Genomic DNA, 288,358 nt, shown 5'->3' on the forward strand with positions numbered 1-288,358 from the left:
GAGGAAAGTGGCCGAGAGGTGGGACGCCAGTCCTCCCACCTCTCTCCCGCGACGGCTTCGTTTTTTTTTTAATTTTTCAGCCCGCGCTGGCAAAGGCTTTGGCGACTGCGCCGCTGTATCCCGTCTGTGATTGTGTGCCTGCAGTGAAAACTATGGTAACTACGGTGACGGTGCTTTGTGCGCCCGTGCTATATCGCTCGTGACGCTCGTTGTTTCGAGGAGGTGGAGGGGAGAATGTGATGCTGGTAGGGGGTTGTGTGCCGTGAAAAAGAAATCGAGAGGGCATTTCCGCACCAAGGGGGGGATGGGGTGAAGCGTGCGCCATAAATGAGGGATGATGGGGACGGGCGGGCCAAAATGGCACGCGCTCAAATGGCAAATGGGCCGACGGCTTTGAGTTACTCTCTCTCTCATCATTCTCTCTAGCTATTCCAAAGACTAGCATTCACACATACTACACATGCTATTACAGGTATAGGCACTCGGGAAAATACGGCCCGAATGTGTGGTGAACGAGGCGTCGGCTCAGTCCATCCCCACTTTCATTTTTCGGCAGTGAGGTACTCGCATCTCAGCCCACTTGATTTAGTTGCGATTTGATGTCATCCTGGTCGCGCACAAATACCACCGGTTTCTCTTGAGAGGAATCCGGTCCCTGTGCTTAAACACGCTCTAGTTTTCCTAAGATATTAGGGCGGAGGAAGGATTTCGTACTTAGAAATTTTCAATGATGGAATGCATCCCGTATGTGTTTCTCACATCAAAAGATTGCCTTGCATCAAAAGATGTTCGGTGAATTTATTTTCACGCAGTCTCAATTCATCCAAAATGTGGGAGATTGTTTTCTTTTGGCAATCGCTTCATGGTGGTAAAACGAAATTGAGATTTTCGGTGAAAAAAGGAAGATTTTTTTAGTTTTGGAGATGACTTCTTAAGGTCATGTGCTAACTACGAGTATTATGATAAACAAATGTACACGATTACAAGGTGGTTATCTGTGTTGGAAAAAAAATGAAAAAAACAAATATTAAAGAGGAAAATGAACCAAAAGAACTCTCGGGAGATTCTGTCACAGTTACTTAAACGGAGTCATCCGCTAATGTGCACCGGATTGTAGAATGGTTAAATCATATAACAACTTTTGTGTTCATTCAATGCGTTACCATTACAATTTAATTGCGCGCTATATTGCATGTTTGCGTTTCTTTGAGTGAAGCCTTAAGCACGACTGATTTGATGGAAATTGAATCTCGTTATTTTGGCTTGGAGCTAATATCCGTTGGCTGTAATTTGAAATCGGAAAATACAGTTTCACATCGATCAGAAATTTTGCTTCTTTATGTCCCAAAAAATAAGTTAATCAATATTCCCGAAATCGTGCGTTTAACTCATGAAATGATAACTTTTTTTAGCCAAGCGGAGCTAAGTAAGAAATATTTTGCTGCAATTTTAAAGAGAATGATTCGCAAGTTTTAATAATTCCACCGGATCAGTTTTTAACAAAATATCTCTCTTAGCTATAAAATATTTTAGCCGAGAAATCCATCCCATTTAGCCATTATTGTGCTTGGTATACGTGTATTCCGATTTAATGGAAGAAGCAGGAGAGCTGTTCATAAAAGATATGATCATAAATTTTTATTCTCATTTAATATTAAGTAAAAATTACTAATATACCCTGCAAAAATATTAAAATTGTGTTTTCATGTAACTGACTAATGAATGTATTTTTGGGACGATTATTATCGATTTTAGTCTGGCATTGTATCTGTGGCAGCTGTTGCAAAATGCTTAGTTCACTTACAAAAACGATAGAGGTAACACGCGACGACCAATACAATCCATTGAAATTTTACTTTCACCTCAACATATCGCCAGTCAAGGCAAATGTAATGCTACATCAGCCTCATTGTAAGTCTTTTTTTTCCTACTGCACAGCTAGAAGAAGGCTAAAAATGTTTAGAGATGGTAGTAATAAATTTCAAAGCACTATCCCGATCTCCAGTTACTGCCCTTACGAAATTTTAGTATTGCTGCAGCCATTGCGAGAATTGGTCATATAAAGCTAAGGGCACTATGAAAAACATTGAAAATTTAATTCGGCGCCATATCCACGTTGTTAAAAAAATGTACGCGACACGTGTTTGTGCGCGTTAGGTTCCGAGACTTCTTATATCTGAACAACAGGACGATCGTTTAGGCTTGTACTCAACTGAAGTTGATGATACAGGAATGTGAATTTTATTTGAAGCTTATCACGGCAGATGAAACTAAACTGCATAATTTTCATCCTAAGATCAAATAGCAATGGTATACGTGAAAATCCAGGCCCTCCAGAATTACCAACAGCTAAAACAACCAGTGTCAATTGGCTCTTTTTATTATTCGCGATTGGCGAGAAAATTGGTTCCAGCAGGAAAAGTTAGGGAAATGATTTTTTCCATATCTAGTGAAGTGAGTATCAACACGTCGTACCATCACATACGTACAGCTGCACAGGAGGATGCACTAAAGATACTAACTGATGATACTAAAGATATGAACAATGTATTGAACATATAAAATATGATATGAACATATGATATGTATTGAACTATCTCCAAGGCCATACTACGAATCACAATAGGCCGCGTTTCAAAGTAATTAGCTGGATATCGCACCGAGAAGTACGTAATGTACGGCCGTACAACGAACATATGCGTAGTTGTTGAATATCTTGGGAAAAATACTGTGAAGTATGTTCCTCCTCCTCACTATAATACGGATCTAACCATGTATGACTTTCTTCTGATCCAAAAACGTGACAATTCTATGAAGGCTTCCTTTCAAAAAATAGATGAACTTTATTTGTAAATATCCTGGACACCGTGTTTCTCATAGCTATAAGTACTTTTAATTTGCACGAACAGATTCTGCTGATGGTAATAAAAGGTGTGGGATTTGTTATCATTTTCAATATCCAGTATGCGAATTTTAAAGTCGCATATTACGTTTTAATGTATTTAGAGGACTTGTGTATCGATAATAAACAAACTCTTACTATTTACTGAAGACCATACTTGAAGGAAAGATTGAATTGATTGAAAAAGGATTGAATTAGTATAAGGATAAAATATGTAAAAGTTGAACTTCAAAAAAAAAGGATTAATCTCAACAAGAAGCTATGGTAGAATGAAGGGGATTGCGGGTAGCAATATCATTTACAGCCGCTTCAACCCATCCTCGGGTTAATAAATCATAATGATGATGATGTTCCAATTCACTGAGATATTACATTACCCTAATAAAGGACTGAAACTGGACGCTCGTCAGCAGTTAGATTTTTTTAAAGTGCATGTTACAATATTACCATTTTCTACAACTATTTATTCACATCTCACTCTCGCCTTCCTCCTCGACCTTTCTCCGTTCGATTGCTGACTTCTCACGAAGGAAGGTCCCTCCCGTCCCACCTTATTCCATTCTCTCACCGCTTCACCCATTATTGGTTACATCATCCCCAACTTCTCAAGAAATGCAGCCATCAATAACCTAGAGGACACAAAAGCATAGACATTTCTGTTAGGACTTCACTTGATTATGACGTTTAACGCCGTAACCGAGACACGAAATGGTGGTTGTCATAAATCATTAAATACTTTGAGTTTCAATTCAATAGTAGATTCACCTTTTGGATATAAACTTAATTTTTGCAAATATATCCTTAATCGTCATATTTCTAATTCCGTTTAAATTATCTGCCTAACTATCTGAGAAGTACTCTCAGAATTACGGCAAATTTTCTTCTCACCTAGGCAGCTTTTAGTCGTCTTTCTTTTTGAGCCCCTTAACGAGATTGGACCCCCGGGGATGTGGGGCCTTTAGGGGTATGTCCGGTAAAGCGCAGGCAAAATCCCACAGCACATAGTAATCCGTAAAAACATTTTTTCTTGGTCGAATTTAAAGGGAAAACACCTTTGCGTTGGCATCCTTACCTTTGGAATCGCCCCTAGGGACCCTGCAGCACTTTCTTTCCTCGTACCCGTATCCCCCAAACAGCAATCGTCTTGACCTTTCTGGCCAATACATTTTAGCCCATTTTATATCTCTCATTCTTTCACGAAGACTTCCGTCTTCTCCCTTCGGACTAAGGTTGTTGATTTTGTGACGGTTACCGGCCTCCAGAGCTTAATCCAATTACCTTATCACCAAAATGTTCAGTTGCTTATGATTTGCTACGATTCATTTATCAATTTATTTGCCCATCAATCTATAATTACACAACCCATCACGATGTTCTTTTTTCGGGATAGACACGGCGAAGGGAAAAATTATTTTAGGCCATGATATAAATCTTATTGTCTTTCACTAATATATCCCATGATATCTTATTATTGCATTCTTCTTTCATCTGTAAGATACATTGCATCATATCCTCTCTCTTTTCTCCCTGAGATATATGATATTGTCTTAAATTTTTACCTTTGACAAAATTCCCCTTTGATATTTTTCATTTTTGTCTTCCTCTTGATTTATTTATGTAAGTTTTAGGATTCAACTCAACCATTATTTCAATCATTGCCACACTAGCGTAGCTCTTTTCTTTAATACTCGTCCACTATCAGAATAATCAATCCCAGTTATTTATTAATGATATAATTTGTTTCACTATGTCCTTTCATTCTAAAATCAGTCGCAGTAAATTCCCGTATCGATCCCATTTCCTCGATTTTAGGGTATGTCTACTTGTTTATTGCTATTACTAATGGCATAGGAGTGGGTATGAACAGCTGCCGAGGTCATTTTCGCCCTTTGAGCTAGGTGGGTAATTTGGCAGACGTAGGATTTTCAGGGAACGGGTGAAGAGTGGAGAGAAAACCTGGCGATGGAAGTAGCCTTTCCTTTACGTAGAAACCCTGGAGTCCACAATTAAACATATCTAGCGGACAGTTGAAGTGCTCTCCACATGGCAATCCAAGGTAGGGTTCAAGATAACTATAAAAATTCTGCCACCGCCGAGATTCAAATCCGAGCCCTCGGGGTAGGAATCCGGACACGTATATGGATATTGTATTATTCATTAATGTATGTTGTTCTCCTATTTAAGTAATTATGGCATAATATTAGAAAAATTGTTTTACATAAATTTTAAGTACCCAAAACATTTTTAATATCTCCCAAATAAATGTAGTGAAAAATAAGTATATTCTTCACCTGCTTCAATCCAGAAAGGGAACAGCGTGAGGGCAATTACGGATTTCTTCGAATACCTCAACTATCAAACTCAGCTTTAGTTCTCCTTATAACCTCAAAAAATATCATGATTCGACAATGACCTGAAAGAAAGGCGTTTTTACTAATACTTTCGCATGTACGAAGCACAGCGTTTGGTGGAAAGCTTCGTATACAATGATAAAATATTACCCATTAAGATGTTATTTTATTCACAATTATGCTAACCCTTGGTATGGAAAGGCAGCCCACTAACCACCTCATCAACCCGATCCCCCAAATTTGGGTGCAAAATATGATTTTTTTCCTGCGGCATCGTTGCTCTATTTATTTTGTAACATTACGCATAGTCTAACATAAGCTTCGCAATTATTCATCGTAAAATTCTGAGACGGAGTTTGGTATTTATAAAGGTACTTTTTCCTTCGTCGTATTCCTTTCCATGACTCCTTTCCTTGTTTCCCCAACGCTCACTCATCGGAGCTCGCTTTTCACCCTTGTTCACCCCTTAATCTTCCACCGGGATCCTAAATCTTCTTACGTTGCAGCACTGATGAAAGCGATTATCATTTACCCAGCACATCACCCTAGCCATTCCTCTCCCCCGCGCCCTGCATCGCTTTCCTCCGGAGCTGGCCGATTTTTTTCTTGCCCACACCTCCCTATTCCGCACTCACCCTCTCTCTCCCCCCTTTTTTCGCGGGAGCGTATTTGTCTTAATGATCGCGCGCGGAGGATGTGTTTTTTTCTCCGTCAGCTCCTCGAGCGATATCGACTTTCCGATGTTTTTCACTTGCATCCTTCCCGCACCCCAAACTCCTCTTGCTTTCCCTTTTCTACGAATCTCCTTTCCCCTTCATCTTCCCCCTTCCCCAAACCCTCTCGCACTCGAAGTTGGGGGAAAACTAAGAGCAATGTTCCGGCGTAAAAACTCTTGATATTCACGCGGCAAAAAAAATATATCGCAGTGTTCCTCGCGTTTCGGGGCTCAGTGAGGCTGAGAAAATCTCCTGTTGGGATAACAGGCTGGATTTTATTAAAAAAGTAGTTATTATTCAGAGTGGAATAACGAAGGAAAAACTGGAGTGAAATAGTGTGCAGTCGCGGACTGATTTTTGCCAAGAATGGTCTTCCGTTTGACCTTTCGCAACGTGTTTGAAATCGGCAGGTCATATTTGCTTTAACGTAAATGAGATTCTTTAAATAACGGAATAAGTTAAGTTTCGAGGATGAGTGTGCAGTGAGCATCACCATATTGTATTGTACTTTTAATATATCACAGAGGAGTCCCAAAGTTTTTAGCTTTCATTTTTTTCATTCTGTCCTTGACCATTTGAATAGACCTTTATAAAGAATATATAATTTAAAATTTTGACATTGTCCACGGCTCTCACTTAATCTCGTCAAAAGGAAATGCGCATTAAACTTATGTTTTACATCACTAATGTAAAATAGTTGTAATAGGAATCTGTCGATTTAAATTCTCGAGAATTGCTATATCTTTTGCCATTTAGGGATATTATATTTTAGTTGGTCTATCAAATAAAATGTAAGCAATCCGCTTTTAAGTAGCGTTTTTGTGTTTTGTGGGGAAAAAGATATTTTTGTGATATTGTTTATGTTGAAATTAATGTTCATGGTGGCAGCGAGAATTGTTTCTATAAAGGGGTAGTAAGCCATTTAAAAGCTTCCAATTTTTACCTAAGGGTTATGTCATTATTTTAGCGGTGAGCAGCATAATAAGCTATCATTTAATTTGTTGTTTTTCGCAGTACTTGGTTAAATTAGACATTTCTTTCTCTCTCTCTCTCTCTGACGCGTACTCATCAGGCCGAGGTCAGTGATGTGGACACCACCCAAGAAATATTGCTGATTGAAACGGCCAAAGTGAATCAATTAGCAAAATCCATATCTGGACTTATGTAGGAACAATTTCTAGGCCTCCAACACAGGCACGATTTTCCAGTATTATTCTGCCCTCAGCTTTGAGCGCTTATCCGCCAGTGCGTATGATTAGAATTTTGTAAACAAGGTATCTAAAATGTGCTTAATGTGGGCCACGAGGAGTTTGGAATCCAGTATTTGCGTTAAGAGTGAATGAACTCATTAGGCATTACCAAAATTTTGCCAACCAGAGGACAAAATATCTCGAGGGCCTGTTCACTTTCTCGTACCTTGTGTTCGTAAGCTTCACCGCGAGCGTATATGATTTGACTTTTGTCAACAAGACCTTAAATATCTTAATCCGGATATCCAAAATTTTATGTTTATTATTTTCTTAAAGGATGGTCAATGAATTACTGATCAATATATCATTTTGCTCGTAATATATTCGGTAAATTCACCAAAATACCGTTTAACTTCCCAGGGAACGTTTTATTGATTTTTCTCGAGTTTTTTAGTTCAAGATTTTTAATGAATTAAACTGCATTCATAGTTTAACACATAACATATGTTTTCATTTTAATACTCTAAATGTTACATAGTACTACAAAAGAGATAATATTATGATTTTTTGAGTCTTCACGATTTGGAGAGGTTTTCGTGAGAACTTTTCATTTTAAATGTATTTAAAAATACTAATATTATTAAAAGTATACTCAGAATCATTACAGGTAATTCATTGGAAGAGTATATATCTAGTATTTATCTTCAGTTTGCTCACGATATTGAGTTGACTCTACACGAGTCCTTCCAGTTCTTAAATGAACACACTCCCTAGTTATAGGGCTGTGAAAGTGCTTGCTCAGGCTTGTGGATGGTTTAGGTACCTAATAAATACCATTTTCATATTATTAGGCCATCAAAATTTGAAATTATTCCTCTGTATTTTACTCATTTGTTCTCTACACGTCTTTGTCCATGTTGTCCGCTCTATTTACCCAATTTATTCAATTTATTCATTTACATAATTTATTCAATTTATTCAATCATTATGGAGCAGAAATCTGATATTATGGCATATCCATTGTAAATAAAATCCTCGCCTTATAGTTTTATGCAAAACTGCTGAACTAGATGATCCGGTTTTGGAGGCAAGAAAATGAGATATGAGGAAATGATCCTGGGAAAATTCATTGATATATTTTCAGCTTTTATTTTAAAATGAAACTTCCATTTTAAACCTAGCTCAAATATTTTGTTGCAGGTATTACTGCTGTATTTATGATGAAATATCCCGCGTATTTATGAAAAATGAATTGGCGCTTCGCTGCTCTGATGGATAGGAATAAACACACTCTGTGATCCCTCGAGTAATCACAGGAGTACTTGATGTTAATATGTTAAAAATTCATGCGGACCCTGGAGAATTAAATCATTTTTTTTAAGAGCGTTTAATTTAAGAGAATATGTTGCGAAATCCTAATCCCATATGCATTCCAATATGCCGCTTCGCGAATAGGGATATGATGAAAAATTGCTTTGAAAAGCGATCCGGAGAGCTAATTTATTGTTTTTCTCGCCGTGAGGCTGAATATAAGATCTATTTTCAACCAAGTGGATGATAAAAATCAATATTCTAGAAGGCATTCATAGCAACTTTAAATAATATGTCTCCTTTTATAATGCGGCATAAATATATTACATCGATCTTATACTGAAAGACCGCTGGTTACTGACCACTGAAAGTTTTAAACTGAAAGACTACTGCAAGGAAAACTATCTCGTAAACACATTAGCTCAGTTGTATCGGAGGCATTCATATTAAAGGTTAATCTCGGATTAAGTTATGTTTTAGGTTTATATTAACCTAATATGTTTGACGTAAGAATTAATACAATGATTTTTAGCTATGAGAATCTAAAATACTTTCAGCTTCTGAAACAATGGGTGAAAGCATTTTACTCAGCCATGTTATTCAAAAAGAAAGGGTGTTTCCTATTCGGGAACTACAGAATATGTCAAATGGCAGTTTTTTGTAAATTTTTGTTGGTATTAATTAGCTAATGTAGTTCTCTTTTGAATTAAATCCAGCAAGTTTAGCTTAAGTAATTTTTAGCATCAAATTACCTTCTATGCCTTAATTATATTATGTTATTCCCAATAATAAGTAAAAGAAAATGTACATTTATTATTGAATATTTGCACGCTAGTTTTCAACTTGGTGCGCTGCTGTAGTGCTTCTTTTTTCCTTTACATGATAAGATTTTCCCTCCTACACTTAAATTATAATTTTTACAAATTATATTACTTTTTCATATCTGATTTATCCACCCTGGCTCCTGATTTACCTTTCCAAATATCTTTTATTCGCTAGTGTGCGCGAGAACAAGATCCTTGGCTCCTGAGTTACCTTTCCAAATACCTTCTATCCGCGAGTCTGCGCGAGAACAAGGGCAGATTCTTATTAGACGGCTGCCAATTAACGCCGACTCGGTCGCAGATCGGGGGGTACATTCAATTAAGCGAAACCGCCATTAATAAAATGGACACGAATTGATATCAAATTTGTAAATCGGCATTGATAAAACTCGAAGTTTTTCTGGTCCATTTTAATACTTTGTTTGATAAATTTTAAAGGAAAAGAATGCTTCACTTCAAATTTTTTTTGTTCCCAATGAGACATTTTGATATTTCAGGTACACAAGCTGCCTTGTAGTAGGATGCTGTCTCAGACTTCATTATGTGGGATTTATCCATATTGCAAGGAATATTAAAAATACAGTGCAATTTTACAATTTTTTATCATACAACCATGGTTTTGCTTCTGCGCACGAGACCTGACGCTGTGCGGAAGCGAAACCATGGTCGTGTGATGAGAAATTGCAAAATATGAATCGCAGACTCTTTTCCATTCCTTGAAGTTTTACCATTCCCTGCTCAGCAGTGTTTTATATTGTGAAAATCTTCTTAATCATAACATTTTGTTTTAGTATTCTCTCAATTTTTAAGAAGTTTACCTCTTGTTTTTAAGGGAAAGAGAAGCATGATAGCGTGGTGGGAAATTGTAAAGTTAATAGTTAATATTAGTTGGTACAACCTGGGAAAGCAGTTGTTTGAGCGGAATGAAATGAACTTTTAACATAACCTGAATATCGTGTGCTCTGGTGCGATAATTTATTCTGCTCATGGCTAGGTGTCCATTAAGTGTACATTCCTGGTAGTCACCATTCTTTGCCTATTAAGAAAACCGTGCTGTGAATAGTATCTGCCTCAATTTCTTATGTGCTCATAGGTTGGTGCAAAGACTATTGGGTTATCGGAATTCTCAAAGGTACCGCTTGTGGATAGTACTAATAGGTTTTAATGATTAATTTTAGTCAGGTTAAAAATTCTTTCAGCACATACCATCGTGAGATAACATGTAACTTGTTTTATCTGATGATTAGGATGCTTTGAGATTCCTCTCATGTCCAGGGTGTCTATTCCAGATATTATTAACAATTACAGCTAAGCTATTCGAATAACATACTCAAATATAGTAGAACTTATGTGAGTTTATCATGGACAACTATAGTGGAATTGGCACTAATAAAGATCGATTCCCTTCTCCAAATTTCCATTTTTTAATGCCTCAGTTGATGCGTAATATTTCGTAATGGTGATGTGCATTAGGTATTTCTATTTCAGTGCTATTTAGCAACTTGCCATTTTCATTAATTCAGTGATCCTTATTTTCTTACTTCCTGGTGCTTATTGAGGAATATTCTTAGCTGTTTATACTTAAATAAGATGTACCTGCCTTGATAATTAACGTGTGCTTGGTAATTTATGCAAAAGTTACCGTTCTCACATATTTACCAGGAAAAATGTCCGAGCTCATCTCGAAAGTCACTATTCTATGCTATCTATCCCATTACCTCAACAAATGAAATATCTCCCCGCTTTTTTCCCTGGTTTTTTGTTTGACAGTATTCACCAAAAGTTTGTCCTATCGTCCGAACTACAGATTTCGTGCGCTCTACATTTGCATTTCTTCTTCGGAGTCGTTGGTAAAATTACCCAATTGTTACCCTTGCAAAAATGATGCCCGTGAATGGTTTCCAGCGTGTCGTTAACGCTCGGTATGGTACTTGCGGAACTGGGGAAGCGCGTGCCCCGATTGCATCACTCGGATCGCCCTTTTCTTCTCCTTCCCATAATATCCCCGCGATCGCGTCGAGCGTAATCGAGAGAGGATCAGGAGAGAATGGTTTCACGGTGCGCGGTATGGTAGTTGGCAGCTCCGCATCTCCATTCCGCTAAGCGAATAGTAGTGCATCCAATGCGCGACCCCTCCCACTTTCCCCCTCCCTTCTCCATCAAGCCTCGGCGGTACTCGGTGTGGAGGGGAAGTAGAGGGAGGCAGGCGGACGAGAAACGAAAAAGAGGGAAGGAGAAAAAAAAAAGAAACGCGGAATCTGGAGCGCGCGCGATGGGGAGAAGAAAAGAAGGGGTTTGAGAGAGCGACCGCGCGCGGCTTTTACATCCATCCCCTTCCCTGCCCGCCCTGCTGCCGTCATTGGCGCGCGCGGGTCTCGTATTCCCGCGGAGCCCCTCTCGCCCAGAGTCAACGGCCTTGTGCGGCGGGACCCCCTCGATCTCACGCCGGGAGCCCGTTCTCTTCGCTCTCCCTATCCTTGCGACGTTTTTCCCATTCGCCACTCCTTTGTTCATGGGCAGGGTGATAAGAGGGGTGGAGTGTGTTGGGGAGGGATTTTTTTATTCCTCCTGCTCCGAATGTTAGAAAAGGATGCACCAACTTTCTCTTGTTTCCGTCCCCGGCTGCCCCATTATGTCTTCGTCCTTCCCTCCTCATCCATCTCGCCCTTCTCTCTCTCTCCCCCCCTCGGCGTCCTTGTTTCGCTCTCTTCCGCGTTTTGCAAGAGGCCCGGGGTTCTTCCAATTATTTTTTTACTCCCCGACGCAATTCCTAAGGCTCCACGAATTGTAACGGGCCAAGTTTGTCACCGAATGTTAAGTAACGTTTCGTTTTTGGGTTTAGTCTTCTATCGCATCTGGGTCTGCGAATTTCTTGTCTCCCTAGCTCCTACGGTCTTAATCCCTTTGTTGCTCTCGCGACCGTATCAACATTCGTATTTTCGTAGCTATTTCCATTTTTCATGTAATCATGGGATTTTTAGATTCGCACTCATTAGATGCCCCAAATTTTTTATCTGATTCTCTCTTCTTAGTGATTTCAAATTACGTACTTGATCAGCAAATGTCTATTTCAGTTTTATGCCTTAATCCATGATAATTATCACACCTGGATTGTGTAATTTTCACGGGTTTAATTTTTTTTATCTTCAAGTAAAGATCATGAAAGATATCTTTTCAAGAGTTAATTATATGATCACATTCAACTATCGTGTATTCACTCTTCACAACGAACTTATGTACGTTTCTAATATTTTTCAGTATATCTTTTAATAATTATAAAAGAGGTAGAAGTAAGATAATAATACGTGTCCGTGGAAATTATTCAACAGAGATAATCCTTTCATAGAAAATTGGGTATATTGATTTCTCAAACTAGTTTCTACATTATATGTATATTATCGTTAAAGAATCTTTTTCTGATGTTCCATTCCTCAAAATTCTAGTTTAGAAATTTGTCTTAATGGAGTAGTAATATTTAAAGGATAGGAACACACGCCGAAATTTTTGACATGCAGTGCATGCTGAATTATGAGTGGCTGATTTAGTGATGCTTAACTAGTGCTTATTCTCTTTATGGTATACTATGGGGTTGGTTAATGGGGCACTTATTCTGGTGTTACCATTGTTAAGGGTAAAATTTTATCGTCTGCTGACGAGACATTTAGTTATAATAAGCGCGTATTTGAGACAAAAGCTTTAAAGAGGAAGTGGCTTTGCTACTGGCAGTTCCTTTTTAGTGGGCTCGCATTGTGCCATTGTATGGAATCCTGCCAGGAGAAGTTTCATTTGAAACATCAAGAAGGTTGAGAGTTGAGCATCCTGATTTCTGTCTTTATAAATTATAAGTGTAAATGAGATACTTACGCGACGCGACTGTAGAGCGAATCGCTTGAAAAGAGATTTTGCAGAGCTTGTGCACTATTAAAATAATAGACCAGAAGGGTTTACTTCTGAGAGTGAATCAATTATTTGCAGAAAAATTATTTTTGCGCATAGAGCTATGAACACAAAAATAGAGAACGGTAAGTCCAAACCGCAAGTTATTCTTCATTGAAAAATACATATTTTATTGCTGCCACTTCTAATCTAAATATCTAAAACCCTTTCCCATTTCCCTAAAGAGAAACCTTGGTATTGTCTTTAACAAATATTCCGCAAAATAATTTTATGGCCATTTGAGTTTATTTCCCACAAATGAGATTTTTATTATTTTCACTTATTCTGGCACCCCATTCCATACACCATAGTGTTACTTTAAGAGTATACTTGAGTATGTATGCTTGAGCTTGTTTAGGAGTATGCTAATTTTATCACTCCAGGAAATTTATTTATTTATTTAGGATACATTGCTGTTAGGCGATAAGCCGGGTGGCAATGACATGATATAACAAGAGCTATAAACTATGCAGTAGTCAGATATACGACAATTACTCCGTTAGTGATGTAATGGCAATGACTTCTTCCTTAATATCATTAGATTTAGTACCTGCAGACATGCATCTATTCACAATGTTTAATGCCTCACCTGAAATGCATACATTGTACATTTTTCTTGTGTAACGACTTTTTCAACTTTTTGTAAGTATCTGAACATCCTATTTTTTACATGCTCTGGAATGTAACACATTCTAGTACTTCATCAAGAACTATTGTAGCAGTACAACTGGAAGTTTTTCGATTTATTGTATTCCATCTAGCACTTGCTAAAATCCAACAACGCAGACGTTTCGCATCAAAATTTTCAAGTTAACGTAATCCCTTCATTAATCCCTAAAAGGCAGAGAGTTAAAGATTTTCCCCATCATAGTAGTCAAATTGTATGGACCGTGCACTAAGCTACTATTAAATTAAGACAATCTCATCTTTGATTAACTCTCAAATAGGAATTCATCAGAAATTTCCTTGAACTTCCATTTCAATATGGCAGCGATTAATCTTAAGTAATCCTAATACAAGTACTGAATTGCATATCCAAATACCATCCATAGGATTAGTCTTGAAACTTTGCTTCCATGCTATTTTCAACGTATTTCCCTTTTACTTCTCTAAAAAATTTTTCTTTTGTGAATTGTCAATGGTAAAATGTTGCTCTATTGAGAGTATGATTACGCCTATTGGTATTATGTGGCATGACTTATCAATTTGTGTACTTTGGTTTGAAATTTTAGAATCCTTGAGGAGCCCTTTGGACACGTACTGCCCTACTGATTTGTTGTAATATTTAATTAAATTTCAAAATTCGAGGGATGTGATTAATGCATTTTAAGGAGCGCCTTTATAATGCTTACCATACGCGTAATCTCCATCATTTCAACTTTTGAACATACTGTCGAATGTTATGGTTGTATAGTTGTAGAAATAAACCGAAAGATAAAATCTTATAACATTAATGGTCGTTCTCTGGAAAAATTTTCGAAAGCTGCTGAATACGACGCTTGATTCGATATCACCCGTCCAACTCGGATAAAAAGTGCACGGAAGATTTTTTTTAACACCCGCGAAAACTCCAAAAATTCGCTTCGCCGTCTTATTAAAACAAAGTGTTAATTCCTCTGGATTTTTTCCTCCGATCTCTTGTGGACGTGAAAAATTCTTGCGTATAACGTTATTCCAATTGAAATTAATCCTCAGCTGCTCTTGGCTTACTTAATTCCGCGGAAATATCCCAACTCGCAGCTCGGAGGAGGAGGGGATAAAAAAAACTTTGTGCGATGAGTTCGAGAAACCGACCGTTTTCATTACGAGCGAGCAGGGAGACGGGAGGGCGAATGGGGGAGGGGGGGCTAGAGGAGGATCCCCGGCTTTTGTTTGCGACACCTCTTCCCTTCGCCTTGCTAGTCTCCCCTGGCTCTTCCCTCATTGACAGAGAGAGCGAGCGAGATCCCCGTGTTTGCGTCTCACGAGAAAGGGAGGGGAGGGCAACCTACCCCGATCCTCCTTTGCTGCCACCCCCCCCCCCATCTACCTCATGCTCTCTCTCTCTCCGGCCTACGAACGTGCACTTTTTTCTTCTAATTCCGCATTCTTTCTCGTGGGCATCGGTGCATTATCCTAGCGGGGACCTCTGTTTCGGGATAAAAAAAAGTATATTCGTGCCCAGCTTCGGAGGTTCTTTTTATCGCCGAAGACTGGGTTTGTTTCCGCGTTTTTTTTTATTCGCCCCAGCGCCATCCTCCCCTCTCTGCCCCGGGTCCTCCGAAGCTCATTTGTTTGTTTCGGGACCGTCTCATTATTAACGCGTGGAAATGGCAGAGGGGATCCTCTCCAGCGCTGGACAAGAAACGGAGAATGGTGTCCCCAGATCCTCAGTATGTAATGAGGAAGAGTGGGAGTAGGCCGCGGGGTATTTAGAGTGTAAATTTATGATACTTCGCGCGAATAATCTTCACAAGTCGTACTGGCGGGTTTAGGGCTACTGAAGTCTTTAAATGGACTAGTTTAATGCTAACATCCTTGTAACTTTGGTGAGCTATGGTGCAACTGTGTCAATTTCATTAACGATATTAATCCCATTTGGTTTACATTCAAGTATAGCAGCGTTTTTCTGCCTTGAATTCTCTTTTTGTACCCGGGACCGAGCTTTAGCACTCGTCGAATGAAAAATGTTTGGTAAATTATTTTTTTAGTGAAAAGTTTTTACCCTGCATGGCTCTGTTTTACTCTAATAACGGCCTCACAAGATTTACACGAAATATTGATGCAATGTACAAGTTAAAACAGCGCTACGTTTCGTACCGTAAATGGTTTTGTCTTTCATAAGGATTGTAATTACAATTACTCCGATTATATCGCCCGGCAGCAAATTATTGTATAATGAAGTTTTTCAAGTGTTATTTCGAGAAATTTGTGCATCATATTAAATTGTAAACTAGTTCCAATGTTTTTTTCATTTTATTACTTAAAGCTCTCTTAAATAAATCATTTCGTAGTCTTGCATTTAATTATAAACATATACTTTAGTATGCTAAGTGATATGATGCAATCATGTATAAATTCACAACAAATGCCACTGTTCAATCGTACAATTTACGCTTTGTTCCTATTGATTTAACCCTGACTATGCCTAATCTATTCAGGGAACCAAATTTGTTTCAAGTCGAGAGTGTAACGTGTTTGTAAGAATGAAAAATATAACGCCAATAAATCTCCAGCTAGTGTCACCCAAACATATATTAATGCTAAAATAAATATCAGAATTGCACAGTAGCAAAATAATTCCCCTAGACCCAGCTCCTGATCTTGGTGTATAATTTTTGCGCCGTGAAATTCTCGCGTATGTGTGAACATCGTTGGCTGACTACTTCAAAGTTAATTTTTCCACATAAAAAAAGCGTAAGGCAGGTTTTCATGGAATCCAGCGCGGATTCGAAATGGTCCCGATGAATAGTGAAGTCTATTCGACCGTAGTGTTAACACTCATACGCTGGGGATAGCTTCCCTCGGGATGTGGGGAATGGAGGGGATAGTGGGAGGGAGAAAAGTAGCTTCATCGCGTAAAATACCGTCGCCGCTCAGAAGAAATTGCCGTGGGGCTTAGGTCGTCATAATTAGGATCTACCCGGCCGAGTTCGTAGGTCGGCGGTGCCAAGGGGCACGAGGTTGGGAGGGTGGGATTTTAGCTCGCATCTCCAGGAATGGAGGACTCGCCGTATAAGCATAATTCGCGTTGATGGACATGCCCGCGTAATCGCATTAGCCAGGGTGGTAGGGGTCGGCGGGGGCAGGAGGGGGAGAGGGAGAAGTCCGGGGGGCTGATGTCCACGGTAAACCGCATAGATCATCTCGAGCTTATGACGTTGTCTTTTGTGGGCGGGCGGACAGAACGTCCGGAGCCCAAGGCTGCGAGAGAGCGCACTCTCCCTTCCTCATCTCCCTTAAAAAGCTCATCAGGACTTTTCCCCTTACTCCCTTCCCCCTAACCCCTTGCCAGACCCCACACCCGTCTCCCGCCCAGGGGGGGTAACGGTCTTGCGGCAAACTTCGTAAACTGGCCGACTTAGTCTCGCTCCGAGAGAAATTAGTGAGTTTTCGTTTCGGACGATCTTTTCGCGGAATTAACACCCACCTCTCTCCGTCTCTTTTTATTCGGGCGTGGAAACACGCCAAGTGTAGGCCTCGTGGTGGTGCTCTCGCTTCATCCCCTTTAAATGTGCTCGATTTTAATTTTCGCCCACTTTTATGCCAATCCACGTCGATGTGATTCGTTCGTGCCTGACGCGTGTTAAGGAGACAAGGCGTGTTGGAAGGAATATGGTTGGACACGTCGATCAAGTAGGATTACGAGCCGCCTCTAAAAATGATGCGTTGTATTCCTTAACACAAATTATCCCCCCTTCCCCTTTCGGGCTTGATTATATTCCCCTGAGCTAAAAAAAGGAAGTTGATGAAGAGGCCCCCTGGGAGCTATCGGGATAACTCTATTTGGCTAGGTGGGCAATCAATTTGCTCAATAGTTGGCGAAAGGGCAGTGTGACATAATAAATAAAGGAAAAATATAATTTTTACCAGGAAGAAAATACTTAATTACACCTAGACGAAGTCCAGTGATTTCAGTTAAAGTTCAAATTAGTCATTTAGTTCACTATATAAGTTGGAGGCTTTTCTGACGCTTATGTTTTGCTTTTTTTCGCAGAAATTTATTTCATCATCTCTCGTCAAATGTCTTTATTTAAAATTTATCTATGAGAACTGCCTTGGTCGTTGAAAAGCGTGCTCTGAGGTTGTTTTTAAGATTCTTCTTTTCTCTCACCAAACTAAAGCATTGAACGAGAAGGTTTGTTTTGGTAGACAACGGTAAACCTGACACCGCACTACTCTCCAAGGCATTCTATTAAGTTCTTTTCATCATCTTTTTGCCCGATGAGATGCTTGTGTTTTCATGTACCATGGGTCATTCTTTTTAATTGGGAGACCTGCTTCAGGTTTAACTTAAAATACGTTAGATTTTCGGCTAGCAATTTACTATCTTTGAATATTTTTATCTTAAATTTCTGAGAATTTGGTTTTCTGTGACATTATCAACGGTAACACTATGCAATTGCCAACTACAGTATGTTGTTTCAACCTTCTTTTCTTTCTTGCATTCATTATTCAGGAACACCAAGCTTGTAATTGATGGAAGAAAAGAACGTATGGCTTGATATTATACCGTTATCCTTTTAAATTTGCATTACTTATAAAATTCAGCAGACATTTCTAATATGACCCCGAGAAAAATAATTTTATTTCGTATTTGAATGGGTCTGTTAAATTTTTTGAGTAACCAGAAATATATCATTTCTACAGTTTGAATCTCCGTACGTTAGATTTTTGCGAGGTTAAATTGATTCTTTATAATAATTATTTATCTGTTCCGAATATATTTAAAAAAATGTACATTGCACATTTAAATAACAAATTATAAATACCTTTCATTGCTTGTTTAGTCAATAGCCGGCGGCGGTTTAGGTTGCGTTAATTCTCTCCTAATGGAATCCAATGGCTAGACTTGCCCATTGGCTTTGAAAGTCAAAAAAGCAGTCATTCATCTCTCTCAAAAATAAAATGCCCAATTCACGGTTCTATAAATACGCCGGTTGCCATAAGTAGAAATGCGGGATTTTCCCCTTCCCTCTCTTCACCGCGGCCCATCCGATGTTTGTTGGACCCAACGGTCCAATGTTCGCGTTTGATTCTTTCGCCGGATTCAATCTGCCGTGCTCGTTCCGTCGTTGGACCGTGGGAAATTATGGTGCGGGATTGACCAAGAGTGCGGTGGATATTTTACTGATTGGGTCTCCCGCCATCATCATAACCCGTGCTTCCCGAAAAAAAAACCACTGCCCCCTTTCCCCCCCTAACCCCCTCCCTGGCCCACTCCCGTTCCGAATTTTCATCTACGGTGGTCGCTATGCGGCGGGCGTCGACTGGGGAGTGTCCCAATGGAGAGTGGCCAGCCGTTGTCCACCGGCGGAATTGATTCCTTTTCGGTGAAAAATAAAAGACATCGTCCGCTCTATCATTTAAAACCCCACCGCTGCGCTCTGGCTCCCCCGTTATCGCACTCTCTCCCACTCTCGGTTCTATCGACTCATAAAATTGCTGGGTTCAACTTTTTTGAAGTCCATCTGATGAGGTATTTCATCGGATCGGCTTTCAAATCCCACTGATGCAACTTAGCCTTGGTGCTAACGGTATCAATATGTAGCCGTCGGCGATGTTACGTACCTCATCAACATGATAATTTGATACGAAGCAATCAGTAAGGGCCTCCATATAGCATCGATATCCTTTGTAATAATCAAACCTTCGCAATATAAATTTAATTATATGGATAGTTGTATTGGTAGGTCATCATTAACTAGCGCATTGTAGAATTAGTGGGATAGGTATGGGATGGAAATGAATCATAAGAAAACGAAAGTCATGAGATTCTCAAGAAATAGGAAAGCTATGACAATTATAAAAATTGAGGGACATAAAATGGAACTGCTAGAACATCCAGATACTTAAATTGATATTTTGAGCGGGGTAAGCAGAATAGTAGGGATTTAAAAGAAAAATTGTGTTTGGTAAGTAAACCTTTACAATGATGCGGTACTTCACGACACGCAGCTTAGAAAAAGGTGTCAAGAAAAGATTGGTGAGAACTTAATATGGAGAGCTGTTTTGGGCGTTCCGGAAAGTTGGTCGATTAGGCTAGCAGTTGAGTGCAGATTGGAGGCTTTCAAGAAATGCTGGTGGAAAATAATGGAGGAAATCAAAAGAACGGAAAGGAAAACTAATGATCAAGTTATAAGAATGTTGGAGGAAGAGAGACGACTACTTGGAAAAATTCGGAAAAAAAGCTCAGCTAATGTATGCTCAAGATACTGAGAGATCATGGAATGCCTAAGACGGTAATAGACCGTAGAATTCTTGGACAGTGAGGAAGAGGGAAGAAAATAATACGTATTTTTGGTTGAAATTAATGGAATTAGAAAATATGCAGTGCGAAGTAATGAGCAATTGAAATATAAAGTATTAGTTTTAAGAGTATTTTTGTTTCATGATAGGTAAGGTTAGTACCGTAGTGTGTAATGACACCATTCATTAAACAATTGCCCTTAGCCTATAGACTACTGCTAATATTAATATTGATGGGTATTTCAATATATTAAATATTTAATTACCTAAGCATTGGGAATGTAAGTATACTAATTCGAAATACACTAGTTTTATGTTTATGATTTTTTTAATAAAAATATGTATTTAGGTTAATTAGGGATTAACGTACCCTCTATTTTTCATTTTTCCGCGTGGGTTTTGATGTGTCCTTTATGTTTTTAAATATGATATTTAATCTCATTCTATGGAAATGATTCAGCTTCTTTGTGTCTACAATTTCTATGTTCAGTACAGGCTTTTACATGCAAAATACTCGCAAAGCATTGCATGTAATCCGTCAGTCCGCTATTGTTTCTCGCTAAGCATATCAGTGGTTTCTGTTGCTCAGTCAATCGAACGGCTAAGACCCATTCTATACGTGCACGCAAGTCAACTTGAACGCTAATACTATAACGTTCCAACTGCAATACCCGCTGAGGAATGCAAACCGAGACTTGGGGATTAGTTGGATAGTACACAATCTACCAGGGTGAACCCTGCCGGCTTTGTGTTAGCCGGCTAGTTAATGAGAACCATTGACTCTCTGTGCAGCAAAAATAAATGCTAGGCAGGTAATCTTTGAATTATAAAATTATTATAATTATAGGTATTTTACTGGTTAATGTAGTTTTCGATGGACACAGGCTATAAAATTTATAAATCGTATAAATATTAAAAATGAATGCCTTTCTTTTAAAATTTTATTCATTGTACAAGCAATCTATGTATAAGATAAGATGTGCGCTCCATTTAGCGTTTTCCTGTAATATGTTGCGATATTTTGCAATACTTTCTAGCTCTCTACATGGTACTATGAAAGTCACCAGTAGGTTGTTGGGAGGGGAGGTTCCACATCAAGCATGCAACATCAACATTAAACCTTTCTTAAATATTAGCTATCAGCAAAAATGCAACCTATTTCAATTAATGAAGGCAATAAATTCTCTGGTACTCAGCCCAACTTTACGGGACTTCATGATGAAATTTGAAAAATAAAAGCTTTGCAATGTCCACTGAATTTTATTTAAAACTAACGGTTAGGTCGAACAGTCGACATCATCACGTGATGTTGACTGTTCAACCTAGCAATCAAAATAATGAAATCTGTTGTTTTAGTTAAATTCAATGGAACTTACAAAGTTTTTATTTTCCAGTTTTTTAATGAAGCTAATGATGAGTACTGCTGAATGCATGAGAAACACATTTTTGAAGTTTCATCCCTGTGCATCATAAAAACTATTTCATCAAGGTCATCTTCTGATTCTACGTTATCCTCAGGACTGCGAACATCTCTACAGACCACTGCGTTGTCAGCTAATGAGGGAATTTAACTATTAACTGCAGTGTTGATGTCGTTTACTCGAAGGGGGTGTGAAAGATCTTCGATTATTCTTTCATGAGGGATAACTAATGTGACTTCGACTGCATCAGGCCAAACATCATCTTTGACTTTGTAACCGAAGATTTAAAAGTCTTCAATCCTGTCTAGGATATTTTTATCAATGCCATAGGCTTCTACAGGCTTGTAGCTTGGTGAGTATCTTGCTCTGAGACACTCTGTCTAAAGTTTTTAAGTCTAGGAAAAACGCATCAACGGGAATATTTCCTATCGAACCCAAAATATCATGAACAAAAGGGGCAAGTTATGTCTTGCAGCACCTACCCTTGCGGAAACATTGCGGATTCTCTATCAAAAATAAATCGAAGCTACTTCCTTATACGTATGTTCGAGCTGGTATTTTATCTGGACCGGAGGATTTTTTTGTTTATTGCATTCCAACACATATTCGAGCAACTGGCGGGAACTAATTAGGTAAACTCAATTTCTTAGCTAATCAGTTCATTCATTAGAATAATTTGGAGAGAAACTGGTCGTAATAATCGAAAAAAGGAATTTACTTAATAGATTGACCTTTTATTTTTTGAATTGGCACCCTGGGAGAGACCTAATACGCGATCACAAATTCTGGGGATTTTTATAGAAAAGAAACTCGTTCCCATTGTGCAACGATTTTAGTGAATAGAAGTTATTTTTAAAACGTACAAGCTTGAGGCCCTTATCGACTCCTGTACTACCTAAGCCAAGGCATTAGGATATAGAGGCATAGAGGAAAATGTAGAGGCACTCATAGGTTATATACGAGGCATAGGGATAGATATAGAAGCATAGGTAAATAAAGGGTTACCCATTTTTTAATCTTCTTTTACTTTAATAGAATTAAAAGAATAATTTAAATTAATAATAAAGAAAAAATAAATAATATGGGGGAGTGAAATAAATATTATCCACAAGAATATAAAAATGATGACATTGTCGTGATTTGGAAAGACCAAAAGCAAGCAATGAAATATTAAAGAAAGAATTGATAAACTAATGTAGTTGGTGTAGTTAATGAATTTTGATACCATTTTAGAAAAACAACTATCATAGTAATAGGGACATTAGTAAAATAATTGCATTCCCAGTCAGTATTTTTAAGGAGAAGAAAGTTTATGATACATAAAATGTTTAAAAAAATGGAAATCTAAGATTTGAAAAAGAATTGTACAGAAAATATATGGACGTAGGATTTTTTGGACGTGATATATGGTATTTGAGAAAAAGGTACGAGCGTAGTTTGGAGGCTTTTAAATGGTGGGCATGGCGTTGAATGGAGGAAATAAATTGGACAGAGAGGGAGAAAAATGTTGAGGCTTTAAACAGGGTGGAAGAGGAGAGGCAGTAGCTGGGGAAATTCGAAATAGGCTGAAAAGTGAATGCAGTAGTTTTTTGAAGTGTAGGAGGATGTTAAAGGTCATGATAGAAGGGAGACTTTTGGGCAACCTAAGTAGATGGAGTATAAGAATAGACTCTCTGAACTAAATAGAGACGGGAGAAGTTACGAAGAATTGAAGAAAAAAATAATATACTGCAAACAAGGGGAAGTTCTCGGTGTGGTACATAGAAGTAACTAGGCGTTAGAGATGGATCACAATCTACTATTATTAGTTATTATACAATGAATCAATGAAAGATTATAACCTAAAAGGACAATCAAATAAAAGTAATTTCTGCAGATAGTAGTGCCTTCAGATCATGGCCGATGTACCTTGGTGATTTGTGTGGAGTTTGATGAAATAGAAACGTCAGCCATACTCCGAAGAAATTAGGAAAATAAATTTTCCTGGACTTGGAAATATTAACAAATTTTATCACCAGACAAAGCCAAGAATTACGAAACCCAGATTTTTCTCACACTAGTGGCAATCAGTTCTATGCTGTGCTCGGCGATGGTAGATTATTTCGTCATTCTTTATACTTGGTTCCTTAGTTAAATTAGGGCGTGGTCTTAGATTTGCGAATGCAAAGTGAGAGTTAAGGAAGGGAACGTTTAAATACCGTCGTAGCTTTAAAGAGATGAGCGAAAAATAATTCGCATGCTTCACAGCCGCATTTTCTCATGCCATGCGAAACTATTGGGCCTTGGCCAAATTTTGCGGCGTCGAGGCACTTTCGGCGCTCTTATAGGAAGGCCTGCCTGCCTACCCTCAATCTCCCCTGTCCGTCGGCTAATCTTCCTCCGAACCCCAACGGTCTTATTAACACGGACAGCATTTGACGTGGGCCTCAGGAGATATGTACAGGAATGCAGGATGGAGGCAAAAATTAAAGGGAAAAGTTCCCGCAGTGAGTGCCAAGGCTTGGATGTCGAGGGAGAATGTATGTACTGTTACGCGACGGTCCCGTAGCCATTGTCTTGAGCCCAATCCTATTAGTTCTAATAGAGCGATGCACGGAATTCGCCGGATCCCAAAACCGTCCTCTCCTCGCCAACAGCATCCTAGTCCCGTGACGGATGGAGTTTCGTGCTCGCTTGCTTTTAATTTGATAATTTGCCGGCAGATGTAGAGGAAGGTGACGATAGGTGCTCTGTGGATGGAGGGGGTGGAGGATGGGAAAGAGGGAGAGAGAGAATAGAGAGAGCTGACTGATTTTGCCACGTGGGGTTCGCTCAGTCGCGTTTTTAAGCATGAGCGCGCATCCATATACTTAGTTCGGTGGTCTTGTGCGAGTCTGTATGCTACCATCGACTCCACTCTTTAACCGAGGATATGTGGTATGACTATGTGTTGACCGCGAATCCTGTTATAAAAGTTTGAATGTAAATTGTGTGATTGGCGACAAGTAGCTAAACTAAATTAAATATATCATTAGTAGAAGCTAACTCTATTAATCTGGGGGTGCATTTTCGTATATTGACAAAAATAATTTTACAAATTCCAAAGAAACTGCGGGAGATGCCGCAACAGTAACTTTTAACGGAATCATCCGCTAATGTGCATTTCAATGCAACAATTTCAGAGTGTAAAAATCATTCGCCTTGACTGGGATCCCAGTCAAGGCGAATGATTTTTACACTCTGAAATTGTTGCATTGAAAAATAATTTTATTACCTTTTTTCCTGCCGAGAAATTTGAAAATCATGTGAAATTTGAAGCTAATCTCAGTAATTTAGTGACCGCAACGTACCCTACATAACGACGCTCCTGTAAGTGAGGGCCCAGATTAAACGTTTGTAACTTCAGTTTTAAAAGAAATATCCGCATGACGTTATAAATATTTCTATCAATGCCGGCAATGCCATTGTCGTAAGCGCCTTATAACATTGTAGACTGAATTAACGAAAGTAATATGGATAGACGGAATGATTAATAAAGAGGACCTAAGAGGATTGAGCCAAGAGAGAATTCAATGGAAGGCGCTGACGAGAAGCATATGAAGCTAATTGGAAACCTCCTCAGTTTCAGACCAAAATGGAAGGGGAAGAACTAAAGAGGAAAACCAAGGATTAATTACGAGGAGCGCGTGACGGAAGACGACAGCGCAAAGAACTATTTGGGAATGATGAGAGAAATTGGCAGAAAACGGGATAGCTTGTAACCTCCCGAGAAAAACGTTCATTTTTACCTTTGACGACAGCCTATGAAATATCTGACGGCTAATTAACTCAAAATCAGTACAGAGAGAGTACTGTTAGTGTTTAAATTCCTTATTCGGAGATATGAAACGGAGTTTATTGTTATACATTCCCAGACTCTACTGATAAGCCACATGTATAATTAGGTACGTGTATATGCCTGCTCAGAATAGTAAGCAAAAGTTTATAACTACTCGCAAATTTTGAGGAATGAACATGTATTCAAATTGCCAGTTACGAGTAATAAAATGGCCTCACGATGATTAATTCAATCAGCTTAGTGAAGACCTTTTGATAGCTACTCTACTTTACATTTATAGATGGTACTTTTTAATCAATTGATCCTTCGAGATGCCTTCAAGGTACAAGTCTTCATACCATTTAATGAAGACAAATTGCAGATACATTTTCCCATAACGCATATCACGGGTAAACTTGATGTGCCAATTGATGAATTTGCAAAAAGAATTTCGCTGTTGTACCTTCTTATTCCCTAGTTGCTTATGAGAGTTGAATTTGAGAGAGAGACTCTGAATTTACTTTTATCTATTTCAAATGAAGTAATAAACGGAATACCCACCCTTCGTACACGTTTAGTTAATGCTATCACGATGCTAAGGGTGGGAGAACCATTGAAATTAATAAAGTCTAGAGTAGAATAAATTACCAATAACTGATTTTGTGATCGAAAAAGATAAAAAAATCATGGTAATCAATTCGAAGGTTGTTTAATTAATTAAGGGTAAAGCTAATCTCATACTATACTCTGCACGGACATGTGAGTGTGTAAAATACGGTAAGAGTATGGGCTAGTTCCTTTTCCTGTGCCCTGCGGATTCTCTGGAAGATCTGGTGCCCGAAAAATCATACAGCTTGAGTAGAGCCACTAGAATAAGACATAATTGAGATATGACCTGTCGACACTATTTATTCGTACTCTCTAGGATAAATTTTCAATTGCTAATTTTTGATCGACTCACTCGGATGGCGGCTACGACACGGAGGATGCTTCATTCGAGCATCACAACCAGTCGTCCGTGGTCCACGTTGAGTTCGGTCGAGATTGAGCACGGTACGAGTTAAGATTCGATCTTCCTAGTGCACCGCAATACGAGTCAACTCCATAGGTGATCACAGTTTAAAATCGTGATTCCGATTCACTCGCAACTTTGTCGCTAATAAATGAACATCGAATCACGAAGCTCGAATTCGAACAACCACGCGTGGTTAAACTTCTCCTCCATCCCTCAGAACACCCTCAATTTCCACCACGCGAGCTACCTCCCCCTCCACGCGACCACCCCGACCGTCCTCCTACCCCCTTTTACGACGCGAATTCGAAATTAGGTTCTAGTGCGGGCCAACGCGCCGCTGCCACCCTCCATTCCCCCTCTCACGCCCCCGCTATCGAAACGGTCGTCGTCTCCCCTCATCCCAAACCCTCTCTCCACCCAGCCCGCAGGCGGTGCTTCCAGCCGCGCACCTTGATTAAAGGGGGAAGCACATCGGTTTATACCTGACGGTTTTGGGGTCCCCGAAATCACCACGTCGAGCCGCCCTCGTCGCAATCTCGAGGCGGGTGCAGCATCCAGCGACCCCCCCCCCTTTCCCCACAACCCCCGCCGCGTGTAAACGCCGACCGACTGACATGGTGGCAGCGGTGTCGGGTGGGGGCCAGGAGGGGGAGAAGGAGAGCGGCCACGTGCATCGAATCCCTCGTTGGTGAGAGGGGAAATGTGTTATTCCGTGAGCTCATTTACCCTTCGTCTTCCTCCCCACCACTATCGCCCTTCCACCGCCGCCGCAGGGTCGCTCCTGACACCCGTGAATCGCGCGCGTGTGAATCGTTTCCGGGCGTGCGTGCCTAAAAAATATGACGTCGTATGCTCGCTCGGGAAATGGGCAGGTTTTTCTAAATTAAAATGTGGTTTCGCGATCACAGATGAGTTATCGCAAGCAGTAGAAGCTCTCGTAAATGCCTCTTTCATAAAAAAGTCTCTAACAAAGCATTTGTTCCTTCATTTTAATAGCGTACCTATATCACCGTTTTCTTTCCAGCTAGTTAAAAAGTCTAATATTGAGTTACGACTAGAAACGTTTCTCCTCTATACGCTCTTTCATCCTACCCTATCCTCGGGATCTACTTTCATACACCACTGTGACGTACTAAATTGTTTTCGTGTATGCACCTCCCCCGCGGATATTCTAAAATTGGTTGCCTATAGTATTCGACCTCATTCAACCATGCCTAATTCGATGTTAGCCTTATGTCTGTTTGGTGGTTCGACTCTCATCCATTATCTAAACATGGTCCGAAGCGTGCGCAGCACACTCCTTTCATTTGTGCTCATTACTGGTGCATCCAATCCTCATCCTTTCATATCCCATTCAATCCTCAACATATCTCTCCCATTTTCACTACAAACACCCCGAAACCCCATTCTAATCACATTTATTAGACATTTGCACTTGCCCCGGCGTACCCACGTTTCACTCTCGTGTATTACTGCGGGAAGGAGTAGAATTTCATGGCATGCCATTGTACAGGACCATTCAGATTATTAGGGTGGTAGCGTACAACCATCGTCAACAGAAGTCAACTAACGCGGATGGAGGAGGAATGAAAAGGCTTGAGGGCAAAGGAGAGGTGAAAGGTGGAGTACGATTGGTGGGGCGGGGAGAATTCAGTAGACAATATTCATTCCAGCTAAAGCTTTCAAGTACCAGGTCTGAAAACCACTAAATCTTCCCACACCGAACCGCAGTCTACCTTTCAACTCTCCTACGCCTAAACTCTTTCCTCCTTCATCCTGCCGTTCTTGCTTTTAATTGGCGACGATGGGAGGTCACCACCGAAACAGTCCAGTTACCACGAGTGTGTTCTTCTACCTGTTTATATGTTAATTCTGTGCTTGGCGCTTCTTTAAATATATATCTAATATGGTTATGTAACTTGGATAGTAGATTCTCGGCTGTCATTTATTTAAGTATTTTTAAGTTAAGTTTTTTACGCAAATCTTGTGCCATTTCCCTCGGGAAAAACGAGACATGCAGGCTCACATTAATATATGGATCACATATGCACTGTCACGTGTTTCCTTACCAAATAATGTTGGCTGAAGTTCATGTTATAAATCTAAACATTTACATTTGATAATGATTAAGGTTTTATTTATCTGAAAACAACAAACTGATTGATTTTTCTTTTTGCAGGTACGTTTGTATTTGTGCCCTGTTACTGGTCTCTCAGCCTTGCCGCATCTGTGAGTACGCAAAAATGAAGTAATTTTAACAGTATAGATTTAAGTCAACTAGCCAAACGATTTATTTGTATTATTTACTATCAACGTTGACAAAACAGTGTGGGGTTTCATATAAATATGATGGCAGTCGAGTGTGCACGAAAGCATAGAAATGTAGAAAGAGCAGAAAAATGCAAATGGCCACACAGAAATAATTAGTTTCTGCTAGAACTGACAAGGGTTGGAGTACGAGAATCTTTTGAATCATGATAATGTGCTCGTATTATCTTTGATTGTCGGTCGATAATAATAAGTGCTGTAATCTTGGTGTTTTAGTTAGCATGACGATCTACACTTTTCAGATGCTATATATTTGTTGTAGTCTTCAATAAGCATTGTTGTTAGAATTGCCTCAGTACAGTAAACATTCATGTTGAAATTTTTAAGTGCAAGAAGTTCATATAGCGAAGTAGAGGCACAAAACTTGGTAAACGAAAAGTAAAAAAATAATATTAAAGGGGCGTAGTCGTATATATAGGCGTATTTCTTGGTGGATTTTGGATTGAGGAAGAACAATGAGTGTAGATTGGGGGCTTTTGAAAAATGGGTGTGGTGGAGAGGAGAGAAAATAAGTTGAACTGAGAGAAAAACAGAGTGAAGACGTTGAGGTATTTAATTGAATGGGCGCAGAGAGGAAGTTTCTGGGGAATTCCGAAAGAGCAGAGAAAGTGTATCGAGGAAATATTGAAAGGTAGTGAGATGTTAAAGACTGTGATAGAAGGGAGAATATTGTATAGCTGTGATAGAGGAAGAGAGTAAGCTTTTGAAAAACATAAAAGTAGGCAGAGGTTACGAAGTAATCAATAAAAAAATGGATGTCAAAGATAAAGGAATTTCTCACGATACTTAAAATTAAGTAGTCGTTCGGGACCAACTAAAACTTACTTATAAAGAGGTAGACTCTCCTAATTTAGTTGTGTGCTTATTAGCTCTCTTCCAGTATTTATGAAAACCTCTTAATGCTCTTGTAAATTGTCTTCATTCTCGTAAAACTGGCGGCTGGCAATTGAACAGAGGATTGAATTGGGCTCTTTAAAAGGTATTCAGATGAAATAAAACACAAAATAAAAGTAAGGTATTAAGGCTGGAGTCGTAGGATGCAGATGACGGAAATTACAGTTCACTAGAACCATTGGGATCCAAATAACTTGACGATTATGTTGCACCTAAAGGAGCTAGAAGTTCTTTCAAATGCTTTTATCGAAGTTTAATATCGAATTTTATGTGTGTTCAACATTTTAGTCAATTTTTTACAATTAGCACAAATATTAGTCCCTCTATATATTCTGAGAATAATTTTAGCTTTCTCTATCATACATGCTAGAAAGTGCTTCAATGCAGTCGCTGGTATTAGTCGCTAGAATTATTCGCTGGAGGAGTATAAATTGAAGGCCGATAAGAATGCTTTGGCAGGTGAAAATTCAATCGATTGAATATCTATTACCTGTCTTCACAAGTAATTTTTTGTTATTTCAAAATAGTACCGCGCTAATATGGGCATCAAGTCGAATTTCACAAGTGAAGATTTCCTTTAGGTTCCGCGTAATTTACAGTTGACAAATGTTAACATCGAAACATTTTAATGATTATTAATAAATTTTTATTTTAGGTTTTTACAGATTCATCCACTATAGATATTTTTTCGGATTCTCCGAGCTGATTGAATTTTTCTGGAGCGTTTGGTGACTTGTGTATTTATTTCATGATGAGCTCAGCAAAGGACGAGCAGTGTTGGATATAAATTAGATCAACAAAGAGAAGTGGCCATAATATTCTATAATTAGTCAAAATTAGCGTGAATTTAATTTTATAACGGAACAAATTGGGAATGTACGATTTATGTAAAATGTCAATTAAGTCCATCTGGTCGAGTTTGTTTTTTGTTAATGAATTAGGGAAAGTTTTAACATTTCTCATGAACGTAGATATATTAAATCGGCACGTTTTTGCGTGAAATAGAGTGGGCATAGTAGACATAGTCCAAGTCTTTCATCTCATGGTCCGTTATGGTGGCATCATTTTCCTCACCTTAAAACAGGTGGCCGGCAGGGCCCACTAAAATTGTCCGCGATATGAAAGAGATATTTGAGTTCTTTTTAAGGGAAATGTTCTAAATGTACCCCGGTGGGATTCACCCAGAGACGGCATGTTTCCTGTGCGTTTTCATTTGTGAAGAGAGCCGTATCGGACCGCGCCAAAAATCCCCCCCCCCCTCGCTGCATCTGTCCCTGGATTCCCAGCCACCCGCATGTAGTCGCCGTGTCTGCTCCTCACCCCGCACTCTCCGTCCGCCCTCCCACGTGCTCTTCCCCAGTCCCCTCCCTCTCCCATACACCAAGCAACGGAAACGGCCCTCTCTCCCTTCCCCTCCTAAACCTCTTCATCAATGGCTTTGGCGTACACCCCTCGGCCTGTTCCGTTGCCACACTTTTCTTCGTTCCCTCTCGTTTGAACCCCCTCCAACCCTCCGCCTCAGCATCGCCTTCCCCTACACCCCTCGCTAATTTTTATTTTTCCCTCTCATTTTTTCCCCCTCTCATTCCTCCTTTCATTTTTCTTCCCAGCACTTTCTTTCCCCGTCCTCTCGCGACATCTGCCGACGTGACGTCTAAACTACCGCGGTGAACGTGGGGGGGTCGCGCGGATTGGAGCCTCGCAAGGACGCCGTCAGAGGTCGCAATGGTCTCCGCCGTGAACGGTCTCAAGCCCCGAAAGGGTTAACCCCTCGCGTGCCAGATGGCGTGGCAAACGTGGTTTCAGGTTTTCCCCATGTATACACGGTGTGCGTTACACGGCAACCGCAAACTGGTCATTGCCTATAATGACTATCGTTAAAGCAGGCTGCGTAATTTGATCATCCATCCTCCTCTCTCGCTCTCTTTATCGCATGTGCACAAGGTTTCCCATTTGAAAAAAAATCAGCGTGTTAAATCGCTACACCGTGTCCATTAATTTTACGTGACGGGCTTACCCTAAGGACTGTATATCTACATGCACACAATGCATATCTACACGGTGGACATTTAAAGTTGTGTAACAAGACTCATCACGCCTAAGCAAAGAAGAATTCTATTTTTGCTATCTAACGAGGAATGGATTCATGAATTATTGTTACAAACTGGAAATAATATGTTCCCGACTCATCCTATGTTGGTGCTGAAGAATTACTGAATAATTGTAAATGATGCTCAGCATCGAAGTAAATGGCGTGCGTTAATAAATAATGTAGAGCCCCTGCGGGTTCATATAGTCATCCTTAAGTGCGAGAAAATTAGGAGCAAGCGTTTGCAGCGCCACTATACAGGAAGGTGGCATGACTTTCATTAAGACTGAGAATATTCAAGTCACTTCTGAAACTAATTAAGTCGGTAAGAAAAATGATTTACCTCTCTCACATACTCGTTTTACCTTGAGTGGCTTGTGATAACAATAAAAGTGTGGTAAACCTAAGTATCTACTTCATAAAGTTCTTAGCCGTTTGCATTGTCTGCTATTTGCCCACATGGTGACATGTAGAGTGAATATTTTACAATGGAGAAAAAGAAGAGTGATTCTTACAGGTGTATTTTTTATTTATGATGAAATAAATAAATGGATATTATTGATTACCATCAATAAGTGTAGCTCTACTACGTAGAAAGAGTGATCCTAATTAAAATACATGGCGAATTTTAGAGCATAATATTAATTGCTTATTTTTTTCCTTTAAAAAATGGATTGCAACCCACTCAACACTTGCAGATTATCTGAGTTCTTAAGAAAAGTCAGTTCTTGCTCATTCAAGGGCTTAGCGATAATATCGTGACAGTATTGGACCTCCGTATAAAATAATTTTGAGCGAACGGCGATGCATCGGCGTAGACATAATTTTAAGGTATACCAACAAAAACGGATATCGGGATGGTGCGGTGGCTAACGTACTGGCTTCTCACCCAGAGGGCCCGGGTTCGCATCCCGGCGATGGCGGCGAATATTTTTAGTGGTATCCCGATGCCTACTTGAGGTGCATTGTGGCACTTTTGAGTCAGTACGCCGTCCGTCAGAAGGGACTGTAAGCCGTGGATCCCTTAGCGCTTTTGGTTAAGCGCTCAGGGATCCACGGATCCCGGGTTTGGCTGATGCCAACGCCGGGTTCCTCTCCACACTTCATCCGATCCTGTCCATCCCTCATGGCGCAAATGACCACAGCTGTCGGTCACCTCCCTTCAAACTACAACTGCCAACAAATATAGACTAAATGGATTAAGCATATCGAGAACTTTCCATCATATGGTAAATTGAATCCTAATTAACGTATCTTTACGTATTTATCATTTATATAATAATTACGACTGTCGTGAGTATCACCACTTTGAATACTTTGCCTTGTAGCCGTATTGGCAGTTATTATCGATCTTCCGTATATATCTCACCTAACATTGTCCATTTCAAACTATTCGATGGTAAAAGAATATTAAAATGGTGTCGCCATATATCCATCCATCTCGCATAATTCTATCTCGGACCCCATTGTCCGACGACGTTTCAGAAGAATGGAAGGGATATGTTGTAACACACTCGGGGATGCCTTAATCTCACAATCGCCAGGCGTGTCGCCTCCCGGGAAAAAAATAGCATTTCTCGCCAGCCCGCCCCTCACCTCGGATTTTAATGATACTCGCATTAGTATTCGCGCGCGCATGAGAATGTGAACAAACAAATGAGCGAATGGAGCAACGAAAAATAAAAGAGAAATGTTCTGCGGACACGAAGTAGGTACACATTCCTATTTTCGTGCCTGCGACGGAGGAGGCGGTCGTTGCTGCACGAGAGTTATTCCAGACGCGGCGGCTCTCATATATTTTAAAGGAGATGAGAGGAGGAAGATTGGGGCAGAAGCGACGAGTTCGTTATTTATTGAAGTTATCAACCGTGGGGCGTGTTTTCGATACACGCCGCTCCCTCTCCCACCCATTCCCGGGCTGTATTATTTCAACGGAATTAATGCCCTAGGCGCGTCGGGAGTCTCTCTCTCTCTCTCTTTCTCTCTCCCCACGTAACCTCTCAAAATCTCATCCCTCTTCCACTCTGCAAATAATGAAGGAGGCTGAAAAATAAAAAAAAATCCCTTTTTACGACCCGAAGCCGTCCATTCAGAAGACGCTCCGCTTGGAATGAAGGACCCATTAAGCATTCATGCATCCCAATTTCTTTTTTTTCGACAGCTGAAGATCTAATGTGTTTGGAGCATATTTCCGTAATTGGTCACCTTGGTGAAATTTATCGAATTGTATGTATCCGTTTTTTGGGCGATAGAAAAGACGCAAGAGTGCTCTTTTGAAAGGAAATCGATGGGCAAGAGATGGGTTTGCTTCCAATTTTGCATTTCATTTTCTCTCTCTATTTTTCGAAAGGGAAATCACATGCATAATATTCTTCATAATCTACCTTGGCTTGTGAATGTTTTCCTCTCGTCTCAGTGGGAGGGATAGCTCAGGGGTAAGGGAAAAGTGTTCAATTCGTTTACTCCTTCTTCCCCATTAGAATACATATACGCTTTGCTGCTTCACTCCAAGCTCTTTACGAGCTCCGAGTGATGTCGCTGCTAGCATTATATCCGTATTTTCCGTGACTGAGCGAGGAAAGAAATCGCTGCCGCGACTCCCAAATGCGGAAAGATCAAAGAAACACTGAAGATATATTCACGTTGACGTGCCGATGATATGAAGTTTATTCCTGAGGAATTAAAATAGAAAAAGGCCGATGAATGTTGTTTACCAACCAATTTCACCTGTCATGAAAACGTGTTTAAAATGTTTTTTTTCTTTTCCAGTAATGGCAACCTGATCAAAACTCTGTTGTCATGTTATGACTAGTTCAATTCAAAGGAAAAATCGATTGCTGTTGATGTTCCTAAGTTATATCATTCAATGACTAAAACGTGCTATCCATTGTCTTTTAAAGCGTGTGTATGCTTTCTTCACACTTATTACTTCAAAGAAGTCAGAGAAGGCTTTCATTGCTGTAACCGTTACCTAACGGTTGCTTTTGAAGCACTCATATTCACTCCTTATTTTCGCACACATTACCCTGCCATAATCCTTCAAAACAATCGCGAGCATAAAAGCCTTATTTTGTACATCCATGGATTTTTCATATTAATTTCTGTCATTATTGTTTGTATACCAAATTAAATAATAAAATGTTTTCTGATTTCTTTCAAATGTGAAAGGTATTTTTGTTTTCAATTTGCTACGAGGGCAGTACATTTTTTGAAAAATTTTCGATCCTATGTTTGATCAAACTAATTCTGGAATAGTCAACCTGCCCTTACACCAGCATTTGTATCAATTGCAGACAAAATTTCTCAATCTGTCACTTAAGGGTTAGTATAACTGTCGACCTGGAAAAATAGTTCATATTTATTGAGAGAGTTTTTATTACTATGCTTTTTTATTCGAAGACTAACACTGATGGAAAAGTGATTCCCGAAATCAAAACCAAAATAATTTAATTTACCAGAGATGCATCGCTTAATTATCGGCAAGTTGAGAGTCGTCTTTTTCTGACTTAATTATTGCAAGATTGATTTTGATAAGCTATGCGACCGGTTTTTTCATCAGTGGAAATTTATCCAGCTCTTATTCAGCTGGAAGTAAACTTTGTTGTTTGGCATTTTCCCTCATACCATTGCTTGTAATTCGAAAAGTTTCATCCCAGATTGTCTATCTCATATTCTTGTTAAACTTTTCCAAATAATCGTCTTCCCAGAAATAGTCGATGATGTTTCGCTGAATTCTTATTTTCAATTTTCCTTTAATTAACCAACCATGATCGAATTCTCCTGCACCTCATCTTTACAAGGCCGGAACACTAATCCCCTCTGAACTTCGACGATAGTCACTTATCACTTTCTCTCGCCTTGACTGTTACTTTCTTCCCACATTTAGAGCCTTCATCACGGCCCTCGTAAGTACGACAAATTTTAAGACGTCACTCTTAGATAATTGAATGGGTCTATCCTTTTTTATGGGTTCAACTCCTCCGGAGAAACCTGACTCCCCGCATCAGTTATTTTTCTCCCGGCTCCCCCCATAATCACGCGGTTCATACACTTACTTTCTTCATCTACCATCGCTCTCCTCAACAACCATCTTATTGTCGCTCTACATTTCTCGGTTCTACTTGGCCAAAAATAAGTACATGACTCCCCTTGTAGGTCGTCCTCATTGTTATACGGAGATGGAAAAATGTCCCCTGAAATTTGGGCTAATGAATGAAAGAATCGTTCGGAAATTTGTAAACGCGGTGTGTAAACGCCAGCGTTGTGTTTTGGGCAGTTTGAAAAAGTTTTCTAATGGTAAAATAAGGGGAGGGAGAGGTTTTTCGGAAATCCCGCCGAATAAATTGGATTTTTTTTAGCCTGGAACTTAGGTATTATAACGGGGTAGAATTTCGCGAAAAAGTTGTATGCGATCTAATCATTGCACCACCAAACCTCCACCTTTGTTTTATAGATATTAAAAAGCCCCCATTTTAATTGCGATCCTCCGTCCGCTCTGGGAATTTCATTTTTTAAATTTTTTTTCTGTTGATCGCACGAACACTCATTAGCTGACCCGTGTTTACCGCGAGACCATAAGCGATTGTTCTCAAAGCAGGCGTTTCGTTAAGCTAACGATCTCAGCTCACGGGACGTGGGCGGAAAAAAATCTCGATCCCTGGGTGGAAGATTTTTCTCCGCCGCAGCAGTGCCAATTTCGCGTTTATTACGTTAAAAAAAATTACGTTTATTTTTTCCGCCGACGGAAAAAAAGAGAAAATCGCACGACTGGTGATCCCGGTGGTTTTTTATTTTCTCCTCTCTCGTCGGCGCCATTCGAGCTCGTCCTGGAGTCGCATGGAGAGGGGAGGAAGAGTCTTCCGGCCGGTAAAAGGGACGACGTTGAAATTTTCGCGTTCACCACCGAACACTCCATTCCACTTTTGTTGTCTTTAGCGTCCCCTCATCTCATTTCCCATCTCCTCCTCTCCCGTAAGCGTACACCTTCTGCACACACCCACTCCACCCCGTCTCCACCACCCCCACCTGACCCTCCCCAAAAACTTGCTCCGCGTCCTTCCACCGCCTCGGCTTTTCCGCCCTCCCCCTCCCTAACCCCGAAACCTCCCTGCCGAAAACCTCTCATGCGCCCTCTCTTTCTCTCTCCCGTCACTCCGGTTTTTCATTCCAGTCCGGAAGGTCGGTCGATTACCCTCTCCCTTCGATCCTCCTCCGCCTCTCTCTCTCTCAGCCGGTGGTCCTCCCTCGACCGCCGATGGATCTTCCAAGGTTTTAAGTTTTATACTTATATGGGCGATTGTGTGTGGGTTGGCTGGGGGAGGAAGGGCGGGTCCGGTTTGTCGGTATGCTTGGTGGAGGGGGGAGGGTTAGGAGGGGTTTGGGGTGTTGCGGGGTTTGGGGTGTTGCGGGGTTTGGATGTTGTTGAAGTGTTGGAGATCGCATGTCCCCGCCCCGCTCCGTGCACGTGAGGGGGTGGGGGAGGGTGGAGACCCGGAGTGTTTTATACATCCTGCTCACCTGCGGGGATCGCTTGGATCGAGATTGGCCGAGGGGGACGCGGACCGGGATCGAGTTTCCGTAGTAATCCACGCCCGTATTTCCCAAGCGGGCTTGTCGCAATTTCTATTGAGACCTCCGTGGGGGGAGAGATAAATGCTGGTACCTACCCCGACTCGTCTTTTTAAGTGCGGAATTGCGCTCCCTCAAACTTGTGTCCTTGCGATTACACAATATGTTCGATTGACCTGCGCCAATCGTTTGGTGGCTTTTATTTTTACCCTATTTTCTATGATACTACATTTCATCTAACGGTTGATGTTTTCGACGTCCAAATGATATTTTTAAACAGGCTTCGATGCTAGTTTAGCGTCCAGTTGGAAGAATAGACTCAAGACAACGGATTTAATTGTATCATAGGATTCGGTTTGCATCTGCGACCTCACCAGGCATCCACCTTCAAGAGGAAATACTCCTCCTTACGCTCATAGATTTTAAAGACGGAGACTGAAATATTTCCATATCAAAAATCCGCTCGTATACATCTAGCATTCCTGTGAACTTGCAATTCACGGGCGCGGGTGGGATAGGATGCGTATCCAAACCTAGTACGGACAGTTACATTTACTAATGTTGCATGAAGGTTTTTTTGAGTTTTAACAGCAGCAAACAAGTACGTCTTGACAAAAATTGTGCGTCTTTAATTCCGTCATTAATTTGACAACATAAAGTATTATCATTTCTGCAATTACACTTTTCTACTTGTGTTTTATAAATACATTTTGCCGGTTAAAAAATATATGTGTCATACTAGTTGTATATTCGAATTCTTTTACGCCATCAAATTTTATTTAAGGAATAGGTCACATGGGCCACAATTTAGTTGAGCGAAGGAGGAAGGGGTGATCTCCTTTGGGATGCCATTGCGGCCTCTGATCTGATAACATTGGGAAACTTTGGATCCTGAGCAATGGCTTTCGAATTTTAAGCCGAGTTTTCGGCACTGGAGCCAAAAATGTTTAGGCACCTGGTGTCGGGCCAAACTTTATTGGCCAAACCTACTTGAGTTTCCCCAACATTTAATTTTCTATTTTTTCTATCCTTATGAGCGCTAAAATTTTCCATTCCTTCTGTTCTATCCGCTAAATTATTCATGGTATGTAATAGGAACTCAGTCGATTTCCGTGCCATAAATCATACTCCACGCTTCAGCCAATCTATGGCATGTGTGTGTATATTTATATGTGTGTGTATATATATATATATACACACACACATACATTCACATGGATACAGATATAAGGTAAAGGGATTGGAAAAAACATAATAGATACGAAATAATACAAAATTTCAACTACAAATATTAAAAATTATTAGATAGTACAAAATTAATAAATGTACTTACATATGTATAATAGAAATTATATATATATATATATATATATATATATATATATATATATATATATATATATATATATATATATATATATATATATATATATATCTCGTACGAAATTTATTCATGTGTGACTAATGATTCAAACCTAGGAGCGAGCGAGATGGTGTCCGTCAATAAAAATATAGTAAAATATGACACGGTAAAATAATAATAAGGAAAGATGGTGAAGAAGTTTCCTCAATCACACCTTTCCTTTTTTTTATTGCGGAAGCAAATAAGAAAAATAGCATACAGAAGTGTTCTGATATAATTAACATCAATTACACAACATGAGAAAAAGAAATATCAAACAATATGACCCCGTAGCATTAAATTACAGAAGTAATGTACCACCCAAATTTAGTACAATTAGAGATAATAATTATTATCTGAAATAAATATATTATTTTATGATAACACTCCAGTTTACAGAGTCATACAAGATTTTTTTTTCCTTTGATCGTACCGTAGGCAAAATAGTACACGTTAACTTAAAATAGCAATTACATACAATTTTATTTGCACAATAAACGAGCAATACAATTACTAGTTTTATCAAGCTTTATTTTACCATCTTCAAATGTCACTACAATTATCAATTTCATTGCACCATTTTAAATAATTGGTAATTGTTATGCTTAAGGCAAAATAGCACAATCTCACGCATCTTGGTTTTCTTATAAGTCATGCTGTGCCAAATTTCATGTCTGGGTTTTTCATACTGTAGGCACTCCTCTATTTTATGCTTAGCGGTGTCTTCTGTTAGGCAGGTACTTCATAGATTAGTCCTTGATTTTCCTATTCTATTGAGGTAGTGTCCAAAATTTCCATGTCCTGATAGGAGTTGCGTCGCTTTCTTAGTTAGCTTGAATTTTATATTTAGCTTTTCAATAACGTCTGGGAATATTTCTTCATTGTGAATACCCTTATCGGAATTCAGCCAGTCTTTATTCCACTGACGAATTGTTTGTTCCCTGACTTTTAATTGTTTTTTGCTTAGGGCGTGATTGTGTTCGATTTCGGAGTTAAAGTATTTTGTGCTTTGGCCCGATATGACTTCGATTATGCTAATTCTCTCCATAACCTCGTATTTTAGAGGTGGTTGTCCGGTAATTAAACATAGTGCGTCCGTGCTGATTGTCGAGTAACCTTTGCTAATTGCTAAGAGCCAGGGTCTTTGTGCTTCTCTAAGTTTTCTTTCGAATCTGCTGTAGTTAACCTTATGACCCCAAATGGAGCAGCCGTAGGTAACAATTATTAAAGGTATGGGTATTGCTACAGCTTTGTATATCAATTGAAGGGAGTCTGTTCCAAAATTAGTTTTGCAATACCTACGGGCAGCTTGAAAAATTTTTTTGGTTTTGCTGGCTATGAAATTAATGTGGGCCTGATTAGTTAATTTTTCGTCTAAAACGATGCCCAAATACTTAAAAGATGGTGTGCGTCGGATATTGCTATTGTAGATTTTAACAGGGGGGTTCCTAGACATTTTATTTCCGAAGACCATGTATTCTGTCTTGGTTGTTGACATTACCAATTTATTAACTATTGCTCATTGTTCTATTTGTCCAATCCAATTTTGTGTCAGCTGCTCCATTTTAGCTCTTGAGTTAGCTTCAATAGACAAAGCCATATTATCAGCAAAAGCTATTAATCTACATTCTATGGGGAATTCTTTCCTTAGGATCTGGTTAGTAATAAGGTTCCACATTAAAGGACCCAAAACAGATCCTTGTGGGCAGCCCCTGGTGAGGATTTTCTTTGTTGAATCAGTTTTCATTTTGTATACGACCTGTCTACCTGTATTTGTAAAGTAATTTGAAAAGAGTCTAGTTAGGTTCGAAGGAATTTTTAGTGTTTTCAGCTCCTGAAGGACAGAAGGCCACTATTCAGAGTCAAATGCACCTTTTATGTCAATGAAAACCACTAATGTTTATTTTCTTTGATTATTTAAGTTATTTAAGAGGGCCTTGATTGCGTCTGATGTACTTCGGTTTTTCCTGAAGCTATATTGATTAGGATGATATAGCGTGTCCTCGCGAATTATTTGTGTTCTCTCTTTAATTAATCTTTCAAATATTTTCCCTAGGTCAGGTAGGAGTGTGATAGGACAAAAAGAGCTGGAATCTGCATGGTCTTTTTCTTTTGATTTTAAAATTGCATGTAGGGTCCCTGATTTCCAAGTGTCGGGGAAGTATGATAGCAGCAGACAGTCGTTGTAAATATTTGCTAGAAAACTTGTTATGTTGTTAACAAGTTATTTGATAACAAGGCCGTGGATTTGGTCATGTCCTGGCGCTTTTTTCGGTTTAATCTGACCAATTGGATGGAGAACTTCTTCTTCCGTGAATAGATCAAGTTTTTCAGACGAGGAAGAGGACACTCACACATATTCTAAAATTTTTGGAGGCAAGACCACTTTTCTCTGAGATCCTTCTGTCCACAAAGAAAGGTGATCTTGCCACCGAAAATTTCGGCATATTTTTGTGTCCTTTTTTGGGGTTTTTTCTTATCTTCTTTATTTCTATATTCAGAATCCAATTTCAACTGAATATAATTCATGATTCATGATTTCTACTTTAAAAAAATATTCATCGTAGATTAATTTCCATTTCGCTACAATAGGGAATTTCCATGCGATTACTTTCTCGTTTTTCATTTCAACGGTCTCTTCTCTTTTGATTCTCTTTATCTGCGTACTCTGATTGTATATTTGCTTTGAGCAGAGTATAATAGATTTGTAAAAAACCGAAATTTATTTCTTTTCTCATCCTTAGAACTTCGGCGATTTTTTACGTATGATTGAGAAAAGCCCATAATTCTCCATAATCGTTCTCATTGAATTCAGTACACCAAAATTTATATAAATTTGATACATTTGTGTAAGCGTTAAGCTGCCCATCGGTGATTCTGATGTTCCACTCTGATGTTCCGGATTCTGATCTTTCTTAAGCTTAATTCTACTCTACGATATGCTTTTTAGTCTTACTTAGTAGAATGTTACCCCGATTCTAAGGATAAAATTGGCCCTGAACTTCTCTAATCTAATGAAGTGTAGTTTAGTGTTAGCTTTAATTTTGTGAAATAGTAAAGTTTATTTAGTTTTTGTGTTGCTTGTTATTAGTTTTTAATAGTTTGGTGGTATTCCTAGTGGGTACTCGTAGTGGCTTGCGGTGGTTTTTGTCCGTCGAATCTAATTGGTTATCGGTGAGTGCTTTATTTTCTTTACCATCTTTTTTCTTTCCTTTCTTTACTATCTTCCAAAGCGTAACTTATTGATTGAGGTAAATTTAACTAACCCCTCTTAGAAATTTTAGCGTAGCGTATACAAGTTAGCTTTTGTTGGGAACTCGGTTGTTATTTAAGATGGCTTCATCTAGGTCCCCTGTTGCCATGCTCGAAGGCACTGGCGAATGCGCGGCTTTAAGGGCCCGTATTGTCATGCTGGAGAGAATGGTGCGGGAGCTTCGATCGGAGATCGCTGGCCGGAGGACTCCCCTCAGGAGAGATGGTGCTCGGGGTGGGAATACGAAAACCCGCCACGCCCATATGGGTGCACGGATTCGTCCGAATGCAACACGTGGCTGGGCGATTAGAGACCTACCCCGTGTCCCATCTCCCAACGAGGGAGTGTCTCACGTCCGTAGGTCGGACGATTGGAGGGTCGTCTCTCGGGGCAAGGGGAAGGTAACGCTGCGGCGTGGATTGGACTCTGCGGAGGCAGATACCATCCCCGTCTCCAACAGGTACCAGGTGCTGTCGGATGACAGCACCACCGTACCTGCAGCCCCTATCCCTACTCCGAGGGCACTGCCTAGGGTAAGACGTCAGGGAACGGGAAGGGAGGGAATTGTAGTAATAGGTAGCTCGAATGTCCGTCGTGTAATGGTTCCATTGAGGGAAAGGGCGCGCCGCGTAGGCGCCGATCAACGGGTGACCGCCTGGTGTATACCAGGCGGAGGAGTCCCTCAGGTGACGAAGGCAATCGAGGCGGCGGTCAAAGGCACGAAGTGCTCTAGGCTGCAGGTCGTGGCCCATGTGGGCACCAACGACGTCACGGACCGTGGATCCGAGGAGGTCCTCCGTTCCCTTAGGGAACTGAGCTCCGAGGTGAAGCGCGTCCAGGGCGTCGAGGGGGTTCGGCTGGGACTAACGGTCTGCAGCATCGTTCCGAGGGAGGATCGCGGGTCTCTGGTTTGGAGCCGAGTGGAAGGCATAAACCAGAGACTATCGAGATTCTGCTCGGACATAGGAGCCTCCTTCGTCGACCTGAGACCAACCCTCCGATCTTGCAGGACTCCCCTTAACCGATCTGGGGTCCATTACACGGCGGAAGCGGCGAGTAAGGTGGCGGATAGGATACTCGACCACTGTAGGCCTTTTTTAGGATAGAGGGCAGGTCACTTAGTGGGTCAGTAACATCTGGGGATAGCGCGTATAATATTATTAATAAAAATATAAAAGTCACCGACAACACTGGCATTGATTTAGAAAGAATTATGACACGCACTTGCCCACAAAGGCGTCCTAAACTACAGTCAGGCACAAATAAGGACGTTATTCAACATCAAAATAACTTAACTATACTTGTTATAAATTGCAGAAGCCTCAAGAACAAATCAGCGGATCTAGAACACATAATCCAAACTCATTCTGCTGATATAGTATTAGGCACAGAGAGTTGGCTGTGCAATGACATAAACGACCAAGAAATTTTCCCAATAGATTTCAAAGTTTACCGACACGATAGAGATACAAGACCCGGAGGAGGGGTTTTCGTGGCAGTTAAAAGTCATTTTGAAAGCAGGCAAGTTTCATTTGAAAATAATAACATAGAAAGTGTTTGGTGCACCTTAATACGGACCAATCAACCCAACATAAATTTATGCTCTTTCTACAGACCTCCAGACTCAGATTTGAAAACACTTCACACCCTCAACGATCAAATTTACAATTTTACACGTAAATATAATAACAGCATAAACATAATTGGTGGCGACTTTAATCTCCCTGGTATAGATTGGGACAACAATATCGTTAAATCTGGGACCTGCGATCGCGAATCTTGCAATTCCATGATAAAATTGGTTCAAAGAAACTCCCTCCATCAAGCAATACGCATGCCCACCCGTGGAAAGAACATATTGGATCTATTTCTTACAAACACGCCTGAACGAATTATTAGTGTATCAACTGATGAGGGCTTGAGTGACCATAAAGCAATTAATGTCCACTTGGACATAGAAATAAAAATGATTGTTAAACCAAAAAGAAAAATTTATAATTACCATAAAGCAGACTTTGAATCTTTTGCCAATCAATTAAACTCTTCACTACCCGAGTTAAAAACCCGCTTAAGTCATGTCAACGTGGAAGAAACTTGGACAGAATTTGTCAATATCATGCAAAAAGGAATTGTAGATTTCATACCTATAAAATACGTTAAAGCAAATCGCGACCCCAGGTGGTACAATAAAGACGTTAGAAAAGCCCTTCGAAAGCAGAGAATGCTACACTCTAGGGTAAAGAGGGCAGGCGTGAACACATCATCCCCTGAGAATAAACAATTATGGGACACATATAGATCCTCTAAAATTGAAACCAAAACACAATTACGTAGCGCTTTACTGGACTTTAAACGCAAAGTACTTTGCGAGCACTTGGAAAGTGACCCCAAAGCTTTCTGGTCATATGTTAGGGAAGTAAATGGGAGTAAACAAACCGTGGCTTGCTTAAGGGATTGTAGCAATATAATTCATACAGACGTTGAGGGTAAAGCTAACATCCTAAATTCATTCTTCCAAAGCGTTTTCTCGAATGATGTTGCCACCGCATATCTCAAAGAAACAATGCATACTCCACCCATGGAAAAAATAACAGTGGACCAACAAGGAATTCTAAAATTGCTTAACGAGATTAAACCCAACAAATCCCCGGGTCCCGAAAATATACCAGCTAGGGTGATAAAACATTTAGCTCCAAACATTGCCCCGTACCTTGAGTTTATATTTAAAAAATCCCTCACAGAGTGCAAAGTACCTAAGATTTGGAAAACCGCGCAAATAACGCCTATTTTTAAAGGTGGTGACAGGGAGGATCCCAGTAATTACAGACCTATATCTCTCACTTCTATCTGTTGCAAAATCTTAGAGCACATAATTGTCAGTTCAATAATGAGACACCTTGACAATATTAACTTTTTAAGTGACAATCAACACGGATTCAGGAAAACCCGCTCCTGCGAAACCCAATTAGGATTATTTACACATGATTTACTTTTATCGGGTGAGAGAGGTAGGCAAGTGGATGCCATCTTCTTAGATTTTCAAAAGGCATTTGATAAGGTCCCACATGGTAAACTCATTCATAAATTAAAGGTCGCGGGTATAAACAAGGGCGCCATAAGTTGGGTTAAAGATTTTCTTTCAGAGCGGGAACAGAGGGTAGTCCTTGATGGCGCTAGTTCCGACAGCGTTCGAGTCACGTCGGGGGTACCTCAGGGAAGTGTGATCGGGCCGTTGCTTTTCTTGATTTTTATAAACGATTTGAACCGCGAAGTGAAAAGTAAAATTAGGATGTTCGCGGATGACACGGTGATCTATCGGGAGATATCTGGGGATGAGGATCGTTTTATTCTAGCGCAGGATTTAGATTGCATTACTAAATGGTGTTCTAACTGGGGATTGACTCTAAATTATAATAAATGTTCAGTGGTAAATTTCTTTAAAAGATCTTGCTTACAAATTAGCTGGAGGTGACCTAGCAGTAGTTGATACGGTAAAATACCTAGGTGTCACATTCACAAAAGACTTAACTTGGGGGACTCACATACGTAAAGTCTGCGGTCAAGCATATAAAAAATTGGGATTCATTAGACGCATTGTCGGCAAAAGTGACTCGAAGGTCAAGGAACGTTGTTACCACGCTCTTGTAAGGCCTCATTTAGATTAAGGCCACATTCTTGTAAGGCCTTATTTACGCATCCAGCGTGTGGGATCCGAGTGAAAAAGGTCTCATTCGGGAAATTGAGAAGGTTCAACGCCGGGCAGCCCGTTTTGTAAAAAATTCCTACGATAAAACGCAAAGCGTCACCGAAATGCTCATGGATTTGGGGTGGGAATCATTGGCTGAGAGACGATTCAATGCAAGATTGAAATTATTAAATAAATTTAGATCCGCATGTTTCAGCACCGAGGTCTCGCAAATTATTCGTACTCCTACATACATTAGTCGCTTGGATCATGCATATAAAATTCGGGAAATAGATGCCAGAACTAGCCGACTCAAGGACTCCTTCTTCCCACGGACAATACGGGATAGCAACTGCAGGGTTATAGATAGCAAAAATTCCACTTGCCACCCTCAGCGTCTAAAAAATAATTAGTTGTATTTAAATGCATGCTCTTCCACTAACCTTATGTGTTTTGCTATAATAACCCATTCTTTCCGAATGACCTCATTCATGTTCTGTTCATCTTATTTTAAGTTTCCCTTTCAATCCCTCGTCCCTCTCCGCGGGAGGAAATTCCTGCTACCTGCAACGTTGGGTCGCATTCCCTGCCTTTTACAGACTCTTTGGGGGTAGAGTGTTTCGTGGTGCATTTTCATGTGGTGTTTCAATTTCTTGCTTGTTGTGTCCTGGCTTCCGTGTTGTAGGATGGCTTTCGTGCTGCATCATGGGGTGCAGTTTTTTAGTTGTTTTGCGGTATATGTTTTTGCATGAGTATTGGATGAAGGGATTTTTGCATGAGTGTGTGCGCTGCTGTGGGTATAATTTTCCGTGTTGTTTTTTTTGCATGTGGTATTTTTCTTTTTTACGGTTGGTGACCTAACACCCCCCGCCACACGCCCTTGCGGCGGCTTGCGGGGTATTATGTAGATGTAGATGTAGATGTAATCCTACCGAGTCGCTCCTGCTTGTAATTACTCTTTATTCAATCACTTTCACTGTCTACAAATCAAATTCTCGTTGTATTTAGAAGGTGAGCATTCCGAATAGACTTTCTCCGCCATTTCTCACTTTAAGGTTAGAATTAAACACGATTTCAAATAAAACCTATTCAGTTTCCACTTTAATGACATCAGTTTTACGTCATATCTATTTGAGATGATCTTTTTGTAATTTAAAAAGAAGTAAATTTCGAACCGGCACGTCATTCTTCAATTTTTTTGGCGCGGTCTTTTATGGAAGGATCCATCCATACCTTGAGGCAATGCGAATTCCATGAACTTCAGCAGTTACGTATTCATGAGCTGTTACCTATGGTCAAATTTTTGTTCTAAGTAAACCTTAATCTCGTACATACATTCCCATAGGAAACGACTAAAACATATTTAATGATCGTCTATTGGTAAATTCTTTAAAAGGTTTAAATTTATAACTGAAACACATGTCGATATCTATACGATCTAAGTCGATAGGAAAACGTAACACTACGGCTTGTGCAGCGTAGTAAAGACTACAGGGAGTCATCAGAATCGTAGAAGGTGCCTCGGGTATTTTAGGATGCCTGGCGTGGTCTGTTAGTCCATGAATGGAGACGAAATATTCATCTTCCTTTTTTTCATCATTTTCACGAGAGCCCTTTGGCTCTCACTTCGCCTGAATGAGGTTCTTCTTCCTGTTATGAGGGATACACTCAAGCTGCGCAAATCTCTTTCCTCGGCAGTAGAGAAGGCATTTTTGTAAAAATAATAGTGATAATAATACATAGCGTCCTCTTTGCACTCCATGACGATGCTGAAATTTCGAGTTGGCTTATGTAATGAAGCCGTGTCGGTGTCCTTAACTGCGTTGGAAATATTTATATCACTATTTCATTTTACAAGATGTGGTAATGTTTTTAATTCCATTTGAGACGCCTTGTTATACTGCTCGACGGCAATTGGGGCACAGTTTATTTAAAAAACCTATGGCTAAATTAAACAAAAAAACTACACTCAGCTTATGAGAATCTACTGCAAAAGTTTTTCTTTCTGCTGCGTTTTTTGAAATCTGTGTAAAACCTTTTCGTTATAATTCATAAGGTTTTATGTATATTTTATAAGGTTTTCCTGTAATACTTAGTTGTCATTTGAATTCTTGGTTTTTACATTAAAAATTTATGGAATCAGTTTATTTTCGTTTCACGGTTTTAGCCTCAACATGGTGAAATTAATTCTATTGTGAAAAATTAAATTTCACAAATAGTTTCAACACATGCAATTTAACTCCTTTCTTTATTTTGATTTATGTATTGTCCTAAACCCACAGAGAAATCCATTTGATGTTATACTGCATTAATGGGTTAACTTAAGTTATTTCCTTTATATCCTATTGTGAAAGAAATCAAATTGAATTTACACCAAAAGTCTGGAAAATTATAAACATAAATCTCACTGAATCTTCAATTCGAGGGATTGCATTTATATATATATATGTAATTAATTTACTCCCACGCTCATACTGTTCTGATTTGAGTCAGATAGTGGCCATTTCCCTTGGCTTCAATCATGGCGCATCACTCGTGAAATTGATTTTAGTAACCCTCCAAAATATCCTTTTACGTGTAACTGCTGTTCCTTTTACAATAGGTCTCCCCGCTCAAATCTTGCGTCTTTCCCTCCTCAGTTAATTCTCTTTATTTCTTCACTTCCCTTATGGTTTCCAGAAATCTATTGAGGCTTGCAATATGCCTAATTACTTTTATTACTTTGATTGTTCCCGGGTAATATTTATCTTATTTCTATACAAGAAAGACCTATTAATAAATAACTCGGTTTATTCGATGTAATTTCATTACTTTTTGATATTACCAAGTTTTCATTGTTTCTCAAGTTTATTTTGCAAGATATTATTCTCTTGGCTACTGCCGTTCACATCTTTCCGCCGTACAAAATTAAACTCACTAGGCACATATAAATGAAGGTTTCCTGTCGTCCAGCTGGTGACTTTTTTCTTCAATACTACGAATAGGTCCTTCTGAACGAAAGCCTCCTTCACATAAGCTATTTCGCTTAAGGTATTTCTCTGCCTTCTTTACACTCCAGTGCTACTCAAACCGCCAATGCTGTCTAAACATCATAACTCTTCTGCTTGCACAATATTCCCTTACCTCCCACAATAGATATGAATTCTTTCAATTTACTTCTCTGAAAATCTGTGTCCTCTATGCTTTTTTGTAGTTATTTTCTCCAATTTAGAACTCCGAGCTTTCTTTTTTGGTCTTTCCATTGTATCTCCCCTAATTTGTCGCTTAAGAGCATCAAATACAGCTGGAAATCACTTTGTGTTGTTTTAGACAAGATCCTACAATACAAGGAAAAACCTGGCGGTTCCCCGAAGCGAGGAAAATGGAGTGGGAGAACGATTCGAGTCACGAGTAGTCTGGTTAATTTTCAACTATAAAAATCTTGCATTGCGTGCTGGCATTCCATTTTTCGAACTTGATGATCTTTGGGCATTGTTTGAAGAAATTCAACCGAATGAAAATCCCACCAATAATGAAGGGTATGTGCTTGCAGTGTAAAATTAAAAAATAAAATAAATGATTTTTTTTTTGAGAATTCCTCTTGAATTTTAAGCTGCGACACTAAACAACCGTCCGTACGTATCCTTTTTGTCGCACTCCGAGGTCGTTGTTTCTTTTTGGCTTTATGTCCCTCTCTTTATCTCTCTCTATCGTTCCCTCTCTCTCTCTCTCTGTTAGAATACGAAGAAAGAGAGGGAAAAATATAGCTTTTGTTCCCGAATTTTTTACGTTTTTAATCACGTCGTATTGAAAAGGTGGAAAAAAATGTCACGATGAAAGTTTGGAATGAACCTGTTCGCTGCGCAAATTTCATGTCGCTGAACCCGGCTTCACAATCCCTATGTCATGCGCGTCGCCAAATGAAGTCGTATCATTATTACAGGCTGTCACGATTAATGAAGTTGCGTTCCCCCTCCCGGTATTTTTGATGTTGGGTATCCGAGCAACAATTAGAGCGGAGCCTATGCGCATGTTTCAAAAATATTATGATACCTTAACGAAGAGAGATGGTAGCTTTATCGCTTGAGCCATTTTTGTACTTTTTGATGAACGCGAATCGTAGGAAATTCCTGGAAATGATATCAATCGGTGCGACGATTCCTGCTCGAAACTTTGATGGCTAAATTTTAGAGCACTTTGCATCGCTTTTTGGGGAAAATTTTAGAGAAACGCCCTCACTTATTTGCAGCGCATTGTTTTACGTAGAAAATTTATCCACGTATTATTTCAACTTTTAATTTCTGCTGGTTAATATTTTAAAAAAATAAATCTCTTGTTTCTCGTATTTTTTTCATTCGCATGGAGCTCACTTTGTGATTACTCATTCATACAGTGGCTCGAGGAGCATACGTCATAGTTTCCTTTTTCATTTTGCTTACATACGTCCCAATCGGGAGTCAAATTGGTGACGCGTTATGGGTATTTTATAATGACTGTAGCAATAGACAGACCACCAATGAAGAGCGTTCCTCACCCATGTACAAACGAAGACGTGTAGTGTGTTTTTTGAGGCTGCATTCTGAGGGCCCGAACAGTCAGGTGGAATGACTTCGGCGCTTTTAATCGGACGGCCACCTATAAGTCCGCCCTCGACAAGTCATTCCAATTTTCTAATTGATCACACCAATCGATCCGAGGGCACGTCGGGAGATATTTATCCTCCCGCGTGTGCCGAACTCGTGAGTGCGTTGACCCCTCCCCCCACCCAACCCCGACCCACCTCCTTCCACTGCTCAGTGCCAATCTCCCCGCACCCCATCCCCCACCTCCCACTCAAAAGACGCCAACGACCTTACCCATTGGCACTCAACCCGCAAGAGGAGGTAGCAGGAGGGAGGGGGTCGTGAGATGTCGACTAAACAGATGTCATTGCCTTTCCACTTCCATCCTCCCCCCCCTCCTGACGCCCTCCCAGAATCCCGGAACCGAGGGCGCTCCTCCGGCTGCTCTCTAAAATCTCTTTGCACGGCGTCGCTACAAAAGTGGTTAGGCTTCATCTGGAACGTGCGGGTAATTCTAAGGCTCATCGGGGAAAATTTTAATTTCATTCAGGAGTCGGATAAGGTTCAAAGGCGATCTGTCGTATTTATCAAACATTTTTGCGGTAGTGTAGGTGCTACAGGATTGTAAAGGGGAAGTGGGATAGGTTCCCCCGAGGATAGAAACGACAGAGGTATTATGCTCGGCGATCTTTTTTCTCTTGTAGCGATTATAAGTTAGAAGGGCCCGTTAACTCCTCACGCCATATCATTAGATCAAAAATCCGGATAAAATATGAGAAATGGACTCACGCATCTAAGGGTTGACATACTCTTTCGTTACCTCGCCAAAATTCACGTTGACCTACGCAATCGTTAACGGCTTGCTGTCGTTTACCCTTCAACTTCCTCTGCAGTTCTACTCTTTCATCATTACTATCCTCAGTAAACTATTATCCCTTAAAATATCCCCAAACAACCTTTCTCTATTCGCATCAGTGTCTTTCTTCACCCAAAATTCTGAGTACTTAATTGACTGGGTGCCTTTTAAGATTAGGTTTTTCATTATTCACCCCGTTTTTTCACATTATTTTGTCCGTCAGGCTTTTGAGATATGGGTGTAGAGATGATTGGAAAAAGTATATACGGGAAGGAAACCAAGGAATAGGCGCTAGGTATGGTGGGGAAGGGTAGAGGATTGTTGGGGGAAATCCAAAGGAGGCAGTAAAAATGGATGCAAAGCATTTTGATAGGCGATGAAACGTTGGAGACCGATAGAGGGAAAAACGAGGAGGAAAAATTTAGGTGTATTAAAATGAATGCGGGGATGAAAGAAGCATGAGAAATATTAGAGCGGCTTAATGTAGCGTGTCGTTTCAAGTTATGTCTAGTTAGACCAAGGTAAGAAATGTGGCGATGGTAAGTCAGTGTCCGTCAAAAACCCATCTTAAACGGTAGACTACCAAATAATGGTTGGAGGACTAAAATGTTTTGGGCCAGGGGCATCGGACCCCCTTCTTCGCTCTCCAATGGCGGGTAGATCTGATATCTTGCAGATGAAGATAAAAGATTGTTCCTCTCGTGGTTTCCTTACATCGTACTCCGTTTCTAGGCCTTCCTTTAGGCTGGCAATTTCCCTTTCTCCAGCCCTTTTTTTCCCTGTCTCTCTCGATCTTTCCATGCCACCGGAAGACATTCTCCCTCCTTTCGGTGCTGGTGTGGGAAAGAGATGCCACATGGAATCGTGCTTTAATTTCTCACAGAGAGCAATGCCCAACTTCGCTCGGAAAAGGGCTGTCACGTGAACTTTGCGAACCAAAGTGAATAGATAAAAATGAAACGATATTGGTCTCACCACAACGCTGAAAATCTCCACGTGACAAGCGTATGAAACATTTGTTGAGTAATTTGCTGAACGGGTAAAAGATGCGTAACTTCAGAGAACTTTACAAATAATTAATTTAAAACGTTGAAAAATGCACAGTGCACTCTCAGGAACGAAGCGATTGTTGAACTAGCTGATTTACTATCGAATAAGAGCAAAGCGAGAGCTAATTTTTCATTAAACTTTACTTTGTCTATGAGTGTCTAATAAATCAATCTGCGCTTGAATTCGCCAAGTTGGTTTCTGAATTTTATTTTGAGGAGGAAGATTTTATCTTCGCAAGTTCGGAAAAATTCTTTAAATAACAATTAAATATCAAATTTCGGCATTTATCTATTGCGTAGGTGTAGGTCCATTAGTTTTATCTATTGGCGATACCAACTGGATATTCCTTATGTCATAATTTTCCGCTGCTGCAACTATATCTCACAGCTTGTTTATTTTAATGCAAGAGTGTGATCTGACATTGACACTGAATTCGAGAAGCATTGAGCAGCCACCGAATCCAAGAAAAGTCAATACAAATAATTCGGGGGCAAAATATGACTGTCCACCAAGAAAACCGTATTTTTCTATCCAATGACGTATTTATATTTCCACAATGTAATGGCCACCGGATGAAATGTTCATCAAAATTCATTCTTTCTTTCGAAAATGTGAATTTAGGTAGCTCACGGCATGAATGGTGAGAAATCTATATTTCCAAATACGTAAATAAATTCACGCAGATTGAATTTCCCTTGCTAATATTTACTTAAAGTAAATACTGCCGAGGGAACTTATGGTAATCCCCTTTAGAAAACCGATCAAATATAGAAAATGAAACATTCTAATGTTAGTTTGAAAATGAAAAAAAAGATCTTTAAACGATTAGCACGAGAAATTTCAGAGAGTACCCGAAAAGTGATGAATACAATTAAGAAACTAGACATTATCTTAAAAAAAGAGGAATTACGTTCCAAAATTTTAGGCAATTCATCGCGTGAATTTTCGAGATCATGACAGCCTGTTTGTTGAATTTTACACCGAAATCTTATGGAAAAATGAAAATAGACTCCCTGGAATCAGATTGCATGTACGGATTTGAATTGATTTCGCACAGCGGGCTGAATGGCAGAAACCTAAACTTGATTCCAGAATTTTGAGGTTTCTATTTTCGCTTATGTTATACGGCTGCCGTTTGAGAAATACTATAGACGACCTGCCTCTTTTATTTATAAGGATTTCACTCTTCTCATCGCGGGAGGAGAGGGATGTGGTGGCACCATATTTGTCTGGGACTGCCACGGAAAGCCCCCTTTGTTTCTTTAAATATTTTTCTCCTTTCACATCTCGTGCGAGGAAGCAGGCTCCGAGGTTCGCTCACTCCAAGTCCACAAACGAGTGGGCACTCGAGAAAGAAGACTTTTCCGCCCGGTGCCAAGACTCTCGTCGGGACTGGCGTCGTTTCTGTTCGTTTGAGAGGAGGAAAATAAGGTTAATGGCGAGGGCCAGCGAATCGGGCAGGTGTATACATACATATCGTGGAGGAAGTGGGCCAGTTTTCAGGATGCGTTTTGGGCTTCGTGTCCTCAAGCCCGTCGACCCTTCCATTGATACTTGATCATGAGGATGAGAGATCAAGTCTGTAGTGGTGTCTCCCGAGAGCGGAAGTTTTCCAGACCTGGGTAAAAGTGGCGTTACGCTGTACCTATCGGTGGAGAATTCAGGGGGGTCACGACCTATGCCACTTATGGAGGAGGCTTTCCTTGAATTTAGAGCTCGCAGATGGACGAATGGGAGCAATTTTCGATCCTTGAGTGGGCCTCGAGTTGTCACCCCATGGTGGCGAAAAAGAGCGAGCAAGGAGGGTGCGTTTGAAGAGTATAATTAGGGCGTCCATTAAAAAAAAAACAAATTGTGCCCTTGAGAAAAGGACGATCGTTTCGGAGATTTTGAAAATTTGGTGATGGGAACAACTGTATCCCAAACACTTGCAAAAAAAAGGTCTCGTATGAAACCGTGCGGGGAAATCAAGTTTACAACTCTTCAATTCCAGTAACTGGAATAGTGGTCTCTTTGGTGGAGGGTTCAGGTGTTTGATATGGTCTTGCACGTACATAGTTGAGTGGCTTGGACACTTCTGTTACCTTAATCTTTTTTAACCCGCCAGACATCGTATCATTCATAACACCAAGTTAGTTGGGGAAGCAAACGTGAGTTTAGAGAAAGGGTTTCTTTTTCGTGAAGAAAAGCCGAAATTCACTTGTCAATACTGTTTCCGGTCAGAGTGGCTTTTGCGGTTGGAGGTGCCTTATATAGTATTTTACATTCTGATTTATTTCTCCATCTTGTAAATCCGAGGCTTTGAAACCCTAGAATAAGGAGACAAATTCATTCATCTAAATAATTATGCATTGATAAAGTAATAATAAGGGTTCTATTTTTCGAAAGCAAATTGCAATCCGAATAGAATGACCCATTTCTCTCTTCTTTTCTTCCTTCGTGAAATCCTCCTTGAAGAACTGACAAAATCGTTAAGAAAAATATAAAAAAGTTTTAGTTTAATTTAAAAATGTTCCAAGAGTGGCAATGAACGAGTGCACGAGTCAGCATTAATAGGCTAATCAGACAGAGAAAACATTTTTTTTCGCTATGCATGCAAAAATGCTCACAAGAATAAATAAACTTGCTCGCGTGATAAATCAAAGAGATATTTTTGAATATTTCATGTTACAAGTGGCTCAGACACGGAATATAGAACACAAGAGGTAAAGATTTTGTAGCAGTGGGATATTTTGGTGCTGTTGATGGCTCTAAGTTGCACAATTGAGAAATAGCAAAATTAAAAGAAAGCATGGGAATTGATTATGGTTTTCAAAGAGCGTTTTAATGAGGCAGTTAGAGTGGTTCGAATATATCTTAAGTATGGGGAAGGAAAGTTAACTAAAATTAAATTTTGGAATGGATACCATCTGAAGGGGGTGAGCCGGGGAAGCAAAGCTAAAGTGGATGAACGTCGTAACTGAAGCAGTGGAAGTAAGGGGATTAAATGCTAAAACTTTTAATGTAGGAGGAGAGAAGGCGAAAACTCCATGGATGCGTAAACAAATAACTCGGAATGAAGGAACGTCTAAGGAGTAACCTATTGAAAGGAGAATTCGCTTTCGTCCTAAATTGTGGCATTATCAATATTTTCCCACCATTTTACCTTAAATCTTGCTGCCTTAATGACTGACTCTTATCGAATTCCAAAATACGTAACCGAAGGCAATGTTTCATTGGTTGAAAGCGCCGATGAACAAATAAGCATAAAATGCCGATCCCTGGAACGTGGTCGAGTTACGATAAAAGACTGTTCTTGGATTATTGTGACGTTTAAAAACTACATCTTATATCAAAATGCCGACGAGCTATTATAAAATAGGTACACAAACTTGCTAAGTGATTTTATTTGAAATCCGCGGAGCGAAAATTCATAAATTATGTCCTCCTCATTCTTTCTGATATTCATACTCGAATGAATTTATGCATAATAGGTGAATGAAAATAGATAGAATATTGACGCATACAACGAATTGATTGGACTGTCCTCTGTTACTAATGACGGTTTTAGCTACATAGTGTGGCTGAACAAATTAGCTTTTAGAGTAAGAGTAAAAAGGAATCCTACCCGTGAAAATTTGTTATCGAATTTTTTAAGGCTATGATAAAACATTTATCGCAAAAATGGCGAAAAAAATTCTTCACGCACTATATTTTGCAATGCAGTATGGAACGATCAAATTTCATGCTCCTCGGGGAATGTTCTACCAATTATAATGATCCAAAGTTATGGGCTTGAAAATTACTCCCAGAAAGTAAATGATCGAACAGGGTGGGTACTCTTATTCTCCCTTCTCCCTCTTCCGTCTTCCAAAGCGTATCCTATCGTCAGTTTGCTCTTCTCTTTCTCAATATGCTGAAAATCCCCGTCACTAACCCAAGAGTTAGGTTGGTTGGCAGGGATTACTTCATGTAGATTGGAACTTAAGCGGGACTTTTCTGGAGTCACGAGTAGGAAGGTTTTTCTCACCTTTTTGCTGGAGGGATGGTTGAATGGAAGAGAGAGACGGAGAAATAGATAAGAGGTGTTAGGCGTCAGAGGATTGTTTGGTGTCCGTTTTCAGAATGAATGGCTTTGATCACCTGCCAGCGTGATACACGAGGAACACCGTTAAGCTGGTGCTATTACGTGAGGCATAATGTAGTATGCAGATGCGATGTCACCTCAACCTAAAAGACGGAATCCTAAAATCCTAACCGCTTTCTGCTATCTTCCACGAGTATTTACTGGCTCGACACTTAAAGGAATCATCTCTTCTATTTTTACGTAGCCGCCTTAAGCTAGTGTCCCAGAAGCAGGTCTAGGAAATTTAAAATACTATGCCTTCCAAGTACCGTCTCATTTTTCACTATAGAGATAAATCCCCTAAAATAGGCAGCCGCTAAGTACATAAAATGTCCTATCTGGTAAGAAATCTACAACTTCAAGCTGAAGAAATATTTTTTTTTTAATTCTTAAGTCCTGAAAGTGTAAGCTGTAGTTCTAATTGAGGTTACCGAGTGAAAGCAGGCACGGTAAATTGGTTCAAAGGGATATAGAAAAAAGATAGTACTGCTAACTTAATTAAAATCGTAATATAGTTAAAAACAACACGAAAAACTCAATACTCTATTATTGCTTTCTCTTCTCTAAAGAAACATGTAGATCTGAGTTTCTAAGCATTTTTAATTCAAAATCATTATATTATAGCATTAGTTAATTGGGAACGTAGTGCCAGCTGCCAGGATATTGAATAACGATTCCCAAAAAATAATATTTTTAAAAGTCCCGAATGCAATTTGTTACAATCGCACACCTATAAATTTCGCTATCATTCGTGCAATAAAAGTTATCCCCTGGCGAGGAGAATACCAAGAAACCGTAATGTCCTCATAGCTCAAATCTCACTCCATACGGAGTTCCCATTTGCCACTTTTCAATTACTTCACCCACTCTAATGCATAGGATAAGCTTTCTCTTCTTGGCCATCGCTCAAATTACTCAATTTACATTTGCCAAGGCCTTGCTAATGCTCTTTTGTTACTTAAGCCCCGTTAATAGATGCATGGGAATTCGAGAGAAATAGTAAATTTTCCTTGAATGCCTTGCTGGCAAAGTTAAGATATCTATATGCCTTCTCCATTATTATCAAGCTGTGCTTTGAAAACTATGCCGAAAATTCATAAAAGTACTTTCATGAATTCAGACTATTTCATTTTCTAGAAGTAGCTTGGTCTCTATTACTTAAATTCACTACGAAGGAATAGAATCCGGCCTGCCATTTCAGCATTATTTGCCTGGAATTTCTTGGCTCCAAAACATTTAATGTATCCTCTTCGCATGTTTGGGAGTATATTAAAAGTAAATGTGTAGTCATGTATAAAAACTCACATGAATTTTTATAAAGTATTACGAAATAATAAGTGCATTGTTTGACTTCAAATTTTGGAAAAATCCTTAAGATATTTTTTCAGTCTAGCAATTTAATATCACGTTCATTCTCTTGGCGAGGATATTGCACGCTTCAAAGATCTAAGATTGCAACGGTTTGGTTTGTGGTATAGAAAGAAGTAATATGAAGTAACGTGTTTCTAGCAGAATTAATCATATTATGAAATCAATGGTGGCGTATAAATACCAAATTGTTATCATTATTTCATTATTAGCTCCGTACACGTACCGGAATTTTCTTTGGCTCTGAATAGTTTTGAAAAGTGTTTTATTTGTTAAATGGTTTATCTAACCCAGTATATAACAAAGGGCTAGTCTGTAAACAGTGATCAAAATATAGTTATGTTAATACGAAGTTCATATTGCTTAAATTCGTGTAATTTTAATTATTTTCCTACGTTTTGTTGGCTAAACTTTAATAATGTGTACTGCTTTCAAGAACCGTATATAACTATTATTATTTAAAGATAAAAATTTATTTGTTCAGTCTACACCGTATTCTATCGCAAATAACCCTAAAAATCTTTTGCATCTCTGAATATTATAAAATGTTCTTAAACTCCTTTTGCGCTAAACTATTTCACTCTTCAGCTTCACACCTTATCTGCTTTGCTGCATTCCGTCCGGCTCCTATTTTCTTCCATCTTTCATACTTTGCTAACATTTTCCCTTGTATCAAAACATTCACCATTGCATCCACTAATAATATCTACTCCATGCATTTCGTACAATCCCCTGCCAATTCCTCCCAACAATGGCCACTCTTCCGTAACTGCTGCTTCTTGTGTAACCAGATTAGTTTTTTACGAACCCATGTACAAATTCTACAAAATATATTCCCTTCATTGCCTTTTCTCAAGGATAATGCAACGGAACTATTCAACACCAAGCTAAATATTGTCTTTTTTAATCTTTAAAATCCAGTAGTAATTAATTCCAGTGGTATTAAGGGTATAGTTTTTTCCTTTTCACTGTACAATATTTATTTGAATACTTGATAAACAGACGAATTTCTACCGCTCCTATACAGCGTGCATGCAGGTGTAATTTTTGATTAATGAGGAATTTTTAAAGCAGAATACGTAGCCTTACATTATTAATATTTGAATGCAGTATTACATGAGACAAAAACATCTTTATTTTTAACAGAATCAAAAAGGTGATCATCGTTCATGATCTCCATAAGAAATTTTTAACTCATAAAATAGGTTTAGATGGGTGTATTTTGGCTACTTTCTTAATAAACTTAAGTCCACTCCAACCGCTATCTTAGCAATTAGAAGATGAACAAACTCAATTATTTTAGTTCTGAGGAAATAAAAATAAAACCTGACGTGAATAAAATGAAAACGGGATGTTCGTGGTCAAAGGCATTTCGTTAGGGACATCGTCCGTAAGCGGTGGAAGGCCAGGGAACGTCGAGTACGTAAGCTCCATATATTTTCACCGTCAGAATGAGAAGTCGCTAATCAAAAGAGAAAGGGAGTAGTGATGAGGAGGGGCGGGGGAGGGTGTTATATTTTTTAAGGAGGAACGGGCAAAGGAGGAGCTGAAAGTGAAAAAATGATGCACCTAACCTTAATTAAAAAGGTGCACAGTTTTATGGCAGGCCGGGAAAAAAATAGAAGGAAATTAAACGCTCCGGGAGAATAAAAAAATAAAACTCCCTGGAACCTTAAACAAACCTCTCTTCATCTCTCTTTCTCACTCTTTCCCTCTCACTTACTCACTCTCGTCGTGGTAATTTGGATGCGTTTACCGCGTTTGTGTCCCCCTAATCCCTCCAGCCCCCTCTTGCTTACGCCCCCTACGAACCCATCCTCCCTTTCCCCATGTGTTTTTATTTTCGTTTCTCTTTCCTCTGTGAGAGCGAGGTAGAGAGAGAGAGAGAGACGCGGGCAGCGAGCGTAAAGGAAGGAGGAGGAGGAAGAGGCTCTCCTTCAAAGGAGTCGGCGCTTTCTCTTCATTTCCCTCCCGCTCCGCAAGATGCGGGTCTTAACTCTGAGCTCGCTTTTGCATTCGCTCGTTTCCGCCCTGCTAACGTCCGTCCGCATCCTACACCCTCTCTCCGCCGCGCCCGTCTCTTCTTCCCCGACTCTCTCCTCTCCGGGTACTCTACCGCCAACCCTCCCCGCCCGCGCCCCTCTCGACATACGGCCAGCCGGCACGCGCGCTTGAATCGAGGAACGGTTCTCTCGATGCAGGGAGGTAATGCCAATGCACTGCATTGATAATGCCCAGGGGAAAGAATGAGGAGGGGGGGAAGCTACATCGACCCCGGAGACATTTCTCCCTTGTTTCCATCCGTCCACTTACTTCCCACTCCCTTTAAAATTTCGGAAATTTATTGCACCAGCTATTCATCTCCCGGGCGGAATGAGGGAGGAAATAGGAAAGGGCTGTGCGCTTTCGTCAGTGCTATTTAACGTAATTGCTGAGCAAATGCTAAGGAGACATTGGTGGGGGTGCATGAGTTTGGAATCGTGGCGTGCCTCGTGCTGATTAAATCACTTAGAATTGCAGATGACCAAGCATCAGTTAGCCACTCATCCAAGGGATTACAGTCATTGTGGCGTAAATTACATGACCAGTGGGTAAGGTGTGGACTGTAGTTTAATTACATTAAACCAAAGGTGGTGAGAGTCTCTAGAATTAGGGTTGTTAAATCAAATATAAAAGTAGTAAGCAATAAATTAGATGCGACGGAAGAGTTCAGATCAGCGGGCAGTACTTTGGAGGGAAATGGGCTTAGTGACGAGGAAATCAAGAGAATTATTTTCGAAGAAAAAAAGAAGAGACGGAACTGATGACTGATACGCTGTTTAAATAGATTGGGAATATATTAGAAAAGAATTTAACACGAGAATTGTGATTGCTGGCTCCTAAATCTTGTATTTGCGCATTGGTTATGCACTTTCTAAATGTCGCCATGAATACAGTAGGATACATTTGTAGGATTAATTGCTAGAGAAAAATGTTGGCAATTGAGGAACAAGAATTAAGAAGATGGTATATTTTATGGAGCTCTTTAGGAGTGTGTATAACTTACTTGGGAAATTATCTCGGATAAACGGTTGAATTGGAAGTGCTAGTAAGTACAAGAATATGTACGAGTGATCCTTGTACATTAGTTATTGAAGGACGCCATAAACATTTTTTGGTTGCATTTGGTCATGTTAAGCCAACATTTTCTATCGCGTCATATTATTTTGAATTCACATTAAGTGGTCTTCTTCAGTCCAGGGAACAGGTGTGGTGGATTAGTAACCCGAAAATCGTCCAATGGAATATCGTCCTGGTAGCTGCATACCATTATCTTGTACTTAAATGCAAAGCTTTTTTAAGTTTAAAAGAAATCATGTATGTCTTTAAACTAAATTATGATCGGTTGGCTTCAAGGTAATTTCAAACCCTTTTAAGAACCCTGAATACTAAGTATACAAAAAAGCTGTAGCCTATGATATTTTATATTTCTTCTTAGAAATACTTCTCAGAGTAAAAACAGATTCATCTGTACACGATTTCCTCCAGATGTAAAATGCTGCATTAAAGATAAAATTTTGCTTTTTGCAGGAAGTTGTAAATATTATCATGCAATAACGTGGATCTGAAAGGTGCAAAATTACTTTTGATCTATTATTTTCTTCCTCTCCAAGTGTAATGCATATATTGTGCCGGTTAAATTTCTCGATTAAAATGATTATTTGAGTTTTCTTTGTGTTCCTTTCGCATTTGGGCCAACTAACCGGCTATTGAGCTGGATTTGTGTTATTTAGAGCACCAGTTGTTATATAGTCGTCTTTGATAAATATACAAAGTTTGGATTCATGTGAATTTCGCGTTGCCGTAAAATGTCAGTTGTGATATGCGACGGATGTTCATTTGATTACGCAAGATTAAATCTAGCATATTTGAATAGGTAATAAATGAATTATTCCTAGCTATCTCAACTCCTATTTTCCATTGATGTATTCAATTTCTGTGCCTCTTTTGAGCCATTGTTTCGTGTAGAGACGATTTTGCTTATTCTGCTTCCCGAATTCGATGGCATCCAGTAAATTATTTCGGTGCAAAGAGATTCACTCGGTTTCCGTCACCGCACTGTGCCAATTCAATAAAGTAGCGTCAGAAGGTAGGCATGAGTACCGTTTAACACAAGTGTGCGAAGGTTTTCCCAAATCTCTAAAGCGACTTGGCGGGAGCATCCGGTATTATCCGCGCTAGTGGATCCATTATATTGTGAAATAATATGCTGAACGTATAATATCTCAGGCGGAGCGGAGCTCCTGCTGGGATATTTCGGCTGCTGGCGCATCCTCCTCCCCCCCACCCAGCCCCCCTTCCCCCCCGTGGGCCGCGCCTGCTCCGAATACACCACCTCCATTGTTCTTCGATTTCGTTCAAGGAGACTAAACTTCAGAGATTTTTTTACCCCTCGCCCCGCCCTCTTTTCTTCGACATTTTTATTCACTCCACGTCCCATATTTTACGGAGGCCAATTATTTTTCCATTCCGGCGTTCTCTCTTCTTTATTTTCTGGTTTAGATACATTAACTCTATGCGATATCTCAATTTTTGTTCCATTGTATTTTTTGTTATCTTTCGGGATGATATTTTAACCAATATTTATTATTTATTGCTCCATATATTTACATTTTTAAATATTTGACACTTATTGCACGGCTATATATTGCCAATAAAGAGCCACAGACTACCAAGCAGAATAGAATACTATCGCTTTTTATTTGATTGATTGTGATTATTCTTTTATTTGTTGTTATAGTTAGATATTTTAATTGTGCAAGAGATCTTCGAATTTTCTTTCGTCATTAAATATTATATGCATTGGCAAAAATATTTAACTATAGTATTCGTACATTAATATCCATTTAGCTTATTAATGCATCATTGATTTTCTGTACTACATAACTAACTTAATGCGAGATCTCCTCATTTCCCTTCAGAATATTTTTATTATCTATTGGCTTGACATTCTCACAAAAATTCATATTTTCAAATATTTATGTGATTCTAATCGTTTGCAGTTATTATTTGTATTTATCATCATTATCAATTAGATAACTACAATTTCTTTACTGTATATATATTTTGTTTCACATTCTGAAACCGCTCGGGAGAAATATTTTATTTTAAATTATATAGTATTTTAGTCTACCAATTCTCATAATACAAATTTCAAGGGCACAGTCAATCTCTCTGCCTTCATTCATCAGCCAAATGGAAGGTATCGGGGGCTACCTTTAATCTTTTCCCTCATACTTTCAACACTCGCGACAAGGAATGCGTATAAAGCTGCCTGCAGCTGGTAAATCATCTCTCTCACTCACGTCTTCCAATGCAGCAGGGAGAAGAAGAGGAATTCTTTCCCTCCGGTGCTCTAACCACACTAATGTTTTCCCAGGTCCATCCCTAATGGACCCTAAATCCTCTTGCGCATTCGTCTTGGAATGCTCGAGGGAAGAAGACTTAGGGACATGCGTTGTGTTTTTTCCCTGAAAGAACCTACGCCACCAACGTTTCTTGAAAAATGGTGATGATTACGGTGGAATACTCAAATTTTATTGAATGTTGTGCAAACCATTTATTTTATACTTTGTTTTACTTGATTAATTGTAATTCAACGCTGGTGGTCGTTTATTTTATTTCTTATCTCCTTCATTCTATGCCAGTGCATTTTCCTATGCGTTAGAAAGAAAGCTTTTATGGCAATTGCGAAGTAAATTTCGATTGGCTAATATGGCTTTGGTGACTTAAAAATGAGAGAATTGAATGAAAAGAAAATAGTTAGTTCCCTTAGTTAATATTAATCTCGTGAATTATTTACCATATACTCTATGAACTATCATGTGCATATGAAGTTTCTCACAAACATATGGACTCATTATGCATAAAATGCCGATTATAAAAGAAAGCATATTGTCGAGAATATTACAATATTTGTGCACAGAGAATATTAACATTACTAAAAGAGAATATTTAAATATGATTCATAATAATTGTTATGCTTAGGCATTTTAAGTTATACTTTAGCAGAAATTCAATAAAATTCCAACCTTCAATGAAACACTTTGTTTCAACGCGTTAATGAAATTCTAGTGATTAAAATTGTTTTTCTTTGACTATTTTAGCATCGGTAGACGTTTTTTTTCGATATAGCCATGGAAACGTAAATAAAGTTTGACTCAAATGACAATGTTGGCTTTTATTGAAGCTTTGGATGAAAAAAATGCGTCTGTGTTGTTAGTAATATTTTTCTTATTTCTCAAATGCTGTGTCTACAAGAGCAATATTTATATGCATACATCGTCTAGTCTTATTTACGTGAAAGTGTTTTTCGTGGCTAAACTTTAAACCTACGGTGAAATCACAAAAGAAAAGTTGGAAAACAAAGGAGAAGCAGTGTGTATAATTATATGATGAAAAAAAATATTTTAATATTTTTCACTAGGGTCAATCCAGTTTCTTTCGTTTCGGCATATTGCGTACAATTGATAAGTTTAAACACAATTTTCTGTCCAAGTTATTCTTTTTCGCTCAAATTATTTTAACAACAATTATTTATGTTTAATGCAAACAAGTATGTAATAGCATGTCTTTTAGTCACCATTTTAGATATTTCTCGCCCTTTGACATATTAAAATAAATAATACCCACGGGAAACAAGAGATAATTCGTCTCCTCTACAAAAAACAAATGAAAACCAAATTTCTAAGAGATAATCCTGAGACTAATGAAGTGGTGGAGTTGTCATCACTTTAAGTGGGTTCTTAATTTAAAAGCCATGGTACACTCGAGAAATTTGAGAATTGTATAAATTTAGGAGTTTTTCAATTTACATTTGAATGAATCGCGTTGAAGATGAAAAAAAATACCATTTGCAATGTCTCAAATAATATCTCCAATGTAATATAAGATTTTTGAATGCACAGTATTGAACGCATTCCTTTTTGATTTGTGCATGTGAAGAAAGTGGCCTTTAAATGTCTCAGGTTCGGAGCCTAAGCGCCATTTTACAATTACAATGCATCTTTTTTGCTTCAGCGGTTAGGAACACAAAATAACAATTCTTTAATTTTTCACTCTAAAACCGTAAGAAAGGAAGAACTTTGTCATGCGAGGGTTGCTATTTATACTTCGAGCCTAATAATGAAAAGACAGAAATTTATTTTTCAAAATGGCTTTACTGTTTTTCAAAGTATTCCCCGTGATAATCAATACACTTTTGCATGCGATCGAACCAATTTTTGTAACACTTATGCCACTCCGATTTAGGTACCTCCAAACTATGGTTTTTGAATGCATCAACGGCCTCTTCAGGCGCTGAAAAACGTTGGCCACGCAATTTTTTTATTGTTAACGGGAATAAAAAGAAGTAATTTGGTGCTAAATTAGGGCTGTACCGAGGACGACCCATCAATTCGACGTTTTGGCCGGTCAAATAGGTAGTTGTTTCAGCCGATCTGTGAGAGATTACATTGTCATGATGAAGAATAATCCTTCGTTGCCATTTCTTTTTCCCTATCTCACCAAGCACTTCTGGCAAACAAATGTTCATGTACTCTTCAGAATTCACGGTTCTACGTTGCCCTAAAGGTACGTACGATTGCCACATGTCCAGTTATTCCGAAGAAACCGGCGATTTGCTTCGATGCTTCGTTGTTGCTTCGATGTGCTTCGTGCACGAATCACTTTTGCCAGATTTGACACGTATGGAAAACCCATGCAGTGGATCGCTGTTTTGTTTCGGGCTCATACGCAAGTTTCCAAGATTATTTACCTGTGTAGATGTTATACAATGCTTATGATGCACCTTAATTGTATTTCTTGATCATTTCTTTACACCAATTGACACGAGCATCTTTTGGAGCTTTTTTCACATTATGCGGGATCCAACGCGAACAAATTTTTGTTACAGCTAAATGTTCATGTAATATCTTATTACCAATTAAGATCTAACATCCATAACTACTCCACAAGAGGTAAATCAAATCTAAATACTACTTATTGTAGATTGTTATCAACTTACAACACATTTCATAATATGAACATACGACTGTATAACTATCTGCTTACTCAGTTGAAATCAGACTGTATCCAGAGTTTCAAAAATAGGGTATTGCCTGGTTACTTGCTCACCCATTTTATTCATTGGATGAATTCTTTTGTGGCAACCTTCATCACATTTAAGAACTTATGTTTATATGTTAACTAATACTTATATTGACGACATTTAATATGGTTGTGCCATTTTTCAAAATGAATAATATTATTTTTATTGATGCTCCTCATGTTAATCCCCAAGGATGTCTCAATCTCACGATAAGTCACATGGCGATCATCTTTCACTAGTTCTTGCACAGCATCAATGTTTTCCGGCAACATAACTGATTTTGTACAGCGACCAAGATGGAATTCGTTATACCAGCGTTTCACAGTGGCAAAGGATAGGGCTTCATTGCTAAAATCGGAAGTAAGTTGATCGATGCAGTCCTGTCTTGATAATTCACATCGAAAGTCGTGAAAAATCATCGCACGAAAATGTTTACGAGTAAACTCTATTTTTTCTCCTAGACAAAATTTTCGAGTCACTGTAGACAACACAAGTTATGATCAAATGACAAAAAAGTTAGCTTTAAAAGGGTCAAACCTTAAGATGGAAACGTCTGGTGGCGCCTAAAGCACTATGTGCTGTCAAGGCTATAAATAAAAATAGCAACCCTCGTATACGAGTAAATTCCAAGTGTTAGTAGGCTAAGATGAAAAATGATCAGTGTAATCGATGGAGTTGATTATCAACCTGATTTAATCCATAATGTCTCTCGTAAGAATGAAAGTTGCACATTGATTGCATTAAAATTATAAGATATGAATAATATAGGTCAATCAAAAGGAAGATCGCAAGATACTTGATATGTAATAGTTCGTTTGGTAACTAACCTACGATGATGAATAAAATCTTTAACATATCACTACCTATATTTTTCCCAAAAAGTAACAAAATACATAAATAAACGAATGAAATAAAAATTGGCTTCAATCGGACGGCGCTATTTCCGTTGTGATCGGACAATATTTTGGCTCGTTGATATTCAAATGAACTACGCGCTATCGTGTATACACGCTACGGCTTTGTTAGCCCAAAATTACGATTGAAAAACCTTTGTTTTTCTCATTGATCATACACCATTTCCTTTCTCTGGGGCTCGCATTTTTCCACAATATAAGTATTAAAAGGTGGTGATCTAATTTCTTTCGCCGCTTGACCTTGTGGTTGCGGTGTGTTCTAGTTGAAATTCGCTTCTTTCCTCTGCTGCAGGAAACACGAGGACCGCAAGATATGTACGTCTTACCTACCCGCAAAGGGCAATTAAGCATACTAACAGCCTTAAGTGTGTAAAATTCGGAGGAACAAAACTGTGCTATCTTGTCGCAATTAGAAAAATAATGTTTAGTGCGTTCCAAAATATTGTATATTCAATGTCACACATTTAACAGGACACAGAACTATTGATCTTTTTATTTTGGTTTTATTTTGCTGGGTGTCACACCTGAATGATACGCTGCAAGTCACCGCCCATACGGTGCGTGTTACGGGCTGATGGTACCCCGGGGATGAGCCATATAAATTGTGGTACTAAAATGTCAGTGACTAAAGAAAAAGTTGTTATGACCCTAAACGAGGGAAATCCTTAATCACAGAGAGCCGTTATATCAACCTAAACACCAAAATTTCGCTCTGCACTATGGGAGACGAACTTTTTGGTAGGAGTTTCAATAAAATTATAGTTAAACAGAGTAATGGCTGCATATCTGTGTTTATTTATTTGTACGGCAGTACAGCGAATTTACAACGATGCAATTCAACTAACATGTAGTCAAACATCGGAAACTTTTTACAGAATTTACAAAAGGGAAAGTAATTGTTTCACTATTAATACTAAGTATAAAATAATTGTTTCACAACGTCGCAACGAACAGTTTCAATGAAAGTCAGTAAATGAGTGGTTTTAGACAGTGATAATTCAAATTTCATAATGTTTTCAACATAATTTAATGACTTTGCATCGGTTTCCATATTGAAAATATTCTACTGCATAAGAAGTGCTTCGTAGCATGCAGAATTTGATCGATTATCTATATTTGCACAATATGGATTGGCGGCATTCATAGAGTATTGGGTATGATCGCTGGGATCACGCAGTGGAATGGAATAATTCGCGTTTCTCTCCTCACTAATCGATCATACACCCTTTCATTCCCTTTCACCCTCTTCTTATATGGAGGATACATTCTTATCCTAAGTTTACGCCTGTCTTTTCCGACCGTCTTTTGCCGAACAAAAATACGCTGGCAAAGATTTTGCGAAGCGTCTTCGTTCTCTCCCAAATAGATGACCCCTGTAAATGGTGGAATAAAAGTAAACGACAGAGTCAAATGGCGACAAAAAAAGGTAAATGACCGGAGACACTACCGTGTGCGGAGTCTCAAGCCGTCGGCTCCCCCGTTCTTATTTTAACACGAGTACTACGTGTCTTGTGTGGGAGTGCGGGAATGGGAGGGATACGTGTGGAGAAGTAGCGCTATGGCGAAGGAAGGAGGGATAAAGAGGGCATAGTCGCATTCCCCCGCACTCTGAATGCCTGGCGGAGTCGGGACGCTGGCTTTCGAGTTTCCGTTCAAACTTAACCCGAGGGCGAAATATAAAGAAACAATGCCGCAGCGGGGAGGCGAAGTTGAGATTCGCCCACGGCGAGCGTGGCGCGGGCCGGCGACAAGTTATTATTTTGGGGGAGAGGGCACGTTGGGAAGTCGTTGGACTTACTTCTTCGTCCCGAGGAGGTTATGGAGGACAGAAGAAAGGGGTGAGGACACTCCAGCATTTAATGTCGAGTTCTTCGTCTGGCCGAACTAAAAGGCCTTTGATCACCTAGACTCCACTTTGCATGACATTATTCTTTCTCTTCCCCCGAGTGAAGCCTGTTTTCACCCAGTTTTGCGTAGGGTTTCAGGCAAAATTGAACTTTTTCCGGCTCCACACTATTTACACCCTCTATAAACGTCGTTACCACCACGAGTGTCGATTATGGATAGTTATTTTTAAAATCCTAGCAGGTTTATTTCTACTCCATAGGTTCTATAGTTCATTTCTACTCCATTTCTGAAGATGTAAAATTTTATCCCTCTAATAATCTGACATTAGACCATAATAATTAAATAAATTAATTATGTTGAGTGTTCACTGAAAGTTTCAAATACTAAATATATATTAACTTGAATATTTGATAGTGGATTTTTGCTTAGTTATTCAGCTGCAATTGCGATTAGTTAGTAGGTGTAATTACAATTAGTAGTGCGTCTGAAGGAGACCCCGCTAGCCACTACGAGGGCATGTGGCGGGAGTGTAAAGGCAATATAGGTTCAAGCATAAAGATGAGCTTATGCATAAATATGAATATGTATTTTTCCACATGTAATTTTGCACCTACACTTACGCATTCACGCCTATCTACATCATACTGTAATGGACGCGTTTAACTCAAGAATTAACTTTAGCATTTTGAACGAAAATTATATTGTTTTGGTTTTGTTATGACTGTATATCTTGAGAGGGTAGAACGGGTAATTAATCTGTTTTCGATAGTGTTTTTCGTTGCATACTTTTCTAATTTTATCCCGGTGTTTGATGCTACCAATATAAATCGGAGATGCAACAATTCTTCCCCTACCATAAACCAACTCAAGTGCTCTGTACCTTTCTAAAATCATAAGCCTTGCCTGCTTTCTTCATGAATCAAGGGTTTCCCTGCGTAGATAATATTAAAGATTTGTAAAGGTTCTGTTTCCCTGTATCCACACCCTAAAGGGAGATATGTTTTCCACTTGGGAGTGCCATAACTATTCCTCCTCCTTCCTTCCACCGAAACCCCAACTCTAGGAAATATTAATGAGGTGAACTTCGTGTCTCTGCTAATTTCCGCAGTTAATAAATCCTCGGCGGAAAATTCTTGGCTGTCGGCGATGAAATTAGAAAGGCATGAAATTTTGGTGTCGACATCCGGTGTTCCGTATGGTAAACTACCGTGGGGTAATTTTAAATTGATTTTCTACGCCTAGAATGGGTTCACCTTACCATTTAAATCTCAACTTATGATAACCATAATGAATGTTCATTTAAATATATTTTCAAATATGTGTGACCAAATGAAGATATACCTGTATACCATTATCAGTTTAGAGTATTTATTGCGAGATGATGTTCATACTGCTGTATGGTGCTACTCTCTTTACCCAACATGAGATAGCTAGAAAGATTACAAGCGGAAGCATTAAAACGATATTAACGCCAAAGAAGGACTTTCGCCGTTTAATGTCCTTTTTTGTCAGAGTATGAAAGTCAAGTAATGAAAAATATGAGTTTTTATCGCCAAAAAATAAAATAAATACGTTAAATTTTAATATAAACGACTCACCTAACCTTTTTTGAAGAGTTTTTCGAGTGCTTATTGGCGGAGAGGTCTCGTACCGCTCAGGAATTAACGCGTCAGAATCATTCCGCCGGGGAATTTGCGATGGGTCGAGCTAATGTCTCAACTTCATTATTGCTTCCCACTTCTGCAGTCAAAAAATTTTTTAAACTCTTCCTCGCCTCTTTTTTTATCTCGTGTCCTTCCCCATCTCTCCTCTCAGAAAATGGGTTCATTAGGCAAAAATATTCACGTCATCCCCGCAGCGTATCACGGGCACTCGTTCAATGTGATCGCAGGGAGGCTTCGGAGCTGTCCTCTGAGGGAATGGGACCATGGAGGGTTGGGAGAGAGGGTCGTCCGTGTGCCCACAGCTCCCCTCTCTTCTCTCGATCTCTTTCCGGGTGGGGATGCGACCCATCTGTCCCTCTTCCGCCACCTCCCTCACCGCCCTACGTCCCTCTCCCTCTCGCTCTCACCGACCTCGTCCGAGTCCCCTTTTGCCCTCTTCCTCCCATTTATTATTCCTGCCCATGTCTCACTTTCATTAATGCCTCTTTCATACCTTCCCTTTGCCACGGGACTCGTCTCTCTTCCCCACGCACTTCCACTTCCTCCTCCACCGTCCATGTCTTCCGCCCGTCCCCTCGCCTTAATCCTCCGTCAACTTGCCATTTCGATCCTCGGGGCGTCCATTTCCTCACCTCTTCAGCCTGCTCCCGTTCATCCTCCCGTCATTGTGTCTCCTTTGCCGCCGAATTTTCCCCTAGGCGCTCATTCGTCTTTCTTCTCCTTCATCTCTCTATCTTTCTTCCTCCCGTTCTCTTATTACCGCCCGTCCTTCTCTTTTTCTTCCCTCATCTTCACTCCTCCCATGCCGCCAACTTCTGATCTGCCATCGCTAATGTGTTTTCGTCCTTATACTTGCTCTCTTTATTTGTAGAAGGTGATTCGTGCGTAAATCATGTCTTTAATACGTGCCAACTACGCTGAAAGAAAAATAAAACAGCTCTTTTCATGGACTTTATTTCATCACGACAGTGGTGTCACATCACAGTGCCCAATAGGGAACCCATGATCGTGATTCAATAGTTTTAGCGTAGAAACACTGTTTTTCTTTTCCCTTCACCGCTTAATATTTCCGCAAACTGAAGCATGTGATAGTAAACGCACCAAGTATTTAAATTTAAATAAAACCTTTTAACGAACTCTACCATGTATTTTAAAGGATTATTTCGGGCGTATTGTATGTATCTCAAAGACAGCTGCGGATTGAGACTATAGTAACTACCTAACTATCTTGTTTATTCTTTCATTTTATTTTGTTTTTGTTGTGTTATGTTCATGAGTGTGCACTGCATTTCACGTTTCTCTTTTCTTGGCGGTCAGTGCTGTTTAGATTACATATCAATGCACTTGTACGAATATTACTTTCCGGTGACCACCAAGTTTCAATTCCCTTTTTTGTGTAATACAATTCATGTACTGTGTTAGATAAATTATCTCGGAACAAATTAAAATGCTTTTTATTTCAGTATCTTTCATTATTCTCGGGACAATGGTGACATCACGTTTTCGTAGACCTGTCACGATGACCGTCGCGGAGTAATTATTTCCTCGTTACACGAGTACTCGGTTGTAATTGTTAAAAATTTTAGATTCTTTTTCGCCCGCTTGATTTTTTTCATTACTCACGTGTAGGTTCATTTTAATGATGGAAATTTTTTAGTTAGTGATCCAAGGGAATTCAACCATCGCTGAACTCATTACTGGGTCAAAGTATGATTTATGAAACGAGTAAAAGCACAAGTATGCAGAACCAATTAAAGTTGATAGATTGGGGAAGCTAGATCCAACATTATAATTGGTGGTTGAATGAGAGAATGAGGGGAAATTGACTAGTTTTAGTACAAATGGGTATAGTCCCACGTAAATTAGGCGGTAATTACGTTGGGTAAGGGCGCGTTGTAATAGCGGAAGAGGCTGATGACGAGGTGTCGAAATAAAATCCATGGCAAGGAAATTGTTTACTTTCCAGGCAGATCTCGGCTTAATTTGGCATTGACTTACACCACATTTTGTGACTACAAACTGCGCGTCGTCCTGGAGCTTTATGCATAAATAGATATGTTCATCGTTAGCCTTGTTTATGCAGTGACATCTTTTCGGGTTAGCTTTTATTTTTCCATTCATTTTCCACCCATCGCCTCTTCTGTCCTTTACATTCCCTTGTCTATCCCTTTAACAAATATCACACATATTGGAGATCAGAGGAGTGCATACGAATTATTTTCACGTAATTGGCGTTGAAACCCAGCCGTGACTGTCATTTTGCAATGCGAGATTGCTTACAAATAATGAACGTATGAGTAAACAAGAGAATAGCTGGTTTAATCAACACGAATAGGTACGAAAATTATGTTAAATAGTAAATACATTTGAAATAACGAACTGCGCAAAGTAAAAGGCACGAAGGTAATGGTTGGGAAATTGAAAGAAAAAATTTCGTTAACCGAAGGAAACCCTTAGAAAGAGAAGATAATTGCTAATTGGGATTCTTATTAAGATCACAAAAAAATCATGGAGACATCTTTTTATATGAATCGTAATACAGGTATGTTTTAAAATCTTGATACAATTGTGGAATAAAGTTGAGCTTAGACTAGTAGCTTCAGAGAAATTAGAGTAGACTAAACCAGATTAAGGAATAGGATGATCGTAATTGGCGTTGAAACGTAGGCCATGGATTTGCAGAAAAGAACAGAAAATTTATTTCAAAATAGCGTTTCGTTGAAAGCTGTCATAAGTGAGAGTATTTCGTACGTTTCTGGAGGAGGAATACAAAATTAGGCAGGTGATTTGAATTGGGAATACAGAAATAGCGATGTTAAAAGAAGAAATAGATCGGGAAAGATGTGCTAATTCGGTACATTCGTGGTTTAGAAGCTTACTAAAATTTGTGAGAATTTCCAGGCTAGTACACATCTCCTCACCGCTAACTTTGTTAAATGAAAAAAAAGAAAAAAAAGGAGAAAGAGACTATCAAGAGTGGTGATAGGACTAATGACCAGTTAACGTGCACGACGTACACCAAGCAAAAGCATTTCTTATGATGCGTGTTTTTCCTGCCATAAACATTTGTCGTTTTAAAATAAATTTTACTTTTAGAGGGGAATATTATCACCTGACAGATTCATGCAATCTCCTCTATATCCTTATTTTAACGGATAAGGTTGTAAGAGTAGGGTGTTTCCCCTGAATGATATCTTATTTATCCTTCATGTCACAAGAGCGCGATCTTGCAATTATTTTCTGTCAAAGGCATTAAAAACGCATTAAAAATTGACAAATCGAGCGTAGGAGTACAAATCAGCAACAATTCTCTGGGTCGAATCAAATCTAGTTAACTTTCCTGTTCACGTTTTTATGGACGACGCGTAAAAATATATGATTTTACATCGAGAAATGGCACATGAAATATTATGGAAAAAAATCATCTCAAGTTACATCCTACGCCCTGTGACAATTGATCATAGCTTCATTAATGTCGCGGAATGCTTTTGAAATAAGCAATTTCGTAAATTAAGCAAAATAAAAAATATTCAAACGAGTATTATGTCTCTCAGGTATTATACCTAACCAGTCTGCTTTGAATTTTTGTTATAATCGTGAATCGGGAAATGAGAATATTTGGTCAATTATTTACACATTTTATTTTTCTTAAATGTTCGTGGACGTGATAGCTGTTGGTGTGATGTCACCTCCATTATTTCATGTAAATGAAATATTAATATCTTTGATACTTTTAAAGGCTTGTATGTGTTCCCGTCGAAATGATAGAGGCTTTCCTCCTTATGTTTGTACGGGTGTCACTGTTTCGCCATTGTATGGCTTTGATTAATGGGAAAATCCACTCCAGTTATGTGCTCTTCAAATTTTCTTATCACCAACAGGAAAAAAATTGATGATTTTAGGAAAAATTATTTATGACTTCCCTGAGTAGGAATGTTACTAAAGGTAAATCACCCTTCTCATGTGAAAACTGCAATGCACACAGTGATATGCATGGTAAAAATACGTTTCAGAATTGCCATGTTTTTATATTTTCTCTTGAAGTTAATCTTAAATTTTTAGAGAATTGTGTCCAAATTGATCTTTTCAAAAATAATCGAACCAGTTTTTAGCAATATCACCTGTAATTTCAAATTTGAATCGTTGTTCAATTTTTCCATCACACCTTCTTATTTCCTAGGCTGGTTGTGATGAGTTTCATAGGCACGTTACAAGTAGCTATGTTTCCCTTCAAGATAAGCATGTATTTAAATATATTTTCATCGAATAGATTCCGTGCCGTTGGGTTCGGAAATATATTAGAACTCTAATGCAAAGCTTCAATGGTAATTATTGGTTTATGAGTATACGTAACCGAAGACACCAACATAGCTATTTTTCTCTTCTAATTGATCTCTATTTCAGTGGACGTTGGTTCACAATGATAAGGAATATATTATTTTTTTCTATCAATCACGTTTCACTCAAATAAATTTGGTAATTCGTCGGCATAAGTGTCCACCTTTCCTTTCACTCCTCGTTTTACGGGGAAATCCCCTCCGTAAACTATTTTACCGTCTCCTTTCCATCCTTTCTTGGCCGATCCACTTTGCGCCGCGTGGCCCTCTACCTCACCATTCATTCTTCCTCTCCATTTTTATCCTTATTTTATGCCAGCTTTCCGCACCCCACATTCAGAGACTTCCGCTCCAACCTCTCTTTTTCATGTATATTCGTCTCACCCTTTCCCACATTCCCATTCCAGTCCCATCAAGTGGGGGAACTGGTAACGGGATCGCTCGCAGCCAATTCCCCACTCTCCAGACGTCACAAACCAGTTTTCACTGCTTACTGGATCAATATTTACAATTGAAGTCAACGTTTAAATGGCTTAACCCTGAATTATTTACGACTAAGGGATTATCTAAATATTTGGAACTGGAAGAATGTATGAAGAAGTGGATATTAATGAATACAATTCTGGACTTGAGTACAAGGTTTAATTTCATAAAACGCGGTTGGATTTTACAGTTATTATATTTTTAGTCAATTCTAATCTATGTAGGAAGCTTTTATTACCAGTAAGCTTAGTTTCAGTCAAAATAAAATTTAGCGATGCCGCCAAAATTAATTAGCATTTAAACGCTAAACTTTCGGTAGCCTGTGAGGGAATACACGACTTGTGTGTGAGAGATGTTGCGGCGTTACAAGAAAGAATTATTTTGCGAATTGTAGGAATCATAAACATCACAGACGCCTTTGGATTTCAAACAGATAAAATATTATATTCTCTAATATTTGAAATCGCACTTGACTATAATTGTTAGATACCAGCATACGCCTCTTTCCCGAGTTTTATCGCGGAGCTCTAGCATGACCATCTAGTGTCTAATAAGAAATAAAATGGAATGTATACAAAATGATTTTTGTATGGTATCTTTTAATTGCGGAGGAAAAATTGTTAATAATTAGTGCTTTTATTATAACCTATCAATAAAATGATCGTCTTGAGAATTAGAATCACTTTATTTCTAAGTTCATTATTGGAATGATCAGCGAACTACCCTCATTTCTAGTGTTTGGTTGTTAAAGAGTTGTGCTGAAATATTTCCGAAATATTGTTTTCAAACCCCTTTGTAGTTTTCAATCTGTGTTGTGTTTGTCTGCCACTTTTGTTTTAATTTTATGTTTGATTCTTCTAAAATAGTCATCTAAAATCAACTATTAAAGAAATGAAATTCCGATCGCACGTATTTAAGACGTAAAGCTCTTCAAATTAACGTCAGAATAATGAGATTAAATAGCTGAATCTCTATATTCTCCTCACTACGGCCATTCTATTTCTTCCTAGTTTCATTTGACTCATTCATTGCATTTTCATTCATCCCGCTCCAGATATTTTTCCATTATCTCTTTGGTCCCTAACCTTCTCTTCCTCGGAAATTTAATTTCCAAACCCAGGATATAATAAAAAGAAATATATATGCCTTCTTCTTGGCAGTATCTGCCGTAACATTTTCCACCACCTACCATTCGCGCTAAATTTAAGATATAAATACTTAGAAGTTTCTGATGAATATAAATTTTCGTTACATATCTCCCGAATTATCTCGTTCTCGGTCAATTAAAGATGAAATTTACAGTTCAATGCCAACTATAGTGAACTGCTACCTCGTAAACAAATAAAAAATACTGAGAATGATGTTACAGAGTGACTCAAGTGAAGCGATAGGAGAAATAGTTTTCAATTTTCAAAGAAACCATATGCCTGTGAATGCCTTTATCACACTTATACAAGTACATGTGTGCTTGCATATTAATGCTGAAACTATACTTTTTCGGCACACGAAGCTCACAACAAATGCAACCTAAAAAGAAAGAGGTAAATGTGCCTTTGGTCAGTTAAAAATAAAGCCACTTGCGACCGAAACGGGTTCTTATTTTTGGTCCCCGGAGTGAATGAAGTACTTAGTAATATCGCTACCGTGAAGGGTGCGTTGTGACACTTCCACCGTCAAAATTATTCTAACCGTATACTTTGCTTGATCCACCCTCATATTCTTCCACTCCACGGGGATGGAACACGGCTTGATGTACCTCCACGCTTCGCCTGAACTCTTCCTTTTTTGCATGCGTCCGTCCATCTCATTCCGTCCGCCATCCCACTAATCTCGCGCACCCTCCCCTCGCACCTCCTCCGCCGGCCCCCACAGAAATCCGCCCCCCCCCCTTGAGCTTTACATCTAACCATCTCACCCCGTACCTTCGCTCGTGAAGAGGTCTCCGCCCCGACAGGTCTGCCCAACGCCTCATCCCCGGCACCCGGTGTCATCCCTTGCATTCCGCTCCCCTTGCTCCTCCTCCCGCCGACCCACGTACTCATTCGGAGATTTGAGGGAAAAAAATACGAAGATGCTTTTGTTTCGCACCCCACCCGGAAAAATGCCCCCGCTGCGAGAAGACTTAAAGTGGACCTCTCTCGTAGGAGCTTAGAAGCTCTTTGGAAACTGAAACGTCCCCTCTCATTCTTTCTCACTCTCTCCATCACGAGGGTTGGTTGGTTTCTTGAATAGTGAAATAAAAGCCGTATGTAGGGAAAGTGTTGGATCGATAGCATTTCGTACAGAAGTATCACGAAAAGAGAGAATAATGTAATTTCGTCAACCTTCTCGATATCTATTCTTCCTTTGATTTTGTTGCTATTGTGATTTTTGATCGTCCGTGGAAAGAAAGAATATCTGTATTTATCAGTACTATCTCCCTTATCTTATCTTTATGGTCTAAACTGCCAAAATAGTGTGGGACACAATAATTTCTAATGTTTCCTAGTTTAACTCAGGTGTTCTGAACCTTGCTAAAATTCTAAATCTCGCTTGCTCTTTCCCCGGCTCAAGCGGCTTTCTGCTTAATTCCTCTAAAATGCCCGTCAAGCTCGTCATCTTACCGTAACAATTTTTGACCAATGTAGCGGATTTTTTTTTAACAATATCTAATGCTTTTGTCTTCGATTTCTCCCAATGATCCCAAAGGATTAAGGTGCACGTACCGTAGTTGCGCTTTTAGGCATGGGTGATTCAAGGTGCTAATTCTCACATGTAACTCACGTATGCGTTTTTAACACAGTAACGAAATGGTCAAAGGGTACAACAGCAAACCACAGTTAACGACGCGATGAGAGAGTCACAATTACTATGCTGTGAAATAGGTTCATGCAGAGAGATCCGTTTTATCGCTTATTTTGGTTATTACCCCTTTGTTAGTGAAAATTCATTCAATTATGTATCCATTAATATTATAAAGGGAGAATTTTTGTGCCCACCTGTCACCATTATTTAGCATTGGGATTCGGAAAGGCTTAACTTCCAGATTCTGGCTTAATTGTCCAGCAATTGAATACACTTCGCAAAACTCATTCCATTGGACGATACTTCAAATAAGGATATCGGAGTGGAAGGAATCATTCAAGTGTTGCATGTTGCTACATTTATGCAGTAAATGAATCGTTGCTGATTCTCTTACGCTCCCTTGGGAATCTCTCACATTTTTTTACCCTTAATATCTTTCCCTCAAACCCTCGGCCTCTTGCTCGTTCCTCCTGCTTCCCACTTTATTCCATTGGGCGTTTCTTCAGCTCTTCACTAGATTGTTCAAGCGCATTAAGTGTCGCCCAACCCATGGTGCGTTCTCTCAAGCATTGGGTGTTTTTTTAAAAATTCCTCTCAATGCTCCGCTGAGTTGACTTGATTGCTTAGGCTCTGTCAGCGATTTCTAAGCGAAGGTGTATTTTCTCCTTTGCACAGGTGGATGTATATACGCATATAGTATACTTGTGATGTATTCAGTTTATAAAAGATTTGTTTCGTTTCCTTTTCAACGTACTACGGACGTTGACTCGTCAACAGGCACTTAATCGCTCGTTCCAGTACGAAGGTAGCGTAAAGGAATGGTCACCTTAATGCAAATTAAATTGGTCTGTGGTATTTGTGAAGTTTATATGAGGTTATTTGGCTCAGGGTTTTTTTTCCTATTTTTTCTAAAACTCCTGATGTTTTTCCATTCGGTATTGATATGAGTATTAAAGGTCTATTTTGGCGAAACATCTCTTCGCTAAAATAAGAAATCTTTAATAAATTTATGATACTTAAAAACTTGGTAATATAGTGTGAATTAAAAGATTTCATGCAATAATAATTTGTCTAGCTAAATGTCTTTAGGCGCCAATACAATCTTAGATATAATGGTTGATTGACTAGGCATGAGGCGGCATCTATCACCCTAATTTTATCTCGGTTGAGGAACCTCATAATATAAATTAGTGCTATAATAATCCCCTCGATTCTAGAAGAAAACTCAGGTGTGCTCTGTCTTTCTCAAGCCTTGGTCTAACATGATCTATTTTTTACTATATATTCGTGATTCAATGTGCCTTCAACTTAATTTCTCCAGCATACCCGTCAAGCATACTTCCTCTCGTAGCAATTTTGAACAGATCTAACAGACTACGTTTGGAAGTTTTACAGTCCACGAATAAACGTTTTATCCAATACGTCCCGAGCACATGGCTCATATTCCAAATTTGTTCATATTAAAGTAAAAGAGCACCTCTCTCTAATGTTTTCCTGACTTTTTTTACAAAAAATAACCCAATATTTAATATTAATTCCAATGGTATAGTGATTGATGATGTCTATATTCAATTTAGGGTGCGAAAATATCGTGACCACCCTTTGGCAATATGTTACTCATTTTTTCTGACAAAAACGGTAGATTTGCATTGAAAGGTAATAATTTTTATGGGAATATTCTCATCGGGATTTTTCTAATCTAAGCGATGCAGATTTTTCTGTAAGTAATTCTATTGTTTTACGTCATTACGATCTAAAATATTTAATCTTTTGTGATTCTCCCTGTAAACAAGAAATTTGAGCGATCAATATGTGATGGGAATTAACATAAGTAAAACGAAGGTTATTCGATTTTCCAGAAAAAGAAAGGCCAAGCTAAACATTAAAATCGGAGGGCAAAAGCTAGAGCAGGTAGAACAGTTTACGTATCTCGGAAGTGTTTTGGACCAACACGGTCAAAGTAGTAGGGACGTAAGGAGAAGAATTGCGTTAGGCAAAGAGGCTTTCACAAGGAGTGAGTTGATTGCAGGGACGTCGAGTAAGGATATTAAGAAAAAGCTTATCAAAACTTTGATATGGAGCGTAATTTTATACGCCGCGGAAACATGGCCACTGAATCAGGATGATAGAAGTATATTGGAGGATTTTGAAAATTGGGTGTGGAGAAGGATGGAGAAGGTGAAATGGACCGAAAGGAAAACAAATTTGGAAGTGCTAGGTATGCTGGCCATAAATAGGGGATTTTTCGGAGAAATCATTAGCAGGCAAAAAATGGATGAAGGGCGTATTGATCGGCCGTGGGATATTGTGAAGACTATAATAGAGGGGAGAATATCAGGCGAACGAGGAATGGCAGAAATAAAATAGGAATGTTGGGCGGAATGATAGGAGGAAGGAGGGATACAGACATGAAGAGGGATTATTGTATATGTATAATGTATCTAATGTATGTATAACATTATCTAATAGCTACCTTTAATATAGTTAATAATGCTTTTTCCTTCCTTGGATCACCTCGCACAGAAGTATAACTTAACGTTTTCTATAGAATGTTCCACTTCAGTTCAAATTCTGAAATGCTCCTTTCACTGTGTTTAGCATTAACCTTAAGTATAATTACCGAATGAGTATTTGCAGTCCAAGGGAATGAATGCTAGCTAAACTTTCTCTTGTCGTTCGTGAAAAGGTTTAATTTTCAATAATCAGAATCACGTTTCCCTCTTATAATCCCTTTTATATTGTATCTGGGCCCATTTTGCTTCAAAACCTACAGTACGTATATTAGGAAGCAATTTTGCTCTGATCGTAAATGCTGAAAATCGATTATCGGTTCAATGGAGTGCATGTGATGATTTAAACTTTCGTCCCTGAGCCATTGCCTCCAGCTCATGCGATTCGCGACGGTCTCTTGGGAATCCAAGCCGTTCACGGTCAACTCCAACTCCCTTTCACAGACGTTTTCCTTTCAGCTTTACAGTAGTCTTTGTACATATATATATATATATATATATATATATATATATATATATATATATATATATATATATAAGAAAACCACCTCTCCTGTGTTTGTTCTTTATGTGTGTTCTTATCCCTTTTCCGTATATCTATTTCTGTATAAATGAGTATTTGTTCGCCGTTTGGCGGGATTTCGTGTTTCAATGTGTTAGGCCAATGTGGCTCGTCTCTTCTTCTGGCTATTCGTGCCACGAAACGCACTGTTCTTATCCTTTATGTTTTTGTATGATTGCTCTACTTCTATCCTTTCTCCTTGTGTGTTTTCTATTTTTCCTTTGGTGGGTGAAACAGCTCCCTAACGCCATCTCTTGGCCAAAGAATCTGGGCACTTGGGTGCATAAAGCATTGCAGATCTCAGTGTAAATTATGTTTCCTGGATAGCTCAAGTTGTTAAGAGCCTCCGCCCGGTAAGTGGAAATATCCGGAGTTCAAATCCCGATCTAGGAAATATTTTTGCGTCCGTGATCTGCTTGATTCCGCCTTCCCCACCTCACCTGTGTTCGTCCTATATGTGTTTTCCTATCCCTTTTCCTTATATCTGTTTCTATATAATATATATATATATATATATATATATATATATATATATATATATATATATATATAATATTTGGACGGCACAATAGAATACAAATAAAATAGTAAGACTTAAAAGGGCTTCAAGTCTTACTTGAGGGCCTGTAAGAAGGCCGAAAGTTCAAACAATCAACAATGTGAGTGTCCTTTTAAGTCTGACTATTTTATTTGTGTTCTATTGTGCCGCCCAAATATTATACTGCTCGTGTGAGTGTTCCTATATCATCTATATATATATATATATATATATATATATATATATATATATATATGAAAGTACACAATCTTATTCGTCTTCCCACTTGGCCCGGTCTTTCCTTCTCTCCCTGCGCAGACAGGGCCTTCTTCTCGATCCTGTATCCCTTTTCAATTCCTCATCAGAGCGCCAAATCCCTTGCAAATCCCTAGCCAAATCCTTTTTTCCGAGTCTTATCCCTTCCAAATTTTCCTCTCTAACCCCTATCCAATCCCCTGCCTGCACCATCCCTCTCCGGGTACTGTATATATACATGTTGAGGGCGCTCACTCACCCGCTATCTCTCTCTCACTCATCCTCCCTCCTTCTCTCTCCCCACTCCTGTTTCAATTTACAAGCCATGACTTTCCTTCACTCCTTAGTTCGGTTTCCTTCCGTCCCTCTGGGCCAGTTTCCCTTACCGCCGAAACTTTTCAGAAACGTCCCCTACTACTCCTCTCACTCTCCCCCTACCCTTTTCGAGTGTTTTCTTAGATGTCAAACGAAATAGGTGCCTGTGATGTCACTCCCTGGTGTCTTCGGCGTCAATTAAGTGTTTTTTCGTTTTTAAAATAAAAAATTAAATATATTATTTCTCTGACACCTTTGAAATTAATAAGGGTTCGCTTCGGTGATTAGCTCATCTTAAGGAACGTACTTCTGCTATTTTTTTAGGTTTCTGTTTGTTCCTTCAATCAGTAAAACTGTGTCGGTCAAGATCTTTTTCGTGGTTAGGGCACAAAAACACTTTTTTTCAGTCCGAAAGCCTTTTTTTCAATTGCGTTTTATCTTTGCTCTCTTACACATTATGTCGACATTAAGCATTTCATTGGGTGTAAAATGTTTTTGCCATTAATGTTGATGAATAGAAAGTACTGTTTTATTATTGCATTCGAAAAAGTTGAAAATTATGCACGATAGCATACGTATGTGTCTATAAATTACTATACTATGATTATGGAGTAATGTTGTATGCATTAATTATTTAACAAAGTAGCTGAAATGTTTAAATCTGCAACTGTAACCTTTTTTACGCAGTATTTTGCCCATGATCGTTATAATGTAGCATACTTTTATCTCCATGTGTATAGGAAATTCTCATGGCATAGCCCGATCATTATTTTTTAATCTGCAATTGCCATACTAATTCCATATCGTTCCGTGTCGTTATTTTTGTGAGCTCTCTACGTGCAATTCCATTCGGCGCCACGTCTATCCTGTCTTAATCTAAACTTATTAAACTGGAAACGGCTCACACTATGACACGAAGTGTCAAATCATAATCTCCCTCAATGTTTCCGCAAAAATATCAGGAAGGAGAAGGTTGCCCAGTGAAGTGATGAGCAGGTGTAAGATTTTTGTCATTGCGGTCACTACGATGCGTCATGATGACTTCAAATTCCCTCGAAAGGATTACCTAGCATAGATTTTGGGGATTCTGCTGATACCCTCCCTGTAACACACAATCGCGTGCTCTGGTTTCAGTTGTGAATTTCCACTTCAAAAATTTTTAGGGTGAATGTGACCCTGACGGGTGCGATCATATTCACGGCTCATTGTCAGATTAACGCAATTGGATCGCCTACGGGTACCGCTGCCTCCGCACAACTTCCCTCTTCAGCTTCAAAGTAGGGTCGTCGTTGGAATTGTTTGAATACTTTATCGCGTGCAAACTTTCCCTTCTTTGGACGTGAATAAATGCATGGGTAGCAGCTGTGACTGTGTAGTCTCTGTCTCGACTTTTGATTTTCTTTTCCAAAGTATCTATTCTGCCATTTCATTCGCTCGTGCGAATTGAGTTCTAGGCGCAGCATGAAATTCGCGGGGATAATTAGCGCACTGATTACTTTATTACTATTTAAGGAAACAGATTTTGATGAAATAATTATTTTAGGAATTACTTTCTTTGCAATATTCTGTGGATTTGATATGCTATCGTGAATTTGAAGGTTTTCGTAAAAAATGGTGATATTTACCGCCATAGAAATATTTTTCCTTGCTAGTTTTAGATTCCTACTTCCTACTACCTTCGCGCACAGTACTCATTTGATACCTCGAATATTAAATGACTTTGATTATTATCTTCGCACGACACAATATATCTTATCCATCCTCCACATACATAATCAGAAAGAAAGTTTTTCAAAATATATATCCTCATTTTTTCAATGGATAATAAACGACTAAATGCCCTATAATGTGTAAAAAATGAGTAATACCGACGGATTAGAGAAATTATAGGGTTTGAAAGATAGTTGAAGCTGATACTTTGTGAAATCCCACAGTGTTGCATAAAGAAGAATCAAAATACTTGGCGTTTAGACAGGATAGAGAAATGAATAAGTGGAACCCTAAATTTTTTTGATCTGAGAATCTCCGTAATAAACGGAACGTACAGTTTTGCCATCTACCGTAAACCCACATGCATGGGCCAGGTCATACGTACACGCCACTTCTATTTTTTATTTTAGCACCCTAAAAGCTACTGATAGGTTGTGTGGCAAGGAGTTAATACAAACCAGACTAATTTTGGCCCGAATATGAATCTACCGTGGTCGGACAATGTTATCCTGATGTCTTATCGTTCGTTGAAAACATGGCATCTTAAATGTAACTGTTCTGCAATTTATCTCTCTAATTTTATTGACATGGTCGGGGTAATAGTACGTAAATTACCGTAATACAATGGGGATAATGATGCATTTTCAACATCACTGCTAAAGAGACGTCCTTCTAATTTATGCAAGAGATTTAATATATAACTGAACCTTCGCTCCGTGAGAGATTCCCATCCCAGTTGCTCTAATATCTTGAATACTCTACTAGATTTATCATAACAACGTTTTACAAATCTAGCTCCTCTACGCTGCACGCGATCCAATTCGGTAATCAATCCAGCTTCGCGTCACCCACCAATCCAACTATCCTTTACACCCACTAGGGACGCATACTATCTTGATTCTTCCTTGTGCAATGCTAGGGTTAAATCCAATTATGTCAAATAACACTCGAGAAAGGCCATTGATGTAAGCAACAAAATAAATACAGATTTTTATTTTCACCGACACAAAATTTAAAACGGGAGTTGGTTTTTATTTTTCTATGACCATGTGGACAGTGTTTTGTACAAATGCAAGAACGAGTTTTATTTCGATAATTTTTACTAGCATTAGTAATATATAAAAACTTGGAAGTGCCCTGAAACGTCATTCCATTATCAAACGCATTAATATCTAGAATATACTGAATAAATTCACTACGAAGCGCTTGGCATGAATGTTAAAAATTTCAATGCCAACAATACAAATGGCTATTGACGAAGGTTTTTTCCTTCTTCCATATCTTAACAAGTTCGCCTACGAATGGTTAAAAGAAAAAATCATGTTAGCTGATTGACGAAACCATCACTTTATGTTTACTTTGCCCGTGATGGGAAACATGCATAAAATATTGGGAGGAAACATGAAGTTTGATGTTCGTATGAGAGAGATGTTAGATCTCAAACATAAAATCAATTATTCCAACATATAGTAGAAATAACATTTTGAGCATTCGAAAGAAAATGAGTAGCTTATAATCCTTAAGATAAATTAATCGTTAAGAAGAATTAATTCAGCTAATACATTATGAAAGAATATAAATGCTATAGTGAACTAATGTTTTGTCTGGTCACCTGTTTTCATTACGTTTTATGAATTGAAGTGCTGCTCGTGTTCGAATTGTAAATTACCCCATCTTGAGCCGAGTTATAAGTTCTTATATATTTCATCCAAACAAAACTCTCGTCCCATTTCATTGAGTGAATTCGCTGGTCTTTTCCCATTAACACGCATTTAAGTTAAAACTACACATATGCAAATATTTCCTGTTATACTCTTAATTAAAGTTAATACGTGTTAATTCGAAACTTTTTCGTTTTTGCTTGAAAAAAATGGGGAGTTGGCTCTTTTTTTAGTCGTTCTGTCGGTCACCTGAGTTTTGTACTAAGTTCAAGTTTTCACTTTTAACTGTTAACTAATTTCAAATATTGACTATTTGAACCTTGCCTTGTACCTGAGGATGATTCATTGGAACAAATCGCGTTATGCGCTACCAATAAACCTGTTGAAATTGCAAATTTTTTTTCTCATAATTTCAAGTTACCAATTATTTTACTGAAGATCAATCCGAAAACAGCCAAGTTTTGCTCATTTGCATTGGATTTTAAGCATATGTGTAGCAACAAGAACTGTTAGAAGCATCCATCTTCCATGCGAGGGAGAACCGGGTTTCGAACCCGCGAACTCTGCATTAGTAGGCGAAGCCATTATCATAAAATTTTATGAACAAAATGACCGAATGAAACGCATATAATTATGATATTATTAAGAAAAGAGATGCAATGAAAACAAACCTTATGCATATTTTTATACAATTTTAAGCTCTCTTTATTCTTTTTCATGCCTGAGCACAATGTAAATTGTTCTGAGTACGCTAATTAAGTTGCACTGTTCAGGCTTCGTGACCGAAATAATCTTCTTCAAACTTCACACAAAGAAATATTATTTTACATATTTGATTATGATTCAAAAGCATTATAAAAATTTTAATTTGAATTTTCGCATCCAGTAAAACTCATATTTACACGACAAATTGATATTTGTCCCAGTCCTGTCCCTGGATTCCTGCACGCAACACTTAACCTGAATAAAAATCCCTTCTTTCATTTTTCACACTCATGCAATAGTGTTCAGTTGCCTTCGTGTTCTGTACCTGAAGTGGAGCGTATGAAAAATATTTTCCTATTTGTATTATCATTACATTATTAATTAAAACCTTTTTCCCTGCTCATTTATAGCGCACATAAGGGCGACCTGCGGTTTTCGGGTTCTGTGAGCATTTACTTGATTGATAGTGATGGAATTTGGCATCCAGCGTCAATTTTCTACGAAAAGTACCCCTCTACCTCTTGTATTCCCAAATTTGAGCCTCAAAGGAGGTCTTGATACTTCCAACGCTTTCACTACATCCAGCTATCCCAGATCGGATGCTACACACGCCTCTCAGAGCATATCTTGAGGTGTTCAACTCATTTCCCTCTCTCATCCCTATTCTGCCAAGGAAAGCTCCTTATCGAGGTCGTTTGTTTTAAAGCGCCCCAAGGAGAAAGATTTGCCAATACTACGGGGGCTCTGGAGGTGGAAGAAGCTTTATCCCACGTATTCTTCTATGTAATGTGAATTTTATGCTAAATAGACTACTTTTGCCCGAAAATATTGATATTTATAAAAGAATATTGCTGCAAAAAAGAGTTTCAGACGTCTTAATAACTATTTTACGACTTTTTCTTTGGCCCTAATACAATTATCTTCTAAAGGACCTTTTCATTAGACTATTATTATTCGAAACTATTATTATAAAAGTCTATAGATATGAGTTCTTGATGGCACTGTGCTGCATTATTCAGATTCATGGCAACGTTATCTTTTCGGTGCAAGGTGACGCACTGTGGAAATCTGTTTCCTCTTTCAATTCCTCACACATGCCACACTCTCGAGCCAACCGTTCAAGGAGGAAATTTCCGGGGATCGAGATGGTGCGGGGGCTAACGTACTGGCTTCCCACCCTGAGGGCGCGGGTTCAAATCCCGGCGGTGTTGAATATTTTTCAGAGGTATCTCGATCCCTACTTGAGGTGCTTTGTGGAGGGCACTTTGAGTGAGTACGGCGTCCGTCGGATGGGACGTTAAGCTGCGGACCCCTTGGCGCCTTTCGTAAAGAGTAGGCTAATGCCGACGCCGGGTTTCTCTCCACCCTTCATCCTTTCCTGTCCATCCCCTATGGCGCAAATGACCTTAGCTGTCGGTCGCCTCCCCTAAAAACTACTACTACCAGGAAATTTCCTGTGGCGAAGTCTTCTTCGCGAGTTTTCCAACGGGTCAGGATTGCAGCAACCGAAACCATGGCACAATGGAAAACCCGAGAACACTTCACCAAAATCATGTGCTGGTGAAACGCCAAATCTTCTAGGATAATCCATCCTTCTCTGGTTAGCATTTGTCTACCGATTGCCCTTTTATCAAGGTCTTTTGACACTTCATTATCTCCTAATGTCTCTTTTATCTATTTTTTTTCCTTCAAAATTTCCCCATCAGTGCCTTCCTTCTCCGATCATTTCTAATGTGTCTTCCTTTTCCTCCTCTTCTATCCCAAAATCCCATTTTATCGTCAATTTCGTCGCCAAGGCTCTATATTTTGCAATTTGTTCTCTCTGATATTGGAAAAACTCCTGCCGTTCTTCCAATCTCTCTACTCTAGTGGTTTTCTATGGGCATTTTGAGGGATATTCTGAGAATTTCACAAAATACATGTATTCCGAAGATAGTAACTGATAAAATTAGTAACAAAAGTGGTTTTTAAGTATCATCACTCCATTATTAGAGCTTCAACCGTTTTGTAGGATAGAATACTACGTTACGAGATGAATTTGAATTTTTCCCACCATTTCGTTTTAAATGAGCACATGCACGTATTAAGGGATCCAATTTCAATGTAAAAAAATTAGTATCTTTGGAAATTGAAATGACTTAACCCTAATACCCTGGATATAATCTCAGTATTGTACTCAGAAGTGGACAAACCCTAAAATTCATATCTATCACTACCTGGTACTGCTAAATTATCTATATTTCTCTATTCGTTTTAACGTCACGTACCCAAAATAATTGGCGTTAAAATACCCTATGGAATGTTCGATTTTTAGTTTGTTGTCGAGGCGTTTCCAGAGCGCTCTCACGTTGGAGGAACGCCATGATGTCTTCCCTAAGTACCTTTTACATCGCCCCAAACTTACAGCCCACACGGTATAATCCTTATTCTTTACTGCTATTCTCCGCTGAACTACAGAATCACGCTCCAAAGCTTTTAGCCGTGGGATGACACGTTCTTTTATTGTCACCTCTGTTGTTCGCTGATGTAATTATCTCTCCGTGCTCTATTCGTTCCCAGGCGTTCCAGGACAATAATGGAATATCGTTCGATTCCCATTCACATCGCATCCGTCCTCTTAAACCTTTCCTTCCTCTCTCTCATCTAACCACTTAACCCTCGATCCTCTTCTTTCTTGTTCCATTTCCAAACTCAATTCTACATCTACATACATGCCCTACTATCTAACGTTTTTCTGGGGAAGAAGGATGAATGGAATGGAGGGATGAGTGAGTGAAGAATTAAAAGAATTGAATTCTTCAATAAGGAGTTTTAACCTTCTTACTTGCTTGCTTCTTGCTTGCCATCATGTATTATACTCAGAAAAAAGAGTCTCTAAGTTTATTAGCTCTTTCTTCTATTCCTATTTCTACCTTTATATCCGTTTTCCGATCAGCAAACGTCGGAAAATAGGTGGGCTATAAATAATTGTTTTTGACTTTTGGAGTGAAGTTATCAGTTATAAATTTTTTGTGATTGTCAAAATATCCTAAATACTGATATTTAATGATTTCGATCCCTTTTATACTGTACCGTAGTGAAAATTAATTATATATTTACAACTTTTAAAGAATGATTTACATTTATTAGAGTATTATCAAAGGGGAATATATTTTGTTGACTGAATTCCATTCGAGCAGCACTCTTTGTGAGGCTTGCTGAGAAAAAAGCAGCGTCTTTTATGCATGATTGATTGGCTTTTACCACGAACATATGGAAAAAGTCAAATATTGGGTAGACTTCCTCTTTAACTCTCAACTTTCTTGCAAAACAGTGCTGCTGTCAAAATATTCCAATTTATTTTATGAGGCTACTCTACTCCAAGTTATAAATTCAATGCCAAGACGAAAATATAAGCCAATGCTAGATGATTGAAATAAAAGAAATATTAAAATTTACTATGCCGCATAGAGAATACACGGGAAGTCCACTGGAGAGTATGATTTAACGAATTAGTTAGAAAACAAAGACGTATTTATCAAAATTTTTGGGATAGTGAGTATTCTTATTATCCACGCTTAAAGAGAATGGCCCTCTATTTTGCAGTTCATTTCCTCATATCTTATCGCTGTTACCTGGCCCATAAATATAATACGAAATATAAAATTATACCTTCAACATCAGTGTTCAACTTTAACGTGTTACTTTTCTAGAAGTTTAAACTACGGTATGCCAGTAATCTTCATGTTTCCAGTCTCTCACAGTCAAGACATTCCAATGACATGACTCTTTCTGTTCGTTCAGAATGATTCTTAACGACACGGGGCAGCTTTTTTTTTCTATACTATTTGATTCTATAAATAATTATGGATGAATTACCCAGGAAACCACGAAAAAAATACATTGCCCCTTACGAGAGTACTAATTTCGCAAAGTAGTGTTTAGCATAATTTATGAAGAATAATGAAAACTGGAGTATTTTACGCAGTCCGAAGTAAAATTATCCACTCAAATTTGACAGTTTAAAGAATTCATAGGACTTCCTACTCAGTAATTTTATTTCAGTTTACATCTCAACTTAATGGAATATTTTTATTGCTCCTGAGAAAAATACCACCGTTGATTTTAGCGATTGAGATTGAAATCAAAATAATTGAATTCACCGTCAAATAACATTAGCTCATTGATAGCTGAGACTTGGTGATCGAAAAATTATCTATCAATTATGTACCTAGTAAGGATTGAAAGTTTTCTTTTCCTAACTTTTCAACTCCTCGTTCGTTGGACTTCCCCTTGGAGCAGGGACGAACACTCAGCCTCTTAAACCTCTTATGGTGCATCGGAGAACTTAGGGGTGCTCCATCGACACTGAGAGACTGGGTGCTGCGGAACTCCTCCCCACGGACTTCCATTGGTCATTTCCCCCGCGCCACCATCCAGCTTCAAACCCTCAACCACCCTGCTTTTTCCACTCATCCCCCGCTTCTCCCCCCCTCCGCCAGCATACACCTTTCCCGCCCTATTCTCCAGCTTTACCCTTCCCGCCCCCTCGTACTGTCTTCCATTTTTTTCCGTTGAAAGCGGAGCACCAGCACCAGCCCTTCAGAGTTGTTAGAGTGCAGGTAATCTGCCCTTAAGGACCCCGTATCGATTCCCTGGCTCTACGGCGGCGTTTTCATCACTCATACTCCGTCCCCTCTCTCTCTCTCCCTTCTCTTCTCCTTCTTTCGTTGGTTTTTTTCCCTTAAAAGTCATCCCTTTTCCCCTCATACCGTTACCATCGTACTCACACAAGTGAACGCGAGGCGTTTCGGTCCGTCGTGAGATTTTAGGCTGAGCGGAGGGGAGATGGGAGAGTAAGGGATGTTTTTCATACTCTGATATTCCGGGGGACTCCCACCTGGTCTCGTGCGTCAGTTTGGGAGGCGCGTGGTGCGACGAAATGGGATCACAAGGCCTTGTGCATGCGGCAGATGCGACTACCGAGGAGGCATGAACGGAGCGGGGCCCTTAATGTCCTCGCGGTTTGCAACCTATCATTGGTTTGCAAAGTTACGCTCACCCGTTTGGTGTCTTCAACGCTGCTATGAACTTCAACAACTTTGAGGAACTTTTTGAGTGCTCTTAGCAATGAAATCTGGCTGTACAAGATCGATGAAACAAACTATACAGGTAGCTACAGGTTTTAAGTAATTTATTAGTCAAATCAATCAAACGATATGATTATATTAGTTGTTTCAAACAGTTTCACATTCACAATAGCGTTTAAGCTTTAATTAGAACACTACGAATGTACCAGATGCCCACGCGGCGTTTATTTATGTCCTCGTTTGTAATTACATTGTATTTTCCATTGCTATTACGAATTTTGTCGTACTATTATGATTCCTGATTGTCCGAGGAGAGAACGAATATTTGTATCCACATGTATCTCCCTTTTCTTATCTTTGTGGTCTAACCTACCGAAATAGTGTAGGGCCATAATATTTCCCTTTGTTTCATAGTTAAACTCGTGTGTTCTGAACCTTGCTATAAGTCTAAGCCTCGCTTCTTCTCTCCATCCAAGTGGCTCCCAGCCTAATTACTCTAAAATACATGTGACACTCGTGTTCTTATTGTAACAAATTTATACGAATCTCGCGGATTCTCTCTGAATTTTATCCAATTCTTTTAGCGACACTGTCTCCAGAGGATCCCAAATATTAGCAGCGTATTCTAAATGTAACCTTAAAGCGATTAATAGGGATAGTAGTTATATTTACAGTGAATGCTAAAAATGAGGTTGCTTAATATTAGAAAAGATGGAAGGCGTAAATTTGTGGTGGTAGTTTAAATGAATTTCGATAAATAAAAAATTGTTAAGTGAATTTATACTCTTCTGAAGTGTAGAAAATAATCGTGTGATTTTGATTTATCATTGGTAAACAGGCTACCCAAAATAAAGAATGGCTTATGCACTTCGTCGATTACTAATCTAGGATGCTATCTCGTTCCTACTTTTTTACGCGTTTGTGTTATCATAACACTATCCTCCCCGGTAGTTTTGCAGTCAAGCTTATTGCGCCTCAGCTCCAATGATTAGCATCAAGAACCAGGGCACGTTGGATTTGGTAACGAAAAATTTAAAGAACGGATTAGTATTTTGCTATTTATTACGTTAATAATAATGATTATACCACCAAATTCCCTTTTCAAAAATTCCATGTGAAAAATTTCGCGAAAAAGACGCAATTTCAAGCTATGTGATTTTTTATTAATGCCGTACCGGAATATGATAGGATACAGAATGAATTCCTATCATCCTCGGAAGTATGTCTTTAAGTTATTCCAAGTTTTCTAAGAAGTCTTCAGAATTTATCTTTTATCTTTAAAGGGTTTCCAAATCATAGGTATTCTATAAGTCTCATCACAATAGAAATATGATTAAACAATCATTTTCCGAAGTCTAGTTCCATTTTTACTGCTCTTGATTTAATTCTTAAATCAAATGAACCTTCTAAAGATTTCAAGCACTAATTATTATTTATTTAAAGCTTGAAAAATCCTTGATACTTAATTTTTGACAATGTTTTCTAGTAAGCAATGCTGATGAAATTTTTATAACCACCTGCTTACATGCTGAGTGGGAAACGTAAGTCCGAAAATTAATTTAAATAGGGAATCAAATTAATTTTATTCTCTACTCTCTAACTAATTAAATATTAAATTATTTCTTCCTACAAAATTAACTTACGTTATTATACCTAACTCTTACATCTACATTTTTCATTTGCATTCAGTTTTACTGAAATTCAACTAAATATATGTTATTCGAATGTAAAAATATTTCACAGTTGCGTTGAAATTTTGCTGTTTCTTCAAAAATCAAATAACTAAGTTCGTAAGTATTCCAAGCTGGATGTGCTGGGGGAGGAAGGTATCCTCCGATGATAGCCTGCATCAAAATATTATATTGGAATTCATCTGAATTCCTCTAGGCCAGAGTTGCTAAGTGAAAACATTATGTTTCGAATTCCTGGAGAATAATTATTACTATTACTCATTTTTAATTGTTTTTCTTATCATCCTATATTTCATGGAATCATACTTGTAAATTTTCCCCAATTTTTTAACATAATTACACATGTGACTGTATGATGAAAAGTAAAAATTCAACAACTTTTAGAAGCGATGAATTGGGAAATTCATAAAATGTCGGTACTTCTATTTTCTTTCACCAACGCGACCGTTTAGCTCGTAGTAGTAGTAGTATTTAGGGGAGGCGACCGAGTGTTGAGGTCATTTGCACCATAGGGGATGGACAGGAAAGGATGAAGGGTGGAGAGAAACCCAGCGTTGGCATTAGCTTACTTTTTACGAAAGGCACCAAGGGGTCCGCAGTTTAACGTCCCATACGACGGATGGCGCAATCACTCAAAGTGCCCTCCGCAAAGTACCTCAAGTAGGGATCGAGATACCACTGAAAAATATTCAACACGTGTTTTGTGAACTTGATTCCAAAAAAAATTTTTTTTTTAATTTAACGAGATCTTAAGTGTAGTTTTTGTCTCATTTCGTACCATTCCACTGTGATGTATAAAACACTTGAAACTACCGAATCCCAGCTCGACTGAACAGAGACGATGACACAAGGCTCTGGCCAGTTATTATGGTGACTTGAGGAAATTCCTTTAGTGTGGAAAATCCAGCTTAATCCAGACGAGGTCTTATTTCATCGTTCTTGTTCGATGTCATAACCCCCAATAATTTTCGTCGAGAACGAAAGATTATTCTTTTTTAAGTCGTCGCGGGCCTGAGATTATTCAGGATCTGTCTCACCATCCACTTTTCCCTCTCCGTTTTACCGATTCGCATCTGCCTCATCAGAAAACAACAGCGTAGCTTAGACGGCAAACTGTCACACACTGTCCCACGTTTCCGATACTTTCCCATCATCCTTCACTCCCTTTCTCTCTCTCTTTTTTTTCTCTCTCTCCTCTTGTCTCCCTCCTGGTATTCTCTTCCGAGCGAAACCCCTCGCTTCTCCTTTCCCCGAAAACTCGACCAATTTTTTAAAGCGAAACTTCTTTCGACACAGCAGCTAGTGAAAACATAGAGTTGTACGAAATACAAGCAATGTTGATCATATTGAATTGTCTCTCAACAAATCGTTGCTTAGGTCCAGATTGCAGCCTCTTCTAATTTAATTCGATATGATTTTATTCAGGGTTCTTCTAATTTGATCCATGGAGATAAAACTGTTACCCAGTACTTTAAAATACTTTTGTAGCGTTTCAGATGAACACAATTACCGATGGGGACGCATATTAATATTTTGAGTATAGTTAAACGAAAACCGTTTCAGAATACGTTATAATCAAATATGTATATCGATAACAACATTCTTTTCTATTTCATAAAACAAAACTTTTGCATTTGGTGATTGGTGGTATTTTTCCCGTCGTGTTTATTCTTGCGTTATGTGATCTAATATTATTTCGGAAAAGAAATACTTAGTTATTCCACATATATTATAATGAACACGACCAAGGTTTCGACTTACAAAGTCATCACCCTGATGATGACTTTGTAAGTCGAAACCTAGGTCGTTTTTAGTAAAATATATGTGGAAGAACTAAGTATTTCTTTTCCGAAATGAATCGCTTCCACAAAGTGACGCCCGAAACCATTCCAGTCTAATACAATGTCATTTATATTTATGGGCTGTTTGTCTCGCATTCAGTGTAAAACATTAAACGAATCAAGTTGTATCTATTAAAGATTTAGACGCTTTTTTCTTTCAACTTAACTATGCTTCATTAATTTCCTCAAAGTTTGGGCATAACTAATAAGATCTTTGTTGATTATTAAATTTAGAGCGTATGGTCTTCTTAAACTTGGAGCATCTCATGTATTTTAGAGGAAAAATGGCAAAGTCGTGGGGCCTTTAGGAGAAAAATGGAACTTGCAAGAGAGACATTTGTAAGATGAGATTTGATGACGGGTGCATTGAGAAAAAATGTGAATAAAATATCGATAAAAAATTCAGTATACAGCGTACTGTCTTATGCATGTGAAACCTGGTCGTTGAGAAAAGATGGTGTGAGTAGATTAGACGCTTTTGAGATGTGGGTGTGGCGAAGAATGGAGAAATTTAGTTTGACAGATGGGGAAATTCACGCCGAGGCTTTAAATATGATGGGCGAAGAGGGGGAAATCCAAATAAGATGGAGAAAGTGAATGGAGAAATCATTGGTGATGTTTGGATGTTGAAGCCGAGAGAGAAGGGAGAGTGTTTCGTAATATTGGTATAGGAAGGAAGAGATTAGACGTTAGAGACAGTTTGAAAGTAGGCTCATAAGAAAGTAAGGATGAAATGAAGAAATAAAGAATGAAGGACAAAGAAATAGGAAGTTATCACAATACTCAGAAGTAAATAGTTGTTAGGGACCTTAGTCTTAGAGATCTTAAAGAAGGAGAGGGGGTTGAATAATTGAAACTGTTTAAAAAAATTATGATTAATACTTTTTTATGTACTTGTCAAATTCAAGTAGATTGTTAATGTTTTGTAGGGCTGGGCAGTTTCCGTTTTAGCAAACGGTAACTTGCTCTGTGTCAAAATCATGCCAAGCTGTTGTATCATAATCCAACTGATCCAATCCTTACTTTAAAATAGAATTTGCTCTCCTTTGCGCTTCCTTGGAAAATTTCCATCGCTAGCACGCGTGGCTACTGTTTTTATTTTACTTTGAGACGCCCCAACCTACCCGCCGCCTCCCCTGGGACCCGCCACAAGCTCCCATCACACGTCCGCCCGGCGGTGGCTCATGCTCCTCTTCCACTCCCCTTCGGTGCGGTCCGCGATCGTCGTGCTGCGACCTGGGGAGTGGGAACGTGGGGTGGGTGGATGAGTGGAGTAGAGGGGTGAAGAACGGAGGCGAGGAGAGGGATAACGGGACGGGGTGGATCCTCGTGCTCCGGGTGGCGGAGCTGAGAGGAAGATGGAGAAGCGAGAGAAAGGTGAGGACAAGCAGGAGCCAGTTTCCACTAAGCTATATGCCAATTTTAAAAGCCCATCTAGTTTGCATAGAAAGAGGACCTTGACGTGAAAATTAAAGTCCTGTCAACATTTAACCCGCCTATCTCTCACTTTACATGTTATTAAGAAAACTTTTTTTAACGGCGCTTGTGATTGTTTTCAGAGAAATTATAAACTGACTCCTGGCGTTGAGAAACTGTTGCCGTTGACGCCTGTTATACAATTGTATTGTTTATTCTGCTATTTTTTTTGTAATATTCCTTCTTTTCTACTACGGAAGTTTATTTGCCCGGCAATAAATTGCGTAAATTCTTAATTTATCTTAATCATGTTGCGTTGCCTTTTGAGGTGCCACAGAGTTACAAAGGATTCCAATTTGTTATTTTGCAAAAATTGCAGGTATATGACAATCCTTGTCGAAAGAGAGTTGTTCAGGACGTATTTTTGAAAAGTTTCAAAACTTCCTAAATGACGAGTCGTACTGGGTTCCAGATTTGAGAGAATACAAAGCCCTGCCCCGTTTAAGAATATTCTTAGCTTTTTGACCATAAGCTTCCAATGACTATCATTAATACGTATTGCCAAAGCGGGATAAAGGTTCCTAAAAGACGTAGTTATTGGAAGAGCCCCTTGTTGCGGAATTCAAAACATTAATTCACCATCCCCTTCTGTCAGAGAAGCGACGCTGCTCCGATACGATCAAAGAAACCCTTGCGCATTGTATCGTCTGGAGACGAGGAGAATCGTTTTTCTTTCTCAAAAGCACCTGGTTCTGAATCTCCCACCAAATGAAAGAAGATGACAGTGATAGCGTGGTAACACATCGATTTTTTATGTGGAAAATATTTTACTGAGAATATGGCGGCTATTTTATTATACTTATTAATGATAATTGGAATAGACGAGCATTTTTGACGTTTTAGAAATACGGACGGCCCACAGAAAATTTAAATGCTTCTTTATAACGTACAAAGTATTTTATTTTGCTTTTTGAATGGTTGGCAGGAGAGATGGCTCTTATTAGATATATTTAGATGCTAATGAGCCCCCTTAATTAAAGAAATTGAAGACATACCTCAAATGTTGCTTACTACAATCAGGGTAATTCTTATGTTTCCGTGGACAGAGTCGGTTATCAACTTAAAATTAATATTTTTATTTAGTTAAAGATTTCAGAAAAAATGCACGGAAATTCGCTATTCAATGTTATATAGCAATAAAGAATACGTACCATACTTTTCTTTTTACGATAATTTTACAACGAATTATTTTTCAAGATGATTCATTTAACGTGGAATGCGAGGGTATTGAAATACTGTGGGATAATTATTTGTATTTTTCTATTTCCATTATGAATTGCAGCACAAAAATGTGAAAACGGGACATTTTATTTACGCTGTTGGCTGAAATCTTATTAATAAATGAAAGAGGAGAATAGGCATTTTTCTCGCTTCACAATGTTATTCATAATTAACATATGAATAAAAGATTAAAAAGATGAAATTTTTGTTCAAATTTCATTTTTTTACGATAGTAATGGCTGGAAAAAATTAAGAACAAGTAGAGATTTCATTATTAATTATTTATCATTGCAATGAATGAGAGAGATATTTTTTTGAACGGATAAATGACTGAACACTGAATGGACACATACGTAATTTGAGATAGAGAGAACCGGAAATGAAAAAAGTGTTAAAACTTAGTAAATGAGCTGATGTGGACTTTCCTCTGTTGTTTTGCACCGAGTGTTCCTGCATCTCACAATTAACTGTTGGAGCTTTAGAGGTGGAGAGGGTCAAAATGAGGAATGCTCTCGGAAAGAAAGGGATTTACGACCTGAACCCAGAGGAAGAGGATTGAGAAAAGGTTAGGACATTGGTGTGCAGTGGGGCGTTTTTCGATTCGGAAACGTTGTCACTAAGGACTGGGAGCGTAAATACTCTGTTCAATTTTTCAATGCGTGAAAAAATTGACAAAGGAAAGTACTGTAGATGAAAAAGAGGCCGATGAATGCGTTAAATTTTAGTTCAGAAGGAAGACTGACTTAATGGGTGAAATAAGGAGCGAAAGAAACTATAGGTACAAACATATGAAATATAATGGGATATATTGCACGAAGTTTTGGCCAGAGTGACTTAAAAATTTGGAGAATGAGGTGAGAGGATGAAGAAATGGAATAAATAACGCTACAGCTACGTGGACTCCGTGTGCTGCGGTATCCTGAGGAACTACTAATTTCCCCAGAAAATTAGGAAACGAAAATTCACGAGTGAAACTAAATCGTCCATTTAATTCTCTAAACGCGCAGAAGTTCTTGAGAACCTTGCGGAATTAGTCATGTTGCATTGCTATAATTTGACTAATATCATTAACAGCTTATATGACATTTTTGGATATTTATTTTTACAATAACCTTCTACGTATCACACTTACATCTGCTATGTCTAAAACATGTCAAAAATTTAAACGTGACTTCAGAGAGGTGCGTTTTAAATAATTGAAGCAAAATATGCCGCGTTTGATATATTATAGGTTAAGAGTAATTTTTTATATTATTTTCACATTTTTTCGTGCATATTTCCCCCATGAATGTGAATGAAACGCAAAGCTCCCATTTCCTAGTTTTAACAAATAGGAGATTGAACTAAAAACTTATGTATATACGTATTAAATTAATCATCTCCTCTCCTTCGAAGGACCCAGTCTTCAACTAGGTTCCCTCCACCACGAGACCCTACAAGAGCTTCTATATCTACGTAATATCCCGCAAGCCGTCGCGAGCGAGTGTAGTGGGGGGTGTAAGGTCACCAGCTATGTACGTTAACATCTCTACACAGCTGGTGAAAGAAGTTTTCCTTACACTATTGCATTGGAATTCCAAGCCTTTTGGATTCCAAACTTGATTTGAAAGGCAGAAGTGATCATGTATTTTTTCTGTCGTCGTAGTTCTACTACCTCATTTCCTCTTCCTTTTGGCGCGTTTCAACGTGTATCATGTCTTTCTTGATGTTTTCATGGGTTTTATTAACGAGTGGCACAAGCCAAACGCTTCTATACTTGCAAAAGTATGGAGTAATGTGTGCAAAGAGGAAGATTATAAAATAGTCTTGATTTAGATTAGATTACTCTTATCTTTCTATAATTGGAATGAAATCGAAAGTGATTGACCTAACAGACATTTTTGATGAAGTGAACAGCACTCTTGTTGGCTAGAAATTTCTTTCATGCCGAAAACCTGACTCCCCATCTCCGATATTGGAGATGTTTCAATAGAAATGTGCTTTTTTTTCGTTCTTATCCATATTTTGGGTGCTCCAGATGGAGTCAGCGGTTGGTTATCTTCAATTTGATTCTACTTTCTAAAGATTTTCTGAATCAAACGGTGTTTTCGGTTCTCGAATGACAGCCTAGCAGTTCGCTCTGAGGCGCTGAGACCGCATTTGGCGCGTTTTGGTCCGCGAACAATTTACGTCATCACATATTCCTCATTCGACTGCCGACATATGACGATACATTTGACATGCTTTCAATCTATCTTCTGTATATATCTCTTTACCTTTGTGTATGTTCCATCTCTCGCAAAAATGTATTTTCTGCAGGGTTCCATTTCTAGTAATTGGTTGGCATTAAAGAGGCTATAAATATATTGTTCCCCTGTTATGTATTTTATCTGTAGGGACATCCTATTAAATATTTTTGTAATATAATTTTGAATATTTTTTTCCATATACCATATATACATCCTTATACCAGACCAGGAAGTGTATCATACTCATTTGCTTAAATCTATATAGTGATGGTACAAATGGTGAAAATTAAAAAAAATTAACTGATTAAGGTTTCTGGGTCTGAAAGCGGCCCTTTCTTTAGTTGACGGATTCCGCGCTCCGGATGAAGGAGTCATCTTTTGGTCCCGATCATCCGTATTTTTTATCTTTCATACGACCATTTATACCCCTTCTTGGCCAATAAATGTCTATTGTCTTAAAAAAGGATTGCCTTCCTTCGGATTTGTTATTTTGTCGCTGGTCTCAGCATTAAACGACTGCATTACCTTCTTTGATCAGTTCTGTCCTTCAATAACTCCTTCACTAACCCTCGCTTCCTCGTCTCCCTTTCTCATTTCTCCATCCCCCGTATCATATCTCGTAAGTCCGTAATTTAAACTCACCATCCTGCCTCGAAAATCAGTTCTTGAAATCATGCCACGCAAAGCTTCATATTGAAGTTTACACCTGTCTTTTCATTTGCAAGCCATTATTTCTCTTCTTTGTGAGTGCTTTTATCAAATACAAATCCTCTTATCATCTTGTTCATACCCCAAGTTTTACCTTAATTCTTATAAAATATATTCCAATGGTTCTTAAATATGCTAAAGTACTTTAACTTGTTTACATTGTAGTATATAGCGTACACTACTTCCTTTTTCTCCTGATTTTTCATATTTTCCTATTTTTTTGATTTCATACCCTTTAAGGTAGTTAAGTAATGCCTTACAAACTCCACGGACGTTAGGTAAAAAATCGCGACTTAACGGATGGCAACATACTGTCCTACCCATTTTCCTATCTCTCTTTTTCATTCGCTTTTCGTATTATGTAGAGGTTTTAATGGTTTCCAATAAGACAAATATTCATTGATTATGTTCTTACATTCTGTAATACATCATCAAGCTTTTCCACTGCTTTACCGGGTCAAAATTCTCAATTAAAATAAATACATGTGGAAAATTTTCTTCCTGTGAATATGGACAGAAATATTTTACCACAATTATCGATCCTAAGGTTTGTTTGATAGCTAAGGTTAGAACTCTCCTTGTGCTTTTAATTCACGTGTTCCCCTTTTCTTCCTAAACCCATATTGATTTTCATAAAAATAGCTCTTTTGACTCTTATCCAAAGTTTTTTATAATGGTCATGTAACTTCCTTTATCACGTACGAATTAAGCTTATGGTTCTTTAGTCCTTACTTAAGGCTGCTTTTTTCTCTCAAGAGATGAAAATTAACATTAACCCTCTGGTCCAAACTCTACCCTCATAAGTGATAAGAATAAGCCAATAAAAATCCCTCCATTTATCTCTCCCCAAAGTTCTTTGCTAATTCTGCAGCGACTGTCGTTTCCATCATCCTTGCTCTAATTTATTCCCCTTCATTTCCCATTGTGCTCTTTCCATCTTCACTGTGTGTTATTTCCTGATCCGAGTTATAGTCATATAAATGGCATTTTCTTTCTGTATCTAATCGTGCTCTCCTGATAAGTTCAATGCATTTAGTTCCCTATTTTCTCTCCATCTTTCGTGACTTCTTTTGACTTGTCGACCCCTTTAATTTATTTATTTTCCATTATAGTAGTATTGCGCACAATTGAGTGTTAAATATCATTTTCCCTTGTTTACCATGGACGATGTTCAATTTTAAGTTTCCTTAAAAAACTTTCCTAACTGGAGTTTTGGAAAAGGGGGTTTCGATCTTTGTGAAAGAGCATCTTAGCTTTTTATGCTACTTTAAAAAAGTTTTCGCATCGTTAATTTTTTATAATTATTTCAAAAGTCCCCTGGAAGCTAAATGTAATAGTTATAGACTAGAATAAATAAAACTATGCGTCGATTGATTGACTAAAAACGTAGACTGGGGGTAAAGTATTTGGTAATGATTGTTGGGTAATATTATATCCTACTATTTAACGAATGTGGTTCTTTTTATAAGGCCTACAAACTAATGTTGAAGGTTTTCTGTTTTTTATCTCAAATAAAAAATCGCTTAGTCCTAAGAATGAATGTTCCCTTTTTCTGATTACTTTGTTTCATATCGGTCATGTTAGAAAATTGAAGACTGTCTAGGAGGTAAAGCATTGTTATTTTTTTTTACCTGTTGGATCTCATTACTTTTGATAATTCCATTTTCATCCAATCTAGATGCTATTATGCTCTCTTTTCAGAGTCTATTTCATTTAAACTATTAGGCATATGATTTTTTCCTCCTTTAACACTGCCTCCAATGCTTACTCCCCTTCAGTGCATCATTAAAATATATATCCTTGATGACAAGTTCTCATTTCTAGATAGCTCTTATTTTAACTGCTAGTGCCTCTATTTAAATAATTTATTCACTGCATTCTCATTAAAATGAGTATAGGACTCTTCCATTTAATTTTTTACATCCCAAAAATTATACCCACACACACTATTAGTATGTACACGCATAGTCTCACTATTGCTGAACAAATCTTTTTGCAACAGCCATCAGAGCATGTACACACTATGCTTGCTTTTGTTATACCCATAATGAGCCTTCAAGTGCAGACCGAGACTGTAGTCTGTTGGTATTACTTGGAGCCGATGTCAGCGGCATTTAAGTATGACGTTATTTGGCAAAAAACGAAGGGAGAGGTGTGAGTAGAAGCGTGGAGGGTAACCTGAGGGAGGAGAAAAACGGAAGAGACGGAGAGGTGGGGAGGTATAATGAGTCAGGTGAAAGGGAGATGAAAGTTTGGGTGAGGGAAGAGGGGGGTGGGAGTGGGAAGGGAAGGAAGTCTGGAAGAGGGGAAGTGCCTTTGTGAGAGGGGAGGGGTTTATGAGGTTCGCAAAAACAAGGGAGGAGGGAGACGTTCAATTATAACGCCGGCTGAGGCGAAATTGGGACCAAACGATACCCTTATGCATTGGATTCGCAATAGTGCTTGAAAGGATGAGAGAGAGAGAAAGGGTTTAGAGATGTTTCGTGGAAAACGGACTGTATTTTTTATATCAATTAATAAAAATAATTAGCAAAATCACCCTCTACTCTATTCTTTCTACTTACGTTCTATTTACGGATAAATGTTTCATTTTCGCAATTATATCCACGAATTGAATTTATCGGGGATTATTACTTCATTATATCATTACGGGTTGTCAATCAGGGGATGATTTATTGCAGCTCTACGAACTTTCCAATTCTATGCCAATCTCTTTATTTCCCCTTAGCTCTATGCACCGACATTTTCCCTTTCCTGCTTCTCATAGTTCACCGAGTCCTCCCTCAGTGATTCCTCCCCTCCCTGATTCCTCCAATAATGATATTCTTTCAAATATCATGTTCTAGAATGTGCTCAAAAAATTCCCTATTCTTCTTCTAAGTGTCCATAGGCCTTCACTCACTCTTCCAAATAGTTCTTAATATGTTGTTGTCTATCTGTGGTGCGAAATTATTATTTGGTAACGCCACATTTACATCACCTCCAGTCTAATTTTTTCTTCCATGGTAGACGTTTCCACTTGATCCAGTGTGTTTCTCGCTGGTCTTACTTTCTTCATTTTACCTACTTAAAATTTACCCAGTTACGTATACTCAACGGCGCGAGGTAAAAGAGAAATGGGACAGCTGACTGATCGCTCTTTATAACCCCGAAAACTCTCCTTAGTGAGAAAATTTATGAGCTTTGAGTGCAGATGGCGAATTCTTGCAAGCGTGAGATATTTTATGCATAAATCCCCCTCCATAATTAACAATTTAACTGCCATTCTGTCGACAACCGGGCTAACCGGAAAGCACATTCGGAAACTTCCATTCCAACGGGTGAGAGGGTGTCGTGATGCTGTTTTTCCGCGTTAATTTTCCGACTTGCTCCGTGTGCGTTCAAGACCAAGGTGTGGGTGAATACATGCGCCGTACTCAAGAAAATTGCGTGGGACGTGAAGCGGAAATGGCATCGATTAGTTCCACGACGTGAGCAAAAACCATGTTCCGAGGGGAAAAGTATCATTTTTCGAGACCACATGACCGATATGTTTTCCCTCTGCTGCAAGACGACGAGTTTACTCGATTATGAATCCGTGTCGAGCCTCGCGAACTATCCTTGTGGCTCAAACGAAAGCATTAACGGCCAGTTTAAAGGGGGGAGAGATTAAGCTCGAATAGATATGTCTCCCGGTGAGCAATGGCTCCCGTACACAATCCGTGTTTTTTGCCCGAGAGTTCAACGATTCCGGGAGTTTTTCATTAGTCGGCGGGGAGGGGAGATGGTTTAGAATAGAAAGGGAGAGTGGAGAACGTGTGTAGAGAGAGGAGGAGAGAGGGTGAATGTGGAGGACCGAAGAGAAGGAGCGAGACGGAGAGGGGAAAGACGGGTGGGAATGGGATGGTAGGCACAGGAAAAAGCGAGAGGGAAAGGATTTCATTTCATTTCGTCCCTCCGCTAACTTTCTCTTCTTTTGTGACCGTAATGGTGTGCTTACATACCCAGTCTGAACGCACCCCTTGTAGTGTGGCCTGCAGGGTTCCACGTAGGCAGGGGTTGCAGGGAGAGGTAGGGAGTGAGTGAAGGGGAGAGAGCTCGGCGAGACCCCCTGGGGGCGGGGGAAGGGGTCGACAAAGGGAAGGGAAGAAGGAGGGAGAGAGGAGATAGGTGAAAGAAAGTCGTAAAGGGAAAGGAGAGAAAGAACCGTGGGTGAGGGGTGGTGAGGGCCCGTGGTGGGAGGGTGTTGGGGCGAGGAGAAGGATGGTGTGGCGCCCAGGGAAATGGATAGACGCAATTTATTAATGCTCCGGCCACGCTGCTTCGCGGGAACAAAAACAAATACAAGTGTCTTGGGGCACGAGAAATGAATCCGGTCCCGGTTAAACTCCCCGGAAACACAAGAGGGAGGCAAAATGGACTCGGACTGTGAGGACCGGGGTTCGACATGTATGTAGTTCTGGGTGGATTCCACGGTCTCATTTCTTTGGTTTCTTTTGAAGAACACTGTAGTCGTGGTGCACCAACCAAGTGATTCAAAAGGGAGAGTGCCTCAAGAACCATTCCGACAACACTTGTCTTTACCCTCCCCTTTTCTGGTGCCTTCCTCACCATTTGTTGTAAATGTTATGTCAGCTTTCGAGTGCAGTGTAGTCAGCAATATTATCTAAAAAAATAATGAATAATTCAAAGTCCACATGTATGTAAGGTTTTTAAAAAAGAGTTCGTATGAATAGTTGATTAAATAATAGAAAAATATACGGTTATTTGTTAAAGCTAAACTCTGTTTTAAAAGTAGACGTAAAATTTTTCTTTAAAATATAACGCAGCGTGTGTGCGTGGGTAGGTTATGCCGAAAGAAAATATTACATCACGGCAGATATAATCGAATGTTAATTTTCAAAAGAAATTTTTTATGTAGAGCTTTTCAATTGTGCAACCTTTCTTAAACTTTAATTCTGACTTCCGGAATGGAAATTATTTTCTTGGAGTCATTACAATGAGGCAATATTTTGTGAAACTACAGTGAAGGTGCTCAGATTCCACGTAACATCGACTCAAAAATTGAATAGCATCAATGGGTCCAAGCCAATCTCTTATCTCAGTTGCACTTTAATCTTAAATTGATTCAAGAACTTTTCTATGCTAGTGGTCGTCACTCAGGTCGAAAATCGGATGTTTAATATATTCTTACAAAATGAAATACATTCTTACAGATCTTCTTTGTTCTTATGATAGCCGAAGAAAATACACGTAACTGATAGTAGCTTAGACCCTACGATGGAAAGACTCGTCGATTATGACATTTCTTTAAGTTTTTCATTCTTTAGTTCGCTATAATCTGAACGTTAAAGAAATAAATGCAGTGGCTACCCATTAAGGATGTTATGCCCAAATACTAGTTCCATTCCTTAATAACACAGAATTATCTTAATACGATTTTTTCCCACGATGACTTCATTATTCGGTTTTATTAGCCTTATTCCATTTTTGCTCCTTCAAACCTCAGCGCCATGTATTCTTTTCCAGTGATTCCAATGTTTCCATCTCGTAGCTCTTATCATTCTTTTGCCCATCCCAGAGCTACATTCCAAAAGCGATTAGAGACGAATCCACAGTCCTCCATTCTGCAATTCTCAAATTTTCATTCACCTTGCCGTGTTACTGCTTGTTTTTTTTTTTTTTTTTTTTTAAGGTAATCTACCGGTTAAGGTAGGTTTTTCGATGGACACAACTACCAAACAAATATTTTGTGGCTACTAACAAAACACAACCCTAAATTCTACTCTACACCAGGTCCCTCTTCATCTCTGAGTACTTTCTTCCGCCCTTCATCCCGTCCAACATCCCTATCCTGTTCCTTCCCTTTCCTCTTTTGCCCAACATTCTACCCTCTATCACAGTCTTCAACATCCCACTGCCGGTCAACACCCCCTTCATCCACTTATCCTGCCTCCATAGGATTGCTCCCAACAAACCCCTCTCTTCGCCCACCATACCAAGTACTTCCTCATTTGTTTTCTTCTCTGTCCATTTCACCTTCTCCATTCTTCTCCACACCCACATTTCAAAAGCCTCCAGTCTACGTCTATCCTCCTGCTTCAATGACCACGTTTCCGCGCCGTACATAGCTACGCTCCATATCAAAGTTTTTACGAGTCTTTTCTTAACATCCTTACTCAAAGTCCCCGTCATCAACTCCCTCCTCCTCGTGAAAGCCTCTTTGCCTAGCGCAATTCTTCTCCTTACGTCCCTACTACTTTGACCGTGTTGGGCCAAAACACTACCGAGATACGTAAACTGTTCTACCTGCTCTAGTTTTTGCCCTCCTATTTTAATGTTAAGCTTGCCCTTTTTCTTTCTAGAAAATCGCATAACCTTTGTTTTATTAATGTTGATTCTCATCCCATACCTGTCGCACTGAATTTCCAATTCACTCAGCAATGCTTGCAGCCCCTTGGCTGACTGACAAACTAAAGCTTGGTCATCAGCAAACCTAACTGATTTTACGAATTCCCCGCCCACTTTCATTCCTACCTCTAGTTCTTCCCATGCCTCTTTGATCATTTCCTCTGCATACAGGTTGAACAGCAACGGTGATAATGGGCAACCCTGCCTTACACCCCTTCCTAACACTGCCCATCCTGTCTCCCCGTTTCCCACCCGCACCTGAGCAGTCTGAGACATGTACAGGTTGCGGATTAGCCTCCTTTCCCTCCAATCTATTCCTATTTTCTGCAGAATACTCATTAGTTTTTCCCAATTCACTCTATCAAACGCTTTTTCGAAATCTACGAAACAGGCAAATACCTCCTGGTTGTGTTCTATATTCCTCTCGATTAATAATCTCATTACTGCAATGGCATCACGCGTACCTCTCCCCTTCCTAAACCCAAACTGATCATCCCCTAAGTAATCATTTGCCCTACTCTCTATCCTTTTGTTTATGATCCTGAGAACAACTTTAGCTGCGTGGGATATCAAACTAATTGTCCTATAGTCCTCACATGACGTGGCCTTTACCTTTTTCGGAATCGGAACTAAAACTGCTCTCACAAAGTCTTCCGGCCAGATTCCCTCCTCATAAATGCTACGGATCAGCCCATATAGCCTCTTCCTCCCACATTTCCCTAAGCATTTTAAAAGTTCCACGGGAATGTTATCTACCCCCACGGCCTTTTTTAGTTTCATCTCCCTTAATGCCCTTTCTATCTCATTGTCTAGTATGCCTGGACCTAAGCTGTCTTCCTCTACGTCATTTTCTTTTTCAATGTCTAACTTTGTAGGTCTGAGTTCTTTACTATACAGTTCTTCTATATACTCCTTCCATCTCTCTTGGATCTTTCCTGCGTCAACTATTACCTTACCCGCCTTATCGCTAACTGTTAGCATAGCTCTTCCTTTCTTACTTCCCGATAACGATTTAACTTTGCTGTACAGCGCACCGATTTCACCCTTCCTCTGGAGACTTTCCATATCCTCGCACTGCGTCTTCCACCATGCGTCTTTTGCCTTATTTGTTGCCCGCCTCAAGTTATTGTTCAATTCTTTGTACTTCATTTTGCCTAATTCTGTATTTATATTCTTCCATTTTCGCCGCTCATCCATCTTTGTAAGCATCTCATCCGTGATCCATGGTTTCCTAGTCCTTTTAGCGTAAACGGTTCCAATAGTGGCTTTTGCGGCTTTAGACAACCCTTTTTTGATCATTTCCCATTTTTCTTCGATAGTAATAAGCCCTTTACCATCCTCCATGATTTTCTCTACCGCCTGTTTGTATTCCTTCCTTTTCAACCCATTTAATGCTTCTACATTCCATTTTCTAACTCGCCGCCCCTGCCTTATCTTTTTGAAACGTACGCTACATTTCATAACAACTAAATTGTGGTCTGAGTCCGCATCCGCTCCCGGAAAGCTGTGGGAATTTATCACACTATTCCTAAACCTGTGTCTAACCAGGATATAATCTAGCTGATATCTTCCTGAGTCACCTGGCATTTTCCATGTATACCTGCGTCTTTTGTGGTGTCTAAACCAAGTGTTGGTGATGACTAACCCCTGTCTCCTGCAGAACTCAACTGCTCTCTCCCCGCGGTCATTCCTCGTGCCCAAACCGTAGTCGCCCACCTCATCACCATCTCTTCCTTCGCCTACCGTCGCATTCCAATCCCCCAGCACTATCAAATGTTTCCCTGCAGGAACACACGCGATCATGTCCTCTAACTGATCGTATATCTTATCGACCTCTTCTTTCTTATGGTTGCTCGGTGGCATGTATACCTGAATAATAACTAAGTTCGTCGGTTCTGCTTTTATCTCCACTAGTAGTATTCTATCCGTTACCTGCTCTATGTTGACTACGCTTCTTCCTACCTCTTCATTTAATACTATGGCAACCCCTCGTTGGCTCTCGTCCCCACCGCTGTATATTATTCTATACTTATCACTCCAGTAATCCCCGCTATCTTTCCATCTCACCTCGCATAGACCTAAAATATCTATATTTCCCCTTTCCATCTCTCGCTTAACATTCTCCAATTTCCCTGTCCTCATCATTGTCCTAACATTCCACGTTCCTATTCTAACTAATTTTGTCTTCTCCTGCGTCTTCTGTCCTGCTGCTGCTGGTTTTCCCTTGCAAGGGTTTCGTGGGATGACGACCGCGGAAGCCTTGCCTCCCCCGCTGCCGGGCACGACACACGGCCGATTGGGCCGAGCCCCGTGGTTGCCAGGACTCACAATATCTCTATTGTCCATCATATTTTTCTAGGGAATGATAATTGAGGTGGTTTCCCGTTGCCTTCCTCAATAGTGTTTTTAACGTGACACCATCACTTACTGGCCGCCCCACTGGGGTCAGACGCCATTGCAGCCGCCTCACTGAGGAACAGACGCTGCGTGGACTACCTTTCGTCTGGCTCCTAACCTTCGACCTATCTGGCATGGGTGACCCTACCAGGAGCAATAATTATTACTCCCGCCAGCACAGCTCTAGGGGTCATCGGAACGCACAAGCCCTTCCACCACGTCAAGGTTGTAGTCCGGGGAGGGACTGCTTGTTTATACCTCCATATTTCTCTTTCCTTACGAGACGCACATAGTACCACCGCAGTTTTGCATTTTTTCCTCCCTCAAAACAATCTTCCACAGACACGTGATGGGTGCACCATCGCCACCTGCCGCACGTCGTCCTCGCGTCTCGTCGCCGGCTGGCAGGGCGAATGAAAGAGAGAGTGTACGGGAAGACGCAGGCGGAGATGCAGTTTTAATCGTCTCGTATTTGCAGATGCAAACGGTAGTGACTGGGAGGGGAGACGGGATTCAAAAAGACTAAGAGGTTTCGGTGAAAGGAAAAGTCGGAGAAAGAGGGAGAGAGAGGGAGAGACGATGCAAGAGATGGTGCAGGAAAGGCGCCAGTGTGGAAGGAACGGGGTGTGAATTGCGGGAGAGAGAACGTGTAAGGGGATGGGGCGGTCGAGGGTAGACGGGGAGGGAAAGATGTGAGTGGGTGGGCGTTGGGGGCGAGAAAGACCCCTAACCGTGTGGGCGTGTCGAGAAAAAGGTCTCTTTCTTTTCGAACAGGGGAGAAAAAGTGAGGGAGAAAAGAGTAGGATGACGAGAAGGGGGCGTGGTGTTGTCCGTGCGTGCATTTACGGGTGGCGCATAGAGGGGTCGGAGACGGTGTTGGATAGAGAGGGGGGAAAGTTGCATGGAGGGGGCGAAAAAAAAGTCAAGTTGCATCGTTCGGGACGTGTGGGTGGGGTAGAGTGGGAAATGTGGTGGTGTGCAGGGGAGAATGAAGGTGTCGGGAAAGAAAAGGTTTTTCGGGGGAGTGCACGAGAGAGAGAGCGAGGGAAAGGATAAGAGTCGCACAATGAAGCGATAAAGGGGAGGGCCGTAATGAAGGACTCGTCAGACACGCTGGATTGGGGACCTTTCCTAGAGGTAGGTGGTATGCCCTAGGATTCCGGAAGCAGGGGGACGAATAGCTTCGTCAATGTTGGTGAGGGGACTGTGAGAATAATTTAGCAAAGTGTTTCCTATTCTATCCCTGATTGGCAGGGCGTGGTGCGATTCTGGATGGGAATTTCGGCTACCGACTGGAGGGTTTAGGACTAAATTCAGGTGACTCTCGACACCCGCGGCCTCAACCAAGTTTTGTGGTTTTTTGGTACCAGATCTTGCTAGGAATGTGGCCGCCTAATGGGCAGGACGTTAGACTTCTAAACGTAAACCCGTATTCAAATTTGATTGACTCATATAAATAACAGCCTCACTCAAGTAGATCCATGTAACGAACAGTAAATCCACAGTAGACGCAGGGAAAGGAACTCGCCCTCCGTGTGTGGCATTTATTATAGGGATTGGTTTTAAGTGAGCTATACCCTCGCCTGCCAAACTGACCTCAGGGTTATTCGCTGCGATCTTTAACCTGGTGACTCCATGGGAGAGAATAGTAAGTGCTTATGAATCATTTTCAAGGTTGTTTAGTTCAACGGATATAATTTTTGGGCGAGAAAAAACTTTATGGCATCGTAAGTTACTTACTGTTACAGTTATTTAGTTATCGTATTACTCGATTCTCGGGTTTTGATTCAAATTCAAGGGCTTAGGTCAGTTTTTATACGAGATTCTTGGTCGCCACCGGAAGAGTGCGCAGAGTCATCGTTGTAAAATGCTATGGGGAACGAAAACAGCAATTATTGCTGTTTGTGCTAATAGAGGACAGGTAAGAAAAATTGAGGACTTCTTTTTCGGATTTTTTTTAAATTTGTGTTTGTGTTAAATCGAAATAAGTTTATTAGAATATATAATTAAATATTTAACTTTAAATTAGTTAAAATACATTTTTAACGCAGGATTAATGATTTTGAGCGTGTGCTTACTTCCCCATGTGACCAAAAAGTGGCAAGTACAATGGTATCAATAAAAAAGTTGATGTAAGCCATCGCTGTTAATGAGACGCTTTGTTTTTTTCCTTGCAGCTTTATTTCATTGTCAGTGTAGAAAATGAAAAACGTCCAACTACTAACATCGAATATCAAGCTTTTTAAAAAATTCAAACCTTAGGTATTATATATATTCGATTTTTTAGAGTCAGTTATTACGGATTAGATGGGCTAAGGAACTGCCACAGTCACAATCTCTTCCGAATAAAGTCGATTTATTATTATGTTACCAAATGGAACAGAAATGATAAAAAAGTACATATCTTGTACGGAAGTCTCACGAATGAGAATAATTATTTGAACGAAAGTGCGAGATAGCGTTGGCCAACAAATGTATAGAAAACGCATAAAAGAGGACACTCACACGTATTCTGATATTTTCGGTGGCAAGGAGGAATTCCTCTGCGGAAATAAGGAACACTCTCTCCTCCCTCTACCTCTCTCTATCTTTCTATATATATAGAAATGACAAAGAAGTAGACTTGGAAGGTGAAATATTTGTTTAGTGAAGAATACGGGTTTTGTACAAATAATTTTGTCACTTTTCCTGCAGCAGAAAAAAATACTAGTTTTTCTAAGTACTTTTTGGGTACCTTAAATCTCGTTTTAGAGTTGCGAGAGTAAACTATACTCATGATTTTTATCGGCTTGACCTGTTGACTATTAAAAAGTTGGAGAGTAACCCAATAAACAGACTTAAAATTGAAGGAAGAATATAATTAACTGTGGTAAGAAGATGCAGTGGTATTTTGAATCATCATATATGGTGTTCCACAAAGCCTTGGCATCCAATATATCTCAGAAAAGGCTAGATCTGAGGAGTGAAGGACATATGAGTTATAATCAATTCGTTTGAGCCCAACTCATATTTATCGTATCGATGAGAGCGAAAAGACTTTAGGGACCATTTACTCCATTAATGTCATATGACGGCAAAGGATTAATAACCTCCTATCCCAATCCATTCTCTCGAGACCTTCTTTCATCGACTCATCTCTCTCCCTCAATTGGAGCCCCATCACCCAGCCGTGCTGGTTGCAGCTACAGATACGTGCGCAAAAATAAAACGACCAACGGACTTGAAAAAATTAGGGTGATGAGTTCGTAATCATGAGAAATAATAATATATCTCCGCAGGAGAGTGCAGGCGTTCCACTCCAGCGCCAGTGTCCCGTCGGACGCTCCCGAGGAGGTGAATGGGGCGGGAAGGAGGAGGGTGGGGAAGTGCGTGGGAATGGAGACGTAGCGAGGCGTGAAGAGTTTGTGAAATTCGGCGAATGCAGGGGAGAGGAGGAGGACGAGGGGGAGTGTATTAATTCGCGAGTGTCAAGGGAGGAGAGAGGGAGAGAGAGAAAGGGAGAGAGCGAAATAAAAACAAGACGGGGTGAGGAAGAGGGAAAACAACATCGAGTCTCCTCCTCGAAAGGTGTGATGATGCCGGGGGTAGTGGAGAGACAGAGGGGCGGTGAAGGTTTGACGAAGAGAAAAGAAAAAAGTAGGGGGGAGGTGGGTGGGGGAGGGAATCCCTCATTTTCTCCTCCACGCCCCCATCTTTGGCTGATTTTAAAATTTCTCATTTTTTTCCCCACCCCACCCCCAGAGCACTTCTTTTCGTCTCGACTTCGCCGTGATTATTTTACATTTTTTTCGTCTCGGGGAAGTACCGGATATCGCCATGGCGGCGTTGGTGGCGCCGCCGGAGCACTTGGGAGGAGGTACGTAAAGGGTGGTGTGGTACATGGGCACAAGTCCCCCCCTGGGCGGGGGGTGGCGGTTGGCTGGTTGGCTTTCCGTACCGTGGGTTCAAGGTGGGGAGAGTAGACAGGGAGTCGGGGCCGGGGGGGGTGGATAGAAGCCCGGGAGGGGGCGTGGGAGAAAGTGCGATGAGTGGGGGCGAGGTGGTGAGCGAGGGGAGGCTGACAAAAGAGAGTTGGGGGGTCGACGGAAGGAGGGTGCGAGGGGGTGGAAAGACGAGACGTGTGGTGGTGGGGGTGAGAGGGAAGTGTGGTCGAGGGGAGGGTGGTTGGTTTTTTTTATTATTTTTTAAGAGCTTAGGGTGTGGGTTCGTGTGGCGTTGGGGGTCTCAACGCTATGCCACGGTGTTGGCGACTGGGGAGGGGCGGAGGGGTGGTGGTGTCGTCGGAAGGGACCGGAGGGGATGTGGGTGTTTTTTGGGGGGTTGAAAAGATGGTGGTGGTGTCTACGTGTGGGATTTGTGGGTGGGTATAAGGTTCTCTGCTGGTGGATGCTCCCGTCTTCTCTCTCTCTCTCCCTTCTTGCTCTCCCTCCCCTACGTCCTCCTTCCTTTCCTCCTCCTTTCCTCTCCCCTCCTCCTCTCGGATCGGCTGGTCGGATGATGGAGGGACGCGAGCTCGCATTTTTTTCTCATCCTCCGCTCTTCCTTATTCGTCCTCCGTTTTCTTTTTTTATCCATTTTCCTCCCCGTGGCAGTGAGAGCGTGCGCTCGCTTTTTTCCCTTTTTATTCTTCCCCGTCCTTTTTTTCTTCCTTGTGTTTTCCTCCTCCGTGCATCCCACACCCCCGTACACCCCTCTCCCCCCACCACAGAGCGGAGCAGACGTCTGTCTCAACGACCCACGCCGACCCAATGCACGAGTCGTGCACGGCGCTTAATCACGGACGGTCGGTCGAAGCATTCTCTTCCCTCCTCTCTCTCTCTCAAACACGCACTCTCCCTCTCTCCTCCCCACATCGACTTCCGTCTGTCGACGGCGCGACTGGGGCAAGCGGGAGCGATCGCCTCTCCGACCGCGTGGGAGAACTGCCTCCCTCCCCCCGAGCGTATTTCGGCAGCGGCGGGCCGTATCGCGCCGAGAGTCAACACGCCTCCCTCGCCATCCCCTCTAATAGGTCTACTGCCCCTATTCCTCTTCCCTCGTCTTAGTGCCGTGCATGGGAATCGTGAAAAACTTGTCATTGGGCGTCTGGGGGGGTGGTCCCTTCTCCCACCTCCCCGCTGGGGAATCAATTCCCATTCAATCTTCCCCTCCCCCATTTCCCCTTCGATTATTTTTACTCAACCTCCTCACCCACTCGGGTATCGCCCGGAGAATATATATATACATATTTCTATTTTCGTTCTGCCTCCTTCCCACGTTTCCAGTGACGGAAATCGTTTTTCTTTCCATCCCGGTTTCCGGGGTGGAAGGCGGACGGACCTCCACGCGTCCTTGCCAATCGGCCCAGGGGGTTGCATTCTCCCTCCTATCCCTCCGCGTCGCCCCTGTTTCCACAGTGTGCTAGGATTGCCGAGTCTCTCCCCCCCCCCCCGCCTGTGTGTGCATGTCGTCGCGAGTGATCTGTGCGTGAGAGTGTTGCTGTGTGATCCTGGTGTGTGACGCTCGACTGTGCGGGCGGATAAGGGGAGTTTACTCTCTCGGCCCGTTTCCGCGCGAGCGGGTCGTACCCGGACCTAACACTTGCACGTGTATATCCTTCAGCGAGCAATCCCATCCCAGCTCCGCAGGGAATACCGTCGCTCTCCTTCGGGAACTTGTTTGAGGAGTACGCAGTAGGGAGAGGGGCTCATCTTCCACGGCCGTCGCCGCTGCTCCCTCTCTTGCCGCGAGGTAAGCATTCCCCCTTGGTTAGAGGTTTCCCTCGGGAGTTTGTGGGAGTGGGTGGTGGCGAGAGGGGATGAGGGAGGATCTTACCCTGTTTGGAGGATCCTACCCACTTCCTCTCCACTCTCCCCCTGGCTCTTCCTTTATGTTTCTCCATTCTCAAAAACTTGAAACGTGGGGCTGCACGGACCCCTGCGCCAGGGGATCTCCGGACCGCCTCCTCATTTTCTCTCTCCTTCTGTCCTCCGTTCCCTCGCTCTCCGGGTCCATCTTCCCCATTAAGGGAAGTGGGAGATGAAGAGAATCTCGTCTGAGTGAGGCTTGCTATCCTAAAAGCGGTTTTCGAAAGACTTTCGAAAGACGCACTAGTATCTCGAAGGAATTTTAGAAAAAGGAGGGAAAAAATGGGAATTCCCTTTCGCCCGTGAATGCGCCTTTGCCTTAGTGCCTGGGAAGCAGATTTTTTAAACGCGTAAACATTCATTTGTTTTATTTTTTCAACATTTTTCCTCGGGATTCCTGGGATTCTAAGTTCTAATATGAGCGTAGCATTTTCAGATTCAATTTTAAGGCGAATCTCCGCCGCATTTAGGATAGCAGCGAAACTGATTCATCCGAATAATTGAGACGCCCGTTTAAAGATTACTATTTGGGTTTTTCTTCCATGTTGTCATTTGCATGCATGTTATCTCGAATAAATATATTTGTCAACATTTGAATTTTAGTGTTTACGGGCGAATATACCACGTTCCACTTACACTGTAAATAGCTTAAATCATCATTCATAAATAAATAATTAAATAAATATACATATATATATTTATTTATTTATGAAAAACTCTTTAACTTATCTCTTTTTATTTATTGCTGTGACTGAGATGGGGATTGGCATGTTTAATATCGTTTACCTTAATGCAGCCATGAAATGTTAATTCAACTGACTCACCAGAAAAGCTACGTTAAAATAAATTTTTAACTTCCTATTTATGTTTTAAGAAATTTTGGTTTTCTCTCGACACATCCATTGTACTTTATACGTTTATTTAAGTGATTTTATTAACTAATAAGACCAGACCAGATGTCTTTATTCAACATGTACTTATGTATGTTTGTCATTTTTGTATATTCAACATGCTTATGTATGTATATATGTAATTTTAAACTTACCGAGGAAACTGGAAAGAATTCGTTGGAAGGAAATATCAGTTCTCATTATAAATGTGTAATATTAAGAATATTGATATGCTTTTTTTCCAGATTACTCGAGCGAGAGCGTAACTTTAAAGGGACTAAATAATTCTTTGACAGCAACATAGTTGTACAAAATTACATTCACAAAACATTGCCGTCGTTTACAATCCACATTAAGATATTATTGTCCCAATCGTTCAGTATGGTCTTTCAACAAGTCTGGAACTGACTACTCTGTCTCCTTTACTTCCGCTCGATAATTCGATATCGAAATTGTTTTGGTGGACTGAGACCAAGTAGAAGGGAGCAAAGGAAATGGAAGATCCATAAAATTTTCTTCGTGAAATATGCTCTGTAAATGTCTGATTTTATCGCTTGTTTCATATGTAAATTCCCTATAGTTATTTCAATCGAAATACTACGACCTTTAGTCCATAAGAGTAATTGTGGTATAAAGTAATTTCTGGCCTGACTCGATTTCTTCGTCACCATCTAAACATTCTTTATCACTCTTTTTTAGAATTGAATATAACGTTAATTAAATGAAAATATGGGAATATCTCTAATTGTACTAGTAAGTTTAGCCCGTCCTGTCGACTATGAATAAAAAATGTACTGGAGTAAATTGAATATGTTGGGATGTAATTTCTGTACATGCAATGATAGTATTTTTATATGGTAAGCAAAACAGTAACACTAGATGAAGAACTTATTTGAGACATGATTCTGCATCAGATCTCTCCGGCAAAAAATTACTTATCTACAGGAATTCGAGAAAGGGTCGGCCATTGTCAATTTTGGGAGAGCTATAAGATTTCGTTTATTAATTTCATATTCGTGTGTTTAATTGAAATTAAACTCTACTTATTGAGAGTGCGAATATTTTTCGTCGTTAAAATTGATGAGTTCATTGCACTGCTACGTAGAAATTTACTCGGCGATGCAGGAATGCACAGGAAAGTGAATACATTGACTCTCCACTCGTATTGGTTTTCTCGAGCTGCGGCAGAGATAGAATCAATAACTAAATTCACGAAACCCATTTGTGCTAAAGCGTGATGAAAACTTTCACTTTGTGATTTTGAGGGCAACCCTTTGGCAGGGCTAACGTATTTCTATGTCTACAATTTCATGGTATCCTGAAGTCCACCGCGAATGTGTGGCAAGGGGATTTGGCACTAGCCGTGCACATTCCAAATAAATGTTAGTGATTGGCCAAACAACCATTTATATATATATAATTCAAGAGATGGAAATGATTTTTACAAACAACTCTGTATGTAGTAGAGTATTTACTTTAAAATGGTACTCTACGCATGAGTTGCTATTAAGTGGTACCAGCAATGTAATTAGATTTAGAATAATGGATAAAAACTACGCGGCTTCTTACAAATAATGTTTCATGATTTTTGCATTGGCATTTAAACTGAATCCTTATCATTTGTCCGATAAAGGAATTTTACATCTTCGGTTTCTCTCTCTAGTCTTATTTCAGAGATCTCTGGTATCATAGTACTGTGGGATTAATAACTGCAATTTTACCCCTCTCAAAACATTATTAATTCTCTGAATAAATGTTGCATCGTAATATTTAACTGTGGAAAAGTTGTAATTGTGTAGCAAGTATAATGGATGAAAGTAGTATTTTCCTATTGCTCTTTTCTCAAAGTTTTCGAGGATTTTAATCAGGAAGTACTAGTATGTAAATATTATATTATCGTTTCCGAAGTTACTTTATCTTATTGAATTCCATTTCAGGAAAATGTATTTGTTTCTGGTAAATGGTGAGCTTCCAATTATTCCCTGAGAATCAGGAGTAAGAAACATTCGAGTGGCCTTAGTACCTTTATTTTTACATCCGTCTGAGGGTCGAAAACGCTTGTTTCGCGTTTTCCCAACCAGCCAGAGTTGATAATAAATGAATTCTCATTAGCAGTTTCTTCAGGTCATAAGTTACGCTATTTCTCAATCATTTGCTCTTTCTCTTTTCTTTAAATATTATTTTCCGAACGTTAAGGTTTGACAATGTATCTAATAGAATTTAACACTAAGGAGACCCGCTCAACGACTAATATTTTGAATGTGCTTATGTGCGTAATTATATACATATATATGCATATATATATATATATATATAAAATATATATATACATACAAACATAAAAAAATATAATATATTTATATACATGTATATATATATATACATGCAGACATAAAAAATATTATATATATATATATATATATATATATATATACTATATATATAAGAATAGTAAATGCCCTCGAAAAAAGTTAGTAAAATTCAGTTTCCTCCTATTCAATTATATGCTCGTGTAGCAGGAATAACTTCCAGTCTCACGAGGGTGGTTGATGGTGCTAATAGATCAATAGATCATTGGTGTTCTATCAGGCGGAACGTTTAAATCAGTCAGAGGTGATTATTCCCTGCCGAGTCGCTTTTGCATTGATAATTAAGCGCGCTGACTTTTTTATTCCCCTTCCTTCCGTGAGTGGCTTCAATGCCCTGAGCACTCCACGGTTGATTGGGCGGCGTTCCCCGTCCCCCGTGACCCCACCCCCACCCCTTCTTCGTCAAGTGGCCTCTCAGGTTGCCTGGCAGATGGCGATAAGGCACGCAGGTGTCGAACGCTTTCGCTTAGCCTCCTGTTGGCCATCTTTGCCGGCACGAGGCTACGTTTTTTCCACCGCGTCATCTGTTCGTAGACTTAAGTAACCCATTTTCGCGCGGGCCAATATTCTTTCTCCCACTCGCTTTCGGTTTATCAGGTTCACTGCTTCCTCGTAAAATACTTTTTTTTCCTTCCCGAAAAATCTCATCAGAATTTTGATCCATCCTTACTATATATCGTGATACGTGAGGAGGTGGATATTTCTTCGAAAAACCCTAGGTCTTTCATCTTGTTGATAGAAATAAAAACCATAATATATGTGGGACGTGATCTGAAGGGTACTTCGACTCCTATTACTTTCGTTATGGGTTCATCAAAATTCTCCCTCAGTAGTTCATAATATCTGCATCTACTCAATATCCCTCAAGGGCGTGTGGCAGGGGGATGTTGGGACACCAGTATTTAATGCATAAAAATTCACTTTTCTTTGACTATAGATATGCTATTTGGGAAGTCATGACCACAATTACATTTATACATACAGGTATTTGCCTGTATAGATCATGCACTAATTGTGGGTTCCAGTAAAATTTTGAAAATTGCTTTTGGAATTGTTTACGCGGGGAGAGGTTACATCAGATTTTTTTATACAAATATTTTCATCGAATCATTAAATTTTCATTACAGAGTTAAGCGCTTTCTTTCTCAGGAATTAGAATCTTAAGCGACAAATTATGAGTTTTAAGGGACCACATGTACTCCAAATTCACGCCACTAGACTCTCAAGATGATTTTATGCATTGATTTATTAAAACGGATGCTTGAAATTTTATGATAATGACTAAATACTTAGGAAAAGGATGGAATTTCTTAAATGATTAAAATTGCGTTTCTTTCCCTGCAATGTGAGTAATAAAATTTAATTTAAAAACTCCAATGGCCTTGTTAACCTGAATAATCGTTCTTATTTTAGATTTTGAAATAATTCATTTCAATTGAATTTATTTTCTCCAAAATACTAGGTAAAGGTGTACCTTAGCGTTCAGACTTTAATTCTTAATGTTGGCAATACATATCAGTGCTTCTTACTGCACATTAATCACCCATTTTCGGATTTTACTTGTCTGATGTCATTTTTTGGGTCTTTCTTGATCAAAGGAAGGTATTCATATCACAATGAACTCGTAATCCCTATTCACATACTTGGTGGCTAAACAGGCTTCTGAGCCGCCTGACTATTCACGTCCTCCCGTAATGATACCTTTAATCCGTACCTCATTTTGAGTGACGTATTGAAAACTCGAATATTGGATCCCTCTTGTTAAATTTAGTGTTGGATTTTTGCTTTTTCTCTTTGCTCCCGTCAAAAGTAGGCTGCTATTTGAGCCAAAATATTTTTAGCTCGTTCACCTCCGCCTATTTATATACCACTCCGTAGCTCATTTATCACCTCGGCGTCAATACTCCTCACGGTTAGCCAGCGGTCGTCCCTTCAAAACCTTTCTTAGATAGCATTCAATGCTTTAAAGATTAATTCGTTAGTTAAATCCTTAATATTATAAAATTAAATCTTAAATTTTATATTCTACTCACACGATATATATATATATATATATATATATATATATATATATATATATATATATATATATATATATTAAATCGGGCAACAATATCAAGATACGAGTATAGAGTCCCAAATTAACCATTAAAATTAGCTCTTGTAAAAATGGAAATTGTATTTAATAGGTATTTTTATTCAATTTGCACAGACATGACCTTCTTAAAAAATTAAGTACCCGCCCACTTGCTGACGCTCCAACAAGCTAGACGTGATTTTTTGGGATGAATAAACACAGAGTTTGTGAATGACCTTAACGCCTGTCGTTCCCCATGGTACTAAGATGTCCCACTGTAAAATAGTTGGCATATACTCGATCGAATTTGGATCTATTTGAGAGTACTTGGGTAAAAGAAGAGCAATTCTGATCTCAGCGTCTCTTTGCCTCCAATCTCCAGAGTGAAGCAGATCATAGAGTCCGACGCGCGAAAGGAGTAACTCCATTACATTGACCCACGTAGGGAATTTCAAGGCAGCAGGGGAGTCCCTTTTTTTCTCAGCCAAGATCTCTCCTAGAAACGCCGTAGGTTCCTTACCACAGGGTCGAGGGTGATTAAAGGCCAGGCACTTGCGTGACTATTAATCTCGTCCCCCTCCGCTTCCCAGCCTCCGCCTCTCCTTCACCCTCCCATTCGCCTTTCATTTCCATCCTTCCTTCTTGCCCACCATAGCCTCGCCACGGCAGACGGAGAGAGAGGGAAAAAGAGAAAGATATCGCACGCAGTTGAATGAAAAACTTTCGCACGTCCCGAAATGAATGCCGCGGCTTTTAACTTCCCCTTTCGGTGGCGCCTTCTTTGAAACGCCCATTTCCTACCCCCTACACTCCTCCTCTGTTCCCTCCTCCCCTCTCAAACCCCATCCCTATATTTCTGTCGCTTTTCAATTCTGGGACCTTACCCTTTCCCATGGACCCCTATTTTCCAACCTTTTTTATTCCCATAATTTAATTCCAAAAATATCGTTCTGATATATATATATATATATATATATATATATATATATATATATATATATATATATATATATATATATATATATATATATACATACATCTCTTCCTCATTAGAGGAGAGTTCTCGCTCGGCATGGAGGCTTTGGATTTCTCGTAGTGGATATATCCTATTCATCGTTTTGTGGCCCGGGTCCGCCTAACGTTTGCGCGATTTAGGAAGATTTTGATGGCTTTGCGTCTGAGTTGAATTACTTCGAAAGGTGAAAAAAATAAATATGTGATGGGTGATGTTTGCCATTCAGTTTCCTCGTCATATTAAAGCTTTTATAATTGCACGGCTCTTGGATTATTTCACGAGTCGAAGTGTTATTTCTCGTTCCAGTGAAGTTTATTCCAAGAAAAATAAAAGTTTGCGAGGGTTTGGCAAGCACCTTTCTCCGTGATGTAAAGTTTTAATTTTTGGATACGGATTTCAAAACGAGGACAGAGACTCGAAAAAGACTCCTATTTACTTTTTTTCTCCCGCCAGACTCTCATTCTCAGCATTTCCCGCGCCTGGTTAAGGACAACGATAGAGGACGTGTTCCTGCTTCTGGGACTTTTGTTTCTCCGCATTCAAGTGTTTTGGCTGATATAATTCTTTTCTACCGAGTGAAAATCATTTCAGTCATCAAAACGTAAAGAAAGCTACCCGCTGGCTGCCACTTTGGTTCGCCATTATGTTAGTATCCCCTCTACTTTGCTGCTGACCGAAACAGTGCAGAAATTTCACCGCCGTTCTGGAGATTCTCTTTTGGCAACCAAAGAGAGAATGAGAGAGAGAGAGAGGTACGCTTTATGCATGCATACCTACATTTTTTTCCCGTCGAAATTCGGATCGTTTCATCCACGAAGCGTCGTGGTTTTTGAAAACCGCTTAGCCTCGCCATTCGCGCTGGCACCCTCGCAGCATTTTCCTCCGTCCTCTTCCCCTCACTCCCGATGCGGTCCCTCATATAGCGTCCTCCCAGCCTCTCCTCCTCCCTCCTCAACCTTCCAAACACCTCTCATCCCTCTCCTCGCCAACCCCGACTTTGAACACCCCGAAAGCAGAGAGCACTCTCTCTTTCTCCCGCGCCATCCTTTCTTCCCTCCGCCAACCACCTCCGGTTGCCATGGAGACGGGGCCTTCTCTCCTCTCCCACGCCCTGTGCCAGAGGCACACACAGATCTCGTCTAAAAAAGAAAGGAAGAAGAAAAAAGAGTGACGTCTTCTCCCTTGGGGGAAAAATTTCGCGACAGAATAGGCGTCGGGGTTTCTCCGGATCCCAGTGATTCCCTCTTGGAGCTGAGTGAGTCTACCGTTAGCGATGCGAGCGAGGGATGCCAACGGTCGTGCCAAAACGTCCGCTGTTTTCATTAACCTAGAGGATCGGGCTGTATGGTACGTCTTTGATAGTATCCATCGGTACGGTACCGTGAAATCGCCGGCAACCACCCTACTATATATGGCCGTCTAGTTGATATATTCGAATCACTGGTGTCTCAGCCCTTAGATGCTATGTCGCGGCAATGTCAACGACGCAAGTAGTTACACCTAATAACTCTGAATAGCCTTAATAAGAGCAAAAGGAAACTTTGAAAATTTGCGTAGAAGATTTAGATAAATGATTGGTGTAAACTTTAATGCACAACATAGTATTTGAAGTCTCGGAAACTTTGTCACTGAGGCAAGAGAGAAATCGTAAATTGGAGGGTTATGAGATATGGGAGTGGAGAATGGGGTAAATCGTGCAATGGATGAAAATACCAAGAAATTAAGTTAAAGGCATGGTAGGGGGAAAGGGTTGTTCGGTGAAAAAAAAGAAAACTTGATTTGGGTCATACTCGTACTGAGTGACGGTGAAGGGTTGATTATAATGCAGGAAAATCACAAATACTTTGGATGTAATGAAGGGAGGTAGAAAGTATTATTATAATTAAAATAGATATGCATTTAGTAGAAATTGTCTGGTGGCACATAAGTCCCAAGAATTACAATTTATTTTGCCCAGGAAGATAACAAATCGATAATAATTGAAATTGAAAAATGGCTTATTGTAAATTAGACTTTAGCATATTTATGTGTTGTCTTGGAAGGTGGGGTATGGGGCTTTAGTAGTGCTCAGAGAGTTTAACTATCATAAATCAAACATGAATGGTAGTTTTATCGTTATAGTGATAAACAATAAGTATCTTAACGGTAGAGAGAGGTTTCATGTGGGCTCAGGAGCCTGGAAATATCTGGTAACAGAAAACCAAACCATTTCTTATGTATTTTCACACTGACATGAAATAACGTGGCTGGGAGATTTGACCCTTCCAAGTACTGTTTTGCATAAACCTTTATTTTTATAAGTAGTAATCTACCATCTTAAGGCAGGGTTTTGATGGTCCATGGCACTATACACCACTGGTTACTGGTCCTTTGCTGAGTAAAATGGCACAAATTACGGAACCTACCGCTAGATTTAACGATGACTCATTTTTTAACTCTACATAATTTATACCTTCCCTAATTTTATTCACACTGTAAGATCCCCTTTGATCATACGAGCGGAATTCACCAAATGATCTAGCGTAAGGTAAAATTCGCTTACATTTTCTCTTGATGTCAGGCACCTCCCCTAACTAACCGACTGATTTTATGTTGCTTTATTAATTGATGATAAAATCCGTCCGCATTCCCACGGTTTTGTACAATTGATTGAATTGGCATAACTTCGGCTAATATATAAATGTTAACTTCACTTTTTAGATTCAGTTCGGTTTGCTCCATATCGACAACTTGGGTGCAGTAAACCATGGGAGTTAAGATGCTACCCTATAACCTATTGAATTATTTTTTCCTGTTCGTACGTTCCTCGTTACTTTCTTCGCTGCTTTATTACCTTCTTTGGCCCTCTACCAGCACACACTCCCAAAAACTACAGCATGAACCAATCCTCTTTTCTCGAAGACCAAGTCACCAAACTTCATTGCGATACGCTATATGGGATCTTACGTATTTCTCTCCTTTTCTGGCAAATAACACCGTTTTTCTGCTTTATCCTCATTGAAAATTCTTCTTTTGACAAAAATATAATAAATGTTATTTTTACACGTTAAAGGATTATATTTTCATCACATTTTAAATTTTAACTGAAATATGTGCATTTTAATAGCTTTGGTATTAGTTGCGATTGAAGGTTCTGTCTCTCCTTGTACAATTAATTTATAAATTTTTCTTCGATAAACGAGTACCTGCTGAATGCAACATTTTCAGAGTGTAAAAATCATTTCCCTTGGTCAAGGTGAATGATTTTTACACGTAATTGTTGCATTTTAATGCATATTAGCGGGTGACTCCGTTAAAAGTTAATTTTGCGGCATCTCCTGCAGTTTCTTGGAGTACCTGTACGTCATTAGGAGAAAATCGTGCCCTTTTGGAAAACTACGAGTAATTCTTTAGCCAGCTCACCGGATTGTGAAAGATTCAATAAGTTCCTGGTAATGCGTCCTCAGTTGGTGACTCACCGTAGACATTTTAATAATATACTGCGTAAAATAGCAATTTGGGGTACTGAAATATCAAAACTCCTTCGCAATAGCTAATCTTTCTTACACCGGTGTACTCAATTTTGGGAGTTAAATTTTGACAGTCAATATAGTTTATGTGAGCCTAATTTATGAATTGATTTCTCGTAAGAATGGAATACACTACTTTAGTGAAAATCTAAACAGAAAAAATAATATCAAAAAACTTTGATGTTTCGAGAGGCATATTCCTGATCCTCGCGGAGCATTAATTATCCTGTGAGGCCCTCGTCATGGGGAATCCTTTATCCGCTGGACGGATCGCCGGCCTTCGGGCCAGCGCGAGGACATAAATAAATCACGTTCGTAGCACTGAAGAGGGTGAAGTTGATGACGGGGCCGAAATGTAAAGCTGTAAAGAAAAGAAAATAAAAACTTCAATATAGAACACCTTCCACCTCCCTTTATCCCGTCCGAACACGCTTATTTTCTTCCTCCCCCCACCCTTCCTGCCTGACATTCCCCAAAATCAGTCTTCAACTATCTATCACCATTCAAAATGCTCTGCGCCCATCTCTCCTGCCTCCTATGGATTTCTCCCATCAACCCTCTCTGCTCCCATACCATGCCTAGTACTTCCTCGTTTGTTTTCCTTTCCCTTCAATAACAATAGCTGGTAAATATCAGTTATGGGAATTAAATAACGGATGTTCAAAACTGGTGCTTGTTTACCGCGGCATTCTCCTCGACTCGTCCCTTGGGGTGAACTCCGTTCCGGTTCATTTTGATAGCTACAAAGGGCGTTCTATCGCAGCGTGGGAGCCGACCGGGCGGCAACCCTGGCCTCCCCCACGCGGAGTTGAGGAAAGCGGTGATAGCGGCGGAAAGGAAAATAAAATGCTCAGAGAACGTCAGCAAGGGGTAGATCAGGGGAACAACTTTCGCACCCGAATAAGTCAGAGTCGGTATTTAATTGCTGCCTTCCAACACCCCCCCGTAATGACCCGGGCGCCTCGCCCTCCACGCCTGCCTGTTGAGGCAGGGGAAAGAGGAAGTGTGCGAGTCACGAAATCGCCCCGTTCGCCCCCTTGGAACTAATTGCGCGGATCTCGCTCCCGCGCTTAAGTGAGCAGGATGGGATTATTATTTTCACCGACGGGTTCTCAAGTGGGGCGCAGAACCCAAGGTCAACTTCCCGCGGGCCTCACTGACGTCCTGGAAGCGGAGGACCGGTAGGTTGGGGGGTCGCGGACTTGATTCTCCCGCGCGTAGCGTCCAGGACGACTGAGAATTAGCAACTTAAGAGTGCGTGCGTCTCCTCTCTCCCTCGGATTTCTCCTTTCTCTTTGCCTCAACCCTGTCCCTTTTGTTCCGGGGTCGGCTGCGTCTTCCTCTCACAGCCGTCAACGGGTTGCCCCGGGCATATACTATATAATGCCTGCGACCTAATGGCGTTGCCGTCGCCCGTTTCGAGTCCTAGTTCCTCGGAGATTTTCGCCGGTGAGGGCTTTCCATCGCTCTCGGCCGACGGGAGGGGGATTCCTCATAACGACCGTTTGCTTGCGGAATGAATTCAACTCACTGTAACGGTGCGCTACGAGAGTGGTTGTTCCTCCTTGCGCTACCTCGAACGCAAGGCATTGTATTCGCGGCGTGCCGGCTAATTCTCATGTTAATTTAATTAACACTCAGATAAGACATCACTTAATGGAATAGGTTTGATCATAAAATTGAGTTAGCTGTTTCTTTGTGATGAAAGCAAAGTATTCTCGCATTTAAATTATCTTTTCGCACGACAAAGTTAAAGGAAACTTATGAAAAAGTCTTAGTTTGGCTTATTATCAATGATAAGCTTATTTCATTTATCTTCCGTTCACAATGAATATGCATTGTGGTTATTTAAAATTGTCAGCTACCTTATATGCCTTCCATGATTGCCCTGTCCATTAAATTTGAAATTGATGTACTCATTATTTTCTTCGGCATTTTCTGCTAACAGACAAAAACCCTAGTGGAACATTTTGTCTTGTGCGTGTACCTATGTATATATTTTCAAAACATTTGCATTCTGAAGCACAGTACCACTATCGATGGCACCTAAACCATTTTGTTGACGCCTGCTAGCGCAAAATAACTTAATTTTTGGCAAGATTAGATAATTTATTGCAGTTATAGGCGATTTCGCAATTTATGCATGCTGTAAAAAAATGTATCTCTAAAATGTATTGATGGCCGTATATTAGAAAATCGAAGAATATGTATTGTCTATTATTGTCAGTTTTGTAACTTTTATTTGCTGGATAAGGTTTGTTTGATGGGCATCACGCAAACGGACGCCGACTTCATAATTTGGAATTGCTACTTGAGATTCGTGATCAGATAAATCTCCTTTCTCACTCCCTAAAAATATCCGCCTGCAACTTTGGGTTCATCGTGGATTTAAGGTTTAATTGCATTCGGATCGAAACTAGGTCAGAATCTTCCATTACCCTGCAATGATACCCATCCCATTCTAAAAGAGGCATGCTCGCGGAAGTTATTAAACCTCAATAACGTTTATGAGCTCTTCGGGAACAGTCGTCGTATAGTGGGGTGAATAACTAGATGAGGGAAACGGGAAATTCAGTGATTGGAACCCAAAAAAGAATGGCATTTGCGTGCCTCTTCAGGTTTTTTGGTGCTCGCGTTTTAGGTATCGTTGATTGCTGCTGACGTAGGCGAAGTTTTCGAGAGGAGGGGTGTCGGTCGACGCGGATAGATTTTTCGGAGGTAAATCGAGGATAAATGTGTCTGATATTTTCGCTGGATATCAAATGACTTAAATTTCTCATTTGAAAATCTTGATGTTATGTTGTCTTTTGGAGAAAAGTGGTGCGCCACCATTAAAAATTTTGAATGCACCTTTAAGGAAACCACCTTATTCGTTTGCATAAAATGATTTCGTAATCCGGGAAGTCTCCTTGGCAGTGTAGGGTGTCTTGCGTTTAGTATTTGTTTTGGGTTAGACTGCTTTTTATAAATTCTGGGAGACATTTGAACTTTTATATTCTTAAGTTTTCACCGCACTTCCATTTGGATATTTAATATTTGCTTTCGGCGTAATTTTGTGATTCTCAGAGACTACGTGATTTTTTTCCAGAAAATATTGATGAGTACTCAAATATTGTTCCAATGTTATCTAAAATTGGGATAGAAAACTTTCTCTTGTTTTTATCGAAAATTTTAAATACTGGTGTCATTTATCCTCCAGCGTATCTGATGATAACAACGTAAGAATCACTCAGGCGATTTTGATAAAAGTCGTGTGGCATTCGACTCCAATGTAGTAATACATTAATAATTTACTGGTTTTTCTCAAGTGTAAATGATAAATATGAGATTTGGTCAAGTTACCTCGTATTACTACATAAATTATCAGCATGAGATTACGGTGAATACGAGTCCCAAACTGCGAGTTCTACTTGTGGACTTACTTCTTGTGCTCTGAATTCTCGACATAGAAGTTGGATTCTCGTAGCATCAGCTTAGAAGGCCTTGGTGTCCCCACTGTTGTCCCAAAAATCTCCCAAATATTTTATTCATTTAGTCATTTCTGTCGCATTCTATAATTCAGTGGAATCTCTAGTCATTTACAAACTCCAAGTCAAAGGCGAAAATATTTTAGCATATCTCTTTCTATCATCCAGTGGCTAGGTTACTCGTTCTCAGAGTAAATTAATATTTTGTGCCGACGTTTCATCGATCTTCGAGAAAATCTCCTCAGAATGTGTAAGTTCTGCGTCATTATTCACATAAATATAATGAAGATGAAGGGAGTGGCAAGGGGAGGCTAATGGGAGATGGATGTGCGGACAGCTGCTTGTCAAGGTGCTGGGCGAGATTTTCGATTCCTTTAAGTTGCAGAATTGTTCTTCTCAAGCACCAGGTAAACCAGTCCCCTGTTCCATTTACCGTTATTCTTCATATTCTCCCGATGACGTACTGTAAAAACAAATAATAATTGTGCGAAAATCCCGATTATTTTTAAGTACTTTTTATGGATGGTGAGCACCGGGATTCAGTATAAAATCAATCACAGAAGCGATGGGAAACCCTTTGTAAAAGTACGATACATCATACTCTTGGCATTTAAGCGTGCTCACAAGATTCTTCATGGTTAGGCATGAACATTGGAGCAAGTTATCACCGCAGTGTATCTTAACGAGTACCCACAATTTATGTATTTCTTTCTAAGAGTTTCCCGCCGGCACAATGTATATTCGTCCTGGTGATTACTTCGCGCGCCATTGTATTTCCGTAGGACTCGCCTATTTATTTCAACATTCACACAAGTCAATCGGTCTATCATGTCGCTGAAGTGTTATTCCTTGCATTTTATACATTAGTTTAGGGTTAATTTCTAGCTACATTTTTAATACCCTTTACTACTCTGCCCTTCTGGTTCGTGTTTTGGTACGGTGCGGGAGGAACGTGACCAAACAGAATAACCACTTTTGGGTGAGAGAAGGGTGGAAGGTTTTACAGCACTACACCCGTCGAATTGGTGAGTGCTGCAGGCAATGTCTTCCCTGCCCTTGACGGACCATGCAAGAAACCCCACATAGACCCTTCCCCTCCACCCGACTCAAGGCTCGAGGAATGGCCGCTGCATCCTTAGGGATTAGAAGTAGGAGCAACAGAAGTCATTTCGGGCCTCCCGCCCCTACACTGGGGCGCCTGGAAAGTCAGCGTGGAGTTCGTCATGGAGCAGATGAGGATGGGAGGTTTAAGTCCGGCAGGGCCTTTAGGAACGCCTAGCCATGGCCTTCCTCAGGCCTGAGGAAAGAAAAAAAATAAACACTCGACTAAGTGGACTACCAAGGAAATTGCTCTGCTGCGTAGGGCGTTGAACTTTGGGATGAAGCAACATTTCATTCCATTTCTGTTCTCTCTCCCTCTCTGGCTCCACGCCCTTGTCTTTTCCACGATACCGCCCCTCTCAATCTCTTCCTCCGCGTCCCAAGCCCTCTATCAGTCTCCTCTACTACCCATTGCCGAGGGAGAAAGATAGAAAATTTGAAGAAAACATAAAGAGAATTTTGGCCGTGGGCGTGGGTTCGGAATGGGGTGAAGGGCTCTCCTTCCTACCTCTCTCCACCTCCATACCCCCAGACCCCTCGTCCCCCGCACGCATCTCGGTTTCCATTTGACGATGAGACTAAGAGGACTGCGACTCACCTCCCCTCTGTCGTTCCGCTCCGCTCATTGAGGTCCCGTTTGACTGGCTCAGTCGAAAAACTCATCAAAAGCACACCCCCTACCGCCCCTCAACAGCTCCTTCTCTTCTACTCTCCCTTCTTTTGTTATATCTCGCTCGCCTTGGAAAAAAAAGCGGAGAGACTTCTCTATTTCACAAGAATTTTTCAGAAATGACAGGAATTCTCCTTTCTTCGTTTTCCGAGAGGAGAATAATGACGCACGTATCTTTCCGTTTCGCTGTTGCTGGGGTGAACTGGTGGGGAGGTGGTGTGGTCTCTGAGTGGATAGCGCTATTGGTAGGTCCAAATGTGAATCGTAATTGGCGCCCACAGGGAGTAGCCAGTTAAGGATGCATCTGCGGTGCGCTGATATCATATGACGGAATGCGCTGCCATATCTGAGGTTCACAACGGTTAGCTAGAATGGGCGAAACTTGGGGCCGCAAAGAGAGTAACTGGTGTGTCAAGTGATTTTTTTGTAATGCAAAGACAATGTACTCGTAATGTAAAAATCGCGAAGGATTGCGTTCGTATGACAAGGATTTGCAAAACGAATGGATGTAACCAATGAGGAGATACATGAAACGAAGACAGGTGAATGCTTTAAATACCGTAGCTTCACTTTTTATATTTCGCAAGCTATGAGATAATCATTTGTGGCATACTTTTCCGTGTATTTTGGCAACTATTGAGATATTCGCAAGGATGAGGTTTAATGAAATAAACTTGTTTGTTTGGAAGGGAATCAAGAAAGTAGTAGCGGCTGGAATGACAGGAAAGCTTCGAAGAATACATAAAATGTGGATGAAAAAGGTATGGATGGAAGTGGAACGCTCAAGTCGTTTCACAAAGGATCATATTTTGTCGACAGAAGTGAGAGAGGAAATAAAAAGGCATCTCAGGAACCGCAAAGGATGGTGAAAACTATAAGGTGCCGACAAGGCGATTGCGTAGAGAAATGATCTTTCGTTATTTAAATGTACTTCGGAGGTTAATGTATGAATATTTCGTATGATACGTAATATTTTCAAGTGGGCATTATAATCCTTCTTCTACATGACGAATAATTTATAGTAAAAATACGGGAAGATATATTCATTAAATATTATTTTATTCAATATTTTTAATTTTAAATTACATCATTATCATTTTAGCAATGGCCAATAGAACCAAACAAAAATTATACCACTGCTGGATAGAATGGGATCTATACGAATTTACACTCATTATTTCCAGCCAGGCACATATGCGTACGTACTGGATCCCCTTATCTGGCTTTGACCTCATAAACACGAGTAAGGCCTCCTCTCATTATGTCTATGGAGTACTGGTATTGGTGGAGTTAAGAATTTTAGGAGACTCGCGGCTCCCTGGGGTATTTTCGCAATTTGAAAGCGCGAGATAGTAAGTGTAAGATGAGGTTTTTTGGTGTAAGTCGAAGGATGGAAATAATTGTCTGCGTCGATATGAGAGTATCTTGAATTTATGTACATATTCACTGTACTCACGTGTGGAACATTATGGACTTTTAAATCGTCATCGCGGTTTATCAATCCAAGAATTGCCTTGTAGCCGATCTGCAAACTTCCTAGTCCCTACCAGTGTCTTTACTCTCTCATAGCTTCTCACACCGACATTTTCCATTACCTGATTTCCATAGCTCGTCCTAGGTTTCCTTTTGTATAACTTTCTCTCTGTTCTCTTCAATTATAATCTTCAGTAAGTAATCGTGCCTCAGGATTTGCCCATTAATTTTCCTTATTCTTCTCATGAGTGTCCTACGTAGGGTTTCTTTCTTCCTGTCTGTCTTCGAAGTACTTCTCCATTTGGACTATATACTATTAGCCCAAAATTGAGACATTTGCATGTGATGCCGTACTATTATTCATTTCGGCAGTTCCATCGCAAAGCTTCTGAAATAACATATTATGATAAGGTGACAATTTCATTCCCGGTGCCGTTACCAAAATATAATTAGTTGATACCCCAGAAAAAACGTACCAGTGGCTATGCTATTTTTTCCAATTAACATTTATTACATGCTCACAATGTTTGGAGCCGACAAGCCATTTTAAATATTAAGCCACCATGCCATTTTTTCCCGCGAAATCGACGTATTAAAAACTACTTTTCTGGACGACATGTTATCTGATTATAATATATACCAGCCCTAATTGCCACAATTCCTGTGCGGCATATGACATTGAAATTTTGATTTCATTTTGAATCCAATTCATATTTCTAATTTCGTGTGCGAAAGTATGGCATTCATTCTTGCATGATAAAATAATTTTATACGTATTTAATCGGGTTGCAGATGCTCAGATGGCTTAGGAAATTCTCTGCCGCTAAATATTCATGGATTTTTGGGATTACTCCTTTGTCATGCTGCCCAGATCGGCGTATCTCTTGATTACTTTCATTTTTTATAATTTTTGTTTAAAATGTCATACCCGAGGATAAGAAAAGTGACTCGGTTGAAGCACGTTTTTAACCGTCATAATTGTATGTAAAGGAGTCCGCCAGGGCGTTTAAGAAAAAAACTCCAATGCTGCTTTCCTTTTTCAGAATGAAGATCGAGGGTTCTGACCTATTCTCCTAAAATCTGCCTAACAATCCTATAAATTGTATGCACGCGATTAATTGTCCTACGATGGACGTGAACTATTATGCTAAGTAATTATCAAGGATATTGATATATTAGGTCTCGATCCAACAAAGAGGATGCTATGCTATTCCCTCGTCTTGGATTGGGTCGACCAAAATTGTGGCGGCCGTTACGTTTCTAACCTTGAAATGATACTGCTATGAGAGTTTGCTGTATTAAGTATTTAATTTTAAGTTTAATCAAGTATTTTAAAGTACCTTTTTTGAAACACAAGTAATAATACAAGCTGAATTCTATTTGAATCGCTAATGATAATGCTAATGACGAATGATATCGACTCCTTTCGATTTTTCTCTCCTCTACAAGCTGCATGGACAACTTAAGGTATATTAGTTGAATATACCTTAAGTTGTCAGTGAAAACAGTAATGAAAGCGGATGCTTTTTCTTAAGTACATGAAAATCTATATTCACGTAATAATAAAATTTGAAGCACGTTGGAAAGTGTGTACCGATTGCCGAGATTATTTTTAGGTGAAGTAAATGTTTGGAGCTGAACAATGAAGGCCCGAAACGTTAAACGGTTTGCCTTTCTTTTGCAACACGCGAACCTATAATCATTGAAAAAGTTAGGGCGCATTATTAGTCAGCACACCCTAATAAAATGATCATCAATGGGTAATTATTTACCTATGATGCAGTTGTCCTGGCAAAAGTTTTACCTTCATATTAAAACATTTTTGCAGTCTTTTTTAGAAAAAAGATATTTTGCTACTTTTCTCCATGGTAAATACTGAAGCGACTGATCTGATATATTCCGACTAAATTGGATGACATGAAGCACACTCGCCACATACCCTTGTAGAATGCGGCTTCGAATATAACCTCAGGTACGTTTGCTTTGTTGCCAGTGTCAAAATTTTCATGGCCTGGTTTTGGTATGACATGAATCCATCCATAATAGCACATCGAATAGAGACTATTTAGTAGGGATTTTAGAAAAAATAACTTGAAAGGACAAAAATATGTCACGGAGCAGAAGAAATCGGCAAAAGATTTTTTTATCACCACAAAGATGAATGGATCAACTAGCACAGCTCTTCGTGCTAGTGTTTTCTATTCTGCCAGCGGTATCTAAAAGGATTTACGTAAAAGCGTAAGATGATGAAGTGCTTGCGGAAATGTGATGGATTACGTGGAAGCTTTCATCCACTTTTCATTTTTTTTCATGGACAAAAACGTTGCTCCAACTCCTCTCTTCCGTCTCAATTTCACTCTTTCCCCATTATTCTGTCTCCTCATCAGAAATTTTGACTCATTTCCGCTTCTCGGAGCGTTACTTTTATTTCCATTAGTTTTTGTGATTCCGGCTTCTTGTTTCACTCCCGTCTCTCTCCCCTTTCCTCCCTCGCCCCACGGTGTTCCCTCTCCTCCCTAGTTCCTTTTTCACAATATCCGTTTTTATTCCATTCCCCCCACCCTCTTCCATAGCCACCCCAACCTGTCGTTCGTTTTCGCTTCTACTTTTCTGATATTTATCCCTTAAGCTTTTATGCTCTCTCGCTTCGTTCTTCTCGGTTTTTCAGTGTTCTCTCTCTCTCTCTCTCTCCTGGGATGAGAACATAGTATTTTCCTCCATGTTTCATATACTTCTTTCACCTTGTTGTTATTATTTTGATTGTTTTTTTCCCCGAGTTTCTCTCGCGATTTTGGAGCGCTTCCTTCACAGCGCCCCTTTTTAATCCCTTATATTAGTTTACCTTGCTCGTCTCACCCGATTTCCGTTCCTTTCTCCGGTGATGTATAAAGTAAGAATAAAAATGAGGGGTACGGAAGGGGAAATCTCCGGTGCAGTCTTTCTCCTCCCTTTTTCACTTATGTCTATCGTGAGTCGGGGATGATGTCTGTGTGTGTGTGTGTGTTTGTGTATGTGTGTGCTCACGTGTGAAGGAGTCGAGAATTCTTCGGAAGGAATGATGCGTGAAATCACGATCTCGCTGGTACCGAGCCTTTGACGCTTTCGCAAAATTTCCAGCCGCCACCTCTCTCACCCCGCCATCCTACAATATTCTCGTGTTCTTTCTCATTTGTTTAAATGTTTTGTGAAATTCTTTCGGTGGCATACTTTAGTCAAAAATAAAAAGAAAGAAAAAAACTGGCGTAGGGATATCTTGATCTTCCCCACACATACACTCTCGCGGATTTTGCTTTTATTCCTTTGTCGAAACCTATTCCCCCCACCCCACTCTCCTCCTCTTTCCGCTGATTTTCTCGCTGAGCCACCTTCAAGAAGAGTGGGAGAGTGTTTGAACGCGAACTCGCTTTCCTGAAGTAGAGTTACTTACGGATCCTTTCGGAGGCGTTCCACGTCTTTCGCGGAATCCTCTTATTTCCTTCACCTCCGTGCGGCTCCAAATCCACGGACGTTTTCTTTACAAAGGATTCGCAGCCTTCACTCCGGACCTGATTGAATGGGAGTCAAATGAAGGGCGCCACATCTTCGAGATGACGTGTTGCCTCCCTTGACATCGTCGCACATTACTTTGTGGATAGGAGAGGAAGGTCGTTTGGAGAGACCTCGCGCGGCGCTACGCCTTGTTTCTATCCCATCTTTATCTCTCATCCTCTCAATTTTCGTATCCCTGCATGAAGTAATAATCCTCAGCAGTGGTTGAACACGGGAATCTCCCTTTGTCTCGGAATGAATAATCGTCAAGGTATCTTCAAGTGAATTATTCTCTGTCAAAACTACCAAAGAATTATAGAAACCTCAAATGAAATAGTTTTCTCACTTGCCTCGTTTCTCTTCTCACATTTATTTTGCCCATCATCATCTTTTCATTCCTCTTTTTTTTGGAAAAATAACAATGGATACACGCCAAAGTTGTGGTTGTGTGACGGTGCAATAAGGGTTTTGGTCTTCATTCGTTCAGTAATCTGCGCCAGCATGATGAGTATGGAGAATTATAACGAGAGTCGCAACGCTATCGTGAAATCTTTTGCTTTACACTAATATTACCTTTGAACCTAGAGCTGTGCGTACATTTTTCGTCTCACTCATAAAGAATAATCTCTGCAAAGTTTTACATTTAATTATTATAGAAAACGCTAGAGGTGATGAAGGTAATTAACCGATTTTCTAACAAATTTAGATTGTTCTTGTGATAATTTTAGCTCACATTAGATCGGAATCTGTGATACGCTTGCTCGAAATAACTTCTATTATTTTGCCTATGATTTTTCCCAAGCTCCTCCTCCTCGAATGATCTATTATGACATGGGACAAAATTCACGCTTCGCGAGATGTTAAGGAGCTAATTAAACTGTGTTCGGTGGGAATAACATTTGTTAATAATGGTTGCCGTGATACCTGCATTGTATTTTGCAAATTATGCAAAAAAATGAAGTTGTGGCTCCTCGAGGAATAACTATGGACACGGTTGTAGGCCAAATAAAGAGGGATGTTAGGTAAAAGACCTCTTAGACTTGAAAGGAGAATTAGAAAGGAAAAATGGCTGGGCTGTAGTCGAGCAATTGTTTGTTTGAAATACTGATGATGACGACATTGTAAAAGTTTAAAATCATATCAGACACAGCGCGATACATACATCCCGAAGTGATTGGCCTAGTCACAGTCATGATTGACAAGTAATGGTTGAATGGCAATGCTATCCGATTGGCCAGGGCGAAAGCTCTCTCTCCTCAACTGGCCTAAAACAACCTCTCGATTTTGCCTGATGGCCAATTTCGTGAAATAAAGAATCTTTGAAACCAGGGAATATTTCCTCGTTCGATGTGCCTGCGTCTCTTTTTCATTCCTATCTTGCGAATGAAGAGCAAATATTCGGCTGTTTTGGGCTCAAAGTGATGGAGAATGTGAATCTAGTTAAAAAGTGTCTGGCTCTCTTCAAAAGCATGTAAGCTAAATTTACTCGTATATTCATCATTCATTTATGTCATCACTCTCAGGCGTTGGAATATGTTCTCTTTTAGTTCACTCTTAAAATACCCGGCATTAAAAGAGCGTAAAAAAAAGTTGGTTTGGTCTTTTTCAATACTTGGTTGACTAATCAACTCTCGTAATACTTCTTGGAGATTGACGTAATTCACTTTCCGCTGAGTTGTTGGGAAGTTGAGCAACGAGCTGGAACTCTCTTCTCCAGTTTCCTTTCATTGGGTTCAAGTTGGAAAATATATTGATGACAAAGAAAAGGAAGCATGCCAGTTCTCATTAGTGAGGCCCTACTTTGAATGCACTGTATACATTTGGGACCAACCCAATAAAACTCGATTCCAGGATAGTAAACATAGTACAGAGAATAGTTACATATTTCGTAAAGGAACACACAAAAGAAGAGAAGGCGTCAAACAATCACGTTACTGATAAAAAAAACTTAGAAAATAAAAATGAAAAATTTATTACTCTGGCATCATGAAGTCCCCTCGGAAAAAAATCTCCACAATAAACAATAGTTCACTCTCATAAGAACAAAGGAAATAGTTTAGATGAATATAGTGATAGTCGAAAAAAATTACAAAAATATTCAGATATTAGTTATTCAGTCAATTCAGATTAGATTTAGCAGCATTTTATGACATGAAACCATGAATAATAAACATTTTTTTAGTAATGCGGAAAAAATACACATTAATTAGGGTTAAAATATCCATACATATTTAATTGAAACAATTTTTGAATATATTTTCAGAATTTGCCGCCCAATAAAAGTGCTCTATGCGAAGTGCTCGCATTTTCATGTGTTGGCAACAGGAAATAATGTCAAATTCAAAAATAAATGATCGAATTCCCATACCGCATTGGAATGTCGGATGAAATGAGAACATAATAAAAAAATTTACCATAACCCTTATTTTTCCTTTACAAGGTTCAAGATAAGAGTATAAAAAGAGAGGCACCAATAAAAGTAATACATAAATAATGGAAAAACGTGTCAACGGCCGCCAAAAAAATTAATAAATTAGGCCCCAAATAAATTTCAATATTTTTCTTTTTGTAATTGTGAACTTTTGATTCTTTCCACTTTCTTCGCCGCTCTTAGGCTTGTGAAATTAAGTGCTTAAGGTTATTTCTTTATCACTGTGGCTAATATATCTTCGTTACTGATAGAGAGTTCTTCCCCAGCCATGAATTGCCGGCTTCCACACGCCCCTTAGTCGGCGTGTGGGGAATCGTGAGGACGTAAATAGAGGCTGATATTTCGCAGAATGAGAATGTAACCTGGGAATTAGTTCAAAATTTTTCGTGCGAATATATAAAAAATGATCGGTCCACCGTTAAATTTAGGCCAATATCTGGACTTGTCGCTACTTTTCAAGATGGATGTTTATTTTCACTTTTTCATCGGACCGTAAATTTCAAATTGCAATTGATCCTCTCCCCCGCCACTCAACGACGCGCGCGTTTCATCCCGAAACGTTCCATCGTGCGGATCCGAAAATATTGCCCACTTTCCGCTTTCCATCGCCGCTGGTATTATTTCATTCCTTTTTTGCGATATCCTCCTATCAAAATAGGAAAGAAAAGGACGAAACTACAAAGCCACTGGAGCCGAGTCGGGCTCTTTAATGAACCGAAGTCAATTTCTTCCCTCCCACCGACCGCGGCCCATGAGGGAATGGAGAGCACTTGCGGCTCCTGAGTGCGGGAGGGGAGGGCGGCGTCTGGGGGGAGGGAAGTTGCGAAAATCGTGTTGGTGGGAGGAGGGGGAGTGTAGGAGGGAAATAGAAAAATTGAGGGAAAGACTGGAGACGTACGCTAGTTTTTTGCGCAGGGATAAATATTCGACTCGATCGATTCTGTCCGTTTCATTCTGTCCGTCCCTAATGGCCTTAGATAGCGGGAGCAAATGATTCCGCGAAGCCATCCCACACACTGTCGGCGACACCGGTCTCCTGCGGCGGATTGATGGTTGGGGTACCCGCGCATCCATACGAGACCCCCTCACCCACCCATACCGTATGCCGCAATGGGATGGGACGGTTACCACGAGGAAGGGAATATGCTGGAAATAAACGCGTAGCAGCATGCGTCCTGATAGCGTCGTGGTCACGAGTTTTGCGAGGGAAAGGTACTGATTCCTTGTTACCAGTCTGTCCTGAAATCGATCTTCTTTATTTCGTCGCTATTGTCTGGGCTATCGATGAGGTGCGTTTCGGTTGATGCCCTCGGCTTCGAGGGTAATTTGGCACGGATGAATCCTTTGCGATGAGTTAATCGCAACTTTGATCATTTCCTTTCTCCAGATATAATCGCCTCGAATTTTCCGTCACTAGTTAGTTACCCTTTCGCGACAGTTTCTCATGGACTCAATCAGATTTTTTCGCTTTTCTGTTCCGCTCGTGAATCATGGTTTTCCCAGTCGCTCCAACTACAAATTATGTTCACCATAAGCAGTTTCAGAGACAGAGCTTGCTTTCTTAACTTTTTCCAATCTTAAATTTTGCGCTACGCGCTGGAATATTGCTATTTAATTCTACTCAATGCCGTATAGGGCGCATCTATGCTTTCTCAACGTCTTGTTGGAGGACCACACCGGGAAGCAGTTGATGAGAAGTCTATGTGGAGCACGATAAGTAAAAAATGAATCGGATGGATTCAGCATTCCTCGTGATATGATGGATTTTCTAGGAACTTAATGGAAAGGAAGACGTGACGAGGAAGGGCTAGGGATTAACACACAGGTGAAGTCTAGAGGGATGTTAGACGTGAGATCCATTGGGTCGTAAGGGAGTTAGGAGTAGAAAGGGAAAATTAAAAGGCTGCAGAAAACTAATTGTCATTTACAGTATTTCAACAAATTGAAATACTAAGGGTGATGGCTGAGCTGGGGGTTGTTGCGCATGCAAAATGTTCGGCGCTCACTCAATGCCATTTAAGTATGTCTCTAGAGTGAAATGAATTTGCTCATTTTTAATTTAATATTAATACATAATGTGTAAAAATTATTTATTGAAAATAATTATTTGTTTTAAGATAAGGATGTGTTATATTTCGTCTGTGGGAGAAACCCCTTTCCTCTTCCTCTCTCATTTCTTGCTCCATTTTGTCGTTAATCAAATCAGTCTTTTATAAACGTGAGCAATTTTAATTTCTTTGTCCTTCTCAATAACAAGCCTCATTACTGAACTATCTACGATGTTCTTTCTTAAACTGTAATTAAAACGATCATGGCGACTTATTGCTCAGCCTGTGACCTAAAGGCTATTTTAAATATGCGAGCGTTGATTTTTAACGGAAAAATTTTAATCGAATCTGATCCCAATTGAACCTACTTTTTCGTATTAAATTGAGCGGAAATTTCATTATTAATCTTAATTGCATTGAAATGACTTGCAGCTCCTTGGTTGTACTCTCGCCAGTTCACATGTATTAAAATATGTTTGGCTCAGCGAATTTCTTGTTTAATCACTATCCATATAGTTTCAGGGTGAAGTACATTGGAGATAATGTATCCGTGAGGTTATATTTTTCCCCACTTTACCAGAATAATTGGTAGCTCTAAGTAACTTAACTCTCCAAATTACAAAAGCCCATTTTTTAAATCCTTTGTGATTCCTACATCCCTTCAATATATCCAATATTTATAATATTTTCCTCCCAGATCTCCTCTCCCTTATTACCCCTTATCCCTAAAAGTTATCCCTTCTGATTTCCTTGTGAAGGCTAAAAGTAAAGCAATCGAAATTATTCCAAGATTTAGTGTTAAAAGAATCGTATAAAAGTTTTCAATTTCAGTAAAAATATTAATGGATATTGATCGAGGTCAGTACTCTTATCACGGAAAGTGCATTTTTCAAACGCATTCCTATCATATTTTAGATGACCGTAGGGGCGTATATTGAACAATGAGATAAACAAAAACAAAATATTGATATGGTGGTTGAATACATATTTATTTAAAACCTTATAGACAAATGCATTAGTATGATGATACGGTACAGCTCTATGGGGGATCGAGTGGTGTATTTGATGGAGGGAATTCCATTATAATTTTTCATTCGCAGAGCATCATGAAGTTCATCCCTAAAAAAGGGCAGGTGAGCTCTTTTTGTCATTTCATTTCAGAAATAGGATCGCTCAGATAAATATTAGTGAGATTCAGCCAGGGCAGCGAGACTGCTATCATATGCAGACCTCAAGAGTTCAGAATATTAATTGAATTTTGTGGCTGTAATAATGTAAATGAATACATCTTTATTCTTGGATGCTGCTGCATGACGAATGTTTATTGAATCACAGCAGTTTTTCCGGAATTACCGCCGCTTTAATCTCCATGGCCCTATTTTAAGGGATGTAGATTTTTCATAGAATAACATTTTTTTCCATTCCTTATCTGAAAATGACTCATATCCAGATGAGAATCTTTTTTTAAGCTGAAATGGAGAAATTGACTCTTTGAGCCGTACATGTTTTGTAGCTGGATTGATTAAATACATAGAACGGAACTTATCGCAGGGCTATCTCTCACAGAACTCACCCAATCAAGATTAGTTGCCCAAAACCATGTTGTGTTACTGATAAAATTAATTTTCCTGGCAAAAAACCTCATTATATATATAATCCTTCGGGTGTCACCGATTTTTTCACGCGACACTAAGATAAATATTTATTTTGCTAATAAATAACAGCCGCCAAAGTCAACATTCTAAAACTTTGTATATTTACTCCGCTTATATAGCTTAAACTACATCAGCTAGTTAAAAGAGTACGACCCGTCGCTTTCTAATTATAGGGGATGGTATGAATTTGAAGCTTACCTGCTTCAGGATAATGGAGTCGTGGATTGGGTTGTTAGTTAGAAGAATGGGCTATTGTTTGACAGATTTCCTGGAAGAGTAGATCGCTGCAGTTTAGATGAATTATAGATTAACTGTTACTTAGAAACGGCGAGATAAGCGTTAATAACTAGTTTGTAAAAAATTTCCTGTTATTATCACAATTTTTCTCGGTATCTACCTTGGCGATATTTAATATTTCAAAGATGAATTTTAATGCTTAAATTTCAACTGGAAGGGAAGGAGAGTTGTGGGACAATTCATACACCTATGTACAACATATTTCTATTTGCTAATAAATTTTATAAGCAAGAGATTTTCCCTTATTTTCTCCCGGCGATTTGGTGCGGTTGAGTATCTTCACATTAAATATTTCTACATCAATATATGTATTTGTAGTTCATACATACGATTACTTAAGTACTAATAGCCACCTGTTGTAGTATTCATAAAGATTGACGCATTTCTCAAGTTTGGTGTAAAAAACTCTTCAAATTTCAAATGCATTCATGATACACAAAAGGAAATAATTCTTTATTAAAATAAAATCACCAAAAATACTCATGCCTTATTTCGTCTTAGGTTGAGATTTAATTAGATGCTGATGCGTGGATTGTGTGGCTCGTGATAACGTTGCTTGAAATGGAAAGCAATTAGGTTTAGCATTTCCGATATTTAGCTTATTCTTCAGTTTATGGCTTGACTTGCTTGGAAACCTCAGAGCATTTGCCATCTTTTTGGAGCAATGCTGGAACAAAAATGGATAAATAATAGAATAATTAAATAAGAAATTAATTTACCGAAGGATTTACAATTATTAATTCCGGAAATACAATCATATTGGCAATTGCAGAATTTATAAGTATTCAAAAAGTTATAAAAAGCAATATATGAATATTAATTGACGGATGCCGCACTTTTTTTACGCATACGTGCATTACGAAGTCTTGTCCTCAAATGCATACAGAATTTTTCTTTTTAAATGAAAATAATGCGTATGTGTCGTTCATTTCATAAATCGCCCTTATCACTTATGTATTTTTATTTTCTAATTATTCCTAAGGATGAACTGATGTGGTTACTTTATTGGTTACCCTCCTTTAGTTTTTAGTCTTAGTATATGTATTGTCACGACAAGTCGAGGATTTTTTAAGATATCATACACACAGGGATTAAGAGCTGTTATAAATTTGAATGTTAATTCAGTCACCACCTTAATAAGATGCTAAATTTATAGACCACCCATCAAAAAACATATTTATATAGGAGAAATGTTGCGTTTTATGCTTTTATGCACTGTTTTTCAATTATTTTGAACGATTTATTTTAATTAAAAACATTGTAATATCCACACTTTAAAATGTTTGCTGGAGCTGTTATGAAGCGGATGGTGCGATCCGAAAATAAATTGGATTTTGTGCATTTTTGTGCCATCCATATTCAATTCTACTCATACTGAACCATTGCCTTTTCACTCATTTACGGTTTTAAAAAAGTGCCAAAATGCTTTTCAGAAATATCAATGTCATCAGGGAAATTCTAAGTTAGAAAACGTGGTTTATTGATGTTTCATATTTTACACAAACTAAATCGACTGTTTTGACAAATTATCGTTATAATCTGCTGGCTAATAACAGCAGGAAATGCTTGTCCATCTGCTTTAGGGCACCGTAGTCGTTGAGTTGGGTTGGTATTTAGTGTGTTGGATATTGTTTGATGGATTTCTAGGAAAAGTAGCGCGCTGCGCTGAAGAGACTATATGAGGGAACTGTTGATTACTAAGGATGAGCCGGGTTTCAGTTACTTGTATCGGAAAACTTTTATTTAAATATTCGCTAACCAAATTGTGCTCATGGTGGCCGTACAAAACAAGAAAAGAAATCCTTGCGACACTTTAAGAAGGCAACCTGCGGTTTTTAAGATGAAATAGCGGTAAGCGTTGAAATAGAAAAATTCGATCGGGTTAGCTTGTTTCCGAAGTTTAACCAGAAAACGCGACTTAATGGACCGCGAAGAAGCAAAACTGGCGGTTGGATTTTTATCGGAATCGTATCGAACACAAGAAAAGAGTACTTAACAAATTTGGAGCTATCGCTGGGAACCGGCGGGGAATTACCTGCTGGGAATTTACAAAGCGGTATTAATTAAATTTGTAGGATGTCACCTCACTTTTAATCGGCCGGGTACGTCACTGGACGCATAATTGGAGAGATGTAAGTCATAATATTGGCGTCGCCGGCGTGCAGCAACATCGCACAGGCGAACCGTGCAGTCATCTTGCTTACCACTACGAATACGTGACGCCGTCAAGTCATCACCATTAAGTGCAGTGTCGCTGCGTCCTGTTTAATTAAATCGCCCCCCTGAGGTGATTATTTGCGTGTGACATTTTGATTCGGAGCATTTTCGTCTTGAAATCCCTCGTAGATTGCGGTGGTCGGATTATTTAAATTTTTTTTCCAAGGAACCTCTTATGCCACGTTATAATTGTCTTAAATGGATTTTTTTCACTCTACTGTTAACTTGTCAAGTGAAGAATGCTTTAATTACGGATACGCTAGCTGTCCGGTATCGGCGTCATCTTAAGTTTAATCGCAAATATCATGCATATGATTCGTATATTGACCTATGTAATACGCACGTCAGAAAATCGTAATCAAGGGGTATATTGCTGGGTAGGGGCGATGCACAATTCAATTTAATGCTCGCTGCTATGTTATTTCCTCTGATGAATGAACGTAGGCCGGCACGGAAAAGAAAGTTCATTCCTTCGTGATAGTTCATTATCATAATCATGCAAGCATGTCTTCCACCCCCAAGATGGGTTGACTGTAACTCTCCATTTCGCACATTTCAAGACTTATTTTCATAATTTGACTCATATAGCTCTCACGTCCTCGCTCTCTTAAGTCAGTGCGTTGCCCTCCTCATAGTACATTCCGTGCTATGCTCCTAATATAATCTTAAAAATTCATTATGTAAGTAAGTGTGCGTAATCCTAAGTTCTTTTTTGCCAAATGGTGCTCCCTATTGATCTTATCTCTTCCACTCTTTTTTGAGTTAAAAGTTTTCCAAGTCTAAATTAACTATGTATTATTATTGTTCCGCTGCTTTTGCACTTTATCATAAAATTAAATTATACCGATTACGTTACAGTGCCTATATAAACAAAAATGTTTTCGTAATTAATGCTTTCTTTTGTGATGGAAGCAACTCCTGCGTTTAATGATTACTTTTACTTTGTTCATAAACCTAGATTCATGTATTGAATGTTTTCGGACAAGTCAGTTTTAGAGAATTCGTATCGGCGATAATTAAAGCGGAAAATTTAAATTTGCACAATTTTATTTAATGCAACGTCGCAACTTTTAACACTTCCCCGAAAGCATAATCACGATCACGAGATTATGCTTACCACCCAGTCATGCCTAACTAAGTTAATAATAATCCACATAGGACAACGTCTGATGTGAGAGCCAAGATTTTGTTCTCTTCGCTCTTGAACAGTCGTCGACACGTGCTTCCCTGTTTTAACCTATCTCTCTTCTTCTTCTTCGCAGTCCGGTGAGCGGGGGTACCTCGAGGGTATCGCGTACCGCTACGCCGACCTCCTCTGCACGCACTTCGTCGACGTCTTGAGGCACCTTGAGGAGCTCCGGATTCGGGAGTGGGAGGACCTCTCGCCGCGGATAAGGATCCTCGGAGGCGGGCTGGGTGACTCGGGGGCGGCCCCCGTGGTGGCGGGGGGCGAGGATGGTGCGAACACCACCGCGACCACCCCGTCGCCCGCCTCCCCCCTGCCACCACCTCAGGTGGGGGGGGGCTCGACGACGGGGAGCGTTGGGGGTGGGTCCGGGAGTGGTGGAGAGGCGTGTGACGGGGTCGGCGGCAGCACCTCTGGCGGGGGACCGGGGACGGTCGTGCAAGCGGCGGCCACGGCGGGGGGCGCCGGCGGGGCACAGGCGGACATGTCACTCGGGGGCCTCACCACGTCCGTCTCGCAGCCCATTTACGTGCCCGGGAAGTATTCGGTGAGTAAGAGCGGTCTTCATTTGTTTTCCGCGGATGCATCTCTCCCGTCGCCTATTCATTTGCCGGCGAGCGCGGGAACGTTGCCGTTGCTATAATTCTTACTTCTGCCTCGTGAGTTGGGAATCATTTTCAATAAAGTAAAAGATAGTGGAAAAAGTTAATTGGTAACACTTTCAAGAAAAAACTAATTACAATAAAAATATGTAATATATGCTCACAATTTGACTACCTCCATCAAGGTGAGGTATTAATGCAAATTAGAAAGGTAAAGCACTTGCGAAAGAATGCTGACTTTTGCCTTTTTTATTCAAAAAGCTAAATGCACATTACAAAATTGTTGTTTATTGGTCATTTTAATGAATAATCATATTTTATCTGGAATTTACAGGCAAAGTTTCATATGTACTATGTTAAATATATTGTTATTATAGCTTCTTACAGGTACCTGTATATTTGCCGCGCATATATTTTTAAAATTCTTGAAGGGTTGACGTAAATATTCTTTGAAATTTTCTTTGAAGTTTGGAATGCTATAATCGGTAACGAGTATAAACTATCAAATTAGGTCAAACGCCGTTGAAGCTTTGCTAAAAATACTATCTCTACGTCATTCATTAGCATGGTCAATGAAACATGCAGCATGGTCTGTGGAGAGGCTTATAAGTTCACTATTAGAGTATCGAGATGATTATAATGGCGATTGTTTAATAACGGTGAAGTACTCTGATGTATTCGATGCTAATTACCTTGGCCTTAATTAAAATGATTAGTCTGTTCAATGGGGATATTTATTATTGCGTCAGAAATGTATATAGTACATATATGAATCCCCGTATAATATTTCCTAATTAAGATGAGTACCACCCTAAACAATTTAATTTTTGAAGTTCATCACCCTGAGTCATCAGTATAAAATTTTGGGCTGGGGCCCTAGAGTTAGGATCACATTGGTGATTTCCAATTTGCATAAATTTCACGAGTATTTTCTTCATTTTTAACGCCGTACGATTTCCAATCTTTGCAAAACGATTAAAATTCTTTGGGTATGCTATTATAATTAATGTGCTGGCCTGAAGAATCAAAACTCTTGATATTAAGCAGTTATCAATGCCCAATTAATAGACATCGACAACGTCTACTCGTCATCCCCATTTTGGCAGCATTCCACGATCATTTGCCATTGGAATCATGTTTAAATAAGAAAGGTTATGTATTTTGTATTTTAATTCTTAAGAGGAAATGAAAAAATACATGTTTAATTGAGTAAAAGAGTACAAATAGCAGCCAATTTCCTTTATAATGATCAGTTGTTTTGCAAGGTTAGCTTATTAATCTGCATTGATAATACAGAAAAGGAAAGAATTCCACGACTAATGAAAAACAACTTTTACACATTATGAAATATAGTATTTATAGCGAGATGAAATATGCTAATTAGTAAAATCAATTTGTTTCTTCCATGATATCGGACAGTTCAGTTAATAAATTTTCCATGCATAAAGTTTTATTGTTGTGTTTATCAATTGACAAGGTTATTAATGAGCATAGTTAATGATTCCCGTGGAAAAACTCGACCTGCACGTAATGAAATTTTTTTATTATGGATAATTGCCTTGCTCCTTTGTTAACTGTAAGTTATAATGCAATAAAAATAGCGTTTCCCTTCAATGCAACAATTTCAGAGTATAAAAATCATTCGCCTTGACAGGGATTCGAACCCAGATCCCTCAATATCCGGTCGAGTCCTTTAGCCACTTAAGCTACCGAGGCGTCCTCTTAAACTCTGAAATTTTGGGGCTTTTAAAGGAACAAGATGTTGTGACGAAATACCGTGCATACAATGTCAGAGGCATTCGTAGTCGTGCGCGACGCGCCACAGTCCACGAGGTTAAAGCCAACTTTAAACACTTATGGTGTTTTCACTTTGACAAATTAAGAGGACAAACTAAGAGGACGCCTCGGTAGCTTAAGTGGCTAAAGCACTCGACCGGATATTGAGGGATCTGGGTTCGAGTCCCAGTCAAGGCGAATGATTTTTACGCTCTGAAATTGTTGCATTGAAATGCACATTAGCGGATGACTCCGTTAAAAGTTACTGTTGCGGCATCTCCCGCAGTTTCTTTGGAATTTGTCAAAGGGAAAACACCATAAGTGTTTAAAGTTGGCTTTTAACCTCGTGGACAGTGGCGCCTCGCGCACGACTACGAATGCATGTGACATTGTATGTACGGCATTTCGTCATAACATCTTGTTCCTTTAAAAGCCCCAAAATTTCAGAGTTTAAGAGGACGCCTCGGTAGCTTAAGTGGCTAAAGCACTCGACCGGATATTGAGGGATCTGGGTTCGAGTCCCAGTCAAGGCGAATGATTTTTACGCTCTGAAATTGTTGCATTGAAATGCACATTAGCGGATGACTCCGTTAAAAGTTACTGTTGCGGCATCTCCCGCAGTTTCTTTGGAATTTGTCAAAGGGAAAACACCATAAGTGTTTAAAGTTGGCTTTTAACCTCGTGGACAGTGGCGCCTCGCGCACGACTACGAATGCATGTGACATTGTATGTACGGCATTTCGTCATAACATCTTGTTCCTTTAAAAGCCCCAAAATTTCAGAGTTTAAGAGGACGCCTCGGTAGCTTAAGTGGCTAAAGCACTCGACCGGATATTGAGGGATCTGGGTTCGAGTCCCAGTCAAGGCGAATGATTTTTTCACTCTGAAATTGTTGCATTAAAATGCACATTAGCGGATGACTCCGTTAAAAGTTACTGTTGCGGCATCTCCCGCAGTTTCTTTAGAAGCGTTTCCCCTTATTCATTTGAATTAATTATAGTATTATTGAAATATGAGCGATATAAATGAAACTGTAAAATGTAGAATTACCATTCACTTTTACAATCGCGATGCCAGAAATCGGTCTTCACCTTTTTATTAGTTTACTTACCCAAAGATAATGTCTGTGTTTTAGAACGAGGAGTTCTCTTTCCAGTAAGATTCTTTTGGACAATTTCCATATTGAAAATAATGAAATTTTTTGATTGGCCTGCTTTGATTTGGGCTTACAGATTTTAGACAACTTGATATGCTCATTGCCAAAAAATTAGTTTTTGAATAATTGCATTATGGAAGCATCGTCATTTTTTGCGCTTACTTGAATCTCGCATGTTCGTGAATGTTTTGGACTTCATTCGACGATACCGTATGTCCCCATGATGAGTTGAAGAAAAGAGTACATAAAATAAAATTAAAGAAACCTTGTGAAATGCCGCGATATTAGCTTTTAACGGAGTCATCTGCTAATTCTCATTACAATGCATAAATGTGTGAAAATCACTCGCCTTGACATGGATTCGAACCCGAATCTTAGTTACGGAATATAAGAGTACACTTCGGTAGCTAAGCTGGCTGAAGCACTCGATTCGATATCGAGATATCCGGGTTCGAAACTCAGTCAAGACGAATGATTCTCACGCTCTGAAATAGTTGCAAAGGATTATATTTTAGGAAGTGCTTTACAGACAGCTATCGTCTTTAGTTTTAAATTACGAAAATATTATTCATTGAAACCCTTTGCACAAAAGAGTTTGAAAATGGTGAGGATTTTTTAGTCTAAGGGCTGATGTTTTAGCCTAAAATGATTACTCAGGTAGGAGAAGAATCTTTAGTCCTGAAATATCAAGCCGTTGCTCGATGAGGTCTCTAGAATTTCTAAATGTCGATTTCTCCCTGTTTAAATGGCCCGCGTCAACTTCTTGTCTACGCCTTCTTAGAAAGGAACGTGCCCCTGGGATATTATGCTGAACTGAGTAGTTCAGAGAGTAACCCGAGCGGCCGTCGCGTAAAATATCGGCGGACCGAGATGGAGAAGAGGCCTTTGCCTCACAAGGCCAAAAGAAAAGAGACAAGGGTGCTTTCCTGTTCCATTGCATTGATCCGTATTAGATTTTGTCCTTAGATGGAGATATTCCTAACATGTTTTCCATATTCCACCCAAAATGTGTGCATTTCTGGGAAGGACGGAGCTCCCTCAACCGGAGTGGTGCGTCTGAATTTTTTTCTTAAGTCTTAAAGTTCCTCAAAGCATGGATGGCCTCCACACTTGGATTTCAAGAATCACCATAGTGCTTCGTGGATCAGTTTCGCAGTCGTCTTTATCATTTCAAAAAACTTCGCGTCGTTTGTGAGTCACGATTTACTTATTGGCTTGTATAATTCTTATTGGCATGTACGATTTATATTTGGTGAAATGCTCTAAAATATATTTTTTAAATATTTATCGTGAGAAAATTTGTTCAAATCTACTGGTCTAAATGCAAAATGTGAGCATTAAATAAAATTTCTCGAAGTTTTCAACTACATTCACGAAATTCGCTTTAAAAAGTCATTATATTTTTTCATAAGTCTACCGGTTCATGGTAGGTTTTCGTGGGGCCCTGAAATTAAACACTGCTGCATTTGTGAGTCCTAACTGATATGGCAAAATCCTTGAATCCCTCAATACATATTATAATAACTCATTCCTTGGCTCTGCAAATTTTCCGTCTCTCTTCATTCCATTCAAAGTCCCAAAAGATAAAGAAAAACAAGAGTAAATCCATAAAACGAGCTATGTATCTACCTATTTAAATTCTATTCAACAATTCGGCTCAAAAATTTCCTCACCGTTTAAGAACTGGCATTTAGGCATAAAATGTATGCAGCTATATTGATCGTATGAGTAATGACAGAAAATATATAAAGAAACATTACTTAATTAAGTATTTATTCTGATCTTTTATCTTCTTCATGTACATTGCCTTTAAATTCAAAATTAGTTAGTATAATTAATATTTTGTGAAGTTTATTCCATTCTTTTGACGGAAATATTTTTTTGGCTGAAATTAAAATCCGTCATAGAAGCCGTTTCTACGTATCGATCGCTTTTCACTTTGCTAGGGCAGCGAGACAGCGAGTTTACGAGACATTTGATAGACAGCGTCACATTTAAGGAAACATACCTAGGGTAATTTTGCGTGATACATTCACAATATCCAAGCAAAATACTAGTCATAACTCATGTCCGCATACCTCAAGGTGACGTAAACGCTCCGTCCACCATAATGTAACAGGCATTATCTTCAAAAACCCCAAATCTGGTAAAGTCAGGGCATCAAAGCCCTCTTTCTCATTTTTCTCGCAAAATTTTAGAGTACTCGTCGGCGATCTAAAGGCTTGCGTTGCGCAGCGTAGCCCCAGAGCTGAGAATGGGATCGTGGCAAGACTTAAATGTTAATAAACGTCACAACATTAAATTGGTAGTATCGGCGCTTGGCTTTCCTTTCTCGGGAGTAGCCGGCGGGATGAAGTCGCCATCGCAGGTTGAAGAATAGGGCTCCGCGCCCTGGCCCTCTCCCACATCTTCTTCCCCGGAGAAAATTTGGGCCTCAGTCGTGATGACTGTGAGCAGACTCTAAACAGGAGATACCTCTTGACGTAATTAGACAGATATCTGGAAGTACGGAGGACATCAAACGTTGGGGAGATCTAGAGAAGTGGTGAAACTCATCATTAATCAATATAATAAAACCTCGGTGCAGATCAGCTAGACAATTTTATCAATCACAAAAAAAAGCTGGAATAGGCACTTGTAACGTTGCGCTTAGTAGTGAAAATGAAACATGATGAATAATTGAGGTCATACAGAGGAGATATCGAGAATAAGTTAGAGTGTGTTCTGAAAAGCACTCCAAAATTTCTACAAAAAAATCAAGAAGTGCAGTTGATGCAGCGTAGGGTGAAATGGAGAACAGACACGATCATTTGATCGATTCATTACTTTTCGTAACTTTGCTATTTAACTGACCGTACGAAATATTTATTTTTAATTTTGGATCGTACCATATGAATACTATTGATTTGTGCGTTTTGTTAATAATTTTCTTTGAATTAATAAAATCGCTTTCGGATAATACTTTGAGTGATCGCCGCCGTCGGCGAACTCACAAAAATAATTTTCGATTCTTTTCTGCATCTAACTTTTTCAGTTTTCCGTTGTTTTCTATCTTGCGCGGTGTCGATGACTGCAGGCGATATTTCAGGAGTTTTTTTTCATAATTTGAAGAATTTATTTCTATTTTTCATATACAATTGTGGTATAATCTTCATCATTTATAATATACAAAGAATTACAGACGATCAAAGCAACATATAATTACATACAATCTTGATCATATACCATAGTGGTATGATCTTCATAATATGGTGTATACAATAGTAGTATAAATTAAAAATTTATAAATGGAACACTCATTCTGGTCCTGCTAAGACAGTAAGTTCTGGCTGTTACGCATCATTTATGTAGTTAAATAATCTATTCTCTCCAAATCAATATAATTATTGAATTCAAAGCTATAAGTAATAATGCGACCGTAAATCTGGCGATGTAATTCCAGCGAAGGAGTACTTTATCCTTATATCAAGTATTAAAGCTATGATTGGCCAATGCTGAAAAAACTCATCTTGAATAAATTGTTTTCATTACTGATTTAATAAATGAAAAACATTTAAAGTTAGGATTAATGAAAGTTGGAAAGTTGGCATATATAATATATTTACTTATTATCCGACCGTATCCTACATGAAACGTTTGTCAGCATTTGAAGTTTTTAGAAAAATCCTTGCTTTCTCTGGTACAATTAACTGCTAAAAGTCGCGCGCAACCGTATACTTTTCTCTGCTGTAACTGCAGATGCAAAAACTAAAATTTCTACTATGCAGTCTGAATTGTGCTCGCGCAAATATTCTCTGGTGGCTATTCCACTACATTAGCTAATTTCCTGCTTTCAACTCAGGCAACTGTTGTATTTTTCGTGTATCGTGGCGGAAGAGTAAACTCCTCGCACAGCGCAAGCTGTTTCTCATATCCCATGTAGTCAATTTTCGTACCCTTATTGTCTCGGGAACGTCTCCTCCCTCAGAAGTGTTGCACTCCTTTCCAAGAGAATATATGTCGCCCAGAAGCCTTTCGTCCCTCTCCCCAACAAAAAACTTCTCCCTTTCGTTTACCCCGCAGTTTTTCCCAATACGATGGGGTAAGCTGTGGCCTCCTCCTTGCAAGGGGTTTGGATAGATTAGGGTGGTAAACCTTTTGTGGTGGTCTTTTCCGGTACTGGAAACTTAACCTCTAGGGATTCTTCTGTGTAGATAGCATCGAAGGAGAATTGTTAGCTTTTTGTTTGCATATTAAGCTTTTAATAGATGTACTCCAGAGTGTTGAGTAGCTAACACTCTTTCACTTAGTCTTCCACATTTGAGACATTCATGCTCGGGGTAATATTTTGAAATATATTCGACTTTGCCTTTTAAAAAAGAAGATTTTGGAATAAACTGCACCTCTTGAAGAAATTATTTCGATTATTGTGCATTTTCATGTTTTCTTATTAAGATCCTGCCGATAATGAGATAGCTATTGTTTAATAGCAGCTAATGAAACCGCGATAATAGTTTGACTAGTCGAAAGGGCAGTAGTACGTGAGTAGTGAGCCGTATCTGAAGTGCGAAGAGCGATTTAATTCGATCATCTACTCCTTCCGAAATGTCTTAGAATGAACCATTTAGAACATAGGAAAATATTTCAGTATCCTCAAGTAGGGAATGAAGTAATCTGCAACGGGCATTTTTTTTTCGAATTAATGATCTTAGATGCTTTCATTCCCTTCTTTCTCTGATATGATAACACTAACCCTCCCTTCTCTCTTCCTTCATTTATCTTTTCAATCCCCGCCACTCACTCCATGCTAAACTCTTCCCCTCCCTTTCTCCGTTACAGCCATCCCCCTTCCTTCTTTGGTCCCAATTCCACTCGGCAGGTCTATCGCCTTTTCCTTTAACCTTGACTCTGATTTTCTTATCGCCTAGAACTCCACTTAATACCCTCTACTTTCCTCTTTTGTCACAAACGCTCTTCTGTCTCTCGTAACTACGCATCCTCCGTTCCTGAGAGCCCTTCCCCAAGGAACATTTTCCCTCTCCCCTCTCTTTCCCCACACCACCGGCCAACGGCCAATTGCCTGGTCGGGTTTTTCAATCCTCCCCCAGCCCTCCATTATGCATCCACCCGCTCTGTCTTCCCTTGCATTGTCCCAGCTGCGTATCGGTCCCCGTTTCGCTTCTCGTAGCCTCTCTGTTTTTCTTTCCCGCCTTCGCCACTTATCCTTTTTTGATTGTGTGCAGAGCATTGTTTTCCTTGAAAGAATCATAAGACTTCTTTAAACGGCTTCGCAGGAAAAAAGGTCTAATCGTTTAAAATAATCGGCTAAATCATAAAGCGTCGCTGTAAGCGTGCGGTGCTGTGAAAATATATTGTGTTAGGAGCTGAAGGAGTGCTCAGTTGCACTATACTTAGGAATATACTTAGTAAATTCGATGGCTGTGTTGAGGTCCTTGTTGCTAAATAAAATAAACACATACCATAATTACAGTTTTGCTCTTACCACAGAAATTTTGGTATCTAACTTTCAGGTAGCGAAGCAACCGATTTTTATCTCCATTCGCATAAAGATTCGCGATTATGTGCGTTGAATGTTTGTTACTCGACTACCATTCGAGATAAATTTTTACTTTTGTTCATGCATCATAAATTAATTTTGCTAAATTAATGAAAGGTTGTTGGCCGAGATTTGCTAAACCTTTTTTTGTGATTCGCGGCTATGTATAATTTGTTGTTTACTTGAAAATTAATTGTTGCATAAATTCAATGAGGCCGTTATAAAATATTTTAGGCCGCTGGATAACTCAAATATAAATATAGCTTTTGAATATTATTTACAAAAGCCAAATCTTTACGTTGAATTTAATCTCGGTCACATTTACTTTTCATTACTGTAAATTACATTTTCTTTTGGGCTCTTCTTTGACAGAGTGCAATAAGTAGAATTTTAAAACTTTATTGGAAAAATTATTGAAAGGAGTATGATACCACTTCAATAACCAAACGATTTTGTTACAAGTGACTGCATGGAAGCGAGAGTTTTTTTTTGCCACTCATACTGCACGTAGCTTAAATTAGTCATTTACACATATGTAGCTACTCTACTCACCCATATTTGATTGACTCAGGAAGAAAAATTGTTCCATAAATTTATTTCTTTGTCCAATCTATTGAATTCATCATTGAAGTTAAAGTTATTCTTTACGAAATGATCCCGTCCCTGAGAGCAAACGAGTTCCAAATAAAATTACGTATCTTACTGATTATGGAACACCAACTGCCTGAAAAATATATTTTTTTCCATGTAGCCAAGACAGCCGACTCTTAAAAATATAAAAGGAATGATGGCTCAGCCTAAGTTAGTTTTTAAAGAACGACTTTATTTGAAAAAAGTGCAATCTACTTCAGTATTCTCCTACTAGCATGATTATGTAGTCCTTGAAAAACAGGATTAATGTGGTATAAGCTATGTACGTCAGCTCAAACCGTGTTATTGTTCTCTCGGAATGGAACTCATTCCACTCTAGTAGCACTTAGGTAGAGTGATAGTTAACTGTTTGGGAATATATTTTCTTTTCCTCAAACTCTTGTGAACCTAAAGGTAGGACCAGAAGAATCACCACGATAAGGAAAACACAACTTGTTTCTCTACTTGTTGTTGAATGCACTCCGGTTGGAACGAATTCATTTGACGAAAATTAGTGATTCCATCCATTCCACCTATTTTAGTAAATTATTTATGGGAAATAGGCTGATTATTCTATTTTTCTTATAATTTCACCATTATTAATATGTACTAACGATAACAACGGTAATCGTAGATTATATGTGTAATTGTCGGATACATGCAGCAAATAATGAAACACTCAAAAGAAAATAATTATCCATGATGTTGAGGTTAGCAAACAGTAGAAATTTTGGTGTGCTTCAACAAACCAATCGATGGTCGGTGATTTACATATAATTGCAGAGTTCGTGTGTCATCTCGTTAATATTTGCACTTTCTTCAGTTTTGGGCCCATGGTTTAACACTCTGCATATTTCTTTCCTTTCTTCCAACAGCCGTCCAGTTGCCTGAGCGATCGTGAGGAAGACGAGATCTACGGTTTCGGGGGCGGCGCGGGTGGGGCGGCGGCGATCCCCGGCGTGGTTCCCGCTGGGGTCGCGGGGTTAGCGGGCCCCGCAGTCGTGGACGCAGGCTACGGTGTGTTCGGGCAGAGGATGATGCAGCGTCACCGGCTGCACCGGAGGATCGTGTTCTCGCCGCCTCCTCCACCTCCCGTCGTCGTCACGGGGGTCGCCCAGGCTTCCACGACCTCAGGGGGCGCAGTCCACTACACGCCCGGCGCGGGTCACTCCTCCGTTCAGCTTCCATTCCAGAGGTGAGTCTTTTTCGTCCCTGGAAAGCGGGCGAACGATCCTAGAGAGAAGTGTTTTAGTCTTCATATTTGAGAATATGCATCTTAGATATTTTCTTTAGTGAAGCCATCGTAGGTTGAAGGTTCCATGTTACTTCCTGGAATTACCGTCGCATAGGTTGGCTTGTTGAAAGACAGTTTCACCCCAGTCCTGGAGGCGTCCTCAGGTCGAAGTGATCTTCGTTGCAATTCGGTCGCTACGATATATATAGAAGACGCTGGCTGGCCCGAAGTGCTCTGATTGCACCTTCCTTAGCGGTGTGGTGGACTTACTCTTTTCCACCTCGAAGTCAGGGTGTAGCCGCCTTCACGGCTGAAATTATTTGGATTTTTCATTATTTCTATCGCTTCTCTTATTGGTCTTAGGTAAGAGCTTTTTCCTTAGTCAGCACTTTTGTTCGGTCGAACTCAATTGTGTGTCCTGGTTTTGTCCCCGCATGCTCGCCGATTGCCGAGATTCAGAACGGTTTTTCGTCACAGCCCTTCGGTGCTTCTTAATGGACCTTCCTGTTTGGCTGATATAGAATTGTCCATATGTGCACTCGATCTAGAAAACTTGTTCAACCTGCGAGACGGTAATTCCCGGAAGTAGCATGGAACCTTCATCAAAAAGACTTTGCGGAAGCCTCTAGATTAATTCCATCGCAAGTTACCCATTGCCGCGATGCTTCAGACACATCTGTCTCCGTGGGTTACTCTACCACGATTTGTACGCCTACTGGTTGATAAGATACAAGGAAAGCTAATTCATCTGTTGAGGCATGTTGGGTATTTATGTAGTAAAATCATCTTAAGTTACGAAAGCAATCATAAGATACTCCGATAAAGCTAACAGTTTCAGGCTTAACTTTGTGGAATTCTTTCATGGTGAGGGTGAAAGAAAGAGAAAAAACAACTTTGCACTTCCACACACTTTTTTAATATAACACGACCAAGGTTTCGATGCTGCGCATCATCTTCACAACTGAAGATGATGCGCAGCATCGAAACCTTGGTCGTGTTATATTAAAAAAGTGTGTGGAAGTGCAAAGTTATTTTTCTCTTTCTTTCACCCTCACCAAGATACTCAGATGCTTGAAACAATGTAGTCGCTCCTCACCGTTTGAAGCAACAGCTCTTTACTGCTAAGTTTAATAGTACGGGTGTGCCGGACAATTCCTGTAGTCATGACATCGTAAGTCTTCGTAGGTTGCTGCAATAGTGTAGATGTTAATGCAGCTATATGGAGCTATTATAGGTACTCATCTCCGTTTTAGAGCCGCTCGTGTCTGCTGTCATTTTCGTAATGGTGAATGTTATTTCACGCATTGAGAGGCTTTGGCATCGCGTTACTCCGCCTACCTTGGAGTGTAAATGGCGGGGTCATCTACGGGTGGCGTATCTGATCAAAGCACCTATGAAGCGCTACTGTGCTGAGATCTCTGTTTGCAACGAATGGGTGGACAATGAGGCTTCATTCCTTCTTCTGTGATGAAATAGACACTCGAGATCCTAAACACTCTGATAATAAACGATAGAATTGAAGCAATTCCCCAGTTCCGTCCATTGGGATGCCGCAGATTGTTAGCGCGATTATTTCTTCCTAGCTGAAAACAGTTACTTTGGCCCCTTAATTTATGTCTATTTCATTTGCGTTTATAGTGGCAGCGTTGAACTCAGTAGTCGAGGTAGTCCCGACAATCCCAGGTCTCCAGTATAGAGAAGTTTCCGCCTCCGAAGTAGACGTGTGAGGGATGTTTGATGGAGTAATTCAATTTCCGAGCCAAATTTAATTACTGCAGTTACCTCCCTCGGTACAGGAAGGTGAAATCATGCACGTGGTTAAAGGTAACTTAAATCTCGGCCAGATTGCACGTGAGGTGCGGAATGTTCTGGTTTTTGTGGGAGCAAGTGTTCCCAGTGAATGTTGGCACGGCATTGCTCGTTCCGTAATTAGAGTGATAAATGTCAAATGACGGTCACTTTGATGGAGGAATAAGGTAAGCACAGGGATAGGATATGTCACGAATGCGGTGATTTCCAGAGCTTATTTAATGTCAGAGGAACCATTTTCTTTAAAAATTACATTCAGTATGCGTAGTTGAGAACATTAAAGCAATTTGTTATAAATTAAAATGTGTCCGTTTCCACTCGCGTGCACAAAAATCATCGCTATGCTAAAAAAACCTGTTTCCCTCGATAGCCTGTATTTGCGTCTATGCCGAGAATGATGAGATCGTTCGGGAATTGATGAAGGATGTTAGCTATCTATGTCTCTTACAAACCATTCTTATTGCCTTTTCGAGTTTTTAGTTCTCCGGAGCCTTGCGTGTCAGCGTGGTGAAGGTCTTAGTGACTTCAAAATCTGGTTTTATCGATGAAATTAATGACAGACGCAATTTCGGTTGGGTTGATTTTTGGCTCATTTTTTTATACTTTTACTCTAAATTTTATCGTGGTTGTGCTACTATTTATTCGCGTGATTTCCTGGAAAGCCACAGCATGAACGTGTGGGATTTCTTGATGTTATAACACTAAAATATTTAAGAACAATTAGCATTAGGTCAATATAAAACCATTCTTTAGCAAGCAGGTTTGTCCGTCATATTATGTGAATTAATTTAATTTATCGGAAGGCCAAATAAATGTGTTTAGAAATATTTCTTAACTCCAGATATTTTTTTAGAATACTCGCGATAAGCATTACGAAATAAACCAAGTTCATAATGAGTTAAAATAACTTATTAACTAATAACGGGATAAATAAAAATAACTTATAACGGGATTAATTTAGATGACGGATAGTGGCACCCGGTAGTAATTTATTCTAGGCTAAATGGCCACCATTTTCAGGTAAATCAATTAGTTTTATGAATTAGCCTTCTATATACACTCTCGCTATCTGATGAAATTTTATAGCATGAAAATTGTATTTTCATTTATCCTGAGGAGTTCCTAATGGTAAGGAGATATTTTATTTATTCTATACGATTTAAAATTGATTGATCGATTGAATAGTTTTCCGTTAGATAATTCCTGCCAGGAGAGCATAGGCTTGTATCCAATGTTTTTCGTCAGTTGTAAATTAATTGAATACATGCCCACTCCAGCGAGACGCGTGTTAATCAATTAGTATATATTGCGTCGTCAGACATGCAGCAATAGGAGAACAGTGGGCTTTGCTGCCAATTATTAAAACCTGACACCTCATCTGTTCATTGGAGCACATTATCCCTCCGCACAAAGCTGCGCGAAAGAAGGATGATGTGATGGCTTGAAAGGACTTCATTACGGTGCCTCTCTCTATGTTCTCGATGTATTGCACATCTGACCCCGAACCCGGTGGTGATGGTACTACGCGGCCCATCCGTCGCCCTCGGGCGGATTCGGAGGCGATGGCCATCGGGGGGGATATTATCATGACAGATCTGCACGGTCGCGTTTATCCCCGCCTTGACCCCGCAGTCCCTCCCAACCATCCTTCAGGGCGTTGCTTTGCCGCAGTGTATCCGCCGAAACGCAGGGATGCATGATCGCGCCTTCCTGAGCATCCCCGATCCCGCGGGTTCTTTGTCGCATATCAGCCCGAGGAAGCGCTCCGTTGCCAGGCAGTCTTCCATCGTTCATTGCGAGTCGAGTGCCATTCACTCGTGACATGAAGGTCATTAGCTTCCGCATCGACGCCACACCGCTGTAATATGCGAGATAAATGCCGTTTTCCCCGAGGGAGAACTTTTTTCCGTCTCGCATTGTGCTGTAGTAATTACTTCAAAGATAGGTAAACGCTGCTTGGCTGGTAACATGGCCGCGGAGCCCTTTTTAAAATTACAATTTAAAACTGTATGTTGTCGATGGCCGAAAGTCTCTAGGATATTTTATGGATTACCCCTGGAAGTCGCTCCGTATTTTTAAACTTTATGCTTGCCATGAAATGTTTTGATACTTCATGTTGAAAATCGAATAAACTCAATATATACCTCAAATCGCTGTTTTCTCAGAGTCCAGTTTTTACTTAATCGGGAACCATTATTTTTTTGTGTTTTTTTTACTTAATTAAAAATGTTTTGATAATAACTCTTGATTTATTCAAAACCTAGTCCAATAATTGAATTTCTGAAAATTTGTGAATTAGAATTAGGTTCTTTCATTTAAAATATTTTATCTTCTTAAACAAAGGATTTATCACATGATGGATTATATGGAGCTTTAAATTTAAAAATAAATGATTCTCTGTTACGAAACCTGTTAACAGTAGAGTAAACGCTAATCGCGAATCCCGATAAAATAATACTAGGAGATGGGCCAATATACTAGGAAGCCGTATTGTAGCCATGTGCAGTGGCCATTAGGTGATTAGGATGCAAGGTGTGTGCGGCTCTTTAGAGCTCCTTTAGTAATATGTTATTCCAAATAGCAATTGGTAAAGGGAAACAACTTACGGCTTCTCGCCGGCGAGATGCTCGCTGACAGGGAAGTTACCAGCCGTTAAATTCACAAAAGGCAATAACAATGTATACACCACTATCTAATAGCTCATTAATTCTATCTATGAATAATTACTTTAAAATGCACGGTAATGGATAGGTTATAGTAATAATTTTTAAAAAAAGTACACAAGAACTAATCAGCCTTTATTCTTAACAAAAAACCATGATTCCTTAAAGTGGCCATAAATTATCAAGTATCAAATCAAAGACATCGATAACGTTTATTTTTACTGAAAAAATGGAATAGTAAATATAGATTATGATTTATGAATACGTATTGAAATGGGTACTTCAAAACTTTTATCTAAATCATAAATTCTTTCCCATAATGTAAAGCTGCTGCTTACTCTTTCCTAAATAACGTAGGTACTTAGTTCCGATTACTCTAGTGATTTAATTTTTTTTATTTAATAGCTACCTATCTTTTTCATATATATATATATATATATATATATATATATATATATATATATATATATATATATATATAAAGCCAATGAATTTCAAAACCCCGAAAGAAATTGGAAAATTATTGCAAAATGACGTGACAAGTTATAAGTAATTCGAAATGCACCCCATTCTTTGCAAACATACATGTATTTTACCCAAATGAAAAAATTGCCTGGAAAGATTAGAACATATTTAATGTTTTAATGTCAAAATGAGTAAGTATGTAATCATTCATTGTTCATAATGGAATTTAATGATATGATCAGGTATAATTAACAAAATCTGTAGTTTAACACAGTTGAGTAGCTATAAAACCCAAAACACTGTATTAATTTCAAAAGTTATTAGAAATCAGCCAGATATTTCATGTTAAGTTTGCAGTAAACAGAATTTTGTTCAGCCTCGAAATGATGTTTTTGCCCAAACTTAAAAGTTAAGACACCTGCTGCATCAGAGTATGCGTGGAAAACGGAAACCTAGGGTCTAAACATAACAACATTATAAGTTTAACTAAATCATAATACCCACTAGAAAATATTTGGAATGCGAATGAAAGTTGTATTATTGGAGAAAATGTATATCTTTATTATTGAATATCTAATAAATACTCTTTTAGTTTCTTGAAATCTGTTTTTAAAAACCTTCATCACTTTCAAAATGGATGATTTTTCCTTATGCTGTCTAATACCATTTTTTTCTCAGCTCGTTTTTTAATATTCTTCCACAGCTTCAGTATCTATAATTAAACTTACATAACATGATTCCATAATGTGAAGCCAATTACGTAATGAAATAGCCTTAGCATAAAATGTTTTCATTCTTCTTTGACAGGGACAGTCATTTTTCTTATCAATGGCATTCATTCAAATTAATGAAAAATTTACACGGAATATTTTGAGTTTGCTGTTGAATTTACTCTGCTATCAAAATACAATTCTAAATATCACAGCGCTCTACTTCAATGATGAATATCACAAAAAAGAGTGATATTTGAATTTACCTCAATTTCCGATAAGATCATACCAAACTCTTCGCTATAAATTCATTGCAAATACACAATAAAAACACTATCAACTAATAATGGAAATGCACCACCATATTAAATCAATCCAGTGAAATGTTTTGAATCTTTTCCAAATCATTGTTATTTCATCATTACATATCATGCAGAAAATACTATGCCAACTCCCTGGAGCAACTAAATCAAAAAGTACACGAAAAAAGGCCAAGTTTGGCAAGGAAGAAAGTCAGTTCTCATCAAGACGATGCAGGCTCACACACGCGTCGTTCCCTTAGAAAACATACGTGAACTAAGATACCAATTGTTACCACACCCGCCTTATCCATTCCGGTGGCTTCATCAGATTTCCATCTCTTCCTCAAGTTCAAAAATTTCTTCGGTGGACGGAGATTCTCTTCAAACAAAGAACTAGCAGCTAGAGTAGACGGGCATTTTGCAGGCCTGAAGGAATCTAATTTTCGAGATGAGATTAGGACATAGGAACATCGCTGGATCAAGTTCATTAGTGTGCAGGGAAACTACATTGAAAAATAAAGAAGTTTCACTGCGGTAAGTCGTTTATTTCTATTCCACTCCGAGAACTTTTCAATTTACCCTGGTATTCAATACATTTGTATTTATAATAGCATAAGCAGGCATACTCGAAGACACACCGCCTATAGTAAATGAATAAACCTGCACTACGTACCCTCGTGTCCTTGGATCCACAATATACTTTCCAAATACGATTTGCATGAATTTGTGATGCAATAACTTTTATGTTAACTATATGCTAAAGCGTAAAGTTTAAGAAGAGGCTAAGTTTGCTTTATTTTACGACCATGATACTTTTTTCTCTTCCTTGTACGTTAAATGTCACTACAATACCGTATTTTATATGGTGACACATATAAATATCGCACAAACGCCTGAGCGCATTGCTGTATTCCAACCATTTTATTCCGAAAATATGCATTGAAAATATTGTAAATTATTATTATATACTTATACTGAAGTTACTTGATATTCAATTATACATTATTAGTTTATAATAGTTGGAAGTGGAAACTTTGTTGTAACTCAACCTGTGAGCCAACACGTTCAGTAATATCTGCTTGATCATAATTCATTCCATGTAAAAACATGGAATCAAAGCAAATAACCTATATGTTGGTGCTATCCTAGGCAAAACTATTTGCCCAGGCAGGAAATACGCTGTATTGGTACAATTAACAAGACCGTCTCTAAAATGTAAACATTAACTCGTACTGGTCATTAAAAACATGGACTCTAAACATCCGTTAACGTTAGGGGATAAATATGTAGGTACAAGATTGGCTTATAATGATATTTTCTGATTGCAGGAAATGTGGAACATTTTTCTTTCACAAGGAAACACGGTTTTTTTTTGGCAAAGAATGACGATACCACAGCACGGACGAGTAGTGTTTAGTCAGTTGATGATATAACTCACCCGAAGTTACGGGAGATACATATGTGACCAGCTGCAGAGATATTCTCTCGGACTTTCGATTCTTTTGAATCGGAAAATCAAAATAATGCAACAGGAGTAGAGAAACTTAAGTAGTGCTTTACTAACGTCAATGCAATTAGATCGGTGGTCGCGGGACTCGTTAATTCGTCAAGCTAAATGATAAGAATTATCGCTAGCTTCTTGAGTTTATAATTTACGATTTTAATGGTGATTATGAAGCATTTCAATCATTAAGTACCAATTTTCTGCAAATTCGTTCATTATATGAATTTTATAAAGCGTAGTGAACCTTCTAAAGTGGATTGCAGTCATATTAATTGACTAACTTTCCGTTTAATCCTTCTCTAAGGCTTCTTCCTGAAATCAAATGAATAGGATGTTTAACATTATCTAAGTTTCCGAGAAAAGGTAATGATACACTTTTTGCGCTTATCAGATTGTGAAATTTTAACAATGGTTCTAACAGAGAGTCTCAACACTGGCTGTAAATGAAATAACTTCTAGTTAAAAATTTAGTTCTGCATCAGAATATCAATAATTCGAAAGGTAATTATAATTTTATTTAAATCTAAATCCCTGGAAGCTAAACTTTTAAAATGAAGCTACTGAAACCTTATAATTATGATTAATGCTTGTGTCAAGAGTACGATTCTAAGCAAAAGAAAGGAAAATAGTTTGAAAGAAGAGCATGGAATCAAGCTGCCATCTACAAATATGGTACTATTTGTGGAAGCAACCTTTAAAAATACCTACCTGCGTCTCTGAAGTGAAAATTAATTTAAAAACTTGACGATTAAATGCTCAAATTTAAAGTCAGAAACCAGCTACGATTCACCTCCAGCTATATCTCTTTGAGTTAAAGGCTTTTGATCCACGGCGTAGAAGTTACCCCTTGGTTTTTCTTCAAATCCCATGAGTTACACTTTCAGCGTCTGTCTTTGAAATCCTCTCTATCCCTTGCGCCGTTAAGAGGGAATGTTGAAACCCTTGGCTGGAGGTAAAGAAAGCGTATTTGCTCAGCTTCGAAATTATAATTCATCGACAACTCCGGTATGAAGAAAAAAAAACTCTCGGGCGTAATCCTTCGTCCATCCGCCAAAATCCGGGTCGGCAAGAAACAACTGACGGAGCAGGTGCGGTGGGGACGAGGTTACGGCGTCATAAATCCAAAGCAGTTCGTTTACTCCCTTTTTCGTCGTCTTTTCAGGGGAGCGCCACGGCGTTTCCCTTGCGGAGAAGCATTATTTATTACATATTTTACATATCACCATGCGTATTTCTCCGAACTCTCTCCCCACCCGCTGAGAGCTAGGAGTCTCTTTCCCTTTGCCACAATTAGAGTATCCTCCCACGTGAAGCTGGCCGAAAGGCTCGGTTCATGCTGAATGTTGATTATTGGAAATTCTCAATAAATGTGGAAGCCTTTGAAACTTTGGATAGCTTCAATTAAGGAGCCAAATTATGTGCGATTTTAATCCAAGCATTTATCGGTACATATTTTATTCGTGAATAGTCATTTTAGAGGAATCAAATTAGAATTGAAAAACTGTATCTTGCCTGTTGAAATTAATTATGTTCGCGCTATTAAAATGTTTTGAATTTACTGCTTTAAAACAGCTTTTAGAGCCATTTTAACGGAACAAGCTGTCGTGAAGTGCTTTGATACTGAGGTACGATATGTAATTTGTAAGTCTATTCATTATTTTGAAATGATGATCGGGTAATATAATTTTTTGTGTTTTCTATTGCCCAACAGCCCAATTCAAAGTGTCTAAACCAGTAATACCGGAAAAATGTTTTTCGGAAAGTAGTAGCTTAGTTTAGCTATCTCAAGTATGGTATTTTACTTACAGAAGTTCATCATTTTCACTAATAGGATCTTCGAGCTCAATCAGTATCGTACATATGACAACAGCGTGTATACTAATTTTTCCAGTATGCCTGGATTTTTCATATATTATATTCAGTTCATGTTCTTGCAAAAGTAAGGATCCTAATTTTAGAAATCTATTTTCTCTTTTTAGTCTATTTCTTCGAGAAATGTTAATTTTTATGTTGCAAATTTTCAATCACTCCTAAATTTTTATTTACTAAAGTAACAATAATGATATGTATTACGCAAATTGAATAATAAGGCCAGTATGAAGACCTTCACATTTCAGAAAGTTTATATTCATTCATTCACATGGAAATATATACAAAGAAAAGGGATAGGAACGCACATAAAGGACGAACACAGGAGAGGCGGGGGAGGCGGAATCAAGTAGATCACAAACAAAAAAATATTTCCTTGACCGGGACTTTAACAATAGAACTTTCGACTTACCAGGCCGATGTTCTAACCACTTGAGCTATCGAACGAACAAATTTATACTGAAATCTGCGGGGGGTTTATGCAACCAAGTGCCCCGATTTTTTGGCCAAGAGATGGCGTTAGGGAGTTGTTTCACCCATAAAGGACGGCACAAAAAGAAAGGACAGCGGGCAAGCAATCATACAACGCCGTTAAGGATAGAAACGGTTCGTTTCGTGGCACTCATAGCCAGAAGATAGAGCTGGACCATATTGGTCAAATACAAACTCATACACGAAAACCCCCCGCAAATTTCAGTGTAAGTTACGTTTCATCGATATATCCTTTGAACAAGTATGTACCTTTAATGGGTCACTCACTCTATCTGCGGAAAAAATTTTGCTAAATATTTTATTCGTTAAAAATGTTTCCCTAATTGGTAGTCTTAAAATTACATCACCAAATATCATTGAATGCACAATTGTAATTTACAATAAACAACAGGAAATGATTTTTTCTAGTGAAAAATCTGTATGATTTTTTTCGTACATAATAAAAGAGAACACTTTTTTCAAATAGTAATACAGATTTCATGTTTAAAAACTAAGTTATATGTTCAATTCTTTATCATTTCCACAAGGTAACATGTCACCTACCTTTTTCCCTTGTTTTACTGATGAAAAAAAAACAAAAATCGTAATTGAAGCCTTAATAACGTTTAACTATTTATTTATCCTGATTATTTCATTAGCTAATTTTCATGCACAACGTACGTACGTGCCAGTTCTTATATTCCTATAGGTAGGAACACAATATCTAGTAACGTAAGTATTTTGAAAAGGGACAGGGGAAAAATTAACTAATTTAGTATCAAATGCGAATGATAACACACATACTACCGCATTATTGGTTGATACATATGATGTTTGGACTCGGGCATTTCTGAACACCTCGTTTCAATACTCCCATTAAGATTCTTTGAAACTGTTTAGCATGCCATATCTAATGATATAGGTTCGAAAAGTATTTTTTTAAGCTTATGACGATTCTTAAATCCATTTTAAAACCAACCTTAGATTAGGGGGTTATGGCGGGTGGGTGGAAAAATAGAATACACACCGATATGTATGTTGACCATTTATTATCTTAAATGTGCTTCCTATATGTATGTTGATGTAGTCATTAGAAATGACATAATATGCTTATCCTCATGTGATATGAATATAAATGAAAAGATTCTTTATAATATAAAAAAAACTGGAAATATATCTACCACAACATTTAAATGCTATTCTTTTCCTTTCAGCTGCCTCAGTCCCAGATCTGCCTACTTCTACGAATTTCCTCCAGGTAAGCAGAAACATTCATGTTTAAACTTCTAATTGTTTTTCATAAAAAACCATAAGCATAGTAATCAACCCAAAGGTTGGCTTGGGACGTGATGCTAGAGTTCACCCAGTACTAAGCCCGACGGCGTGTGAAATTCACACATCAGGGTAGGGGGGCCAGTTTATTTCCGTGTGCCGGTTATGGTTCCCCAGGAAGGTGTGGTACCCGAAAAATCACATAGCTTGGGTGGAGCTGCAGCTGCTCAGAGTGGCTTGCCCTGGAATCAAACTCGGGACCCTCCGCTCAATAGTTAAGCTAAGCCCTCTGTTATTATCTTTAACGTAAAATCATGACTTATCGCCTGATAATTCTTGTTATAGTTTTGTATCCTGACGTAATATCATTTAATATGCTTAACAACACTAAAAAGTTTGCGAAAATTGATAATTACTCAGCTGATTCGTCACTTTTTGTTTATTTTCAACGTCGACACTTACTTCGTGGCGTAGTTGATTCCTTCTCTCTGATTTAAGCTATGAAATTCTTGTTCGGATTACAAAAAAATTGGGAACAAATATCCAGCGATTTCGCAAAGTTTCTCTCAGCGGGATCCTTCCGGGATAATTTTTTCCTCCGTTTCTTTGGATTTCCAAAACAAAACTTCTCGGTTTCACTGGGATTTTTGAGGAAGAACCACAAATTCAGTCGGCACGCGGCCAAATGCAGCTTCTGAGGCGATATAACTTACGTTACGGTCCACTGCTTGTAAATCACGCCGGCGGCTGCCTGCTCTCTAGTCTTCTCGACCACGGGCTCGTCTTCTTCATTAATCATCGTGAAACGTTCGCGAAAAATGTTCGCGGGAAAGAGAATTTACATTTTATGGTGCATGCATACGAATTTGCGTCAACTAAGACCGTTATTCTTCTTTAGGCTCGGGCTATTATCAACGCCAGATTTACTTGCTCCAAATTCCTCGTGGTGTAATCATAGCCCCAGAATTTTTCCCATGAATACCTTTACCGCCAGCAATACCCTGAATGTCCGTAGCGTTTAAACTTGGACAGTGAAAACGGAAGTTTGAGATTTAAGGAAGAATCCAATTTTTTTTGGAATGCTTTTTATACACGCAGTACCATAGATTATAGGCACGGCTTGCTTACTCTTTTCTCTTCTTTCTTAGTCTTTTTCTCTTCCCCGTCAAGCCTTTAATGAAACTTAAAACATGGGAGTTTACCATCCGTTCTCACGTAAAATATTACATAATAAATGGGTGTTGTAAGTCATTTACGCCTACTTTCGGGCCTGAAATACTTCAAGATGGCTCCGTTCTCACTTGAGGATGTGATTTTTTTTTCTTGATTGGAGCTTGTCTTTTTCGTTTAGTATTTCGCTTATTTGTTCTTTATTTTGCTCCTATTAATAAATATATCTGATTGCGTTTTTAATTAGACGATAATATTTAATAATCTTTTTAACTTTTCTCGAAAATGGCTGTCACAAACTGATTCCTCATTTTTCTCACCTTGGGGGTTTCCATCCTTTGATTGTGTCTAAAATGGTAAAATAACCGCCTATGAAAAACAAACACTCCTTAAATTGAAAGAAAATGAGGGCTCGAGAAGACGGTTCATGGGATCTGCTTTCTTCTAATACGAGGTTTTATTAGTAGTGACGGCATTACAGACTTGGCAGTAGATCGAAAATATAACTGATCGTGGGATTTTGATAATTTAATTTTATCTGCCCTGCGTCTTTGTAGCTCCGAATTATATTAAATTTTTAGAGTGAATTAAATTCGTTTCAAATAAATAACATTTCCAATATGCTTCCCTTGAATCGTAAAAGCATTTAATCTCGAACAAATAGCAGTATATCTGAGCCAAGCGTCATTTTATCAGAGCAAAGGTAGTGGATTTTTTAATAACAATCTATTAGTTCACATTTCACGTCCCAAATCCTCAATGTGAAATGCTCTTGGCGAAATTCAGTGGCGGCGGCACCCGAGTGGCGATCATTGGGCACCATCACGTTATTGGAAATACGTTGAACACGGTGTGGCCGGTTAATCTTTGATGAATGGATTTGTTCAAGAGCTCTCGTGGTGAACGCTGACGGGAGTCGATAACGTCAAAATCCATCACGTTTGTCGTCCATATTCTCATGATTGTAATTAGGCGCATTGTGTAATCATCCGAATGCTCCATTAGGCCTAATTAGATTGAGAGTCGATGGACTCGTTAAGGACAGGTGTTGCTTTTGTTTTTCAAATTTCATGAAACGACCTAACCGAATTGTATACTCCTGCGAGTACACCCATCCATAGTTCCGTGTTGCGGCTTTGAATAGACTGCAATGGATCGTATTTTTAAATTCGCTTTATTTGAAGATGATTTCGTTCATAATAGTACAGGATTTACCTGATAACGGTGGTGTCATTTTGAATCATCAACTCTTATACTGATATACTGGATACCTGCACGTGATAGAAAGAATAGCAAAATCGAGAATGGTGAAGCGAGGGATGCTGAACGTGAAGTTTTATGTGTTGTGGGCGAAGAGTGAAATACCCATAAGGAAATCCGATTAGTAGGGTAAAATGGTTACACAATGTTGTAAAACTTAGTAATATGTTGAACGCCATGATATGAAGGATAACTAACTAGGAAAAGGATTTTCAAGGATGACAAAAGGTATTTCGACAGCATAAAGACAATACAACAATTTCAGAGTGTATATATCATTCACCTTGATTTTAAACTCTGAAAGTTTTGCATTGGAATGCATATTAGCGGATGACTCCGTTAAAAGTTACTGTGGCGGCATCTCCCGCAGTTTCTTAGAATTTAGCATAAAGACAGTTTATTGTATCTGGCTTAACCTTGTGAAATTCCATGAATGTGAACAAACACTCAGTAGTTATCCTTACGTGCGTTAAAATACTTCACATTTTTTGCCGCGTGAGGTATTAATAATATCATTTATTTACAAACATGAAGGCAAGTTGAAGGTACGAGAAAAGGAAGAAAGGAATAATTTATGGCAAAAATAAAGAAGTTCTCGTAATACGAAGAAGATAATAAATAGTCGTTAGGGACTATCCAAAACCTACCTTCAACTGGTGGAACACCATAAATGAATAATTAATTTCTTGAAACCTGAATCGTTTCTCCTCTTATCGTTTTCCTGTTGACCCCTAAATATAAGGCAACGGCTTTAAGAGTTGTTAAGAATTAGCTTGCCGTTGAATTAATTTTTATTAATTATCATCACAAAAAATCCCGCATGTCATTTTTACGCTATTAAAAGAATGAATTCTGCGTGTAAAATGGTGTCTATTATAAAGTAGATGAAAGAAAGAGATGCAAATGAATACGATATCTAGTTTCGCTAATAATTTCGTAATGGCTTACTTGAAGTTAGAGAAAATGTTACCCTAGAATTGTATGGCCTCAGGTATCGTAGTAGCCAAACATATGGTCCTCAAATCGAACTCGTATTTCACTGTTGCCACAGAGAGTGGCAATATGGAAGACGAATAAATAATTATTGTAAGCATTTGGTAAAAAGATTTAATTAATACTAATTTCATCATCATTTGCCAATGAAATATAAAGATGAAAAATATAATTATGTTGCACTCGCGACGCAACCTAAATTAGTTCCCGTTTAAGGTGAAGCTGTGGTCTTTCTGGAACCGAGTGAGATGTCTGAAAGCACCATAAAGACGCAGCAAAAAAAGGGGTGGATACCTACCATATTTTTGGCATTTGGTGCACTTGGCGTGATGGGTTCGGTTGAATTTACCTTTATCAGGAGTGAAAGTTATAATGGAAGGCGAGATATTCATTAACAGAGTTTTCATGAAAGTCGAGGTTTTGATGCCGTATTGAAAATGAATATAGTATAAGATACCGTGCGCAATACGAATTCCCTCCCTCCCCTTTCGCATTAAAAAAATACGCTGGTGCAGTAACCCAGGAAATGTCCCGAATTTCGCCTGAATAAAGACTCTTTAATTTAACCTGTCCCTTGCTCCCTTTCTCCCGTCTCTTCCCTCCGCATATCCTTTCACCTCGTTTATCCTCTTTTTCGTTCTACTCTCCCCATACCGGGCACCGCATCCCGCACGTTCATCCCGCTTCCACACGCCCTCCTCCCTTCCAACCCCCTTGCCCGTCGGCCTGCCCCCCTTAGTTATCTCTATCCTACATCACACCACCAACCTTTCCACTCTCACCCTCCCCTCTGGGTGTACGATATTCGATTTGGAGTATCGTATTTGAATGTACTAGCTTACACGTTTGAAATATTTAGGCGTATAATCCTCGAGATTTAAATCGATTCGTTCGAAAGATTTCATTTCACATGACAGGATCGATTAACGTCGCATATTGTACAGGGTTCGTCCGGAAAATAAGTGTACTGAGCTCAGGAAAAAAAATTTATTACACTTTTACATATCTTAAGCTAATATTCCTCAAAATAGGACCCTTGTGAGTCGATACACTTGTTCCAGCGGCGTTCCCATTCCTGGAACGCTCCCGCGAAGGCATCATCGGGAACCTCTCGAAGACTCGTCGTCGACCTCCTCTCTGCCCTCCACGAACATCTTGTGCCACCGAAAGATCATGTTTCTGGACATGGCTGACTCCCCGTAAGCCTGGTTAATCATACCGACAGTTTCGGTAGACGATTTCCCAAGCTTTACCGCAAATTTGATGGAATAACGCTGCTTCGGCATCGCGTTCCGTGACGTGGGTCGAGCGTGGAGGTTCGCGTTAACAGAGCTCCTCACTACACCACAGCTCAGAGCCGACTGCCTTTTTCAGCGTCGCTTGCAAACATACCCCCTTCCAATCGCAGCCCGTCAGAGCGGTGCTGGGCGCGCCTGGTGCGGCGCGCCCAGCCCAGGAGTCAGTACACTTATTTTCCGGACGAACCACATGAGCTGTATGAGCACCACATTTATTTCGTGTTTCGTGAATGATATCGAAGAGTCAAATAAAATGATATACATGGCAACTATGTTGAAAATAAAATTTTAATCGTTCGATAGTACTCGATCACGATCACGGATGAGGTTCCATGAGTATATCGTTATTATGAGTATTCGTTATAAAGATATAATGTTTTAAACGCATGAGATTCTATATATTTCTTAATAATCATTAGTCCCGTTCTTTATCTATTATTTTTTCACCTGTTTTATTTTCCCCTATAATTATCTTATTCAATTGCATGTTATCTCAAGTAAATCTATAATGATCCAAATAATAGGTCTATGCCAAATGAATTTCGCATTTAATAGAACCTTCGATATTCCTTTAAGAAAGTAATGAAACTGATTTTAATTGCTGAATTATCTGATTAAGGAGAAATTGAATGCGCAGTCGTTTCCTCTCCTGCCATCAACTCAGGCTCTCATATTCCTGTTATCCCATATCTTGTAATTAAAAATCTGAAAACATATCATCAATGAATATACAAGTTATAACAGAATATACACGTAATGGAGGGATGAAAGTAATAGGAGAAACAAGGATTTCTCACGAGACGTAGAAGGTTAAAGTAAGAAACTTCCAAAAATCTACCTTAAGTACGTAGAATACCTTTATTTCCCGAGTCCATGAATAAACTCATCTAATAATGCAAGCACTTTTAACATAGTGAACTTGAGATTAAATTGTATGCTCACATCGCATTTAACATTATCATCATCGCATTCGCATCGGACCCCGCATATCGCAACGCGCGTATCGCAGCATCGCACACCCTCTCCCTAACTCCTTTCCATCTTCCCCTCCCCGCCCTTTCATTATTGCCGTCGCTTTACCCTCCGCTTTCGCTACTCTCCGCAAATGAGAAGTTATGCGCCGGCGTCCCATTCATTCCTCCACGCCCCAAGCCACGAGTCGGAGGAGCCGGCCGCTCTTTCCGTCCTTCTCTGCCCCCTTCCCCCCAACCACCTCCCGGGGATTTTCCCGCAACCAGCGACGCACCCCTGTCGCCGCGGAGAGAGCTGCCTCCTCAGGGGAAGTGGTGTGGGCGTGGTGCGAGCGGGAGTGCGGCTCACGTGGACGGCGAGGCGGGTGAGGGGCAGGCCACGCTACGGACCGCTGGATCAAAGGATGGGTGGAGGGGGTGATGAGGAGAAGGTGAAGTGAGGATTTCTTACCGCGTGGGACTTGGGGATATTCGTGAAAGAATTCCATTTTGAGGGGAGGAGGGAGAACTACTGAGGTGGATAGAGAGAGGAGTAAATCCGTATCCATTTCCGTCGATGAATTTTCGGACGCTCTCCGTTACGTCTGGTTTTCCTCCTGCATAAACAAAAGCACGGCCCTCTCGACCTCTCGGGGACGAGGGTGTATCTCGCTCGGTGCAAAGCCTGTGGAGTGCAAAAATTCATGCATTTTTGCGGGAAATTCCTGCCTATCCTTTCCTCATACCGCCTGCGGTTCCCATTACCTTCTGGTAACCAGAAAATGAGATGGCTAGATTTAAGCTGAGCTTTCTAATTGTATCAGTAGAATTAAAACCAGTGAACCCTTTTAATGAATAAATGAACGTTGCCATCAGTGGAATTTTTCCGTAGAATATGACCTTGGAAAATATCAGCCTGTTTATTACTCCGGTATGTTATTGAATTTCCCTGGTTTATTTGATAACTTTGATTTCTCGACCTTTTCCCTAACGAGAGATATCGTAATGTGACTAAGGTGACGAATGAATATTTTGAGGTATCGCACTCGTTGGAAGTCTTCATATTAGAAAATTAGATTCGCAAGTCATTTTTTCGTGCTGTAACAGACTTCAGTTCGTAACTACTTGAGTATTATAGGCTCAATTGACGTGACGGATTCAAAGTGGAATATTTGTCCAATGATGGTCTGCTCGGAAATTAAAAATAAGTCAGCCATCTCGCTATATTTCCAGTGATCCGCTTCATTAATTTATTATTTTGGTTAAAAATGCTCGGGATACCTCTTTTGGAGGGATAATTCTACTTTGCGAATATTTTATTAGGTAATGCAATTTCAATCAAAGGAGAATGTTGAGACCTGATTCATTCATTTCCAAGTACTTTCACGCTAAATCCCGTAGCCATCTACTGCGTTGCGATTAGTGGTATTCAATGAAGACCACGCCTATCGCGGTGATGTTTCCCGTCAACACAGCCGTGGCAATGCTTGCCTAAGTAATGCCAAGCGATGAAAAAAAAGTTTCGAAAATTTCGGATGATTGTCGCAGCTCGGACACAGATTTGTAGAGGCCTTAGCTAACAGCAAACCGTAGGTCCTCGCGTGGACGGATTAGGGAGTTAACCCGGGCGGGATATTTGGAGGAAGGCTATGTTTGAAATGGCGGCCGGTGCCACATGAATAAACCCGCCCTCTCGACGCATTAGCGTTCAGCGCATCTGCTCAGCGTGATAATGACTCCCGCCCTCCGATCCCTTGACCGATCGTAGTAGCGAATGGGCCGTGGGCCTCAGCGAGTGCACAAAGCAGTTTAAAAATTAATAATTCTATTGTAATTTTTCCGTCGAGTTGTTGCAAGATCACTCCGCAATCGTTCTAAGTTCAACACACCCCACAAAAATAAACTCTGGTTATTATTGCTCAGAGCAGGAAAGAATTTTACCTCCTGTCACGAACCGATTTATATATAATTGAAATATATTATTTCAGAATGAAATAAACGGTCTTTTTATATCTCTCGTCCATTGGGTCATTTGACTTCCAAACCAAATTTATTTCATCCAAATTATTTTCGCCAATCTCTTAATTTATGCCATAAATCTTTTATATTATTTTCCTCTTTCCATATCAATTTATTCAACCCGTCGAATTATCACTCAATAGCCCTCGACCAATGGGTCATCTCTCCATAATTTCCATATTCGAATCAGTCAAACACAACGTCAAAATAACACACTGTGACTAATTATTTTTCTGCTCATTGGCGTGGGCCATAGTCATCAACACTTAATTCTGATAAAATCTACTTTCTTTTCTTTTTAACTTTTTTATCACCTTTTTCCTTCTTAATATATTTATAATCCAATTTGTAATGTATCAGTACTATGATTGGTAAAATAAAAACGTTTTACCCATTTTTGAAAATCTATCTCTCATTTTAGAAGCGATGTGAGATCATTGAAAACTCCAAGAAAAGGTAAATTACTTTCCCTTGTGAAGTTTTTTAGGAAGTTCATAGATAAGCTCTGACCTATTTTTTAATTAAGTTCTTAGATTAATGCTAAGTAAAATTGAACTTTCTCGATTTGCGAAAAAGAGAATTGCATACAGCATTCAATAGGCATCGTGGGCAAATGTGAACACAATTGTGAATATTTTGAAGGATGAAATTACTGGTTCGTACGAGGTCTGTTCAAAACGTTTTGCAACTTTGTAAATACCACACCAGTGATGTAATTTCCATACCGAGTATAGTATTCAGACAAGGGAATTCTTTCTTTAATTAATCTTCTGTTTTTATCACCCTACTGTGAAACACTTCATTGAAACACTTCATGGTCTTACAATATTTGGTTTTCGTGTGCAGTCTTTTGTATGCTGATTTTCATGATCGGCTAATAAATTTAAATTTTGATTCAAACTCTTTTAATCGTCGATTAAGTGAGTTTTGTACAAAAAAATCGCAGAAGACGCAGATAAGTTTAATGAGGAAAGGCGTAAAAGAAAAATCAGTTTAAAATTCTATGAATGGTTCAAAAGATTTAAGTGCGTTAGGTAGTAAGTAAATAGTGACCCGCAATATTGGACTGCGCTTATGCTCATTTAAAAATATAATTAATTAAAGTCTAATTTTCCTGCGCAATTTTATGATTTTCGATCAACTTCGAAACCCCAGCGTCATTTTCATTGGGATATTATCAAGATCGGTACTAATAACAGTTGTGTATTAAATGACGAAGTGTTTATTGCCATCAATGGATGTCACGCCACCCCGCTAACAAGCCCGAGAGAGTCATTAAGACATCTAACGACGGTCATTTTTGACGATTCCGTGAAGTCGTGCGTTCTATTTTTCGTTTAAATGTTCACTAAATAGCCGGAGAGTGAATAACACCGATGGACTCAAGTTGATAACATTCTCACGACTAAATTAGGGATGCATTGAGTAGCTCCAAAGTTTGTCCCACGAATTCTGGACCCAGGATCAGTGAGACGCTATCTCACGCGTCGCAACTTATTCGTAACATTTTGGCCGAAACTATCGCGTCAGCGCTTCATCAACTAGCACACTCATCTGACCTAGTTCTGGAAAAACTTTTCTTCAATCCCAACACAAATTCACTTTGAGAGGACGAATATTTCAGACAGTTGAAGACATTAAGAAAAAAAAGCTTGGCGACTCATGCCGCAACGAGGTCTTGAGACTTCTGGAGTAACCTATCAGGGTTGTTCATAAGTCTCAAGTCGCAAAAATGAAGGTTAGAACTACTTTTAAGGAGATACGGCCCATTCGGTTGCCAATAGACACGCTTATCTCTACCTTACACACTGGTGTAGGTGGGCAAGATGGGATATAGATGATAATTCCGTTAAAAATGTGCAAAAGACATGCAGGAAATTTTTGACCGGATTTCACTGTAATAATTTGGTTTTGGATCTGAAAAAATATTACCATTCGTAGTTTCCAAGGCGATTTAAAATGGTAAACACACGTAGGAAAACATATTAAATTATTAATAATTAAATAGTATTATTTAAACTCAGGAAAATAACATTTAAAATTATTATAATACCTCTAAAAGGATATATGATAAATAAATGATGTGGATGGGATTGGTCGCAAATAAAATTAATGCTGATAATTTAACATTTTCTAAATCTAAAGAAACGCATTTTCACTCCAAATAGAAATAATTTTTCAAATTATTTTCTGGAAAAAAGTTAAAATATCTTGGCCAAAAGTTTATTGTTCATTGTAATTGATATTAAGCATTGTTCATCCTGTACCCCTGAAGATTCTTTGGAGGCTATTAAAGAATTCCATTATGTTTCCATTTTTATACGGGAATAATGAAAAATAATAAAAAATAAAAAAATTAAAATTATTACATACCTGTGTGAACTGTACTTAAATGGACCATCGAATAGCTAGTAATTTAAAATTCATTTTATTAAGATAGTGAACCTTAAACTCTATCGGAAGTTTTCACATACAAAAGGGCTGGACAGCGTAGTGACGCATATTATCCATGTTTAAAAATAAGGATCACAATAGCTCGCTCTATATTAGCCGAATCTGCGTCATTTATTTCTACAGCCTTAGGAGGCGTACCAAGTACTTTATGTCGCTTTTATAACGTACTGTTTCTAAACCATTTAAGCCAATTGCAGATGAACTTAAAATTTGCGTCTGAATTCAGCGTAATAACCACATTTTAGTGTGTGAGAAACTGAATATTGAAAATGGCATTCATGAATTTGGGCCCGTTTCCCAGAGTTACAAGTCAGTTTGAAAGACCTTGTTTTTTTGCAGATATGAAATGCGCTGATGGTAATAAATGATGTAGTACTTCCTACTTCCCTGCAGTACACAATATGCGAATATGAAAGTTTTATATTCCATTTAAGCCTGTCTTATAAATCTTTTAGATTTGAAAAACGAACCCTTTGGAGGATGCTCATACTAGCATGTAGCACAGCAAAGGAAACAACTCCCACGATCTATGTGAACAACCGATCCAGCAAACTTTATGTGATTACGCTGGCGCAGTTTATACCGCACTAACCTGGGTGGGGCTGATAGCATGAACCACGGTCCGATGATCAAACCCTTGTTCACGGAAGTCGAGCGAGGGGTTATCCTCGAATCGTGAGAGTGAATTAACGTGAGCTTCTCCGAAAGGTGAAAACGTCCATGCGGGGTACCCAGGAAAACTACAATTGCGTTTGATTTGCCGAGCTGTTTCCTTCGCACGCATAACAGGCAGAAAGAGATGGGGGCGAGCATCCCCTAACGTTTTATGTATCTATTTTTTTCCCCTTCCTGGAGGCCCATGAGGGTTTATCCCACGGGTTGATGGGCACGGGAAAACCGAGGTGAGGGGATGGACAGCGGGGGGGAGGAGGGGTTGGTGAGGTAGTAGGGAGGCAAAATGGATTGGGGAGGGGGGGTGATTTATACGCGTGTGTATACACCCACGCGTAAGGAGGTGGGAACGAGACAGAGCCCGGGTCTCATTGTCGGGGAAGACTGAGGGGCGGGAAGAAGCAGGTGGGACGCGGGTGAGGGGTGGGAAGGGATGTTTTTTTATCTCCTTCGAGCCCATCCACCCATCTCCCACCCCCTCCCCCTCCTCACCCACCCGCCCGTCCTCCACGCCGCTCGCTCGGGGGTGCGGGTGGGACGGGAACCGTGCGCAGCGCCTATATTCATTTGTTTTCGCCAGCAAGCGGCCAGGGCCTTCAACCAGCACCGTTCGTTATTGGACACCGCCTCTCCAGAGCCATCTCCTTCCTCCACCAGAGAAATGGAGTTTTTAGATTTTTCTTTCTATGTATTTTTTTCTCTCCCTCCCTCTAACCCTTCCGTTTGCCGATTCTTTGTTTATTTTTTCGCCGTGGAACGTTTAAAAAGGATGTTCGCTGGAAGGAGGCGTCATTATAGGAAAGGAGTAGGTAGATATTTTCAGATTACTAGCCACCAATAGACTGGTACATACGCGTACGTGGGTAAGCAGTTAATTCCGTGGAGAGATTATGCTTTGTCTGCTACAAACGATAGTTTCCAGAAAACATACGAATTCATCAGCAATATTTCAATTTGGAGATTAGCTGACTACGGCCCTCAACCTTCACATTCCAATACGCTGGCACTCTTGAGACCTGAGTGCTGCTTTTCCGTCTTGCATCCATCTTGACTTGGTCTTTCTCTTGACACCTTTCCTTCTAATGTTCTTCTAAAAGATCCATCCTATCATGCCGCTTGTCCAGTTCATCTGGTTCTTATCATTTGAATCGTGGTCTATATTGGCCTTCCTTTATCTGCTCTTCCCTTTTTCTCTATCCATCCGCATCTTTCGCAAAAAACATCTGTACTGAGTAAGATTGCCTTGCCTTTTTAAGCCTTCGATCCATAAGGTGCCGAACTTCACACCACGTCATTTTTGCGCTATCTTCTTCCAATCGCCATATTTTATGGTGTCCACGATCAAAGGTGGTATATTAAAAAAACTTAAATGGTATTTGAAATTTCAATTTATAATATTGTTATTTCCAGATGATTTTGATGCATAATCTCCTATATTCATTTCATTGGTTAATTTTTCAGTTAATTTATGTCATATTTTGCAACTGACTGATGCTAAGTAAGGATGTTATCCAAAGACTAGAGAAAACTTTGGAATGTAACTAGATTTTCCACACCTAGGAAACATAGTCGTTGAAGCACGATGATAAGGGTAGACTGAATGCTTTTGAGAAGTGGGTGTGGAGAAGGATTGAAAAGTAAAATAAACGGAAAGGAAAACAGAAAGGAAACGATGGAGTGGGGAAGGAGAGATTACCGTGGAAGAAATCGGAAAGTGGTAGGAAAAGTGAATGAAGATAATTTTGAATGGCGATGGAATGTTGAAGAGTGTCATTGAAGGAAAAACCTTGGGCAAGAAAGGAATGGATAGGAAAAGGATAGACATGTTTGACGGAATGAAGGGAGGTAGAATGCATGGAAACTTGAAAAAGGGTTTGTGTAGTGCTAGGTCAGGTTACGTTTTGCTAGGCGTGGCTAAGAGATGTAGGGTGGATAAGTACAGTATTGTCCACCCTAAACTTAAGTATACCGTAGATCTTCGAATAAATAAATAACATTACTAATACAGTGTAAATTAATAACTATACTAATACATTATATATTAATAATTTTACCAATACCGTATCTATTCATAATTTAATGAATAATTCAAGTGCACAAAATCGCTTCCATAAGTTCTGCAATAATCCTTATGCAGACTGAAAGCTCAGAATGTACATCTGTGTATGCAACCCATCGCTCCGGAGAGTACTAAGCTTATGTTTGCTATCAGCCTCTTCGTGGTAAAAACATTCTCTGCTTCAGCTGTCCCTCACTTGAAATCCCTCCAGCTTCTCTCGTTAATTATCATTTCATGCATAATGAAAAATTCTCTCGTGTAGCTATCTAAGTATACGGAGCAAAGCATGTAATAAATAATGGTAGCCGGAAACATAACCTATGATCTAAATTTCATTCATGATATAAATGATCCTATAGAATTTTTATTGTTTTTATATCTTAGCAGAAATATGTTCATTATAAGAATCTAAGAAGTAAATGTATGCCGAATTTTTACATAAATCAACCCAAAGGTCGGTTTGGTAGATGATGGTAGAGTTCACCCAGTACTAAGCGCTATACGGCGAGTGAAATTCACACAACAGCCTAGGGGGGCAGTGGTTTCCCAAGAAGATATGGTATCCAAAAAATCACATAGCTTGGGTAGAGCAGTAGGTCTCAGAATGGCTTACCCGGGAATCGAACCCGGGCCTTCCGGTCAGTAGTCCAACGCTCTCCCCCCGAACTACCGCGACCCACCCACACAGACACATATATACATACCTCTTCAGAGACGCACAAATATATGAAAACACATGTAGAAATTTAAAATATAGATACACGAAGAAAGGACCCTCACATATGTAGTTATGACATTTCGGCGGCATGACCGTCATCATCAAAATATTCTCCGCCGTCGGAACGCCAAAACTACATCTGTGAGTGTCCTTTCTTTGTGTTTCTATGTTTTAAATGTCTACATCTGTACTTATATATATACATATATATATAAATATAAATATAAATATATATATATATATATAATATATATATATATATATATATATATATATATATATATATATATATATATATATATATATATATATATATATATATACTCATATATACGGAAACAGATGTAAGGAAAAGGGATAGGAACACACATAAAGGACGAACACAATAGAGGTGGGGAAGGCGGAATCGAACGGATCACAAGAGTAAACATATTTCCTTGACCGGGACTCGGACCTCGGATCTTTCCACTTGCCGGGCGGATGCTCTTAACCACTTGAGCTATCGAGGAAACGTAATTTACCCTGAGATCCGTGGGTCTAATATGTCGCCAAGCGCCCCGATTCTTTAGCCAAGAGATGGCGTCAGGGGGCTGTTTCAACCACCAAAGGAGAAATAGACAATACACAAGAGGAAAGGACAGTGGGTTAGAATTCATACAACATCATACAGGAAAGGAACAGTGCGTTTCGTGGCACGCATAGCCAGAAGAAAGAGATGAGCCACATTGGCCAAATACATATTCAAACACGAAATCCCGCCAAACGGCGAATAAATACTCATATATACAGAAACAGATATAAGGAAAAGGGATAGGAACACACATAAAGGACGAACACAATAGAGGTGGGGAAGGCGGAATCGAACGGATCACAAGAGTAAAAATATTTCCTTTATATATATATATATATATATATGGATATAGGAAATCCCCTGTTTGTTAATTGTTATTTTTCCTTACGAACCATTTGAATTAATCTCTTGAATTATTATTTTTTTAATGCATTAGTTAGAATCTGCACCGTGGATACGTGTTCTTTATTTGTTCTTTTGCTTGTTTCCCGAACTCACTTTCACTTCACTGTCAATTCACTCTTTCATGCCAAGTTTCTCTTATTTGCTTCTCGTGACGAGGAAGGGTTTGTAGCAATAGATTACTGTCTAAAATATTCAACGCTAACTACACAGTTCACATAGACAAAATGAAATGTATTAATTATAATGGGACTCGATTTCTTTTGTGGCGCTACCTGAAACTTTCATTTCGTCAGAAACAGTTGGCTCATATGCTGGGGGTGGAAACCCACGGATAACCGCGCGTTCTTCTTCTTCTTCTATTTAATCCTTTCCAAAATTCCAAATTCTTGTTCTTTCGTGGTTTCATCGTGCGTCCTCCCCCTTTTCGAGTTTCTCCTTGGGAGTTATTCTTATCCCAGAATCTCTCTTCATATTTCCATTTACGTAGGGTGGTATTTCTGCCATTCGCAAAATGAATGCGGGCTTGGGGAAAGGGGAAAAAGAAAAGTAATTTCGAGGAAAGCGTATTTTTCAGTGGGGATGGATAGAAAGGCCGGGAGTGAAAATTGAAGTGGCAAGAATTCCCTTTTCCTGCTCTTTTTAAAATATTTATGGATATTTTGTGCTCACATTTATTTTATATATGCTGATATTATTTTCCTTTCCGAAAAAATCTACCTCCCTCTCTCCATCCAGGTTTGGGACGAACTAATGGCAATTGTGCGGAGAAAGCTTCAGAGCATAAAACACCGGCAATAACACTACCGTGTTATTGCCGGTGTAATATTTTGTAATCTTCCATGCTCTTTCCAAGTGTGAGGGTCCAATGATAATATTTCATATTGGATCGGCACCTCGTATTGTTCATTTTTGGCCATTTATAAGACGTTTCAATAGAATCTTATATACGTAGCTACTTATTGTAAATTCATACTTTTAGTGAGTGATAAAAATTCTCCCGCAGCTGTTACAGGTGTCCATAAAGCTAATATTAATTCATCCCGTTGACTGGTACATTACTCCATTAAAAACCTTTCAGCGCTTCAGACGCTGGTTTATTTCAATATTGAAAAATTCATCACCTTTTAATCAATCGATTTTTTTCCTTCGTAATTTTCTTAAATCGGAAGCTTTGTCATAATTAACGATCATGCATATATATATATATATATATATATATATATATATATATAATGTATATTATATATATAATGTATATATATATATATATAATGTCCCTCCCCGGACTACAACCTTGACGTGGTGGAAGGGCTTGTGCGTTCCGATGACCCCTAGAGCTGTACTGGCGGGAGTAATAAAAATTGCTCCTGGTAGGGTCACCCATGCCAGATAGGTCGAAGGTTAGGAGCCAGACGAAAGGTAGTCCACGCAGCGTCTGTTCCTCAGTGAGGCGGCTGCAATGGCGTCTGACCCCAGTGGGGCGGCCAGTAAGTGATGGTGTCACGTTAAAAACACTATTGAGGAAGGCAACGGGAAACCACCTCAATTATCATTCCCAAGAACAATGTGATGGACAATAGAGATATTTTGAGTCCTGGAAACCACGGGGCTCGGCCCAATCGGCCGTGTGTCGTGCCCGGCAGCGGGGGAGGCAAGGCTTCCGCGGTCGTCATCCCACGAAACCCTTGCAAGGGAAAACCAGCAGCAGCAGGACAGAAGACGCAGGAGAAGAAGACCAAATTAGTTAGAATAGGAACGTGGAATGTTAGGACAATGATGAGGACGGGGAAATTGGAGAATGTTAAGCGAGAGATGGAAAGGGGAAATATAGATATTTTAGGTCTATGCGAGGTGAGATGGAAAGATAGCGGGGATTACTGGAGTGATAAGTATAGAATAATATACAGCGGTGGGGACGAGAGCCAACGAGGGGTCGCCATAGTATTAAATGAAGAGGTAGGAAGAAGCGTAGTCAACATAGAGCAGGTAACGGATAGAATACTACTAGTGGAGATAAAAGCAGAACCGACGAACTTAGTTATTATCCAGGTATACAAGCCACCGAGCAACCATAAGGAAGAAGAGGTCGATAGGATATACGATCAGTTAGAGGACATGATCGCGTGTGTTCCTGCAGGGAAACATTTGATAGTGATGGGGGATTGGAATGCGACAGTAGGCGAAGGAAGAGATGGTGATGAGGTGGGGGACTACGGTTTAGGCACGAGGAATGACCGCGGGGAGAAAGCAGTTGAGTTCTGCAGGAGACAGGGGTTAGTTATCACCAACACTTGGTTCAGACACCACAAAAGACGCAGGTATACATGGAAAATGCCAGGTGACTCGGGAAGATATCAGCTAGATTATATCCTGGTTAGACACAGGTTTAGGAACAGTGTGATAAATTCCCACAGCTTCCCGGGAGCGGATGCGGACTCAGACCACAATTTAGTTGTTATGAAATGTAGCGTACGTTTTAAAAAGATAAGGCAGGGGCGGCGAGTTAGAAAATGGAATGTAGAAGCATTAAATGGGTTGAAAAGAAAGGAATACAAACAGGCGGTAGAGAAAATCATGGAGGACGGTAAAGAGCTAAGTACTATTGAAGAAAAATGGGAATGTATCAAAAAAGGGTTGTCTAAAGCGGCAAAAGACACTATTGGAACCGTTAACGCTAAAAGGACTCGTAAACCATGGATCACGGATGAGATGATTACAAAAATGGATGAGCGGCGAAAATGGAAGAATATAAATACAGAATTAGGCAAAATGAAGTACAAAGAATTGAACAATAAATTGAGGCGGGCAACAAATAAAGCAAAGGAAGCATGGTGGAAGACGCAGTGCGAGAATATGGAAAGTCTGCAGAGGAAGGGGGAAATCGGTGCGCTTTACAGCATAGTTAAATCTTTATCGGGAAGTAAGAAAGGGAGATCAACGATAGCAGTTACAGATAAGGCCGGTAAGGTAATAGTTGACGCAGGAAAGATCCAAGAGAGATGGAAGGAATATGTAGAAGACCTGTATAGTAAAGAGCTTAGACCAACAAAGTTAGACATTGAAAAGGAACATGACGTAGAGGAAGATAGCTTAGGTCCAGGCATACTAGACAATGAGATAGAAAGGGCATTAAGAGAGATGAAACTAAATAAGGCCGTGGGGGTAGATAACATTCCCGTGGAACTTTTGAAATGCTTGGGAAAATGTGGGAGGAAGAGGCTATATGGGCTGATCCGTAGTATTTATGAGGAGGGAATCTGGCCGGAAGACTTTGTGAGATCAGTTTTAGTTCCTATTCCGAAAAAGGTAAAGGCCACGTCATGTGAGGACTATAGGACAATTAGTTTGATATCCCACGCAGCTAAGGTTGTTCTCAGGATCATAAACAAAAGGATAGAGAGTAGGGCAAATGATTACTTAGGGGATGATCAGTTTGGGTTTAGGAAGGGGAGAGGTACGCGTGATGCCATTGCAGTAATGAGATTATTAATCGAGAGGAATATAGAACACAACCAGGAGGTATTTGCCTGTTTCGTAGATTTCGAAAAAGCGTTTGATAGAGTAAATTGGGAAAAACTAATGAGTATATTGCAGAAAATAGGAATAGATTGGAGGGAAAGGAGGCTAATCCGCAACCTGTACATGTCTCAGACTGCTCAGGTGAGGGTGGGAAACGGGGAGTCAGGATGGGCAGTGTTAGGAAGGGGTGTAAGGCAGGGTTGCCCATTATCACCGTTGCTGTTCAACCTGTACGCAGAAGAAATGATCAAAGAGGCATGGGAAGAACTCGAGGTAGGAATGAAAGTGGGCGGGGAATTCGTAAAATCAGTTAGGTTTGCTGATGACCAAGCTTTAGTTTGTCAGTCAGCCAAGGGGCTGCAAGCATTGCTTAGTGAATTGGAAATTCAGTGCGACAGGTATGGGATGAGAATCAATATTAATAAAACAAAGGTTATGCGATTTTCTAGAAAGAAAAAGGCCAAGCTTAACATTAAAATAGGAGGGCAAAAGCTAGAGCAGGTAGAACAGTTTACGTATCTCGGTAGTGTTTTGGACCAACACGGTCAAAGTAGTAGGGACGTAAGGAGAAGAATTGCGCTAGGCAAAGAGGCTTTCACAAGGAGGAGGGAGTTGATGACAGGGACTTTGAGTAAGGATGTTAAGAAAAGACTCGTAAAAACTTTGATATGGAGCGTAGCTATGTACGGAGCGGAAACGTGGTCATTGAAGCAGGAGGATAGACGTAGATTGGAGGCTTTTGAAATGTGGGTGTGGAGAAGAATGGAGAAGGTGAAATGGACAGAGAAGAAAACAAATGAGGAAGTACTTGGTATGGTGGGCGAAGAGAGGGGTTTGTTGGGAGCAATCCTATGGAGGCAGGAAAAGTGGATTAAGGGGGTGTTGACCGGCAATGGGATGTTGAAGACTGTGATAGAGGGTAGAATGTTGGGCAAAAGAGGAAAGGGAAGGAACAGGATAGGGTTGTTGGACGGGATGAAGGGAGGAAGGAAGTACTCAGAGATGAAGAGGGACCTGATATAGAGTAGGATGATTGATTTTGTGTTTTGTTAGGAGTAATAAAATATTTGTTTGGTAGTTGTGTCAGTCCAAAAACCTACCTTAACCGGTAGATTACTTAAAAAAAATATATATATATATAATGTATATTATATATACACACACACACACACACATACACATACGAGTATGCGCATGTGTGTGAGTGGGTAGTCAGCTCAATCATTACACTTTTCGCGCTATCCTTTGGTGTCACCATTGAAAATAACTCCGATTTCTACATCGTGGGTAGTTGGTAATGGCGCAATCCAATGATACGTATTTTTCATTGTTTGCCATAGGATTTCTTTTTACCTTTATCAGGACTCCTCACGGAATTGCATATATGTTTTGCATCCGGAGAGAAATTCATTTGGATAAATTGACTACAATCTGGCTTCGTAAAAATTGGATCGTGGTAAAAATTCATTTGCTAGGAGAGATTGCGGGTTTGTAATACTGCGGTGAGTGTATAAATATAATGATGTGATCAACCATTTAAAACTACTGCTATTAATGTGTATAAATTTCTTTTCTGTCTTATTATTAGCTGCTTTTTCGAAAATGCCCTTTGTGCCAGCGGTTAATTTGTATTTATCGCGTGAATTTTGCTCAGCCGTAATCCAATTACCTGTTTTCATTCCACCACCTCTTCGTTTCTTAATTTTCACTTTCTATTCTCGTTTTTTTCCCCGACCGATTGGCATTCTGCGTCGATATTCGATGCCAAATGACAAAATAATTAACTGTTATATCTAAGTACCCGGTTTATACGTTACACCACTCCCTAATTATACAAAAGTCTCGTTATTCCTCGCAAAGCCTTAATTTTATGCTCTCGGAGAAAGTAGTTCGCTACCGTCCCTTTATGACCCCACTAAAATTCGAAAATTCTACTGTTTTCTGGGATAACTGTAACTCCCTAACTCTTCCCCTCGATCTCATCGAACACATGACATTGATTCGAGCAATTCGGCCATTTGCATCATTGGGAGCTCGATTCGCTCATACCGCGGAATTAAATGATCTCGTTGGAGATTCGAACCACAATTGGAAAAGCGCACCTCTCATGCGTACGCAGATTGATATTTTGATTCCCCTCCCCGAGGAATATCACAGAAGAGCCTTTCCGCCGCCCGTCCATATCTCCAAACTGGCACGCGGAATTTCATTATTGACGTCTCTGTGATCTAGCTTTTGTGATAGGAAAACCGAAAGGAAAATGGCCATTTGTTTGGTTGCTATCATGATTGCAATAAATATATCCATAAAATTAGGTTGATGAATACATTATCCTCGTAAGGTTATGTGCTCGTTTGCTCAAACCTCATGCCTACACATACGTGTATTTGAAACAGTGTAGCAGCGAGGAATACGCCAGCCAGCAATTGCCATAGAAGTATGGTTTTCCCCGTAAAAGATGTATCGAATATAGCGGTATTAGTGTTAATTTCAATTTTGTATATTATTGTTTATCTGAACTGGAAATTTAAAAAAATCTTACTTGAGTTTACAAATCGCAGGCACTCTTTATGAATGTGGGATAAAAATGGCGACACCATACTGTTTTGAATGCAATACATAGGGTTTGAACAGCTGCCGCTAGCGTGTGAAGTTTTTTCGGTGCATGAAATTGTGTCGTTTAGAGTACAAGAACACCGTGTAGCCCTCTGTATCCTCCATTTGTGTGGTTTAAAACGCATTAAAATCCATCGTCAGTTGAGTGATACATGCGTTGATGGTGTTACGGATGGGAAAATATGAGTTCGTGATTGCGACATTTTAAAGTTGGCCGAACGTCGGGTGGCAGCGAACCCAAGGAGCCTGTGGACCCTCACCGATTTTAACGTGGGAAAAAGGGATCCCAACCGAAGTGTTTTTTGGCGGCCGTGGAAGCATGGAGCCGATGTGAAAAATGTATAGGTCTGCTGGATGGGAGTTAATAGAGAGAAGTAACAGAAGTTTAAAAATGTTGACGAACTCAGTTTGACAACAAAAATTAGGATAACTTAGAACTTAATGTATTAGGTATATTGGGAGCATTAATTAGGTTATGTTTTATGAATGTGTGAATATTTTACTCATTTTCATGGTAGCTCTGTTCCATCTTTGTCAATGACCAATGCGTTTTCATTTACATTTCAATCTACTCAGTAAACGTTTATATTTCTCAGTTGTAAATCTCTCGGTTTAAAGCCCGCCAAAATTTTACTTTAATCGCTTTATCCTCCTTTACGTAGTTAGTACAGAAATTTTGGTTACTTCATAAATCCTTTTTTATGCTTAGTTTTCAATCAAACTTCATGGTTAAGCCTACCATTTCTTCGTTCCACTTCCCTCCATTTTCTTCTATTACCTATTTCCATTTTCAAGAGGCCTTTCAATGCGTAAATACGTATATATGCGACTAGGAATGGGTTCCCCCCCCCTCACCGGCGTGAAATTGATAAAAACACGGAAATGCAATATGGTATGGAGAAGAAATGCGGGTATATCCCCCTCGCTTCGCGCGTTATTTTCTCATTTTGCCAAATTTCGGCGGCGATAGTGAGCGGTTCGTGGAGAGCACCATACATCCACATTCTTTTTCCAACATGCCTCTCCCATGAGGCCTCATCCTCCTCTGCGCGAAAATTATAATGCAAAATTCCGAATTCTGACTCTCGCTCGTGAGGGGTCGGATTCTTCTTCAAAAGCGTGATTCGGAGAGGCAGGAGGATAGAGGAAAAGATTTCGTGGCAGCGGATGGTACCGCGAGGAAAACATCAGATCCTTTCTGCCCCCTTTTCCCTTTTTTTTTGAAATCCCACTCATTCACAGAAATTTCGTCTCCAGTGTGGCTACATGCGTCAGGTTTGTTGCTTGGAAATGCTTAATGTGTGGTTCGCAATAACTTCTCCTTTCACAGCATATTTTTGCATTGAAATATGTAATAGTGATGCAAACCACGCAGAATATAAAATTCCAAATATGTCATGTAACTATACTTCAACAATTTCACATAAAAAATATCACGTTAATAATTACCATGGGTATTACACGGCATTCACCCTCATTCCCAGTTTTTCCGTACATGTAGAACCAGAGTTTTAAAATAAAATTAATTATTATGAATAAAACATGGTTTATATTAACGCAGGATAAATATATTTATTTAAAATTTAAGTTTTTCAAATGGTGAATTATATCGGAATATCTAATATTCAATAGAAATATTAAATTTATCATTGATCAGAAAACAAATATATATTCTTAGGAAGATAATAGTATCAAGGAAGTTCTGGATATTTTAGGTAGCTACTGTAAATATGGGTATTATGAAAAAGCCGAGTTGCGGAAATGTTATCAACGATATAGGTGAGTTCTAGTTATGCCAAATTCGGTAGAGTAGTCTAAGTCAAGATATACGGTATAAACATAAATTGTAAATGAATTGAAAATGCGTAAAAAGAAAATATAAATTTCCTTTCCGACCCCGTGAATTCACGTCGAGTTTGAAAAATGTAGACTTATCGAAGTTTCTCGTCATATAGACATAATATATATTTTTATTTTTCACTCATTTCGGGGATTTTAGAGGGGTGGTGGAGGGATGAGGTGCAACACGCCATTGGCAATAATGGATGACGTTCCTTTCCCTCTAAATTTCGGGTTCTCTTTGGGGGCAAGGATGAAGAGAGGGAGTTTCTGCGGTTCAAGTCGCACCAGCACAGCATCGCATATTGTGTGACTCTCTCCGTGTGCCGTAGGGGCGCGGTGAAGGTAGCAACATCGCGAAAAATGCCGTCTAGGCCCACGGGAAAAAATGGAGCATCCACAATGAGCCATCAAATGGCGCGGGTCCAATCAGCGTGTCTACCACTCACTCGCTCGCCCGCCTCCGCCTCATGGCTCCCGTTCGCTTAATGGGAAAACTCAATTTAATCTCTCCTCGGGCATGTGACGACTCAGAAAATTTTAATAGTCTCCACCACTCTCAGAAGAATGTATGGAAATCTCATTATTATATTTTTATCCATCCATGGGACTTTCCGTTTCGGCGATTTACGCCCACCAAAATGCGCACCATTCAGAATCCGTTCAAAGATTATTATATTTTTCCTTCCCGCGTCTTTATAAATGAATATCTCACCCAATGGCTAGGGTGTATAAAAATTTTATATCACGCCACGATGAATTTGTTGGTTTCGCGTCCGTTCGTTGGAATATGTTTCCTCGTCTCCATTTGAATCGAGGATAAAGTCTCAAAAGCAGCATTGATTCTGTACATGATTTCAATTAGTATGTTGAGGAATTTTTTAATACGTTTTAAGGGTTTTACAGGCTTTTTAGATATTTTTTCAAATATTGAAGATATGGCCTGCAATGACAAGAAAATTCACGCGTATCTCACTCCCTATTATCGCCCATGATTCACATTCAAGACTGCTCGACGCAAATGCTAAGGAAATCCAGCGCAAATTAATCGGGACGCGAATACATTATTTTATGAAAAGTTGAGCATGTAGTTTATACTTCCTATCCAGATTATCATTTCGGAAAGTATGTAAAATATATTAGCCCCTTGAGAAGGAATCGGACTTTATGGAGATATGTTTACGCTCTATGCAAATGAAAACGTTTTTACATCTCCCATTTTTCATTTCTGAATTTTTAAAAGTTTTACCTGGAACAAATATTTGTTCATAGAAAAAAATAAAGTTGATATCACTTCGTTTTCAAATCTTTTTTCTGTAAATGATTGGAAACTTACATATTAAATAAATTTACATTTTTATACAATTTTCGTATAAATTTCTTAGGATTTGTCTGCTATATTTGTCACCTTTTGGAGAAGTAGTTTTAATATATTTACAAAATCGACTTGAAGTTATAAAAACTCACTTAGTCTAATCGATCTGACACTAGAGTGGTTAATATAACAGCGGAGATATAATACCTAATATTATTTCGTATTTTTGCGTCTTATTCATTCATCCTTAAATTTTTCGTATCTCCCAGGAATGAAATATAGCGCTAATAAAATTTAAACAATGGATTCGTTTTTTTATCCGTAGCAATTTTACGACTAACTCTTCGTAGTTGTTCTCTTTTTCTTATGTTAATTAGTTTAGCAATTAGATAAGTGCGTCAAAATAATGCTAATTAGGACGTAAATCTCCGTATGAAATCATATAATTACTATGCGGAAGAGTTAAATTTTTAACCTCAACACTATAATTAACCTTCTACGCCAAAATTTTATTTCTCATACCTTCCATGAAGATTAATTTACGGATGGTAACGACATAATTATGCTAAGAACAATGCTGCGGCAGGATAGGTTAATTTAGGTATTGTCTCCAATTTATCGCCAAATCTGGACTGCTTCCGAGTGTACTCCTCAGGGCAACTTTGCCGCAAAATCTTGTGGATACCGTGGAGAATATGAGATCTGCGGTTGAATGCCGGGTGCCATAAGGATGTAGAAACCTCAGTCGCCCCATGTCCGATAATATGAACCATCAAAAGCTGACCCGCCACGTCCACTTTGCCCAAATCGGGTCAAGCCGTTTCCTTCCTAGAATGTGACATGGAACAGCTTTAAACTTTCCGAAAGAACAAAAGCCCCTGGCGTTCTTGATCCTTGAATCGGGGCCCCTTACGCTGCCTCTCTCTCCTTCTCTCTAACTCCCTCCTGCGACTCACCCCCGTCTCAACTACACTTCCAAGGCTGAAGCCCAGCAATCATTTCTCGCGTCCCCCTCCTTTCCTCCAAATCTGCGACATCTCCCAGGTTCGAAATGAATTGTTTCAGCCTTGTGGCGTCGTTTCCTCCTGGGCATTCCCCCGGGGATCCCTAGAGGATTTCTCGGCGCCTCGCCCTCCTCTCTTCTCTTTCCTCGAACACGCGTCCTCCTCCCCCCTTTTCCCTTCTCATCCGACACCCTCTTCCACCCAAATCCAGCGCTCTTAATCCCCCTTCCTTCGCCGACTGCCGCCCACGACAAGGTGGAAAGGGGCCGGCAAAAAAAGATGTGGGTGGAAGGGAAAAAGGCGCCCGATTCTTTTTCATCGTCGTAAATACTTTATCTCGCTCTTTCTTCCATCCCATGCCTCTCCCTTTCTCTCCTTGTCTCCCACATTCCAGCTTACGTCTTCACCTTTTCTTCCTGTGTGATTCCTCATTCGTCCCACGAGGGAGCACGTGAACGCGGCGAAAGTCTCCAGGGCCTTCCACTTGAGTACCCCAACGGCGGTCCGGCTCCTCGAGGGAGGCTTGTTATATAAACATATAAACCGGTGTTGCGGTCATTAACTTGGCCGTCCATACGCAAGCTAGATTAAATTCGACTGAATGAAAGATGCGAGGCTCTTTGGTTTCCGCCGCGGTCGTCGTTAAGTGTTGACAGCCGGCACTACAAATTACCACCTGGAGCCTTTGGGTCCGAAGTGACGATTTTCGCGAAAACGCTGCCCTCTTGTAGGCCTCATCGATTCGTTATCTGATTGGTTTGCTGCGTTCCGACTGTTTTTTTCTCCCAGTAGATGTTCGGGTTGTACCTGTATCGATTGGCTGTACAATCCGGTGGGCTCGTTTCGAAATAGTCGTTTCCAGCTGCTCTGAACCTGGGAATCATTGTCCCTATTAAAATTTGCATAATTTTGTTTTTACTATTTTTGTCCTCGTGGACGATGCTGGTAGAGAACTGAATACCTTATGGAATGAAAATCTTGTTTTCAAAGTGGTGTTGGGGTCTATTTCGAACTACGTTGCTTGTAGTTTTCAACAAAAATTGGAAGTTTGCTAGCTTTCAAGTCTATTAACATGTCTTCCAAAGCTTTTCGCTTCTGAATTTCTCAGAAGATATTATTCAGAAAAACATGTTTCAGGGTTATGATTTTTTAGAGGATTTGAAAATTTACTGGTAGGTTTAAGCTTGTGATTTCCCTATTGGCTTTAACTAAGCGGGCATTGTCATTTCAAGAAATAAAATTGCTTGCGCGCAATAACTCTCGGTAATTCCGGAAGAAGGCAGTTGAATTAAATGTTCTTTTTATGGCCTCAAACAGATGCAATCAGTGCGCTCCAACTTTTAAAAGACAACACAATCTTGTATCGACTATTTTATCAGTGGTTGACATCAAGAGGATAAATATCATGGGGAATAAGAATTGTATTTAGTTACGAGAATTTCTGCAACTGAAAAGGTGTCATTCTCAAATTATCATTGGTATTCTACTGGTTAATATAAATTTCGGATGAACACAGCCTATATAATTGTACAAGAAAGTATTTACTTGCCTTATCTAACAAAAAACAACCTGACATCGGTCACTACAAAGCCTTCAATTGCGCATACTTCTTTCCTTCCTTCATTTACACCAACATGCGTATTCAATTCCTTCCCTTCCTCATATGTCTAAGGTTCTCCCGTCTATCACAGTCTTAAACATCCAAATTCCAATCAAAACGCTCTGATCAAAATCTTTCCTGCCTCCTTTGTATTTCTCCCAACAACCTTCGCTCCTCCTCCACCATGCCTATAACGTCCTTATTGGTTTTTCTTTCTGCCCATTTCACCTTTTCCAACCTTCTCCACGCTCAATATGCATATGTTACTGTATGCTACAATTTTTAAATGTTACGTTGACAATGCGTATTTATGTTACTCTTTGTCACACATTACATACAGTTAATACCCAAATGTACTTCTTAGGGTTTTCCTTAAGAGTTAAAGGCTGTCTTGCAGTTTTAAAAATTAGTCACACAATGTAAAACATGTTTACTTCCCCTACTGTTTTCTTCAGATATGAATTACTTTCGGAAGGTCTTTGGAAGTCTTGTGTTTAACAACTGCGCATTGGTACAGTGTATTTTGATTTCATTACCGCAAATATTTTTGACCAGTCAGAAATTTCTAGGAATTTAATATGAACTGTCGGACATGTAGTAATTCAGTATATTAAATCTTTCGGATATCCTTAAATAACAATCGGCAGTTCTCCTTCTCTGGGCTCTTTTCATCGGAGGGAATATTTCAGGAGTATTAATTGATGAAATGTGTCTCCCTTCATTCTATAAATGCTGGAATGGACTGCCAGAATTAGTTTGTCACTCTAAAAACCGATGTAAAATCCCTTCGTTAGGTATTAGCAGAGGCGACCGACGTCTGCGGTCATTTGCGTCACCTGGGAAATGGGAATATTCGGTAGTCGATAGAACTTCATATTCCGGAATAAGGGAGTAGCGAAATCCATCAATAGCGTTGGTTTGCCCTCGGGAGAATAATTTAAAGGAGTCCACAGTTAAACTTACCATCTGATGACGGAGGTAACTTTAAAGACGGAGGTCACCCAGTAAGGAGATCAAAATTTCCCTTGAAGAGTTTCTGAGGCTGAGATTCAAACCATAATCATTTGCGAGGGTATCAAGTGCGCTAGCAAGCACAGAAATGTGCTCCCCTTTAAATCAGATCTTCGTGCGTGGGAGGATGAAAATATCTCTTATCTTCCTTTTCCAGCCTCTCTCAGTCTCTGATTCTTATGAAAGAATGAAAGATTTTATTTTGCAAATCAGCATTCTCGGATCCGGCATATTGAAATCTGGCGTGTTGGATATAGTAAGCCCTAGGCCTTCACCTAATCTTAGGATCAATTCATTCGGTATTGTAGCGGCCGTATTCTGACTGGAGTGGTGAGTGGTGGCTAAGGGAAAAGATTCCCGCCACGGGTTTCCGGGTTGGATTTTTCGGACCTCCAGAATTTTTTTAGAGGCAATCCGCTCACTTCTTGGGTGTAGTATCGGGATGACTTAGAGGTCCCTATGGTCTTAGGAGGTGAGACGCTCAGTTACATTCAGACAGGAAAACCCGCCATATGGCGAACAAGGAGCATCTGCCCCGCAAGTCGAAAGATCGGTGATTAAAGTACTGGTCAAAAATGTATTTTTACACTAGCAATCTGCTCGATTCCGCCTTCCCCACCTCTCTAGTGTCTTTTATGTGCATTCCTATCCCTTTTCCTTATATCTATTTCCATGTGGATGAATATATTTTCACCATTTGGTGAGGATTCGTGTTTGAATGTATGTATATGTATGTATACATACATGCATATATATATATATATATATATATATATATATATATATATATATATATATATATATATACATACATATATATATATATACATATGTATACAAACATATGTGTGTATACATATGTTTATGAAACTTTCTATTCGGGTAATGATTTCTATTTTATACCTTTTTGTATCCTTTCTCTTCCCACCGTGCATATATATATATATATATATATATATATATATATATATATATATATATATATATATATATATATATGTGTGTATACATATATGTATTTCGCATATACACACACATATACATGCATTTCGATGATACAGAAGTTCTGAACAATCTCTTAGAGCAATACAGCGCTTGGGTGGCTAAGCAGAAAAAAATGTATGCATAGAAAATACATGAAAGGGCTATCACATTGAAACTGAAGAAGGCCTAAGAGTAAGGGCGAAAGCTTAAAAAATCTGCAATGTGATTATCCTTATACGTGCACACTTCATTTGTTTATGAAACTTTCTATTCGCGTAATGATTTCTATTTTATACCTTTTTGTATCCTTTCTCTTCCCACCGTGCATATATTCCGAGTTGTGCAAACGTTATTAACTTTATACAAATTTATTGAGTGCCAAAAAGTTTCCTGAAATTCGGGTGTCTGTAAACAACATTTTATTTTTTTTACGAAATGGACTTTGCTCTTTCCGAGTGCTCGCGCATATTTATATTTTCGGTATATCGACTACCGTAATTTCATTTCTCAAAGCTATGAATTTTTAAAACTGTATTCCAGAGATATCTTATGCTATACCTTTCTCTGAGTAACATTATCGAGGAATTTAATTTTACTTCTCTCAATAATGGATATATACTTTATTATTCATTCTCTTGGGGCAACTTCATTGTTAAAATAGCAAATAAAATTTAAAGAATGCATTCATCTTTTTTCATGAAGTGAACCCTGTTTAGAATTTCAGAATGCCAACTAATATTCCAGGAGTTTAGTAACTATATTTTCTTTGTGCAAAAACTTTCTTCAAAAGAATTTTACCATCAATTTTTTGTCACGGTCCTGATTTTAATGTTAAATGTCGTCATTCTGATTTATTTACGTGCTAAAGGAATTTTCTTACTAAGGTTGACTCATTGTATCAAGTACACATCGTAAAATATTTTTAAGAGGTCTAACTATATGAATCAGCAGGTGAGATTATAGCATTGAAATTAGAGAGATCGATTTTAGTTCAAAAATGTCTTTTTTTGCAGTCAATCAATATAAACATTCTCTGGTATGAATAAACTAGTGCAAGTAAGTTTCTTAGCTCACCATAATGATGCCCTGATGATTGGTTTTGAAAGATTAGGGAAGAGCTACCCTTGAGGAAAGTACTAAGTTGTGAATTTCAAGCATTCAATTTAGAGGGACGATTCCTCTAAGCTATCATTCGTCTATTTACCAAATTTCAGTAACCAGGAAAGCGCATCGCTTGGGTTAAGACGTTTAATGCCATCGCCCGGGGTTTAAACTGGAGAACGTCAGCTTAACAGACGTACTCTAAAATAAGCTTCCCTGTCACCCACGTTGTTGTGCCCTAAGAGAACTATTAGAGTCTGTACTTCAATCTGACCATCTGTCCATCACGAAATCAAAGCGTTTTACCTTTTGGCTGTTAAGATACATAAACATTAATACACGCCCTTCCAGTCAACTTAAGTTCCTTTTCAGCTCTCGTGGCCACAGTGTTTATACTTAGGGCGTTTCCTTCACCCACGACCTATCCTCGGTGAAACATATGCGTTGAATAGTAGACAAGCTAATAAATAATTAGGATTAACTAGAATAAAATGAAAAGATCAAAGAGAAATGTTATCTTTCGCTGGTTAGACCTCATTTAGAATATGCTGTTAGCATATGGGATCCTCGGGAAGTTAGATTGATTGCCGAGTTGGATTGCGTGCAGTGTCGAGGAGCTAAATTTGTGAAACGTTGTTATGACAAACTAGGTGGCGTGCCAACATTATTAGAGAAGCTAGACTGGGAATCACCCACCGAGTGAAGGTTAAATTACAGATTAAATCTCTGGCCTAAATAGGAAGGACGTCTCTTTAGCAGCGATGTTGAAAATGTGTTATTAGCCCCATCGTTTTACGGTTGTGGAGATCATGTTAGTAAAAATTTGAGAGATTAAGTACAGAACAGATAGATTAGAGATGTAATTTTTCCCACCAAAGATAAGGGATCAGAATTACGTTCTCCGACCATGTTAGGAAGGGAGGTGTTTTAGGTCAAGGGTAATCTAATGTGTAAATCACCCCGTGCCACGCATCCTAGAAGTGGTTTGCAGGGTTATATTGAATAAATAAAACATAAAACTATTATGAAATGAAATCCGTTCAATTCTATTGTTCATTTAATGCTTGGTGTCCTCAAATGCTCGCATCCCCACATTTAGCGACTTGGTAACTACTATACCAGTGTTCAGTATATTTCAGGAGTTTGGAAACTTTTTTTTTACCTTCACACTACTCATTGAGAAAGCACTACATAGTACTCAATGGAGATGCACATCCATTTCCTATCCACACCTAGAGCAAAGTTATGTTGGAAGCAATTATTTTTTTACGGTGAGCGATCCAAAATTCTTTCCATCTTTTTTATCCTTCTTATCCCATGATCCTTCCCCCTTTCCACTCTCTTTCCTTTCGCCTTCGACTCTCCATCTTCATTCACCCCAGCCCTCCCCCACCCCCCATTCCTCTCGCTCCGTATTTTCGTATTCTTATCTCCGGTGACCCATCCGCCCCCTCTCAACGCTGCCCGCTCATCGCCGAGCTTGATTCCTTCATTTCAAGTGGAAGCAATCGTGGAAAAAAATAAGAATGGAAGGTTTTCCTTGCTTAATAACCGAGAGGCCCACCAAAATATATCTCGAGTCCTTCATTTTCAGAGCGAAATGTAATCTTCTGTATTGACGCCCAATTTAGCACGAGCACAATGCTGAAATTCCGTCATTATGTACAGCACTTAACTTCCAAGTATTTGAGATCCAACGCTTGGGATGAAACTACTTCCTTCAGAGTGCCCCAGATGCGAGCATTATTTTCTCATTGGAGAACGACCCAGCAGAAGTCCCTCAGGCCTTTTTAAAAGAGGAAAAACGTTTAAATATATGAAAATGTTGATGGAATTATTGTACTGTTATGCCAATGTCGTGAGAATGAAATTAAAAACTTTGACCCTATTTATTTGCTATAACACTCGAAAAATTAGTGGACAAGTAAGCATTGTAGTTGAAAATGTTGTATAATTTCATGGCATTATTTTGCAAGTTTTATCAAAATTTTCATTGAAAAAGTTATTTTTGCTGGAAGAAAGAAAGTTAATAGTTCACTTGTGTAAAAGGTACATTGCAGGTGAACATTCTCATCGGAGTATGATTGGTCTTTATCTGACCTTCTGTTATTAAATAGTAGGCTCCAAGAAAATGCTTCCTTGAATTTTGGACTGAGTGAAAATTTCATTTACTAAACCGTTATAGCACACCTCTATTACAATTAAATTAAATCAATTTAATTGAAAATATTCTTCACTAGTCAGTATTAAGCATAAAAAGGTTCCAAAATATCCGACGTTTCTTGTAATTCTAAAGTCGTTCATATTTGAAACCCCAGGTGCAAATCATTGACATCACCAGTCTTTGTGTACATAAGTTAAGGAATAGGGTCGTGCAATTTAGGAACTCAAATATTTGAACTGATAGTTGTACAAGATATTTCAAACATAGACCCTGCATCTGGTTCAACGTATCCTGCGCCATATATGCTGCCATTGGTTGCCATTAAACGTTTGTTGAATAAAAAGCGAATCTCTGAATGCTCAGTAAGGACATTATTCTCACCTCGGACACGGAAAAGAGCTCGTTTGTAAATTGAAACTTTTCGTCATGAAAATTTGACATCTGTTGGAAGATTCTGGATGAAAAGCAACTCGGGATCCTCGCAAGCACGACCAATACGTACGCACGAACCGTGGCTCTCATCGCAATCCAAAAACTTGCATGAAATATATAAATTTTTGCGCGCGGTATCGCAGGAAAAAGTTATGAATAAGTCATCTCGGGGAAAGGCTCTTAATTGGAGGGGAATGAAAAGCCTATTATCCGATTCTTTTTTTCACGGGAAGTACTGAAATCGCGGGGGGAAGGGACGTTTTCCTGTACAGAAAGAAAGAAAAGGTAAGCCTGGGAGTCAAGCTGCGTGCCACCAAATAGTGAAACTCTCGTGGTTTTGCAGCGTTCCCGAGTGCTCGCGTCCTCGGCGGTGTATTTGACGATGCACCAGCACGGAGTTCGTTGGGGGACAGTTTCATGACGGCCTGGAGTCATTTATCCCAACTCTCCCAACAGGAGGAGATTAATTTATGTGAGGGGGTCGGCGTTCGCCTCGCTGTGCATCGTGCAACGATACGGCCAAAAATGACTTCGCTCCAGCGGTCCGAGTGGTCGCAAAAATGAGCGAAATGAAGTTGTTGGGTGCAAGCCGGCATCCCGGCGGACGGCGGTCAGAACTATTTCACGGAGATTTGATTTATAGCCGTGGGCTCCGGAAATGCCCGCCGCAAATTTACGTCTCGGATTAAACCCTGGATATTGCACTCGCGTCATTTCGGTCCCAGTAGCAGGTCTTTGGAGTCGCGTGAAAAACATTGGACATTGTTGTTGAATCAGCAAGAAATTGCTAAATATTAGATCGTCAGTCATATGAAACTATTTAGGACCATCAATCACATTTCGTAATTATTTCCGGAATAAGTGCGACTGAAAATTTCACATTTTATATCGTTTTCGTGTGACTGATAATGATGCTTGAGGTACATTATCGTTTTTGGCTGAAGCTACGAGGTACATGATAACAATCGCTGTTTTTTTATGCCTGCCATAGCTATAGCAATTATATCTGTATTTATGTTACAGCAAATTTTATCTTCGATTAAACATGTTTTTGTGTTAATATACCGTGCCTGAATTCATAGAAAGTGAAAATTATGATTCACAATTTCTTCCCATTTTATATCATGTGGTAATATATATTTGACTTCTCTTATCTGTCAATATGTTGTTCATTTTTAACAAATATGACATAAAGGTAAGTTTTAATTGGCCAATTAATTTAACAGTTTCAATTTTTGACATGGTCATAACACTTTAAAATGTGTGTCTCAAAGTCTATTGAGTTTGGAAAATGAAATTCGAAGAAAATAAATGTATGTGTGTGTGTATGTGTGGGTTTGTGTCTGTATTATTTGATTTAAAAATGTTTGCATGACCTCTACTTATGTGTAATATGCTTAGTCTTCCTATAATAAAACGGAAGTGAAGAGATTGTTGGTATTAGTGACATTGAAGTACGCGACATACACTACAAGATGTGATCGAAAAAACACAGGACTGATTTTAAAACTTTATTTCCACGGATACAGATTAATTGAACTTGTCGCCCTCCAAGTACAGGCCTTGACTGACGACTCACCTTTGCCAACGTTTCTTCCAGCTCTCGAACTCTGCCTGAGGTTGATTTTAAATTTGGAAACAGAAAAAGTCTGTTGGAGGATTATTTTGGAGAGTAGGGTGGCCGCGGGATCACGGGAGTTCCGGCTCTGGCGCAAAACTCTGCCACGATCAGCGCCGCGTAAGCCGGCGCGTTATCGATTTTTTTGCGACGCGCGTCATGCCCAAAATGTCTATCAAAATTGTCTGACAGGATCCAAAACTAATGTTCACTTGCTCGGCTATCTCCCTAACAGTTAACGGCGATTATCCAGCCCCAAATCGTTCACGAATTTGACATGGTTGGGGTCTGTCGATGTGGAAGGCCGCTCCGTTCGCGTATCTTCATCTGTCGAGGTTCTGCTCGATTTAAAACGAGTGCACCTCTCAAAATATTAGCTTCGACTCATAGCTTCATTAACAAAGGCTTTCTGAATTATTTCAAATGTCTCCGTAACACTTTGGTCAAGTTTGAAACAAAATTTCACGCACACACGCTGTTCCTCTAGCTCATTCTTTGCTGCCACTGCACGCGGCGGGGCGAACAGCTTAAGACACGTACCGCTGCTGCTGCGTAACGACTCAACGTAAACAAACGCAACGCCTCTCGTTTTAGTCGCCAGATGTATCGCTAGATGTGCGCTGTGTCTCGCGCTGTGTCTCGTTTCGATCCCCTCAACGGTTTCCGTAGAATAAAATCAGCCCGGACCTTTTTTGATCACACCTTGTATTTGAGATAAGTGGAAGATTATGTTGAGAAAACATTTCTGAAGTTAATTTTCACGATTTGGATATGATCTCTATCATCGCATACCATATTTTCATGACTGATGGGCTTCACCCACAAGTTAATATCTTTTTGTTGTATTATCGATTTGCTGGTGGATTCAAATCAATTTCGGTGTTGGAATCCACCCAGGCAATTTGGTTTGATTTCAAGAAGCAGTTTCACGGCAATAGTTTATACATTTACTCAAGAAATGGGATCTCTGGTGTTTTTTTGCTTCATTTTTACAATAGAAAGGGTCATGGTTTTGAGGAAAATTCCTGCGATATATTTAGAAAAGCGCAAGGTTTTGAAAAAATCACTTACTCTTGAATTTGCAATAATGACATTCAATTTCCTTCATGGACATATATAGCCAAAAGAAGATCTTTTGAAAGTCACTATTTGGAGTGCGTGAACCATGGGGCCAATAAATAATTTGACTAACTTCGGAATATGGGACTCATCGATTTTCTGATGGGCACACAACGAAATAGTATGAGAAAGCCGTTTAAGAGTTTAATTAGTGCTCAGTCATGCTTGCCGATGGAAGCCAAAACACGCCCTCACCCGTCGTTGGAGTAAAATCCCTGTGAATCGTAGTCCACACAACCTCGAATCAGGAGATGGCAAATTTTTATTGTTCAAATAAAGAATAGCATTTCAAAATGTCCGTCTTGTGAGCCTCCATTGCAAAGCCTAAAGCATAATGCATAGCAAGCGACTATGAATTGAATTGTGTTTCAGGAGTTTTAGCCCATTAAACTTTAGTTTCGGGAACCTATAGCGTATTGAAGTCTTCGATGCAGATAGAAATGGGAGGTCGGTTCTTCACGTAGGTCGTCACGGTGGTGGAATAGAGACGCAACGTGGAAATAGGTTGAAGTAAGACGGTGGATCAAGTCCGTTTCGTTATTGCATGCATGGATGAACAGGATTCGTTAATATGTTGAATAAATATGCACTCAATTAGAATATACTGCATTATCCGTGACATGGGGTTGGATGCGGCGAGATTTGTATTTTTTTCCGATGAAAAATTCACCCGTGTCCGTTCTAGAATCAGTGTTAATTCCTCCTCTCCTCCGTCATTCATGCAATGGGCCATGACCCAGTGTATGAAATCCGTTTAGTTGAGTACATCCTCTAGAAATAGCATTAATCACAGTGTTGACCTTAACGGTCGCTTGAATTCCATGCTGATTATAAGGTGTGTATTCGGGCTTTAAAATTCATCGCTGGCACGGTTTGTCTTTTTTCTAATTCAATTAATTCATGTTAATTCAATCCAGGGCTTCGGAATAAGAGAAAGGTTATCGGTTCTGCCGGCATACGCACATTACTGTAAATATGGGTTATATTTGAATTTGTTTTCCATGTGAATTTTTATTATTATAGGCATCAGCTATATTTTCTCTGCGCATTTGGAGAGTTGAACAAGATTTTTTTCTCGCGCTAATATTGGCCCTTTATGACGATAAAAGTCACCACGTTAGGAATACTATGCTGCATTGTTTTGGAGTAATATTTTCTTCTGCAAGTGTATGTAGTATTTACAATGTATAGAATTTCCATCAGACTCGCACTCTTTATTTTTTTGCGTAAAATTTGGTAACCACGGATGTATAATCCTTAAGTCCATAAAAATCTATTGCAAAGAGAATTTATAATTTGAAACATTTCATCCCCAACATACTTTATAGACAAGTTCTCGAGTAGAGAAAGGTTTATTAATTTTTTAAAGTAAAGCATATTTCATGGTTAAAGCTGTAATTAAAGCTCAGAAAGTAAATTGATCTGCATGAGTTGCGTGTTGAATTAGGATATGCGAGACAGGCACCCAGGAGAGAAAAAGGTGCGGAAAGGAAGCAGGACGGAAGGGGAAAATGGCTCCACGCTCTTACTAGCAAATTTAGTGAAACAAAAGGATCATAGCTTAATGTCCGATTCTTAGTCTTGAGTGTTCCCATTTCGAAATGGGTGTTACATGACCTTCATTTAGGGTTCGCAATCAAAATGGTAAATGAAAACATTTAGTCAGGAAATAAATAGAAGAAAGTGAAATGCCTTAAAGTGAAAGGGTAGAATACGAATCACGACACCATTTACTGAAAACAAGAGGGACAGTTCGTCTTATGGGTAGAGCGTTATGATATTGACCGGATGGTCCCCGTTTAATTCCCGTTCTGGGAACCCAAACTATTTGATTTTTCGGGTATCAGGTCTTCCTTCGATACCGCCGAAGGTCCAAGAGGCTACCCCGCTGTTCTTAATGAGTGAATTAAAAATATATTGAGCTTAGCATGGATTGAGTTCTAGTCGCAACAATTGAAATTACCTTCGGGTTGATAAAAATGCTTTTTTTTAACTACTGATATCGGTGCCAACTTAAGTAATTTTCCCTCTCAGTTGGATCGTCAGAGGCTGTGATCCCTAATGCGGTGCACATCTTACAACCGAGGGCCGCGGGCATGAATTTTGCGTTTGTATTAGGAGTAGTTACTTGGTTAATGCCAATGATACGACACAGCTTCAGCAAAGCTAAGTTGGTTCAAATAACCATGGAGCACCTTCAGTTTCAATTACATAGATACTTAATGGAAGTTATGCTGTTTGAGCCGCGATTGGTAAACCACGGTCTAAACTCTACTCCGAGGACTTTCCTTTTTTTTGCAGCTAGACAATTTTCTCATACCTTGCAATCATATTTTGTGGGTGAACGGCCGAAATTGTGACGTCCAGTCTTCTCTGCTATCGATGTTGCCCACCTCTGAGCTAAACTCGAAATCGAGAACAATCGAGATGTGCTCTCACGAAAAATATGGTTCCTCAGTAATCTACTAGGTAAAATAGCTTCAATACGCGAAAAACAGTTAAAAAGTCAAACTTTAAGACTTAAAGAATCGCAATTGTCCACATTTTCTCTCCCTTGCCACCGTGCGGATAAGTCCTTCACTCACGGCCACGTTGGACATCATGAGAGGAAGATATTATTTTCCCATTTATGAAGCATGCACGAAAAGAAAAGCCCTGCCCGCTCCGCGGGCTCCGCTGCGTCCCCAAAAAAAGAGTATATGAGACGGGAGAAGTAATTCTCTCTCCCTTCTGCCAACTTGTGTGCAGGTGCGCGCTCAAAAGTTGGGAGGGAAACAAATATAAGACTGAGGAGCGAATGAAGATTGGAGTCATCTCCAGGGAGTTTCCTCGCGAAGAGATGGAACCTGTTCTGTTGGTGTTTCGGCGAAATACGAAAATATTTTTTCTTCGAAAAGAATCTTAGTTAGAAAGATGTTTCTTACCGTTTCTCAACTCCTGGTCCAAATAAGGTAGTCGGAATTCTTCTCAGGAGGAATAGGAAAGATGAATTAGGGTAAGCAATTTACGAAATCGAGGAATTAATCAACGCGTCAAAGTGGTATTTGGTTAAATTTGTTCGATTGATTCTTAAAATTCATTCCATACACTTTCATCCCTTTGATTGAGTACTTATATTCTTCCCTTTTCAGTAAAAATGTGCTAAAGGCCTCATAGCTCGTCTTTCTGACAGGCATCTCGTTGTGGTCGGCAAATGTATCCCCTGGTTTCTCTCGTAGAACCTTTCCTTTCTGAGCAGACACATGGGCATTTTTTAACCATAAAAAGCTTGTTTGACCTTAGCTTAATGGAAATGCTCCATCTTACAATTTACAGGCCGATGTAAGCGATTTACACCATCGAATAAATATTCCCAAAACCAACTGTCCGTTCCCTTGAGATCGCTCATTACACTCCACACTTACAGCACAAGTAATAAGCACAAAATACTACACCTCTCTGTTTAAAGAAGAGTAAGCAGATCATCAATTCCCGTTGGGTCAACTGCCTAAACAAAAAGGTAATTGGAATTCCAAATTTTATGCATATTGATGGATAGTTTTATTTCACAACTTAATGAGAGCAGAAATAAACTATGTATTCATCCATCTGGATAGTATGTGATGATTTCAGCCACCCGGAGAATCTAGAAAAATTACTACTCATCATACATCATTAGTTATATCATTTTTTAAGTTTTAACATTAATATTTGTGGGTATAAATTAGCTCTAAAATAATAATTATAGACTAGGTAGTCTCTGTTTTGAATTAAAAAATCGCTTTCGATGAAATTTATATCTGCAGAATAGAAAACATTTTATTTATTATCCATATAAATACTTAGCCAAATTGATGCCTTACAACCAGATTTATTTCGTGCCAAATTGAAAATTTTTATGTTGATTAGGAAATATCATTCGGAAAAATAATATTTAATTTTTAATAGTATAAATTGATATGTCAACTTGCTACCGCATGTTATTTCAATATTTTAATCGTATTCCTTCAGCTATCACACATTTTCTTAATGTGCTTGAATTTTTTCAAATTACGAAAATCATAACGGCCCAGTTTTGTTTCGGCGTCAATTGGAAAAATATAAATCTGCAAAATGAACCGATGATTTTGAGGAGACAGACAAAAATATGGGAAGTATCCAATTCTATTAGGTCACAAGAAAATTGAGGAGATCCGTGCTCCTGCATCTGCAAAATTCAGATATTCACGCGTACGAGACTGAGATCTCTTTTCGCATGACTTCCTTTGGAAGAATAGTATTTTTGGAGCCTAGAAGCTGCATCTCGAATGAATTTAGCAGCTGTTTTCACTCAGTAAATGTATTCATCGGAGCACGAGCACCCTACGTGTACAGCATTGATGAATTGAAATGAAAAAATAAAATTGAAAATTGGAGTTTTAGTTTTCACATTTCTTTGGTAGAAGGTGATAGAAACAGTAATAAAATAAAACGGAGGATGCGAAATCAGCCATAGACTTCATCTCATCGGCTTTACAAAAATTGGCGCAATAGTGAGTGAGGAATTAGATCATTGCATTGCAATGCAACAATTTAAGAGTGTAAAAATCATTTTTACATACTGAAAATTTTTGCAATGTAATGTGCATATTGTGGATGACTCCGTTTAAAGTTATTATCGCGGCTTCTCCCGCAGTTTCCTGTAAGATCACTGCCTCTTGTAATAAATTTATCAACAAAAATTGAGGATTTTTTCAATTAAATATCAGGAAATCGTTACAATTTTTCGTGTACTTGTGTGTATTATGTGTTTTTCACTCTTTTAGATTGAAAAGAATAGGTATAAGTTCGTTTTCGGTAAGGGAAGCCTGTATTGGTTGTTTATATCTTTTCACAAAATTGCAAAAACCAAATATTTTTATCCCATATAGAATTTTACTGTCATATTTTTCTGCAAATGAATCGTTGAAATTTAAATAGAACTAAACAGATTATAAATATTAAATTGATGAAAAGTTGAACACATTATTCCATCTGCAAATTCATCCACTAACTTATCACAGGTAAATATTCTCAATTTTTATTTAAATTTTCAATGCTTTGGAATAGGCCCACTAGGAGGTAAAGAAATTTTGAGGCTTGTGAAGGTCACTTTTGCAAACGCAAAACGTAGGATCGAGTTGTCATTTGGCATTAATTCTGTCACATGTAATTTATACTAAACTGGTCCAGAGTTAAGCCATAAATTATTTGAACCCTTCACCATTCTAAACACCTTTCACCTGTTTTACTCACGAAAGTTTTTAACTTACTTCGAATTTGCGGTACCTGTCTCCACTTAATTAACCGAAGACGGCTCACATTTCAAATTACAGTTTAGCAACTAAAATATTTTCCTCATCGAGTATTCAGGACGCATCCCTCTCATAACAGCCAAAATCGCAAAAGCAAACTGCCTGATTAAATTTCTCTAATGCCCAGAAATACGTGGTTACTCATCGGTTACTAAATTCAATAATTTTGCCTCTGAGTAATTGATAGTTTCAACCATGAAACACTAATTGACTTTTTATTACTAATTATTTCCACTTGTCTCTCTCTCATGGTCTAAAATAAATATTATCTTTTAACGCCAAACGCTCCAGTTAATCTGCTGTTGCAGTTTCGTTTGGTACTAATTGCATTCGAAATCCTTTTGATACGCGGCCTCTTTTACCAAAGCAGTGGAATTTCTTCTCAATTTTCTCCTCTCAAAAGTTACTTCTAAAGTACTTTCGGCTATTAGTATCCAGTGTACTAGTAATGCATGCCTCATTGTGAATAATTGCTCATTAATTACTTAATGAACGACAGAATCAGTGCACAAAGCAACGCAATTCCAGCGCAGGGTTTCGTCATCGGGTATAGATACCCATGCTAGCTTTTCCGACGGCAAAGTTTCCGCAGCGAAATGCGGGCTGAGTGCACGAGTGAACGTGGAGAAACATGGGGCAGAAGTCAACGTTTTTTTCCATAACACGGAAATACCCTTTTCCTCTTATCGAGAACCCTTATCTCCATCCTTCTGTATCTTCCCTTCCTCTGTCTCTCTCTCTCCCTTCACCACCTTGAAGCCACCCCACCTCCCTCGGGCTAATTCTATCCAGGTGGTAGTTTCAAAATGCATTTTCAGAAAAGTTTTTGGGGAAGTCATCCCGGCAAAGTTGCTTAAAGCAAAGCAAACTTTCGAGGTAGGGAGGTGGGCGGGAGTTGATATTTTCAACGGGTCGGAAACAACTCGGTATGTCGTGGGGGAGGGGGCAGGAGTCGAGGGGGGGGTGATAGGGAATGAAAGTCCTTCCTCCCTACTTTGGGTCACATCACCACCGAGCCAATGGACGGGGTTTGGGGGAGGGGGACAACCCGGAGCACCCTAACCATTCCTCCTCCTTTCGGTTTCCCCAGCCGTCTCCCGATTCCCCCGACGTAATCGCCCCTCGGGACCGCTGGAGAGGGCGATGGGGAGGAAGAGGGATGATCTACGCACGAACTTGCTCAATTTTGTACGCGGTGTGGGCCTTTAAGTCATCTCGAGCGAAGTGACGGTCAAGTCGCTTTTGAAAGGGTCTTCCGGAACAATGCCAGGGATCGTTTTCCGTCTCTTCCATCTTGCCCATTACCCTTCACATTCTTTCCCATTTAGGCGTCCGTCTTTCTGGGAAAGTCCATTTATCGCTATGGGGTGCCCAAGATTTGAATCTCCTCGGATGACCCCATAAAGCAATTTAAGCCACAGGTGTTGCTGCATCATCGGAGCACTCTTAGATAGGATCGTTCGTCTTCCGGAGCATATTCTGCAAAGCGGGAAACTAATCAAGTATATGATATACTTAACTCTACGTCATCACTACCACGCTACTTCTAAACGTTCACCAGCTATGCTCGTAAAAAAGTAGTTTATACTGTTTGGTAAAGGTTTACTACGCAGCGCATATAGTCGTGTCAATTTTTGAACTAGATAGATATTCAGGATCGCAACGAACTTTTAAAAAATTATTCGCGAATGAATTACGCATTCATCATTGACAGACATCACATCCCGCCAATTATTTTCCATAGTTTTCCGTTGCGCTTGGCGGTAATCAATTCAGTGCTTAATGATTCCTGAACTTCACCTCTTTTATAGGTTCGTCCCCGTATTAATGAAAATATGGACTTTGGAAGTTGGCCTGGAAATATTCAATTTTCAACGATTTGGTGTAATGACTATGCGATATCATCGAGCGGGGGACAGAAATTTGTGTTGATAACAGAGAGTTCCCAGAGAAAGCAGAGGCATGTTCCCAGAGAAAGCAGAGGCATGTATTTGGCCCTGCTTATTTTATGGTATTCGTATGAAAGTTTGTATATTTAACATTTTTTCAATCCCATTTGATGACCCTCAAATATGTAGGTATGTATCTGTTTGACTCTTTTGGTTCCATTTATGACTACTATTCAGCTTAGTATTTATTCATATAAACATCAAAGTTGGTAGAATTAAACTTGCGTAGGTGAAACAATGCAGGTATTTGGGAAGTAATTTTACTGACGGTGGGCAGAGCGGTGAGAGCATGAAAAGAAGAATTGCGTCAGGAAAATAAGCGTTTATTCAGAGGCAGAAGAAGTTGATTACAGGCGCCTTAAGTACTGGATGCTGACGACTATAGGTAATAGCAGGTAGAATGCTGGGAAAGCGAACCAGAGAGAGGGAGAGAATAGGCATTTTGAATGAAATTAAGGGAGGTAGGAAGTATGTAGACAGAGCTAAAGAATTATAAGTGCAGTAGTTAGCAGTCCAGGTGCTCATAAAATATTACCCTACGACGGTAGATTAGTACTAATAAATAAATTCATTCAAAATCCTAATTATTTTCATCTCTATTCAGATTTTTATTTTAAGCTTTGCTGAGAAAATTTATGGATGACAACACGTACGTATTTCTCATACATTATTTCGTTTAATCATTAAGCGGATGCCTAATAAATAAATTATGATGTCAATGCTGCACTATCACGGTCATTTAAAAGTATTGCAATACATGTAAAAGTATATTTAATTATCACTTGATTAATTTCATTTTATAATACTATTTTAATGGATATTCAGCAAAAGGTTTTACACAAGCTATCGTTTAATATGCTGCTTTTCTTTTTGATATTGATTGCGTTTGGAAACATAATAAATGTCGTGAAATATCTTTGTAAATCTTCTCCTCATCACCTACATAACTTTTTGTCGTCGTAAGATAGTTGGTGGTGGATAAATGGTAAGTGATTGGACGAGATAATTATTTTTTTCTAATGTCATTGGTAACATTGTAATCTATTGAAATTATAAGGATGAAATAAGGTTTCATTAGCGGAGAGTCGTTATATGTCTGCGGCTACAATGAAAGATGTGCACAATGACATGGAAGCATAAATTGATAGTAAACATGCATATCCCATTCAGCTTTGTATACACCCTCAGGGCTAGTGTTACGTGTTTATAAATATTTTAATGAAATATATTAACGATGAAAGTAGGAATTTTTAATCCACAAACGGCGGAAAGTATTGATTAATTGATAATTAAGAAAGACATATCACGGCAAACAATCGTGTGAGGACAATGAGAAATGTATCTTTGTTAAGGAACTTTTTAATGCTCGAACAATTTGTCTCGCTTAATATATAATACGTGAAATGAGATGGTATCCAATTGAGACTTAAACAAATAATGCTCAGGCAGCAATTAAAAATGAATATCAATCAGATAAAATTGTACCATAGACACATCATCATGGCACAGCGATGTTCTAAGTGATGAATATCATTATATCATTCAATTTTCTCTCTAATTAGCTACGCTAATTGGCCATCTTTTGCTTTCATCGACTCGTCTTAGCTTACGGATGTGCCACCAACAATGTTTCTCTGGGGAAGTCTTTCCCAAACGAGGCACCATTGAAAACGATCCCTTCAGAATGGCAGCCTGCCTGTCCCTTTGTGCGAAAATAATCAATGAGACAGCACTGCCTAAATCACTCGCCGATCTCGATAATTAATACGCTTTCCGCCTGGGAAGTCATCCAGACTCACTGGAGTCGACTTTTATTCACTGAAATGCAAATTTGGCGACGGAATCGTTACCTTCCCATGCATTTCAACACGACTTACGAGGCCAGAAATGTCCTTGACACACGGTTCTAAGTGCTGTGAAGCATACAAAAAATACAATCAATTTTTGTTGGCAATGTGTAGCTGCTTTGCTATTTTATGCTAAAAATTTCCTTCGGTGGCTCTTGGGATAGTTTTACATTTTAACATAGCACACTCATAAGCTAACCTATAGGCTGGAGTATTATGACTTCCATAGTATCAATTTATTCCCCATAATCAGAGGAGAGTTCCCAAAAATTATTAATGCACATTTCGTCACAATTGGAAACCATGGTCCTTTCCGCTGGAAAATGTTTTAATGCTTCAAAAAGTGCATTCATTCCCTAGACCTAAGTCTCAAGATTGGTTGGTTGGAAACAGGCCTATATTTTTTCCTATTCAATGCTCGTTCCATCATTCTCTTAGGGCTCTTGGGGCTTACATCCCTCTTGACTTGGCGTTCGTATTTATTGCTTTGTCTTCCTCTTTGTACCATTCCTTCTTCTTCCCCATCTATTATGTTTCAAATGAGCCCATTGTGCCGCACGGTGAGCCCATTTCCTCGGGGTCTTCCCTACCCCGTATTGCTCTTTCCTCTTCTATTCTTCCTCGGCTTCTGTCTCACCTTATCTAATTCATCACACGGCTCCAGCACTAAGTTTTGTAAGACCCTGTGTTCTGTTGGTCTGCTTTTTCAACGGTTCATGTCTCTGATTCACATACCAGGGCGCCATGTAAGGCGCTACACTTTAAATGAGGGTTCTCATACCACTCAATTATTTATAATCTTACCTCCTTTGAGAATAGCAGTTGTTTCTGGCTGTTGAAAGACTTCTAAGCTTGAGCCATTCTGAGTTTTATGCCAGCAGAACTTCTCCCATCCCATTTATTTCGTTATACATCATTAAAATGGCAAATATTATCTGGTTTCCTAGGTCTATGCTCGGTGTGACAACTGAAATGCAGTTTACTGAATTATAAATTTATCTTTCCCGCTTTAAAGCTCCATTGTGATCAAGTCTCAAGACTCCCACTGCGAGTAATTCCTTCTTTTCAGTTATTATCTCGGTGTTCCTTCGTCACGTTCGAACGGTGCGTACCCTTCATTTGCTGAGCCGGCCGATTCTTGTCGCGCACGCTACTCAACTGGATTCCAGCCGGCCGGATCTCCCCCCTTATTGATTTCCTATTGCTTTTTTTGCTTAATTTTATCTCCGGAAAAGTGTAATATTGGCGTCCGGGAAAGCTTTCACCCACCTAATAATGGTCCTTTTCCTCCCCAATGTCTGCTGCTTTTTTTTTTATAGGTATGCATGTACGAGATTCCGAGGGTTTTAAATACTTTCCGTGTCATCACCTTGCGTTTATGAAACATGTTTTTCCCTTTCATGGAAATTCCGTGATACTCCCTTCAAGGTTATGTTTCATTTCGTCCCTTTTTAAGGCTCCAGCTCAAGTGTTTGCGATGTATGACATATACATTGAAATATAATATATAATTTAATAGCCATTCAGAAATGGACAAATGGGTATTTATTTTTAAGAATATATTTTATCTTTAAGTTTGATTTCCATGAAGTATAATAATATGGACCATGGAGAGCACTTAAGTCATATATTTGATAAACGTAAACCCAGAGGATAGAATTGGTTCGGTTGCATTAGGCAGTCTTTATAGCCCCCGTTTGCTAATTTCAGTATGAAATTTTGAATAGGACGTTAAAAAACTTTCCATTTTAGGCTAGGGTGTCGATTTATGATTTCCATTATGTGACAATCGTATTGATTCAGCATTGAATACCATCATGGTCCTTTCTTCACTCTAATTCGGTCGCCGGTACTTATCAGGGTGCTACGTTTTCGAAATTTAATGTTTCATTTAGTAAAAATTGCTTTCTACGCACTGAGTGGCAACAGTGACTTTATATTCGCGATTCCTCCCGCAGCTGTTTATGTCAAATTGGTGCTCGGATAGTAATGGTTAAATCAACACGTTGGGTATTTTATGCAATGAAGTATTCATGGTAACAGTATTTACCTGTGAGTTCACTATACAGGCATCGCGATTTCCCTAAGTATTACCTGCCTTATTCTCCTGAGTTTTAGCTTTATACGTCTACGTCAAGTCTTGGACATCATTATGTACGGTCTTGCAGAAGTTATTTAGAACGTCTGGTAGTAATTATGTAATTGTGGAGGGTTTTGCGATTTATTCATACAGTATTCATGAATGGAAAATATAGTAAACGAAGGTTATGAATTATGTGAAAGGTTTTGGTACTTTACATCTTCATGTTTGCATTACCACGCAGGGATTGGTAGGACATGGTAAGGATTTTCACCCGGCTTTCTTGTCGGCACGTTTATTACGTGATAAAAAACAAGTATTTAATAATGCTTCCTGATTAACTTCTATTATTTTTTCGGGTCATCCAATATTGCAATGCATAAGAGTGTAATTTATGCTTTCTTGTCGAGCCGGTAGAGGACATGCCCATTTTGCGACTTAATTTAAACCAGCGTCTAGCTTCCTGTCCCTTTGTGTGTGTAAAAGCATTCATTCCAGCGTCTGTAACTTCTACATTCCCCATTTTAATGACCCATGACCATACAAGGCTTATCATCTTTGAATGATGAATATAGTATTTCATTTTTGCTAAATTTAAATTTCAATATTCTCCAATGATTTCTATATGTATCCAGTATATAATAAGTATGGCCTAAGTATCTTCTATTCAACATTTATACAGCCGACTTTCCAAAGCACAGAAATGACTGGCGAAGTATAACTGCCCTCTATGCTGACGATGCCGCAATCCTGGTAAAAGGGAAAAACATGACCTCAGTAAAAGAAAGAGCACAAGATGCATTGGACGAGATAATATCGTGGTATAAAAAATGGAAATTGCAGATAAATACCCAAAAAACCAAAGCAATACTTTTCGTCCACCCAGGATCACGTAAAGCATCTTGTGAATGTATCAGGATTGGACAACAACCGATTGAATGGAGTCAAAGCATCAAATATTTAGGAGTGGACTTAGATGACAGACTGACCTTTAAAATACATATCAAACAGATACGAGATAAAGCGGCCGCAATAAGGTTGCAATTGGCACCGATTATCCGACAAAACGCCACCCCTAAGGAAATAAAAATTCTAATATACTCGGCAATAATAAGACCAACATTGACCTACGCAGCCCCTGCGTGGATGGGACTACTCAGTAGATCCCTAATGGACAAATTAAATAGCACAGAAAGGAAGACCCTGAGGCTGGCTTTTGGGCTCCCCCCCTGGGAAGAAAATGAGAATGTATACCAAAAAACAGGCATAGAAAAACTCTCAGATCTCTTACTAACAAGGTGTAAAACATACTATGATAAGTTAAAAGAAAACCCAAATAGGGCTATGACATACACAAAAATAAATAAAATAGGCCCCTATGATAAATATAAGAGACCTAATAATGTCACACTCCAATAATAATACGGAAAATAATTAAATAAATATAAAAAGGGCAAAAACAACGATGCTGGTGGTGCTCCAGAAAGAAAAAGGAATTATATACTGAGACACAGAGCATAAGCCCAACTAGGCGACCTCTGAAAAACAAAGCCGCCTAAAAACGGCAAGGCAAGTCGTGTGTGTAAGTGGAATAAATCTTCTTCATTTTCATTTTTATTAAATTTTATTTTATATTAAACTTCGTCTGATTAATTTTTTATTTTCAATTTATTTCACAAAAATGGTCAACCTCTAAGAATACATTCATTATATTATATGCCCCTCTTTTCCCGGTTTATCATTTCCTTTCATTCAAAACGTTTCTTATATTACATTGTAAATATTTAGCAATTCCCGTGCATTAGCTTTGCTAAGCTCCTCTCCCTCGGCAACTCCTTTCCCACACGCATGACTCAGAAATGTCATGTTTTTTGAGTTTTAGAATGAGAAAAGTTCAGAAAGATGTGTCAATATGAAATCACCTTGTATATGAATTTTAGATAGGAATGACTAGTTTCAAATTTCATCAATGCGGCCCCTAAACGACCCGTAAAATGTTGCAATCCCTATTTTTCGGCATAATGATTATCTATTGAGGAGAAGTTATACAATCTCGCCGAATTCTTGGAAAATTGTTTTCTCAAGACGTGTTAGGTATACGAGAATCCGTGGGATGACACTTTTCATCAGGATAGCGTAAAGCTTGGTAAAGGAAATGATATCAGCTCAAAGCTGAATTAGGGAGAGTCATATAATTTGACACTTTCCTTATTTTTCTGAAGTACTACTATCAATATATTAAGATATTATTCATTGTTAAACATTAAATTATTCAAAATCATGCACACATGGCAAGGCATGGTTGAGGTCTAAATTTGAGTGGAGCAAATACAGAAGCTGAGTGCGAATGATTGCATAAAAATACCTTATGCTATATATTTTGGCGAAAAATTATAAACGTATGAGAATGAGCTTGTTTCTACCTTTTTTTTCTAAAAATCCTCGTAGTGAAATGCAATCAGACGGAACACAAGCACAAGAACTTACGATCAAAATTTGAATTTTTAATTCATGGTTTGGAGATAAAGAGGAAATGACCCATAAAACATGTAGAAGGTTATTAAAGACCTTTTGTTTTATCTCATAAGAGAGGTTTATCTCTGAAAATGAATATTTTCTTCCTGAAATACGGGTTGTTTTCGATTTTGAACACGAGGAACTGCGATACATATCTGACCAATGTACTATCACATTGCAAGGTGTTTTAAAGATACCGATTTATTTATGAGCAGGTATGAAGTATTCTTAACCCAAGAAAATCGTCTGGAATTTGAAACAATAAAATACCCGTCAAACCTGAAAAATATACTGTATTATTGGAAAGATGAAATTGAGCTTCTTACGTCCTTTTTTTTAGATTAATTGTTTGAAAATATTTTTCCATAGTTGTAAGGGGAATATCCCATCAAGGCTAAAGAAAAATATTTTCATTGAGTCAACTCCGTATTATTATAATATACAGGTATATGTGCTTGGGAAAAATTGCTATTCGACTCATTGAAATAAACTTTCATTTTCAAGGTAACGTCAACGGTTGAGCGGCGTTATTTTCGTCCTGATCACCGGAAACTTACTCTCTCCACATCCGGGGAGAACCCGTACTTGCGTGCGGCAAACTCTCACGCGGTCGCGGGTTGGAAACACACCGGGAGCACTTTACGGCGACCACCCTGACACCCATCCTCCCTCCTCCAAACCCAAACCACCACACCACCTTTCCCTTCCGACGCCTCGTTCATTCTCTCTCCCTCACATCCCCCGCGTGACGCAGCCCGCCCTGTGGGAAAAGGGGGCGGGAGGGAGTGGGTTCTCCGGGAGTGTCGGAGGTGGTGGTGCGTAGGATGGCGTGGGGCATCCCTCCCTCCCCCGTAAAATCGGTAGCCCCCCCATGGCCACACCTCCCACTTCTCCTCCCGTACGCCCTTAAAGGCCGCAGGTGAGACCTTCGCACGCAAAATCGAATTTATGGCGGTAATCCTAGTTACGGCGAGAATGGGTAGGGTGTTAATTCCCCCCGTCCCTCGCAGGCCCCACCCACCCCACGTCCTCCGTCCACGCACACACGCACGCACACCCAAGTATCATCCCCCCTCCATATCTCTCTCTCTCCCTCTGTCCTCCACCTGGTTGGATTCAACTTTCACCCTTTCGGAATGCTCCTCCCCAAACCCTACCTCCCTCCTGTTCTCCCACACACGACTATCACCCCCTCCCTACCACACTTGCCCACAACGCACACGAGCGACTGTACGATATTTTCCAATATCGATCTTCGTTATTAAATAAAAGTCGAGGAACTAACGATATATCAACGAGCCGATAATTTTTAAGTGCATCGAAAAGTGTAGAATATATCGATAAAGTCATTTATATCGTAAATCGACGATAGGTTCATATGGAATGGGGATAGAATTTAAGTTTCGTCTCATTCTACTTTCTCATGTATGTCCCATAATATTTCCGAAGAAATACTGTGTTTCTTCGGAAATACAGAATGCCATCTGAATGGTTTACCCAGTTCACATTTTAATATAATTCATATTATGTATTGGCTATTGGGTTCGCATCGTTAAATTTGCAGTACGTATCGTCCATTTCGTCACCTTAGCCATATCGAAATGTGCACGATAAATATCGATGTGCGGCATATCGACTATGTAACGTTATTTGTATCTCCCTGGCCGATATGAAATGATACCATCACATTATCGGTTTATCAATATGTTTTTAATAAATCGTCGTTTGGTTACAAGTTTTCATAAGACTCAAAACTATATCTACACCGAGAGAAATCCCTTTCCTCTCCCACCTGCTGAGTTGGTGGGGCGATAGATTGCAATTTGAAGCGTGGGATGGGAATTGAGGGCGATACAGAGGGAGAGTGGGGAGGGGAGTAGGGCATCACTTTCCCTCGCTTTACACGCCGGTCTCCGTGGGCAAGGAAGCCCGGGCGGACGCCGCCACCCGTGCTAATTTGTTAATTTACGCTTCCGTACAATGCAGTTGGGTTCTTATGTCCAGCCGCGCGGTCATTATGGAGGCATGAGAATGCAGAGCGCGTGGAGAGGAAAAAGAATCATTTTCGCGCCATAAATTGTCGTAAAAAAGGGAACGAGATGATTCTTTCCCCGGGAACTCTTAACATGCGCCCAAACTCTAGTTGCAGAGGAGCTGGGGAGAGAGTGACTGGGTGGGGTAGGCCGAGCGTGGTTGTTTTAATAGAGTTATTTATTGCGTTGTTGTCATTGTACATTGTTAATATTTTTAAGGGCCTGAAATGTAATTGATACTAATGAGGATGAGGTTTGGCCTATTTTCCTGAATGAAATTACACTGTACTATTTCAGTAACCATTACGAACGATGGAATTGGGTACCGATGAACAACCATTCTATTATTTAGTATCAGCAAGTATTTTTTGTAAGTAAATAACGTGTTTGGCGAGTGATAAATTGCTTAGTATTCGTGCAAACAACGAGAAAATAAATTTTATTTTACTAAAATATTGCATTGGCGGCTATAAATCGAAATATTCATTTATGCGCTGCCGACCTTTTTTCGTCTCTGACTTTTTCCATAGGCGCGTGTTGCTAATAATTTTACTCGGAATTGGCGATGCAAGTCGAGGAATGAAATGTAGCATGTTTTCATGACCATCGGTAAAACCTTTAAGCTCAAAGCCAGTGAAACAACAGTGTTCTTCGCAATATTTCTTTTACAGCGGACATCTTCAAGGCTAATGTACTGGATTTAAGTCCAGTGCATTAGCCTTGAAATTAATATATTTTACTGGTGATATTTTTGTGTTTCATGCGTATGCACTCGTAGTTATGTGCATGAGTTCTTTGAAAGAATCATAAAAATAAAATGATAGAAAATATTAAAATCAAAGAACTTTTAAGAATGTGAGAAAAGGGAGACTAATCGAGGACACTTTCTAGTAGAAGAGAGGAGCTTACTGGATATCCTAAGGCCATATAGTTTACCCAAGGCCATAGCTGAAGAAACTATTGAGGAAAGGTTTGCGGAGAATAAAGTACCATAAGCAGACGGTGGAAGACTTCAGCGTAAGGAACTACTTGAGAAAGATGATGAAGCTAGGGGCTGATAATGAAGGTTATTGTGGTCAGCATATCGTAGTAGGTTTAATTTCTTCGATAATATATCTAAGACACGTGTATTCCCCCAAGCACCCTTAAAGTCATAAAATTCACCAACGCACTCGGTGTAGAATGAAAAGTAGACACATGATAACCTTAAACATAGCCAATATAACGATAATTTTGGTGAGGCACGTTAAGAGCTGTTAAACGTATGTTCATTACACCTGTCCATGTTTAACCTGCCTGTCACATGCAGACAGGAGACAAGAGAACCACGGTAAAGGTATAGAGGCCACCCATTAACCTCCGTCGAGCCTAAAATTGCTTAATTTAGGTGATCTAACGGGAACCGGAGGGTCAATGTAGCGAGACCCTTGCCCCTTGGAAATGAAGGCATATAAATGTTCCTATTAAACACCACTGTAATGAATACCATCTTGTCTTGAATTTATATTTCCAAGGAAAATCCACCGTCACTGTTTTTTTATTTTCTCTTCAGTCAGGGAATAGTTTCGTCGGAACTGCACCGCTAAAGAGCTGTTGAATTTAAACTCTCATCTGAGATGGGTACACCTGAACTGTTCAGGCCATCAATGGTACCTATCTATAATGTAGACGCTTAAATTATTAATGTATAAACAATTCTACAATGATTTTCTCTTGTGAGGTAGTTAGTCTTAATGTCCATCTAAAACGCACCTTAACCGCTAGCCCACAATTAATTATATTTACTGCACACGTGCAGACAAATCCAAAAGTCTCTTTAGGGATTAAGTGTAATGTCACGCTTGCTTCCTTTTCTCTTGCCATAAATAGTACGGATGACCTCATCACTCGAACAAAACGAGCCTGAAACAATGAATTAGTCTATTAAGCTAACTATGAATGATTGAGAAGTAAGGTCACTTTTGAGTTTAAAAAATATCGCGCGCAATTGATCTTGTTTCAATTTTTTCCGAGCAATCGAAACATTTTATCACCTTTAAGTAATGAAAAATTAATTCACCAGTGATGCTGATAAATTCGCCTCCTTATTGCCATACGCCTCTGCGGCGGCTTGCGGGGTATTATGTAGATGTAGATAAATATGGCTCTAACTACCCACCAGGAAAGAAAGATGAGGGTCCGCTCAGCGAGTTTAAAAGAAATGCCAATTATCCATATTAATTTTATTAACAACGTCTAAAATATTCGTTTATCTCCTTTTACGAGTATCAAGGGATCCTGTTCAGCGGGGTATTATTTATATTCATTTTATAAATCCGTCAAGTCGAATTGCAACGAAATGGCGATGTTTTCCGGTGCCTTCCTCACCCCTCCCCTTTGGCGCCTCCCGCCTGTGCTCCCATTACCCAATCGTATAATGGCGCGGTGAGGATAAGTGGCCTGGCTTCTACGTGAAATAATTTGGGGTGTCCCGCCCTAACATATGTTTTTTTGATGAAGTGGACTCGGAGTTTTGTAGGGTACCCCGCTTCCTTTCTCCCATATCTTCCTCCCTCTCTTTCTCCCCCCGTTTTTCGCGGGTTTTCGTCACCTTAAATGATCCTCCACCCACGCTGGAAAAGTCTTCACCCGACCTCCCATCCGCAGCCTCCTTCCCCCAACTCTTGTTCCCAACCCCGCCTTCCTGGGGAGGAGCACGTGCACTCCCGCGTCGCCCCATGCCCCGCACCCGACCCACCCACCTCCTTTCCTTCCCCTCCTCCGGACTCCCTGACCTCCAAATTACACCGCCGCGTCGGAATAAATTAATATTCATGGATACGAGAGGAAAGTTTATTATTGTTTGCGTGGAATAACTGATGGGCAGGCTTTAGCACTCGCAACGGAATGAACAGACGTCCACCTCCGATGCGACGTCGCTGCACGACGAGGGAAGGGGGAAAAATCATCAGCTTGGGACAAGGGGATGGGTGATCGATATTTAGAAGAGCGACCTCTCCTCTTTGCCTGCTTGTTTGCTTGCTTACGTGTTGTCGGGGACGACAGTCTGAAATTTCCTTGAGCGCTCTCAACTCAGCTTACCAGCGTGACGTCTGCGATTATGGTGATCTGTGTTCCCCTTTGAGTGAGCAGAAATCCTTAGAGCCTCTGCCGGAACATTTTTCAATCCAAAAACAGGTATAGGTACCAAGTTTTGAATTTTGAAAATCAATAATAAAATGAAAAAAATAAGTGAGACTTCGTGAATTATTCGAAAACATATGTCCCCAGATCCGGTGAAAAAATCGCTCGTAGTTCAAATGTAGAGAACTAGAGTGCAAAATGAGACTTCGTTAATTTAATTCTGAATTGTAAGCATGAATAATAATTTCAACTGTCTACGGTAATCTAATGACCCATAAAAAGTATATTGGCCTTTCAGCTGCATTAAAAAAAACTTTTGTAAAAGTCGTAGTCGAAGTTCAATTTTGTTTCACAAAATTATTACAATTTCAAGCTGTGGAGGATCTTATTGTTTAATTAAATTATGATCTTATTTATGGAAGTAGTCAAAAGTATCAATAATATTTTACGCTAGACTTTTAATTTAAATGCTAATAGCATTGATGCATGCGTCCAATTCAGCTAATTAATTAAATGAAGTTGTTTTGACAACATACAGTTTTTTTAGCAATACTTCGGAAAAATCTATGAAAACGAATTATTAATTATTCATGATATTAATTTTACTACGTTTATGAATGAAACACAGTGTTAACTGGTGTGGAAACAATAATCCGAATAAAATCGCGTTAACTATAAATCAAATAAATCACCTTTATTAAGGTAGGTTAATATGATAGCTCTCAAGGTTTATTCGCAGAACGTGTTCATAAATTTTGTCATCACAGTTATATCGCCAATTTCCATTTAATGAATTTCATGAAACATTATTACAGTACGCACAATACGATCCTGGTATTTTTTTAAAAGTTTCGCTCGACTGGATGTATTAAAATTTGATGTGTGCGCTTCCTAGAAAAAGCTGTGGCATGTATGTATAAATTAAAGCTAGGAGGTAGATTTTGTATTACATTTTGGGTAACGAATGAAATTCGTTTCTACGATAAACCAAGTGGCAGCGTTATATGATCCATGACCTTTCCAAGTTAGCGTTATGGGTACTTCATTTGTTTATTTAATCCTTATGTCGCAGCCTCGAACATTTTTAGCTCATGGTAGCTCCTTGTTCAGGAATGATCCAATGAATAACAATTTACTCACTTGAATTTTGCTTGCTAAATACGCTGAGGGGATTTGAGTGCCTCCTCGTACTCGAATTTCGTAGTGAGCTGAGGAGAGTCGGGCGTTATAAACGCAATTTCATTCGATCTCAGTTTTTATGTCCGTTGAATATTAAAATTACACCCTGTTTTTGTTGCTGCCTTAAATGGAAAATGCCTCAGCTTATTTACGAAGTTCAATTTGAAGCTCAAAATAATAATGTAGCGTTTACTGGCTGAACGTACTTCTCATATGATCTGGGAAGCGAGTTTCCTGTAAATGAAAAAAATTGAAATCGCGCATTGTATGAAGTAATGTCTTGTGAAGTTAATTTAGTGAACGTTAGAAGTATTCTCATATATCCTGTTTGAGTACTCAAGAAATTAAACGAGAAAAATAAAATTAACCTATTTTTTTAAGGGGAAGTGGTTATGCCTTTTAGGTTTGGTTCGGAAGCTTTCAGCTCGACCTAACATTTCTTACTAAGGCCTAGAAGAGAATATGTCAGTACTCGACAGATATCGGTAAAGAGTCGGATTCAAAGAGAATGTACTTGAATAACGCGATATCACTCAAAACAAGGATATTTTCAATGTATGGTGTATGTATTCCTATACAATGTATTCCTATACAGTGTATGTATTCCTACAATGTATGGTGTATGTACTCCGATAGTCAAATAGAGAATTTGTTCTCCCATTATTTAATGATAGTATGTTTTTATAATTCATCGAGTTCAAATTTTATTTATCTTGAATTGTCATTATCCAATAAATTACGTTTTCTGAAGGGATTATCAAAGGAAATTTTTCATCCTGCAAAATGTTATCTCCTCCGCTTGTACCATTTCTGTTTCGCTAAACACCAAAATCCATTGCTTTCAATTGACAGGCCAGAGTCTCTATGTAGTGATCCCATTAACTGATAAGTATACAGATATGGTCGTGTAACAATTAACATAATGTGCCCGTGGCCACTAATTGCGCAATGGTGGTGAAACCTTCAATGTGCATGCTGACAATTGGGATTATTAGCAAATGAAGAAAAGAGGAAAATTTCGCCATCACATTAGCTTAACACTCCAAATAGTTTGTGTTTACAATAGTGTGGGATTTAATTAGCATTTAAAAATTGTTATTCAATATAAGTTTACTCATTTTGCTGCACTTATTATTAAAAGGAAAACTTTCATTGATATGATATAAATGATTATTTGAAGGTCTAAGAGGCTTACATTGAAGCTTAAATTTGCTTCTAAAAACTGCACTGGCCATTCTGTTTTTAACGCAAATTTATTAATCCACCTAATTTTTATTAATTATATTTAAATTAGGCGTATTGATAGTATGGCTAATGGAGTATTTCATGTTATAATTCCATACATAATTAATATCTATGAATACCGCGCCTCCATCTCTTCTCCGCTGTGTCCTCTACTCAAATATTACCTAGCATTGTGTGTTATCGTCTTCTGTGGGTAAAAAAAAATTATAGATTCAACATATTTGTTTATTACACCATTTATGTATATGTATATATATATATATATATATATATATATATATATATATATTATATAAAGGAGAGTGTTTGTTTGTATGTATGTAATTTGTTTACTTTTTTGCTGTCATAGAAACACAACAACCTCCTGTAATCCATCTAATCCAAAAACATTATGGGAAAAATATAAAGAATCAATGAGTGAGGATATACTGGCTAAAGTTCGAAGTGAAAATCCTACATTGGATATTATGTTTAACTCCGACATTTTTAATAAAACTTTGATTATTTTGGAGGAAAAGTGTATCACCATGGTTAACAAGACTTTAGTGGAACTCGGTCTTTTTGCAACTGTACAAGATCAACAGGGTGTATTTTATCCAGATTATATACGTGAAACTAGCTACAATGTCTTAGACTTAGAAGCATACATCGCGGATAAAAAGCCACTTCTTAATGAAGATCAGAAATTCGCGTATGAAACAATAATGGATCAAGTAGATAAACAAGAAGGAGGTATCATTTTTCTTGATGCTGCTGGTGGCACGGGAAAAACATTTTTAATTAATTTAGTTCTCGCTGAAATCAGGGTTCATGGAGAAATTGCTCTAGCCGTTGCATCTTTAGGTATTGCAGCGACATTAATGGAAGGAGGAAGAACAGCCCACTCTGCTCTTAAGTTGCCACTTAATATTCCCCGACAAGAAAATCCCACATGTCATATAAATAAAACAAGCGGCCAGGCACAAGTTCTTATAGAATGTAAATTGATAGTATGGGATGAGTGTACGATGGCTCATAAAAAATCTCTTGAGGCCCTCAACGCAACACTTCAAGATCTTAGAGGAAACTGCAGTTTAATGGGAGGAGCTCTGGTACTCCTGTGTGGAGACTTCCGTCAAACTCTGCCTGTCATTCCAAAATCGACTCCAGCCGATGAAATTTATGCCTGTTTAAAACATTCTGTTCTATGGAATCATGTCCAAGAAATTAGCCTTAAACAAAACATGCGAATCCTCTTAAGAGATGGGAATGCTCAAAATTTTGCAAATAAACTTTTGGAGATTGGAGAAGATAGATTACTTATTGAAGCATCTGGTATGATAAAATTGTCATCAGATTTATGTGTATCGGTGAAAACTGTCCGCGATATGATACAAGCAGTCTATCCTAACGTTAATCAAAATTATAAAAATTTAGAATGGTTGCGAGAAAGAGCCATTCTTGCTTCTAAGAACGATGATGTTAATGAAATTAACAAGGAGATACTAGCCATGCTGCCAGGAGACGTGATTGAATATAAATCGGTTGATACCGTAGTGGATGCTGACGAAGCCGTCAATTATCCAACGGAATTCCTAAATTCAGTTGATCCAGCTGGATTGCCACAATATCGCCTTATACTTAAAGTAGGATCTCCAATCATTTTATTGAGAAATTTAGATCCACCAAAAATCTCTGCAATGGGATACGATTGTGTGTGACAAAATTAATGAAAAATATAATCCAGGCAGTCATTTTAACTGGAAAAGGAAAAGGTGAAATAATTTTTATTCCACGGATACCTCTAATCCCAACTGATCTTCCCTTCAACTTTAAAAGATTACAGTTTCCAGTCCGGCTAGCTTTTTCAATTACCATTGATAAATCACAGGGACAGTCTTTAAAGTTTTGTGGTGTTGATCTAAGATCGCCATGTTTTAGCCACGGGCAACTTTATGTTGCTTGCTCCAAAGTAAGTTCGCCTAAAAATTTATATATTCTTTCTCCTGGATATGAAACAAAAAATGTAGTTTATAAACAGGTGTTAAATAAAAAAGATTCTTAAATTTGTATGAAGTAGTGTATTATTGTACTTTATAATTTGTTGTTTTTATTTATGTAGTATATTTATATTATTGTTTCTCCCTAACCCGTGCAAAGCCGGGTATTCAGCTAGTATATATATATAGAATGGACACAACTATTAAATTATTAAATAATATCTTGTTTCTGCTAAAAAAACACAACCCAACATCCTACTCTACAGAAAGGTCCTCTTCATCTCCGCATAGTTCCTACCTCCCTTCATTTCGTCCAACATCCCTATTCTATTCCGCCCTTTCCTCGTTTGCCTAACAATCTCCCCTCTATCCATCCTTCTCCACACCCACATTTCAAAAGACTACAATCTACACCTGTCATCCTACGTGACAATGTTTCCGCGCCGCACATAGCCACGCTCCATTTCAAAGTTTTGAAGAGTCTTTTCTTAATATCCTTATTCAACGTCTCTGCCATGAACTCCCTCCTCCTTGTGAAAGTCTCTTTGCCTAGCGCAATTCTTCTCCTTACGTCCCTACTACTTTGACCGTGTTGGTCCAAAACACTACCGAGATACGTAAACTGTTCTACCTGCTCTAGTTTTTGCCCTCCTATTTTAATGTTAAGCTTGACCTTTTTCTTTCGAGAAAATCGCATAACCTTTGTTTTATTAATATTGATTCTCATCCCATACCTGTCGCACTGAATTTCCAATTCACTCAGCAATGCTTGCAGCCCCTTGGCTGACTGACGAACTAGAGCTTGGTCATCAGCAAACCTAACTGGTTATACGGATTCCCCGCCCACTTTCATTCCTACCTTCAGTTCTTCCCATGCCTCCTGAATCATTTTCTCTGCATACACGTTGAACAGTAATGGTGATAATGGGCAACCCTGCCTATCACCTCTTCCTAACACTGCCCATCCGGACTTCCTGTTCCCAACTCGCACCTGAGCGGTCTGAGACATGTACAGGTTGCGGATTAGCCTCCTTTCCCTCCAATCTATTCCTATTTTCTGCGATATATTCATTAGTTTTTCCCAATTCACTCTATCAAACGCTTTTTCGAAATCTACAAAACAGGCAAATACCTCCTGGTTGTATTCTATATTCCTCTCGATTAATAATCTCATTACTGCAATGGCATCACGCGCACCTCTCCCCTTCCTAAATCCAAACTGATCATCCTCGAAGTAATCATTTGCCCTACTCTCTATCCTTTTGTTTATGATCCTGAGAACAACTTTAGCTGCGTGGGATATGAAACTTATTGTTCTGTTGTCCTCACATAATGTAGCCTTTACCGTCTTGGAATAGGATCTAACACTGATCTCACAAAGTCTCCCGGCCAGATTCCTTCCTCATAGATACTATGAATCAGTCCTGGCTCTGAGAACAGGCGCTGCGTGGACTACCTTTCGTCTGGCTCCTAACTTACGACCTATGGTTGACCCTACCAGGAGAAATAATCTCCTGCAGTACAGTTCAAGAGGTCATCGGAACGCACAAACCTTTCCACCACGTCAAGAATGTAGACAATGGGTGTATATGCTTATATTCTGAAGATTCTGAAGTTGGTGGCCTGGCCATGGAAACTTTATGAATGTATATTCGCGAGTGTCCTTTTTTAGTATTTCTGAGTTGTTTAAGTTTTTAGGTTAATGTAGATTAGGGCTGGGTAGACTATTTATCCAATGTTAATTTGCTAAAACTCACCTTTCACGACAACGTGAGACCGTACGAGTCGGTGCACTTAAATACACCCTCATTCAATGCCTCAATCTGCTCTTTTCATTTCGTCCGACATTATTATTCTTTTACTTCGCCTGCCTCGATTTTTTGACATCCTTTCTTCGCCCCTCTAACATAACTGTTTTATTTTTCTTTAGTTTAACTATGTAAAAACTTAATTAAAGTAACTCTCACTGCATTCGCCGACTTATTTAGATTCAAATTTACGTAAAAACGCTTTAAATGTTTTGTTCTCCTTCCCTCGAAAATTTAAGTCGTATAATAAAACAAAATTGAAGTATTCAGTTGCAGTATATGTAATTTTTAAGTAACTAATTTAAAAAATGTGCCTTGTGGCAATAATTTAAGTGGATTCTTTATTCAGGCCATCAGAATTTTTGTTTAAAAGTAGCTACATTTATTGTGACGCTTAGAGCGTGAAAAAAATATATTTTCATGCTTAAAAAATAATGCACATAGCTGTTATCTGACTTCAGTGTGTGACACCTTTATTTTCATTCATTTTACCTTTTTTAATCCTTATTTAGATTTTTTCGATATATTTGTAATTTTTAGTTATTAAATCTCTTATACCAGTATTATCGTACCCATCATTGCATCGGCTGCTGTAATTTTACCCAATCAATTATTTTTAAACTATGATCCTGTATTTCAAATTTTTGCATTGTTTATCTTTGACGAGTTCCGTTCCCCTTTCGCCCTTTCATACTTGGGTATATTAAATTAAATTAAGAATTATTTTTAATAAAATTTTTCCAGGTCTGATGTGAGAAAAACGATTTATAGTAAAAGAAATTTTTGCAGTTTTCTGCTTAAAAAATACTTAATTTTGACCGGTTTTATTTTTCTCTATCATTATTATAAGCGGATTAGAAACATTAAATCCTGTCTGAAAAAATATTTTCTAAGTGGCAATCTGCCGTCTTTCCCCCCTCCTGAAACTTCTTTCATTATTATTTTGATTCATTAGCGGTGCTTTTCAAAGTATGAAAACCTTGCTCGCTCCAGGTTTGATCAACGTCTTCTCGTTCCCCTCCTTCTTCATCTTGCTTTTTCCCCGTCGTGTCACACTCTGGCTTCGTCTTCATCCCCCACTTTCCCCTTCCTCGCGAAGGGTTCTTCCTTGGCCCTGTTCCTTCAGCGTCTCTCCCTTCTCCTCCGCCCTCTCGCCGCGGAACTTTCTCCCTCGAGCCTCGCTCCTTCACGGCCTCTCACTCGAAAATGACAAAAAAGGAGTCTTGCACGCGACTCATCGTATCAAGGGGAGAATTAGTGAATCTATTACGCGCTCCGACGCCCCTGGGTTCGCCAGCCGGCCCTCCGCCCCCACGTCCTCCCTGCCCTCGTCCTGGTGCCTCCCACGGCCTCAACTCTCCCTTTACATCCTCATCTCTCTCGTTCGCCTTCTCCTCTCTCACTCGACCTCTTCATCGCGTTAAAACCTCGTGTCTTGTACGCCGCGGGGAAGAGCCATCGTCTTCGGATTGAATCCCCAGCACGAACCTTAAAGACGTGCCTAACATCTACTTTATGAATATCCATGTTCACTGATTTACGTTTCAAGTAGGGACATTTTGGTGTTTCCAGGCCGTGTATACGGTTTCGCTCTTCTTGTCGTGAAGGTCCCTAAGCCTGGGTTCCCCCTGCCCTACCTCCTCGCTGGGGTGCACATAAGTTCCACATCGATCATCCAAATCGTATCCTACTTCATTCATTCTCGTTAGTGATGTCTGTTTGTTTATCGCGTTTTTTCGGTGGGGTGTTTAGAGGTCAATTTTTTCCTCAACTTGCATGAGTGCTTGGGGATCGCGGAGAAATGTATATCGAGTGGCCAGTATTAGATTTTTTTAAACCATAACATCCTTCTGATAAAGAGTTTTTCGGAAGTGTTGGAAATTTGATATGTCAAACCGTGTCGCATGAATTTTCTAATCTAATCGATCAATCTTAAACATTCTGGGAATAGAAATGCCACTATATCTACAGCTCCTCTTTAGAGCGGTATATGTTGCTTAAAAAATGCATGCAAAGGGCTTAATTCCAACGCTTTTATGTACAAAAGGGTTGCTGTCAAAGCAATCGCGGCATCCATTTATCTATCACTTAAAGGTTGTTGCACAAAGTCCAAGGTACGCTTTACCTAGAGTGAGCAATTCAGTGAGGTTTCAATTCACTGACCAGCTCCATGAAATTTTAACCTGATTTAAAAAACGTATCATTGCACGATGTGCATCATTTGATCTCTTGGTGTGCTAGTTAATGTGAAATAATTGATTTTCATATGCTGAGATCAACCTTGAATATTCTCCATACAGATGACATTACTTTTAAATAATACAGATGTAAAAGCTAAATCATCATTCGATGACTTTTTTGACATATTGTATTACTGATAATGCATTCTTTACTTATAACCATTATACGAGGGTGATTGAAAAGTAAGGTCTCTTATTTTTTCATGAAAAATCAAATTTATTCTCAATTTCGCGTACATCTTTGGAAAGGTTGAGCATTTAGCTAGTTTTCTACATAATCGCATTGACGATCAATCACTTTTTCCATCCATGTAAGCAGCTTTTTAATACCGGCGTCGTACATTTCTCCCGCCGCGTCACGAAACCAACTGACGACTGCTTTTCCGGTATAAATTCATCGCCATTTAGTGGAAGTGTACGGTGAGAAGTGTATGGACATCAAAAACGTGCGGAAGTGGTGCAGGGAGATTTTGATGGCCGGGAAAACGTCCACGATGAGTATCGGTCGGGGCGGCCGATTTTCCGGAATCAACGATGGCTCCAATTGAGGAGATAGTGCGCCATAATCGGAGAATTACTCTTCATTACGACAATCGTTTACTTTTTTACGGCTGGTGACGGTGGCTCTGTTCAGGACGTTGGAGTGTGCCTGAACGAGTCATTATATCACCTTAGTTGATGCATCTTTGACGTCAATAGATTTTGTTTTGATGATGCTATATCAGAAGGTTTATTTTGCTTAATCATTGTGTTCATACTACTAAAACTCATGCATAACCGCGCTCGTAATATTATTTTTTCGTACGGACGTCACGTATGACCATTCCTTTCCTCGTATTCTTCTGATGGTAGTCCTTCATTGCCGTAACAGCGTGTGTAAATTCTCAGTTTTTTTTGTCAATTTATTCAAAAACAAACTCGGGAATTACCTTTTTTATCATCTTCAGTAGATGGATTCCACTAAAAACTATAAATAAATAAAATGTTATCCAAATGACAAATGCATGATACTTAAATACAACCTCCTCACACTTTAAAGAAGGATGAAACTCATTATTCAAAACATAGCAATTCACCGACAAGGATGTAGGTCCAATTTGATTTTGTCCTTTATGGTATCAATTGAATTCGGATCGGCGTGGTGTGCAGTGAATTTGAATTACCACACCGAGGGCCTCGGTTTGAATTACAGTGGTGAATTATTTTCAAAGGTAATACGATTCCCTCTGGTATGTCACGTGCTGAGTATTTCAAGTGCAATGCTGCCTCAGTTGGTTGAGACGCCAAAAGCTGTGACATCACCTGTCGTTTAAAAGTGAACTAGAAATGCTGGCTCTGATTTATTCTCTAATATTTCTTAGTCGTACTGTGCAATTTGTGCAGATTTAGTGTATTTCATAGGGGCTCTATTTTTGGGGAAAGATGGGTTTTCGCTTTTTCGGAACATCCGGCATCAAAGACTGCTAGGTGGAGTGTTGGGACAGACAGAGTTCGAATGATCATTATTTAATGTAATTGAAAAGTTTAAAAGAAAAAAATAATAATGGCACATCATTAGTTTATTATCTCTATGTGAGTTCAAATGAAATATTGCCTGGTCAAAATATGATAATAACGGTTGTTATTGCAATATTATTCGCACACAAGGGCATTCAAGGAAGAAATGGCAGTCTAGGGTCCATCAGACGGGCAATTAGTTCACTACAACGTTTACATCCGGGGTCCAACTATTTTATAACTTGATCTATTTTAACACTATTCGTTTTATTTTTTCATGTAAAGTCAAAAATACCACACACTGTTTAAAAGTTCTAATATAATTGCAATATATGAAATCATTATAAAGAAGCCGGCCTAAGCTTCGGTTTCCTGAGATTTCTACCTCACAAAAACCACGTTCTCCCTTTAAAGCTGGCCTAAGGATTACTCTGAAAACGTTCACGGGTTCATACCACCGCTTTGAACGCTGAGTATCGATGACTTGAATACGAAGCAGAGAATGCTGACCAAAGTGGCAATCAACTGGATTGTTTGAAAAGGAGAAGCGTTCTAAATAACTCATATTTATTATGGTCCCTTACATCTCCAAGATGTTGCTTAATATGATTTGCCCTCTTTCCGTAACGAAACTCCTCTCTCTCCGTTTTTCTCTTCTACTTTCATATAGGTGGCTCACCTGGAATTTCCTCATCTCATTCGCTTTGCTCCATCTCTCACTGACTCCTTGCTCTTCTCCGGTCGTATTTTCTTTCATAACTTTATCTCACGTAACAATTTGAGCTCATTATGTTCAATACCCTGTTTTGAATCTCTTGAAACTGTTATGCACCCATTGGGCACAAATATATAGCGGTACTCTTGAGTCACTTGGAAAATAACGAGCACGTGTAACATAGTCCTAGCGTAGAAACTCGCGGTCACTGGGGTGCAAAAGCTGAAGTACCTTTTGTGTAATCAGTTCATTCACTCTATCATTATTAAATATATATATATATATATATAAATGTAGATATATATATGTATATATATATATATATATATATATATATATATATATATATATATATATATATATATATATATGCGGGAATCTTACCTAGCAACGGATGCAAATGAGCTTGTCACGGCTGAGGTTTCTTTGAGGTTTGACCTTTTTCCATAATGAGCAGTGGTGTGATTGTCCTCCATAGAAATAGATGAGATTTAGTATATTATTTGGAATTTTACGTGACTTGAACATCCTTGGCATTCCGGTGTATATTGGTACCCGTGGACTGGAGGTTTTTATCATTTATGAAAAAGTAATCGAAGATTTTTACGGTGTAGTGATGGCGTTAAAATTCGCGATTGCTGTGATTTCAAAGATCTCTCTACGATATCATATACTACAAAGCATGCTGCGTCTTTTTACAGACTTTGAGGCTAGTAAATTTTATAGTAAATGTACTGCATTGTTTACTTTAAAAAGTTACTTTTTTCTTTTTATAGAAATATTAAATTCGTGAGCCTTTATGGTCCTACCTGTAAGTTGGATCCAAATGAAATCAACATTTTGTCGCTAAAATTCTTGACAGTGAAGGAATCAATTAGAATCTTCTGCAACAGTAATTATTAAGGAAAATTTGATTGAATATATAATTTTCTTCTTAACAATATAAAATCATATATATACATATACATATACATATACATATATATATATATATATATATATATATATATATATATATATATATATATATTATTAAATATGCGAGATCAAGTATTTAACCAAATATTGCACATATTTTATAGACTGCATTTGTTTCCTTCCTCTGGGATTCTCGATGCAGGACATCCAGCAATGAATGTTGCTAACCAAGGAATTCCATAATGAGGAAGATGATATTTTTCGTCCAAGGAACAAAGAGCTTTGCCTTTGAAGGACGCCTGAAGATTGATTTGGGAAGATAAGGATGTAGATAACCTTCTTCCCGATCCTCCAGCTGTTGGGGAGGGAACAAGGCACCATTCGTTTCTACAAATTTTCAAATAGAACAAAATAGGAAATATTTCAAAGCATGAAATTGCAGCAACAGTGTAACAATGGGGGCACACTCGCGACTTCGTATACGTAGCTGAATTAAATTCCATAGACAAAATGGCAAGCGGGATGTATAAATTAATGATTAATGATAAACAGTGAATTTGCCCTAATAAAGTTGATCATACATTATGAGAGCGGCAGCATGCATGATGAGATCAATTAGTAACAACGCTTAAGAAAAATTACACTCACAGCCTGAAAAAAAGGGTTGATGAATGATGACCGCTGGTTCATTACGCTATCAATCAACAATTACAGCTGTAATTGACCAATAATTGCGCTAACTCAGGGTCACCATGGAAAAACTGCTGCGCTTATTTTTTGCATCTATACGTGATAAACAAACATTAGGATGAAATATGCAAAATAACAATTAAACAACTAAGTAAAATGAAGTGGCTTCAGACCCGAAATAGATCTAATAATATCTTATTATTAAGGTTAGGTTCAAGAGACAAAATGGTCAAAGTAGCAGTGATATGAGAAAGAGAATTGCGTTTGGAAAAGAACCTTTATAAGGAGAAGGGAATTGATGACAGGGTCGTAGAGTAAGGATGTTAAGAAAATATTAGCTGAAATTTTGACTTAAAGGGTGGTTTTGATTGACGGAAGACGTTGGAGCATAATTGGCACTAAAGCCGTGTTTAATTCACTTCTTTAGGTGGGAGGAGGAGATAGTTATTTTTACGAGAAGATTTGGCATTAATATAATCACAGCCTGCGCACCCATTTGTATCGCATGTGACCTTGACATTGGGATTTGTTTCACGGAACTAACCGGTGAAATGCCGAAGGCTCTTCCCACCGGGTGTAAAACGCCGCCTCATTCTTCCTTACTCGATTCTGATCCTGCAATACCTCGAAAATAAATCATCACTCTCGCGTACTTATTTGCGTTTTTCTCCTTACGTCTTACTACTGGACCCTTCCCATCCATTGTGCTCTCCGTCGTGACTTTGCTTAGGCCGTGAATTGAAAGTGAAATTTATAGGGGTGAGCGGGAGTCCTATCCCGCCAACATCTGCAATACACATGATCTCCTCCGCTAACTTGTTTTTTCTCTACCTTCCGTTCCAGAAGGCGGTGGCGCATCCGGAACGTCGAAGAAGAAGACCACGTTCTCCCGGCTGCTCCGCGGGCTCAAGACACATCGGAAGGAAAAGAGCAACCAATCCGCTCAAGTGCAGCAAGGCTCCGCGGCTGTTTCGTCACCCTCCTCCGCCACCGTGTCGCCGAGGCACGCCCTGCAGGCCGGCCAGAGGCCCAACATCGTGCCCGCGACACTTCTGAGGGTAAGGGCCCAACAACATCTCTCGCTAACATATGAACAGATAGTACTGAATGCACTGCACAAAGTTCTCTCTCGGGATGTTTAAAATCTTTAGTTGAGTTCATTATAAAGGTAAAAATTGGATTTGGCTAGTGCACTGGTGACGTACTGGCTTTCCACCTCCTGGAAAAACGTTTGAATCCTAGCGGTCATGGGTTTCTTTCAATGATACCCAATCCTTGGGTTGGTGTTTTATGTAATACGCTGTCCGACGAAAAGGACGTCAATTTGTGGACCTCTTCGTGCCTTTATCTTAGAATAAGATATTGCCAACGCTGCATTTCTCTCCACCCTTCCCCCAGTTCCTTAAAGTCCTTTCTCCATTGATTAAACCTGCATATCAATAATGGTACTAGTTTCCTCTTATGTTGGTCGCCTATGGAACGAGGAAAACTTGTTACTCATTAAGTTTTTGGCGTAATATGGCATATATATTCGTAATAGCCGATTGTTAATGACTATAATGATGCAAAAATAAGTATTAAGGAAGGCATCTAAATCTGGGTCGTGATTTATTGGCGCACCACTATTGCTTTTAAAAGGGGCATTAATAAATTGAAATAACCAGAGAGAAAAGTAATCACTAACAGTTACTCATTTCTTTCATGCCACTCAACCCTTGTATACTTTTCTTATCTCTTAAATATTCAGGAGCCATAAAATATAGGCACCTCTGATCATGAAACTTCTGATATACTTTGGCCTGGGATATTAAAATATTACAATACCGTTGAAACATTATTCCATGCTTTTTGCGGAATTGGGGATCTGAATCTGGCGTGACACGTCTTGACTAGGTGAGCGATTTGGCTATCCGTGTATTTAGCGATATTGAAATATCTCACCCATGTAACTAGTAATTAATATTAATGGTTGTGATTTTTGAAGAAAATTACATTTGTTATTACCTTTCAAAGACATTCACGCATCCTTTATTTTTTTCCAATTCCACGTACATTTTTCTGAAAATATTATATTTATAATTTATTTTAATAAGTGTATCCCTTATCCCTTTTATTATCGACACCATTCCTTTAATTTCGCAGGGTTCAACATTTCTGGTTGAACCCTGCGAAAACCCCGCGATTTTTTACCACTGTGTGAGTTGTAATTTTGAAGTGAATTTGCTAAGGGGACTGTTCTCGTATATGAGATAAACGTGATGTCATTTAAGAGGGAGAGAGACAGTTCAGCATGATGGAGTGTGCCTGTATGAAATGTGGGTTTGAAAATGGCCTAAACCCGCGTGATTTCATTTAAGGGTTTTTTTTCAAACTTGCTGCTACACCAAAGCAGTACGTTCGTGTTCCTTTTATCTTATCAATATCGAGTACCTTTTTTGCTTTTTTTTATTCCGTACCCAATACTTCGAATGACAGCAATCACCAAGTCAGACTTTAACCAGAGATTAAATTGTTCCAAGAGGATAAAAATTGTTAATGGGTGGATCCATCCTTCCTCCGGTATTGCCACCTCGTAGGTTTTTTAAGATTACAATTTCGCTCCCTCTCCCGGAAGCATATCAAGACCAACAGCTGCATACAGAGGCCTACACTTACCTACAGGAGGATACAGTTTGTTGGAGTGATATATTTTGTAAAATGGGCAGATTTTATCTTTATATTATCCCTTTCATTTTGAGGCTTTGTTTCCTGAGTTTTTAATGCATTGTTGATATATTTTCAGAAACTTACCAAAATGATTTTTTCTAAAATCTTTGTAATGTGAAAAATTAAGCCGTAGCTGAATCGTTGTGTATAATGCAGGATTTTGAGAATAAAATTAATATTTAATTTTAAGGTAATTATGGCAATATGTCCTTATGGTTTCAATATGGTGTAGTAAAGAATAATCATACGATTTAATATATTGTTATATCACTATTTAAGTAATGAAATACGCATGAACTTGTCTATGGAAACTCTGCTGGTCATCTGGGAAGATTGTTGCTTTCTTTCTTGTTATTACAGCCCAAAGAATAACCTCTGCCCTTCAAGGATCAACTTCGTGAAAGTTTGTACGTATCCATAATATTAGAAGGACCAACGTACTTTTCCACACAATTGTCCTATTTGGTTAAACGCGTTTTACCTTGATACGGCACCAGATGATGCCGAATCACGGTGAATTGAGGTGCACGAAATATCAAAATTCTGTATCAAAAGTACGTTGTTTTTTCTAATACCATTTATTGTAGAAAGAAACTCGGTTATAAAATGTATTACGCCAGATCCTCACGTTCCTGTAACAAGGTCGATAGGAATGGCTATTCCGGTGGCTTTTTTCCTCGTATATTTACCCTCGTCTTCTGACAGGGAAAAGTTGAGCCGGAACAACCTCCGTGGTATAAAAAAGCGAGTAGACGTCGTAGGAAACGCCAAATTTTCCACGATTTTAACTTTTGTCATGTGGTCTGCTCTTCAAAGCCCGGTTGCTAGTTTTATAGCTTCGGAAGTCCTAAAAACAAAATGTTCCGACCCGACTTTCCACAAAAATGTTACCGTAAACGTACGTCGCTCGCGATCGTGATTGTCGTTTCGGCGGTAACTCATAAAATTGAATGCGTCCGTTGTGACAAAGGGAATAGACCAAGGTGAATGAACGACATTTATGAGCAACGCGTGATGGATTTTTTATTGAGAGACTTGATGGAATTAAAGATAAGGAGCGCGGGGTAGTTGCTCCGCTCGACCGAGATACGTGATGATGATTCTCTCATAGCAGAAACCCTACGACGCGATGGGCATAAAAGTCACGCTCGATGGTATTTACTTTTTTTGTAATACTCCTTCCATTTCGTGTTATGAAAATCTTCGCGACCGGATAGCAGTGGATGCATTGTATCTAATATCTCGGAAATGGATTCGAACGTATCAGCAGTGGAAAAAGTCTTCCCATTAAGATGACCGAATTTTATGACTTGAAGTTCAATCCCTCACCCTTTTACAGCTCTCGCGTATGAGCAATATGATATCGGCTTATATATTTACGATGAAATGGTAGAAAATAGGAAAACCGAAATGGATAAAGAGCGGTTACATTATACGTGTAACTTGATGTGAGGTCGTATTATTTGTTTGATAGCTACTTCACAGTTTGGCTGACACCTAATCGTCGATGTATTGCTTTAGGCTTTCCAATAAAATATTCTCCAGAAAGAAATGAGATACTTCGGGATTGTTGAATTGAATTTGTCTTCCGGACTCCCATCATTCTCGTTTCTAATGTAAAGTCATAAGTTTGTTCGTTTTTAGTGTTGCGGCTGAGTATAAAGGGGCTCTGCTTTCATACCGAGCTTGCCATACAGACTACAGTGACATAACTTGAAGATTTAACAGTCGAGATATGGGCATTAAAAAAAATCAGGTGGCTTTGTATTCCATATTCAACTTTCAATGATACCTCCTTTATTTCTTCTACATTTATGCTTCCATGACAACTTCATTTTATAGTTGCTCATATTTAGTCAAAGTTCAGTTTTAAAGTAATGCCAATCGTCTCAGAGTTAAATCGTGAGCTCGGTCATTGTTTTAATGACTCACGATTATTTTCACATGTTCTCTACCATTTAGGAAAATTTGGAATTGTGCCATCCCGGAGAATAAATACCTCTGTTTCATGGGTACTGAAACGGTAATTGTTGTATTAATACTATTTGCGTTATGATCTTTATCAGCACGTCAATTCCATTCTCATTCAAAATTTTTCATTTCAAAATTTCCTTCTTCTAGCTCCCTCATGTCTGAAACCTTTCCTTCGATAACAGACTTTATTAAAACTAGTAACTTCCTTCAAATTTCTTCCCAAACTATCTCTCGTATCTTATGTTATGCAACACACCTTCGATTAAATTCCTTTCTGTCAACCCCACCTTCTTTATCCTCAACCAAACCGACTCAAAACTCGAAATGGTTTATTCATAATCCGAATTGTCGGGCACGGTCTTCAGATTGATTAAACTCTTTACTCCAAATTTGGGTCTTGAATAAAATTTTTTTTAACGCCTACCTCAGAGTTTGGGCCATCGGTTGCCGGATTTTTGTAGAGCATTCATACCAACATTTCGGGCAGATTGAAAAATATTCTTTAGCCGTCACCGATTCGGACGGAAGTAAGTGTTTAAAGAAGGCCATTTAGGTGAGAGTTCAGCTAGCTGAGAAAAGGATTTACTTAAATGATGGAATTAATCTTCGGGACCAAGAGAGGAAACGTAAGAAAAAGATTAAAGATTAGTTGAGTTCTTTAATTTAAAACGTTACGTTTTCTGATTTAGAAACTTCGCTTTCATGGTCCAGAGGCTCGGACTTTGATAGACGAGGATGAGCCTTGATTACCCTCCGCCTTGATTTTGAAGACAGGGGAAAAAAGCGGTTTGTGAATGGAGTAATAGGAAGCCTGTGGGGAGAAGGAGAGTTGGTGGAGCAAGCTCAAAGAAAGCAGAAAAGGGCGATGGAAAAGATATTGAGAGGAAAGAGAACGCTGAAGCGCGTTATGGAAGGGAGAACCTTATATATAGTAGTGACCTAGAGCGAAGGGTGAGAATAGACCTTTTGCACGCCCTTCGAGTGCAAAAGTCTATGAGTCGGAGAAGGTAATGGCACCAAGGCGAAGGTGTTTACACATGGTACGGGAGCGTTCTAGACTCTCACGAGGGCATGGAACGGTCTCCATCCGCCGTCCGAAATCTACGTCTATACGGCGGACCACCTATGATGCTCCAAGGGTATTGCGCGGTGAAATTTTATGGAGCGGCGGATGGAACCGGCGTCGTTGGATCGACCGAGGGGGGGATGCTGTCTCGGAGGTGGATTTTCGAGGAAGAGAGTGAGGAGGGGAAGGTTTCCCCACACGGAGGCAACCGTATTATGCGTGTGTCGGAGGATGGAGGGGGGTTTGGTGTAGGATATATTTTTTTCGGTCCACCACCCCCCTCCCCCCCGCTCCAACCCCGTCCCATCCGAGTGCAAAGGGCCCGGGAGATGGCGGTGGTTTCCTCGGCGCGTAAGCGAGCGAGCGAGCGGCCGCGCGTCCTCCCCTGAATGGGCGTGCTCGTCCGAAATAAAGCCCTCTTTTCTTGCCCGCCGAAATTTTCGAGGGGGAAAATAAAAAGTATGCCGAGTGAAAGAGGTGAAGGAAACGGGGGAGGGATTTTTTCGGCGTTGGTTGGCGGGAGGGAGGGTTGTGGCTTTTGATGAGTGGGGTGGTTTTTTCGCGGAGGAGAGAAGGAAGTAGGAAGGGAGAGAGAGAGAGGTTCGGTGCAAAGGAAAGGATCGCTCTCATCCCTCTCCTTGCACCCAAGCACCCCCCCCCCCCGAACGCGTCTCTCTCGCTCGTCCCCGCGTACGGAGTTGAAAGGTTTGTGCGTCTAAATGTGTGTGTCGCTATCTCCGCGTTCCCAGGCAGCGAGCACACTAGTGGCCACCCACCGCGCTTTAGCGACTCCATTCCTCCCGCCACAGTTCCCTCAGCCCTTCCCGACTTAATCGCCGACCAGACCGGTGCCATCCACCATTTAGGTGGAAATTCTATACCACGCCAGCAAAAGGCTCTGCGAAGCTCTCGAAGGCGAGGGGGGGTGAGTCACGCGCAAGTCAAATGACTCAGATTTCTCGACGTAAAGCTGAATAACGACGTTTTTTTTTCTTTTCTGAAAAAATTCGTTCTCTCAATGGTGTGCTACCATGAAACATTTTGAACTCCGCAACACGTGATGCTTGTTATGAGAAACATGCGCCGCTGTGGCGAAGGAAATGTTAGCGTCTGAAAGTAAACTCGAGCAGGGGGAATAAGATGCTCAAAATTCTCTCGCGGTTACAATCAATGCTTTCTCATGATGGATGAATAAAATGTAATGTTGCAGTAATGGTGACGACAACACACGATCTTTCTGCATATCTACTTGGATGGACATCAGGGATGACGTAATTGTCTACCTCAAATACTTTGAAAGAGATCGAATTAAGCAATAACACGAATGTCACAATCTAATTACTTTTCCAAAACCAGAAGTCAAATTGTGTTATTTTTCTTTCAAATATTTTTAATAACTATCAGTGGGTTTTGATTGATTTATATAAAATGTAATTTGATTTTCCTTAGTCCATTTCTAGAGTCCTTTCAAAATATATTTATTATCATATTCCTTAGTAGGCTTTCGTAACATAAGCGTTTTAAAGCAACTTTCCTGGGGAATATCTCCCCCTTTAAAGTCACCTAAGCTAGACACGGGCCCCGTACAGCTTTTCTTATAGCTGCTTAACCTGAACCTTTCTGGTATGTGTATTATGAAAAATTTAGTTTTAGCGTCACGATGTGGCCACAAGGTGTATTTTAGTTTCTGACCTGATGCGTAATCTGTCAGAAAATATTTCCGTTAGTAAATATAGGTAGGTTGGCTAATTTACATTAAGAGTTAATCAAGGTATCTAGCTACATGAAACAGCGAAGAGACATAAATATAACTAGGCTGAGTAAAAGTCTTGGGATTCGAACCCTCGACCGCTGACTTTGTGGTCGAAGACTTAACCCTTCGTGACAGAACCGGCGATGAAGTGTCGTCTGTCAAATATTGTTCGCGCAATTGGGTTAGTTGAACATTTTTTTGATTCTAATGTATGTAATACGTTCCATTAGTCCAGTTTCTTATCCGTCGAAATGCTGGGAATTACCGGCGAAATAGGGGTGGAACCGAAAATCTCTCGACTTTTTTGTAGTAAAGTGTGAAAATTTTTTAAAGTAACTTTCAAATAAAGCATTTACCAAAAATGTCCGAATGATTTCAATGAAATAAACAAGTATATTGATTTTTTTCTGTTCGGCCACCTAATTTTTTTGGCAATATTACTTGGCTTCTAGAGAGATGATTGACTTTTTTTTATTAGCCTGAAAAATGGGCGACTTTTCTGCTTCGTGAGAATGAAAATTTTATTTTACCATAAATTGTTTTTTCTTTTTGGCCAACGGTATTCTTATTACACACATATACATATAAATATATATGCATATATATATATATATACACACATATGTGTATATATTTTTATATATGCATATATGCTAGCTTAAAAGAACATTCCGCGGCATGAATCCTTTCCCTCTATGAAACTCAGGCACTTCATTTTTGTCCTGCAATGGGAAATACACTCCTACTTGCCTTTTAATAAAACCCATATCTATATTTAGCATTCTTCTTCATTTGGGTAGGCCAAAGTAGGGAAAAATTACTAAATGGATGAAGGAAAATCTGTGATTTTTCAATATCCTTTCCAACAAGACCGATCGATTTCTTTTATAAATAGGGCAGCTGGGTACCAATTCCCCGACTTTTTAATATTTCATCCCGACTCCTCTTTTTCCCAACATTTTATGAACAGTGGGAATCATTAATTAGACTTCCAGTAGCTGGTCCGTTTCGTTAATTTAATTAATCCCATCAGTGATTAATTGCTGTTTCCCATTAACAGAGAGTAAATTCTATGTGCCCTTGGTATTGAGAAATTTGATTCCTTCTCGGATCATAGGCAAACTTGGTTACGGGTAATGAGGAAGTCGGTCCACTCTCGAGGAAAGATGAGGGTGCCGTGAAAATTAATTTATGCAAGAGGTCCGAATGAATATTTCTGATGCAAAAACTCTTGATATCCTTTTATCAAAAAAGGCTTTGTTTAATTTCCTTTATATTTATGGTCCTCACTTTATTTAAGAGCAAAGCGTTTATTACGATTAAACCATTACTTATTTCACAGTAATAAGGTTTTTTATAGCACGGTAGCTTTGCGTTTGTTCATGCATCTGTTTGTGTAACATTTTATGATCCATCTAAAAATTATGCTAATCATTAATTTCTCAATAAAACTGGCTAGGTTATTTTCTACATGATTATATATTGTCGACTGTGGTTTCAATAGTTGTACGTTGTCTGATATCATTTTCTTGAAAAGTCTGATTTGGTAGCGTGAAAACCGCGGTCGACAACATATATGTATGTATATATATATATATATATATATATATATATAAATAATGTATGTATATATATATATATATATATATAACACTTTTTGAAAGTCTCACGAACGTGAATAATAATGTATAACACTTAGCACTAGTGGACACAGACAAAAACACACAGACACACAAAAAAAAGAGACTCACTATTTTTCGAATTTCCGGTGGTCGTGGCCACCTTTATCAAGAAAGAGAGGGACAGAACTCGGTTTGTGTGTTTTGTCTGTGTTTACTAGTGCTAAGTGTTACATATATATATATATATATATATATATATATATATATATATATGCATGTGTGGAGGTATTATTAAAAGAGCCTTAGGAGTAAATAATGGTGATAGGAATGAGAGCCGGTGAGGAATCCATAAAATCAGTTCGGTTTGCTAATGACCAAATTTTAGTGTTTCACTCGGCAAAGGGGTTGCTAACTTTGCGGAGTACATTATAGCCAGTACGATAGATATGGGATGAGAATAATTAAATATAAAAAAGTTTGTGTTTTTGAAAAAGAGAAATGTTTATTAAGATATTAAAATAGAAGTTCGTAAACAAGAGAAGATGGAAGTGTTTACCCATCCCGGAAGCGTTTTGGACCAAATGGTCCAAATACGAATACGAACATAAGGTGAAGAATGGCGTTAGGCAAAGAAATTTTCCCGTGGAGGAGAGAATTGATCACACGGACGTCGTAAGAAGGTAAAGAAAAGGGTCGTCAAAACTTGAATATGAAAGGTAGTTTTGTACGGCACGGAAGCATGTTCATTGAAGCAAGTTGATAGGAATTGAATGGAGCCTTTTGGAATGTGAGTGTGGAGATGGATGGAGACGGTGAAGTTGACAGAAAGGAAAACAAACGAGGAAGTGCTGGGAATGGTGAGTGGACATTGAGGATTGTTGGGAGAAATTGAAAGGATGCAGGAAGGATTGATTCAAAGCGTTTTGATTGGGAATTGGATGGTGAAGAATGTAACAGAGGAGAGAGCGTTAGGCAAACGAGGAAGGGGAAGGAATACGTTAGGCATGTTGGATGGAATGAAGGGAGGAAAGAATTATGCGGTGTTGAAGTGGAACTTACTGTAGTGTGGGATGTCGTTGTATTTTTGGCTAGAAGAGGCAATTAAGTGTATTTTTGTATAATTGTATAGGCTGTATTTATCCCAAAACTACTTTAGAACTGGTATAAAGCCCATAATAATAACAGCAGAATACCACGAAGTTAATACATACACCAGAAATCAGCAATCACGAATGATTTTTTGAAGCTAAATTACAGTTTCACTGTGTCCCGAAATTCAGTCCCGACGTAACGAATATGACTCCTCAGACGGGGTGGTTTTACTGAATGGCCTTTGTGAAAGAATATTTAATTCTTGTGGGAATCAAGTTGAGGTCGACTGATTGCGGAAAGAACACGAAGCCGCCGTTTCTTCGGAAAATTTCGAGAAGTCAGAAGCTATCCATTCCCTCGAGGAGTCACGGTAAGTGATATCAGCGCGGTGAAATTGAGTGCATTCTAATTTCATTTTCCGGGAGCTCTTCTGGGTTCAACGAGGCGGATTCGTAGGAAGAAGCCATTTGTTACCCAACTCCACGGGGTCCCGCCGGTTCATCCAGGAGGAGCACTCAAAAGTGCATTACGGTTAAGCCCGTTTGGGTAATCCATCTCGAAGACGAAATCCACATGGGGCATCCCACGTTCTACGTCTCCCTATCTCTCCGGCTCCCAAGTTCCCGATGTCAATGACCAAAACGAGCCAGGTAAGGCGTAATCTGTCGCCCCTAAGCCCGATCGCTCGCTTGCCGATAATTTCGGGTCAGATTTTCGACCCTTTAACATCGGCAGCATGAAAGGATTACGGGAGAGACGACGGTCCTGTGGAGGGATCCTAAAACACACACCCCTCCCCCACTATGTCTAGCAAGGGACGCGGAAAAGGGTTGATGAACAATGGATCCTATCGAGATTGACGAAGATGTATGGAAGGGAGGGGAGACTTATATTGCGCCGTGAGTGAGAGGGGTAAGGAGAGGTATTAAATTGAGAGGGAAGCACCCTCTTCACCCTCTCACGTCCTCAACGCACCACCCCAAAGAATGCCCCCCTTGATTGATATTGCCTTTGACTGATTGATATCTCCACTGACGCGACTGTTCCTTTATTTTTTTTCGTCCCTACCTCCTTCCTCCTCCCCCCCAAAACCCATCCGATATTCTTCAGTCTACTTCTTGGGAAGTTGGCCCTCTTGCGGTCCCCGGCTGCACTTTCCGAACTGAAAAGAGTTTCTATCCCTCCATCCCATCACCCACTCCACTCTCTAAAGATCGGCTCACCTTGATTGTGTGAAGATAACTTGAAAACTTAAGGTCACTCTGGACCCCGTTCAACTTTGGCCAACTATTCTCATTCACTCACTAAATGCTGAAAATAAAATAATATATTATAATAAAATATGGATGTTATGACTAAGACCGAGGGGATAGAAAACCCACTGAACTACTTGCCGAATGTAGGAGGACGCGGGCTAAGATTTGTTATAGGTTTATTGTTCGAATTGGTAAGAGAATTGGCCGGAATATATCTTCAGGTAAATATTAGTTTTTAGCCAAAATAAGGAAAAGACAGACATATACATATGAGGAATATAGAGTAATAAGTTAGTTTGATTTTACCTACAGCGAAAGTTATCCCCTCTTCTCCATCATCAATAAGAGGATGGAGAAGAGGGGAAAGAACGAGACTTGAGGGATAATGAGTTTTCAACAGATTCAGGCTTGAGGTCGTGGAAGTTCATCATAATGAAATAAGGACAATTTGCACTTTTCCACAGTTTATTTAACGTACGACGCGTATCAACTCACAGAGTCATCATCAGGTACAAGATGTGACTCTTGATGTGATATCTTGTACCTGATGATGACTCTGTGAGTTGAAACGCGTCGTACGTTAAATAAACTGTGGAAAAGTGCAAATTGTCCTTATTTCATTATAATGAGTTTTATTTCCGCAAGGGAAAGGTACACGCTGAGCAATAGAAGTAACGAGTTTACTGATAGAGATGAACTTAGAATATAATCAGGATATATTTGTTTGTTTTGTAGGTTTAGAAAAGACGTTTACTAGAATAAAATAGGTATAGTTAATAAATAAATTGCAGAAAATAGGATTAGATGTGAGGTTTAGGAAAATAGATGTCTTACCCTGCTTAGGTGCTAGTGGCGGATGGAGAGCCGGGTTGCTCAGTGTTAAGAGGAGGACTAAGGTAGGGATGCCGATTATCACATGTGCTTTGCAACATATAGGAGTAGGAAATGATTAACATCAGTTAGGTTTGTAAATCAATAAGTTTTAGTATGTCAGTCATTCAAGGGATTTCAAGCATTGTTGAGTGTATAGGAAAGTCAGTACGATAGGTATGGGATGAAATTCAATCTAATCAAATTAAGCGTTGAAAGAGGTGAGCAAAAACTATTGCAGTATGGACAGTATATATGAACATCACGGTAGTGTTTTGGAAGACTTGTATTAATGAAAGAGGCTTTCACAGTAAGGAGGAAATTGATGACAGGGACATTGAGTAGGGATCTTAAGAAAAGACTAGTTAAAACTTGTTACGGAGCGTGGTTTTGTGCGGCGGAAAGTCGATAGTCAATGAAGCAAGAAGATATGTGTCTATTGGAGACTTTTAAAGTGCATGTTTGGAAAATCATGGAAAATTTTAAATGTACAAAAGTACTGGGTATGGTTTGAGAGCAGAGACCTTCATAAAAATTCAAAGGATGCGGGATAGGTGGATGAAAAGCACTTTGATAGGTGATGGCATATCAAAGGCTGTGGTAGATGGGAGGACGTTAAAAGTAAGATTGAGGAATGAAATGGACAGTCCATGTTAGGTGGAATGAAAGGGGATAGTATGTATGCAAAACTGAAGGATAGTTTAATTTAGTCTGGTGTTTCAATTTCTGTATCGCTAGACGAGGCTCGCAAATGCAGCGATAAACAGTTTGCGTCCATCCGAAAATTATCTTAAACTATGTATGCATTCGACCATTAGATATTCTACCATTTTAAGGTAGATTTTTGAATGGGCACAGACTCTACACTTCTATATTCCTTTGCATCGCTTAACAAGACAGTATTCTCCCTCACTGTACTAAATGAGATATTAAGAATAAATAATTAGGTTTAAAGTACGTCTTAACATCTAAAAATGGTAGTTTACTACTGATGTGGTAGATTGTGATTGATATTGATTTGTGATTTCATTTTATGACAAAACTAAGACTCTTGAATTCAGGTCAACTCGTGGTGTACTTCGTTTATTTGAAATAAATCACACTATTTCCAAACAATCCAATATGGTATAATAATCAATACTCTTGCATTATTTTATTTTTCATTGTTCAAGTTCCATTTTCCAAATGATATATGTATATATATATATATATATATATATATATATATATATATATATATACTCACACACACACGCACATTATCAGTATTTCAATCCTAGGATTGTTTTAGTTCAGCCCTCAATTCTACTCTATTCATTGTCAATCCCTAATACCTTCTCCGTTTTGCGTCTTTCATAATTTGTCCTATGTACTTGTATCTTGGTCTTCTTCTTCTTCTTAGTCTTAGTGGAATCTTCCGTTTTATATATTTTTCCTTCTATTATATTCCTAATCAATCCATTCATTATGCCGTAATGCGTGTCCAATCCATCTATTTCTTCTTTGTTGTACAGTTCTCCATATAGTCCTATACTCTTTGTACTTATGTCTCCATATACTCTCTGTATACTCCCTCGTTCCTTACTTTGTCCATTTAATCTTCAGCACTCTCCTCCAGCAAAAAATTTCAAAGGCTTCTATTCGTCGCTGGTCCACTTTTCCAATGTTCCAAGCCTTGAAACCATAGAACGTCATGCTCGCGAATATATATATTTTTTATTAGGTAATCTACCGGTTAAGGTAGGTGTTTGGATGGACACAGCTTCCAAATAAATATGTTTATATATATGTACACATATGTATACATATATATACGCATACATACATATGCATTTATATTTTTTTCCTCACAGTTATATTTATGTTAGTCTATTTATATTAATGTTATCGGACAAGCTCAAATTATAAAGTTATCAGTTTTTTCTAAAATAGGGAATATAATATTGCCTCATTAAACGAACTTCAGAGTACCACATGTTAAAATTGCCTACTTTATGGGATAATTATGGTAAATATGGCTCGAGAAGAAATTTTTAATCCTCCTACTTGACAAAACGTACCTCAAAATTGCTAAATGAAATTTTCAGTACACCTAGTGTAAGTGACTTAGGGGTCTGAGCCACCTTAAGAAACGCTGAGTTGAGCATGTGCTCATTAATGGGAGTCATAAGTGCGCCGTGGTAATGTACAATTATTTTTAAAAGATGGCTCACGTTAATCATTTGAGCCAAGTATTTAAGTTACGCAATCAGTAAGGAGAGAGAGGTTAAAATTAGTCACCAAGGCGATAAAACGAGGCTAATTTAGCTGGAGACTTCTCATTAGCTGAATTGAGGAAAGAGAGTGACTATTTAATTGGGTGAACTTAGTAAACCGATGACGTTATTGAGATCAATAAAGGTAATTAACTCCATGTACGCAGAGATACACGTATTTTAGTAATGTTCTCACCATGAACCGTTTTCTAAACTGGCGACGATGTGAGCAATAATTATGCCTTACACGTAAGTATGAAAGAAACACGAAACTCTATTTCCAATATTTTTTTGTAGCATTTGATAATCCTCTATCATTTCTCTATCAACAAATTCAATCATCGAGGACGTATTCCATTGCTAAGCGTTTCGGATTAGAGTAAAATTGCATCAATTTCCAAAAAAACAAAGTGAAAACTAAAATGTAGAGATAATAAGATATTAAGATTTGCATCCTCGGACACATAATTTCCGTATGAAATGTTTTTAACTTTCTCCCATGTACACTGTAATTACATTCGAATACGGAGTATACGATAAAACTAGAATTAAATATCCTCTCGAAAAATAACGGAAATTCACGTTTTAAAGGAAAAGTTTGTTGCTCAAGGATGGGGTGGAGCTTAAGCTATGAACCTGAATCGAAGGTGTAACTTTCGCTGATGTGTTCCACTTGGTTATAGGATTAAGCATCGTAAGTCCCTCAAACAGAATTTAACCATTTTATGTGAACATGCTCATCTCCCTCTCCATATGAGCAATTAAGCCTTAACCCTAAAGTCCCAATTTCCATTTTCCCACAACAAAATGATCCCCGACTCTGGATTTTAATCTTCCAACTGCGAAACGATATTTAATTTAAAAAAACGAGACCTTTAATTTTTACGAGTATAAATTTCTCTCTGCGGTTGCCACTTTTATTCTCCATATTACCTTTTCCGGCTATGCCCACCGCAAAGCAGCCATTCACAATTATATCATCCTTTCCCTTTTGCCCCGCGAAAGGGACCGCTTATTAAAACCGTTTACTATTGTTTTGAATAACATTTCCAAATGACAGAAAATTTTATTTGGGGCACCCTTGATAAAAATGCTGTAGGTGTTGCCGTTTACAAGAGTTTGATGACCACTGCTATTTTGTCGATAAAATGTGTATCTAACTCGATTTGGAGAGCGAATCATGGGCTTATGTGGCCAATAGCGTGCAATTACTATCCGCTGAAGCTGTAGCTACCATTTTTTGATCACATTAATCCATGACGGGTATGTGGAATGGGAAAAAAAGCTTCCAAAATTATAAGCTTTTCTGGAATATCCCATCCTTTACAGTTTCTTTAAGCTGAAATAATCTCCGTTTTTCCGGATCCTTCAGGAATAGTACTGGCAATTACCATGAGTAGGATTGGCGCATTTTTATAAAATTTATTTATTTTTATATTAAAGATTTTGTCGAGGATTGACTTCATTTCATTTAAAATATATTTGTCTCTTTCCACGAAAAATTTAATTCTATTATTTCAATGATTTTAACCAGAAATGATGATTTGTGTAAACCATACTTTTCTATAAATATAATTATCTTTATACACGATCGTCCGTCTTGTAACTATTATTTGCATCCCCTTTACTGATTTTATTTTTAAACCTAAACGTTAACATGTGATATTATGATAAATCGTTTAGTAGATCGCAATTCAATTAAGGTATCATATTAGTAGAAGTTCAGACGGCTATAATATTGATATTTGATCACATCATACTTGGGCACTTTAAATAATTTTACGTCTTTACGAATATACATGGAACTTCTCATTCATCTCAGTTCATGGCATCTTCCACCTTCACTCCTTGCCCTTTATTCGAGAAATCAAATCTCTTTTCCTTAAAACCTTTTATAATATCTATTAAACTTTTTTACGAAATTAAAAAAAAAATTTCATTGCTAATTATGGTTAGTTTCCACTCTTATAATAATCAACTTATCTTATCGCGCAAATTGTATTTTTTATTTTTTCCCCAAAATGTCTTAAACCGTATCACATTATTACTTTTACTCCTCCGTTTTTTGGAGCATCTTGTAAAGTTAATCAGGCCGTAATAACGTGGTACTGAAACATTGAAACAAGATAAAATACCGACGATTATCATATGGAAATATTTTATTGCAACCAATGTTACGTGTGCACCATCATCTTCAGGTGTTCTTAAAGAATACAGGTTACCTAAAGATGATAATTTCTTAGGTCATAAATAATTTTTTGAAATTGGTAATTATTGAAAAAATAATTTGAAGCACAATTCACTTTTCCCAGTAATTCAATCCACTAGTAAGGTCTTGATATCTATATTTTTACATGTAAAGGTAATGGCTCTATAAATCTGTCTTATTTTAAGAAAACGGATACTGTTTCAATCGCTGAACATTGTTTTGATTGACTGAATATTCGACTGCGCAAACATTTGTCGGATTCCAAAATTGCAGTATTGGGCACCAGTCAAAATTTAGATGCACAATAAAAACTTTCATCGTTTAAACCCATCATTTAAAGCCAATTAACGCATGTTGATGTGCATACTTATACCTGTGTAGAATCATACATCAAATGTGGAAGCGTTTATTACCGCCGTGATTTAAAAGAATAAGTAAGTATTTTAATGTAAAGTTAAATTTTCATTTAAGCTCTGATGAAAATATTAGAGTATTTCATCCACAAAAATAAGATATTAATACTATATTGCACTCACATTTATAAAAGTAGTAATGGAAGAAATGTGCATTGGGAAATATTTTATTTAAGGTCTGATTGAAATACTGTGAAATGGAAAATATTATATGAAGGGAGTATTTGAAATACTGTGCAAAGGAAAGTATTGATTTTTAGCTCTCCTATATCCCGATAATGGATCGCGGTAGCCCAGGGGCAGAGCGTTGGACTACTGATCGGAGGGCCCAGGTTTGATATTTGGGCAAGCCTCTCCCGGCATCCCCAGCTCCACCAAAGCAGTGTGATTTTTCGGGTACCAGATCTTCCTGGGAAACTATAACCGGCCCAGGGAAAGAAACTGCCCCCCGTACCCTGATGTGTGGATTTCGCACGCCGTCGGGCTTAGTACTGGGTGAACTCTACCATCACCTACCAAACTAACCTTCGGGTTGATTACTGTGTTTATGGTTTTTTATATCCCGATTATAAAATAATATTAATTTTCTTTCACTTCTAGCCACTTTTAGCACAAAAAGTATTATAATTGATTAATCAGAGATGTTTAACTGAATCACGCAGTATTACTCTACTAGAACTACTACTAGGTAATTTTGACATGAATATCCTACCACTTTGCCTTATGATATTGCCTATGCAATATATTTTCCGAATTCCTATATTATGTGTTTTGATAATTATTAATAACCTTTAATTCAACTTCGGTTCATGGAGTATACTCTTAGTGTTAAGACAATGTTATCTGTCTTTTCCACTAAGGCTTTAATTCGTATTTACATGAATGATCGTTAAAATGCACACAATTCCACTTAAAGTGGCAGACTTGTGGATATCAGGAAAGAAATGCGCATATGTCCTCGCTAATAATGCATAGGACCATGTATGAAACAGTTGTGGTATTCCCGACGACACGCGTTCAATTCTCGTACCCATGCGCGCGTTTTAATTGCGCGAATAGTTGATCGCGACCGCAACGCATTACGGAGCAGATGTCATCATCAGCGGCGTGCGAAAGTCGACCACCGCATCACGCCAGACCTCACCGGTGGTGGCCGACGGCGAGTATTAATAGTCAGTCGGACCCGGGGATGGCCGAGAGTGCGTGACTGGGCCACCTCAAGGGAACCTGGTGGGAGGGGGAGATGGTGAGACCCGCCTTGATAGAGGAGTCCGTTTGTGAGCGCCGACGAGGGCGCGGTCGTTCCATGGCGGGGTTTGCCCGCCGCGTGACGGGGAGGCTTCCGTGTCCCGCCCGGGGAGGAAGCGATCTCCTCCTCCCCGGAGCCACCCTCTCCCAGGCCCGTTCCTCCTCCAGTACACCGGGTGCCCTTGCGTAACCCTCCCCTCCTCTCTCATCCTATACCCACCGGTGGGTGGCGGGAAGATCGGAACCGCCACTGTCTGCCGAAGCATCCTCTTCCACTCCGGTTAACCCAACTCTCCCCTCCTTGAATCCCACCCCCTCCCTCGGTGTGTGTACGCTCGTCTACATCCAGATCCCACAACTTTGCTCCCGCTTCCGTCCCCCACCACCCCGCCACACTAACCCTCATCCGCCCATCCCCGCACACAACTCTTCCCCCCCCCCCTACAATCTCACCCCGAGCACTCAAAACACTCTGTTCGCAACTTGGTCCCCCTGGGGATTCTGGTAAGGGATGTGGAGTGGGGGGAGGACTCGGGGGGAGTTTAGTGTAGGGTTTGGGCGTGTGGGAAGGGGAAAGGGAGAGAGTCCGGGGATAGAATAGCGCTTTCCGTAGGAGTAGAGATTGAGTCTACCCGGACCTTTTCTTCCGAGTAATTTGTTTTCTGCGGAAGTGGGGATTGCGGAGGATGGCTTGAAGGGAGACGGGTGATGGAATTAAGGGCCGGCGATGGACTCCAGTCCGGATGGATGTTGGCCGTGAATTCACCGCGTGACGCTCCTTCATCCTCGACCCAGTAGTGAGCCAACTCTCACTCTGCGGAAAAAAATAACGTTTAGCTCGAGTGGAGCTCCTACCGATAGCTTTATATAACCTTTGAGTTGAAAATAGCATCAATATTTACCTTCGACCGTCGTACGAAGGACACTCACTGACTCTTGTGTAATTTAATGCCAGATTAAAGTACTTCACCCAATTATTGGTTATTCAATTTTACGTGGTAATTACTGCGTGAGTTATTTTTTTTGAAGATGTCGAATTTTGTGGTGATAGGAAAATTTTGTATAATCCTTTGCTCATTATATGGTCCGTTCGTGAGATTTGGCTGCCAGAATCCATCTGTCGGTGTTCAAATGAACTTATTTATCGCAGGGAAAACTTCTTAGGGCAATGAATTTGCTGATATGCAGACCTGCAGGTAGCTTCACTGTATTACATGAGAGATAGTATGGAAGTCATAAATTGGCTCTCTTATTTGAGAAACACCTCATACATGATTTGAATAAAGGTTAATGGGAAAAGTTTTTGAAAAAAGATTTATACTGCTAAAATACCTCAAAATTCTTCAAAACACATCCCTTGAGCGTCGACACACTTTTGTCAGCGGCATTCCCGCGACTCGAAGGTTTCCTGGCAGGCGGATTCCGGAAGGTTCTTAGGTGTACGCGAGAAAACTTTGACAGCACTTAGGGCCCAAAGGTGATGATCTTTGAGGAAATATTTCACTTTTTGGAATAGGAAATAGTGTAATGGTGGCAAGTCAGGTCGGTAAGGGGGTCGCAGAAGGTCTTCGACGAGTTGCGGAAGGTCTTTGTGGGCAGACACTTGCCTCTGCTTTTGGTCGTCCGTTATGACCTTCGGGACGAGTTTAGCGCAGATCTATCACATCGCCAAATTTTTGTAATAACAGTGTGCGCTGTCATCTTAATGCCAATACGATCTGCGACCATGCGCACACTTAACTGACGGTCTGAATTCAGCACTCAACGCCTGCGTCAGGGAAAAATTGTTACTGAAACTTTTTATACAAGCGTTGTATAGTGTTCACCTGTAATATAAGCCTAGTGGCCCCCGTCACTGATTGATCGACGAGACAAAGGTATTGTGTTCACATTTAATCTTCAATATTAGCTTATGCTGCGTACTGATCGCAAATAACAGAATAGCTTATAGAAAATATTTCATGTTACGTTTACTCAAGATATTATACTTAATAAGGTTTTTGGGCGGCCTCTTATGCCAACTATATTCTACCTTTCGTGGGAATGTCTTCCTGTTTAAATTAACTTAATCTCTCTTCATTTCTTCGCACCTGCTACGTATCTTCATGCTATCTTCCTTCCTCTATCCGGCTCACCGAATATTTCCTCTTGTACCACGGCCTTCAATATTCCATGACCTTCCGATATTTTCTCCATCCACTTAAGAAGCAAATTTAGAAGTCTTCGTAGGTTGCTAACACAGAGATTTGGAATGATAACGAAGCCAAAATCATATCATTCGCGTTAATCCCTGATGTTGTGATTTGCTTCAGCCTTCGCTTCTCCATTCAAGTTTTGATACTCATTAACTAACTCAAAGTAATTTCAGCGAAAATCAGTGTGCATTCCAGTAATGAGCCTCGCTCTGAGATCCCCAAAGTTTTTCTGGAGTTTAACGATTGAACGTTTGCTCGCAAAGAGGAATAACCGCGTATATGCCCCAGAAAACTTGCCCTACTCGTGTAAAATGGGACGATTATGTAGCAGACGGGGTGATGGGAACCCTGGAAGGCTGTTAAAAATTAAGAAAGTTAAAGTAAGCCGGCGAAAGCTGGGGAAAGTTAGGGGGACCATTGTAAGCTCAGCGAATTTCCGAGTTAATTTTTAATAGAAATTCTTCAGAGAATGTAGTGTGGTGGTCTTGAGGGGTTATTGCAAAACCGCGACCGGGTGAATCGTTTTATGAGCACCCCAGCATGAAACCTTTCACGGTCGTGCACTCTACTTCTCGCCGAATGCGTTTCTGTGGTACCAGGGGTATTGCGGGACCATCCAATTTCCCTTGCGGGGACGTTCTTCATTCTCCTAGATAAAGTTTTTGGCCGATTTAAAAATATTCCAACGGAACATTTAGACCGAACCAAGAAGAATTTGTAATGGAGAGGTGAAATTTTTCTCGGTAGATTCGTAGTGGGATCCTATCTCAATCAACATATTTGAAAACCCCGAAGTCACTCAGCGGCTGTGGTGTACTGCATGAGACGAAAGAATTGAAACTGAATAATGATATCAGTAATGTGAAAGATTGGGATAGGTGGAGATAGTTTTAGTGACTTGAATATGAGTGTTTTAAATAGGAACGAACCGAACGAAATTGAGAATTATTCGCAGGAGAAAGACATTCCTAACAATAATCAGTCTGGACATTAATGTCTTTTATATTCATATTTTTGGTTCAATATCCTTGAGGATAAGAAGTATTATTGACTTCACCGTGAGTTTAACTCATTCTATCTAAATTGTATTCTTCAACTTTGTTATTTTTCTTCTTGTTGTAAATCTTTTAAATCTAGGTTATATCCTCTTCATATTCCGCTATTGCAATCTTATATTGGTTTAAACCTAGGTTTCAAAGCTCTGGAATTGCATATTTTAACTTTTCATAATACTATGAATGAATTTTTGCCACGACAAACATTCTCTGCGTCATTATTGATGATTTTCACGGCCAAATCCTGTATGCTAGAAAAGTACTCAAAGTCTGCAAAAAGCAAGAGAGCGCGGCGTTTTGTAGCTTTAGAGCCACGAATAAAAAAAAACAATTTTATGAATGTCATGAAATATTTTAAGTCAGCGAGGACCACAATTTTGACTCTTGTTAATAATACTCCAAGTATTTTTGCGAAATAATGTTGAGCCAAACGAAATGCACGCTATTTCATACGAAATCAACTGTTTTTTTTGCGACATGATCCCAAAAATCACTTATGCCTGTAAAATAACCAACAAAGGGTTCCTTTTTATGGGATGTTTCCTATAAACGCATTGGAGGCGTGAAAAAAATGCCTCAAGTGCCGTTTGGAAAACGCCGGCGCCTAGCAGTTCAGACGCATTATTGAGGAAAGTTAGCATATGCTTTTTTTTATTCCTGGTCTTTACATCGCCGGTTCGTGAAGCTGCGATTTAATGCCTTTGGGAATGCGCAGACGATACAAAGTTGACGAGAGTGGAGGGAGAGGATGAGCCGGGCGTTGACTTGCCCGAATGCGAAGTTTCCGTTTTGATATTTTCGTTCGCTCTCTTTCCCTTTCCAGTTATACAGTTAACCGCAAACGGTAGGTGGAGCGTAAACGGTGTACTTTTGCGTGGAGTAGGAAGAAAAGAACGAAGATTTCACGCAATCGATGAGAAAGAACAGGAATCCAGGACGTGGGAGCACTGCAAACGAAATTGCGTTGGGGGACGTTTCCTCGCAGACACGATAAAGCAATTGCAATGCAGACGGCATCGCGATTCCGTGCCGACATTTCACGAATTATGAGAGACGTCGAATGGATAGGGCGACGCAATTTGCTCACTTTTCGGATCAGGATAGAGGGAAAGATATTTTTCTCTTTTACTCGCGGAATATACGCTAGATCACGATTTTCTTCGCGAAGCCTACAACAAAATCAAATCGAAACCATCGCAGGGAAATCATATCTCTCGTACGTAGTCAAAGCTGGTAGACTCGATGCCACCACCGTAACGCTTCCGATGATTCTGCCTCGGTTTAGATAGAGGGCAGGGGAGGCGGGGATGGGAGTCGGGGACGGGGGTGGGTAGGGTAGGAAAGGGATGGCGTAGGCACAGGCGGTACGTGTAGCTCGGGTGGGGAGATCAAGGATGGGAGAGGGTAGCTTCGCGGGCAAGGCTCGACAAGGAGCAAGTTAACCGTGGCTTGTTCCTTGGCCCAGTCCCCCGGGAGTATTGGCATCGTGGCGGAGGAAACTCGATCCTTCGGGTCTCATGGGGTGCTCCGAAAAAAGTAGAAGAGTGGGAGGTGGTGTTGGGGGAGGGGGAGTGCGGGTAAAAGGAACTCTTTCTCCACTGGAGAGTAGAGAGTTCTACAAGGGGCGCCAGATTGAAGGGGAGGGAATAAAGTAAGAGTGAGAGAGAGAAATAGACCGGGTGGAAGAAGAAGAAGAACTCTCCCTCCTCCTTTCTTTCTCTTTTTGGTCTCTTTTTATTGCGTGGGACAGGCGGAGGGTTTATACATCTATATATTTACGGAGACCATCGGGAGGCCTCTCCTCGAATCTCTCCGCCTTTCATCGCGGGAGGAATGAATGCCCACCACTACCGTCCCCGCTGGCCCTCGATCATCCCGTCCGTCATCCATTTTATACACTTCCCGATAAGTCATGTACGATCGCTTCGTCTCGCCGCCGTTCGAAAAACCCAAAATATTTCCCGCGCATGGGTTATTTTGGTAGCTTTTCTCCTCTGAATTTATGGACGCCTTGAAACTATAAGTTTAGTTGTCCGAGACGTGGTCTCGTGGCGTATTGGCGTCGCCTACGGGATTAATAACTTCTCGGCGATATCGTATCGTCTCGTTCCGCGCGCATTTAATTTCGAGGAAAGTCACCTCTCAAGGACAAGCCCGTCCTTCTCGTATAATTTCCTTGAAGGAAATGACACAAGAAGAAAGTCGGTGAGTTGACCTAACTGAAGGTCACTGCCGTGTATAAATCGGTTCGTCAAAGTTTTCACCTTTAACTAACATAATTTTCAAGAAAAACCTAATATCTATCGTTTACGCAGTTCCCTTTCAGAGTAATTAAGTTCTAGTAATGTGATTATGCCATGAATCTTAGTACCTTTTACCACGTTTTAGATACGACTCTTCCCTTGAAATCTTCTGTTATTACTTTAACGTTGATGCATTGTTTCACACCATTCTTTTCTTTTCCCAATATTCATGTCTTTCCTGTCCCGGGAGGTGCAAATGCGATACCCCAAAGAGGCTAGTTTGTAACACACCAAGGAAGACTTCGGATTTCCCTCTACCTCAAAATTACTTAACCGGTGCATCCAATCAACAATCTTTCGTATCGCAGTCAGGTTTCACTCAATCTCTCCTACTTCTACAACATTCACCTCTCAAGTGCCAAATTCTATGGTCCGTCGGTATTTATGTTTGTCTCGACCTACCTAAGTTTCACTTACTTAAAATTATGTGAGAAGATCTAAACGTATAGAAGCTGTCATTTTTGTAATATTAGAAAAAAGTTAAAAATTGGTTTACAACTCGTTGGCACTATCAAGAACGTTTCTTCGGCAATTCACACGCCATCACTCCATTTTTTCTAACACCTCATCTGTCCAATCGACGCTATTGCGAATATTTTGCTGAAATATGTAGAAAACACGTCGACGTTTTCAGTCTTTTTTTTGTTCGCTCCACCATGCAATGATATTTCTCAAAATCCGCGTCAAAACACCGCTTTTTTCATTTTGCACTTTTTTACGCTCAATTTTATTCTTTCCATCACCTCGCTTAATCTACTCTTCCCCTTTTGCCCTTGTGGGCTTTTAGAAAGGATCATTTACATATTAAAACCTTAAACCTATTTTATCCATAAATCTATCTCTCACCTACGGGAGTGTGTAAGCAATCTGTGAGTGTCTCAATTTTTTATATGAAAATCAACATTTTTTCACTAAAAAAGATTTTTATTCCTCTGTACATGTATTTTTTTAACCAAAGGCCTTTATATATAAGCTTAAGTGTTTTCACTTCAAAAGTTACTCAAATTGAAATAAATATTTGATTGCTTCTCATTCATTTATTATTTTTGAAGTCTCACAAAAAATTTAATTTAATTTTGATTATTTTGCAATGAATAATCTTCATTTCCGCTACTCATAAAAATGCACAACTTATCACTGACTAATATTAGCTTTTCATTGATTTTATCTAGTTTTCCGTCATCTCATCAAATTATTTGGTATTAAGGTTCATTACGGTGCAATCTTCCAGTGGTTTTTGACTAGGTAGTGATAATTTTTATCATTTTTTAGAAATGTTTCACGTTTAAAAACCATACCTTATCACGTTTTCACGTGATAAAATAAGGTTTTTATTTGTGATCAAAATGTTTACGGGTAAAAAAGTTATATTGCCTTTGAATAGATACTGAAAAATTCAGCGTACTTCATTAAAGAGAATAAACATCAGCCTCATTAATAATATAAGCTAATGAAACATTTTTTAGAGACATGATTCTGACCAGTTTGGTACGTATTAATATCTTTGTAAGTGAAAAATGTACGAACCCACAATATTCAACGCTAGTCGTACATTCTTCCACTTCCACATTATCCATTAATCAATCATATGACCTATTTTCTGCGAATTTTAATTTTTTCTCGATGTTGACAATTCTTTTTGATCATCTCATCAAAAACGGAAAGAACAATTGCAGTGATTCAATGAGACCATTATTTCACGCACGTTTTCCTAGTAAACCGGAGTATACTTATCTTCATCTACGACATCGCTTTGTGTCCCCGCGCGAATGACGTCATTCTTTCCAAAAAATGCAAAGAATGTCATTGCTATCTCTCATGCAAACTTTTCACAGCATTATTCTCCGGTAACATATGCTTTTGACGCTTCAAAGTTTACCAATCCAAAGTGATCTTTTGTCCGGCTGCTCCGACCGTGACCCAAGCTGTGTCTAGCTCGGAATGCGTGGTGCTCACCTTTTATAATCCCATCCTAATATAAAAAAAAACAAAACTATACATCGGTGCTGCATCGTAAATGGTATTTACGTTCCAGTACCAATTTCCTCTTGATTTTAAATCGAATGTACGGTTTGACAAGATTCAATCAAAATGTTGAGACACCCCCCCAGCACTCATAATTTATATGTACGTTATCAATATTGGTTTATAGTATATGAGAGGTTATCGTAAACATTTAAATGCTACCAAAACATAATCAAGATAGAAACTAAAATTATATTTGTTATTCTTATGACTTCAGTGCATGGTCACCATCCTGATCTATACATTTCTCCCTAGGTTTTTTGACCCATTGAAGATCATCATTTTAGAACTCACTCGGAAACCATTGCTCCACATCTTTGAATCACTTTTTCATGCTTTAAACGTTTAGTAAAGAGAGTCAGTTTTGGAAATTAAATTTGAAGTAGTTTGTATATACTATAAATTGGCATTCTTTGGCTGAATGTAGCATATCAGATGATCATAGCATATTGCTGTTGGTTTTGTCCATGCCGGGTTGAATCATACCCGGCATGGACTCCATTTCCGTACCCCTTTTCCGCTCAGTGATTTCAATTTCAAAAACTCTTCTCCTTTTATCCAGGTTACACCTCAGCCTTAAGTTAAATGAGCCTTTTAGGTAGGTATTCAAGATAAATTGATGCGCCCTGGCAACGCAACCTTGCGCCGTTCAATTCACAATGATTTTATACCGTCTCTGTTACCTTTGACCATTTGAGCATAGGAATATGTACGGTTAAGGGTGATCATACCCTAATAATAAGTTGCAAGGACGTTCACCATTGAGAGATTTCAAAAATCCGATTTTTATGGTTATTAAAAAGAAATATTGATTATTTGGCTTTCAGTGTACGGGTAGTTCATAGAATAGTCAACGCTGGTAAGTAGTGTTTAGGTTTCGTAGGTGCGTTAAGAATACGAGATTATTTTGCACCTGTTGCAACCTTTTTTTGGAAAAGTAAATGTATAAAAGGATGGCATTGTTACTATCAATCTTTTCAACAGTTAAAATATTTAAATACAAATGTATACACTCCATAGCTCTGAATAGCCCCTTTTATTTAAAAAATAGAAAGTCTACGTGGACGATCATAACTTCAACCTAGAACGTATTCGATATCGCCCCTTTTGTCTAGCCACCCGGCCATATTTCAGAATCTATCGTACTCCGCAAAAATTGTCGTGCAAAGAAACGAATAGGACAAGCTGTCATGAAGGGAATCAAAAGGCACGTTTGCGGGCACTGAGGTCATGTGCGGATCAAGTTGGAAGAGTGCCAGAGGAGGGAAGACGTGCTTTCACCGAAAAAGGATGATGGTGACAGTGTCAACATTGTACCATTGAGAGGCATTCAAACACTTCCTGAGAGTATTATTTTATTGTGAGGATATGAATATTTGCCCCACTACGCGCGCTATAACACATTCATTAGGAATTCTCTTAGTAGGAATTTCAATAGTAAATCTTCAAGAGAAAAATGTGAAGCTTATTTTCCCTAGCATCACCCAGAGGTTTTCACCAGTAAAAATGCTTTAGTATTTATTGTTTTTTCATACGAATAGTTAAGGGCCAAGACAAATATTTCAAAATATATTATTATTATAATTAGGTAATCTACCGGTTAAGGTAGGATTTTGAATGGATGTAATTACTAATTAAATAATTTGTGGCCCCTAGCAAAACACAACATCTTACTCTACATCAGGTCCCTCTTCAGCTCTGAGTACTTTCTTCCTCCCTTCACCCCGTCCAACATCCCCATCCTTTTCCTTCCCTTTCCCCGTTTGCCTAACATTCTCCCCTCGATTACAGTCTTCAACACCCCACTGCCAGTCAATACCCCCTTCAGCCAATTTTCCTGCCTCCATAGGATTTCTCCCAACAAACCCCTATCTTCGCCCACCATACCGAGTACTTCCTCGTTTGTTTTCTTCTCTGTCCATTTCACCTTCAACATTCTTCTCCATACCCACATTTCAAAAGCCTCCAATCTACGTCTATCCTCCTGCTTCAGTGACCACGTTTCCGCGCCGTACATAGCTACGCTCCATACCAAAGTTTTTAAGACTCTTTTCTTAACATCCTTACTCAACGCCCCCGTCATCAACTCCCTCCTCCTTGTGAAAGCCTCTTTGCCTAGCGCAATTCTTCTCCTTACGTCCCTACTACTTTGACCGTGTTAGTCCAAAACACTACCGAATACGTAAACTGTTCTACCTGCTCTAGTTTTTGCCCTCCTATTTTAATGTTAAGCTTAGCCTTTTTCTTTCTAGAAAATCGGATAACCTTTGTTTTATTAATATTGATTCTCATCCCATACCTGTCGCACTGAATTTCCAATTCACTCAGCAATGCTTGCAGCCCCTTGGCTGACTGACAAACTAAAGCTTGGTTATCAGCAAACCTAACTGATTCCACGAATTTCCCGCCCACCTTTATTCCGACCTCCAGTTCTTCCCATGCCTCTTTAATCATTTCCTCTGCATACAGGTTGAACTTTAGCGGTAATAATGGGCAACCCTGCCTTACACCTCTTCCTAACACTGCCCATCCAGACTCCCCGTTCCCCACTCGTAGCTGAGCAGTCTGAGACATGTACAGGTTGCGGATTAGCCTCCTTTCCCTCCAATCTATTCCTATTTTCTGCGATATATTCATTAGTTTTTCCCAATTCACTCTATTTAACGCTTTTTCGAAATCTACGAAACAGGCAAATACCTCCTGGTTGTGTTCTATATTCCTCTCGGTTAATAATCTCATTACTGCAATGGTATCACGCGTACCTCTCCCCTTCCTAAACCCAAACTGATCATCTCCTAAGTAATCATTTGCCCTACTCTCTATCCTTTTGTTTATGATCCTGAGAATAACCTTAGCTGCGTGGGATATCAAACCTATCGTCCTGTAGTTTTAAAATATATGCATATCTAATAACTGGATTACATATATGTATATTTCCTCTAAATGAGTGAGTGAGAATGTATATGAAATACCTTTTATAGCTTGTATTTTTTGTGAGTTTGTGAGTGAGAGATTTTGCATGTGAGCCAAATAAATTAATAAAATTCGCATGTCACCTGAGGTACCGTGCGTGAATGTGGTATGATTTCCTTTCTAAGTATGGACCAACCGCCAACAAATTATAGTGAACACACAAATGATTTAAATTTAACATTATCGATGCAATTAAAAGTTTATGCATATAATATTTTCATATTCAGAAAATAATCCGAGGAATAGTCCCATTTTCATTTAAATTGCTTTCATATTTTCTTGTCAGTCCAAACACGATAGGCAAATATATACGTAATAATGTATTCTAAACAATCAGTTAAAAAAAGGTATTAGCAGTGCATTGAGATATTTTCTATTGTAAGAATTAGACAACATATACAACTTTAGCTGGTCATGGCCGGGCGGCCGACATTGACAATTGTTTTTAGTTTACGTCTCTTATGGGAGTAATAATTATTCACCCGATCTTTCATTGATTTCTTCTAGTAGATATTTCCTCTTAATTCATTTTCTCTGATAATTTTTACTAATATACGGGTATAAGCAAGCTATTCCACAAATTACAATGGGTTTTCAGTTGATATTTCAGTCTTGCGATGCGGTTAATTTAGGCATAAGATTGATTTAGGACTTGATAATACGTATGTTTCGTGTTTGTAATAGAACTTTGTGGAGCGGCAACCGTTGTTAGGTAAAAAACCCAAACCGTAAAAAAATGTAAAAACAGATATGAGTAAGAAAACGGCCTGCGTTAGCTTCATCTAGATGTATTTCTGCTATTTTTTCTAAGACGATCTCTCCCAGCTGAAATAATTGATTCGAGGTTATTTGGGAAGGAGGCCGCGACAAAATGTGAAAGCTTGAGAAAATCACCACAGTGTGCAGATAAAACAATGTTGACCAAGTAATGTTCATAGAGAGGTTATGCACCTATCTATTGAAAATCTCTTATTATAACTATAGGCAATACCTAATTATTTTTCCTTAAAATAAGTGATTTTTATTCCATTTTCGTAACACTTAGTATCCTTACTCAGTAATCTAAATTTTTTATTTCTGCTCCTCCCTTTTGTATCCAACATCTTCATGTTGATGTGAATTTCGCCTTTGGATTGGAACATTAAAACGGCTATTTGCGAGGCCATAATAATGGCAAGGAAATTTATATTGTGTATATTTTCGAATGAAGTTAGGCTTTTCTGTCTGCGCCCACCTTTCTAGTAAAAAAAAAGTTATTTTCTTTAATTTCATTTATTGTATCCATATAGAATAGTTAACGATGTAGTAGTACTGATATCAATGCTGTTTTAAACGTCGGCCAACTTCCCTACTTCGGTCTCGTACTGTACTAAATGCTATTTATAGAACATTCTTGCCCCTGGAATATTATTTATGCCTTTGTACACCTAAGTTCGCAGGAGTAGTCGGACACGTATACTTCCGGGGGCAATTCGAATTTCTTCTTTTTCATGTTCGATTCGTATCAGCTCGATGCCGAGATGCTTTCAGCTGGATGAGGATAAAGCATGAAAGGAGATTGTATATTTGATCCCACGCTTCAGTCTTTTTGCAGATTTGGCGAAAGGATGAGAAATGCTCCTACTGACACTATTGTGCAATAATGCAATGAAATATTGAAATAGTTCATTGCACAATTTGTGTCATTTGAAAAGGTAATTGTGCAACGTGACGACATATCAGAACCACTTACCTGTAGATATTATTTTCCTATCTACCTGATGGATATGGGTGATTTTAAAGAACCATTACCTTGGGGGTGCAAAATTATTGTCGATATGACGTAATGGACGATATTATTGGCACGCTACAGTGAGGATATGCTTGACTTTGAATGCAATTATATTTGTAAACAATTTTAATATCATTCTGGCTATTCGTATATATAGAAGAGAGAATAACGGCAAGACTCCAAATGCCTTATACGCAGAAGCAACCCCTGTAGTGTTGCCTGCCCAAATAGACGATACGCACAGGGTTGTCGAAATTGTAGATATACACGAGGTGTACAGGGTTCGTCCGGAAAATAAGTGTACTGAGCTCAGGAAAAAAAATTTATTACACTTTTACATATCTTAAGCTAATATTCCTCAAAATAGGACCCTTGTGAGTCGATACACTGGTTCCAGCGGCGTTCCCATTCCTGGAACGCTCCCGCGAAGGCATCATCGGGAACCTCTCAAAGACTCGTCGTCGACCTCCTCTCTGCCCTCCACGAACATCTTGTGCCACGGAAAGATCATGTTTCTGGACATGGCTGACTCCCCGTAAGCCTGGTTAATCATACCGACAGTTTCGGTAGACGATTTCCCAAGCTTTACCGCAAATTTGATGGAATAACGCTGCTTCGGCATCGCGTTCCGTGACGTGGGTCGAACGTGGAGGTTCGCGTTAACAGAGCTCCTCACTACACCACAGCTCAGAGCCGACTGCCTTTTTCAGCGTCGCTTGCCAACATACCCCCCTCCAATCGCAGCCCGTCAGAGCGGTGCTGGGCGCGCCTGGAGCGGTGCGCCCAGCCCAGGAGTCAGTACACTTATTTTCATGACGAACCCTGTAGGTCACTTTGTGTTGGTTAGTACTCCCCATTAAATATACTAAGTTGCTGTTCTATGTCAAAGGAGGGTTTGGTTTATAAAATAGTAATATGTTTTAATTACCCAGAGTAAGTTGAAGGAGACATTTTATGATGGGCGACAGAGCATTTAAAGTTCGGTTTCGCCTAGTTATTTACTTAAATATTAATTGCTAAGTAGGTCATGCAGAATTCGTTGAAACGTCGCCTATCCTCTTTCAAAGAGTTATCTAATGATTCCATTCCTCCACCGGAGTTCACGTGTCATGCGAACATCCTTCCTTCCGTCATAACGTTTTAATTGCGCCCTCGTCGTAATAAACCTTTGATTATTCATCCTTTCCTACCGTTCCACTTTTCTAAAATTCTGATGCCGTGTTTGCACCGTTGTCTCTATTTTATTTATCAAAGAGGGGCATGCTTTCCCTTCCGCAGGAACGTGATGGAAATATTCATTCCCTCCCAGCGAATGGAATTCCTCGAGCCAGAAGATCTCTGGACGCCCAAGTTTAATTACCATCGGTTCCAGTATGGAATTTAGTTGAAATAATCCTATTTTAAACCGTTCGGTGAAACAATTAAAGCATTGTACTTTGTTCATGTTTTCGTTGGATAAAATATTGATTGCGTTTGGTCTTAGCTTTAGTCTATAGTCTCTAATGATTTTTCCGTCGTAATCCATGAGGTAAAGGGTTCTTCTTTGCGATGATAACTTCTGGCATGCCTATCTTTGGAGAAATGGGGCATAAGCCATTAGATAGATCAATATTTGAATTTATTGGCAGAAATAACAAACATTCGGTAAAAATCACGTAATTCGTAATTTCACATTAATTAAAAATTCGGGTGAATGTAATCGCAATTGGTTTCAGGATAATGGCTTCATATTCGCAATTCATTCCCATGCTTCTAACCGGTGCGAGTAAAATAGTCTAAAACTGTCGTTTGATCATCATGCTTGAGGATGGTTCATTTCTGCGCGTGGTTTCAGATTAAATATTCACCATCTAATTACCAGGCTAAAAATCGATTGCAGAACAATGCACCCTGGCTTCATAGTTGGATCTATACATTCTTCAAGGGGAGGGTAATCAACGAATGAAAACTTTATAAATCAATTAATGCCATTGCATTACAACAAATTATCAATTTTTGAATTCTTAATTACTTTTTCTTTATGGATAGTCCATCTACCTTTTGACTGTGCCTTACTTAAAAAATATCAACCATTTATAGTTAAATAAATTTAAATGATGAAGATGAATCATAACTATCTGTTTACATAGTATCACAGAATACGCTAAATGCTGTTTCTCCATTAACTTAACAGATACTCCACGATTATTGTAAATGTAATCAATTTCTGATTTTCCCTACATAATTTTGTGCAATCTTTCCGTACAATTGTGCATAAGAATTGCATATAATGTACTGTAACTAACAGAATATTGATATATTAAGTTCATGGTTATGGCATAGGAATTGAATTTTTTTAAGACCAAAGTCCAGTAGAAATATCCCTGGTATTTACTAAAGCTGTCGGAAATCTAGACCTGCAGCACTCTTAATACTAATAACTTATAATTCAATCGAATAATCATTCATTATAGTAATACAATGAAGGAATAGAATTTATCTGCTCCGATTATATTAAAGATTATTAAGATTTAAAAAACCTACCCTTAGTGATTTCCTTCTTTCCTTTAAACTTCATGATGATCAATAATGAAAATTTTCGATAGTGAAAGACACATCTCACGTATCAGTTCAATACCTTATTTCTTTTTCATTCAATAATAGTAATTTAAAGATTAAATTATTACAAATTCGACATTTCAAAATTGGCAAAAGCTAAGGCTACGCTAAATTGATTTTGTATGTATCAGCCGATTCAAAACAATCATCTGCCCTGGAATTAAAGCTACACTGAAAGACACAGTCTTAAGTTTTACTTGCAGTATTAGTCTTGGAGAGAATATAAACCATTGACATACGTTGAAAGTAATTTTTTATTGCTCTTTAAAGTAAACCTATTTTTTTTCAAATGGAGTTTTGAAAAACTCAAAAGTATCATATTAACACTTACAACAATTCCGTTTGTGTAGTCCTAGTGTAATTGATTCTTCGGCGAAGAATACGCAGTCGTCGGTAAATAGCGGAAAATTAAAAACAAATATTTCCGAATATCATATCAATGGATTAGTAAATCCCTGTTTTACTTAACTGACTAAAACCCACCCTCACTAATTGTCCGCTGCCCACATCTGTTCAGTCTTGGGCCAGGTTTTATAATGTTTAGTTAAACTTAAAGTCATCTTGAACCTCTGGTTAAGGCCAAAACTCTGTTTTCTCACCGTTTGTTCAAAACCACCTGTTAAATGGCTCAATAACTCACAGAGGATATTACTACAGTTACAATGTTTACATTCACTAATTGTTAATAAATTGGCATTTTTCAGCAATCTCCATGTTAAGTCAACGTTCACATGTCCAAACCATTGGATTTAACGAGACATTATAAAACCGGGCCGCTTCCGGATAAGACACCTACCTATCCCTGAAGCCTACTCCTATTGTCTGCCATACACTCGGTGAATCTAACAAATTTACTCAGTCGAGCGCCTTCTCCAGATCGATGAAACATAATATAGATTCTGTCTTTATTCTATATTCCTGTCCACCATTTACCTCATTACTGAAATGACAACCCGTTACTCCTCTACAAAGAAACACTAATCATCCATAGAGGAATAATGTGCATTCACCCTCCTTAAGTTGATGATTCTAAGTACGTATTTAGCCGTGTGCGACATCGGACTATCAGCTATATATTTCTCCGGTACTGTTAAATTTCTCTACTTTGTCATTGGAACTGACCTAACGCAGTCTTCCAACCCAATTTATTCCTCACATCCGACAAAGGAGAACGTAAAACATTTCCTTTCATATTTTATAAAATATAGATGAATTCTGCAGGGGTACTATATTTGTTTTAGCAATAGCGAGTTAAAGCAATTCTTAAATATTTTGGCAAATATGTTTTATATTAAAAATCAAAATCTCAGCATTAGTAACGAAAGTGTTAATTTTTATAAAATTTCATAAATTCTAGGGGAAAAAAGTTTATTTCCTTTTTTATACCCACTTTAATCTGGTCATGCCTGGGCTATGCGAACCCCTAGAAATTTACGTTAACAGCTTTTATGAGGTGTAGGGTTCATAACTTTGTTTGCTGACTGCAGTATGGTGCCATTGCAATTTTACCATTGATTTTGGATTAATATTGAATTTTTAAAAAAGAAATATATGTAAAAAATTACTTTTGTCAAATATTTTACATTTAATGTCAATTATTTTAGACCAGTTTTTCCACTGGGAAACCTTGAAAAATTTAGAGCTAATTTTATGACCATCCAGCTTACCATTCGTAAAATCCTTTACAATTCCCGTCCTCACGCTGCTCAATTCAGAGAAGCGTTTAATCGGAGAAGTCCCGTGGTAGCGAGTTGCAATTTGAATTTTTTTGAACTGACATTTCCCTACGCGTTACCCCGTATCGTGGCTTGCTTCGTTCTTACTTTTCGGGACCAGTTTTTGGGCGAACATTCGTGTTCCGTGGAGAGGGAGTGATTTATGAGCGGTTTTGGTTCAAAGTGCCTTGATGGGTTAGTTCCTTTATTCATGTACGAATTTATTTTGATGAGAAATTCAGATTAAATGCACGGAGATTAATCTTTATCACGCTGCTGGGCCACGCGGTCCTCACATCGTTTTCATTCGTGTCTCTCTCTCAATTTTTCCATCTTTTCCACCCATGTTGCTTGCCACACTATCATTCCTCTTTCTCTTCTCATCCCTCTCTCCCTTTTCCTTTCAATCCCTTCTGACCCTCGCTTTATCTTCCTAAAAGCCACAATTCCTTTCGAAAGGTCCACCGCATACGACACAATCTCCTTTCTCTCTATTTCTGTTTCACCTTCTCCCTCTCTGTCTCTCCCCGAGGATCACATATGTTGGCCTCGATAACTCTCCTAAATTGAAACCTCTTGCCATCCGTTGCTGCAATAGCACGAAATAGGCACTACACTGTTTTATATTTAGAAGGCAATAGAAATACCTATTGAAGTTTAGTTTCACATTCCATGCACGGAAGAATTCTGATATTATAATCCATACATTCTCTACATATATTAAATCCATAAATATCGTGTTTCCGGCTATTTTTCTCCTTTGTGTCTAGTCTTTTTTTTATTTTTAGTGTCCAGAATTTTTATCAGGGGGTTTTCTTCTGAAACGTTAACCAGTACTGAAAATTAGTTTATCAAAATATGCTTTGCTATTATGGGAAAGTTTGCTTGTGATTGCTTATGTTAATACGACAGAGACGTAAATAATAATTTGTTTAAATGGCTACGATCGTTTAGATTTACATATTCCATCTCCTTTAAACTTTAATTTTACATCCTTCCGTGGTACTCGGGTTGTTTAACACTGTAGATAACACTCGCTTTGATTGTTTTCATCCCAAAATTTTTCCCCACAGTGGTCACTGATTAGTTTCAGGAAATTGAAGGGCGAAAAACCTCTATTTTGCGCTGCATGCTATAATATGATAGTGAATAATATGAGGAGGAATCGTAAAATTCATCTAATTAAGCGCTCAAAATTGTTGCTTGGACAAATGTGGAAGTCTTGATGAAATGTCTTCGATGAAACCTAATGTTATTGCAAACAATAATTTATAATTACTCAGTCTTTAACGTCACTACCATGTGATTGTCAAAGAACGACAATTTTGAGACTGACGAATTGCTCTATACATCGAGGAATGGTGGGGATCGAGATGGTGAGGTGGCTATCGTACTTGCTTTCCACCCAGAAGTCCCGGGTTCAAATCCAGGCGATGTTGAATATTTTTCAGTGGTATCTCGATCACTACTTGAGGTGCTTTGTGAAGGGCACTTTGATTGAGTACGCCGTCCGTCGGATGGGACGTTAAGCTGCTAAGCTGGACCCCTTGGCGCCTTTTGTAAAGAGTAGGGTAATGCCGGCGCCGGGTTTCTCTCCACCCTTCATCCTTTCCTGTCCGTTCCTAATAGCGTAAATGACCTCAGCTGTCGGTCGCCTCCCCTCAAAACTACTACTACAACGAGGAATGGTGATAAAACTATGCGCCATAGAGAGATACATGCAAGCATTGTAGATTGTTATAAATTGCAAAGTTGATAGGTTTCACAAAGAAGGGTATAAAATATGTTTCAATTTTTAATGTTTAGCACATGTTATTCGGATTATTCAATCATAGCAATCATAAGATTTGCAAGAATTTGATCCGCTTCTAAAATTAAATTGTAAAGTTAACATTTACAAACACGTTACTGGAAATATTTTTGGTTAGTTATATTTATATTTGCACAAATCCAAAAATCTAATTTTTCAGTTTTCATGCCTACCTTTACCTTGTTAATGGTTATTTCAAAATTAAGGGAGCAACGACTTTTTTTTATCTTTCAGTGAGCAACAAAATAAAAGTTACCTTTTGAGAAAATAAAACTCTTCCCGAAGGAAGTTCTGAACTTGATAACTCAATCCAAGATTCTGGGAATAAATCTTGACTTATGTTTTGTTGATATTTTACGAGTAATAGACTTGTAACAGACAAACCGAAAATCAAAATGATTCTGCAATGACTTTACATGGTCTAGGTGCTCATTTTCTATAATATTTCATTCTCGAATTATTCTGTTCTAAAAATATTTACTAGAGATATATATGCACAAATATAGAAATATATATATATATATATATATATATATATATATATATATATATATATATATATATATATATATATACAATATATATATATTTAATTCTTTATTTATTGTGAAATGTTGTTTTTTCCATGAAAAGAATCATTAGAATGACCACTGTTACAAATAGAGATAAGACGGACTTGAGACTAGTTTAAATGACTGTTGGCTACGTTGGAATAAATAACTCTGTGCTTCCACAATAGAATGTAATTCCCCCTATTATCATTGAAATGTAACACTCTTCCATCAAAATATATATGTTAGTACATTCCTATGAAGGCCTAGTTCCTAATTATGCAGATTTTAGTTACATGGATGAAGGAATAAAAACATCTGTCTTGGGTACTCCAAATCCTTCATGATTACGACGTTGACAATAACTCAGCGTTGCCACATCTGACATTTTTTCATGAACATGATACCCTCCAAACATAAAACATTAGGAGTGTGCTTCTATATATTTTTACTTGATGATATATGCTGTAACGGGGCCATCACCGTTGGTTAGATTGTACGGGAGCGAGAAGTAATTTTTTCCATAACAATCATAAGAGAGTTCCGCGAAGTGTTGCAAGAAAAGGTTTCTAGTATGACTGTTGACGAAAGCTAGCATCAACACAACTGAGTGCACGTCCTTTTCCTATCTGTCACGTCTCTGTGAAGTAGAAAATATCATCAATAGCATCGATTTTAGGCCTCTTTCGTCCCAGGGGTCAGATGTTGGCATTTTTCAAGTTATTTTTAAATTTACATCGTCTCCCCGGCCCCAGTAGCACCTGTGTTTGCTATGTTTCTCCAACCCGACCCCTCTTCGGTGCCAAAGACACTTCGGGTCCCCAATCCGGAAATGTGGTCGCCCTGCATGAGGTTTTTTCCTGAGGTTTCAAAGTTTGTAATTCAGCGGATAAGTTGGTCTGTCCGAGTCGGTGGAGGCTATTAACCGCTGACTGACGGGGTTTTCGGGTCAAGCACGGCTCTGCGGACGCGGACGCTCTCTGCCCAACTCCCAACTGGAACGAGTTGATAAATGCCAAAGTAATCTAGAAAGGTCACAAAGGGGAAAGGGCTCAGGAAACCCTCCTCTCTCCCCTCCTTCTTGTGCGCCCTTAGGATTATTCTGAGGTGGACTCGACCCACATAACTTCCCACGCTCGGCATTAATACGCATTTATGCGGTTATGCGAAATAATGAGACTGGCGATTGGTAAGCCACCCTCTATGTGCTTATTTTGATGTAATCTCGATGCAATTCAGCTTTGGTGATTCGGCTGAAATGGCATCTCTCTTTTGTAGTGTAGCGCATCGGCTCTTGTTGGCAGAATATACTTTTGGCAACTCAAAGATTAGAGGTAAGAATAGTCCTTTTTTGGATACCGGGGTTTTAAGTCACTTGGATTTAAGATTTAATTTTATCTCTAACTACTCTTCTCTGCATATGGCTGATTATTTTTGCGTAATAATAATAATTTGGTAGTTCACCGTCTAGGATAGGTTTTGTATGGAATCAGGCTAAACAACGACATGGCCATTCGTGTCTTTTCCTCTCCTAGCAAAAACAATCTGAAATCCGTCACTGCAATAAACATTTCTTTAATTCTGCATATTTTCATCCCCCCTTCATTCCATCCAACAAGGCTGTAATATTTCTACCCCTTCCCTGTTTGCCAAAGGTTCACCCCCATATTATTTTTTTCAATATTCCATCACCAATCAAAACGTTCTCTATCCATCTTTCCTGCCTCCTTTGGATTTTTTCCAACAATTTAACTCGGGACTAAAAATAATGGTTACCACATTCCATTGCCTTTTTTGGGATGAAATTAAAGGAAACAATACATTTTGAATGAAATATTTGGTGGAAACTAATCGTAAACATTGTAAAGAGCCTGGGTGAAATTTTTGAAGTTAATGTTGATTTTAAATTTACTTTGATTTTTTAATCAATTTTTTCTTTGTATAAATTTGTTATTGTTAATAATGAGTTTATTATAATAACATTTGATTGGTTTATAACTTTAATGCTAAGCTGGAAATTCGTTGACACTTTCATAGACGGGTCACAGATAAACTCGTTTGAAGTACATAAAGACACCTTATTGTTTAAATTTCAATTTAGTTTTAAATTTTAGATATCAATAAATTTGGTTACTCTAGAACACTGAGAGATTAGTCGCTGGAGTTCAACTCTCGTGGAATATGGAAAGAGTCGAATAATTACTACAGAAACAAAGTACATATATTCATAAGTAATATACCATACACATATTTGTTTATTTGAGCTGAATTCTCGCCAAAGATAGAAGAGCCTGTGGCTGCGTGCTTTTTCAACAAATTCCTTCGCCTTCCCTCAGGTCGGGACGCCGGACGGAGCGTTGGAGACGACCGCTGTCCTGCCACCTGTGGGCGATCCCCTGGACTATGATCGGCTTCACTACCTTCAGGTGAACGGCGGCGCCGCATGCGTGGAGGCGGCATCCGGGTCCATGGTGCCCACGAGCTTCGAAGAGACGATCCAAAGGGTGAGCGATCTCACGCGGGTGCAGTTATGTCGTATCGCAATGTCCCCACCCCCCTCTTACCTCTCTCATCCCCGCTCTCTTGGTACTAGTTTCGGTTTGTACCACGCCACGTGGAACGGTTGCTACAACCAATTCCATCGCTTTGGAGAATTGTCTTTTCAGTCATAATCTGAATATTTGTCGGTTGCATTAGAGTGTTGTCGAAATTTAAATTTTTATTGCGAGGGAAGCTTTGACCCTCTGATTCTCTCAGGAGTCAGAATTCCGGCTGCTACTAGAGTTTTACGCTGTTCTTTTCATCTCCTTAAGCCTTTCCTTCCGTCCGAATAAATCCTTCCTCATCAATAAATTTGGTTGGATGAGTCGGAGATTCCATTTGAATCATACTATTTACCGATAATCTGAATTTTGCTCATTAAAATGCGCAATCATAATAACGTAAGTAGCAAAAAATGATGTTCTAATGTGGTAGAAGGTAGATTAATGGTAGAAAGGTTATTGAATGTTGATAGGCTAGAGCATATATTTACAAAATTAATGATTTATCGCATGGGTAGAAGAGGAATAGAAAATGGAAGAATATTTTTAATTACAAATACTAATACAATAAGGTCCTTCCTAATCATGGCCACCTCATTAAGTATATATATTTATATTAATTTATTTATTTGCTATCGGAAAATGTCGATGTGTCCATTTCGTGCAAATGAATTAGATAATTTTTTTATGGAGCAGACAAAGACGCTAGCGTACCATATCTCGCAATTTTCATTGCACCGGAGGAATTTCATGACTTTTTAATTGAAAATCGATTTGCTTCCTTCTTCTTGCCTCTTTTGAACGATACCATAAAGAATTTAATGTCGATTCTGTCGACAGCCCGACTCTATTTCACTCCTACTAGATATTTGTTCCTTCAGGGTTGATGTTGGGTCCCATCGAAAACTGGCATTGAAATCTTATCGCACTTGGCCATGTCTCCTTGCTTATTACATTTCAGTACTTGTCAGAAGGAAATATGATATTCAATTTGCAGCTAAAGATTGATAATATTATAAACTGCTTCCTGATTTTACGTAGGATTCACCTCTTACCGATTAAAATTGTTACGTTAGCCTTTTCATATGATATATTATTTAATTTTCAGGAAGTATTGTCTTACACAAATATAATTTTCGCTACAGCAAATACCCTGGACGTACTCAAAGATACACATGTAGAATTTTATTTTATAATCTTTATTGATCCTAATATTACGGCTATTCCAAACGTGCCGAATGCTCTCAAATTCCGATTCCCTCCTGATTTGGTTGAAAATTTAATTAATTTTTTTCGAAATATTTGCCTCGCCAGATATGATTTTCATTTCAGTTAATACACCGATATCAATTAAATTACTATTTTCTCAAATCTGAATCGATCCTAATCTCACGGACTTCCAAGCACTCATAATTTGCTTTCGCGTTGATTTCCTGGCAATATGAGTCGATGCATAAATTTAGTGTTAAAAAAATGGAATGCCCAAATTTAATTTTAAATTACGGATAATTGAGCCAAGGTCAATTAAATACAGTCAGAAATTTTCCTTGTCTTAATTAATATTTTTCTTGCTGGTACTCTGAGCATGAAAAAGTTACTCCCGTATGGATCACGTAACAGTTCGTCTATTAAAAATAGCGCTTGTCATTCGATTCTTCGGAAACATTCCGATTCGTGCATCGTCGTCGTCTATCTGCTGGGCTGCTTCGAGCCGCTACCACGAGTTTTCGAATTGATTGATATCTCTCGATGAGGGGGGGGGGGGAGCGGCCGACACGTGACGCAGCCCGTATTCAGTGAAACATTTATCGCGAAGGAATTTAGGAGCGTGTTCGCGGGGATTTCATCCAATGCCAGGTGGGTGGTGTTGTTTTCTCTCGGCCTTTGGATTCATCAATTTTTCAATCGAATTTTTGCTGCTGACCCTCCCGACGGGATACGGATGGCGATGGTGTGGTAAGGCCCGCCTCCTCATCGTGCAGCAAATTTTTATTTCCGCGTTTGTTTGAACGGGCCTGGATCAAAATTTGTAATCGACCACCGGTGACATCATTTAGGGATTCCCATATATTTTTCGCAGCAGAATGGAAATTTCCATCAGGTGATGATGATTAAGGCTCCACCCCATCGTCACCTCTGTCCTATCCGGAATCGAAATTTTTTTAAATCGCTTTGCGGATTTTTTTCTGTCTTCGATCCCCAGCGAGTAAACCGCTTGAAAATTTCCCTTCGTTAATTTTCGAGAGACATTCGATGAAGACTTCACTTGAAAGTCGGAGAGAGACCAAGAACTTTTTTCCGCTTTGAAATTCTCAGAATCACCGCAGAATATTTAATTGCTTTCCTCTGGTACTTGGTACGAAGAAATGAAACGGCTCGATTATTTTATTCAATGAGGCTTCGATAAGATTAGCTTATTTTCAGTTCCCTTATATTAGTTTGGTTTCAAAGGCATTTAATCTAAGCTACTTGGTCATAGATAGGCGCAGGATTATACGGGTATATTAGGAAGCGTGGAAAGGGCATGATCGTGTATCGTGACATCCAATTTGTATGGCAAATGAAAACTTGGCTTCATATGATAGTTTTTTTCTTTATGGTCCTTAATTGATTACTTGTAAACTTTATTGTATTTTTAAAAATAGTTAGCAAGGAAAAGGATGATTAGTGTGTCATTATTCCTAACCTCGGTGGCAACGTCTAAGATTATCTGTTAGCCAAGATGTCACGAGTTCGATTCCCTTGTTGCTTTACATGTGGTCATTTCAGGTTTATATTCCAATGAAAAAGGCCAAATATTGGCTGCTTTAGGGTTCGTGACAAGTAAATAATGAAATTATATAGCTTTAAAAATATATAAAATTTTTAAAATTGAATGAAATTTACACTGCTACGTTCAGAAGAGTCGTTTTTTTTATCAACCTTGTTTGAAATTTTCTCCTTCATTTATCCAGGACACGTACTGTATCTGTATTCGCCCTTGGTTATAAATATTTATTTGTTATTGGTAATGGTTAGTTATTTTTTATCGAGACTCGTATCACTTTCAAAGGCAACTAATATTCACAAATATGTTTACCCACTGGGCATACCTCTGAGGTTATTTAAAAATTAACTTGGTGGCTTGACCTGTCCGAGACAAATTTTAGTGAACGGGATATGATTTTATTGTAATGGGTAATAAAAAGAAAACAAATTTACCACGAATTTAATCACACCACATTTTTTGGGGTGTTTTTTGAGAAAATAACAAACTTTTTTGCGGATTTTTTTAGGTAATTAAATTGATTCTCTCCATTATTGATGTGGCTTTATGTATGTGTATACTCGTAGGTGTATGTGCATAGGTATTTATGTGTGTGTATAATCGTATTACCTATCTTATGTATATATATATATATATATATATATATATAATTTATTTATTTATATGAAGTGAATCAATTCAATTTTAAACCACGGATATTGTTAAGGTTTTCATCAATTTGGAATCTATTCTAACTCATTCTCCTGCATGCCTACAGTGTGAATTTTTTGGTGTTTACAAAGAGAAAAGTAAGCATATTTATCAACACTTTATTGCAATTCTACTCGTTTCCGCCGGTGAAAAATGTTAATAAAGTTTATAAATACCACTCTGAGGTGTACTCTCCCTCCAGTCGGATTCTTAGTAAGGAATGCTACAGAAAGAATTTTATACCATAGCTACAGGGAAAATTTAGTTCCCAAAGATTGAAGACTCACTAAGAATATTGCTACTTTAGATTGATCAGCGGTATGTACCCAACCCTAGTTCAGCATGATTGAAGAAGTTTAAATAGCAAAATTAGTGCAGTTTTGCAATACTAGTTTTGAGTAAGAACATATATACAAATATAAAAATTATAATTATTTGCGTCTACATTTTACTGGAAGTTATAATAGGAGTGAAAATGACTCATTCACCTAGGAACTAAATTATCCGGGCTATCATTCAATTTCATATTATAAGGATTTAGTGCTGGCCTTTTAGCTATTTAAATAAGTTTTAGCTCACGTTGATGGATCTACAGATGACCTTCACTTACACATTGATACCGATGTACGTCCTTTTAAAAGCTTGTCTTGATTTAGGTTCGGAGATATGCAAAAGGAATAACGACACAACAACCGAACGGCAACATTTTAGGTAAAAATTATTATTTATGTATTAAGGAAAATGTGTTCTTACCTGCGTTTACGCGTGTTATGCGGCTGTCTCAGATATAAAGAAGAGAGCTTGCACCTTTACCTTTTTCCCTAAATTTAAAGGGAAGAGGAAGATATTGTATGTCTTGCTTGGGTAAAGAGATTCTCATTGAGTGATGAGCATTATGCGTTTGAAACTCAGAATTCTGCCACCTATTTTCTTTAAAAGTTTAATAAATTTCCTCCTAAAATATATTTTTATTCAGCCTATCGTTCTCATTCAGTATCCCCTCCTAGAAGGTATATATTCCTCAGATCAAATAAAAAGTTTGTCAAAAGGGAAATATTTTCACTTTTAGGAAATTGGCAATCATAAGTAATAGAAATGTTGGACTCTTCAGCCTTTTCATAACTTATTATTCATTATATTACTTAATTACTCATTACATTATTACTCATTCATTACATTACATATTCATCCATTACTTATAATGAGTGTCATAATTTTTTTTCGACTCAAATTTTCCTTAGAGAAATATATTCAAAACCAAAAGTCTGTGTCTGTTTCCGTAGTGTTAGTTATAGTGAGGAAGTGTAGGCTTGGAAGTTGAGTAGTAATTATCGGGGAAGGAAATTGTCCGCAGAGGTCATTTGCGTCACTTGGGAAAGTGGATAATTAGGGTCACGCGGAAGAGTGGAGAAAGCAGATGATGGCATTAGCCCAATTGTGGTCAGTGGCGCCAAAGGATCCAGGGTTCAACGTCCCGCCATTGGAAAAGAGTACTGACCTCGAAGTGTCCTCGCGATACACACACAAAAAAAGAGGGGAATACGCTGCAAAACCTTCTTATAAATTTAAACTCTATTCTGGGTATGTACCTACAAAGTAACGTAGGTTTAACATGAATATTATTTCAGCGAAAATATTTTAGGAGAAAGAAATTGACTCATGATAATACTCGTATAGCTTAGATAAGAGAAAATTAAGAACTGAAGCAGGCATGAGAAATTGTCTTCTGAAATCGAACACAATCGGATTTTAATTAGAAAATATTGCGACCATTACGCTGGGAGGTACAATTCTAAGAAAGAGTATAACAAAAAAATCAACAATCGAACGTTACTTTTCCTCAAGCATAATCCAGATTCTGTAACCGTAGATACAGAATCCAATGTTTTATTGATTTAATATTGAATAATATAAAAAAATCAATATGCCAGTTTCTCATTATAAGGGTTTATTATTGTGATCTGATTCAGCATTTTTATCACCTTCAGCTGAACCTGGATCTTTATAATGAATCCTATGAAGGTGAACCAACAAACCATTTTTCCTGTTTTTATCCTTGATAATGGGTACTTTCGTCAGAGTTAATCCTGGAAACTTGCATGGCTTACCACCCATTACTTCCTACTGAAATCTTTGAGGGTATTGATTAGAATAACGATTAAAAATGCATACAGGGGTTGAGAGAGATTAGTGATTTCACTGGCTGAACATACACCAGTCTCAATCGGTAGTGATAATATTTGCGGATTGGATCCGAATTTTTGTGATTCACGCGATTTGAGGCCAGAACTGTATTTCAACGGCCCTGCAAGTGCGAGTGAATCCCGATGCCTCAGTAATAACGCGTCTCAAGCACCAAAAGAATCAAACAGATTCTCGTTCCCGATCCGTACGTCGAGTGGATCAAATGATTATCGCATGATCCCGTCGTCGGGGGAGACGAATGTTTCCGGGGACGCCTCGGATTCACTAACGGCGAGGATCGGTGACGATTGGCGTCTTGGAATAAAATCTCCCACTCTCTCACCGTCTGAGTCAGACGAATATTTCCCTTGTGCGGAGTGGATAGAGGTTTTCTGAGAGAGGGACACGCAACCCTGTGACGTAACATATAATTTATTACTTAGTATTCTTCCATTTGAGGTAAGGTTTCGGACGGGCACAGATCGAACCCAGGTGCATTTCTAATTATCGCCTAACAAGATGCCCTACATTATAATACGCCCTTCGATTTCTAATACCTTCTACCTCCCTTAATTCTGTCGGACTCTTTTCCTACCCATGTCTAGCTTGCATAAGGTTCTCTTAACTATAATAGTCTTCAAAATTCCATCACCACTCAAAGTGCTCCCCACATATTGTTCCTGCCTCCTTTGAATATTTCCTACCAACCTTATCTCCGCCCACATTACACCTACGAGTAGTACTTATTCGTTTGTTTTCCTTTTCGTCTATTTTATTTTTTCTCTCCATAATCCAGGGATCTCAAAAACATCCGATGTAAACCAATCATCTTGCTTCAACGACCAAGTTTCTATGCTGTGTAAAGCTACGCTCCATATTAAATAAAATACTAGTTACAAACTAATCGTCTTTCTTTCCATACTTACTTCGCGTTCTTATTGTAAACTATCTCTTCCTCGTAAAAGTCTATTTGCCCAGTGCAATTCTTTTCATATTCCAATTTGGTAGACCATCTTGGTCCAAAACGTTCTTTTAACTAATCTAATTAATGCCGCAGTATTAATTTGGCATAAATTATTATGCAGGTTATTTTTTGTCAATTCTCTTAATTATCGTCCATAATTAAACACTTCAAATTTTTATATACGTATGTATCTACTAGGAGGCTAGGGATTGGTAAAGAAAGGACAACGCATTATTAAGGTTTTACATTAAAATGTTATTATTTTGTGACCACTTGCAATACGCCTGTATACGCTGGTAATAATAGAGATATTTTTACGAACTTCATTTCAAAGTTCATACGGAAAAAAAATAATGACATCGTTATTTTGCATAAATAAATTTGTCCGAAGACAAATTTGTTCTCCCATCAACTTTTCCATCAAGCATTTTTTCCTTCCTGTTCAGGGCGGGGAGTCTTAGTCCCTGAACTCCTATTCGTTCAACCCCAACCCACCATTCTCCCCTCTTTCCCCTTCCTCAAAACCAAAACCCTCAGAGTTTGAACGCGGAAGCACGCCGAGGTCGTCAGCGGGCCAGGAGTGTTTTTTTTAAATCTGAGATGGGGTGAATTAACTCTCACCGGCGTTGGTTTCGGCGACCGAGAGAGCTTCGGGGTAAGGGTCTGGGTAGATGTTTGGGTTCCACTCCGGCCTTGCGAAATTCCCCGCCGGAAAGAGAAAGGGAGTGAGGGAAGGAGCCAGGAAAGATTCGCGGATGACGCCAAGAGGTCGAACCTCCGTCTCTATCCGCCCGGCCCGGACGATGGGGACGAAAGGGGAAAGACAGGTTATGGACTCCCCGGGGAAGAGGAGGGAGGGGGGAGCCAAGGTTTTAATTCTTTTTCTTGGGCTCAGCCGGTCACCCGGGCTGACCGCTACCCCAACCCCTCCGGCGTCCACAATTCCCCTCCTCTCGACTTCCGTCCTATCCTCTTCCCCGTCTTCGGCGTCGTGCTCCCCACTTGAGGCCGAAGGACTACTCCTCTCTTAGCCATCCCAACCCACACTCGAGAGGTGAGTGAGAGAGGGTGACGCCTCCGACGTCTCTTCTTCTTGTGCAAGAGGTCGAGAAAGGGGTTGGGTAGTAGGTCACACGATTCTCTGCCGCTATATATCTACATGTATATATGTGTATATATATGCATATATATATATATATATATATATATAAACATATAAATATTATACATATATATGCGCACTTTAAACCACGAAAACCTGCCAAATGGTGAACACGTATTCATTCTCATGGATATGGATGTATAAGGGAAAGTTATAAGAACCGGCAGAAAAGACCAACACAGAAATGTGGGAAAGGTGAAATCGAGTATATCACAAGCGTAGAAAATTTTACTTAAGGGGGACTGGAACCGCGGATATTTGACTTGCTCTTAAAACTTCAGCCATAGAGGAAACCTAACTAACACTGAAATTTGCGGGGGTTTATCCAACCAACTGCCCCAATTCCTTGCCCAGGGGATGGCTTTCAGGTGCTTTTTCACCCACCAAAGAAGAAACGGACTAGGAAACAAGAAGAAAGGATAGTAGGGAAAGTAATCATGCAATGTCATAAAGGATGGAAACTGGTGTTAGGTATTGCATAGGTGTTTGCTTTTATGTGTGTTCTATCCCTTTTCCTAATGCATATACACCCATCTGAATGAATAAAAGGACACTCACATTGTAGATTGTTTGAACCTTTAGCCTACTCCGAGGCTTTCTTCAAGTAAGACTGAAAGTTTTTGTCGAGAGACCTTGAGTCTGCGGGGGGGAAGGGGGAAGGTTCAGGGAATGATGGGAGGGGAATTAAAGATGGCGGTTTAGGGTAGAAATTTTAAAAGATTGGAAAGCTAGTGTGTATGCGGACTCTCGATTTCTCACCTCTATATTGGTGGCTGAATCGGGTAGGGATTCTAGGATGGTTAGGGAGAAACACTGTTCGAATGAAAGGTAGTTGGAATTTGCGTGTTAAGGGATAGGAAGAGAAGAGAGTGAGGCAGAATTACAGGAGTAGCGATGATTGTTCATTCGAATGGATAAGGGGGTAATGCATTCGCCTTTGTAAAATGAAGTACATTATTCGCATGGCAAAAGATATATATATATATATATATATATATATATATATACATATATATATACATACATACATATATATATCCTTGTGTGTGTATACATATGTGTGAATCACACCCTGATGTGTGAATTTCACACGAGGTCGGGCTTAGTACTGGGTGAACTCTATCATCACCAACCAAACCGACCTTTGTGTTGTTTACTGTGTTTGTTGTTTATATATCGTGTGAAATTCACACATCAGGGTAGTGGGGCCAGTTCCTTTCCTTGTGCCGGTTCGGGTTTCCTAGGAAGATCTGATACCCGAAAAATCACATAGCTTGGGTGGAGCTGCAGGTGATATATACATATATATATACCCATATAAATACATATGTATATACACATATACAAACACATACACATGCATGCATACACACAGTTTCATCCCCTCCATTTTTCTCTCCCACACTTCACGTCGCCTCTTTCATGATGCCGTTCTTCCCGTCTTCTCTCCCTATCTCGATCCCTTTACTGGACTGGACACAAAGGAGAAAGAAAACTCTCGTCTCCATGTATTTTCAGCGGTATTATTCGTTTATTTATTTATTCCTCCCTCCGCCTGTCCGTTTTCTTTCCGAAGGCGACGTCTTGGAAGTTCTCCACCTCTAGCAGGCGGAAGGCCAAGTGGGGTGTGTTCCCTTGATCAAGTTTCCTTCCTTCTAAGCCCCCCTACACTCATGTATGTATGTATGATGAAGTGGGTCCTCCCAGTGAGGTGTGGGGAGGAGGAGGAAGGTGCTATGGAGGGAGGGTGAGCGCCGGCCGGGGCGATGCTCCTCACGAACGACCCCTTCAGGGATGGCAGGGCAAAATAATTGAATTTCTCGAGGCGCTAACTTCGACCAAAGGTTGAAAAGGGCCAAAGGGTTGCCTTGAGGAGGGGGTCAACGTGTTTTCTTCCTCCTCGAAAATAAGACGCCGGAAAGTCCTAGTGGTATGATTTCTGCTCCTCTTTTGTCAACTAGGTCCAGATTTAGACCTTCGCGTGGTCAAAGAAAAGTTAAGGGTTTGACACTTTTTTAAGAGTGGGTTCTTATTTAATCTGCTCGCGCAAAAGAGATTTTTGTGCATGTAAACTGTGTTAATCATCACGTGTATTTGAAATAGTTCATCTTATTCTCATCAAAAACCTGGTGCATGGCCAGTGAAATATTAATATTTTATCCATTATGTATCTTTAGATCAATGAAATCAATTCGGATTTAGATTAACTGACAAACATTTGATATTACCTAGGATTATTACCGAGAATCCTGGTCATTTCGTTATGTGCATGTAATAATCAAGGGTAAATCGGAGCGTTGTAAGAAGAACTACTGCTACCTTTGCCATAAAGAGATAGCTGACTACTATTCTCGCCTTCAGGGGAGAAATTGATCTTTTCATCTAAGTATATGTGATTAATAAAGTCATCAGTCAGTCTCTGTCAAAGTCAGAGTGCTTTAATTCTAAAAAATCGTAAAACAAAGTTTAATGTCAATGAAGTCTATATTATTTACAAAGAAGCTAGTTCCAAGGCATACCTATGTTTAAATTTTCCTTTCATTAGCATAAACTTCCAACTTGGTGAGTGCTCAAGTTACGGCGATTGGATTCTCAGGGTAAACTTTTAATATTTTGCGCTTAATTTCGATACGTTAACAGTGATAGCTATATGTATGGGTATATATATATATATATCTTTTTATGTATATGTATATGTATATATATATATATATATATATATATCTTTTTATGTATATGTATGTATATATATATATATATATATATATATATATATATATATATATATATATATATATATATATATATATATATATATGTATATATACACTCCCCTTCAAACAGAAATATATGGATTAGCTACATGACTCTCTCTGGAAATTCGGGTACCCTGAAAAACTACTGAATAATAAAATTGTCAACCCAATACACTCCTCTCCCAAAACCAAACCTCCCAAAACGACCTGACCTTAACACCTTTTTTCTTCCGCGGAACCCACAAAAATAAACATACTAATAATCCGTGAACTCTTCCCAATTATTAATATTAGTCATTCCACATCACTTTTATTCCCACATTGCCCCTCCGTTACGTTTAAATGCCCGTAGAACTTGCGAGACATCTTCAAGTCGTCAAAACCACCTGCGGGCCCCCCCCTGTCTCTTCTCCGCCCCTGTCCGCCCTATGCAACCTCCCAAGCTGCAACTGCTGCTTCTATAAGACCCCACACCTACCTTCCTACCAATCCCCAAACCGACGCCACCTGCACCTCAAAAAACATTATATACCGCCTCACCTGTATCTTCTACCCTGCCTCCTACGTGGGTGAATGCACCCTTTCCCTCCGCATGAATAACCACCCCTGTTCCACCAAATCTCCCATCTTCCTGAATCATTTCATTCCTACTCACACTGCTTCCCAAGACCAGTCTTTCTATGACTGCCTCTCTGCTTCGGTGATTGAAAACCTTCCCAAATCTGCAAGTAGTATTATAGAGGTGAAAACCCGCTTGATGGCGCATGTGTGGGTGTTCCAGTCCTTTAATCCTCCTGGGCTGAACCAAGCCCACTGAATGCATCCAATAGCCGCCTACATATCCCCTCCCATTCCCTTGTCTTTTTCCTATTCATCCTTTATCTCCTCCCCTCACACTTCCCCCACAAGGTAGAACAGCTTACCTATCTCGTTAGTGCTTTGAGCCAAAATGGTCAAAGCAGTATTTATTTATTTATGGAATTAATTGGGCGAGGTTGAGACTTATACTCCAATATCAAAGTATATTCATTTAAACGAACTTATACTCCCTTCTTCCATCTAACCTTTACATTAGAGACATTGCCTTGAAGTCATTTACATACAGCCAAGCCCTAGATGGAGGGAAATCCACCTAGGCGGAATTCGAACCAGCGACCTTCAGGGTTGGTTGACGAGGACGTTACCCCGCCGTCAACGGGGCCGGCAAAGCTGTAGGGGCGTGAGGAGAAGAATTACACATTAGGAAAGAAGTTTTTATTAGGTGGAAGGAGTTCATGACAGGGACGTTAAGTAAGGATGTTAAGGAAGACTCGTTAAAACTTAGTTATGGTGCGTAGCTATGTACGGCCCGGAAACATGATCACTGAAGCAGGAGGATAGACGTTGATTGGAAGCTTTTGAAATGTGAGAGTTAAGAAGGACGAAGGAGTTGAAATAGAGAGAAAGGAAAATAAACGAGGAAGTACTACGTATGGAGGGCGAGGAAAGGGATTTGTTGCGAGAAATCATAAGGATGAAGGAAAAATGGATGAAAAGCATATTGATCGGCAATGGGATGTTGAAGACTGTTAGGCAAACGAGGAAAGGACAGGAACAAAATAGGGATGTTGGATGGGATGAAGGGAGGAAGGTGATGAAGAGGGACTTGTTGTGGAGTAGTATGTTGGGTTGAGTTTTGTTAGGAAATAGTTATTAGGTAGTTTTTTCCATCAATAATTTAACGATTTGAATCTCACCAGAGTAAAAAACATTGCAATTAGAATACCTATCGCCATTGATCAAGAGGTATTGACACTCAAACTATAATGGTTTTAGTCACAAAACTTACCGTACCCGCAACCCACTCTAGTGGTCACAAAATTGTATATCTATCAAGAATAATTTTATGGAAGGCCCTCTCGTAATATGAGATGAAATTGAAGTAAAAAAAATCGTTACTATACTGTGGCACTTACCATTTTAATCACGTCAATACAGAAAACGTTAATATTATATGCCATAGGGTTAAGCACGAGGAAAGTGCTACCCTGACCCATGAAAAAAAACATTCGGGTTTCTTTTTTTAATTTTTAATTTGTAGTTGAAGTCCCTAACTGTGAAAATTTCAGTTTAAAATGTACTTAATTTAATAATCTCGAGGATGTTCATACTGAGTGCCGCTAGTCGTCGTACGTGAAATATATTTACAAAATATGACCTGGCTTAACTCCCAGGAGAAAGCACGGCGAGCAAATACACGTGCCGCTTCTCAGCTCCAGCGACCAGGCTCCATTTACGTCGGGCACGCAAAGATCCCGAGCGGCAACGGGAAGTATATTTCACTATGCAAAGTTCCGCGAGAGAGCAGTACAGGCATAAAAGCGAAGGCAGAAATTACGGGAAGTCTTACATTAGATGCTCAAGTGGAGGAGTCAAAAAGGACCCGGAAACTTTGCGAGGGGAGAAACAATTTATGGGCGGGGGAAATAAAAGGGGGCGGCCTTAAGCTGGAGGAAGTGGGGTGGGATTGTGTGCTCGGAGCTCGCTAACCTCCTCTCATCTACATCCAACACCACGCTATCCTCCAACTTCCACGTCTCTGCTTCTTCTCCATCGATTTGCTGCCTTGGAACACATCTTTTGTACATGTACTCGGATGGTAATTTTCACAGATATATCTATTCGGAGTCAGTCAGTACTGTTTATTCCGTATTATGACGTGCCAGTCTTCGGTGAAGAGTCTATGGTTTCACTGCGACAGCTTCTCGGAAAATGGTGAATGTGCGTCTCCCTCTGACTGTCACAGTGTCACCTTGCCTTGTGATCGAACGAGTGGTAAGATACTCTTTATAATCGAGATATTTTTGACATTTCTCAGTGAAAATAGGTCGAATATGTACGCTGTCGTTCGCTAACCAAACAAACGGTTACTTTAAGCCGATGTAAAGCTCGACTTATAATCATATCTTCTCGCTGTGGCCAAAATTGACCAATTTTTATCCTTTTAGACGAATTGGTAGCGTTGAAAAGCGGCAACTATTGTTCCACCTGATATATATGGTAAGCGGTGTGGGGGATTGAAAATCATTTATTTGATTCTACAAAATCGCAAGACGACATAAGACGGGAATAGCAGGATTCCATATTTTGTGGGCTGCACTAAACGGTCGTCATTTTTCCGGGATTTGAGAAGAACATTTATTATAGCGCTTATGAAAACGCTATCTATTCATAACTAATACTTTGTCTAAGCATATTCATCGTTATGCACTTTGGGCTTACTAAATATTCTGATACATATTAGTAAAAGAAAAAACGAACTTTTTGCGCATGTTTTACATACTTATAGTTATCCTGGTTATGAACCTCAAAATGAGATTATAAGAATTTCATCTGTTATTTTTTATCGATTGTCTTCTGTTTCCGTGCATTCTCATGAAAAGTTATTTGTTAAAGTACTTAATTGCATAGATTTTAAATTATAACCAAACAACATAGTCCCCAAGGAAATTACGAAGAATAGTAAATTAAGCTATTTCGATCTCTTATTTGACCACCTTTGTTTTGTTATTTGTGGCAAACTACGCGTAATTTTTATGTGTTACCATTTTACTTCTTTTATTTCAATTATCCATCCGGTGCTTATACGTTTCATATTTTCTCACATATGTTTTCTCACATTGCCTTTATTCTTAATGACGATTGATGAATATAAAAGAAGGAAAAATAGAGGGAAAAGACCCTAGAGGAAGGCCAAGGGATACATACATGGGACAGATAAAGAAGAAAGTGCATTGCAAAAAGTACCAGGAAGTACGCCAATTAGCATCCGATAGGTTAGGATGGAGGGCTGCAGTCAACCAGTCTTAGGTTTGAACGACCAATGATGATGATGAGTGAAAACGGGGAGCATTCCTTCCACTCATGGTAAGGAAAGATACAAGTTCTTAACGACGAAGAGGCGGAGTGGAAGAGGAGTATCAATTTTGCCAAAAATACTTCAGTATTCTATAAGCAGCACTTAATATTAATTAATTTACTTTGTCTCTCCGTAGGAAATACGTTTTTTTATTTTTATTATTTATTATTTCATTATATTTACTCTTCGTGAAGAAGGGATGAATTGGACTATCCATTTAGCCCAAAATAGGTTTAAATTTTATACACACAAATAATTTGAATATTTGAACATTTCATTCATTTTAAATTAAATTTGACGCTATTTCTTATAAATTCAGTATTTTCCTCCGGCATTTTATTCGATGTAATTACTCTTTATGGCGAGCGGGTGGAACGGAAGAGGAGTCTCAATTCCGCCTGATATACGTTTCCATAAACGTCGAAAGGTGAATTCAACGACTCTCCCTCTCTCCGATACCGGTGCAAATATACAATCCTTACGCAAACGCAGTCAGGCGCACTCACACAACGTCCTCTCCGCATCATTTAACGCGCCGGGGTACATCGGCGTAGTGCTGGAGGGGGAAGGGAGGGTGGTGGATCGAGGTAGGGGGAGAGGCGAGCACGCAACGACCCTTTTAAAACGTCCCGTAGTAAAAAGAGAGAAAAAAACAGCGAGTCACATGCGAGGTGGCGCCGCCAACGCCGAGACACGAACAAAAACGGCGCCCGCACTTCCCAACGGTTACGGTGGTGGCGGGAAGTGGTTCCGAATGCGTGAAGCATGGGGTGGTTTTGGGTAGGCGGGTGGAGTGTTATTCTACCAGCCCCCAAAAAAATCCCAAAAAATACTGTTCCTTCGTCCAATGTGGAGACTGCCACTGCCAATTTTTTCGAGGCCCCCTCTGCCGTGCTAGCGAATAACATTAAGTTATCAGGGCATCGAATTCCATGCATCCCTCTTGCTTAAGAAGAGAGCAGAGCGTTTTTCAAAACGATACTCTTGTAACATATTATGTATTCACATCAATGTTACTATTGTGGAAATTCAATGTTTATAAGGTAGATTGTGGTTGGGCACACTGGCTAATCACCGCTGCACTTCAAATCCTCGACAAACAATAAATTACCTGGCAGCCTACACAACAAAAATCCTTCGTCCCTTCCT

The sequence above is a fragment of the Hetaerina americana genome, unplaced genomic scaffold, assembly GCF_022747635.1.
Source record: "Hetaerina americana unplaced genomic scaffold, ioHetAmer1.1.p SCAF_110, whole genome shotgun sequence".
Classification (NCBI taxonomy): domain Eukaryota; kingdom Metazoa; phylum Arthropoda; class Insecta; order Odonata; family Calopterygidae; genus Hetaerina; species Hetaerina americana.